At 43.6% G+C, this 287,788-nt stretch overlaps 1 protein-coding gene across 4 annotated transcripts; it reads right to left on the bottom strand.

Annotated features, from left to right (window-relative positions):
* Positions 1-33,591: 33,591 nt before the first annotated feature.
* On the bottom strand, positions 33,592-172,039 carry CRHR2 (corticotropin releasing hormone receptor 2). Of its 4 annotated transcripts, none has more exons than XM_050320801.1 (13): positions 171,874-172,039; positions 158,736-158,829; positions 129,727-129,846; positions 95,443-95,528; positions 88,495-88,601; positions 74,592-74,709; positions 70,161-70,314; positions 65,695-65,755; positions 62,091-62,163; positions 50,754-50,839; positions 48,519-48,654; positions 46,985-47,026; positions 33,592-34,792 (listed from the first exon to the last, which is right to left on the bottom strand). In XM_050320801.1, the coding sequence occupies exons 1-13, from the start codon at positions 171,937-171,939 to the stop codon at positions 34,652-34,654; spliced, it is 1,284 nt and encodes a 427-aa protein (XP_050176758.1). In that variant the 5' UTR covers positions 171,940-172,039; the 3' UTR covers positions 33,592-34,651. The 4 variants fall into 4 exon arrangements, with proteins under 4 accessions (XP_050176758.1, XP_050176757.1, XP_050176765.1 ...); XM_050320800.1 differs by lacking the exon at positions 65,695-65,755 and adding an exon at positions 68,685-68,745; XM_050320808.1 differs by lacking the exons at positions 65,695-65,755; positions 158,736-158,829; positions 171,874-172,039 and adding exons at positions 68,685-68,745; positions 129,993-130,393.
* Between the last annotated feature and the right edge of the window lie 115,749 nt (positions 172,040-287,788).

The following is a 287,788-nucleotide window of genomic DNA, read 5'->3' on the forward strand; positions in this document are numbered from 1 at the left end:
TTTTGGGCCCCTCACTGCAAGAAGGACATTGAGGGGCTGGAGTGGGTCCAGAGAAGGGAACAGAGCTGGTGAAGGGTCTGGAGCACAGGTCTGATGAGGAGCTGCTGAGGGAGCTGGAGGGGCTCAGCCTGGAGAAAAGGAGAATCGGGAGAGGACCTTGTCATTCTCTACAGCTTCCTGAAAGGAGGGTGTAGCCAGGTGGGCGTTGGTCTCCTCTGCCAGGTAACAAGTCATAGGACAAGAAGAAACAGCCTTAATTTCTACCTGGGGAGGTTTAAATCGGATATTTGGGAAAATTTCTGCACTAGGAGGGTGGTCAGGCACTGGAACAGGCTGCCCAGGGAAGCAGTGGAATCCTTGTCCCTGCAAGGGTTCAAAAAACATGTGGATGTGGCACCTGGGACATGGTTTAGTGGTGGGCTTGGCAGTGCTGGGTTAATGGTTGGACTTGATCTTAGAGGTCTTTTTCAACCTTAATGATTCCAAGATTCTATGGTAAGGGCATGGATCAGTGGCTCAGTGTCCAACCAGCAGCCAGTGACAAGCAGAGTGCCACAAGTGCCACCACCAAGTGCCACATTGTCCAGCATGTTCCTGATCTCCAGTTAAGAGCAGGAACAGCTGCCCAGTGAGGTAGTGCCATGTCTATCCCTGCAGATTGTCAGTGCCCTGAGAAACCTTCTCTGCCCTCAGACCACTCAAGATCCCCTCCAGCCTGAACTAACTCATGATCCTAAGATCCTGTCATGCAGCCAATATCGGCACTAGGCTCAGAAAATCACCACCTGACACAACATTAAGGCAAGTGCCTGGAATATTTCTTCCTCCTCAATAAAGAGAAGCCCTGTGGAGCAGTGGTGCACCTGAGCACATCACTGGTACCTGGGTCTGTCTCACTTTGCTGGGAATCTCTTACTGAGAATTCAGAGCAAGACTGGTTTTCTTACCTCTTCTTTCATTTGCTTCTCAGGCCATAAATAGATTTAGTTTGTGTGTGCAAATATAAAACCCTGTGGTGTCCATGGTGGTATCAAATTGTTCTCCAGGAAAGTAAAGGGAGTTCAACAGATAGTTAATTACTGTATTTAAAAGGATTTCACAGAATCACAGACTGGTTGAGGTTGGAAGGGGATTGATCTCTGGAGGTCATCTGGTCCAAACCCTGTCAAGCAGGGCCACCCAGAGATGGTTGCTCAGGACCATGTCCAGATGACTTGAATACTTCCAATTTCTATGATTTTTAGTCTAAAAAAAAATTGCTTTTACACTCTGAGTTGTCCCAGCTTTAAAAAGAAAGAGGATGCTCTTCAGCTGCTTCATTCTGGGCTCCACAAAGAACTGCTCCAGCTCCCTGACTGATACAGATGGTAATTGTGTGACAGCGAGTCTCATTTAATGTGAACCCAAGCTCTCTCCTCCTGCTCTGTGGACTGGGCTGAGTTAGCAGCTTTTGCTGCAGAACTGAAACCACGAGGACTTTCCACAGAAGCACAACAGCTGAAAACTCAATCCCCTGTTGTTACTCCAGGGCTCTTTCTGTGCAGGGGGAAGCAGTCACTGCCCTCTCCGCCCGTGCAGGCGAACTGCCATGGTTATATAAACACGGGCTGTGTCCCTGGAGAGTGAAGTGCTGTCAGCAAATCAGTGGATGGCTCTCCCGTTGAAAGGAGCAGATGGTGCTTATTAATGGGATGAGCACCATAAAAGAAACCTTTGAAGTGCCAGGGGTTTGTTGTTCTGCTGTTGAAGTCAATGGAACTTTAACGCCGTGGTTCCTGCTGGAGTGGAACCAGGCTCTCCCCATTGATCTTGAAGAATATGCTCAGGCAGAAGAGAGACTGCTCTTCCAGTCCTCCAAATTTGCTTAGGTCAGAGCTTTTCTGCTGTGGTGTTTTGTAGGGGGTGTCTGTGCTGTGTTCCAAGCAGCCTCCACTTGCACGAGTGTCTGCCCTGTGAAGTGCCAGCCCCAGTCCTGACACGGGGCTGTGGGGTGTGATCCTTGAGCAGGTGTCTGCTCAGCCTCCAGACCCAGAAATGCAGATATTTCTCTTCCTACCTGACCCTGAGATTCCCCATCCCTGAAAGTGTTCAAGGCCAGGTCGGACAGGGCTTGGAGCAACCTGGTCTAGTGGAAGGTGTCCGTGCCCATTGGAAAAGATGAGCTTTAAGGTGGCTCCCAACTCAAACCATTCTGTGATTTTATGATTCCATGACTCAGCCCCTGCTGTGGTTGTGCCATCCTTGCACCCATGTCTGATCTGCTGGCACAGGACAGTGGCACAGGAGGGAGAGATCCTGCTGTCACACAAACCAGAGCTGCTGCGTGTGGAGGAGCCCTCAGGCACCCCAGCCCTGCAGATCACTGGAGCCTGGGAAAACATCCCAATGCACATTCTTAGGCACCTCTATATGCAGTATCAAAGTGGTGGCACTACAAATCATTGTAATCCTCAGCTTTGGATCCCCCACAAAGCCCTTGCAGGGCTGTCCCACTCTTGCTGCTCCCTGGCAGAGGATTGGGAAGGGCAGGCCAGTGCCAGTATCTCCAGTTTCACCAGCAGGGAAACCAAGGTCCAGAACAACTTTCCTCCATGCTATAAAACACTAACACACTGCTGGAAACTAGACCCAATTTTCCATCCACTTTCCTCTATGTGTGTAGGGGTAAGGACAGGACACACAGATTATAGTGCTTTAATACCTCTAAGAATGATTTTAAAAGAGTTTTATATCGTTGCTAGTGGCCAGTTCTTTCTGAAAGGCTAAACAGAGATCAGTGACTCATCCTGGCTAGAAGCATCCCTCTCTTCTGTGTTACCTTGGCACAATCCTGCAGAAGAAGCAGTGGCACTGCATTTTTTTTGCCTGCTGGTTTTTGCATGAAGACAGCTTTATCCAAACGAGCCAACCTTTAAATCTTTCTTGTATGAAATAAAGTGGTCACGTTTTTCTGGGATGTCTAACACCTGCTTAAAAACCTCCAGGGATGGAGAAGCTCCAGCTTCACCAGTCAATAAATCCCAGTGTTTCTTCCAGAAAGAAGCAGAATTTATGTCACAGTCTTTCTAATGCTTGGTAATGAGCTCCTGACGTCTCCCTTTGTGAGGGAGGCTGGATTGTGTCTATTTAGTAGAGCGTGTTTCACTGTGCTTTTGCAAAGTGGAAACGTGGTGTTTCTGAAACAAATGGGGCTGTTTATCCAACAGCAAATCCACAGAGGTGGCACAATCCCAGCCATGTGCTTGTAAATTATTTCCAAGTTTCGACTCCATATTCCTCCTTCTTGCTGCCTTGGCTGCTCCTTGCAGCTCTGATTCATCTTGCTGTGGAGCAGATCCCGATAACTTTGGGATGCAAAGCACAGTGAGCAGCGCATTGGGATACAGCTCTGAGCTAACTTGGTCTGCAAAGGGTCTCGTTGGTGTTTGTGGGACTGATTTGGAAAGACAGTGAGGCCTTGGCTCAGTGGATTAAACATAAATATTTCATGTCTTCTGAGATGCTCTGCCCCAGCAGCTTCCAACGTTTGCTCCAGGGAAGCACGAGCCCCTAAAGGCTCAAGACTCCCTTCCCTGTGTGGGTATCCTGAATGCCTCAAAGCTGTGCAAAAGGCAATAAAAACCTACATTTAAGCACCTAACTTGAATATTCTTTGATATGAGAGCGAGTGTACGAGGTGTGCTCATAGAAAATACAGCCAGTTACTTCCATGTGATCCAAAAGTCCCCACAGATTGTTATTTTCACAGGGACACTCAGGAGGCCACTCTGCTACTGATGGAGGTGCAGAAGAGAGCGTTTTCCTGGGGAATCACTGGATGTCCCAAAGGATGATATTTATTCTGGAAAGCTGTTTCTTTCAATAACTTGAAGGCTTTGACCTTTTTTTTGAGAAAAGCAACAGTCAGAAATGAAGATGCTTGTCAGGATTTAGAATTTCTCAGTGTATTTTTATCAGTAGATGGAGCATTTTTTTTTTCCAAGGCAAAGATAACAGGACCTGTGAAATCTGTCAGATTGGAGCTCATGTCAGCTGCTCCTTAGAGATGCTGGTTGAACAGGCCAGACTTTAAACGTTAAAGTTAAAACTCTTTCTAAAATAATGAAAGCTGTTAAAAAGGATTAAAAAAAAAAAAAAAAAGGTTTGCTGTGCTTTATCTTTCTCTTTCAAAGAAACTTGAGATTCCCCATAATAATGGGATTTCAAGCAGTGTAACAGAGAGTGAGACGGAATGACTGAGGTTCTTAGGAACATCAGAAGTGTTTGGTCACACTGCAAAGAGGAATTAAATGGTCAATACAGTGAGAAAAATCAGGACTGTAGTAAAATAAAGCCAATCTATAGGAAGCAACTGTCCATCCTAACAAAGCATATGGCTGAGTTAATCACTGTAGAGTCCTTTGTTGTCAAAAGGGAAAATAATCTCTTTCCCATCGTGATTCATCTGGCCTGTTTCGGCTCGTGCCTGAGCTGTGCCTCAGGACCCTCTGACCAAATTTCACCAGACCTCTGCTGGTTTCAGAAGGCCTGAAGGTGCTTAACTCACCTGGAGGCAGATACTGGCCAGGTATTTACTCCGAACTGAATATTCCTCCCTCCGGCTGTCCCAGCCTTTGCGAATTGGAAGGTTTTTCACAGAAGCCCCACACGTTTCTATTCTTGCCTTTGCAGGTCTGGTTCGACCACGTTTGCAGCAACTGCGTCCCTTTCTTTAGCTGACCCACAGTAATTAGAGGAATGTAGGAGGGGAACGTGGTCTTTGTCAACTCTACTTTTCCTGCACTGTCTTGGAATTCACTCATTCACACACTAACACTGTGCAACAAAAGCCATGTCCCACGGCAGTGAGTGTGTTTGTAAGCTGTCAGGAAGAAAAATGTTGGTAATTAGTCGGCTGAAAACACAGGGAGGAGTGCGCAGAGCTAATCTTTCCGGAGGAGCTGTTGTGGTTATCTGTATTTGTTTGTCGATGACCAGGATATGTAAAGCTTTTCCCCATTCTTTTCACAGCCTGCCGAGGAGATGTGTGATCAGCAAGGAGGATTTAGTAGCAAAGGGCCGCGCAAAACACGTTTTCCACGGCACTCAAAAAATTAAGAAGCTCCCAGATATGTGACATCTCAGCTCTTCTGTGTTATTTCGTTCCATCTGGCCTCCTTCACATTCCTAAGGTACTCTCAGGAAGATCCCTATTCAGTTCCATCCTTCTCATTCCGAACAGCATGTTTGTTAAATTTTATGGGTTCATGATCCACTGCTCCAAAAAGGTGATGATCACAGCTGACACCCTCGACATAACGTAACACATCAGGAACTTCCTAATTAGTGCCAGGCAGCACATACACTGACATCTCCCCTGATCCCAGCTGGGAATAGCACAAACTGGCTCCTGGAAAGGTGGCACAGCTGAGCTGATTATTATTGTTTATAGGCTGCCTGGGCTCAAAGGAAACAAATCTTCAGAGGTTCCCCCAGAAACGTCCAGGAAAACTTCTCAGCACTACTGACATCATTTCTGCTGAGAGGGGGAAGCTTTTTAAGAAAAAACAGAATCATAGAATCACTAAGGTTGGAAAAGACCTGAAAGATCATGTCCAACCACTAATCCAGCAGTGCCAAGTCCACCAGTAAACCACATCCCCATGTGCCACATCCATACCCCAGATGAACACTTCCAAGGATGGTGATTCCAACACTTCCCATCCCATTCCTGTAGCCTTTCCAAGCTCTTCTCCTCCCTTCTTAAAGCCTTCTAAGGGCAGTGTGAGAGGTAAGGCCCGTTCACAAGAAGCTTTGCCCATAGTAACTCCAGCTGAGTCTGGAGCATCAGTCTGTGCCCTCGCACTGGGTACTGGAGACTGGATCTTGGAATCTCCTGCCAGTGTCCAGTTTTAGGGTCTGTTGGGAGCCTCAGGAACCTGGTCTGAGGCAACCCAGCAGTGCCAGGCCTGCTGACTAGGATGCCAAGTAGGAGCAGTGTTGTGCCCCCTTCTTGGAAGGGTTCTGGCCTTGCGACCTTGCCTTGCTTACTGGAAGCTTTGTCTGTGTTTCAGAGGGGATGAGGAGGAGCCATGAAACAGCTGGATACCTGCTCCTTGGTCCAGCTGGGAGCTGTTCTGCTGTGCCAGAGCCATCCTTCTGGAAGGTACTTTGATGTGATTGTCCTGTGAGTGTCTGATGGGAGTATGAGACTTAGAAAAGTTGCAGCATTGTTCAAGCAAAAACCTGAAGTCCACCAACCCAGGAATGTCATAGTCAGCTCTGTGTTACGTGATGCAGGGAAGGAGGTATATATTTTCCAAGATATATTTTCCTAGGCAATCAGTAATGTGGGAAGGCTTGTCTTTAGACTAGTTTTAAGATTGGGTCTTAATTACCAAAGCAGTGGGACCAGGTATGCACAGTGTCTCATGGTAAACACAAGCAGGATGCTCCAGATTCATCAGCCTTGTGTCTGAATTATGCTCTGATATTTGACACTCTTTGTTTTATGCAGCCATGCAGACAAGGAAGTAATTTGATCTGTGTAGACAGCACAGTGTAGCCAGCAGGAATCCATTATTTTCTCTGCTGCTCATTGGAAATTAGCATTAATTGACGGTCATTAGCTGAGAAGTGCCTCTAATCAGTCAGCTCTTTATCGAGTTTTACATTCATTCATTCATTCTAGAAATTACAGTCAACCCATCTGCCTTGCCATTGCCCATGGCAGTTGAATAAGTCAGAGAAAGACATCAGCTTCAACTCCCCTCCTCAAAAATCAAACCCACACCATCAGCTATTCTTTTTTTTCTCTAGTCATCCATGGGACTGCATGGGTTCAGCCTCGATATTTCCTGTAAGGACTTGCCAAAATCCTGCTTCAGAATTGTCCCCTTTGAATGCCTGTGAGAGATGCTCGAATGTGACAATTTAATCTGCACATTTATCAGACGCATTTGTAATTAATTTCCATCAGGAATCACCATTTATTAGATTTTGGCCACTGCATAAGTCCAAAAATCTCAAAAGGAGCAGCTGAATTCCCAAAACATGAGTTACTTAATAGCATGCAATACAGGAGGGGGAAGCATGAAATGCCACCTTTCCCCTTGAAAATCACTTGTGGGATTTTGATGTTGTGATGAGACAGAAAATTGTTCACTTTGGCAGGTTTTGCCTGTGAGATCCCCAGAGAGGGAACACAACAGGAGCCAATTGACAACTTCAGCAGGTTGCCAGGTTGTGTCTGTCCTGGCAAAGATGTTTGCAGAGAGGGTCAGTCATTCCAGCTCACAAACATTCAGAAAGAGTGAGAAATAGGAATGAATCAGTACTCGAAAGAGTGAATTACAGGGGTATTTACTGTTGTGTTCAGTTGGAAGAGTCTTCAGCCAAAAGTTTATGTGTTGTTCTCTGCAGCCAACAGCCTGATTTGTAGTTAATATTAGAAGATGTTATTTAGTGTGGTGATTTGTTACGGATCTATTTCATTTGGGAAACTATTTTTTCTGATGCAGAATTAAAAGAGACATGGTGAGTATAAATTTAGAATTAGTTGCTTAAAGGGAAAGTTGAGGTAACACTCACATAGGAGGATGGCAAAACATTAACCAGATACATTCAGAGAAAATTCTAATACTGTGCATTCCAATATCCCATTTCAAGGGGTGGATCAGTGAAGAAATTTTGGCAGGACCGAGGAGCCTAAATGAGATGCCATGGTGGGAATGAAACATTTACAGAGTACATGTGTGCCTCCCCTCATAGTGCCTCCCCTCAAACACCCCTAGGTCACGATTCTTCTCACCTGACCTCAAAAAGAGGACACGTGCTGGACAAACACCCACTCATCTCCACCTCAGTGCACAGGGGAGGTTAGAAAAGTCCCCCAGCACTCAGCTCATATCAGTGATGCCCAGACTTAGACAGGGTGACTTTCTTTTGGTGTCTGACTCTGAAAATATCCCGTTCCTGTGCTGACCAGCTTGGTGACAAACCATCGTGTTTGAAATGGTTTTGGAGGAAGGGAAAACCACAGGTTTTTTGCTTTTGGCAGGGTGCCATTCCACTTATCTTCCATTTATCAGTACTTATTCTTACATTAAATGAGTAGCAATAATAGCTGCCTGACAGTAGGAGGGAAAGATTGTTAGGATGAAAACACAATAAGCTCCTTTAAAAACACTGGCACTTCATTTGAGATATTTTCTTACACACAGATGAGATCCACTGCTATAGGATGATTAACCCAGATGTGAGATCTGTGGTTGTAGGCAAGTGGAATGTTTTGGTGAAAAATGGAGATATTAAGAAGTGACAGAGATGAGGGGAGGGGGCGGAATTACTTGGGGAAGGTTTCTGCATTAATCTTGGAGCAGTCTGTGTGATGAGATGATGTGTTAAGAGTTCTGTGCCTTTCTAGCATATCTTTTATTATTTGTAGCGTTATGGCATTTGCAGGTTCCAGCTGGGAACACCACAGTAAGGGATGAGGATCTCAGGGCTCTCCTCCCAGGAAGCACAGCTCACATGGGAAGGGAGGGATGTAAATTAGGAGGAAGGGGAGGGGAGGGAGAGGGAGAAGGGAGACCTGCCCCTGGGAGACCTGTGACCTTCTGGATCAGCAGCCAGGCAGGATGCTCTAAGTCATCTCACATAACACCCAAAAATAAGCTTAGGGGGAGATGATTCCTAGGTTGCCATGGGCTGTGGAAGTGAGCCATGGACCTGACTGCTGCACTGAGGTGAGATAAATCCATTTCCAAGGCAATGTTGCTCATAACCCACTCTGTCACCTTACTCTGTAGATTGTCACACTCTTGAACTCGAATCTTCCAGAGAAGGTACCATAAATGCTCCAGGGTGCTGGAGGGTTTCAGCTGGACCATTTCTGTGCTGATCAAACCAGGGGTCACTAAAGGTAAGCAAGAAATGCAAAATTCACTTGGTTTCACACACTTTCTGTAGTGAGCAAGGGCTGAATGTCCCCCCAGCCTCACATTTCATCTGAAGAAACATCACCTAAGTGTTTCTTCTTTGCTCTCTCCTCAGCATCCTGCCCTTGAAACCACAGGTCAGCCAGTTCTTCTCCTGGGCTTCCAACCAGCTCATCATGGGGGAAGAGTAAAGCTTCATTGCTTTGACCTTCACAAAAGTATGAAAGCACAGGAGGAAAGGGGAGAAAAAGATGCCACACTCTTCAGTTGTTAGTGTCAATTCGTAACAGTTAAAACGAACTGAATGAAATGATTGTGTTTAAAAGGAGATTTTTTTTTTCTTTATAATCTCTCTCAACGAAAGCCTGAATGGAAAACACATTTTTTCCTTCTTCCTTGCCTTTCTTTTTTAGAGAAGAGAATAATTTTTTCCTTCCCAAATGAAAAGTCTCATTGTGCAAAATCCTGACTAGCAGAAAACATCCATTGTGCCATGTGATTGCAGGTATTATCCTTTGTGTTCAAAAGAAACATCTTCCTCGAAAAAAGCATCAAACTCCTAATTTAACTCTTTCCTGAGACGAAGACCTTGCATGTCTATGATAAAAGGGATGAGCATCATCCTAGTGCAGCCCCTTCATGATGTGGGTGGATGTGTCCCACCTCGTCCTAACCTCCAAATGGTATCCAGGAATTATCTGGGAAAGGGCAGGCTGACCTGACCCATGCTCCCTGCAAAGTTTGGGGAGGTGGAACTTGAAGTTTTCCAGTTTTTTTTACCCAGACCTCATCCCTCTGGTATGTTCCCAGCTGGTGCTGCTTCTCAGCAAAGACTCACAGGAGTCGTGTGTGGTTTGGTAGAGCTCTCTGTGACTTACCCAGATGGGGTTGGCTGTTTTTACAGAGGATATTTCTATTGAAACACTTCCACCTCCACTACCAAACTCTGGGCAATTTACTTCAGTCAGGTAATTTTTTAAAATTGCCTTTTCACGTAGATTCAATTGTGACAGCAGGAGAGGAATCCCAGAGCTGGCGTGTCTTCTCTGCCCATCAAATCCAGGCAGCTTCATCCTAAATAGTGACATTGTCAGATTCATCCCTGCTTTCAGCATGGACAGACCAAGAAAAGCACTACAAAGAGTAAGTTGTGTGCCATTAGTATTCTGTAAGACGACTCGGAGAAGGAGATGACTCAGCACAGAGCTGGAAACTTCTATTGCCAAGCAGGGTGCTTGTCACCTCTGCCAGTGCCAGTAGTGGTACCTGTGGGTCCTTGGATTAGAGTTTATTTGGGCTGTGCTGATATTTAGGTATTCTGAGCGTATATAATATAAAAAAAACCCATAAAACACATAATGTTGTATGTTCTGAACATATGTAATATAATATATATATTATATATACATGTATATATGGACACGTGATCTAGAGAGCCAAATTGTCAATGACCAAACCATAAAACTGTGAAAATATGAACAATTCATCATATCCCTCCTCTGGGATGAGATATGCTGCAGGTGCATACAGGATCTGCTGTCTTCTCCTCTGCCCTTTGCAATCAGAGCTTGGACCAGGTGGCTTCCCAAAAGCTCCAGTGGCCTGATCTCTGTGCTGGTGAGGGGGGAGAGTTTGTGCAAGGAGCATCCCTCACCTGTTCTGTTCTCTTTTTGAACATGTCCTCCCAAAACAGAGAGGTGGATACCAGGCAAACTCCCTTCCTCAGGAGCCTAGAAGTTTCCCTGGAAGTTTTCCCCCTAACAGGGTGAAATTCCCTCCAGCTCTGTAAAGCAGTTCTGGAAACAAGGAAAGATGATTTCTGCCAGCAGGGAGTCTACCAGCAACTTTCCTAAAAGATGCTGATCCCAGCTCCAAAGCCCTGGTGGTGTGATGGTCAGAGGGGCAGTGGTTGCACTGCTGCCTCCTGCAACATTATTTTGTTTCCCTGGAGAAGTTTTATACACTCAAGTGCCCTGTCTCTGTAATTGTCCCATTCCCACCTCATTTATCCACCTATTGTGCTTTATCAGATCTTGCCTCGTAGTCTTTCTGCCTCTGGGGTCTCCTGCTTTCTGCAGCACGTTCACTGAGCACAGCACAGCTCTGATCCCAGCACAGCTCTGATCTTCAGGATGTTCTGAAGGTGCCACAGAAATAAATAAGCCTGTGGCATCATGTGGAGCCCTGGAGATGCTGTGGCCACGTGTGCTGCTCTCACAGGCTGTCACATCAGAGATAAGCACAGCATAAATGTGCAGATAGGAGAGCCTCATGCACTGTCACATCTCCCCAAAAAACCATCCTGTGAACTAATGGGCAGATTGGGTTGTGTTGGGTTCACTGGAATTGAGCTGCTTGAAGCAACAAACTTGTGAGAGGAAGCACAACTGTCTTTTTTAAACGCAGATATCACTAATTACCATTTGGAAATGAGTTCCCTTCACTGGAGACTAACCCTTATCACTCTCTGTGTCTGATTAAGATGAAGCCTGGTAGGTGGGAGGTCTGACCCAGACAGCTGATCAGCCTTCTTTAGCCTAATTGCAGATGAAGAGATTAATTGAAGAATTACATTAGGGATTAAATTTTACCCTTGGACTTTTCCTTGCCTGCCAAAGAGATGTCTCCAGAGCTTGTACAGGCAGCTGAACACAGATTTCTTTTTCTCTGGGGTCTTGTGGGAAGGGAAATCTCTTGCAGCCTGGAAGGTGACAGAACACCTGGAAACTTCTTCACTCCAGAGGAGAAAAGAAGGAGACCAGTTAGGTCTGAAGCTCAGGATCTGGGGCAATATGGACTCAGCCCATCCCAGGCTGATTTATCTTCCTTCATGGCTCACTCTTTCTGGGTCTGGAGCTCAGGAACACAGATATTTTGGAGCAAAGGATTGTGTGTGTTTGCATGGATCTCAATGCAATGAATCAAAGTCTTCTCAGGGCTCCAAGTGGAGACCCCCAAGGATTGATATTGGGCCCAACACTCTTAAATATCTTCATAAGTGATCTGGATAAGTGAACAGGGATGCTGGGCTGCACCAACAAGGGCATCACCAGCAGAGATAAAAGACATTACCCTGCTTTACTCAGTGCTTGTCAGGCCATGTCTGGAATCCTGTGTTCAGTTTGGTCCCTCCTATACAAAAAAAGATGTGGACTGGCTGGAGAGGGTCCAGAAAAAGTTACAAAGGTGATCCAAGGATTGTGGAGCTGCCATGTAAGGGAAGTTTGAGAGAATGAGGTTTGCTCATCCTTGAAAAATGAAGGCTGAGGGAAGACCTTATCAACAGTTTTCCAGTATTTAAAGGGTGGCTGCAAAGATGGAGACTCCCTTTCTACCAGGAGTCACCTGGAGAAGATGAGGGGTTATGGGTACAAGTCACTCCTGGGGAGGTTCCAACTGGACACAAGAGGAAATTTTTTCACAAGGAGAACAATCAGCCATTGGAATAACCTTCCCAGGGAAGTGGTGGACTCTACAACACTGGATACTTCCATGATTTTTCTGGACAAGGTGCTGGACCATTGTGTCTGGACGGTGTTTTTGCCAAGAAAGGTTGGACCAGATGATCCAAGAGGTCCCTTCCAAGCTGGTATTCTGTGATTCTCTGATATGTAGGTTGGGGTAAGACACCCAGTTGAGGACTTTTTTGTCCTTTCCTCATTGTCCTGGGTATGTCTAAGCAACTCAGCCTTGTGCAGAACTGCATGGACATGACTCTGGGGACCCTCTCAGGAGCCTTGTCTTTGTCTTTTCTCCTTTGGTGGTTTCCAAGCTGGTGGAAGGATCAAGCTGAGAGTTTGTGGGAGACTCTACAGTGAAACAAAGTTCAGTCTAAAAATATCCTCAGTCAAAGGCTGAATTGTTTAATCTAGGTTTCAATGAACTCTCCCTGGAGTGTTGACTTGTACCCTTAGGTGCTGGAAGCTGTGACTTTCCCAGCCCCACACTGGTTTACAGACAAGGGGCCAAGGGCATTGGGCCCTCACATTTCTAATGATGACTAATGAGACCAAGGATCATGCCAGCTTCCCTCAGCACCTGCAGACACAGGCAGTTCCAAGCCACCAGAAAACCTGATTATTTTCTGTTTGTTTGCCTAAGTTTTTTATTGCCTTCCCTTCTGAGTAAACACTGACCCCAGATAAAAATAAACACGAAACATTTTGCTTTCTCCCTGTCACTCCAACACATCACGCTCACAGACATGCATTCTCCCTTCCCTGGCAAGCGTCCTGAATTTCATATGCGCTTGGGACAACAAAGAAGCCCTGTTTTCCTGCCAGATTTAGCAACTGGTTACAATCTGTGTGATTGCTCAAAATCCGTGTTGAGTTTTGAAGGCTGAATAGGAGGTTTAGGGCATCTGCTTCAGGCAGAAGCAGCCTGTGTACCAACAGCTTGTCTGCTTTCTATAGATGCACCAGTTAGTTTAACAAAAGTTATTGTTTCTGCTTACAACTCTTTTTTTTTTTTGGCCAATGAACTTTGTTCAGGATGGCCCTTCTGCAGTTCCCACTGCTAATATTAGCCAGTGTTTTCCTGGGAAGTACTGGCTGTCCCAAACAGAGGTTCAGCCCAGGACAGGGACCCCTTTGCAGAATCTGAACGTCAATTTAGGGTTTGCAGGAAGCTTATTACAGTTATCACCTGTGCTAATAGGGTGTGCAAAGCCACACCTGACAGTCCAGGTGGTGTGACTTACACACCTTAGCTCAGATCCTATTTAAAAGCTCTTTTGGCCAGCGATTTGTTCCTTTATATCCTCCCTGACCACAAAGCAGCTATGTCTCCTGGCTTTGCCCTGAGGATCAAAAAACAGGATGAGGTGCACAGATGTTTGGCTTCACCTCATGGATTTTGCTTAGGCTTTGTGCATTGATCCCAAAAACCAGCTGTGAACCTGTTCCTAGAGCAGGTTTGTGTAATTTAATGGATACAGGGGAAGGAAGAGCAGAGGGAGATGGAAGTGAGAGAGGGAGGACTTTGATGTGGTTTATTATCTGATATGTTGAGCAAGATGGAAAGGGCTTCAGGAAGGAACTTATTTGTGGTCTGCTAAAGGGAAAATCCTTGAGGTTTCTGCAGACTCCACTGTTTTCAGCAATAGGGATGGGATGCCAGGAGGCTGCTCAGAAGGAACTGTGCATGAAGAACATGGGCACAGAGGTGATAGAGCAAATGTTGGTACTGAGGTGTGGAGCTCCAGTGAGGGAAAGCAAAGCTGCTGTCCCAAATATTGGGCTATAGGCTGTGAGTGGAGGCATTCCCCAGTGAAACCACAGCAGATGCACTGAATTCTGCCTTGCCATAAGGATTCTGGGGTGGGATTATCTAATGGAAAGCTTTAGGAGTCTCTCCTGCACAGCTGAATGACATGAGTTTCCTCCAGGCACCAGATGCAATTCTGGGGATGGCTTTTATTATTAGAGGTCAGTGGGTTTCCACCTTTCCCCAGGACACCTGGCATTTGGAAGAGACTGGGGGCCTGGGTGACAGACCAGCCACTTTCTAACATCCCCTCTCAAGCCTGAGTACATTTTTCCAGGATTAAAATACAGATGGACATATGTTCTGCATTAGGCACCCCATTGTGCTGGCACTGTGCTAAAATTCGAGATATATTTAGAGTGGGAAGGATGGATACAAAGTCACTGCTGAGATTTCTGAGAATTATATTTGAGAGCACTGCAGGACTTTGGGTTTTCAGTGGGTTACCCTCGTCAGAGCAACTCCAAGCCACACCTCTCTTCTGGTTGCACTTCTCGAGGCCATTTTGTTGCTGTCTGTGGAGTCAGCATGGATCTCACACACAACCAAGGACTGCCAGTGCAAGGCTGTGCCCTCTAGGTCTTGCTCAGAAATGTGACAACAGAGAGCATCTTGGCTAAGAACGGGGTTTTCTAACAAGTCAGAGATGTGCTGACAGCCATGGAGGTGAGACACATGGTCCCCCTTTCCTCCTTGTCTTCCCCAGTGTCAATTGACTTCCTTGTGTGTTACGGAAGACTCGTTGCAATTACAGGGTCAGAGATGGGCTTCTTACCAGCCTTCTGTGCTGAAAAGCCCAAGGAAGGACAGATGGAGTTCTCAGTGGCATTTATTTTGGCAGGAAGCTACTCAGTAGTTCTGCTGCTGGAACAGTGTGCAATGGGTGAGAAAGCAACATCTCACCAGGAGATTATTACTGGATTTCAGCTGTGTCAGTGTGAGGTATCACTTTGCTACCAACAGCCACCAGGCCCTGGAGGCGGGGAAGACAAGTTTAGAAATGTTCCTTCACTGCTGCTGAGTACCCAAGTGATTGTTCAGTGTTACAGGGAAGGGTGAACTGTCAATATGCTGAAACAATAAAGAAAAAAAACCTTGCTGAGAAAAGTTATGAACAACACAAGATTCTGTAAAGCAATGAGATATTTTTGAGCATCCTCTTGTGAGATGGTCTGACATTTTTAGTGAGGAAACTGGCTTCTGATGGGACAAGACGTGGGTGAAAGCTGCTGCAGGGATGAGATAATGCATTGCACAGCTTGTCAAATTCCCTGCTGATGTCTGCGTTGAGTTTGGCTGGGCTTGTTTGCAAACACCTACTTGTACACTCTGTAATGCAAGGAGAAAAAAGCTGAAGGAATGTTTGGGGGCTGAGAATCCACGGAGCAGCCTCGTGTCTCTTAAACAGGACGGTGGGAAATGACTGGGAGGGACCCGGCGGCGCCTGTGCGCTCATTCTTGGGAGAGCTGCAGATGGCTGATTTACGAGCGTGTTTGACATTGCAAACTCCTTGGAGAGCTCCTCAGCAGGCCTGGGAGGATGTAGAGAAGGAAATGGCTCACCAGAAAGGGGAAGAGCTGGAGCCAGCTTGACCTGCAGAGGGGCTTAGGTTATGAGAGGGCTTGCAAAGGCAGTGGGAGATGTCAGGGTCCAGGGCTCCTGGAGCAGGGGCAGGCAGCAGAGACATGGTGGCAGTAGATCAGGGAAAACATGCTGAGCTTCAGGAGAGACAGGATGACCCTCCTCATAACCTGCAGTAGCAGTTTCTAATCCACACAGGAAATTTCCCAAAGCTGGTTCATGGGTGACGACACTCCCTCAGGAGGGCAGCAGGTGGCCCATGAAGCTGTTTGGTCTGAACAAAGGAGAACTGTCCCGGGAGCTGTGGAACTTTCTCTTTGGTGCTTTCTTTGTGATCTGGACCCTTGGGTCCCTTCAAGAGGTTTTCAAGGTGTTTTGAGGAGATGCCAACTAGGATTATCCTTAAGGAGGCCTTACAACTGTCTTTTGGAAAGGCTAAAAGGGGAGATGTGGAATGGGTCAGGAACAGGACAACTAATCCTACTTGAACTGTCTTGCAGAACTTTGGCTTCTATGTCTGCAAGAAAACAGGGAGAGAACAGAAGTCTCCAGTCCCCAGCAGTCCGATGGCCCCCTGAGCACAGATTCTGCAGAACGTTAAATTCTCCAAATCCAGCAAGGATTTTGGACTCAGAGGTAGAATGGGAATGGCTTCTCAAAGCTTTCATGGTGTGAACCTGCCCTAGGTAGGATGAATCTTTCCTTAGCTTTGCATTTCCTGGCTTCTTACAGCAGGAGGATGTAAGTGGAGGATCAGGAGGCGGCAAAGCTGCAGGATGGGACAAAGCCCTCTGGGACAGAACCAGGCTGACCATGGAATCCATGATTGTCCTGCTTTGCCCTGGGGTTTTCACAGGGCCAATAAACAGCCCTGGATGGCAGGGAGTCAAGACTAACATGTCAAGCTTGGAGAAGAGGTATTTATAGAGAACGTCCTGCTGTCACTGAGGCATTTCTGATGGGACAGAGGAATGGCTGGTTTCTGTACATATCTGTAGTTTGTGTTCAGCATTTTGCAATTTTCACTTGATGCTCAGCAGTTTAACACATTCATTTTGGTCCCTTAACCTTGATTCCTTTTAGAGAGTAATTTATGTTCCATTCTGATGTTTTAGCACTCACTCCAGACAGCTAAATGGGTGACGTGTTGGCTGCATAAACCACAGAGGAGCCAGGAAGCCTTTTCCACTGAAGCTCCTGCTGGCTCTTAGTAACTAAGCATCAAGACAAAATGAGTCCTTAGCCTCAGTGGGTGACTGCCTCATTCCCTGATTTCTCTGTGCTTTCCTCGGGATTAGCTCGTGGACATCTCTGAGGAAGCCAAGTGTAAAGGTGTGAATAATCCTGCAAGGGGAACCTTCACCCATCCTTCCCCTGTGACTTCTAGGAAGCATCTGTGTCCTTTCTGTGGCTTCACAGCCAGCTTAGCTGGTGCCCCAGGCTGTTCAAAGGACTGGAAAACAGCACAATTCCCGTAATCTCCTTGCTTGGTCCCTGTTTCCTGCACTGTTCCCATTGGTATGGAAAGATAACAATAGTTACACCATCTGTTTTTGTACATCAGAACAAGGTGTTAGAACAAGCAGGGTTTTCCATGCTGTACTGGAGATGGTTGTGAGGTACACAAATGTTACTTTACTCCAAAAAAGCCCTCACAGCTTGGGCAGGGATGGGCCACTGTGAGTGGGGGGTGGGTGAGTTTGCTGATTTGGGAAATTTCCAGTTGGAGTCACTTGTTGAAACTCAAATGTTTCTGCTGGGATTGCCAAGAGCTTGCCCTGCAAACTGTAGGGCTGTTTGATGCCAGGGCAGGTGTGCATGTGAGTGCATGGAGTCGCATTTAGTCAATGAATGCATCCACAAAGCTCATGCTGGGCTCCTGATTCCTCCTCCTCATGGAAAATGTCGTGGGAAATGCAAACATCCAACGCTGTGATGCTGCTGGTTTCTGAAGCTGCGAGGCTTCCACTGCTCTGTAGATGTCCCTGAACTGGATGATGGGGGCAAATGGATTATTTCAGACATGTTGACTCTGTCTTCATCAGCTCCTTCAGTCATGTTGAGTAGGATTATACTGTCAAAGCTATTTCTCTTTTATTTAAAAAAAAAAAAAAAGAGTCAGGTAACAATGTCAGAGGATGGGGTTGGCTTGTATTGTGGGTCTACTTTTCTGCCTGAAACACAGAGATTGTGCCAGTGACTATCACAGAGCACAGGAACATAGATCCAAGATAGATTCCACTGTGGCCATTCCCCTGTTCCTCTGCCAGCAGACAGAAAGGTTGTTAAATGCTGGAATTAGAGAATTTTCTCTTGCTTTTACTCAGCTAACATTGTCATATTAAATTCAGAATGGCAATCTGAACATGGATCAAAGCATTATGACAGCTGCCAGCCTTTGATATACTGCTTTTGCTGGAGGAAGTGGTGGAAGAAGCACAGCTGGTATATTGGTGGATAATGGATTTAAAATTGCATGTACTGTTATATGTAAAGAGACTGGGATTTTTGCTGAGAACTCCTGCTCCCTTTCTTTAGATCACAGTCTGTTGATGCTCCAGGGAAAATGGGTTTTCAGGACCAGTTTCTCAGCTGCACTGAAGTGCTCATGAACTGAAGATATTTAACAAGACCTTGAAGTGACGAAAAGAAGCCTTCAAAGCTATTTTTCCCCCTTTACTGTGGCCTGAAGTCAGCAAAAGATTTCAGTACAAGAAAACTGCTGTTACTTAGAGTTTCCTGGCACGTGCTACCTGTGAGTTACAGCTCTGCTGTTTCAGGTCAGGCCACGTTAGGGTGAGGGTTGCTGCTGTTATCACGGATTTGTTCTCAGTGTCTTGGATCCTCAGCTGTGTCTGGAGCAGGTCTGGTGGCCTGCACACAAACACATGAGAAAGATCAGGCATGATCCATCTGACAACCTCAACAGGATGGATCCCCTCTGCTCTGGAGACAGGCTGGGAAAGCTGGGGGTGTTCAGCCTGGAGAAGAGAAGGAGACCTTAGAGCCCCTTCCAGTGCCTCAAGGGGCTCTGAGGAAGATTTAGAGGGACTTTTGGCAAGGGCACGTAGTGATAGGATGAGGACAATGGCTTCAAACTGAAAGAGGGTAAATTAGATATAAGAAAGGAGGTTTTTACAATGAGGGTGGGCAGGCCCTGGCACAGGTTGCCCAGAGAAGCTGTGGCTGCCCCATCCCTGGGAGTGTCCAAGGCCAGGCTGGATGGGCCTCTGAGCAACCTGGTCTAGTAGAAGACCACCCTGCTCATTGCAGGGGGATTGTAATAGATGACCTTTAAAGATCCCTTCCAACCCAAATTATTCCATGAGTCAAGGGGTCTATTTCTTGACCTGGACCAATCCCCCTCAGCTCATTTTATCGCCATCAGAGAGAATCAGACACTTGTAGAGCATAAGAATCCCTTTCAGATACCTCTTTTAAGATGAGATAAATCATACTCTGGACTCCTGATTATTCTAACTAGCTCACTATTGACCACAGAAGTAGCACAGGGCAATTAAATAAAAGAGATTTCTCTACCCAGGGTCAGTGCCAGGAGCTGGAAGCTGTGGATGCTTGTGCAGGACTTCACCACCAGACTTTTGTGTCCAGAGTGGTAGAAATGACTGACTTTTGACAGAAGCAGGTTTTCTGGTTAAACCATTCAAGCTTGATCATAGAAATAGGCTTGTTGCTGGTGGCTCAGGCATCTCCAGCCTTTCCCTGTGCTGCTGCAGAGCAGGCTGAGCACGGCTGTCTGTCAGCTGTGATTACAGGGTTGAAGAGGGTGCTCCAGCAGAAGGTTCAGCTGGTGGATGGTAACCTTGTGCTCTCACTCTTAACCCACCTGACCTGCAAGTCAAACCCCATGTCTGACCAGGCTAACACTCCATGGCAAAGGGAGGTGAGGCCAGCAGTGACAGCTCTGCTGATCTGTGTGTGAGTAGATTGTAATAAAGTCATGATCCCAACCTCTGCTCACTGTGGTTTGGTTTGGTTTGTCTTGCCTGCAGGACTGGATATTTTCTTCTTTTTTTTCCCTCCTATTTTTCTGGTTTGTTCCCAATTAGCACTGGCAGGTTTCCTCCAGATAATGAGCACTTTAAAGTCACCTTACCTCTCCTATGTCCTTCTCACACAGACAAATAATTTCTCTCTGAGAGCAGGGACTAGTAAGTGGAGTCATTGCAGTGTAGCAGACACTGCTAAGTTGCTAAACCACAGTTTTACATTGTGTGGGCAAAATTACAGTGGTGTCAGTGGGGAAAAGTGACTCTGCAGAAGATCAGCATGGCTTGAACTTTGTATTTTGGCATTTCCAGACCAAATGCCCTCCATCATCAGGGAATGGGATTCTTTACTAACTGGAGTGGTTGTGATCTTCAGGGTGCATGCAGTGTATCTGCTGCTGGGGAAGGATCCTTTCAGCTAGGATGGGGTGGATCCCAGCCCTGAGGAGAGCCTGAGAGAGCTGGGTTATTCAGCTTGGAGAAGAGGTGACTCCAGGGAGACCTTAGAGCCTCTTCCAGCACCTAAAGGGGCTTATAAAAAAGCAGAAGGGCGACTATTTACACAGGCAGAGGGAGATAGGACAAAGCAGAATGGTTTTTAACTGACAGAGGGCAGGGTTAGATGAGATATAGAGAAAAATTCTTCCCTATGAGATTGGTGAGGCCCTGGGACAGGTTTCTCAGAGAACTGTGCTTTTCTATTCCCAGAAGTGTCCAAGGCCAGGTTGGATGGGGCTTGGAGCAACCTGGGCTAGTGGAAGGTGTCCCTGCCCATGGCAGGGGGTTGGAGCTAAATGATGCTCAAGGTCCCTTCCAATCCAAGCCATTCTATGATTCATTCCAATGCAGATGTTCTTGTTCTGCTGAGTCAAACCACGAGCCACAATGCTGTTCTCATTTGCCCACAGAAGCAAAGGAAGAGAGAGAGAAGGCAGTAGATTGCACAGTAAAGGAGACTTGATTCACTTGCCCAGACCTGTGATCTCCTGCTACTGGAGATACTTAGGGACGTGTTTTAGTGGTGGACCTGGCAGTGTTAGTTTTTTTTTCAACATTAATTATTCTACAATTGTACGATTCTGTGCCCTGGGTAGCCCACCTGGGTTATCCCACCTGGCTGTTACCTGTCCTACCTCCCAGCTCCACGGGGAGGTCTCCAGTACCCTGGGGTATTTCAGGTGGTCCCCACTTCCAGGGGGGAATATACTCAGGATAAGACACCTATAATGTAGATGTCACCTCAAATCTCTCCACAGAGATTGCTTCTCTCCAGTGAAAACAGCACGATCTTGGTATCCTGGGATGAGGGAGGACACATCTCTAAAATTTCAGTGCACTTTCTATTCCAGTGGAAGTCACCCTTAGATTAATCTGTCTAAAACATGGACTATGGGGACATTTTGTTTCTGCATTTTTCTTATATATTTTTAAAACAGCCTTGAGCACTGTCTATTTATAGGCAGAATAGTGCCTTGAATACCAGGTACAGTCTCTAGTGGTGTTATTCAACAACAAACAACCTGCATTAATCAGAGATGAAGTGCAAGGTCACCTCTTTGTTCCGATTTTTTTCTTCTTTTATTTGGCTTCACTCCACACTGTTGCTTCTTTCTTAAAAAAAAAAAAAAAGAGAGAGAGAGAAAAAGAAAGAAGAGATGCTTGAGTTGCTATGGTTCTCACTTGTGTTGTGGTTTAGAATCACAGAATCCTAGGATGATTTGTGTTGGAAGGGACAGTATTGCTTTGTTTTACTGAACCATGGGGTGGAAGTGCAGAAAAAGGACCCAGTGAACATTATTGTGCTGTATCTTATTCTAGTCCCATATACATTTTAAGTTAGAGCCAATGCCACAACCAAATTCCCCTGTGATTCACACCACAGAGACGTGGAGCTAACCCTGTGGGTGCTCAGGTCACGTTTTGGGTGTACACTGATATAAATCAAAACAGCAGGGATTGTAGTGGAGTAAAACCCTGCAAGTGAGGAGCAGAATTTGCCTCTAGTGGGGGCTTCCAGCTTCCATCATGGTCTGTGCAGAGCTGTTTCACACTGTGAATGGTACCAAGAACTCTTCAAGGGTTTCATTCACTTGCCATTTTCATTCTCCTGCCATTTAAGCTCTCCCAAGGTATTCCTTGTGGAATAACCTCTGGCTGCTTCCCCTGGAAAGCCACATACAACTCCCATGTCATATCAACCAGACAGGAGTGTTGATGCTCTGGGGTATCTTATGGCAGGAGACACCCATGTTTTGGCAAAAAAGACACAGAGGGAACTGTGTATTGATGTATTTACAGCACACCTGTTGCCAGCTTTTGTGAAAATAGAATGAAAACGAGACTACAAATAATTAGGTCTGTGAGTATCCAGGATTTTTTTTTCCCTCTTTTTAAATTAGTGGTTGCTTTACTCCTATTATTTCCTTTGAGGGCAGATTTTTTTTAAAAAATATTTTTTTTTCTCTGTGTACTTTCATCTGTGTAAAATTTCTGTACAAAATAAACATTGCAATGCTCAACTTTGCAAAGTGAATTTGTAGTGACAGTCTGATTCAGGAGCTGTTTTCCTCTAGAAGGATAATAATAACATCAGTAGTTTTCTCCTCCCACTTATGCCACTCTGGATCAAAAGGAGCTCCACAGAAATCAATAGATGTGATTCATCATCACATTATGCTGAAATAAAAGTGAAGTGATACACCAGTGAAATAATCCCGGTGGATTTAGGCAGGTTTGGAATGTGGGTGATTTCTGTGCTGAGGGATAAAGGGTGAATTCAGTTCAAATTTATTGAGGGCTTAATTTCAATATTTGCCAAATCCTTCTGGCACAAGTTTAAATTAAGACAGGGCTAAATTACAGAGTAACCACGGATTAAATAGAAGACCTTGAGTTTTCTGATCAAACTATTGGTTTCTAGAAAGTAACAAGTCATTGAAAGAAGAGCTGACTGATGGAACTCGTTAATTTTGAGGATTCTCAAGGGATAAAAGCTATTAATAGCAAAAGAAAATCTGGTATGACGTTCCTGACATTGCCTATTTTTGCATGATTTTTTTTTTGCGTTTTGAAAATCATTCTGAGTTCAGAATTCTGAATTAATATTCATGAAAAACAATGGCTAACATCAACATTTTCAACAAATTCATGAACATTTTGCAAAATCTATACTCTCTTCCACATTTTTTTCTGCCTTTGAGGTGGTCCTAGTCAAGCATTATGAAGTAATGACAGATTTCCTGTGAACTCTTGCTAGATAGTTCTGTGATAACCATGGGGAGTTAAAGGATTTTAGGTTTTCCTTTCTCCCCACTGAAGTGATAATTGAGAGTTGCAAATCCACCCTGTGGGGTGCCTGGAATATTTTTGCCCTCAGTTCAACCACAGAGTGGTGCCTGAGAGTGTAAATGTCTGGAAAAAAAAGCCAACTTAAAAGGTTCGTGGTCTTTGTCTGAGCCTCAAAGTCTCCATGTGTCTGATCTCTTATGTGTGATAAGAACAAGGACTGGAGGAAAACATCTGATCTCCCATCCAGGGGTTAATTTTGGCAAAGGAGAACTTTCCATAATAAGGGTAAAGTTTTCTGGAAGAGCACATATTACTGAGAGACAGTTTAAACCTCTGGGAAAAAAACCCTGAAGGAATCAATGGGCCTCCACGAGCCTTCCCAACCTCTGCCCAGGCTGCTTTCAGTCTCAGGGATATGGAAGTGCTTATAAAAAATAATTTTACAGTAAAAATAATCCACTTTAAAAATAAAAATAAAATAATCCTCTGTTAAAAGTAACCCACTATTACCTGCTCACACCCTCTTCCAGGAACCACAAAAAGAAAATAAGTGTGAAAGACATTAGTCTGATCAATGCCTGTCTCAAGAATGGACAAGAATGAAGGTTTTGGAAAAAAATAGTGACTACAAACCAAATACCACCCTGTCCTTGGACACTGGTGATTTCCCACACCAATAAGCCAGAATTTGTACTTTATTAGGTCCAATCTCATAAAAAAAATTTTTTTTTTTTCTTTTCCATTTTGGAGATTCAAATATTTCTGTCCTGGCAGATCTACCCTCTCAGGCTATTGGCAGGTGAGTTATGGAGTCTCTGTACCCATCCCTTGCTCTGATCCACTCCACCAAAGCACACAAAGGTATGTTTTAGCTCTCAGAGAACTGCTGGAGCAATGAAGAGAAAAAAACTGACTAAACAGTTGGAAAAGTGCAATTACTGCAGCCTGTCACTACCAGCAAAACCTGGTGATGCATCAATTATATAGAGATATATAATAATACACTCCTGATCAGTAGAGAAAGGAAAAGGCTGTAGTACTGAGACATGAAGATCCCAGATTTTTTCCACCTGAGAGCTGGGCACTTGCAGGAGACTCTGCACTGTTGGTATGAAATTAGATGAGTAGTTTCCAGCAAGATGGAATGGCCACAAGCCAGTTAAACTCAATGATTTCTCCAGAGAGCTACAGATAAAATATACCCCTGTGAAAGGCAAAAGAAGGGTTTTTAACTTCCCTGTGTCCGAGTCTAAAAACACCACTGTCTGTGCATTTACTAATTCATCTCAAATGCTGAATAATTCCCTTTTAATTTTCTGCAGAGCACTAATAGGAGCAGCTGATTTTTGTTGACTTACAGTGAATTTGTCCTGGAGTAACATAAGCCTATAATGACTCTTGATCCAAGCTGTGTATTAATTAACTAATAAACCCATTAGAGAAGACTGCAGATAAATCCCATGTTGGACATAATGTGAAACCCTGCTTTGTTTACCTTCTTGCTCCTGAAGGAAGCAGATAAATTCACTGAGAGCTGAAGTCAGATGGAGGTTGTCATGGCCAGTGTCTTGAGACAGCTGTGGGTTCTGTGCTGTAACAACCTGATTTGAGCATCCTCTTGAGGGCTGGTGGTGTAAAGAGAGGTGGTAGTGGCAAAACAGAGTAATTACAAAGTAGTGAAGGGCTGGACAAAGGACTGTCCTCAGATGAGCCCTGACTTTTAAGCTTTCTGCACAGGCAGAGCCTGTTTGTCACTTATTCTATTCTGTATCCTGCACTCCAGGGACTGTACAGAGCAGAGTCTGGGCTGACTGGCTCAAATACAGCTCAAATACAATATGTAAATGTGTGTGTGTGTGTTTATAGTTTTTACATATATTTACAATTTATTTTTTAAATTATACTTTATATACATATATATATATATTTCAGGCTGCAAGCATTTACAGATGAATGTCCCAGTCTGTTTAGGGAGACAATCTGCTACACTGGAGGTTTCTGTAGCTTAGCTGAGATATAAGCATTTATTTTTTCAGTAATTGGGTTAAACACTGAAATATCTTCCCTGAGCACAAGGAATATTCCAGAAGTATCCAAAAATGTAGTTAAGTGGAGAGACAGCAAAACTGCAAAATCTCTTCTGCAACACAGGGAAACATGGCAAGAATTCACTGGTGACCCAGGGGATCTCACATGCAAAAGGTTTTATGTGTGTCCAGCCTCTACGTGAGTAAATAAAGTGTTATATTATTATACTCAAAGCGTTTGTGGCATGGTCTGGAATTTTAAGTTAGAAATTGAGAGATAATGACCAGGACAAGGAATCTGATGGGAATATTGTTGCTTCCCAGTGGCAGTTCTGCTGTTTGCTGAGTTCTTCACTCAGAACTGTGGATGGGGGGCAGTAATGATGCTACGAATAAAATACTCCTTCTGGCTCCTGAGGGGTAAGGGCAGCAGCACAGATGCTCTCCTGCACTGTGGAGAGTGGATTTCAGGTTAGTAACAGGTGAGGTGCAGGGAGTGGGATCCCTCAGGGGATAGATGGGGGGTGTAGGAGAAATGGGGGATATATCTGGGGTCGTAAATTGCAGTGAGACACACCAAGCTCTTCCCCACATAAGAATCCTGGGATCCAGTACAAAGGGTACTCAAGAAGAAGCGTCTGTGGTGCTCTTTTTGGTTTCCCCAGAGGAGGATTTATCAGAGTCATAGAATGGTTTGGTTGGAAGGGACCTTAAAAATCATCTCTTTCCAACCCCTGCCATGGGCAGGAACACCTTCCACTCATCCCAGGTTGCTCCAAGCCCCATCCAACCTCTCCTTGAACACTTCCAGGGATGGGGCAGCCACAGCTTCTCTGGGCAACCTCTGCCAGGGCCTCCCCACCCTCACGGCAGACATTCCCTTCTAACCTGCCTACCAGGCATGTGTCTGCTCCAGGGCTTATGGCATATATTCCCCAAAGCTGAGTCAGGAAAACTCAGAGCTGCTTTTCATGGACTTTTCTTCCTTCAGCTCTCCAGCCAAAGCCAGCAGTTTTACATGAAAACTGCATTGTAGCTTGGGAATGTTTTCCTTGGCACTTTGTATGAGTTATAACTATTTTATAGTTTTTACTTTTTTTTTTTTTTTTTTTTTTTTTTACCCCTCTCAGCTTAATCATACCAGAAAAACAAGGGGCATAGAAAGCAAACAGCAAACAGCCTCATACCAAAGACTTCACCCCTCTTTATCTCTCTCTAGAGATACACATATTATTTTGACAAAGAGAAGAAAACTGGGTGACTAATGCGGGATAATCAGCATTTTAACTGCAGATCAAGAGCAGGAGGTACGAGAGAAATTAAGTGAATAAAAAGTGCTTTTCTTTGGCTTGATATAAAATGATAATGTGACGTGGTACTTGTGACACAGAGGAGCCCCACACAAGTGATTCCCCTGCTGCTGTCTCACCCCTTTGGAGCCCTGCCTGGTTTGGTTTCTCACCCTGCCACCCCACCCCACGTGGATGCCTCAGACACCCTGGGCTGTCTCAGGTGGCCCTTGGCAGGTGTGTTTAGACAAGGCAGTGAACCAAAGTCTGGGCTTTGGCTCAGGAGATCCCCCTTGGTACCCCACAGGTGTCTGGGCCAGCCTCCAAGCTCCTCTTGTAGCCACTGGGGAAAGTTTTCAACACAGCCCAAGGGAGCTGCTGGGGTCACCCAAAGGTGAACACCCCTCTGTGGACAGGATAAACAACTCTCAGGATAAACAGGGATGAAATCTCCACTGACCCAGTGGGGATGAAGGCACCAGCTCCTCGCACCTGCATGGTGACACCTCAGCCTAGGTGACCTCAGCAAGGTGAATGCTGATGGAGAGGGGTGAGCTTGACCTGCCCTCGGAGAGGGGCAGGAATTGGGGTGCTTGCTACCTGCTCCTGCAGCAGATTTTGAGGTGTCTCTCCAGGCTGGGACACGGGTGGGCTGGGAATTCTGCTCTGCTCATAAAGTAAAGTGTCATAAAGTAAAAAGGTATTTGGGAAACCACTGCCTTTTTGAAAGCCCATTTTGAGTCCCACACACTCAAATGCTCCCTGTGTGATAACAGCTACACGTTCAGCACAGAGTTTAAGGTGAGTCTCCCATGTGATGTTAATCTGGTCCTGGCAAACAAAATATTCTATGGACACAGATGGGATGGATGTAGCCTATTGTCAAATAGTCCACACACTGTTGAGCCAACAAAATTGCCTGTAAAGAGTAAAATAACTGAGCTGAGGCAGTCTGATTGTTTGGTTTGTTGATTCAGATACGAACAACCGATAAACATCACCACCCAAAAAGACGCTGATGTGTAATTGATAAGAGAAAAGCATGGGATCCTTCCTTGCTGAAACAGGGAGCAGGAGGTCTGATGTATTTGTTTTTTAACTGACTTGGACTGCACAGCATTTCAGCTTCGTGCTGCAGATGGGACTGCTGTAACCATTTCGCAAGGAGCCTGTCCCATAGGAATCATAAATGTCTTGTGGCTGGAAGGTAACATCATTTCAGAAGGTGTGGGAAGGGCTGATTTATTGAAGGAGTCACACGACGAGTTTCGTGGCTGCACAAGCTCGAGGCTTTCCTTCCAATCCTTGGGAGCACAGCGAGTTGGAAGGGCTGGCAGATTGGATCTGTTTTGTTTTACATCTCTGCCTTTATGAGTTCAGCAGGAGAGGGAACTAAATGCTTCCTAGAAGATTTATGATGTTGGCAACTTTGATGAAATGTTTTTTTTGTTTTTTTTCTGCAACTTCTTCTCTTTCTTGCTTTGCAAGCAACTTCCCAATACTTGTCAGTGCTGACCAAAGCAAATATGAATTGAAAACCTCTGTGCATCTTTAGGATCCCTTCCTAACCCACTCCATTCTGTGGTTCTATGATTCTGACATTTGCAGAAGACCTGTCAGATGTGTTGCAAAAAACCCCTGTATACAGTGGAGAATACACGAACACCTCTAAGGGCATTTACAAAGTCAACTAACTTTGATGTATTTCCAACAGGAAACAGTGGGAATTAAATACTCCACCTACATGGGAATGTTTGAAAATCCCTTTATGTGCCTATCTTCATGCTTAGAACACAATGCACATTTGGCCAATAGCATGGAAAACTGCACATTATTTTTGGCAGGCAGTGTGTTTGTAAGCAGGCCCCCCCTACCAGGGGTTTGTTGTCAGCACAGAGCTACTCAACCCACCCCTCTGATGTGCCACAGATGCACAGCACTGACCCAGGATGGCACAGCAGGTTTCAGATGTGGGTTGAAATGTGCATCTCCAAGTTTATTATGGGGTTTTGTGCATCTTGGTACATTGTACATTGAAAAAAAAGCCCACATTGTGTGAGCTGCCAGACACTGCGTGGACAGACACGGGGAGAAGTCTGCACCCCAAAGGACTTCCCAGTGAATGCAGGGGGAAACTAATACAAGCAGATGTGGAAAAAAAAACTTCCTTGGAGTCACATAGGAAAGGTGGGATGAGTGCACAGGATCCTATTCCCATTGCAGCACTTGGTCTGGTCACTGAATGCTTCTGTAAACAGAAGGATCAAAATCCACACACGTGTGGATACACACATGCAGACAAGATGAAGGCTAATAGAAGCCATCAGTAGATTTTAAAAGTGAACTCCAACTTTCACTTGAGTGTTGTTACTATGGTAAAAAAGCAGAAGATGATTTGTGTTTTTTCTTGCAATCCTTCTGTCAAAGAAAGGCCGCTCTAGATTTGATGACCTTTCAGAAATACCTGCACACAGGTGTCTGCTCAGAGCTCTGACCAACCTGACCTACTTGAAGATGTCCCTGCCCATTGCAGGGGGGTTGGACTGGATGGCCTCTAAAGGTCACTTCCAAACCAAACTATTCTGATTTGCAGAACTGAGGCCAGTCCCTGCCTGGCTGCTCGACAGGGAGACTTGCAGGGATCCCTGGGAGACATAAAACCATGGCAACCATCGGATCTCACCAACAAGCAGTTGGGCTGGCCTGTGGCCTGCAGTGCTTTGGTTGCACACTGCTCCTGAGTCAATTCAGATGCTGTGCTAGGAAGCAGCAAGCCCTGTTTCCGACGCTGGAGGTGACCAGTTGCTGTGCCAGGACCCACTGGTGACGTGGCTGAGGCTCAAGTGGCCTCTGGCTGAACTGCTGAGCTGTAAGTCAGCAACCAGCCGCCATCCCCAAGGTCTAAATGAGTCAACCACTAAATCACAGGCAAGCCAGCTGAAGGACACTCAGAATTTCTACTGTGCAAACGTGCTTTCAATCTGGATGTGGCTGGCCGGGATTGGGATGGCCCGGGTCAACCACTATTCCCTGCTCAGCCTGGAAGGGGCAGCTCATTAGCCACTGTGCCAGTGATGAACACAGCACTGCTGGACCCTGAGGACACCATCCCTGCAGGGTGCTGGTTCTGTTCCCTCTGACCTCGCCAGCAGCTTCGTAATTTGTCATTTCTCCACCTCAGAAGACTGAATGACTCATTTGACACATGCCAATATCCAGAGTGCAATTAATTGGCTCAGCCATCTGACACGACCCCTTGCAGCCTGGGATTGCAGAGGAGAGAGGTGTCAGAAGGGTCAGAGGGTTCATTCCAGAGCCTTTGGAGAGTGCTGAGCACACACAGCCTCCACGGGTGCTGGCTGGCTCGTTAGTATCTGGGAAACTCATTAGAGTTTTATGAGTTCTTCTTTAAAGCCTCGGCTTCTCATAGCTTAAGGTCACTATAGCACTGCTCTGTGGTAATTGCACCAATGACAAAGATTTCCTTCCCCTACACTAATTAGCAAGTGGAGAAACTTAAGAAACCGATGTAGAATCCAACATGACTACCTGAGTGATGCAGGTTTTTGTTTTAACTATGTATTTTTCCATCAGTACACAATTTACAGATATTACCTATTTCTTTTCCAAAAGTTTCCCTCGAGATACTTTTTATCTTCCACCTCTATGGCATTGCATGAGAAATGGAATAAAGAGAATTAGTCTATGAAAATTTGAAGGATTTATATGAATTCTTCACTTATGAACCTACAACATCTTTTCCACATAGGGAAATAACCATTTTCTGAGCGGTGAACTCAGAGGACTGCAATTCCAAAGTTGCTTTGTTTCTCTCTATGGACTAAGAGGAGAGCCTTGTGGTGGCTGTTTGCAGCAGTGGGTACCAACACCACAGAAACAATGAGTCTGACCACAGACTGTGGTGGTCAGAAGGTGGATACACCCCTTCACAGCTCCTCTCTGACTCGGGACAGCCTGATTCCCTGGTTGTCCTGGATGTGTAGCAAGATGGCACTCAAATCCAATCCTAAACTGATATCCCTACAGCCAAGTGACTGCAGAGCAGCACTGCTGACTCCCACGGGGAACAGTCAGGATGAGGCAATGTGTTGTCTCCACTGGGAATTTACTGCAAAGGAGCAGGGTGAAAAGATTTAAATAGTGTCAGAAGGAAGCAATTAGTGCAGATCCAAAGTCAGCTCACACTTGCTCTCGCATGCCAGCTGGCACAGGCCTGATCTGCAACACTCAGCACCGCAAGCGTTTTCCTGGATGAACTTTTTGGAGTCGTGTTTCAAGCACTGAAGTGCTCATGGATGTTCATTTCCATAATGACTCACTGAACACAAGCTTTGTTTTCTTCCTACATAACATGCTGCAAATCAGAAGTGACTTGACCAATTTTCTTTACACACACAGTCAAGAGATACACAGACAGGTGGACATGTATGTACATGTATGTACATGTGAACACATGGGTACACAGAGACACACACACAGGTTGTCAGTCCAAGAGATCCACAACCATTTCCTGGCATAGCTGAGACTGTTCCTGCTGATCCAGAAGCTACATCTGAATCATCCCAGATCTGTGCCATGAATGATTATTTTGTTGAAAGGGACATGCAACTTCAGGAGGCATCACAAAGTAAAGGAGGGAGTTTTCCTTAGAGATGTGACTTTATTCATCTTTGCGTTCCTGCCAGGAGAAAGAAAAGGAAGAAGCTTCTTTTGAAGAGAGGAGACATCAGCATGTTTCCAGAACCCCTGAGGTGCACATGAAAAAAAATACATCAGCCAAACTTTGACCATGTTCATACTTTCATAGTGTTAGTGGAATGACAGACAATATCACTACTAGGATGTCAGTCCAGATTGAAAGAGACATCAGGAGGTCTCCAGTCCAAGCCCCCTACTTGCAGCAGGCTCAGCTGTGATTACAGAGAACATTGCTCAGGGTTTTATCCAGTTAGGTCTTGAAAAATCTCTGGAGATGGAGATTGCACACCCTCACTGTGGGAAATCTGCCCCATTGCTTGACTGTCTTCCTCAGGAAAAGCTTTCTTCTTATATCTGATCTGTCCTTTCTCGTCACAGCTTATGCCTGTTGTCCTCCTGCCCAACACCACTCTGAAGGGCCTGGGTGTGTCTTTAACCTTGTAGGTACTGACAGGCTGTTATTAGGTCCATCTAAAATCTCTTCATTCTGAAACAGCTCCCCCTTCACCACTCCACATGTCAACTGCTCCAGACTGGACCATCTTGGTGGTCTGTGGATGACCCTGCTCTGGTTTATTACTGTCTTCTTGTACCAGGGTCACAGGGAGCTCCTCTCTGTGGAAACCCAGGAACCCTGGCCCAGAAATCACCTGTGTGCTCTTGTTCCTGTCCTCCTGTCCAGCCAGGGCTTTGGTCTCTGAGCTGGGATGACCCCTGTAGGATGTCTTAGGTTCCCAGGTAGCCATAGGCTTACTGGCGACGTGCCAATACAAATTTGGAAATGCACGTCTTCTTGACATAAGGGTGTGTGGCTCACCCCTAGCTCAGCCAGCATCTTCATCAAAGGCTGCTCTGGGAGAATGGAAGCTCTTGCTTATCTGTCTTGGTCTCAGGTATTTTTCTCCTGGGATGATTTCCAAACAGCTTAACTCAAATGAATCCATTTCTGAGCAGCCCCATGACTCGATCCCATGCCACGCCTTGGGACAGCTGCAGCACCAAGGAAAGGTGAACATTTTGTCATCTCAGCTTTGATGTATCAGAAGTTTTTGGTGACAGAAGTCAGCCCTCCACCCCTGGAACCAGACAGGGTAGCACAGACAAGGACATCACCACTGCTACCAGGCAAGTGAACTGGGAACTTCTTCCAAATGAGTGAGAACTTGAAGAGTTGAAAGTGGTCGGGTTTTTTTGTTTTGTTTTGTTTTTGTTTGGTTGTTTGGTTGGTTTTTGTTTGTTTGTTTTTGGGTTTTTTTGTTTGTTTTGTTGTTGTTGGTTTGGTTTTTTAATTTTTTTTATTTTCTTGAAATTGTTTGTACTGATAAAATAAAGACTGACACATTTTTACCCTCAAACCATGTCTAACAGCAGAGAAAGGAGAGAACCCTTCAGAGTCTCATTTCTTTAGCCAGTGAAAACCTTACTGCCTTCAGTGCACTTTGCATAGAATTCATTGCTGGAATAAAACCCCACCACAGTCCCTCCAAGTGTCCTTGGCTACCTGGATCTCCCTGCACTGTCTGTAGATAATAGAGCCCTGCTGGCAGAATCCTGGATTAGCTGACTTGACCCCGTCCAATTCCATTTCTCCCTAGGGGAATATCAGAGAAGGAGCTGAAAAAGTGTACAAGACATTCCTAAGTGCCTGTTTCCACCTGGAAGAGCTTAGAAAAGGTGGGACATGCAGCTACCTGACTTAGTGAGACCAAATTTAGGTGCCTTCACCTAGTTATTGGTCTCAGATGTTCAGTGGCTATTTATTTTAAGTGAAAACAGGGCATTGCCCTGAATAGCCCTAAAAACACTGTTACAAAGTCCCAGTGCCCTGGCATTGATATATTCCAGTGGTTGGCTGTGAGGTGATCTCAAATCTCCCTCCTCCCTCTGTTATCTCATTGAGGCACAGGAATGCAAACGAGTTAGGAGGGTGAAAAACTTTGAATTTGTTAATTTAAATTTGCTTGTTCGTGTCCAACAAGCTCCAGGTTGAATGTGACTGAGCTGTTAGGACAGGATGCCTCCACGAGCAGGGGATTAATATCAGTGTCTTCCCAGATATCTTCCAGCCCCTGAAATCTAGACCAGTATAAATCTGGAGATTTAAATTAGGCTTGTGCTGGAAAGTCCTATAAGACAGCTGAATAAAATTCAGAGTAAGCTTGATAAAGTGGAAAGAGCAAATTACTCCAGCTCTGGTGAGTTACAGGTAATGGGGAATGTATTAAACAACTTGTTTTTTATTTCCTGCTGTTGCAAAGCCCAGTGGAGGGAAGAGGAGCACACAGGGACAGGGATCCAGTGTAACACCATGAGTTTAGAAGGGAGGCAATTCTTCCTGCATTTAAATGTCCTCTTGCTCAGATTTTACCATGAGGTGGTTCTTCTTCTTGGCTCCTTATCAAACAGGCTTTCCTTCCCTGATCATAGATACAAAACCACTGTCAAGACAGGTGTCCTCTTCCTTTCCAGCGTAAAGAAAATGATGCCTGGTTTTATTGAAACCAACCCAGAGTAGTGTTTATTATTGAAAATATACAGTATTTTTGAACATCACATAAAAAGCCTGGTAGATACATCTGCTCTAGTTCAAAATGCTCAGTAGATATCTTTGTGCAGCATGTAGCACTATCCTCATAATGCAAACATCCTCTTCTCATCGCTATTTTTACAGTGCTTCCCTTTTGTATTTTTGAAATCCAGAAAAGATGTCCTGTTGCCCTTCCCCACCCCGACCCTCTGAACTGAAAAAAACCCAAAGACTTCCCAAAGGCTACTTACATTGTGCCAAAAGCGTGGGGCTAAGAGGAATAAGGATATTTTGTAGAGCACTTAGAGCTACTGCTGTCCTTCACAAAACCTGTGTGTGCACAGGGCATGGTGCTTGCAAGGCAAAGTGCCCTGTGTTTAACAGTCCAGCGATGCCCTGACAGCTCCCAGTCTATCAAAGGGAGGAACGGGGAAAGTAGATAAATTCAGATTTTTCACACCACCTTCCAGACGCTCTTTTTTTTTTTTGTGCTGCCACAAGTTCTCAAAGTTCTGCAGAGAAGAAACTTTTTACAAAGAAACAAGAACAGGGGTGGGCTATTATACACCAAACTGCTGAAATCGTTGGGAATCAATGTACAGGGTGAGATGGGCAGTATGTCAAAAACAGTCTTTGTTCACCACAAAAAGGGAGGGAAAAACAACAACAACAACAAAATAAAATAAAATTTAAAAAAAAAAAAAAAAAGAGAGAAAAATTGATTGATTGTTCCAGCCAGTGTGCTGTTTTAGACTTTGCATTGTGAACTTCCACAAAGTGCAGTCAGGGTTGAACCTGCCTCTTCTTTGAATCCGTTTTACCACCACCGACTCCGAGAGGCTTTTGCCCGGTCGCCTTAAAAGCAGCATCACGGACACGGGAGATGAGAGTCCACAGGAACACGCCGGGCACCTCACCGAGAGGAGATCAGCGAGGATAAAGGAAGAAAGTCTGCAGGGAGGGGCTTGGGAAGAGTGGAGGTCTCTGAAGGCCACCGGGTGGTGCGGGTCCGTGCGGGGCAGGTCACACGGCCGCCGTCTGTTTGATGCTGTGGAAGCTGATCCGTGTGGGAGAGGTGGGGATGGACATGGCACGCGCCACGCGCACTCGGAGGGAGTGGTGGTCCTGCCAGCGGTGCCACCTCTTCCTGGCAGCAGAACGGACCTGGAGGAAGAAAGAGGAAAGGAGGTGAATGCTTGGAATACTCGGGTGTCCCCCGTGAAGGGACGCTGGACTGCGCTGGGACGAGTGATGATGTGTGTCGGGGCACTGAAACGTGCAGGCATCGACTGAGATACCTAAACAAGGGTGTCTAGTTCATTTACACCCCCTTGAGTACTTTGGGAAAAATGTGACTTTCACATGTGTTTCATATCTGATGTCTTAAACACCCCAGAGCATTTCAGATGGCAATAAAGGCCTAAACTGAATCAATGGAATCAAGCCCTCGAGACGGATGCACCCGGTGGGTGATGCACCTAAGGCCTCTTTAAGACCTGATGGAGGTCTCAGAGAGCCCTATCATGGGGGTTACAGCTGCCTGCCCCTGCTTCCCTGGTGCCTGAAGAATCACAGGTGATCTGACTATGAGTTGGTTCTACAGCACAGACACACCTGACCCACCCACTGTGAGCATCTCGTACAGGCAGGGCAGAGCTGCTCTGCAGTCAACAGAAGGCCATCCTCAAGCAGGTGCTGACAAATGGGCCACATTAATCTTCAACTTAAGTGCATGTTTTTTTTACATGGAGCACAGAGAGAGCCCAGAAACCTTAGCTCAAATCTATACCTACACAAGCAAGAGAAAAACAGGAAGAAGGAGTCCTAGCCTCAAACACAAGGGGAGGAAAGGCTTGAGGTACCCCTAATTTAGACCATGACCAAATCCCTGGCAGAGAAGACTCACAGTCATGGCCTGGAATGAAGCACTGAAACCAATTTCTGGATATTCTTGCTGATCTCTGCTTACTGTAGAGAGGAAAACAATTCAGACCCAGGTAGCTAAGCAAGCCTGCAAAATTAGGGGAGATGAATCTGGGCCCAGCTTCTTGGACAGTCAATGAGTCTGATGTACTCATGACACTTGGAAAAGATGCTGATATTCTGCTGCCAACCTGAAATCCGGTGACCTTCTAAAAAAGAGCATTTTTGCAAACAACCTGTATATAAAGACAGGGCCTCCTTTGCCAAAATCACATTTGTTTAGAAGGTGGGGTTATAAATAATATAATGCAGACATTACATCTCAACTCTTGACCCACAGCTCTGTTCCTGACCAAGAGACAACCAGTCGATATGTCAAAGGGAATGATTCATCTCCTCCTACAGCAGTTGTCCAAATTAGGCCAGATATTGTGGTCAGATGAAAAATACCTATATCCTTTAATTAGTTATAAAATAACTCTAGACAACTGGCTCTGCTTGAGATGTCTAGATTATAAATTTAGCTAAATTTAGACAATACTGATATATTTTTCAGTCTTTAATGTACTTATCTTTATTGCATAAAGTAAAGGACTGCTCTTAGCCCTGTTTGACCACCAACAGGGTAAGGTTTGGGTGTTAATAGCAGTGATGCTGTTGTAGAGCAGACCTCAACCTGGATCAGCTGCCATGGCAACTGAGCTTGCACAGCCTGTGTGAAAACCACGCTGCCACAGGTTCTCAGCTATCAGCACCCGAGGGAGGTCAATCAAAGCCATCCTGGGTGCATCTATCACCACCACTGGGACCGCAGGGGAGATGGAGTCAAAAAGAAAATTGCCCAAAGCTGCACAGCCGCTGCTTTTCTCCATTTCTTTAAAGCTTGTCTTCAGGTGCACTGTGAGGTCTGCTCAAAGGACGAGGAACACACGCCCCAACTCCACTTTAAACCACATTCAACATTCAAACTTAATAGGGGCTCAGACCTAACCTAATAAAAGAAACAATATGAGGGAAAAGGACTGGAGAAAGAAGAGTGAACATCTAATGAAAGAAGAACTAAAATTAAAAGACAGCACTGCCAGGAAGAGCATGATCACCATGAATGATTTTGAGATGAGAATGAGAACAATGTGGTTAAATGACAGTGCAGGGGATTTCTGGAAGAGCCCCTCATTATGAAGCAGTGGCTACAGCATAACTTCACTAGCTTCAGTATGGGGTTTGCTCAGTTTACAAAATGAGTTGAATGAGACACTTAAACGAGACAGGCAGAGTCAGGATGGACTGACTCAGTCACACAGGGCTACAGCAGCAGCCAGCCTGGACTGCTGACCTTCCCTGTCTCGTCAAACCCCAGTGGGTCACTGAACCCTCCTGTGAAAACATGACAAACAGCAGGAAGATGTGTCACGGTGTTGCACTTTTCTGGAAGCTCACTATCTGTAAACCTACCATGGTTCCACCTGGAGGGAAAAGGGATACTTATTTCTGATTCTGGATGTAAATGAGGGTGTAATATACACCCAAAGGCAAATCCATGTGCCAGAGGACAGGCAAGGGGAGGATGCATCTCTTCTGAAAGATTGATGCCTCCTCTTGGCCAGTTATCACAGAATCCTGGAATGGTTCAGGTTGGAAGGGACCTCAAAGACCATCTAGTTCCAATCCCCCTGTCATGGACAGGAACAACTTCCACTAGACCAGGTTGCTCCAAGCCCCATCCAGTTATTGGATCCATTATTTATGTTTCCAATATAGGCAGTGGTGAAAGAGAGACAATCCCACAAGGATGTGACTCAGACACGTGCAATTAATTAGTCCTTTCTCTCTTTTGCTCCTCTGAGTACAAAACCATCTTACCTAAAGGTTGGGCACCTAAAAAACAGATACTCAGTCAGCCAGTGAAGCCAGATTAGATGTATCATTTGTGCTTCAAATCAAGCCAATCAAGTCAAAAAGAGTCACCTGAGGACGAAGATGTGAGTCTAAACAAGCAGTTGTCCGAATGGCTTTTATGATTTGGTTTGAGAATAAAAAGTAGCAACAAAAATTCTGTCTTCTTGTACATTCCTAATGGACTGGGTGCATGGAGATAGACTCATGGAAATGAGGGCAAAGCATTTCTTAATGGCAGAATAATTCACTGCAATTGGGATGTGACCAGAGTGCAAGCAGAAAAGGTTAAGCTAAAATTTATCTCTTACAATTGAAGCCAGAATCAAATTGTTTGCTTAACTTTAGGTCAGAAAAGAAAAAAGAAAACTGGCTGTGACTGCTATAATTAAAAAAAAAAAAAAAAAAAGAGACACCGAAAAAGCCATCACACAGTGGAAGAGTAATAGAAAAAGAGAAAGCAAAATTCAAACACGGTTGTTAATCTCCATAAGAGATTAATTCAGTAATTCATTAAGCATTGATAAGAGTCAGGACCATGCCCTAGAGTCAGCATTAGCACATTTATGACCTAAAATTACCAGCACTCGCCTCTAATAGCCCAAAGATGCTACAGACTGTCATCAGTGCCTAGAGCTTAACAAAGGGGCTCTGGAACACAAATTATCAGCCTCACCCCTATGGAACTGTAGTTGCTTGAGAGGACCAAGATTATCTGAGGAGAGAGCTCAGGTCTCTGTGTTGATCCCTGATCTTTTTCTTGCACATTGTTCCTCTTTCAGAATTACCCTTTTCAGCTCTTTGTGCTTTGTGTACTGTGAATAATCACAGTTCCTGAGCATGTGGTCAAATCAGATTTGCCAGTGTGTTTGTGCCTACAGAGTGTGGGCACTGCTTTAGAACAGCCAGGGGAAAGGATTCGGATAGTGGGATGGAAATAAAGCAGTGGGTGATAGTTTTTTCTCTTCTGATTGGATCACCTAACCCAGGACTTGTCAAACCATTAGATCACATCTGAAAAATCACTAAGAAACACATAAAAAATATTGTTAAAAGCCTCTCTTCCTCCTCCTCCTCCTCCTCCGCAGAATAACAACAAGAATGATAGAGATGGAGAGAAGGATTAAAACATTCAGAGAAGGTTTGCTTTTGATAAAGTAGACATCAACTTTGCACTGCTATTACCTGTGCCAGACACTGGCTGCTGGCTAATTTCTTGCAGCCATCCATTAGAAAGGAGCTGAAGAAAGAGCCTTCAGTGGCATTGAAAATCAGTTTTTTTGGAAGAAAAATGTCACTTCTCATTAGCAAAGAGCAAGAAGGCTCGATCCATTTAAAGGGGCCCATTCACTTGGGGCTTGACATAATAACACTAAAACACGATGGTATTGTAGGTGCCTGATGAGAAGAGCTGGAATAAATGAGCTGTCACGGTAAGGGAAGCTGGAATTAAGGCCTGTTGGGATGTCACCATCCTCTTGTCTCACCTGGAAGTGTTGACAATTGTGGGGCAGAAGGACAACAGATACTCTCTGACTAAAGGATAATCATGGTTTTCAGTATACCCCAAATAAGGTTCTTACTGTGCTCAAGTGCAACTTTTTATTCCCAGAAAACCTGATCTGAAGGCAAGTGAAATAAATTAAAATTTATTACACATCCCAGTGGCCTTTGAAACAGACTGATTTTTGCTTTATGAAAACAGGTTTCAGTCATTAATTCATCAAGTTCCACCTACACTTAGGCATCTTTGTGCCGTGTTTCAGATCCTTGTGCTGCAGATGGAGGTAACTGGAGAACAACTTTGGACTTTAAAAACCTTTAAACAGTAGTTTTTAAATAAATATTAAATATTTTTAAATAAAGTACATCATTGAGCAACTATACCTATGTTCTACTGCCCCCTCTCACCCTACTAGAATGGCTTTACAAGGCTCCCCTAGACCCAGCTCTCAGGCCAAAGAAGCTCATGTTCCCATTAAGTCAAAAGATATTGAACTAAACATCTCCATAAAGATGCTGACATCAGTATTTAATCCTCCTAAGGTCAGGAAGGAAGGCAGTCAAAACAATCTGCAAGGCTCAAAGAAAACAAAAAATGAAGATCAGGTAGAAACTTTCTTTTATTTATTTTTTTTTCCCCAGCCAGCTTAAATCACACCACTATTTAGGTAACATTGTCAAATTTCTTTTTCTCCCTAAAAAAAAAATTATCCTGCTTAATTGTTCTGCAATTCTTTTTTTTTTCTGGAGTCTTTGGCATCAATTCCATACAATCTGGTAACAGGAGGAGAGTTCTGCAGCACCTGCCAGGCTGGGATGTTAAAAGTTTATTCCTAAGATCCCAACAGTGCAATTTAGTTATCCTGCATAACTGTTTGAGAAGCTAGGACAATTCTGACTAGTTATAAACATTTGCCACATATATTTTTTTTTTGATGGAAGAAAATGCTGCCCTTTTCTTCTGGGCCACAAAGGACCAGAACTACCCATGAGGAGGGGGGCCATAGATGCAACCAGCCCACCTCTGATTTTGTTGTGGAATGTTCTGGAATCACGTTCACAACAGCAGTGGGGTGATGAAAAAGAAGATGGGGTGGGGAAGAATCTTCAGCCTGGATGGAATTAAGCTTTAGCCCTCTAGTCCACCTCCAAATTCATATTTATTCAGAGATTTTAAGGAATGCTTAATGCATGTCCTTTGGGCTCGGAATGATTAATGTGAGGTCTGCTGGGATGGATGGGCAGGTGGATGACTAATCATTCCAGCGTTGATTCAGAGCTGGCAATTCTAATGAATACCCTCCCAAGATGATCAGATCAAAGTAAGCCACTTTGAGCTTAATAGGTTTTGAGAGACAGATGGTGCTTGGGTAAAGGGTCAAAACAAACAAAAAAATTGAACATATTTATCCTTGCCTTGCACCTTGTTGTGAGAATAATTTACAGGGGCATCTGATCTATTCGTCTCTGATGATGGTTTCCAAGTCAGCTAATTGTTTTCCATTTTAAATGTTAATTCACAGATGATTATCGATCTTGAACAGACAATACCAGAATCTGAGCCCTGCTTGAGTTAAGAATTCATGTTTTGCAGGATGATTTCAGACAAAGGCCTGGCTAGTTATGTATCCCTCCAGGACATGGTTACAAATGAAGGACAGCCATCTTATTATGGATGTAGGATTTGTGAATTACAGAATAATTAAGGTTGGAAGGGACCTGGGAAGGCCTCTGGTCCAATGCCATAATCAGAGCGAGTCCAGCAAACAAATTTTTTCCAGCTTTGAAATTATGTCAGGGTCTTATCCAGTCATTTTGAGTACAAACAAAGACAGAGATCTCAAAACACCTTTGAGCCTCCCTTCCAGTGCTTAAACATCCTTGCTATGATTTCTTTTCACCACATTTAATCAGGATTTCCCTTGTTTCCTTCATTAACTTTCTTTGTGTAGCCCCTCATCACTTTATAAATGCAGGCTGTGCTCAAACACCACCGCCTTCATTCACAAGCCCCTGTAATGGGGTGGCTGTGTTATGATCTCCCACTACGGTTGGTAAGGATTTCCAGGGATTACAGAACCCTCTGAGGCATCTGGTGGTGATTGGAAATGACATAAAGCACCTAAAAACAAGGATAAATGTCCTCTGGAGACAGGGATTCTTACTCCTCCGTTATCCTCTTGTTTCCATCATGTCTTTGCTGAGGTAGCAGGAGTGGAGCAGCCCTATCACTGAAGTTCTTGCTCCTCTGAAAATTTACCTGGATGGAAATATTTTATTTCCTTTTCTGGGAGATGCTGCAGCATCTGAGATCTGACCTTCTCCCCTCCAAGCTCCAACAAACAGCTGTGCAGGAAGATGTCTGGACAATGGCAACTACTGACAGAACAAGGGGACATGGCCTCAAGCTGTACCAGAAGAGGTTCAGGTTGGACATCAGGAGGAATTTCTTCAATAAAAGGGTAGATAAGCACTGGAACAGGCTGTACTTGGAATATGAGCCACTACAAATGCACTCCTTCCCTCTCTCTCTGAAACACTTTAATTTCTCTCAGGAGAAAACCATCACTAGCAAGAAGGTCTGGTTGACAAGGTAGATACAACATCAGAAAGGAAACTGGAGGGAAGATCCATCTTCCTTTAAAGGTGCTTTATTTGGAATCAGTCAAAGACAGAAGAGAAATGCTGGGAGTGCTGTGCCCATCTGCCTGTGAGCAGAAGGTGCACAGCAAATAACTGAAAGAATTTTTACTGAACTGCAGTAAAAAACGTCCAACAGCAGGTTTTTTTTTGGGAATGCACTCCTTTGGCACAGCTTCAAGGCACTTGTAGAATCACAAAATCATCACATGGCCTGGATTGGAAGGGACCTTAAAAATCATCCTGTTCCAACTCCCCTGCCATGGGCAGGGACATCTTCCACTATCCCAGATTGCTCCAAGTCCTGTCCAACCTCAACACTTCCAGGGATGGGGCAGCCACAGCTTCTCTGGGTAACCTGTGCCAGGGCCTCACCACCCTCACAGGGAAGAATTTCTTCCTAATATCCCATCTAAATCTGCCTTTTTTCAGTTTAAAGCCATTCCTCCCTGTCCTTCAGTACATGCTTTTGTAAATTCTATCTATCCTAGATGCAAAGAACTCCATCTTCAATTCCTTTTTTTTTTTTAATCCAGTGTTACCTGAAACTAAATTCAGTCTTGTGACCTCTTGAGTTGATACAAAAAATGTTGAGGAGCACCTCGATTTTTGCAGCCATTGAAAAAGAAGTTCACAACCTGCATTCATTCTTTTGAAGTCACATCCAACACAAATGCATACATATTTTTCATTATGCCAGTTTTTCATAACATCTTAAATTCTCAGAAACCTCCCATCATCGATTTTCTTGGAAGTCCAGAGATGCTCTTTTCCACTCGGAGTAAATGAAATTTGCACAGCTTTCCCCTCCAGTGCTTGTAGATTTTGTCTGTGTCCAAAAAAACACAACTCTTTTTCAATAAAGCCTCCAGGCAAATTAATGAGGCAAGTGCCAACAGCATCTTGTCCTTGTCCCTGGCACACACAGTTCGTCCAAAACACCTTCAGAACCTTTCAGCAGCAAAAAAACAAACATAGAGAACTGCAAACTTTGTCTCAAAACTGCTTCTTTTCCTCAGGTTCACTGCAGTAATTTGTGTGCAAGGTGTTGGCTCGGGAAGAGGGGAGGACAAGGGGGCTGGTGAAGGGTCCGATGAGGAGCAGCTGAGGGGGCTCAGCTGGAGAAAAGGAGGCTCAGGGGGGACCTTCTCAGGAAGGGATAATATAAGGATAATCAAGTCCAACTCTGGCCAATTCTGTAGGCAACAACTCTTGTTAGGAACAGACTCTTATATTCTGAGTGGTTTTAAGAAGTTCATTTTGACCTTTAAACCCAATTTTAGTTGTATAGAAGTTTTGAAGCTAAACAGACTGAGATGCTCAGATATCGTGGTAACTGGACTGACTGGTACAACATAAACCTATCAGAAGCCAGTAGAATTTTCCTCTTTATTTCTTCTTTCTTTTTTTTGTTTACTTCATGCAGGTTTGTCATGACACATGATTCTGTTTCCTGTGACTCTATCAAAAGTGGTGCCTTAAGTAATATTTCTGCCATTTGCTCAGATTCCAGTAACTGCCATTAATGCTGCTCTTGTACCCAAACCAAGTGATTTTCACACCAAACAGATTGAGAAATAGACTCTTAACATTTAATAAACTTCACTGCAGTGTGGATGTGCACTGCAAAAACACAGGCAATAAATTAATTGCACAATTGCCTTTCCTCAAGAAAGGCTGGGTTTAATTGTAGCTTCTCCTTATTCTGAGAACATTAAAATCTAGCACAACTATGCAAAGGCTGCATCCAATTCCAGTCCTGAAAGGGAAGGAATTTTGCACAGGTCCCTCAATGGCTGATAAAAACTCTGCTCCTACAGGAGTTCCTTTATTTCCTGTTATTCTCCTTCCTTCTCAAAATTACTTCCAGCCCTTACTTGTGACTTCCAGACATGCAGGATCTGGCTTGTAAATGCTTGTGTCCTGCTGACAAAACTCAGTACAATGACACACCGAGCCTAAGAAAAATCCCCAAACCAGTAGTCTAACCAGGTTATGCAGGATTTTTTTTTGTGTGGCTACCTGGAGAGTAGAACATCTCTACAGACATTCCTTCACACCTGGGGAGACCCACAATGGTGTTTCCTCTGTCTTCCACCAAAAGCAGCAGCTTTAGATCCACAGTAAAAGGAAATACGTAAATTGTGAAGGGCCAAGTCTGCCCTTGAGAAAAGCTGAAGTAAGTCATTCTCCCAGACATGAAGCACTCATTGAAGAATTTTATGAAGGACATGTGTTTTTTGAAGGCAATCCATAATTTCTGAACTCTGCTACAGACAGTTATTGGCAGTTTTTAAGCACCCTGTGGCACGTGTATCAAATATGGAACAGTAGAAATGCAGCTGAGATCACAGCATTATTAAAGCTTTTAAATTAATGGATTTTCTAGTGTTTTTCCCTGTGTCATCATTCAGAGCAGGCCTGGCACTGTAGGGGGATGAGTAACCTGATAAAGACTATTACATGCATTTAAAGAACCCAACTCTGTCATAACTGGGAAACCTCAAGTATTTAAAACCTTCTGAGATAGCAAGTCATCAGCCCATCTATGACAGAGACAGGAATATCAGGAATATCTCACTGCAGAGATAATAACAAGGTTTCAGTGATATTTATAAAGATTTTAGGCTGTTCCTCACAGGCTATTTTCCTCTTTCAGAGCAAAATCTGGTACCTCCTGGGGATTGAGTGGCATTACCTTCATCACCACTTCCAGTAGGGATGCCTGTCTGAGAGCAGCTGAGCTTTTACTATAAGATGCAAATTTGTTTTCTGGGAAATATGATCACAAACCCAGGATGCTCTGAAAATTCACTGAATTTGCTACTTTTTTCTATGCTGTGCAAAGCTGAGGTTGGAACAGAGCAGGAAATTTCGCCCTTTAAAAGCTTTACGATACTTCAAAAAACCCACATTTTCACGCTACATTAAGCCCAGCCCAAAGTGCTTTCACAGTTTTGAAATAGATGATGCTGCAATATTTGGAGGGTTTGGACTTATGTTTCACCTCAAAGATGCAGTTATGGGGTTGTCACGGTTTAGTCAGCAGAGTGGAAGTTGCACTTGCAAACATGCGGCTGTAGGGAAGATTTCACTCACAAATTAAGCTGTTTGTGGGTGTCTACATGTGGACAGAGTGTGTAGGCATGAAGTGGAGCTTCTGTCAGTGAAGACTAAAGTTCAAGTGAGCAGATGGAGGTGTCTATTGCAGGCCAAGCTGATGACAAAAAGCTTGTACCTACTGGCTTGAATTTGTGATACAGAAAGGCATTGGTAAGCCCCGTCATATCCCACTTGGCTTCCCACTTCCCAGTCAGATGTGAAACTTCTCTAGATCCTGTATCACCTGGTAAGACCCATGTGGATGCCTCAGATAGTCTACAGCCTCTCAAACTCTATCTGTGTTTAAGGAAATAAATCAAGACCACCTACATCACCCAAGTTGGGTGTCTTAACCTCGGCCTGACTCCCACAGAAATGCCCATTCCCACAGCAATAGTAGAGTGATACAGCTGAAAAATCAGGTATGGAATCCCTTTCAGATCTGCCAGAAGATTATTATCAAGGCACAGAAGTACATGAGGCGAATCATCCTGCCTTTGACAAGCTTGATTATGTCTGAACTCATTCCAGGAGTTACAGCAGACGGGAAGTTGGCTCACGGCTCTGGACAGACAACTTCAGACTGCTGCAGTGAAGGGGATATTTCTCCCACTAAAGGCAGCTGAAAGAATGTCAGAACAGCCAAAAAACCCTGAAAACCTGGTATGAACAGCCAACTGGTCCTAGTCCAAGTGCACAAAATGGAAGTGCACTGGATTGATAGAAAGTCCTGATGGATTTTGAAATCAGAGCCTGGGTTCCAGCCCCTCATGTTCCCTGTGACACCAGTGGAAAAAAAAAAAAAAAGACATAAAAAAGGCCTGCTGTCTACATGGAAGATTCTCCTTCTGCATTTACAGTGTAAACCTGATGAATGTGACAAGTAGAACTGTGGAGACTTCTGGTGCCTTAAACCTCAGCAGGTTGTGCAGCACAGCAGCTCACAAAAATATAAGTGCAGTCACAAGCAACCCAGGTGTATGGCAAGGTTTGGAGAATCACAGAATATTCTGAGTTGGAAGGGACCCACAAGGATCATCCAGTCCAACTCCTGGCCCTGCACAGACACCCCAACAATCCCACCCTGTGCCTGAGAGCGTTGTTCAAACCCTCCTGGAGCTCTGGCAGCCTTGGGGCCGTGCCCACTGCCCTGGGGAGCCTGTTCAGTGCCAACCACCCTCTGGATGGAGAACCTTTTCCAAATGTCCAACCTAAACCTCCCCTGACACAGCCTGTGGTAACTGTAGTTCTACTGCTAAGGTGCCTGCACTTTTGGGGGGAAGATTTAAACCCTCTGTTTAAAATGGAGTGGTTGGAATTTCTGGAAGGAAAGTTGGGAAGAGAACTGAGAACACTCTGCTGCCAGCATATGAAAGCAGCACTTGCCTAATCTGAGAAAGCTGTGCTAGTTCTTGTTAACATCACCTCAGAATTAGTGAGGAAGAGGGGAAATCACTAAACCAAAATAAAATAAAATAAAATAAAATACTGGCGCTTCATAATCTGAAGTACAGAAAACGTTGCAGGATAAGAAGCCAAGCCCATTCTTTCTCATAGCCCACAGTGATATTAAGAACCAGCACAACCAAAATATATACCAATGCAGCAGGAATAACAAAGACATGGAAATAATTTCTGCAAAGACACAAATTTTAACAGGAGAAAAGGTGACACATTGAAATGCAGATACATGAGACACTGGCAGTGCAAGTAGGGGTAAAAAAAAAGTCTCTCACACTTTGGGGTGGAAGTCAAGATCTGAGGGATATTAATGAAACATTTCTGGCTTGACTGGCTGTACCTAAAATTAATTCTGAGGAACACCACCAATCTGCCCCCAACCCTCTTTTCTGAATGCAACAGGCATCGACCACTCAGAGATAGAAATCCACACAGAAAAACTGACTCTCTTAGCCCAGCATACCAATCCCATTTTAAAAACAGGTCACCTGCAGCATATCCTTAGCAAGAGCCCAGCTCAGGAGTAATTAAGTATGCCCAGAAATTGTATTTTTAATTAACGAGAAACTTCAAAGAAGTCTTAAAATAAAGAACAAAAATTTTATAATCTGAGAAGGCTTCTTTTCCTCTGCCTTGACTTCTCAGGTAATAACCCAAATTTGATAAAGCTTTGAGAACAAAGGAGAACTACAAAGAGGGCTGGGAAATTCAGGTGCACAATTGCAGTCTTCTACAAGAGGCTGATGGAACTGTGACCCCATGTAAAAACATCTCACATCTCTCTAATCAGGCATTCAAGTACATTCTGCCTCCCAAGAATTAATTACTTACCTCACCATTCAAGAAGCAGTAAAATACTGACACAAAGAAACCCTGGAAAGAACAGAAAGCAGTCAATTATTAGGTAGATATTTTAACACTTCCACTGACAGAGGGGATTGCCACTAAAGCACATCTACAGCATCCAGCTGCCTCCCAAAACGGCCCAGACCCCTCATAGGTGCTGTGTCGTGCCTGACAGCCCTGTGTGGGTGTCTCAGGCACTCACAGGGGGAGTCAAATGGCTTTAGATGCTCTTGTGTGGGCAGGTTTATCATCAGGTTGTTTAAATTTCCCTGAGCTGAAGGGCTCTGAGGCATCTCTTGACAGCAGTGATTAGACCCCTGCAAGGACTGCAAAGATCAGAATTCCTGTGAGTTGAATCCTACCCATTTTGTTTTTAGCAATGGATTGTTACTATTGCCACCAAAAAGGAGAGATTCCCTGTGCATTCTTTCTTACATTTATCTTTGTAACACTAACAAGAAAACAAGCAGTGTAGCATTTTTTTGAGGCACTGAGCACTGGCAGATGAAAAATGCAATTAATTTTAGGGAATGAAAGGTGTGGATTGGTTCACTGGAAAAGACTAAGGTTCCTTTCTTCACAGATTAAAAGTGACATTTTTCATTTTGGGTATTCAGTTGTGATTTCTGGTGGGATTGTCTGGGTTTCCAAGGTAAATGTGCCATCAGGAAAAACAGTAACCCAAACCTCGTAACTTTTATATTCCATAACCCTAGATTTGGCATGACAGCTGTGTGTTTGTATTGATACCCCTGGGTATCAGAGTGCTCGTTCCTGCACACAGGAGGTAAAACATCCATGTCAAACATATTTCCATCCTAGTTCAAGAAGGTCTTTAAGCACAGGTAAAGCTGTAGGGCACACCTGGGCAGAAATGTGGGGCTAAAGATCACCCAAGGTCTTCAGTTGCTCTTGGTTTTGTGCCAAATTCAGAAAGCTGGGACAGTTATTCACATTCCACTGCCTTTTACATCCTGGCAGAACTCCTGTTAAATTCAGGGGAGGGAGGAGATGGGACGTGTTCTGATGGCTGAGTGAATGCACCCCTGCAGGAGAGCTGGAGTGAGAGGCTGGGCAGTGCAGCCAAAGTCTTCATCTCCCAAGTCCAACAGGTAGGTGTTGTTTCCCTTTGTTTTGACAACATCTAATCTGTCTCAGCCCACTGTGTGCTCTGTGAAGACAGCAGTACCTGGGGAGGGTGATTCATCATCCTCTCTCAGGCAGTTAAAATGAAATATCATCTCTCCACTGACTTTAGATGGAGCCCAGGTGAGGAGCTGTAGCTATAGACTGAAAGTAGTGCTGATATGAAGGGAGATGAATCCCTCCAGTACACACCTGAGAGGAGATCTCCACTCCATGTGACGTATTTATATATCTATTGTGTATGTGTGAACTAAGCTGAGCTATTTTCAACTAGTATTTCCATCCCAGACTTCATTCCCATGAGGTTCATGGCTGAAAAGCACCAGGGATCCTTGCAGCAGTAGCTCACACAGCTGTAGACTTGCTCTCTTACCTGAAAAGACTGCAGGAAGGAATTGAAATAGATGAAAACGATCTGGGAAATGTCATCTTCGCCAGGGTTGACAAAGAAAAGCATGTAGGTGATGCCCAGCAGAGGCAGGAGGACTAACGTGGCCTTGACTGCCTTCCTGTGGGCAGGAAACAACACAGCAGTGAACACAAGGAAGGACAAGTGGGGTGGGGTGGGAAGGAGGAGCATGGAAAGAGAGACAACCCCCCCTTTCTGCCCAGTGCCCGTCCACTTGGAGAAACTGTGTTCTGGGAAAGCCTTTGCCTTTGAATCCTGCTGTTTGTGCCCACACTCTGAACCCCAGGGGATGAATGGAAACATCATTTTTATCCCCTCCTTTCTCTCCCTTTCTCCTTCAGCTCCTCTCCTACCAATAAGCCTTGCAAAGGGCTGAAGCCTGGAGATTCTCTGCAGGTTTGTTGAGTGATTTCTTACACCTCAGGGCGATGTTATCAGTGCACAATTTAGCTGCTGGCCCGGGCAGGAATGCTGTGCCCAACAGACCTGCTCTACCCCCATTGTTTGATTCTGTTTGGAGTGTAGACCCCTTTTGTCTCTCTCTCTCTGAAACACCTGCACACTAAACTCAGCTGCTTAGGGCTGTCTTAGAAATGACAAACAACCAGGTGGTGCACAGCGAAGCATAAATGATTATTAACAGAATTATTAGGGGCTAATCCTTATTATTGGTACTAGAACAGTGTCTTGGGGTGTCAGCTGAGAACAGCTGTAATAGATTCTGTACAAGCACAAAGACTGCAACTTTGCCAAGTCTCTATAAATCTCTTTATAGTGCCACAGCAGGTAGATAAAGGCAGGCAGGAGAGCACAGAAGCACTGCCAGTGTCACAACAGAGTGACAGTCTAAAAGTAGCTGCCACATTGTTTAATATCTGCCTAACAAATGTTTGGACTGCTTGGCTTCAGAGCATCAAGGCTTGCCCCAGGCTTTGCTGGAATTCTAAGGGTTTCTATTTAGGCTGTGAGAAATATAATTCCCTCACAGAGCCTGTAGTGAGGATAAGATCTCTGTCATCTGATTGAGAGCAAAGGCAGTTGTTTTAGATTGCCTCGGATTCTAGTATTCCTAATGCTCCCTGAAAACTGCAGAGGGGATAAAAATATACTGATATTTGAATCAGGGCTTTTTCAGGCTAGTTTTAATTTTATGGCATGAGGTCTGAGCAGGAAAATGGGGTACTTTTCCCTTCATTTCTCAGGTAATGCTCAGAGAAGGGTCTGAACATCAGACCAATTGCACTAACTTCCCCTTTGTCCCAAAAACCCAGACTGGAGTAAAAGGAAGGAATCAGACAACAAAAAACCATTACTGCAGCAAAACTGCCTCCCAAGTCAAGAGCAGACTGATTGGAGGACATAAAGATTTCACTCAGCTCGATACACTGAGATTTTATCCAGAAATGAGTTAGAGGATTGTGAGCAATCTCATACACAAAACCTGTGCTATTTCCCAGTGTAAGGACCTGCCTGTCCATAAATGCTCCAAACACCTTCCAAGATACAGCAGATGGTAAGAAAAGGGTGCTCAGCATCTCTTGGTCTTTGAGAATTTGCTTTTAGACTGTTTAGGCTGATAGCAAATAAACAGTCTCTCTCCATCTTTATTCTGGGCTCCCTTCAGGTACTGGAAGGCCACAATTAGGTCACCCTAAAGCCTTCTCCAGGCTGAACAATCCCAATTTTCTTAGCCTTCCTGATAGGAGAGGTACTCCATTGCTCTAATCATCTTGGTGCCTCCTCTGGACTCGCTCCAACAGGTCCCTGTCCTTCCCGTGCTGGGCCCCCAGAGCTGGATTTATTGCTCTTGCTGGCATATGCTTGTGTACACACAGAAATTGATAAAGTTCCTGCCCTCACATGAGATCAAATCCTTCAGATTTCATTGAAAGGGGGGAATTTCACGTGTGTGTGGGGCCATGTGCAAGTCTGGAGGGGGTAAGAGGGTGGTGGCTGTGGCTGTGCACGTCTCTGTGCCTGTAAACCAAGGCTGTTTGTGTCGACTGGACACTGAAATGGAGTGGACAGAAAAAATGCAGGCAAAATTTTATGGAAAGTCTGCAAAAAATAAACACTGTGTGCCCAGTGCATGAGCTCCATCAACAGTGGTATCTGGGAAGACAAAGATGGGACAAGGACAGGACAAGCAAGGCAGTGCTTTGTTAACACCAGAACAGCAAGAAGCACCAGCTGACTTACCTGTACTGTATTGTCTCTGAAGTGGTTGAAGCTCTCAGCTTTGTCATCAAAATCCTAACTATGTTAAATAGAAATACAAAATTTATCTGGAAATAAAAGGAAGAGAGAGAAAAAAAAAAAGACCAGTGAGTCAAATAATGGCTTTAGGGATGTGATACACCCTAAAAGGCACATTTTACAGTTCCAGTCTGACTGCAAACAGCCTCCTGGTTTTACTATTGATTGCAGCAGACTCAGAAGTTTACTAGAAATACCAGATTATACAGAAAACACCCAGCAGCTGTTAAAGTTTCCAAAACAGCAATGAAAATGGAGTACAAAATTAGAGGTCCTAGCAAGGAACTTATTTCCTTTTCTCCTTTCCTGGGTGCAACAAGGAACTACGGGTGAGATTTTTGGCTCTTTTGCTGAGCTCATCCAAGGCTCCCTGCACAGAGTTTTGGGTAGCACTGTGCTGTGTTGATCTGGGAGGTGTTTGGACCCATCCTCCCATTCCACAGCAGGCTGTGATGGTGGGGTCAGGCTCCTCAAGTACAAGGCTGCACTGCAGAGGTCTGAATGTGAGTCAGTCACCACCAGACTCCCTTTGCATTGGTATACACTGCACTCCACAAGAGACCTTTAAAACAGAGCAGATGAATCATACCTGTAGAGTGCCTCCTTTTTTGCACTGTTTTTAAAGGTAAAATGATGGATTTACCACTTCCCTCTTTAATCTGCTGAGCTGGGTAATTATTATTTGTGTTATACAGCCTCACCACTGAGAATTGAGATTTGCTCTAATTACTGTTGTTGTAGCATCTGTTAGGGAGTTGCTTACATAAGTTTCCTCTCAGTGTAAACAGGAAAGGGGAAAAAAACCCCAAACAACAAACAGAAGAGACGGTTCTGATTTGTAGACCGTGGTCAGTGGAAGGATTTGGCACTTAGGAGCAAGTTTTGAGTTTGATTTCAAGACACAAAGAAGAGCAGCCTACAACACAGTGATCTGTCCCCAGGCTGCCAGTGATGCAGGCTGTCAGAACTACAGAGCTGTCACCTCAGGACTGCTGAGGTCCCAGCCTAAGCTTGTGACATGGTGTTTACCTCACACACACTCCCAGGGTCCCAGGGCTCCTGGCATTTTGCAGCCTATGAATGGGGCGAATCTGTGATTCACTTCCAACTATTTACAAACACTGCAGCAGAGCCACCAATTTAAAGGTGTTCTCCTTTTTTTTTTCCCATGCTATGCGGTGTATTTCAGTGATCAGGGTATCTTGACATCCATCAGACTGTTCCCTGTGGTTCCTGTAACATGCTTTACAACAGATGGTGCCATAAGCACCTGAACAGACACTGGGAGACTGGCAGCGCTGGGAATTGTGTACATTAAACACTTGCTACGTGAGACACAAAAAACGCCGCTCTAGGAGCGAACGTGACATTTTTGGAAATTATTCCCTTAGCAGAGCAGGGCCCAGGGGAGTACAAGGAATAATCAAAACAGTGCAGTTTGTGCATTTGCCCTTGTTAGAATTGGTTTTGTCATATTAAGAGCTTGAAGTCAACTGGCTCACAAAAACAGCTTCATATCCCTGTTTTGACTTGAATCTTAAACCCTCACACTGGTGACTGCTCTGTTTCTCAGTAACAGGAAGAGAAATGTTCAGGCAGTCCCTGAAGTGTCCAGACTCAGGGGGGAGGTGGATGGGGGTGTCTCTCACCCACAGAGAACTTTTGTCTCTGAAATTCTGCTGCCAAGTCTTGAGGTTCTTCATCAGCTCAGAGCCGTGTTTGGGTTAACTTTTATCAAAGATGCAAAAAAGGCACCAATCAGAAAGTTGCCACTTTGGGAATCGTAATGGAAAGTGCCAGATTGAACTATAGACTCCTAAGCAAGAGCAAGTAAGATTAATCACATGGGATTAACATGATGAACTGGACTGGAGAAGGCATTTCAAGTTTCCTGAGTCCTGCTTTGATGCGACAGCATCGTTCCATTTGAACTGGAAATTCAAATTGCCACAGACTGCATCAGAAAATTAGGGGTTTTGACCTTTTCTGAAATTAAACTGCAGAAGTGTGACTCATCAGACCTGAAGGAGAATTGCCAGCTGAAAACTCTGGGTGTTACTTCACTAGAAACACTCTTGTTCTTTGTAAATCAGCTTTCCATTCTCCCAGTTCAGCTGCCCAAGCCGAGACCTGAGCAGCACTGGGGGCTCTCCTGCACAGCTGAAGGCTATGGGTGACACTGGTACCTGTGACAAAGCACTGGTAAGAGACCTCAGCTCTCTACAAAAGCAACAGGAAGGCAAATACATCAGTTCTTACTTTTAACAAGCTGCCCAGGTGTCAGAAGAAACCCTGACAGGGACATTATTTACAATTATATTTTCTAGAAGAATGGAACAGCAACACTGGCCACTGAAACTGAGCGCTCTTCTTAATTTTTACGTTGAATGTTCTGCACCTCCTTAGTCACCTGAGCAGTAGACAAGCCTGTGGGCCTGAAGGCAGACACTAAAATCCACTTGGGGAAGTACAAAGTGATGTCCAGTCTGCATTTCGGAGGGACTGCCACTCTGCTTCTGCCATTAATATTAGTAGTCTTCTTCCACAAGTCTGCCTTTCCCTGCAAACCAGATAACTGTTTTTTTGGGGTTTTTGGTTTTTTTTAAAGGCTGGTAAATGGGACAAGTGGAAGTAGAGTATCCTGGATGGAAGGTACTGGAAAAACAAGTCTCATATATATGCCCAGGAGATGATGGCTGGGATGCAGAGGATCACAAAGTCAGGAGAATCTTGTGGCTTTTTTTTATGCATAAAATCAGAAAAAAAATTCACAACCCTTTCTGGCTTTAGAATCTATGAATGATGCATGCAGCTCTTTCAGGGCTTGGTTTTCCACTTTCTCACAAATGTCCTCTCCACAGGACAAGACACAGGTCCAGCCTTGTTACACTCACAGCTCCCGGTGTTGGCTTCATCCCACGGGCTTCTTCAGGAAAAGGAGCAACTAATTCTTCCCCACTCTAGATCAGCTACCTAAGAGAGAACACCCAAGTGACTTAGCCCTGGCCATGAATCAATTCCATCACATGGTGAGCATGAGAAGTTGGATTGACATAATTTAATTTTACATCTCCAAGCAGCTGGTTATCCCAGGGTCTATTCATATTCAGCAAAGAGAGGGGAACTTTTCAACATTGGTTCATTTGACATGTTCTGAATGAGTGGCCTGGACTTGAACCAGCTGCCCACACAAATCACTCAGTGATCTTCAGGTTGTCTGTGACATCCCACCTGAGCTTCAACTGAGTGAACGTGGCTGTACCTACTGAGACACTGTCGTCTATGAAAGCTTAAAAAATGTTTTGGGGCACCACCATTTTGTCTCTATTAAGGTTTCTCTGAGAGATCTTTCAGACTTGAACAGGATAAACCCTAACATGCAGAGCTTGGCAGGCAAAAAATTCCAAGGCAAAAGATGAAAATGCGGTCACATCAAAATACTTATTTTTGGTTTTGCCTACTAGAAGCACATTTCACTGTGTTCACTTTAAATGATTTCTTGTTCAAAACCCACTCCATTTCAGAAAAACACTTGGCTCAACAGGACCTTTTAGTAGCACTCAGAGAGGTCTGATCTCAAGATCAATTTTCACTGCATAATCAGATGGGATTTTAATTGTCCATTTGTCCCCACTGGGCCTGAGAACACAGCTCACTGTGATGATGGCTTGAGTTTGTTCAGGACAGAAGACACAGCCTGGGAACCAAGCAGGGAACAGGCTGCTGCACACAGCCTGCAGAAGCTGAAGGCTTGGAAATGAAGATGGAGCTATTTTCTCAGCTGGAGAGAATCCATACAGTTCTAGTGACTCCCAGATTGAGTCTGATTTACAGGCAAAGAAGATGAAGCCTCTGGTGTTTATCTCTCATATGTACAGCAACGTTTCAAAGGAAAAAAAAGATCTTACTACTGCAAATTGAATTTTCCTAGAAAAGACCCTCAGTGCTGTATTGAGCAAAGAACACAATTATTTGTCAAGGATTTGTTATTATTGGAGCTCTATGTCAACAGACTAATTTCTCTCAGAGCTGGACAGCTCTTACAAAACCCACACATCAGTTCCACAAATGGAGACAGGAAAGGTCATTTAAGAGGAGTAATGATGACAGGCAGTTTATCCTTTCTATTTATCCTTAAGCTGACTTTACATTTTCATTCATTTCTGTTTATAGATGTCTTCTGCTTCATAATGGAAAACAGAATTAAGGATTTTTACCTTGATATTTATTGATGGATAAAACTAATCCAAAGCTGAAGTGCTGAAGACAGAGTAAAATGGCTTATTTCTTCTTCTCCTACTTTTACTTATGCTATGCTAAGAATATCTTTATTGCTGGAATAAGATTCTCTCCAGCTACAGATGGGAAAGAAAGAGGTTTTCATATCTTGCTAGAGGCTTTGGAAGTTTAGTCTTTCCATTTCTAAATTGAGATGAAAATTCAAACCCCCCAAAATGGAGTTATAAACCAGTGATCCAAACCCCATTTGGACCATCTGCTTTGGCACTGATCAACCACAACCTGAACACACAAACCCAGAAACTCTTCTGAACCAAAAGAAACTTTTCAGTGAGTGATTTCTGGTCATAAAATTTTTCTTTCGTAAAACCCAAACTCCATTTGAGAGGAAATTTATCTTCCTTAGCAAGATGAAATTGCCAAAATGCACAAAAGAGGGAACGCTGACTCCGAAGGTTTCTTTGCAGTTCTCCCCAAGCCCAAGAGTTTAAAAGGGAAGTCATTAAGCTCTTCTCTTTTTCTTTTGAGAATTTAATGGACAACTGGCATTTATTTTTCTCATTTTCTGCTGGGCTTTGTATTTTATGCTTCACAGAAAGCTTTTATTTCTGTGCTTCCTAGAATGTTTGTTCCTCTTCACTCCCAGGAATTGTAAAAATTATTCCATTTAGGCTTTGTATTTTTATGGAATGTCGTAAAATCCACCTCAGGATTAAGTAACCCAAATTGGGATCAAAGCAGTCATTTCAGGGGGAGCATTAGATGCTGTCATCCTGCCCTCAGACGAACAGCCTGGCAGTTTGTTAATGCTCTGTTTTAATTGTTCTCCCCTGCTGCCCTGATGTGATCCTCAGACAGCGCCTTTTTATCACAAAAGTTTCCTTTTCAAAGGTCACGGGCATCACAACGACTCCTTTGGGCAAAGGGCTGGAAAATACTTTTTATGTACAATCAGGAAAAACGAGATGTGATTAAGAAGAATGAAGCGTAACGAGGTGAGGGTCACGATCAGGGACACTGTGGAAGAGACTCCCCGGAGCAGCAGGGAAAGACCCACTGCAGGGAAAGCAGGGCAGGAATATCCATGTCCTGGAGATTGTATGGGAGTTGTGTTTTGGTGGGGAAAGGAGGGAGTGGTAAATGGGCAGACACCCTCCTTACACATCAGCACACAGACCCTCTGCCCACACTGCCTCGGGAACTGAAGTCCCAACTCCAGTCCTGGCTGGGGTCACACCATTTCCTCACTGAAGCCCTGCATCCTGCATGAGCATCTCCACAGCCTCTTCCCAATCTTACAACACCCTCTGTGATCCTCTTGCCACTGTGATGGTCCTCCTGCCTCTCCTGAAACGCCCTGTATTCAAAAAGCTCTGTTGAACACGTCAAATGTTGCAGCGCCAGGACGCACAGAGCCTTTCAAAAACAACAGTGTTCTTGCCTGGAGGGAGTGACGGCTCCTGGACAGCCAGCTCATCCCACCAGCCCACTGAAAATGGCCCAGAGGACATGACAGCCCCAAAATATGGTCACACTGATGTGAACAATCCACCTGGGGGTTCCCCAGGCCGGGCAGTTGTCGCATGGTGACAGCAAGAACCACGAGATAAGACCAAAGAGAGTCTTTCTCTAAAGAAGAACCACCCAGCAACTTGCTGAGGAAACGAGATTTTTTTTTTTATCTGGAAAGTGTTTTAAGACTTAGGATGAATTTTGGAGAAATTTTGTTAGCAGCTGCTGGTCATATGAGATTCTTATTGGCTATGGAGCATCTCAGAAACAGAAATTTTAGAAAATAAGAGACAATGTGGAGTGCACATGGTATTGGACACCTTGTTTGACACTGCTGACTCCACAGCTACAAAATGTAAACGGGAGGAACAAAGTAATAACAATAATGGCAAAATTGGAGATAAATTCTGGTTGACCATAATTAAATTAGCATATTTTTTCTGTCCTCTGTGTCACTGGGGCAGCCTGCTTGCAAACCAGTGAAAATTATGATAAATGTCTTGCAAGAAAATCTCAGGGACATCAACAGTTTGCAGTTTATGAACTGCAACCTTGCAGCAGTGGAAGAACTGCTTATGTTTAGAGAGAGAAAAATTAAAAAAAAAATAGGAAAATAATTTAATCAGCAATCCAGTGGTTGAGAAAAAAAACATAAGACAGTCAGATAGGAAGGACAAAGGAAAATGAAAATTATATGTATCAATAATAATAATAATAATAATAAAACCTTAGTCTCTGAAAAGAACAATGCAGAAGTGGAAGCATAAGGGTGGAGAGAATCAGCAGAAAATAAGAAAATATTCAGAGACTTAAAAAAAACCCCTAAACACTTGATATTTACTGAAGAAAGTTTCATGGTCTGCCAGAGCACCAGCCAGTGGTTGCTATATATAGGTATTGCTACATCCCATAACCTGAAGCTGAGCTGGAGCTGGACAAACTCTTTGTAAAGAAGAGCATTTGTAGAAATAAGGTGTAAAGGGGAAGAATGACGTGGCTTGTGAAGTCCTCTGAAAGAGTCAGCACGGGGACAAGGGAGATCCTGTGGTCAGTGCATTCAGGTTTCTGAAAGGAATTCAAATTTATTTCCCTAAAGGTTCCCATTGGACTTGTTAGAGGTTTGTTTGGAGGGAAGAGCACTATGTATAAAAAGACAAGAGAAAAGAGTAGGAATATATATATATATTTGCATATATATATATATATATATTCTGTTTTCTCAACGGACAGAGGCTACCAGTATATCTGTGCTGTTTTACATAGATCTTAGTGATCTATAAAAGGGAATGAAGAACAGGCTGACAGATCTTTAGTGACATCAAACTACTCAGAACAGCTCCAAATAAAGCCTGATTGCAAAGAGCTGTACAGGGACCCCCAGCAATAAGTGATCAGGCAATAAAATGGCACATAAATCACTTGATACAAAGGTAACACCATGGGGGAAGAAAACAATCTTAACTTTACAACGACAGGGCCATGAGCTCTGGGCATTTTCATTCACAAAAACAAATGCTGGAATTACATTAGCTGGCTCCCTGAAAAACTTCGTCTCGGCTCCCAGTGAAAGGAAGGAAAGAAACAAGCAAAAAAAAAAATAAATTTGGAATTACTGAGGAAGAAAAAGAAAATAAACCAGAGAACGGGATGCTGCAGAGCAGTTCATAGCTGGGGTCAGTTCACAACAGAAGTCACTGTGAATGAAAGCAGCTCAGTTAACTGCCCTGGTGCCTCTTTTCTGAGGTTTGTCCTCCGACCTCCTCTGATCCTGATGTATTTTTGTGTTCCCCAGTTTCATTGGCAGCATTTACATTTAAAATTGAACATAAAAAATGTATTTTCCTTAATAAAATCAGGATGAAATTCACTTCCCTGGCATGTATTTCCAACCTTTTGCCCCCTTCTTTACCTTCAGAGAGGAGTGTGTGATTAAAACTCGGTTATGTGACTATAAGGAAAGAGACAAGAATTAAAAAATACATCACTAATTTGAAGAGAAAATACCTAACAGAGGTATTTAGGTATAGGAAATGCTATCAGAAATGAAATTTCAAATTAACCAATGTACTGAATGATTAGATCTCTCAGGGGATATGTTCAAGCCAAAATCCATTCAGCAATGAAACAGAGAGGAACAATTACCTACATTTTCTCCCTCACATTTTTTGTTGATAAAAACACAGGTTTCTCGCCCAATATATAGGATCAGCACTTATATTCACTTTCCTTTGCTTCTGAGATTGTGTCTGAAATTGTGTCTGAAATTGTTTCCCTGTTTTCTGCCCCGGCCAATCTACAGATTCCTTCTATAGATAAGGAGGAAATCAATCAAACAAATCTCGTGACAGCACTGCTCAAAGTTTTTGTACCTGAGATATAACACTACAACATGGTTGAAAGATGGACTTGAGGATTGCTGCCATGATCAAAGGGCTTTGCTTAGGCCAGTCTTTTTTCCCCATGAGGCTCAGAATTCCTGCAGGAATTCCTTGTGTTGCCTTGCCCCGTGGTGTAGCCACTCAGTGCAGAGAGGCAAAGAAATGAGAAATCTAAAACCAGTGGAAGTAATTTTTGGCAGACAAAATCCTCAAAAAAAAATCTTTTAATGAGACTCTGCACCTTTAGAAGCAGGTTTTATCTCTCTGGGACTAAGAATATTTAACAAGAGCACTCTAATCATATTTCCACTGGCCAGTATAACAATGCTGCTGGAATACACATGATGTGTCCAAGAGGTAACCAAAACTCATCTGAGCTGGACATCGGGCTCTTGGCTTTTCACTCCAGAGGGTGAAGCCAATTTTAACTCAGTCCCAGCCTGAATGCTCACATGTGGTCAGGAACTGTAATTTGATGGAGTTTTTAGGCTTTTAGTGTGAGCAACCTTTTGGAAATAACTAATTTCTTCCAGTAACATTCATGTCTTTTTATCTTTCCAGCAGCATCTTGGAATAGTTCTCTCACAGAATTGTCATAGAATCACAGAACAGTTTGGGTTGGAAGGAATCTTTAAAATCATCTCATTCCATCCCCTGCCATGGGCAGGGACACCTTCCACTAGCCCAGGGTGCTCCAAGCCCCATCCAACCTGGCCTTGGACACTTCCAGGGATGGGGCAGCCACAGCTTCTCTGGGCAACCTGTGCCAGGGCCTCCCCACCCTCACAGGGAGGAATTTCTTCCTAAATATCTAATCTAAATCTACCCTCCCTCAGTTTAAAGCCATTCTCCCTTGCCCCAACAGGACTACGTCCTGTCGTGTGTGTTCTTTCACAAAACACGAATTTTCGCTTCAACTCCACTTAAATTCTTCATTAATTCAAGTTAAACTCATGAGCTCCGATCGAAAGAGGTCACAAAGTTGCACTGTTTTTGAAATCTTCATCTTTTCCATTTTTGGTGACCATTATTCACTGGAGGGAAGAAGAAAGCAGCACTTTGTCCCCCTCTGTGATCAGGCAGACACATAATCACATGTGAGGGTGGTAATGCTTGACTTTGTTGCCCTGAGTACATGGCAGAAGTCAAATTTCAGTGCTCTTAATCCATCACTTTTCACAGCACCCTTGAAAAGGTCAGTAACTCCAATAAAATAAGTGATGCTTGAATCGTTATATACAGTTTGAATTTATTCACATAAGGATCAAAAAATGAGCCTGTCACGTTGCTCTAAGACACTGTGGGGTTGTGCATTTTAATTAAACACAAAATTCATCTGACAGGTCTAAAAAAAAAAAAAAAGGGGGGGGGGGGGTTGGAGGGGGAGGCACATAAGAGGAGTTTTCAGATTTGCCTTTTAGATCTCGTTTCCAGAAAGCTCTTTTCCTCTTGCAGCAGTGCTTTTTGATGGGAGAAACCATAAGGTGAAGGGAGGAAGAGCTTGCCCTTATGATACTTCTCTAAATTGTACCAGCTGCTTCCCTCCCTACAGTGCAATTACTGCTGTTAGCTCATTAGTGGCTTAATTAGAGCTCAAGTGCAGGCAGGAAAGGTGGGCAGGTTCATTACACAGAGCCAGGTCAGGGCTGCTCAGGAACAGGCTCGGTTCAGAGGGCTCTCAAGGCTGTTCTAAATTAAAGGCAGACAATAATGATCTGTATATAAAGGCAGTCCCCAACTGAACCTCTATTTTCTGGGTCTCCTTGGGGTCTTTAAAGTGCTGTTCTGGGGAGAAGAAAGGTATTTCCATGACTAAGCTACCCGTGATGTCTGCTAGAGATGCTGCCCAAGGATTTTACAGATCTTGTGGACTAAAGGGGATTATGGTGGGTTCAGAGATTCACAGACTCCTGGGCAATGATGTGAAACCCAAATGCTCTGAGTATCACAAACCTCCTACCTTGTGTTGTCCAAATAGGATTTATTTGTGAGTTAGTCTCTGTATCAGTGAGTCAATTCACCCTGAAGCTGTTTGTGTTTTTGGGGTGACTCCCTTAGTGACACATTTTGTGTATCACACCAATTGTTACTTCTCTCCTTAGCACATAACGAAAAGAATTTTTACATAAAACCAGACTCCTGCTACATGGCTTTTTTTACTCTTTTCAGGTGTGCACTATGTGATCTGTTTGCTGCATCTGAACAATTAGCACAGAAATTACCTCTCCTGATGTCAGGACACATTCAGAGTAGCAGTTGGCTTCCTAGGCAACAGGGAAGCTTCTTTCATGCTGAATCACATGAACACAGCACTGACAAGGTGAGAGCACCAAGCTGGAAGTGGTGCCTGTTCTGGAGCATCTGCACCTTCTCCATGGGAATTTGAGAGACAAAAGGGACAGTTGAGGTGAGTCCTGGTTCCCTAAGAGAGGGGAACCCACCAAGCCCTGTGAATTCTCTGCTGGCACATCTCCCTGCAAGAGCAGAGTTGGGTTTTTCAGCCTTATCCTTTCCCTGGCACTGATATTTTTCCATCCACACTCAGTATGTTCTGGGAAAGCACCACTGCCCTTCAGCTGAAGGCTCAAAATGGTTTATGAATGAGTTTCCTTCTTCCTCTGCCTACTCTTGCTTGGCACAGGAGACAGTGTTGGGTAAACAGATAAACAGCTTGATAAGTGTGGGCGGCACTGAAAAGGGAACTTAACAACAGGAAAGCTAAAAAGAAGCACACAGCAATGGTGGGGATGTAGAAAGAAGATAGAGATGCAATTCCCAGCCATGGTTATTACATTTTTCTGAACAATGCATGTGGTGGAATTGCTCGAGCTGTCAAGAACCTCAAGTGGATGAGCAGACATCGTAATGTACCTTCTGTTTTTGAACATCTTCCCACATCTCAAAACACTGTACAAAGGCAAACAGCATTTCTTAGGGAGGAGGAAAGAACAGCCTGAGAGCAAGGAAAGCCAGATCACTTCAATTCTGACTTGCAGGTTTTAGCTACTGTGGCAACTTCAGAGAGCACCTGAAGATGTTTGACCTTGATTATGTCTTATTTTATATAAAAGTATGTAGTACCTCACTGATGCCTATCAAATTATCTCTCAAGAGGAGATGGCAGTGTCCTTCCACCCACACAAACACTTACCAGAAGGACAAGAATCACTGGCCCTTGATATATGTAGTCAATATATTTCCCTGGCTCCTTTCCAAACCAGCATCTGTAAGAAACAAAACAAATAAGAAAATAATATATTAAGTTAAATTCACTTCTTTTAGTCTGTAATAGGAAGGACACTATAGAGAGGTGTTCCTTTATTCGCTGCATTGTTTAGTCCTATATAAATAATCAGAAAGGAAATGAGTTTTCTGCTACAAAGCACCTGCTGTTGGACACAGATCTGAGCCCCACTTCCCCCTCTCATTAAAACATTCACGTTCCCACTATGGTTTTGGCAATTGCCTGTGTAAATATTTCCAAGAAATGTGAGAACCTGCTATAAGGAGGGTGCAGGAGATGTCTGAGAAAGGGACTAAAGAAATACTCTGAGTAAGAAAAAAAACCCCCAACTGTTATCTGCTGCAGTGCCCAGAAACAATTCCACAAAGTGGCTGCTCCTTCTAGCAAACATGTCTCAAATTGCAGGGAAATGCTGTCTAAATAAGCTACTGGATGAATAAGGAGTAATTCCATTAGCCTTGAATGAATTTGGGGACCATTGGAGACTCCAGTGGTGGTGTCACCATTTCCTGAAAGTGTTCAAAAAACATGGTTTAGTGGTGGACCTGGCAGTCCTGGGTGAAGGGTCTTTTTTTTTTTGAGGTCTTTTCCAACTTTAATGATTCTGTAATTCCATGGCCACCACTGCCAGCAGACAGTACAGAGCCATCTTTTGAAGCTACCAAATACCTGATGCAAGTATTTGGATCACCAAGGGGAAATAGGTGAAGTCTCAGGTAAACTGAGTGGCCTCAAACCAGCACAGAGCCTGGGTTTGTCACATGTGACTCAGCACTGGCTTGACTTTCACTCTCACTAATTCCAAGTGTTTTTCTCCCTGCTATGCTATACCACAGCCTGACCCCGTGATTTCACAGCACAGTGTCACTCACTTCACTGTCTTAACTGAGAGTAACAAATCTGTTTTATTTATGTTGGTAAATGAACTAGAAACTGGGCTCAGCTCTGAACTCGATCATTTACATTTTCCTTGCTGCAGCTTTGGCCCAGGCCAAATAATATCCAACTCCTAAACTATTCTTGGGTCGCAGATCTGGAGCTGGCACGAGCCAGAGGACGCTCCCAATAGTCCACACACTGCAGCTGCCCTGATTTTGGAGGCCAAGAAGGTTTAATAATATGGATGTGAATTACTCCATGCTGTTTGGACTCCATCCCCAGGAATTAACCCAGGCCCAGCTAATTTAGTATTGCAGACACATCCACGTGGTCTGGATCCAGGATTCCACCAGGCAGAGACAACTTTGCTATCGTAATTCCTTAAGGTCTAGGTCATTGGAGCTCCAGATCCCTTAACGAGTAGATTTTGGAGTTGAAGGGTCTGAGAGTTTTTTTCTTCCCTGCCATGGATACCACATAACAATTCTACACAGCAAAAATGATGTCTTCCTTGTGTTTGCCTTGTGACAAACAGTGAGTTAGTGCCACTGGAGACGTGAAAACAAGGGTAATTCCTGAGCCAAGGAGACCAGGGAGGCAGATTTTCACTTTTACAAGCAGCCAGGTAGAAAATGTGTTGCCTCAGAGAGGTTGGTTGTCTGCAAGGCACAATGTCAAGAGTTCAGGGCAAATAAACTGAGATGAGGAAAGAATTCTTATGGATCACATCATGCCCTCGAAGCCTTTCTACAAAATGTGTTGTTTGCTAAAATAGGAGGAGCTGGGTGCCCATTTCCAGATGGTCTGACTGGACAGCAGTGTTGAGATATGTAGCTGGTATCTAAAAATATGACTCAGAACCATGAATTATTTGCCTTTTCTTGACTCAATTCCTACATCTTTTAAGTTCCAGATGAATGAGCGAGCTTTGAATATTTTGGAAATAGAAAACAAGTCTGTTATTCCCTGGTGCACAGGCTGCAAATTAGTGTAAATGGATAATTTTGCGACTAATTTTCCAAGATTTGGTAATGAGAGCAAGACTTGGAATAAGGCACTTCCTCCAAGTAAGTTATCATCCAAGAAGAATCCCCAGGGCAGCCTTAAATGAATGAAACTGGCTTTTTTTTTTTTTTTCTTCTTATGTAGATGGAAAGATTTGAAGAAAAATGAATTACAAGATATGCCAAGGCAGGAAACATAATTCTCCAGAACTTGCAAGGCCTACATTTGAGAGAAGATTTTGAAGGGTATTTTGGGAGAACTGTTTTATATTGCTTGAAACTCATGGAACCAAGAGCTATTAGAAGAGGAGTTTCTGGGAAACTGGCTGCTCCAGCAGAGGATTTTAGCAGGGGGACTAATAAGAAGGAGACTGAGGTATGTGGCAGAACTTCGTGGGCCAGAAAAAGTCAGCAAAGAATTTTGGAACAGAGCTGGCAGAGCACAGATGAGGTTCCAGGGCAAAGACTGCTCGTTGTTCTTTGGAATTTAAATTTAGCTGAAGACCAAAATGCTGACATTTATTATCTGGAGCCCAGTTTTAGACCAAGGTTGCACTGAGTGAAGCCTCGTGTGTATTTACACACTTTCACACAGTTTGAGGTAACAAGGTTGTGGCCAAAGAGTTCTACAACACAGGCCTCTCTCCAGGGGAGCTGATTCCTTTTGTTGATTCCAGGTTCCTTTTGTGGGTAGTGGAGAAAAGAAACAAAAAGGCAAGCAGCTCTTTAGGCTGGTGTTCATCCCTTTAGGCTGTAAACCAGATGTGTTACACTGTAATCTAAATATTCCTAATATGCCCATTAAATCAGGTGAGTGACAGTGAGAGGACAGTTATTGACCAGTGAGGTTATATATGTCTGCACTTGATTAGCAGTATTTCATATCTACAGTCTAACTCTTCAAACTGGGACCTTGGCTGAGATATTGCAAACTGTCTGCCATCTGAAGTCTTGCTTTAAATCCAACACAAGCCATTACTTCTGCAATAAAATCATCGCTGCACATTTATTTAAAACCAAAAAGAGAAACCTAAATCACTGACAATTACTTGGTGCATCAGAAGTTTCATTCCATCTGTGCGAAATAAAAGCCATTTAAGCTTTTTTTTTTTCTTTTTTTTTTTTTTACCTCTGGAAGAATAAACACACACTCCCTGAATGTTGAAGGGGACAATTCAGGAAGACAGTTCTGATAAGACTCAGATATGTAAACACATTTCTACTGAATAGCACTAATTAATATTCTTCACGGTTCTCTGATAGCTCTTTATATAACCAAATCCACCACTGGTTTTATCGCTATTGTTAATTAGATTTTACTGATGTTCTTCCCCTTAACAACTGTCCATCAGTGAAATTACTACAATAATCCTTAATCACTTCTGTGGGGTTTTTTTAATTGAGATTTAACAGCCCTTTTTTTTTCAGAGTTGCCATATTTTTCAAAACCCCAGACAGGATATTTGCCACAGTGCCAATTGGAGTTGCCTCACTATGCAAAAAACAATCTCTATTAAGTACAAAAATGAAAAAAAATTAGGAAGTTGGTTGAAGCATTTTGTTTTTTTTACACACACATATTTACACACACATATTATGATAACAACACAAATATTAACATCACTCACTGTTCATTTTCATAATATAGCTTGCCAATGGCCCAGGCAATGATGATTGGACAAGGAATACCTGTAGGAGCAAAAAAAAAAAAAAACCAGGAGTTAATTATGGATGGATGGATGGATGGATGTATCTACGGTGCCAAAGTAAATTCAGATTTGTGTGAGGAGAGACAGTTAATGAACTGGAAGACTCTAAGTACAGGTCATCCTATCTTGGTATCCTTGAGACATCACAATTGCTAAGACATCTTAATATATAAATAAAAAAAAAAGGTAATTTCAGCAAAACTTTAGTACCAATAAGAAAAGTTAATAAAAATATTAATAAACACAAATATATACCTATATTTCTGCAGAAGTGACCAGAACAATTTTGTCTGACTTAAAGGCAATATTGGTCCCTTTTAATTTTCCTGTAGCTGATGCAGCAAAATCTTAAAAACAGTACTTGAAGGTCGGTGTTTTTACTTCCCAGGCTCCAAGAAACTTGGAAACTTACTGGGATCTTTGCATGAAGCACATTTTTGAAACTTTCAGTAATTTTTTGAGTTCGGTCTTCCCTATGAAATAGGATTATGAGAAAGAATATCTTGATATCTTCCAATATCAGAATTAATTTTTTCCTCCTTTCTAAAGGATCCAGCTGCTCTTAAGTTTATAGACATCATCCAGCTCCTTCCAATGTGCAGCGTGCTCTGTGTGTGTGTCTACGAGCTCTTGTCAAAGCCATGGATCTGCTTTCTGGGTTTGCTTTCTGTTGTACCCAGCAGGTGCTACTGTGTAGTAGATGAGTTGTATTTGCACACTTAATGTCCCAGCAATGCCATTTCTTCTGCTTTCCAATTCTGATTTTATACCAGTCTCATGTCCAGAGCTTTGCCCTTGTGCTTGTTTTGTGTTAGGCCTTCACGGTCCAACTGGTTTGGAGGGCATTTGCTGGAGGAGGAAAATGGAAGTGAGGGATAAAAAAGGGATCTGGCCTTTTGACACGGAGCTCCTGGGGAAAACAGGAACTTTTTCGCCCAGACGAGGACTGGATGGATGACAAAGGTGGAGGAGGAGAGTTTTCCCTCTCCATTTCCCCTTTAACCTGTGGCCTTGGGAAAAACCAAACAAGAAAACCTCCAGCTCCATCCCTCATTCTGAACTCCAGGTTCATGTCCCTCTGAAATCACTGCTACTCTGAGGTGGATGCACAGACAGAGGCCAAGATTCAGTGACCCTCACTAGTATCTGCCTCTTTCCCAGTGAAAGCAACTTCACTTAAACCCTCCTGCAGGAGCAAACGTGGCCTTGTCTCCAACACTGCCTTTGAACCTCCCTTTTGCTGCCTCTTCTGTGGGAAATGGTTTTCTGTTTGAAAAGAGGAAGCAGCGTGGAAAGAGAGCCATCACACAGAAAGCGTGGCACTGAATTGCTACGTGGTCATCTCTAAACTCAGCAAGAAGTGCAGTTCTGACCTCCTGTCCCACCATCCCTGGTGGCTCTTGTGCCCTTCAAATGGTTGTTTTGTCTTCCACCTTTTTCCCCACTGACTCACGGGGTCTGGTGCACTTTTCCCCCCACATTCTCGCTAGGCATGAGCAGACAAAATGCGGCCACATCCTTTCTTCTGGAGGAAAATATTTTACTTTCCCTTGTGAAACAAAGAACGGGGATTTGAGAATGAGGCTGGTGAAAAAATGTTTATGGGAAAGCACCCAGAAGGGTGAGAGAAAGGGTGTATTCAGCCCACACCACTCCTGCATTAGTAGGGCTCTGAGAGAGGTAGGGAAGGAAAACACCATGGGTCAAACCAGTCTGTGGACCAGTGATTTCCCAGTTTGGTGACAGAATTGAAAAATACTGGGGGAAAAAAAAAAAAAAGAATCAATTCCCCACATAATTTTTTTTTTCTCCTACAACTCCTTTCCCTCCCATTTTATTTTGGATTGAATGACATATTTTGTCTCAAAGGCTGTTTCTGCCCTCAGAACTGCAATTCAGTTGCTTCTGCACAACTCTGAGAGGGAGAGACATTTCCGAACAAAACGTCTTCCTACTTTCAGAACAGAAAATATTGGTGACTCTTTTCCAACCTTTCTTGTTTCAACAGAAAAGAACTGCCAAATTCACTGGTTCTGTCTGACCTCAGACTCTGCCTTCAAGTGAACAAGCTGCCTGCACAGGGCCTGTCTTGCCAAACATCTCCTGACCAAGTTCAAAACGTGGGAGATGTTGGTTGGAAAGGACCTCTGAATGTGCCCACTCCAATTACCTGCTCTAAGCAGAACTTGGGACCTTGGCTGAGATATTGCAAACTGTCTGCCATCTGAAGTCTTGCTTTAAATCCAACACAAGCCATTACTTCTGCAATAAAATCATCGCTGCACATTTATTTAAAACCAAAAAGAGAAACCTAAATCACTGACAATTACTTGGTGCATCAGAAGTTTCATTCCATCTGTGCGAAATAAAAGCCATTTAAGCTTTTTTTTTTTTTCTTTTTTTTTTTTTAACCTCTGGAAGAATAAACACACACTCCCTGAATGTTGAAGGGGACAATTCAGGAAGACAGTTCTGATAAGATTCAGATATGTAAACACATTTCTACTGAATAGCACTAATTAATATTCTTCACGGTTCTCTGATAGCTCTTTATATAACCAAATCCACCACTGGTTTTATCACTATTGTTAATTAGATTTTACTGATGTTCTTCCCCTTAACAACTGCCCATCAGTGAAATTACTACAATAATCCTTAATCACTTCTGTGGGGTTTTTTAATTGAGATTTAACAGCCCTTTTTTTTCAGAGTTGCCATATTTTTCAAAACCCCAGACAGGATATTTGCCACAGTGCCAATTGGAGTTGCCTCACTATGCAAAAAACAATCTCTATTAAGTACAAAAATGAAAAAAAATTAGGAAGTTGGTTGAAGCATTTTGTTTTTTTTACACACACATATTTACACACACATATTATGATAACAACACAAATATTAACATCACTCACTGTTCATTTTCATAATATAGCTTGCCAATGGCCCAGGCAATGATGATTGGACAAGGAATACCTGTAGGAGCAAAAAAAAAACCAGGAGTTAATCATGGATGAATGGGTGAGTGGATGTATCTATGGTCCCGAAGTAAATTCAGATTTGTGTGAGGAGAGACTTAGTTAATGAACTGGAAGGCTCTAAGTACAGGTGATCCTATCTTGGTATCCTTGAGACATGACAATTGCTAAGACATCTTAATATATAAATAAAAAAAATGTAATTTCAGCAAAACTTTAGTACCAATAAGAAAAGTTAATAAAAATATTAATAAACACAAATATATACCTATATTTCTGCAGAAGTGACCAGAACAATTTTGTCTGACTTAAAGGCAATATTGGTCCCTTTTAATTTTCCTGTAGCTGATACACCAAAATCTTAAAAACAGTACTTGAAGGTCGGTGTTTTTACTTCCCAGGCTCCAAGAAACTTGGAAACTTACTGGGATCTTTGCATGAAGCACAATTTTGAAACTTTCAGTAATTTTTTGAGTTCAGTCTTCCCTATGAAATAGGATTATGAGAAAGAATATCTTGATATCTTCCAATATCAGAATTATTTTTCCCCCCTTTCTAAAGGATCCAGCTGCTCTTAAGTTTATAGACATCATCCAACTCCCTCCAACGTGCAGCATGCTCTGTGTGTGTGTCTACGAGCTCTTGTCAAAGCCATGGATCTGCTTTCTGGGTTTGCTTTCTGTTGTACCCAGCAGGTGCTACTGTGATGCTCCTCAGTTTAGTAGATGAGTTGTATTTGCACACTTAATGTCCCAGCAATGCCATTTCCTCTGCTTTCCAATTGTAATTTTATACCAGTCTCATGTCCAGAGCTTTGCCCTTGTGCTTGTTTTGTGTTAGGCCTTCATGGTCCAGCTGGTTTGGAGGGCATTTGCTGGAGGAGGAAAATGGAAGTGAGGGAACAAATCCCTCAGCAGTCCGAAAGACAGCTGTAAAGCTGGACTGGCAGATAATGAGGCTTCTCTTCTAGTCAGCTCCACACTTAGAAGTGTTTCTTGAGACTGAGTGTTCCACTGGGCATGGACGGAGCCTTTTCTGCTTCATGCTGTGTTGAACAGCAGTGTATGAGGGGTTGTTGTCACTGCTTTGCTGATTGAAGTGAAAGGAATGTGATCTGAAAGGGATGTGGTGTGGACTACTGTGTTCCCAAAGGCTGAGCCTGGGAGTCTCTCTTTCTTTCCTGAACACCAGGTCCCTGAGGATGAAGACAAATCCGATGATAACCTATCAGCTTTATGTCACCACCGCAGCGAAGAACTGAACCTGATCTCCTGTTGTTTTGACACAGTTAGGTCTGAATGTCAGATTTTGCCCCAGCAGGATTTAAAAAGTTTATTCCTGCTGCTCTTGTCTTTAACATTTTAATGTCAGGTACCATCAGATAACACCATTGTAACCACAGCAGCCACTTACACCATCCTATGAAGAGAAAGACCCATTTCCTCAGCTTATCCGTGGAGTAAGTCATCACTATAGCAGTGTGCAAGTAGCAGCCTTCCACAAACATCCAGAAGAAGTTGGTCACCACAAAATAATTGTAGACAGTGGTAATACATCGACACCAGGGCTGGAGAGGAAACAGAGGAGAGCATTTTAAAATTATGGTGAGAACATTTAAAAGTTTCTTATACGTCGTAATCCCTGCAAAAATCAAGGGTAGAATTCATTCATGGGACACAGATTTTCCCTATGATTTGGAATCACGATGTCTTGGGTGCTGTTGGGAGCTCACAGCTACATCTGAGACCTTCTGCTGAGGCTGGTTATGACCATAACATGCAGGAACTCCTGTATCTAAACATGTGTGGAAAGTCAACATTCCAAAGGCAAATCCACACCCGCAGCCTCCAAGCAGTGTGAGAACACAAGAGGAGCAGCTCATCTACCCCAGATGATCTTCCAGAGGCACAGCCATATCCTGAGGTCGTACCAAGAGATAACATGTGAGTCTAAATATCTAAATATCTGTATATTTGAGGCAGGAGAACCCACCTGCTGAGCAATTCAAATACAAGGTAGGCATTATTGTCACAGTCTTGCTTCACTTCCTTCCCATTAAGCAAGGAGCACTACTAACATTTAGGCAAAAAAAAAGTTGCTTTAAAGGTATGTTTTTATCAGTTATTTTATCCCCTCTCTAGGCTCCAGGAGGCAACATCCCATGAGTAAATCACAAGGAACCGATGGCAATTTCCACAGTGCTCCACACAGGAGTCTGGGAAAACATCTTTGTGACCAGGCACACACTGAGCATATTCCCTGCAGCAGGACACTAATTACCTGTGTTCACTGCCACCACTGGTGTCATTTTGGTCTCAGCATTATCCAGACTTTTAATTAACTCTGCTGAAGTATTTGTGACTTTTGATCCGCAGTTTATTTTATTTCAGCCCTCATATGCATGAGGTGTGGATGGTTTCTAGGCTGTCAAGCCCAGCAAAATTCTGGAGATTAGGAATTTATTGGGCAAGAAACACAGTTACAAAAAGTCAGCCCATTCAAAGGTTGCAAATTTGTTTATTGAATGGAAATAAAAAAATCTTCTGGATGTGTTAAAGCTTTCATTTCTGCATTATTTCATTGATATTTCAAATTTGGCTTGGCTCCATCCTTAAAAACCAAAACAAGTCAGAAGAAGTTTTTTGAAAACATTTTGTTTTCAAAACTTTTTTTCCCCCCCCCATTTTGGCTTGAACAAAGGAAAATTAAGCCATAAACAAACAAACAAACAAATAAATTTTTTTTTCTAAAACCAAACAAATAATTTTGCTCCATTACTGATTGACCCCCAAACTAGTAAGACTCTTAACTCTCACATTTGATTTTTTGGAAGGTATGAGCATGAATTAAATCTTCCTCTGGGGCCTCAATCCTGTGAAAATGCTCTGATAGAGTGTCTCCACTCTTGTTCACTTCTCTCCCTCCCTTACAAGATTTACACAGTTTTTGTCCTTTCCACAGCTGCTCATTTTCTGAAGAATTGTAAAAAATAATTATATCTGAGTGGAACTGGATTGGGAAGATACTGGGACAGATACAACAACAAACATAGTGGTGGTGACATATCCTTCTGCATCATTGCCATAGGAGACCAAAACAAAATAAATTTTGAGCAATTCCTTTTTGGAATTGTGGATTTATTACTACTGAATAATAAACCCCATTTGCTGAACTCATTAATTTATATACCTTTTTTTTTATTTGACTGAGGATTCTCCATCCCCATGTGTATCCACCATCAGGCTGCAGATATATTCAACAATTCCCCTTCTTGATTTATTTATAAGCACTATAATTTCATGCAAAATATTTCGATGTTGAATCCTTGATGCTTCTGTAACTGTGTTATTTAATCTCCACTGATCAGCACAGAAGAGATCATCATTATTAGCCAGCATAAATGATGTGGTTCCCATTGATTTTGGTGGTATTATTTTGTTATACCAAAGGAAAAATAAAGTTATCACTCAGACTTGTACAAAGCACCAAAAAGACTGCATTGTTCTGCAGAGAAAAGACAAGTTAATGAAAACTGGGGCATGTGAGAATCTGTCCTTAACACTTGCAGGGTTTTATTTTCCCTGGCAATTTGTGGTCACATTTTTAAAGGCACCTGAGTGCCTGACTCCAACAGATTTTTCCTAAATAACTGTAAAAATCCGTATTAAGATTTGCAGCATCGTCGTGAGGGTAGGTCACTCAGCATAAAACTGTTGTCCCTAAAGCTCCCACACCACCATCTTCTGGAGTATGAGAATGTCAGAAACACAGACAAAGCAAACACTGAATTAACAGAAGCTACATTTTTCTCAAGGGAGCATCTGAATGAATAATAATGGAGATTTATGCATAGACTTCTTCTTTATCTAGGTACTAATGATTTTTCTATTTGCTTTCCCAAAGAATGGGATTGAAGTTGAGATGTCAAATCTTACATTTGAAAAGTTAATCAAGGATGCTGAGTGTCCAGCTGACATTCAAATGAATGCATATCCAGGCTCCTGGATATCCATTTTCCATTTCTGCAGGGCCAGTGGAGCCACGACTGATAGCAGGTGTGAATCCAGATCATAGTCTATAGGCATTTTAGTCCATCTGCTTTCCAAAGACAGAGAGTATGAAGGGGGTGTGTGTGTTTGTGTGTGAATATGTGTTTGTAGTACACTCTTCTTCTTGGTTATGGAGCTAAATATCAGGGGACATCCCCAAAAGGGGAATACCCGACTATAAAATTATTACCAGGGAAAGAGAACAGTAAAATACCCTACTGAGGGACTTTCAAAAAGGTCTAATTGTCAAGGAAATGTAGAGCTGTTCTCCAAAAAAAAGTAAAGAAAAATGCTTTTTGTTTTGGGGTGGATGTTTTCATTCCACTCTGAAATCCATGTACTGCTGGGGCTGCTGGGTGACTGAAGAGGGAGAGGAATTACCTTGATGTCTTTGATAGGGCAAGGGGTAATGGCTTCACACTGAAAGAGGGTGTGATCAGATATTAGGGAGAAATTCTTCCCTGTGAGGGTGGGGAGGCCCTGGCACAGGTTGCCCAGAGAAGCTGTGGCTGCCCCATCCCTGGAAGTGTCCAAGGCCAGGCTGGACGGGGCTTGGAGCAACCTGGGCTAGTGGAAGGTGTCCTTGATCATGGGAGGGGGTTGGAATGAGATAATGTTTAATGCTCCTTCCAACCCAAACCTTTCCATGATTCTGTGATTACTGTACCTACACAGGGACTGATTCACTCAGAGAAGCATCTGCAGCTGGGAGGTACTTGAGTGAACAAGACATAACATGGACAGTGAGAGAAATGACAGCGTGGTGCTGCTGTATTTCTTGAGTGCTCAGTGCCATGCAGAGGAGATGCCCCACTTCCTTCTGCCTCCAGCCTTCCTTTTTTCTTTTTTTTTTTTTTTGTGTCTGGATCTATCTGGCCCCTTGAACTGTCTCTGACTCTCAATCACCCATCAGAAGGCTGACTTAGCTATGCCAGCAGGAAACTCCTCTGTGCTTTTCTGATATCTGGGTTAGTTCTCTGCCAGTTTAATGAATTCAGTTCCCAAGAGTTCAGTCCTCCCCAAGGGATCAAGAAAAGGAACAGAGCGAGTGCCAAGGAAGCAGCAGGAGCTGGAGTGAAGTGTCTGAGTCCTTGGAGGAATGAGCCATCCCTTCCAGTGACAAGGAGCTGCTGCTGGATGCAGCCCATATCCCAGAACTTCATCCTCAAGGCCAGTGTGGGGAAGAAGGGATTAGCAGAAAAATGGAATTTTGTAAAAAAACACCCCACAAATACATCGACAACAAAAATTGTACCATTTCAGGCCCTATTTTTTTATTTTTTGGGAGTCCTGCTGACTCTAGGCATGAGTGTCCCCACTGTCATCAGACAAAGTAGCTGACTCAGACACTCAACAGCCAAAACAATGACTTCTGTCCCTTTTCATGGAGTTGTTGCCCTCTGGACCGAATGTTTTCCCTACAGAGGTGCAGATCACTGCAAGATGCTCTGACAAAAACGTTCAGGAACCACTCCATTTAGTGTCTTGCAAAATACTATGTCTCACAATATACACATTTGGAAAGCATCTATGGTCAGTGAAGAGATGAGAGAAGCTTTTCGGTAGGATTTTTACTTTAAAAATCCCCTTTGGTATTCAGTAATGAGGAAATCAATGGAAATTTAGCAAATCCAAGCTCATTTTAATTTTCTTTTCACCTTTTTGAAGTTGCATGAAAGCCACTCAGAGCCCAGGGATAAGTGTCCTTGGTAATATTTCTCTCAGCTGAACAAACTCAGCACCCCTGCCTTCCCCCAAACTGCATGGCAGAGAGATGCTGCCTCCAGGCACTTACTTCATTGCTTTCATGTATGTTGTGATCAATCATCTGAAGCAGAAACCACATCACGTTCCTCAGGATGAATGTGGTGATCAGATTCCAGTGGATAATATTCCTCAGGCATCGGATACTCCTAAACAGGGGAATACATTTAAATCAACACATGTAGTGGATATCCACATTAATGACTATATAAAATAAGTTAATTCTGGTCACTTGCAAAATTCCTCCTGCTTCTATCCCCCCTCCCCAATCCCTCTGTCACACCATGAAACAGGATATTCAACTGCTCTTGCAAAGCCACGTACAACAATTTGTCTTGATAACATGAGGAGCTCCCTTTGACAAGAATCAATTCGAGCAAATGAAACAAGATCAGTGGGAAAGAAAATCAAATATCCAAATGCTCACTTAATCCTTGGTTATTGGTTTTGCTCCCCTCCATCCCTAGAAGATGGAACAGCCCCTGAGTCACCAGGCTGCACTGGAGGCTGCTGAGTTGCTCACAAAAGGATATTTGGTGACAAATATTTGCACTGGAGTGGCAAAGCTGGAATAGTTTACATTTGGTCAGTTCTTGAACAGGCTGCCCTGTGTGAAGTTCACAGTTAATGCAATAGGAGAGCACAGACTGCCTGGTTTCAATCCTGGGCTCTACAAAGCTTTCTAAAACAAGGTAAAGCTGCACACCCTCCTTCATAAAAATATTATTTTTATCTGGTTTTAGTCCCTCTCCAGCTCCCATTCAGATGCAATGTAAAATATGAGCACAATGTAAAATAAGACCTACAGTAAGCTGGGACACGGTGCCATAAAACAGAAGAGGGGAGATCTTAAATAGTGTTTACTGGTGGAAATGGCTCCAGGAGGCAGCCAGTGCATGATGAGGATGCCAGAAACCAAAGTACCACTGAAGTGAGACAGAGTTACTCGTTACAGATTCAGTCATTCAAGACCAGAGCATTTCCCTTCTCACTCTTTGTGAAATGGTAAAGGAAGGCAAGGGCCAAGTTGCAGCACTGCAGTTACAGAGTCTTCAGTTAAATGATTTTTTTCTCTGCTAAAGGCAAACCAGTCCAATTAAGAAAATCACTTCCACAAGGGTTCAAACAGCCAGTGCATTTCCTGGGATTCAGCATTTGCTGTATCAGTCTCCCTGCCTGCCAAGGAAGCTGTCAGATACCATGGGACACAGAAAGTGGTGTTCTCAAACCTGCTCAGCTGGAACTGACTGCAGCTCACCCCAGTGGCAGCAAAAAGAGAGGCACAATCCACTAACCAACTCTGCTGCTGCCTCAGGTCTTTTGCATGACAAACAAGCCAGTTTTCTTAATAACAAACACCATTTTCCTAGCATAAAACACTTTTTGCACTTTTCCCAGGACTAAATTAGTCAGTCTCAGGGCTAGAAGCAGTTCTGTTGTGTCCTTCAGCATCACAAATCTCTCAGAGATTTCAAGCAATCCAGCAGAAAAACAAACAGAAGACACATATGAGATACAGAGAGATGCTCAGAGGTATAACCCTACTAAGTCAATGTTAAAATAGTCTCTGAGTTTAACAGTTCAGGCTGCAAGTATGAAATTGCTATTTGGTTTTGAGAGCCTCGGTGACTCATGACTAGAGTCAATTTGGAAAACAAATCTCCAGCTACTCAGATTCATTCTCTTTTATTTAAGCTACAACCCCCCAAAACGCTGCTCCTGGTGTAACCTGTGCTTCCAGGAAGCCTGCCAGACATGTGTCTCACTTTGGAAATTTCACTTCTAACAAAACAAAGGTTCATAGTTCAGCTTTCAAAGAAATGAGGCAACGAACTACTGCTAATGTTGAACCCCAGGAATCCTTGTGGCTCTGGGCAGGCTTTGAAACATGTTAATAAGATCCTCACTCTGTTGATCATTCTGCACATAGATGTCCTGCAGCTGCTCTTCACCTACACAATTTACTCAGGTTAAGGATTAGCAGATAATGGGATGAATTTGAAACATTGCTTCTAGGGGGAGAGGGAGGCAGGGGACTAAAACTAAGGAGATTTGGGTCAAACTGTGGAGTTACTGATACGAAATTAATTGCTTTCGAGAGCTCTGACAACAAAACAGATCCAGCACACTTGCCAGCCGAATTCTCGACAAAGATAAGATAAAGGAGTGGGGAAAAAAAAGCCCTTGCTTCAGGTGTCCATTTGGATGTAGTTTAATCATCCCATATGCTGGAACATCGCTAAATCTGACTAGAGGAAATCTTATTCCCACAGGATTTACAGCAGGACATTGGACTGGACACAGAGGCAGAAAGGATCAGATAAAAAGTTGTAGACTTTTTGGTTCAGTTCATAAACAGAGTTTTTCCCTGCAGTAGTATCCTGGTCATCAAAACCACATTTTCTTCTGTGTCTTAAGATAAACTCAGTGGACTTGATGGTCTCAAAGGTCTTTTCTGACCTTAGTGGTTCTATGATCCTTTCTTTCTATCTATTGGCTACATTATCTTTGCCTTCCTTAATACTTTTTGGTTCCTACTGGTTTTTCTTCTTTGCCCCTCAATCTGCATCCTTCAACCTTTCAGTGACATCTGTGGAGGACACAGAGCAAAAGGGTCTGGTCTGTGTTGGGAACCTCCAATCTTTACAGATAATTATGATCAAACCACTGCATGTTTTCAAAAAGCCATATGTGTTGAGGGAAGGTGTGTCCCTGGGGTAAAATGAGGTAAGGCATAAATGTGGCCAGCAGCTGGAAAGGACCAAAATGAAGCCCAAAGCCTTTGCTTTGGATGAGAAACAGGGGCAGTCAGCTCCCATGTCCCACTACCTTCAGCAAAAACCATATTTTGGATACCAGCAACCTCACACCATCACCTCATTCCCTTCTGGAGACACTCTGTGTGTGGCTCAGATGGTAAATAAGGTGATTTCACCTGCTAAAAAGCTTCCTGTCTTTGGGACTAACAGAGCCATGGAGAAGAGGCAGGGAGATGTGTCTGAAAGTGCTTCCACAGAGTTTCCTAGACAGCTCAGGCAGTGATGTGACCTCAGGCACAGAATGGTTTTAACCTTTTCCCTTTTTTTGGTTTCCCTTTTTCTTTTAGTGGGAGTCCCAACTGGAGACTCAGAGTTTGTTTTTGTTTATAAAGAGCCCAGAGCCCATGGTTTCTGCTTGTTTCTGTCTCCTAACTACCACCAGCACAGCAATCACAGTGGCAGTAATGCAATTCATAGCCAAGGGCAGGGAGAGCTTGAGAAATGACTGTGTCAGGTTTGTACTGGGGAGGGAGGAACAGCAGGATGATGGAGTGTGTGGAGGCTGCAGGGCACAGCAGTGCAGGGCTGCAGTTAACTCAGTCGGTGTAACAAGGGAACAATCTCTTGGCAGCCACATGAGAAAGCTGCTCTCATTTTCAGGCACTGCTGGTGGGTGGTATAATTGTAATTTAGCGTGTGTAAAGCACCTGGAGGGATCCTGACTGAGGTGAGGGTTCCCTCTTTCAGGCACTGTTCACATGTGACTGCTCTGCAGGGTTCAGGAGCTCAATCTGTGCCCAGAGTTTATCTGTGCAGCCAGGCTGGAGCCTGAGGTGACCAGGAATGAAGGACACATCCCAAACTGAGGGACAACAAAACTAGTGACTAATGGGTGACCCACAGCCCAGCTAGTGTTTGGTGAAAGGACAAAGCCAACATTGTCATACTTGTCTCAAAGCCTGAGGAAAAAACCTCGTAAGACTCATAGGGGTAATTTGTCCTCCACAGGTCTTTACCTGGCTCTTGGTAGATGGAAGGTAGCTTAAATTTATAAGCCTTAATTTAAATTTAAATACTCCTGTTACTCATGAAAATGACCTGTCCCATTTTGAACACTTAAAGAGTCATAACAGTATTCTGTGACAATGAGCCCCACAGTCCCTTTCTCCTTGATTAATTATTGGCTTTACTCCATGGAGTGGAAAAGTAAGCAAGCCTGTGCTCCAGGAACAGCAATAACTGCCCTCACAGGTAGCACTGGAAAGGAATTCCCATCACATCCTAACTGGCAGGAGGTGGAATTTAAAACACATTAAGCTGTGTTATATGTTAGTGAATTGAGCTTTCCTTCGAGGCACGGTGATCGGCGTGAATGAATTCCCTCAAAGTGGAGAAGTTAAGGAATTTGGGGTTATTCTTGTCTCAGTGGGGAGATATCACAATTTGGGGACTGTGGCAGTGGTAACATCAGGAAAATGAGAGCACAGAGATCAGAGAGCTGCCTCCCAAGAGGGCAGAGAACCACATGAGAGAGGGGAGAAATGGGAGATTCAGCAACTGGGGGCTGAACTGATGATTCAGACAAAATTACAGCACTGCTAGGAAGAAATCTGAGTTACAGAGCCATTTAGAGTCCCCTGGTCTAAAAGATCTGATGACAGAAGGTTTCATATTCATCTTCATGTCAGGAAACATCATTTATGCCATTTCCACTTGTTTTACAACCCTTGATGTGTGCTGAACGGTGCAAGTGCATCCCAGCTTCCAAGAACAGCATCACAAATCACCATCCCAGAGTTCCTGAAGCCTTGCACATGACAAGACACGACAGACTGAGCTTATTTCCTTCCTACCCTAATACTTTTCAGACAAAAAAAAAAAAAAAAAGATGGTCAGATCTTTGGTTGAACTCTTCTACTAACTCTTCCCTGGTGCATGGGTCCAAGGATGGAAGGCAGAAGAAAAGAGGTCACAAGAGACTTAAAGATTGAGGCCACAACACAAAGACATAAGAACTTCCATATTCAGACAGACCAGTGTGGAGGAAACGGGCTCAAGTTGCACCAGCTGAGATTCAGACCGGGTATTAGGAAAAACTTCTTCACTGAAAGGGTGGCCAGGCATTGGAACAGGCTGCCCAGGGAAGTGGTGGAGTCACCATCCCTGGAAGTGTTCAAAAAAGGTGTAGATGTGGCACCTGGGGACATGGTTTAGTGGTGGACCTGGCACCAGCATCCTGAACTGCTTGGTGTGCAGGTGTCAGAGGTTCCACGTTAGGAACAACAGCAGAAAGATGAAAAACAAACCAAATTCCCCAGCAGTTGACTGCAGCATGAGTCAAAGGTGGGCAGAAAGAGCTTCAGATTGTTGGCAGAGAGAGGACTCTCTGATAATATTGACCCTAATTGTATGATTCAACATAGAAAGCAGAGAATTAGAAAATCCATTCTTTTGACTTGAGAAATGATGAGATCTGAAAAGGCAGGAAAAAAAACCCCTTATTAACTATTTCTGCAGAGGCAGCCTCACTGATTCAGAAATGGACATCTATAAATAGCCCTGATAAAACTCAAAGCAGCTTTCTGTTATATATTGTTATATTGTTTTTTTCTCACTCTGTCCATACACAGTAGTATTTTTCCTCTGGGATGTGCAGAGCTACTATTTTCTGATTCAAAGCATGACACAAACAATTAACATTAGCAATTATAATAATGTGCCAGCGTGGCTGAAAGCTCGCTGAATTAGTGGAATCATCTGCATAGAAATAATTGCAAATGAAAACTTTATTAAAGAAGCTTGGAAACCTTCTATTAATTCATGTAGTATTCCATTAATAATGATGTTCAATTAAGACTGCTGTCCCAAAGTCTCTCTGAAAACAGCTGATAGGAGAAATAGGAGTCCTTCCCGTTCCATGACTGTTGAGCAAGCCAGAAGGAGAATCATGGACAACACTTAAAAAAAGTATTTTCCCTCTTTAGTCTTTTCTAGGGCAGGCAAAGCACATGTACAAGCCATAAATGGCTTGGAGTGGGAAGAATACCTAACAGTAAGTTATTTCCCAGGCTCTGTGCCTGTCATGGCCTATTTGCTTTCACCCACATCGAAGCCTTCCCTGAGGTTCTCATGGTGCTCATGTTCAATCAGCGCACATATTCTGGTACTCCTGATGCCAACAGATGGGAAAAGCAGCTGGAGAGGTTGGCAGGGAAAATCAGCTCCTTGGTGGCAGTTGCCAGGGGGGAATATAAATATTCCCACAGGAAATGCAAGGAGCAGTTTCAAGGGAAGAATAAAAGCCTGGAAGAAAACAACAGCTTTATTAGGAGGACAGGAACGAGATGCTCAGGTGAAGAGGAGAAGCAGCAGCTTCCATTACTGTCCTTCAGGCACAAAGGCTCACAGCACTGGCATTCCTGGGCTTGGAAGGATGGAGCCAACACAACACACAGGAGGACCACACGGGCAGGACAGTCCCAGGACAGCCTCAGACCGCCTGTGTTCATCACCAGTGTTGGTGCCCAGCACTGTCTGGCTGGGAATCACATTGAACCAGGGTTAACAACCTCTGTGAACTCCCCAAGAACAGTGTGGATAACCGTGGGATGCTCCATCAGCCTGGCTTTGCTCCTCATCAGCCTACAGGAGAGAGCCTGAGAGCCACGTGGTTAAATAAGGGCTAATTGAAACCCAGCCACGGGATGCTCCAGTCTAAGAACAAGGCTCCAAGCTTGGCTGTGCTGTCAGCTCTTCCAGTGGAGAAAATTCCGGTTATTTTCACAGGAATGACAAAGATGACTTCACTTAGTGAGGCATGTGACTGTGGTTTAGACAGCTGAAAAAAAGGTTTAGAACTCTGCTCTAGTCTGTTTTGTTAAACAGAGGTAATTTGTCAGTAATTTTTGAACCAAAGAGAAGACAGGGCTGTAAAGTTTTTTTTTTTTACAGAAAACATCTTGCAGGTCAGGTTTTAGTGCCCCATAACAGCTTTAGAGTAGCAGGGGCACAATACATGACTACAAACCCCCAGGGATTATCTCAGACACTGCTCTGTAGACACAGGTTGTTGTTACCAGTCCACACTGTGGAAGGGTGAATATTTTCTTGTTTAATTTTTTTCCATTGCTGCTGGATTGCACAAATTAGAGACAGGACTTCAGAAGCCAGACACAGAGCTAACAGGAGCTGGTCTGGCTTACAGCTCCTGTTTGGGAAATACAAGTGCCCAACATGTTCTCATTCATAATCCCCTTGGGGGATTATTTGTAAAAAAATAATTTTAAAAAAAAAAAAAAAGAAAAAAATTTAAATTACCAGGTTTGGGAACTCAGGGGTTATGTTTTGGGTGCCTTTTTTGCTTTTAATATAATTACCAAAGTTTATTATATTATCTACATTTGCAGATGCTGTGTGGATAAACCAAGGAGGAAAATCTGAGCAACAGATGCTGCCCCTTTCCTTGGCCTCATTTCCACCGAAACACGGTGTAAAATATTCAGTTATCTTTGTGTATCTGTCCAGGAATTCAGGAAAGACCATATAGCCTGATCCTTCCAAATAGTCATTCCTGTGCTCTGTCTAAATCCATCAGGCTCGTGGTGCTCTCTGTGCCTTAGGAAATGCTTTCAGTGGTTCAGCCTGGGCACCACCCCAAGGAAGATGCTGTTTCCATAACATGCAAAGGCAGCCCACAGGTTAATAGGCCTGTACGTGTCCCATTCAGGGGTGACACAAATTTCCACCTCACTCATGTTTTAACAGAGCAATGTGAAGCAGCAGTTTTCACAGAATCACAGAATGGTTTAGGTTAGAAAGGAGTTCTAAGATAATTTAGCTTAATTGTTCACCCATCACTGTGTTCAGCACTAAACCATGTCCCCAAGGGTCACATCCACACACCTTTTGAACAATTCCAGAGATGGCAACTCTGCCACTGCCCTGGATAGTCTGTTCCAATGCCTGACCACCCTTTCAGTGAGGAAATCTTCCAATCTAAACCTCCCTTGGGACAACTTGAGGCCATTTCCTCTCATCCTGCCACTTGTTATCTGGGAGAAGAGACCCAATTCCATCTGGCTCCAGCCTCCTGTCAGGAAATTGTAGAGGGCTATAAGGTCTCCCCTGAGCCCCCCCAGCTCCCTCAGCTGCTCCTCATCAGACCTGTGCTCCCAATCCTTCCCTAGCTCCGTTCCCTTCTCTGGATACCCTCCAGCACCTAAATCATCCTTTAGATTAGACAGAACAGAAGGTGCCTGAGTGCTGAACAACAACAGTGGGGTTAGTGAGGGGCCTTGAGGTGCAATTCTGTGGATGAAAACTGAAAAGGAACCATTTAGTACTTGCACAGCTGCAGGTGCATTTTTAGTACATAACTCTAAATATCGGCTTGAAACCACCTGCTTTGCTTCTCTTTTCCAGAAATGACACAAGGCATGGGGTGTTTTTTTGCAGTAAATTGCACTCCTGAGCATGATTCATATCTAAACTGTAAAGACCAAACTTGGCTTTCTTCCTTTCTCTTAAATCTTGGAGAAGTTGCAAGTCTTTCTCCCAAAACCATTTCATCATCATCATCATCAGAAGTAGAACAGAGCACAGACAAGTTTTACCTTGTCAGTCAACATCAATCTAAATCTTGCACAGAGCAGTTCTATTATCAGAATTCAAACAAGCCCATCTCCAGATAAACAGCCTCATGGCCAAAATCTTGGCAGCAACAGAAATACACCTGTAGGGACGTATTTCCAGCACAGGAGAGGAAGTGGCCTCCTGGTCCTCCAAACCTCAGGTCAAGAAAGTAATTGAGTAAAAGCCCTTCATTAATTCCTGATACTCTAGCTGAACTCCAAGTGAATTTTTATTCTCTCCTGCATTGCTCCTGGACCCCTCTGCTCTGTGGGTTGGAAATTATCCTCTAATACCCATTCCCAAACCTGTCTGTAGAGTGCCTAGTATCCATTTCTTCTTGCACTGACACTGTCCTTGATTGTAAGTGGCTCTTCAGCTTCTAAAGTTTCTCCAGTGGTGATGGCTTTATGGGCAGCAATAACACTCCTCAGCAGCCTTCATTTTGCAAGGCCACAATGCCACTATTTCAGCGGCAGCTCATGAAACCTTTCACCTTCTAAGAATGCAGCTCTCTGGGCACACTTTTAATTACTGGTATTATTCCAGGACTTCACGAGGGCTCTGCTCTCTGTGGCTTTTTTGTGGGGTGGGCTCTACACAAGGAGCCCAAAGAACGAGTCACACAGATGTGAGATGAGAGGGGGCGAGTAAAGGCAGTGGGAAGCAAAGACAATGGCCTGAGGTTAATCCACGGGAAAAGCGTTTCTGTCCTTTATCTGAGCTGCTGAGATGAGACACTTCACATGGATTCAGGCAGTACAGGCCCTTCAGATGCTTTGTATTCAGAGACAACCCTCTCATTGCATATGTGCTTGTTTACAACTCAGCTCCCTCATTTTCACTCCTGCCTTGCTTTGGGAACTTTACTGTGGACTGGTGCAGGGTGGGACAGAGTGGGTGCTGTCCCCCAAATTACTGCACACACCTCACTCGTGCTCCACTCTGGAGTTTTGGGAAAAAATGCCATTAATGAATCATTAATGAAGGCTCTGCCATTCCAAGTGGCAGATGGAATAGACTTAACTCAGCTGGGTGGGGAGTCACGAGATGAGGGGGGATCATGAATTCAGTCAGTTGATGTCCTGTCCCAGAACTTGCTCTTTTCCCTTGTCCCACAACAGAAGGGCACAAATTGAGGGGCTGCACCTGAGATCTGGAGCCTGCTCTGCTCTAACCACACCAGGCAGCACATCCCTTTTAAGTGCAAACCAGTACTAACTGTGCAGATCTCCTCCCACTGGGTATATCCTCAGTCTCCAGGTTCTGATGGGTGTCAGATCACTTTGCTCTATGAAACCTGCTCTGTATTTATGCTCTACATTTCTTCTGACAGGTTTCTAGAAAGCATTTAATCAAACTCTTCCATTCCTACCCACAGAGGCCTGCAGCAGCAGTCTTGCCAGCTGCACACCAGACTGAACAGCAAGGGGCATTTCAAAGGAGTTTGGAACATGGGAGGATAAAAGAAAGTAGATTTTCCCCTCCTAAACTCTGGGAGATAGTTGGGGGAAAAAAAGAAGGAAAAAAAAAAAAGTGGTTATGTTGTTTCAGGAAAAAAAATGTTTCAATCTTTTGGGAAGAAATAATATGTGGGATGGATTTAGGAAATCTGTATGTAATCATAAGAAAGAATGGCGACACTGCCTCAATGCTGTGGGAAATCAGATGCTTTAATGGAGAAATAGAAAGAGGTAAATTTAGGAGCAACAAGAAAGCAAAATTTCCCTCAACACCTCGACTAGCTTTCGTTACCACTATACAAGTGACAAAGGAGGTTATGACAATGTTTGTGGGTTTGTGTTTTTTTTTTTTTTTTAGAGCTGCCTTTATCCAGCAACCCGTGCAGAAGGACATGTCATTTTTAATCTTCAGCCTATCTCCCTTTCAGCACCATTCTTTATTGGACTGAAAACTCAGCAGGGACTTAGACGCTTCCCAGAACAAATACCTTTCGTCCCCTGCTTCTTCTTCAATCACCACTGAACAAATAAAACATTTTCTGACTGAATCCAGTCAGGTCACTGCTGGCCATTGCCAGCATATGGTTTAATAACAAGTCAGGAGTTTTACAAGGGACTCTTATTCCCTCTCAGAGGCTGCTGTAACAGCACACGAACGAGGGAAAATCCATGCCAAAGCTTTTGGCTTTCTGCATTATCAGCAAATTTGGGTTCCTGCATTATCAGCAACAATAAGGGGAAAATATGATTCAAAAGAAGCATTTCAATCTTTTTGTTCTGTTTTTTTGATTGGTGTCACTGACAGCAGGTTTCCTCCTACGGAAAACTCCTGCTTTACTATTGAGAGAATGGGATTTGATGGGATGATGAGGCTGAGTCAGTGGGAACTGCCTGTGTGCACCTGTGGGATGGATCAAACCTTGGCTATGAATGAGAACATACAGGCCATGAGATCAACAGCAGTGTGGACACCTTTAACAGTGACATGGGAAGTGCCCTGAGCTAATCTCTCCAGATCCTCCCTTGAAGATCAGTGCACCTCTACAGAACACTTTGTGCACAAATCCTACATTTTTTTATTCTCAGCATATTTCTTTTTGTTTGTGAGCTTGTTTTGTTCTGCATGGTAAGCAGAACATGGCCCTCAGAGTTTTCAGACCACCCACATTTATATCTTGAGAAACTAATGTTGACTTAGATCTTTAGGACAGATCTCAGTGACTCATTGGCATTCAGTCAGAGTGCCAACAACAATCAAGGCCTCTCCTTCATTTTCTATTATTTAGGTGCTAAATGAAATGTTTACAGGCCTATTTTTTGGCACAGCCTATAAAGGATTGGTTCATATGTGACAGAACTGGGGAAGATGAGATTAGAATAGTCTTTACAGTAGAAAGGAGGCCCTGGTTGAGTTCTCATTCCTTCCCAGTTGTGTTGGGGCTCTCGTGGACATAAATGGCAGATGATTTCATTACTTCCTGTGGCATCTGAGACTTCTGACCATCAAAATAGGTGTGGGGTTCTTTAGATTTTAGAGCAGGAGAAGATTTCTGCGGGTTGTGAATGGAGGGCAGAAGGTTGCAAAAATAGCTGAGGAAGAACAGAACTGGGGACAGGATGACACAGAACAGATTTAGAATGAGAGGGACTAGATCCAGTTCTTTCCCACTTCAGCACAACTGAGGACTAAGTCTCCCAGCAAATGCAGGAGCTCCCTGGGCTGGGGCAGTCATGGGGAAGTTCATCTCCAGCAGCAGCACACCCGTGTCAGCACCTGATCACCAGAGCAACACTCTTTGCCGTGGTAACCACATATTTCACCTGCTCTTAAAACCCCCAGTGTGGGGGACCCCACAGCCTTCCTAGCAGTTGTGTTCCAACACAGCAGGTGTGCTCCAGTCTCCTCCTGCAGACAGCACTGCCTTTGGGAGACTCTGCACTGACAGGGCTAAGGAGAATCAAGCAGATGGTGGGTGAGAAGCATAAAAATATGGAGCAGTCATAGAGTTTGAATCTTCCTGGAGGTCTCCTCTATCTTCACCCTCAGCAGGCACTCGTGGAGTGAGGTAGATGGATGGAATGGGGCAGGAAAAAGGAACTGACAGATTCCACTTTGGGCCAAGATGGGAAACTATCAGACTGTATTTTTTTTTTCCAGGAATTACCTAAATTCTCTCATTTCACCCAATTAGTAGGTGTCTTCTTCCACCCAAACTAAAATGGTGGAGGAAAAAAAGCACCTAAATAACTGGAATGGATTGTCAAAAGTGATTTGTTCTTGGGGCACTTTGAAGAGGTGTGACAGAGATGTGCAAAACCCAGAATTTGCACAGGGGCAACCTGTAATGAAACATGAACCTGGGCTGCCATCTCTGGAGCATCTCTGCAACTTTGGAAAGCAGATGTAGCTCGACAGACACTGAGGTATCTCGTGCTGGTTAATGCTGGCTGGACACTGGACATTTTTTGCATGATACAATGGGAATTTGAAAAGATAGACTATCTTCATTCACAGCATGTACAGGGAAGTGCTTAATTGCTGCTACTCAATTGTTGTTTTCAATGCTGAAGCTGACTGCAAAGTTTAAATCTTAAAGTCAAAGTTTAAATACCAGAAGAACAAGTTAAAAGAGATCAGCTGGGCCACTTCTGTGTTCAAAACTGGATACATTTATACCATCTTATCTAATTGTTTTTGTGTTGTTTACTCAAGCATTTGTAAAAGATTCAGCATAAAGGCAGGGAATATAATTACGATGAATAATTTGCATTCTTTATTCAGTGTAAATTAATTCAGGTTTCCAAGCACTATGGGAATTAGCTTTATATGCACAGTAGAAGGCTTGAAATAGAAGTTTAAATTGATGCATCATAAAAGTTCCCACTGAATGTTTTAAAGATTTTTTTTTTTCTTCCAATTAGCAAAGATTATTCTGTTTATAGATACTGGAGTGCAAGAAGATTTGTATCGTTAGTAGAAAAGACCTTGTTAGGAATGTTCAAGAGGAAGACTTTGCATAAGGCTTTGTAGGGATGCTCCTCTCTAGGACAACAGGAATTCTTTCACTGAGGTCCCTGTCAATAATCGACTTGTAAACCTGGGGAGGGGAGGGAGAGGGGTCCTCCCCAGCAGTTTATCCTCTGCTATTATAATAAGGTTTCTCTCAAGGAAATTATCACTGCACAGCACTCAGTGGAGGTGGTTCCAAACTCAGGTTGAACTCTTTTAGACAACACAGCACAAACAGTACGGGAAAATCAGTCAGGTAATCCAAGAAATAATACAGAAATAACCCACCAGGCCACTCCCTATGAAAATATATCCCTGTGACTCAGGCTTTGTGCCTGCAATACACTGGATGACTGATGCACAGCTACCTGCTACTTTCCACTGATCTTCTTTTCCTCCTGTCCTCTCTCTTTTCCTTGGAGACCTAATTTTCACTGACATATCCACTGGACCTGCCAAACTCCCTTCTGCACCCTGAGCCAGGCAAGTGTTTCTATGCAGTCTTCTTGATTTGCATTCATCGTTTCATGGGGACTGGTGGGGATTAAGCTCCTCTAATGACGTTCCCCTTGTTATTTAAGAAAACGTCTTAAGCTTTTAATGAAAGAAAAATCAAAATTAACCCAAAGCAAAACAGAAAGAGTTCCTTCTATCTCCTTCGGTTTTAGATCTGGGCATTATCTGTCAGGGAATGCAAAATGCCTCATGTTATCATGCACTGCCTTATATTAAAAAGAAAAAATAAAAAGAAAAGTTGTCCCCAAAACTTGCAACTTGACACACTCAAATCCCGGTTTCCCTGTAATGAAGCACTCTGTGCTCACCAAAACTTTTGTGCTGCATCAATAAATCATGCACAGTTCCCTCCCTGAACACAAACAGGCTTCAGCTCCTACGCACAGAAGGCTCCAGCACAGCTCGTCCAACGCGTCACTCGACAAAACCACGGACACGCTCGGGAGCGTCAAAGCCACGACCACTTTTCCAGACCAGGACAGAGTTATCAGAGGGCCTGAGCAGCCCAGTTAAGTGTCACCCGTGGAAGTTAGAAGCATGCAAAACACATTTACTCACCTCAAGCACAAGAAAAGCATAAAGGCAACTATAAGGGCCCCTACTGAAATACAGTGCCCCAGGTAGTTTATGATGAGAGCAATCTTGTAATGGAGCGCATACTTCCTCTGGAGGTAAAGAGATAACAGGATTAAATCAGCATGAATCTCTGAGCACTGACATTAAGGAACAGTTAATCAGTTTAGAAAACAGTAATTACTTTTCTCAACCTCACAATGGTATAATAGCCCCAGGGCTGATGCCTGTATATAAAGCCAAACATATTGCCCAGGCACAGAAGTACAGGCTTGGTGTCGTTTCACTGTGGGATTTGCCCACAGTTTATTATAAATATCTGCAAAAAAAGTTATTTTCTCCCCACCTCTTTTTTCTTTTTCCTTGCAATTTCATCAGGATTTCTTGTTTTCATTATTATGCTATTTTAAAACTATGTCATTTTAGAGCCACAAAGCAACCAAAGACACATCAGCCCAGAGTTTCAAAAGTTATAAAACATTATTTTATTAGGAAACAGCACGGTCTTTATGAGCCAGGCTATGCCACTTCCCTACTCAAATAGTTTGGTTTTCATACAAAAAAATCAGTAAGAAGAAGTAATAAGGCCTTTCCATAGAGGCAGATTTTCCTCTGAGGGACATTTCTTGCAAGCTACGATCCTTATCCTTCAAACCGAGGGCAGAACCAATGCAGCCTGAAAGAGCTGGAATCTGGTGGTGCCCTTTCAGTCCTGAGACACCCTGACAAACCAGAGATCCTGCTGCTTTTAGCAGCAACCTAAGTATGTGATGAAGCTTCATGGGTTGGTGTCTGATTCCTAGGATGAGGGGAGATTATTGGTAGGTTCCTGATCTTGCAAACAAAACATTAAGTACCAAAGAGCTCCCACCTAAATCAGTGAATTTAGGGGTATGACCAAAAATTTGGCCTTGCAGTAACTGGAACATTCTTTATTGGTGGGCTGCTGCTGGCTTCAGAAAAGAGAGGAATCTCCTTTCTTCCCCTGATGGATGAAGTAGAAAAACACTATTCAGATAAATACTGAAGCTGGTTAGAAAGGGACAGAGGTTTGCTGCTGAAAGAGCCAATCCTCCTGAAAAATATATTTATTTATTACGTTTGGCATTTGTTTCTTTTCAGGGTAAGCAGATCTTTTCCCAATTTAGGATGTTGTCCTCCTTCAGAAGAACGAGACCCTTGAAAACTAACCACCTACATTTCCTCCACTGTGACAAAAATATAAAAGCAAAATCCCACAAATGGCACCAGTTTTCTAATTTTGGTTGAACTTCCTTTTTCCATTTTTTTTTTCCCTAGCAATTTCCCTTAACATTTTATTCCAGTCAAAGGAATTTGTCAGTGAATGAATGTTTGGCTGAAACTACAACCAGCAGCTGTAGTTAATCTGTTCCATTGTTCTGTGAAGATAGCATCTTCCAGCACTTTGCCAAAAAACTCTCTTGGAATCATTTCTGTGATGAAACCTGCCTATATCTTCAGCACATGGAGTGCTGCTTCTGGACAGAACTCAACAATGCAAGGTATTTTTGAGTCCATTATAAAATCCCCTAAAATAAACTTCCCCATCCACAGGCCCATTTTGTGAATTGCCTTGAGGGAGAAAATTAAAAACCAACAAAACAAACTTACAAAATCCAAATTCCACACTGAGTTTTATTTAGCCTTAAGACACAGGGACACTTAAAGGGAAGGAAAACACACTTGACCTGAGGTGCCTACCTGTGCAACGTTGTATTATTCAGGGAGTGCCCTGGTAAACTGCATGGCTTAATTACTGTCCTGCATAGTTCATAAAGTCATGGAATCACAGAATATCCCAAGTTGGAAGGGACCCATAAGCACCACTGAATCCAAATCACCACTTCTTGCAGGACTACCTAAAACTAAACCAAATGACCAAGAACTTTCTTCAGAACTGCTCATGTAGTCCTAGATATCTTCTGGAAGAACATTTTTCCCAGGACAAGGATCCTGCTCTTTGAGTCTGACCCTTCAGCTCCATCCTTTGGCTCCTGACCACTGTTTCAACTTCACTCAAGTTTCAAGAGGGCACAGTTCAAAACATGAGAAGACTAGTTGGAAAAATAAAAATTATTAAGCTCCTGTTCAATGCACTGAAGGAAAAACAGGCACGACTTTCGTGTTTTCAGTTTCTGGCACTAACAAGGCTTCCTGAAGGCAAATTCAGATATCATAGAAGCAAGAACTGCCTCAGTGCCTATGAAAAATTAAGCTGACAGGGTGGCAAGATCACTTTCCACCAGCCTACATGCAATCTGCATCTCTGGTAGAATTGAAGATGGAACCTTCAGGGCTGAAAAACACGTGCTCAGAATCAGTCACACGTTGGCCAAAGCTCAGTTCATGTAAACCACTTTCATAACTCTCTTCTGTCTCGCCCTCATGAAGACCAATACATTTAAAATGTCAACAACCTTCTACTGTTACCCAATATTCTTCTGCTTCCAGGAAGATGTTTCACTTCACTGAAATGAAGATATAAATTCTGTTCAGGCTTGGGAGGAGGGTTTTTACATTAGAAATGAGCTGGAAAAGGAGATCATAGAATCACAGAATGATTTGGGGTTGGAAGGGACCTTAAAGATTGTCCAGTTCCAATCCCCAGCCATGGGCAGGGACACCTTCCACTAGACCAGGTTGCTCAGAGCCCCATCCACACCTGGCCTTGAACACTTGCAGGGATGGGGAATCCAGAGATGGTTTGGACACTGGCAGCCTTGCTCTCTGATCACAGCAGGTCACACCACTGGAATCCTCTTCCATTACACACAACAGTGATGTTACCCCAGGCAGTGCAGAGGGGTCTCCCACCAGCTTCTACCAGGTAAACTGAGGAAGCACAGCTTTATATCTTTACCTGCACCAGCCCTGCAAATCTAAGGCATGGTGGGCTCCCTGCAGCCAGATTTCAGGCTAATCATGGAGTTGTTCTGCCTAGAGCACTTTTCCCCTTGCTTTAGCCAGAACGTGACTGCCAACCTATCCAAACCAATTCAGCTAATGATTTGACTTAATGACCACCTAATGACAGCACTCTTAGTCCAGTTGACAAGGATTTTTCTCCCTCTAACAGAACTTACTGGCAGGTCCTGCCAGTGTTTACAGCTCATGTCTCCCTGTGGGGCTCTGCACTCCACTGCCAGTTCAGTCACTTGGGATTTCTTCTGGCTGCCAGAATGATCTCATCACCAGCACAGTTTAAAGACACCACATCTCCTCTCCAAAGACTTTCAGAAGCCACTGGGAAGTATCTTTGTCATCCAAGATGCCTCTGAGTTGACTGCTTTCCTGTTCTGAGCCAGCTGGAAGCTGCATAGCTGTGCCTGGTGTGGCTGTGCTCCTATGCAGGATACATTAGCTTAAGCCCAGCATGGTGCTAACTCAGCTACACAGCTTGAAGCCACCTCAAAACATCAGCAGAACCAAATTCATATCCAGCTGCCTTAGGCCACATAGACAAGACCAAAGTTCCTAATTTATAGCCCTTTTTGGAGGCTAAGATGTATTTTTTTTTCTGCCTGAGACTCTCATTTTACTTCTAACGAGCACAGACCTGTGCTGGGTGCAGCAAAGGTCCTTTTGATACAGGAGCTTGTAGGCTGAGAAGAATCTTTGCATTTGCTTGATGTGCCATCAAGCAGCCAGTTGATCAAAATTATTTCTGTACTTTATTCTTGTGCCTGGAGAAGAAGACAACTACTTGTTCAGAGGGTGAGATTCAGTCTAACGTTAGGACACCAACATCTGGGTATCTACCCAACACCAGAAGGGGCTAGAAGCATTTGTGCACACACAGATGTCCAGTGACCCTTGAGGTGCACTCAGCAGGCTCTGTGCTTCCCAGCTGGCCCTGCTGACTGACCTCCAGCTGCTGCTGCTCAGTCACAGAATCATTAAGGCTGGAAAAGGCCTCCAAGATCAAGTCCAACCGTTCACCCAGCACTGCTGTGTTCACCACTAAACCATGTCCCCAAGGGTCACATCCATGTGCTTCTTGAACACTTCCAGGGATGGTGACTCCACCACTTCCCTGAGCAGCCTGTTCCAATGCCTGGCCACCATTTCAGTGAAGAAATTTTTCCTAATATCCAATCTAAACCTCCTCTGGCACAACTCCATTTCATCTTGTCCTGTCACTTTCGTTACCTGGGAGAAGAGACCAACCCCCACCTGGCTACAACCTCCTGTCAGGCAGTTGTGGTGAGTGACAAGGTCTCTCCTGAGCCTCCTCTTCTCCAGGCTAAACACCCCCAGCTCCCTTAGCTGCTCCTCATCAGACTTGTGCTCCAGACCCTTCCCCAGCTCCATTCCCTTCTCTGGCCATAAAAGACCTGAAGAGCACAGGTATTCCAGAGGACTGTCACCTGCCAGGTACATGGAGACACACAGGGGCATTTTAAACTACACCACACATGGAATTAGATCCCAGCCAAAGTGGGAATCTATGAGCAAATCAGTCCCAGAGCAGAGTTTTATCAGCTGCTGCCACAGGTCTCGACCACAAGTAGAGCCATGATGTGCTGATGTCATCCAGGGAACGTGTGTCACTGAGCTGATGCCCCCTGAGATTGAATGCACACCTGATGAAAAGCCCCTAAAATTTCCCTTGCTACATGATCAAAACTCTGCCATAAAGCAGGTAGAGCTGGGCATGGGGCTTGTTCCTGTCCCATCTATCAGTCACTGAATTCAGAATCAAACCATGTGATTCTTTAGCACTCTGGCTGTGAGTGGCCACGCTTGACAGCAGTGCTGTTTTCTGTATTAAAAATAAACACAAAGCACAGGGCACACCTCCTGGCTGATGCTTATCATCTGTTAGGCTCAGTCAATAAATAACAAGAGACATGTGCGTGCCTGAATCTCACCTTTAATCAAAACGGAGCATTAGAAAAATCTGTGGGGATTTTTTTTTCCTAATTTTTTTTTGAGATCACAAAGCAAGTATTCATCTGTAACACTGAGCATTATGAGAGATTTCAAAAATATTCACAAATATTAATATTTGCAAAGCTTGCTGCAAATCTTTGAAGACCTAACAAATGAGATTTTAAGCTTCTGGAAGCAAGGGTGGGGGAACATCTGCACTTTCATCTGTTTAAGAAACACGCTATTTGAGTAGTTTTAAGCTATCACCATAGCTGCAAAGTTTTTAAAAGCAAAAAACAGAGTAAGGGAAATAATCCTGTCCTCTAGTCACAACACTTCTCCAGCCTTTTCAAACAAAACTCCTCTGTATTTGCTGGTGCAGAGACAGCACCTGTTGGAGTCATGCAAACACATGAGGAGGGCCATTAAAATGCAGCAGCACTTTCCTGAGCAGGCACAGCACACTGCTATCAGCTCAGGTTTCCTGTACCAGCTAAACCACATCAAAGATATGGAGTCTTCACCCAGCTCTGCTCCCCATTCTCTGAACCAGCACTGGCTGCTCCACACCCTCTTTCTTGCTCAGTTTTAAGAGGGTGGTTTCACAGATGTGCGAATCCATTTCAGGTCAATCCCACCCACACTCGCACTGCCCTGGGCCTGTGCTGGCCCCAGCACTCCTGCAACAATGCAATAAAATGGTTTAGGGAACCGAATCATCCCCAAAAATGACCCAGCAGCGAATTAGTTTTTCATTTTAAGCGGGAAAGAAACGTAAGGAGGGGCTGCACTGGGGTGTTCCTAACTTAGGTCAGCTTAAATTGCCATGAGAGCATCATCACTCTGCTGGATCACCTGGAACACCCCTCTGGATGGCACTCAGGTATTGGTACATCTTTTCCTAATTTCTAGAAGCCTCTAGAGCCAAAAGGAGGGGGGATGTGGGTACCACCAAATAACTCAGCTCGTGGGTAAGAGCAGCTTCCTCCTCAGCAGCTGGTGTGTAGTTACCTGTTTTCTGAGTCACTGGTTCAAAGCCCACATTGAGCAAGCACAGGGGTCTCACAGGATGGATTCTGGACCTAAGACAAAGCACATCCTGGCTGTTTGGGGTACAGCACTACTCCAGAGAGCTCCTGAGTACTAAACGTGGGACCTTGTTCTCCTCCCCTCTGCAACTGGCCCAGCAGAGCTACAACCACAGAATGGGCTGGATGGAGCCCAAAACTTCAACAGACCTGAGCTGCTGGGCTCCACCCTGAATCTCAGAGGGGACAGTCACCCCTGGCAGACACAGCACGAGGACTGTGTGTGCTCCTGCCCCACCACAGCGCTCAAAACAGGAGGGAGAGGAAGAGAACCTGGCGTGAAAGGCTTGAAGGCTTAATGTGTGAGGGTGAATGTCTGTGACGCCTCCAAGAAAAGCTGAGACACTTGACAAGAAAAGGGCTTTGCATAATTGCTTGCAGCCTTTTGGAAGGAGCTTAACCCCATATGCTAATTGCAATCTGTAGACTCCTATATCATGCAAGACTGGTTCAATCTTTTACAGGCAGCTGAGACCTGAGTCTGCTTTTTATGTATTTTTCTCTGGCTGCCCCTTGACGTGTTTGCTTAAGGAGAAATGACATGGAGATCTGTAAAGGTCAGTTGTTGATGAGACCTCAGAATGGACAGATATAGGGTGGAATCAGCTGGTTAAACTTATTTTTTAGTGCCAAATAGGCTTTTGGTCTTACTGTTATTATTACTAACATTTACTGTAGCAGCTGTAGGCTCTGAACAAAGCTAGGAAAAATCTGCATAAACATACATCAGCAGGGACAGAGTGTGATAAAAAGCATCCTTTTTTAAGAACCATGTGAGTAGGGGATATGGAGAGAGGACAAGTGATTTGCCTGAATTCACAGGGAGGTTTTGTTGCAGAGACAGAAATGGAATCTCTCTCCAAAGTCCCAAATTAGCACGTTAACCTTAAGTTTAGCTTTGCATTCACGTATGAGAAATGTCATTGAGAAGAATGGAGGGAAAAATACAGACCTTGTCATCCAGAATAGGCTCGCACTGAGAGTAGTTTATCTTGGAAGCCCATGTCCCATTGCCCAGGCATTCTCTGTAGGCATTTCCTGGTACAGATCAAAACAAAAGAGAGATGAACACTCTGTGCTGGACTTTAAACAGCCTAGAAATCTCACAGATTTGAGAAAAGATTAACAGAACAGATTATTTACAAGGCAAATTAACTTATCCCACCTCCGTGAGGACTAGAACAGCCCGCTGAGGAGAGAAATGAATAACATAAACACAACAGCAGACTACAAGTTTTAAAGATATTGATTGATAATGTTTTCTTACAGTCTGTGAGTTCAGAAGACAGAAAAGGTATGAGAACAAAATTGCAAGAGAAAGCTCTACTATTGCTCTAGATAAACTATTGCCCTTCCGTTTATCCTACTGCAAACTAGGAGAAACATTCCTGGAGATGCTGATTTTCTGGAGTCTTCCTGTGCAACACTGTAACTGGGAAAACTTCAGCGAAGAACATGAGGAGCAAGATCAGCACATCTCCCAACCCTGGGACAGGTGGGGCGGGGTGGGGAGCACACAAGAATCTACCCCAAATTATTTCAGAAATGGGTATATCTAGGTTAGGATGTGTTCACCCACCGTCTCTGGAAAAGAAACCACTTCTGGTCTTTTTCCAGCTTTCCAGTTCTCTCAAAATGTAAGTGAAAACCAGAAATTACTTTACTGAAGCAGAGAGATTTCATGTCCAATTGCAATGTAACCCCGAGGAGCTCTGGGAACTGCATTTGGTAATACTGGGGGTGAGGAGGGGAGTTCAATTTCTGGCAAGAATTCCTCTTCATCCCAAGGAACTCTGAGGGGAAAACTATGCACTTTTGCCGTACAAACTACCTTCCTCTACTCATCAGAAGTACATCCAATTCCAAGCAATAAGTTTTTTTACATTCTTATTTTGAACTGTTTCTTAGAAACAAGAGAATTAAAATAAAACAGGAAATTCAGAAGGATCCCCAAAGGACAAATACAGGAGACTTCCTAATGAATTCTTCATGATGTTCTTTGCTGCCCTTTATCCAATTTCTTCTTGGGCCTTTGCCCTGGTCATTCAGTGCTAGAGCAGCACCCAGCCCTCTGGAAAATCAGATGTCAAATAAAGGCATTAGACTGAATGTTTCTAAAAGTTCTGTTGACAACAGCCTTTGAAAAAAAAAAAAAAGGTAAAGAGACTTTTGAAAAGGTGTTTTTTCTTACAGAGAAGGAAAGTCCACACGGAAAGCAACAAGACGCTCGAGATTACACCACATCCACACAGAGCACTGGATTTTTTACTGCTATTGTCTATTTGCACTTTTCCACTGTTTCTTTTTGGAGTGTCAAGGCCAAACAAAACAAAACAGTCTGAGTGGGATTGAGGTGGTAGGATCCAATTTACATCCCATCAAAGCCTTTGTATTTGTCCCATCCTTTGGCCAGTTGCTGATTTTGAGTCTCTGTAGCAAAATTCTGACTCTCCAGACACTGAGTGGGAACTTTTGGTGCTTAGTCGGACGTTGAGTCCCAATTCCAGGATGGTGCTCCTGTGAAACCCTTATTTTATCCATTCAAACCCCTGGTTTTATTCATTCTGACTCTTCATTTCCCTTGCTGTGCCTTTCCAGCTCAGGTGTGGAGAGCTCAAACACAATCAAGACTTAAGACATACAACCCACATCAAGGCAGTTCTTTGAGGAACTTTGAGTTTTCTGGGTTTATGAGCTGTCACACCAGATCTCCTACATGGTGACTATCTGAACAGGAGGAGGATAAAATCAAACTCTGAATTTCTCTAGTCCAGCATCTCCTCCAGAATCAGTCACTTCTCAGAAACAACGGCAGCAAGTAGATCAGACTTCTGGGAATATCTCATTCCAAACTCTGGTAGTCATAACTAATTTCTATCCCAGAGCAGAGGTCTTCTTTCTTCCTTTCTTCCAAATGTCTTACAGCATCAGCTCTAATAGCCACATGGAAAACAAGTTTCTGATCATACCGAATGTATTTTCATATATCTGTTTAAATAACACCATGCAGATCTTTTCACCCAATGCTTTAAAGGAGAAATACCTCATTTAGTGAGTGAGGTAACAGAGAGTAAGAGCCTCACTGAAGGCACCTGGAGGAAGCAGCTCTTGCTGACGCACAGATGAATCCCATGGCATGTAGCGAGTCCAGCCCTTTCTTGAGGATGTTGGATCAATCCCACATGCACTGGATAGAGGCTCCCTGTGCTCACAGACACTCAGTCACATCTGGCATGTGCTAAAATTCCTCTGTGTGCTGGTATAGCTCTGCACAGAAGACCCTGGATAAAATAACAGCAACTTCAAATAATCATGTGGGTGTTTCTCGTAGCAGCAAACAAGCAGCTGCTTCCTGACACCCCTGCTTACTGTCAAAGGCAGCTCAGAGAGGATGAGGAAATGCAGGCACTGCACTCAATGACAGGCTGATTTGCTGGGACATGCAGAGCTGTGGCAGGGATCAAAGCAGTGAAGAGATGCCAAAAATGACAGATCCATTGGTTCCATGAGAGGCAGCAATGGAAGTGACGTGTCCCCAGCTACAGGGTATGTAAAGGAAGAGGGAAACCAGCAATTTTCAGCACAGAAACGTGCTGAAAAATGTTCCTTCTCACCTGGTTTTCCAGTGAGAACTGGGATTAGTGTGCTTTGTGCTAGAAGCATTCCTGCTCTGAGCTTTGAAGCACTGTGTATGGAAAGAGACTGGATTAAGTTCAGTTTTTCTTAATGATTGTCACTAAAAATCAGGAAAAAAATGGAAGAATCATGATGGAGAATTCCATTGTAGATACAAACAGTGAATGCCCAGGAAAAAAAGAGCAGTTACATGATCTTTCTAGGGCAACTAGAGCTAATTATAAATACAAAGAAATAGAGCTATTAGAACCATTTTTTTTTCCTAGTTGAAAAACAATTGTGTAAAGTTTCATTTTCTTTGACAAATGACATACTTTCTCTTCTTATAATTTCTCCTTCCTTGCTGACTTTGTTCTAAGGAAAAAATATACAAAATAAAGAGATATTTGGTGGTTACAACATGTGGCTATTTGTGCTCTGTGTGCATTTTCACTCACAAAATACAACTGGACAAGCAGATTTAATGTTCATGCAAACCAATAACGAGTAGTAGATGAGTCATGAAGGCACAGGCAACACTCAGTCATTATCCACAGAGCTTCTGACACATCATCCAAAATCCATTTCCCTGCTTCAGTCGATGGTCTCTTCCTTGATTTTGGAAATGTTGATTTCCTTTTGGTGTAGATTTGTGGCACTTGATTTCTTCTGCTTAACTGTCAGTCCAGGGGATGGGCAAGGAGGTAAAAAGGAACTCCCTGAATAGGAAGGAATATGCAGAAGAGCTCAGGTTGTCACTTGGGTTGCTGTTAGCTTCCAGAAAATGTATTTCATCCCCTCCAGGCCTGTCAACACTAGATATGCATTTCCCTATTTCCTCTAAGAGCTGATCATAGTCATGTTCCACCAGTAAGACCAATGACAGCAAACAGAGCCCAGATGCACATCCCAAGGACAGCACAAGTGCCAATGTTTGCAGCTTTAAGGTGTCATAAAAGGGATCTCCACCCCTGAAAAACTTTGTGCCACATGCCAGGAAGGGAGGTAAAAGATCTGAGCATGACTACAGCAAGGCCTTGGCAGGAGCAGAACTGGGATATCTTGTTCCTTCCAACCAGCCACCCACAGCAGGAACAGGGACTATTCTCTGTATGAAGCTCCTGTAAAAAGCAACGCTTGCTGAGAAGTCCTAGGTGCCAATTCTCCCTGACTCCAGCTTTTGGGGAAGGAGTGTCCAGCTCAGCCTATTTATTTTATGGATCTTCTCTGAATATATTCAAAGAAGCAACCACATAACTACAAGAATGTCTCACTTTTGTGCATTTGCATACACATGCCCACACTATGTAGAGCTTTTTTCTTAGTGGAGTAGAACAATTTGAAAGCAACTGAGAAATTCCAAGGTGGAGAGCAAAAGATCCTTGAATGGAGGAAAAAAAAGTTGTATTTATCCAAATAAACAGTTACAATAATCTTTCTATTTTCAGGGTGATGCAAATTTTAAGAAAGATCAGTGTTATCTGTTGTTTCATTAAAGAGAAGCTGATCAACCCATATTTGAGCACTGTAGCCCCAAAAATAATGGATAGTGATTTTCATCTGACATGAAGGACATGAGAGAAGCTCACAGGCTTTATTTATTAATTTTTAAGGACTCCTCACTCTCCAGTGTTTGATAAAGGGGGGAGACATCCAAACTATTTACTGCTTTGCCCATAACCCCTTCAGCACCCCTGCAACTCAGTACCAGTATCACAAGACTAGTTCTGGGCAAACTTGCATGGGATGTGAGCAGTTTTTCACTAATAAGCTCAAGGACCTTTATCCCAGAACTGCACTGTGGCTTTCAGGCATCTAAACTCATGCAAAATGAACTCCTCCCAATCATGTTACACTTTATTAACAACTCTGCTAGACACTCATCTAAAAAGCCCCCAGTGTGTGTCTGAACAGCAAATGGAGCAGCCAACAGTCAATATTTGTCATCTCAACTGTGATTTTTCTGCTACTTAGAAAGCACTGAATTCAGTGACTGTGGCAAGTCTCAGCATTCAGTGTAACTGCTTGGAAACTGCAAGGGCTCACGTGAAGGCTGGACTTAAAATACTGATAACCAGTAACACCAGACAGCAGAAGTACACACAAAGTAAACACAGAGCAGCTACAAAGGCTGTGCCAACACACGGGCTGAAAGCTGTGGCCAGTTCTGGGCTCCCCAGTACAAGAGACACACGGACATACTGGAGAGAGCTCAGAGGAGGAGCACGTGGTGATTAAAGGGGCTGCAGCATCTCTCCTTTGAGGAAAGGATAAGAAAGCTGGGGCACTTCACTCTGGGAAAGAGAAGGCTCAGGGGGGTTTGCTAATGTATTTAAATACCTGAAGGCAGGGTGCAAAGAGGATGGATCCAGGCTCTTTTTTTTCCCCAGTGCCAGGAGCAGCGGCCATGGGCATGAGCTGAGAAACAAAATGTTCCACCTGAACACCAGGGAACACATTTTTGCTGTGAGGGTGAGGGAGCACTGGTTGCCCAGGGAGGTTGTGGAGTCTCCCTCCTTGTAGATATTTAAAAACTATCCAGACACGGTCCTGGGCAACTGGCTGTAGGTGGCCCAGATGACCTCCAGTGGTCACTTCCACCCTCAACCATCCCCTGATTCTGTGATTAACAGGATACTATTACCTTCTGGAACAACTTTAAAACACAGCTTAGGTACAACCTTTTACATCAGTTTAAGAGGTAAAACCTTGACCTTAATTTCATTTCTAACTGCGGATGAGGTTGCATTTCCGAACGGAATATGTAAGGAAGAGTGTTTGATTAGTGCTATTCTTTATCTTTTGTTGTTGTTGTTGTTGCTTTTTTATTGATCCTGCTGAAGAACATAAAGCCTTTTAGGTAGCAGTAACTCAATATGTATGGATTGGCCTGGTGGCTTGTGTTAGTCAGTAAAAGTCCATTAAAAGCACGAAGCAAACAAGAGACAAGAGACAGGAGCACCGGGTAAAGGTAAGTGGATGTAATTCCCAGCAGGAAGTTAACCACACCATTCCAGTCATTAGCAGGTGAAAGACAGTTCCAGACAATGCAAGCAGGCACTGCTGTAATGGATCTTGTCCTTGACAACTGGAACTAAGCTGGGTTTGAAGAAGCTTTTCATCGTCTTGCTGTCTCTCATGTAGATGATTTTCTGAGTAGGTTTACGCTTCCAGTTATCACTAAAATGGAAATCCAGCTTCTCTAACTGCCTTTTGTCCTGGATCCCACACACACATGGAGTCTTGAGACAAGTTCACCTGCTATTGGAGTGAAGGGAATAAACAGGCAAATGAATAAATAAATAAAAGACAGCCTGAGTTAAGCTGGGCACAGCTAAGGGTATCCGACTGCTCTGGCAGCTGATCCATGGGAGCTGGCAGCCAAGCTGAAATGAAGGGTCCATCAGTCAGGAAACTGGAACCCCCACTGAACAAAATCCCTGGAAAGTCCAAGGTGTTGGAAAGTGCAGAGAGCAGTGACTCTGGCAGCCTCAGAGACTCCCAGGTGCAGCAAACACCTGAAAGGGGACAGTGGCTCATGTCACCCATCTCCCCAGTAGGATTTGTTCAGTCCAGATTTAAAAGCCTAAGCCCCAAGAATTTCTGGCAATTGCTTTGTAAAACTATTGCAGACAGTCTATTAAATCTCTCCACTGTTTTGTGTTTGGGTTTTTTTTGTTAATATCCTAGATATATATTTTTTCCTCGCTCTTTAAGACAACTACTGAACTATTTTTGCCCCTATACTGCCCTCTGACCAAGTTTAGCAATTAGTCTTCTTTTTCAGGGTGTGTTAGTTCTGCATATTTACCGTAGGTGGAGTTCAACCTTTTAATTTTAAATATCCACTTGCATTCAGCACATCTCACCAGTCCTTTCCTACTCTGCCTTCAGGGCACAGCAAAGCAGCCAGTCAATGGTGCCCCCAAAATGGAGGTGTTTATGCCAAGTTTGCCAGTGGAAAAGAAGCCCAAATAAGTGAGGTTTTCCCTTAGATATGCAACATTAAAATAGGTTCTGTGAAATGCTGGCCTGTCTAATCAGAAAAGACAGCAGAGGAAACCTGTCTTGTCTCAGTACCAGGCTTAAAGCTGGATGACATTTTCTGAGCTGAATAAATGAGTTTTGAGATATACAGTTATGGGGCAGCAAAAGTCACTTGACAGATCAGGTAAATCTGACCCAGGTTTTTATGCCCCAAGGAAAACTTTTAGAAAAATCCAAAGAACACAGCAGTAACACAAATCAAATATTCCAGGAGAGAATATTGTAGTCCATTAGTCACTCACAACATGGAGCACTTCAACTCTGGTCCTTCCTCTGCTGGATTTCAAGAGGAACTTGAATCCAGTTTCAGGAATTTATTTCCTTCAGAGTGTCCTAATCACTGGGACACTGCAGGATTCTCCCAGCGTCTCCTCCAAATAACTTTTGTTCATTTAATCTTTAAACAAGACAGTTTGCTTGGCATTAAGCAAAACCATGATCCCCAGTAAATCCAACAGGAACTGCATGATATAAATTCCCCAGACTGGCTGCCCAGATTTCATAGGATTCAGATCAAACAGGAGACAGAAAAAAACCTATGTTGCATAAAAGATAGCTCACTTCATGTATAGACTATTCTTAGCCCTTTTTGTCTCAGAAAAAGTCTCAGAAAAACAGAAAGCCTCTAAAAATAGGGGCTGAATCATGGGGCTATAAATTATTTATTCATGTGCCACCCTCTTTGGTGTTTTTTTCCCTGATTGTTGCAGTGACAAGGCAGAGCCAGGTAGGATTCACAATGCATCAGTACACTGCTTACTATTTCTAGACATCTTAAGTGACAGTGGCATAATTGTGACAGCAGCCAGACATCCAGGAGATTGGGTGGTGGTGGGGGGAAATCTCTCTCCACTTACTTTGTCAATGAGGGATATTCTGACAAAAATAAAGAGAGGCAAGAACAGTTATCCAACCAAGGCTTATCACTTTGTACATCAGCCAACATCAGCCTGAAAGCCAAGCTTTGTGCAGAGTTTTTCTTAGATGTCACAGTTAGGTTTGTTTTTTGTTTTGTTTTGTTTTTTTTTAACATTTATGCAGAATTATAATGCACTTATAGGAGAGTCTTGGAAGGCAGATAAGTAAGACTTCAGGCAAGAAATGTTCCCCCAAAAAATTATTTCTAAACTCAGCTCTATCTGGCTCACCAACCTGATGTCTCTTCAGGCTTTCAGGCACATAAGAAACTCTAATGAGTTTTCTATTGTTTTTCTTTGCCAAGAAGTCCTAAGAAGGTTCACCAGAAGCTCAAGCAGCCCAATTATGCTCACTTGCTGTATCGATTTCCTACCTGCTAAAAAGCTCAAGTGGTTCACCCGGGTCATATAACATGTCAGAAGGCAAGGAAGAAACAGAACCTTTCAGAAGTTTAAAAGTCCTCCAGACTTCCTCAGAGTTTAGAAAAACACTTCTCTGGGTTTGTAGCCCAAGGCACTCCCTGTTAGACTGACAAAGATTAAGGGCACCTGAGGAATTCAGTTCTGTTTGTCTGTACACGGAATCAATGAATGGTTTGGGTTGGAAAGGACCTTAAAGATCATCCATTTCCAGCCCCCTGCCACAGGCAGAGACACTTCCACTAGACCAAGTTGCTCCAAATCCCCTCCAGCCTGGCCTTGAACTCTTCTTGCCTTACACTGGGGCTGCCTGGCAGCAAATATTGCCATTTGGGCACCTTAAAAAAGATCCCAGAGACCGAACTGCACAGAACTGTCAGAAAAGTGGCTCTTTTTAACTTTGTGTAATGAAATACCTGCTAATACAAAACCTTACACAAAAGAAAATACACTCTTTTTTTTGTTTGTGACTTTCCAGTCCCTTGAAACTCAACCCCCCAACTCAGAAAACACAACTTCTTGCCATATTTTTCACCCCTTTCATTCCTCCTGGGTTAACAAATACTGTTCCATAAAATATAGCTCTTTTATAGTACACATTCTGTTTCTTTACAGCTTTGTTTTGACTTGTTTCAGGATTGAGGTGTGGGCAGTTGTAGGCAGTCCCCAGACTCTTGCCCTTTCCCAAAACAATCACTCCTCAGAAGGATCACTGGGGACTCATCCTGGAAGCTGCTTTCTTTGCCTCAATTGCTTACAGCTCCCGTGGTAACCCTTCTATTAATAACTCAATAAAAATGAATTATTATTCAATTATATAGTTATTATCTGCTATTAATTTCCTTAGGAAATTATTTCATGTCTTGTGATTAAGAAAACTCTTGTTCTGAAATGTCAGGACTGTGCTGTTGCAGATAAAAGATAAAACTGAGGGAACATCAAGAAGACAGGGAGAGAGAACCAAGAGAACAGGCTCACCAGCATCTGATAAATGCTCAGTTAATCCTGCTTTCAGAAACCTGCAAGTGCACAGTTTTTGTCCTTACACTAATTGACAGGACAGGGTTTGGGCCACATGTGTCAAAAGCACTAAAGGAGGGGGAAAAGGAAAATAATCCCTCCTTTTCAGTGCTTATCAAAAAGTGCAGCTTATCGCTGCAGTGCCTAAATTAAAAGTATCCCCTGTAACAGCCTGCAAAGTTCATCTTTTTCCAAAACTAATGGAGGTTATTTGCTTCTGTAACTGTGTTACTGAGCTGAACTTGTGGGGAATATGCAGGATGAGTCTGCAGCCTGCCAAGGCTATTTGCACTCTGCAGATAATTCCCTGAGACAGCATATCCCCAAAGGTGAATGCACACAGAACCCAAAGATCTCCAACTCAGACCTGCCTGTATTTTTAAGCAGCAAGATAAAAGAGGGAGATGAGGAAGCCATCTGAGTTGAATGATTCCTCAGGTTATCATCTTTTCCCTTCACCCGGTTTTCAGCACAAGAAAAAAAAATAAACAAGGAAAAACCCCCCCAACAAAATAATAATAATAAAAAAAACGAACAAAAACACACACACACACAAAAACCCCCACAAAAACGAAACAAGCAAACCAGACCCCCCAATCAAACCTCTTAATTTCTAGCTGAACATAAAGCAGAAATTATTTGACCCCCTCAAAAGCTGTTGCAAAATAGAAGTCTGACATTCACGCTGGGCTTATCATTTCCACACAGAGCTATTCAAATTAATCTTTGGTGAAAGGCCAGGTATCACACACAGACTTCTACTATCACTTCTACTTCAGCAAGTCACAGAAACTTGGATTGCTGGAAGTTAAAAGACCACCCAGGAGCAGTCTTTCTTCATGTTTGCCCGTTCTTATATTCCTCTCTACAGATTAAAGAGCTCAAGATTAAGACATAAATTCTACTGTCCTGATGCAGATGCTCATGTGGGTGAAGGCTATAATCTCCATGCTGCTAAGTAGACACCCAGCACTGTTTGCTGTCCATGGTATCCACTCAATCCAGGCCATGAAATAGCACTAAATTCTCCAGTTTAAGCTAGTTAATTAGTCCCAAAATTGCAGACAGCACAGTCTAGACAGATTCAGCTGATCTGCGGCCATTTACTTTATGGAGATGAATTATTCTTCCATTTACTCCACCTCTACTGACAATAAGGGGAATTTAATCACCTAGAACAACTTCACAATGACACCTAAATTGAGGTGTTTGGGCTAAACAAAGCACTGGCCTGGATGGGCCTGTAATTTGAAGTGGAACAATCACTCTATGTCTGTTTTAAAGACTTCCCTCACTTGACTCTGGGTGATGCAATTGTTTTAAGAAACAGGCTATCATCCAACTAATTAAAGTTTGTATGGATCAAGCACAGATTACTAGGAAAGATTCTATAGCCCAGAACACTTCCACCTACAGAGAGGGAACTTCCACCAGCATAGCTGCCTAAAAAAACATCAGGGAGAAAGGTGCAGTCTAAGAAAAAGTTCCCACTGCTGGTTATTCCAACAGATCATTAATTCTCCTTTTGTTGAGTAGTGGGAGTGAGTTCCTGTGGAGCCCTGGGACTGGAGGAGGAAAGTCATTACCCAGGGGTGAAGCCCAATTTGTTTCTGAGCTCGACAGACTAGAAAGAGCACAGAGCTATGAAACTTCCTGCCTAACCCACCCTTCTGGAAGGCTGGCAGGGCACAGGCTGGTAATGATGTTTGCTCTTTGTAGTAATTGCTTCTTGAAATTCAGAATTCAATTAGTCACTTGCCTGTAATTACTGAATGCACAGAGAGATGGCAGTGACAATGAGAGGTGTAACTGTACTTTATTACCTGTAGTAAGGCACTGTGGAATCGAGAAACATTAAGGTCTGATTAACACAGTAGTGGGAGGGAGAGGAAAGGAGCTTGAGGCTGGAGTTCTCCTAGGACAGGCAACTGAGAAGACAATTTGTAGAACCTGTGGAAGGAAATCAGGTCCTGTGTGCAGGGCCTTCCTCTGGCCAAGTTTTTGCTGAGGTGAGTCGGGAAAGTGTGAAGGAATGTTCTTCTCACAGAGCCTTCACTGCCTGGAATTTATGCAGGAATTTGGGGGCTGCAATCACAAAAGCAAAGCAGCAGCAGCTGTGTGAATGATTCATGACGGAGCACAGAGTCAATGCTCACTGGGAATGCTGCTCCCAGAACTCTGCAAAAAGAATGAGAAAGGTGGTTGAGAAAAGGAGGTGGTGATTAGGGATGAGACTAAGATTCCAAAATGCACCCCTTCATGGGATTATTTGCCTGGCAAGGTTCAAATGTTTTTGACATGGAATTCAGATGACACCTCCAGTCCAGCAGCAGAGGCTGCAAGAAGAGAACAGCACATGGGAGAGACAAGGGCCCTCAGGAAATAAGGGCAACCCAGGAAGAGAAGGGAAGATATCACACAGAACACAGGGAATGAGTCTGCTTAAAAGGCCAAGAGGATCTGCAAAACCTGATTATCACTGAGTCAGCACTGGGGATTCGCCTCTCCCACAGCAACATCCACCAGGAACAGCCGCTTGGCCTTGCAGGGATTTTCTTTGTTAGTTACCTTCCTTTTTCTTTTAATTTACTTTTATTTCAAACTCTTCCCCAGATCATAGATCCAGCATTTTATACGAGGCCTCGCCTTGTTGAAAACTACGGTCTTACAGGATGGTTCAGACAGATCCTGTCACACTTGCACGTCTCGGGATGTCTGGACAAAAACACAACATACGCTGCTGACAGCTTACGCTGTGTTTGGTTGCCAGAAAGCACCAAGCCTTCCCTAAGCCTAAATATTCATCAGGGGAGTGCAGGGAAGAAACAGACTGTCTGCAAGACAAAAAAAGACTGCAAGTACGAGACGGGTGACCATTTGCCAAAGCAATCCCCGCCAGCTTTCATGTAACTAAACCTGATACAAGAATATAAAAATTCCAGATGTTTCTTGGCAGGCACGAGCCCATTTTGCTCGGCCACAATTCCCCTTCTAAAAATGGAAGTTTAAGAAGGGGATGAGAACGGGCAAGTTCTCCCGATCTCTGTGAAGTGAGTTTGATGTTTCTCAATAAAACCCCTTCCCTAATCATACTATTTTACAGGATGAGCAAAATATTCAGCAACACCCAGAGCCTGAATTTTGATTGTGGAGACGACTGCTGATGTGAAGGTTATAAATAGCTTCTTTAGGTCATCACAGATTGGGTTTGTTTGAGACGAGAAAGTAAAGTCCCTGCAGATACAGGGAAATACAACAGTAATTCTGAATCTTAAAGGCCTATTGCAGACACTAATAGTGCTATATTTTCAGCTGATTATCTCACTCTCTATAAATACCCACCTTCTCCCACTGGTAAGCAGAAAAAGGTTTAAAAACAACTTTGTGGAAACACTTGCCAGGAGAAAAGCAACACCCACCTCAGATCTTCCTTCTTACACAGTCACAATGAGGAACAGGAAACTTTCATTAAACAAGTTACCTCAAGGAGCACCTGAGAGAAATAATACTTCATGTAATGTTTGTTAGTACTGGACAGTACACCAGGAAATTTGGGTTGCAAGTGATATCAAAAAAGAAGTGGGAAAGTGTGAGATTGATTTTGAGAGGGAACTGTGAAGGACCATATTGTTCTCTAGGGATTGTTTTCATGCTCATGCCACCTTATCAGCCAGAAAAGGCAGATCAAAGATATGCATTTGGCTCTCTGAGACTGAGATGGAACTGTCTGCAGTGCTCCTTAGTCTCCAGTCCAGCTTCCCAAGACATCTCCCAGCCCCCACACAAGTGATCCTTCACAGGACATTTCCCCATGCACAAGGAGTTGAGCGATCACATGTTGGACAAGAAGACCACGAATAATCTGCAAAAGGCAGGTGGAAGAGAGGAAAGGAGGCTGCTCCCCTGACATAACCTGATTAATACAATGCATCACTCATTTGGAAAACCTGCTGTTATGTAGGAAGGTGCTTTCTTATCACCTGATAATTATTGTCTCTTTGGGGGTTTGAAATGGCATGGGAGGCAGAAAGGAAATTTAACATCTCTTCTAATTTTATAGTGTATAAAGGGTGCTGTCAGCACATGCTGTGACAGTCTAAGAAAAGCATTTCACCAGCTTCATTTCTTGGCTAAGCTCTCTGAAGAATCTTAAGAGCCTGAGCTTATTTCAAGTAGGGATGATTAGGGAGCCATCTCTGAACCATCCCATGTGGGTTTGGGTTCACTGTAGCCTGGCAAATGTGATGTGGCAGCTTCAACATCATCACATGCATCGTTGTAAGTCCCATGTAGCTGTGGTCTCATGGCTGTCTGTAACACTCAAACAGCTTTGGGAAGTGTTGCAGTAAACAGGGGGATGTATTTGTGTACAGAGAGAACATGAATTGCGCTCCCAAACCTGTGGGGGAAGAGAAAATGCTCTCTAGAACAGGAGCTGCTCATCCACGAGAAGAGAACCATACAATTGGCACCACGACACAAACTTCCCAGAGCTGGTTACGTGTCACCTGCAGGTTCTGCAGTGTCTGAAAAGGGAAGGCTGGTGACACTCTGTGTCCAAAATTGGCACTAACAAAGTTGGCAGAGAACACGATTCCCTTTGATTAATTCTCCATGACTACAAGGAAGTGGATGGAAAGAATAAGTCATCTCATGTTGACACCAAACACAGCATACATTGCTTTACACACGGGGCAATAACATTAGGCTTATGATATAAAATCTCACAGTATAAAAAAAGGACAGAACAACCTCCTCCTGATCCCCAAATATATTCTAGACACCTCTCAGACCACAAAAAGAAAAAAATGACACTTCTCATTGTTTCAACTTAGCTCAGGTTTTTCCTCAACATTCCTTCATTTCCAGTCAAGTTTCCCCTCACTCTGTACCAATCTGAAAGACCATTTTTTACTTTGCTTTAAATCATTAGGAAGAAATTATTTACTGGTAAGAAATTCTACCCTGTGAGGGTGGTGAGGGCCTGGCACAGGCTGCCCAGAGAAGCTGTGGCTGCCCCATCCCTGGGAGTGTCCAAGGCTGGGTTGGACAGGGCTTGGAGCAACGTGGGATAGTGGAAGGTGTCCCTGCCCATGGCAGGGGAGTTGGAATGAGATGACCTTTAAGGTCCCTTTCAGCCCAAACCGTTCTGTGTCTTTAAAAAGATTTATCATTTCCTTTCAACAAAGAGAGCAATTAGATCAGGTAAAATATGTTTGAAAGTGCTCATTCACCTAGGAGAAGTGTTTAGTGCTCATCATTTACTTCCGTTTAGCTGAGACTCTCCCATTTAGACACTTACTGACTACTTTGGTAATAGATTTTCTTTTATGAAAAGAAAAACATTACTGAGAACTCATACATTACATCTCTTACACTGAGACAGATTTATCCACAGTACCATTTCCATTTCAATCACAAAATGAGCTCCCCAAGAGCTAATCGAGTGAGCAATACTTAACCAGTTTGTAGTCAAGTGAGGACTGCTTAATTGATGTTCTCCTTGGTACCAAAACATAAAATCTTAAATCTCAAGTTTGCCGTGAACAACTGTGCTGTAGAATAACAAAACACAAAAAGACAACGACCAAACAAACAAAAACCAAACAAACAAAAAACCAAACCAAAACAAACAGAGAAAATAATGTTTGAAGAGAGAGAGAAACTGCATTGGACTTCAAAGAAACCGAAGTGCCCGAAAAAGTGTCTTTAATTTAAAACACTTTTCAAAGTAACACAGCTTTGACTTCCTCTGCTAAATAATAATGAGCTACTGAGTTGTATATCAAACATGGGAAAGGTGATATGGTGATACTAGGGTTGTTTTCTTTGATAGGTGAATTAAAAGGTTTAAAAGGTAACTACTTTGTTTTTAAAGGTAGGGTGAAACTTTTGATTACATTTAAAGAACAATGAATTATGTTCTACAGCAATACAACTTTCATGTACACCTTATGAACAGAGTACAGAAAACCTACACAATCTTGCTGAAAAGTATGTCAGCTTGACAAGTTTAGTCCTACTTTTAATTTAATGTGACCACGAAAACATCTGCAGTGCAACACAAAAACTCTGCACAAATGAGCATCGACATCCTGAAGCCTCTTCTCTAAGAAAAATAAGCAGTCACTTACAGCTTCCTACTGGAAATGTTCATTTTGGCCCAGTGCCTCAGGAGACTAACTCAGTGCTGCTCTGTTAGGCTCTAACACTGTTTGGTCCAATTTTTACTCTATGAATTTTATTTTAAAACAGTGCAATTGGGAGACCCGGTCTATCTCCAATTGCTCTATCATTTGCTAAATAGGCAAAGACCTTCTGGAAGAGCTATGGATTTTCCTTCAGTCCTGCATTTGCCACCCCTGAAGGCAGGAAATTCTGTAGGTGGGTGAGAGCTCATCTCTAGACAAGAGAGGACGAGAGGAATAAAGAAAAGGGGAAAAAAAGCTTTTTAAAAAGTAAAAAAATGTGGTATAAAGATCCATAGTGTTACATTCTAATTAGCTGTTCTCAGCCAGTCTGGCAAGGCTCTCTAATTAGCTGTCACAAACCAGGCCTAAATAATTCTATTAATTCCCTTTTTGCCTGTACTGCAGTGATGACTCTCCAAGCCCATCCAAGCAGCCTGTCCATCTTCAAGCCAAGAAAGAAAGACTTTGCTTGTTTTCAACCATAGAAGCAAGCAGTACAGATGTGGAAACTTCTGGGATTATTGCCAAAGATGGACACGTTCAGAGGGTGATTTTTCTCTCTGCATCTTTCTGTGTTGACCAGCAATGGAGTTGAGGAGACAGCCTTTGACCAGTCATCACTCAGAGATGGCTCAAGTTCAGTGAGATAAATCCCACCTTCTGTGTATTAGGCAATCAGAAATTATTTTGGGTCTTGAGGTCCAGCAAGTACAATGCTACAGCTTTCTGGTATTGAGCCTAGAAGAATTCTAAGGTAATGAAATCTAAATGGAATTGCACATTCTTTCAGGATGGGTGGGATGTGGCACCCTAAGGTGCCCACAAGACCATGCAGCAAGGCACAGCTACAGAAGTTAATAAATACCTCCTGAATCTTTAATCCCTCTATGGTTTTAGCAGGAGCAGTGAGGGGCTAATACCCACAAAAGAACATTTTGAGTCTTACAAATCAGATGATTTCTACTGAAGTGGCATCTGGGGGTTTTGTACAGCACTGACTTGAGTTACAGCAGCAGAAGCCTCAGGCACAGACCCAGACCCTCACGGTGCTGTGACTGAAAACAGCACCTTTCCAAAATTTCTCTGAGCTCAGGCTACGAAGAAACAGTGTAAGAATAAGAAACCAGAGGTGGAGTGCAAGATCCAAGCCAGGCAGTGAGAGGACTGCAAATAGCATAACAAAAAAACCCCACCCAGTCACAGAGCACAGCCGGTCACAAACACGGCTGCTCCGGGATGGATTTGCCATCAGCCTCCATCAGATCCACACAGCACAGAACAAACCTTCATTCCCAGAGAAGTGATGACCACAGTGAGCACAGCAAGGGAAGGATGGCTTTTATGGAAGTGCTCCTGACGCTCGTGTAAAGGAGGGCTATGAAGATGGTAAAGGGCCTTGAGGGGAAGCTGCACCAGGAGGGGCTGAGGGCACCTGGTCTGTTCAGCCTGGAAAAGAAACTGAAGGGAGAAGAACTCTTAGAAGTTTATGACTTCCTCATGAGAGGAAGCAGAGGGGAAGGCACTGATCTCTGCTCTGTGAGGACCAGTGATAAGACCTGAGGGAATGCCATGAAATTGTGTCAGGGGAGGTTTAGGTTGGATATTAGGAAAAGGTTCCTCCCCCAGAGGGTGGTTGGGCACTGAACAGGCTCCCCAGGGCAGTGGGCACAGCACCAAGGCTGACAGAATTCAAGAAGTGTTTGGACAATGCTCTCAGGCACAGTGGGGCTCTCCTGTGCAGGGCTAGGAGTTGGACTTGATGATCTGGTGGGGTCCCTTCCATCTCAGGATATTCAGTTTCTATGAGTCTATAAAAACCTGTCTCAACCCATCCATAACAAAAACTTAAATGCCCCATCCCTGGAAGTGTTCAAGGCCAGGCTGGACGGGGCTCTGAGCAAGCTGGTCTAGTGGAAGGTGTCCTGCCCATGGCCAGAGGGTAGAACCAGATGATCTTTAAGGTCCCTTCCAGCTCAACCCATTTTATGATTCTGTGAGCAGGCATTTCACAGCTGAACCTTCATTTCCCCTGCTGTGCCCTAAAAAGAGAGATCTGCTACAAAACATTTCCCAAACGAAAGGTTAGTGAGTAAAAGGTGACTTTTACTTGAGTAGTTCCCATTAAAGACTTTAAAATGAAATCATTACCAAGATTTTTTTTTCTTGTCAGCTATCTGATTTTAATTATATGATGTGAAATGAGATCATTCGATGCACTACCCTTACACTCTTCTCCTCTTAAAATAGGATCTGAATCTTTTTATAGATAGAAGATTCTTTAAGTAATTACACATGAAGTGTTTCAGATAAAGTGTCTTTTCCTTTCCTGTGCAGAAGAATTTATCTTCTGATCAATCAATAGAAGAAGGTTTGCAGATTTTTCTAAGGAGAGTACAAAGGTAACTTAAATTTGTTCTCGTTATTTTTGAAACGTGAAGGAGATGGGATATATATCATATAACAGTTTCTTCTGGTCATCACCTATGAAATTCAGTTAATCATTGTATTTAGCTGTTAAATGACTGTACATCATGAATATGACAGAAAAAACATTTAACTTCAGAGAATTACTCAGAATTCAGCTGAGTCTAAGAGAAGGATACAGCTCTGTTACCTTAGTACTGAAATCACTTATGAAAACTATTCACAGGATGCTTCAGACTGCAGAGAATGCTGCTTGATTACATGTGACCACAGCCAGATTACAAATCCTTCTTTAAATCTTTCTATCTTCTTCATTTTTCCCTACTTTCTTCGCACTTATACTTTTGTCCATCCTGAAATGGTGTTGTTCATGATCTGTCAAAATAACTGGTCTCAGAGCTGAGGCACTGAGTGACACAGAAAGCATTTGTAGAAGGATTTGGGGAGCTATATAGTGGCAGTGTAAAAGACAACTTCCCTTGTGATAAATGTGAGGGAAATGGATTCACAAATGCTGCTGAAACAGTGGATGCTGAAGCTCCTCAAGGTCTGTTGAATGGAGAGCAGTTAGTGAAGGAAAGCTTGGAAAAGCTTGGAAAGCTTCCTCAACAATCAGCTGGTGGCACCAGACTGGAATGAGAGCCTCACCTTTGGAGCTAAGTTAGAGAAGGCAGAAACACACACCCAGCCTTTACAGCCCTGTAGAATTTTAAGGATTATTGTCAAATAGGACATGATATCAGAAACTTCAGGAAAGTTTAGAAATATCTGTAGGGAAGGATGATAATTACTACAGATCAGTGACTTCGTTTCAACAAAAGATGATCAATTACGAAATTCTTTGAAGTAAGACACTAACCTAGAATTTCAGGTAAAAATAACACCAGTTTAGTCTGGTGTCTCTATTTTGGGAAAGGACATGTGCTACAGGCAGAGAGAATTTCTCCACGACTTCACTGAGCTGTAAGAGATAAAAGTGTCTCTGAGTCAGCACACTGAATTATTTCCTGAGACTGAAAACCAGTAAGTGTATTTAGCTATAAACCACAGGGCAAATTTAAAACATTTACAAACTGGTTTAAAATAAAGCCAGAGACAGCTGTGGGAGGACCATGACTGGAGGGAGTATTTACAGAGGAGTGATGGGAACACAAACCAAAGTGAATGGGGCAGTGGGACTGCAGCAGCAGCACCTCAGCCCTGACACCTCTGTCAGTCCTGCTGGGCCAGAGCATCACAAACTGATGGTTGTGTGTCACAGCTTTGGTGTTATTTGCACTGAGCTGACCTACACTGGGGCTGCATCCCAGTCAGCAACTTAAATCCCACCTCTGACTGCAGAGCAGACCTATCCCTTTTTGCAAGGTTCTTCAGAGCAATAACTGATCTCCTTCCAAGAGTGCCATACCCTTCCAGGCAGGATCTGCAACCAAAAAATTAGGTCAACTTGGCTAGACTGAATAAAAATTTCCATTCAAATTCCATTCAAATGCCCCAGTTTATCTTCTGGAAGCCTTTCCTTAGGACAGCAGCCTGTGCTCTGCAGCGTTCAGTCCCCATAAACATTTCCAAGCTTGAAGAATCTGCTAAAAAATAGACCAGGATGAATTTTGCAGTATTTATTTCACATCCTCCTGTGTGGTGGGTTGACCTTGGCTGGCTGCCAGGTGCCCACCAGTCCTTTTGTTCTCCACCTTTCCTTATCATTATTACTATTTCACTGTTTTATGTGAAGTTTCTCTTGCAAGGCTTCCTGCCAGACCCTTGTGTCAAAGGCAGGTTTATGTGAACTGTTATTACACAGCACTACTCCTTCATTACAAAATTATGTGTATTATGCACAGCAAAATTGCATAATCTGTGTAATTAGCTCATCCCAGTCATTGCTGGCAATTAAAACATCTGTGAAGGTTGAGCAGAGGGGAAAGCTAATGACACCCATTCAGGAATAAGGATTGCACCTGTAAAACTGACTGGCTGAGCCCTCTGTCTTGTCCCAGAGCTCAGCTGAGACAACCATTAACCAGAGGCACTCAGAAGACACTGATTTATAGCAAGTGCTTGCTGCAAACTGCAGCAAACCAGAAGCTGATTCATAAAGAGATGAGTGTGTGTGAGCTGGGATGAGCAGAGACAGTAACCTCAGCTTCAGGATTAGGCTGTCAAAACTCACTGATCCATCAAACCTCACAATGCAGTGTAAAAGCTGATCCTTCTCCATCCTTAGTTATTTTTCTCTTCTTGTCCTGACAGAAGCTTTGTTTCTCCTTCTGCTACTTGGTCCCTTAAGTATAAGCCCCGATTCTGCATTTTCTTTAATTTAGAGTTAAGATACTGGTTTCACTATTGCTTCATTTCTTCCACTTGTGGGCTGCCCAGACCCTGCTGACGCTGTCACACCCCTGCATCCGTGGGGCTGACACCAAACAGGGAATCAGTGCAGCTACTTTAGCTTTAGCCCAAAAAAGGCAATGAAGAGCCTGATCAAAGGCTGCTGTATCAAATGTGATACAGATATGCTGTCTGTACCACATTATTTCCTGAGTTTGGAGAGAGTGTGTTTGAATTCCTCCTCTTCATCTGTGCTACAAAGTTGCATGATGTATTTGAAGTGTATTTTCAGGGGAAAAAAAAAAAAAAGTTGAAGAAATTGAAACAGCTCATGGAAAATGAAGACAATCTCCACTGATAAAGCAGGACAGGTCACTGATTTATCTCCAGTGGATCAAGGAATGAGGCCAAATCCACTGGATGGGATCTGACTACAGAACATGTATTATACTAGAAAATGTAGCCTAGGAAACAACCCTGCATTGCAGAGAAGAGCAGCAAAGAGTTGAATAAATGTGATTGTGATAACTAAGCACTTCATCTGGCACACAGAAAAACTGCAGGTGCTACAGACCAGCAGGTCTGCAACCAAGACAATGAGGCACAAAAATAAAGAGATACAGATGAGCTTTGAAAACTATTGGTAATTGTATCAATCACTTACACTAAAAATCCAAGGTCATAGATATTTCTGTAATTCTGAAGATGTTAATGAAAAGAACTTCGGTTTTCCCACACCACACAGAGGGATGCTTTCCATTCAGTTCACATTTCCACATAGAAAACAGAAAATTTTTACTGCTGAAAGAGAGACCTGGAGAGAAACAATATTAAGACACTGAAATCCAACTGCACTTTGTATGTCAGGTAGTCTTTGTAGGAAAACTTTTATAAAGGACTGCAAAACACAGATTCTGTCCTCAAAACTCTCCTTCTCAGCCCTAAAGAAAATAATGACACTGAGGAATAGAGGTGACATTAGCAGGGAACTGCTTGCACTGTAAACCAAAAAAAAAGGAGAAGTCTTTATGGAGTTGGAAAGCTTCAGAGTTCCTGATATACTGGAATTACTTTACAAAGGGCAAGACTGAAGGACAGGAGGCTGGAGCAGCTTGCCTGAGGCCAGTTACAGGGTATGAAGCAGGTCTCATTTACTATCTGTTCTGACAGATACAAGCTGCATTCAGCACAAAACTACCCCAGTCCTTTCCCAGGGCACCAGCACAACCCCCACGTGGCAGTGATGTCCCAGATGGATCAGTGCCAGCTGCAGTCAGGACAGTCCTTGCTCTCACTCTGCAGGCAGCACAGTCAGAACCAAAGTGGTTGTAATGTGAGGTTGTGGTCCTGTCACACACCTGCCCACCAGCTCAGGGGACAAGAATGCCAGAGGGGAGACAGCAAGAAAAATAACGAAGGAAACCAGTCTATGAGCATCTCTTCCCACAGAGGCATGGGAAGAGAGAAAATACTTAGGCCAAACATGCTAAAACACCTTTTCATTTACAAGACAGAAACACTGGGTCTGACATTTTCTTCTGTTGAGTTGTAGTTCGCTCTGAGGTTCTGGCGGCCCTGCACTCAGTTAATTGTGTTTGTTATTCTGTGCTGCCTGCCTTGGATGTGCTAGAGTATCACATTTATTCTTTATAGCTGGTATTTAAGCATCAATTCCCTTCTCTCACCTGCACTTCTTTGGGATGGCAGCTCGGGTTTTTGCTTGCTGTCTCCCAGCTGGCAGCCAGCCTGCATAGCACTCCAGTTCTTCCCCACAAATGCTTCCTGCACCTTTCCCATACATTTCCCCCATCCCTCTGTCAGGGTTCATACACTGCATTCTTTGCCAGCACTAACATCTGAGCCACTCCCCACCCGTGTTCTGCTATCCCACCTTTCCATCTCACCTCCCAACACTTTGTCCTTAGTTTCCAGGAGCTGGTTACTGCTCCCCACCTCTGCACAGCCTGCTGTGCTACACTGCCAGCTCTCCCTCCTGCACAGTGCCATTTCTACATTTTAAATCACCTCAGCCACTTAGCAAAGTCTTCTGCAGGAACTCCACCCTCACCATTTCCCACAGAGACTCCGAACTCGTGCTCTTCTCCAGGCACAAAGTCTCTCACTCACCTTGACAGGTTTGAGAGCTGGGCCTGTGCAAACCTTGTGAAGTTCAACAGGGCCAAGATCAAGGTCCTGCACCTGGGTAGGGGCAAGCCCAAGCACAAACACAGGCTGGGCAGAGAATGGATTGAGGGCAGCCCTTGGGAAAAAGACTTTGGGGGGGGTTGTTGGTAGATGAGATGTTCAACAAGACCCACCAAAGTGTGGTGGCAACCCAGAAAGTCAGAAAGTCTGGGCTGCACCAGAAAAAGTGTGGCCAGCAGGTCAGGTTATCCCCCCCTACTCTACTCTTGTGAGATCCCACCTGGAGCACAGCATCCAGCTCTCTGGACTCGCTCCAATAGGTCCATGTCCTTCTCATGCTGGGGTTTTGAGCAACCCAGTCTAGTGGAAGGTGTCCCCACCCGTGGCAGAGGTGTTGGATTCAGGTGATCTTTCAGGCAGGCCCCTTCCAGTTCAAACCATTCCTTGATTCTGTGATATGAAACTTCCAGCACTTCAGCTGCCTGATTTCATCTCGAGGAAGTTATTTTTATCCTTCTACCTCGAGCAGACAGCTTTTCTGAATGAGCCATCCGTGAGTCACTGACATTTTGGGATTAAATCAAAGCAATTAGCCCTGCCTTTTCCAGCTGATTTTCATTAAGGTAACATGGCAACTAGACAAAGGTCAATGCCCCGTGAGTATCACTTGATTGCCCTAAAAGCAAGCAAAGGATGAACTAAAACAAGTAAAATGGTGCAGAAAAATTACATATTAGAGTTCAATAGATAAATGGAATCAAAACAAGCGACTGGGACTGTTGCACAAGATGTAATACAAGTTCTTCATATAAAAAACACCATCACTAAGTGCCATGTCACAGATGTCCATGAAAAACAAACAACTTTGATGATGGAGTCCACTAAAGGATCCATTTGAGATCTGTAGGGATATAACAAAGCCACAGAAATGCTGGTTAGAAGGAGCAGGAGAGTTCATCTAGTCCAACTTGCAATACGTCATGTTGCCACACCATGTTGGGTTTTTTTAGCAAGCAAAGCCAGAAGTTCTTTAGCTCCATGCTCAAAATCACTAGAAAGGCTTCGTTTCAAGAAGGAACTGATAAAATCAGAGTGAAGTTTTCAAAGCTCCTCATGAACCTAAAAACTCAAACACGTAACTGACTTACCACAGTGAAATTAGTGTCTTTCCCTGAGATTGCAAAAGGTGAATTTGAGCTCAGGTTTACCAGAAGCTGAGTGAACACAGTCAATTTTCACCCGGTCCCAGAGGATCAGTGACTTGTTCATACCTGCCCCATTCACAGTTCCTTCTGTGCCTAGTCAGGGATTGGGAAAATGAGACTGGGGTTGGATGAAGAGCTCAGCAGAGAGAATGCATTGAAGGCAGACAGGAGGCATGCAGGTATTTAAGCAGTTGAAGAAGTGATGGAAAAATAACACCCCAAATTCTCTTGAAGCCCTGTAATTGCAATGAGTGTGGTCAGGTGCTGATGGAATCACTCACTCAAGGATCTGCAGCTGAGATCTAACAGAGAATAGGAATCTCTAGGGAATTCTTAACACTTCAGTAACAGCTGAAAAATCCAGCCATTACTGAGTGTATTTCTAGTTACAAGAGAACATTTTCCATACTCCCATGATAAACTGAATCACACTGCTGTGATGTCTGTGCTCTTCTGACACACTCACCTCTGCAGTTCAGCTCAGAGACCCTTCTGTTCACCTCAGCATTCACTGTAAGAATAAACCAAAGCCCTTCTGGAGAATAAACTGCTATTATTACTGTTGCTGGATTTCCTTTTTTTTTCCAGGAGAAACATTCAGTGAATACAGGAGAGATGAAGGGGTTAAAACAGGTTAGAATGAAACAGACAGGCTGTTTGGGTTTCTAGGTGGACAAGGATGACTTAACTACATGAAAAGACCCTTGTGGGGATCTTTTAGCTGTCCCCAAGAAAGAAAAAGCAGGAGCAAAACTGCAGTGTTCAAATGCTACAGCCTCTCCTTGGAACTGGACAAGTCAGTGAACCACCACAACTGCATTTGGATTTATCCCTGTCCTTTCTGAGGCAGGCTTTGAAACAGAAGGCAGATCCAAATGGAACTTTGTTCCCTCACTCTCAAACAAAACAAACCAAAAGCCTTCTGATTTCTGTGCTGCAAAGAAGGTTTCCTGAGACACGGGGTAGCTCAGGCTGACAGGTGGAAATGTGCATCTTCAGAGAGGCCTGGTGGGAGGGAGACACTTGTTAAATAATGACACAGTCATGGGGCAAATGGGTGAGTTTATACATAGAGTTCATGTGAAGTGGGGAGTTCAGAAGATTGGATTAGAGGGACAAAATTAACCAAAATGTGGATCTATGGGATCCTGGCTTTCTTTAATACAAAGTGTTGGCCAGGAAGAATGAAAGGAGTTCTCTCTACAGAGGACATGTGAGCTGGTGGCTGTGTTACCTGGCTCCCACACCACTCAGAGCACTGGTGTACAACTGTCCAAATCCCTGCAACTTCCCACCCAAGGTGTCACCACCCACACCCTGAGGCAAGGAGTTATCAGAACAGGAATATGAGCCCTTAAAGGTCTCTTCTCTGTGGTGACCAGAGACAGAACCTGAGGGAATAGCCTGGAGCTGTGTCAGGGGAGGTCCAGGTTGGGTATTAGAAAGAAGTTCTTCCCCCAGAGGGTGGTTGGCCTCAAGAGCTCAAGGAGCATTTGGATGACACTCTCAGGCACAGGGTGTGACTCTTGAGGACGGTCCTGTGCAGGGGCAGGAGCTGGACTTGATGGTTCTTGTGTGTCCCTTCCAACTCAGGATATTCTGTGATTCCATAAAAAGGGCTTCCCAAGTCAGGGGTCTCTCTATCCCCCATTGCTGCTGGGACAGAAAAAAATTCCTTTTAAGAAACCTAGAAATCCATTTCCAGCAACCAAACAAACTCCTGTTGTCTGCACTGTTTTCCACTCAGAGTATTCAGCTGTTCCAGTGTGTCAAGATCAGCACAGAAACAAAGATCCTTGAAAGCACCCTCTGCTTCCAAACTGTTCATCAGCTGCTCTGGTTGCAAAGCAACAAGGAATGTGGTGAGTCTGGAGATTCTGAATTAAGTAATGACTGCTCACGGTGCCCTTTGAAATACACAAATCCTGATGTTTCAGGTATTACTGGCATAATTCAGCAATAACTGAGTTAAATAAAAATTCTTAGAAATGAGAAAAAGAATCCCTAGGAAGTCACGTCTAAGTTTAGTTAAAATGGTGATGATGCACCTGCAAAGTAATTTCCTATTTTCTCTCTTTGTCTCATTTCCATAACACATTTTCTGTTTTCCAAATCTCTCTTTGCTCCCTGGATGACTGAGGAGGATAAGGAACTGCATTAATTCTTGTGTCACAGCATAGTCAGTGTTTTCCAACCACCAGCTGCTCTGGGAAAGGTTCTTCCTTCTTCTGTTTTCCCAGGGAAAACTCCTAATGAGAATTTGAGATTTTTCTTGTGTTTGTTTTTTTTTTTTAAAAACACTGAGTTTCTGTTCCTATAATTTGCTCCAAAGTATTGCTTCTCCCTGCACAAGTCTCATATGGAGCAGCATCTGGCCCCCTGTTATTCCCAGCACTGCAGAGAAAGAAGTCAGCAGAAAGAAAACTGAGTTTAATTGATTTTATGAATTTGTCCCAAGAGCTACCAATTATGAACTCCAAGAATAACATCTGAGGGGAATGAAACTGCACTGGAAAAAAAAAAAAAAAAAAGGAAAATATCTACTAAAAATGCATTCCCCTCCAATTTCCATAGGAGACCATATTTCTCATCAGCTTCTCAAGCTACTAAGAATGCCTATTCTAATCTGGATGAAAAGTAAGTGGTGCTGGGGTCTAAAACTGAATAAAAGTTTCCCTTTCACAAGACAGAAAACCTTGAGCAAAGTCTTGCAGTCTGTCAGAGCCTGGGAACTTCACTTGGACCAGGACATGCTTAAAGTTCTGTTCTTCCAAGGCACAGAATTCGCAAAGATTCACCATTACATAAAAAGCAATGATAGTTCCATGTCATGGCAGAACACAGAGGGGAACCTAAAGAACCTAAATCTGACCAGTGGACTGAACTGGTCTGCAGAACACCCTTCCCTTGAGCAACAGGCAAGCTGAGCACTCACAGCTGGGGAAGGCACTGCCCCACTGTTGCGACACACCTACCTGTTAAGTACCTGAGGGTCCACAGGGAAAAAATCTAACAGGGAGAGTCCCTGCCAGGGGACAGCACTGGGGCAGGAGATTTCAGAGTGGTGCAACGGTGAGCAGCACAGCCATGAGCATGGCGTGTACAGCGAGGAGGAATCCTCGTATCACCCTAATGCAGATTCTTGTCGACGACTTCAGCTTCTTTGATGGATTGGTTCACCACTGCTTTGCACAGCTCCACATCTTCTAATGTTACACACACCTGCTTGGGAACAGAGCTCAGCACTGCCCTGCCTTCAGGCTTCCAGAGCAGCCCTGCTGAAAACCACCACAAACCACCTTCGGGGAGCGACCTGCTCTCAAGTAACCCTCCACAAGGGAGAGGACAGCAGGATCCCTTCCAGAACACCCTCCTCCTCTTCCTCCCCCATGTCCTTGTCCCCAGTTCACCTCAGTGAGTCTCTGTGTGCCCCCAGCAGGACGGGGAAGCTGCAGAGGCAGCGATGTCAGCGAGTGGAGCAGCGCAAGGTCCAGGATCGCTCTCCACCCCACCCATCACTCCCACCCCCAGGTGGCTCAGTGCGGATGCCGGTGGACACTCACTTTACCTGCACTTTAAGTGACACCCTGTGGCTGAGAGGCGGAATTACGGGTGACCATTCCTTCAGTGGCACCGTCCCCGAGGTTTTGGGACAATAAAGAGCCGCTGAAACCCAGCGAGTCGCAGGCAGTGTCAGGTGTTCAGTGACTGGCGAGAACAGCCTGATTCCACCTTCCCCATCGCGGTTTCAGAGCTCATCCAGCTTGGCTGGATGGAAAATGGGTCATAAGGCAGAGCAAAACAAGAAATCCACATCCATAAGAGAGTGCCTGCCCCAGATGTAACCGGGTGCGATTTTTCCTCTCATTTTGACACGGTGAGATGAGGATTTCCTGCTCTGTCTCCCTTTGCAATATGTTTCATTCTTTCCCTTCCCCATATGTTCCTGAGCCATTTCCCTCTTCCACTCCTCCCCTGGCTCCAGCAGCACACGACTTTGCAAGTGTCATCTAATTCGGAACTTGTGGGAAGAACTGAACCTCAGTCCATCTGCCTGCCAGCTGGTAGCTGCTGTCAGCTTAGAAAACTGCTCACCATCTCATTCAGGTTCCAGAGAGGTGGATGGGGCAGCTGCCTTAGGGAGAGAAAAGAGTCACAGAAGCCTCCAAAATAACGTGGCCAACCCTGTTGTTTGCTGACCCTCCTGAAGGCCCAAGGTTAAGAGCCCTCTCCAAGATGTGTCATTGCTGAGGCCTCATCGACTTCATAGGAGGATCAGGCAGGCTTGGGGTAGAGCAGCAGCAATTCCTGGCTCTGGGAAATGGGTGAAGTCAGAAAGTCAAAAGTCAAGGCTAAACTGAAGGGAATTCCAATCATGTACAACAGGATCACAGCAAAGCCACCTCATAACTTACCAGCGAAGAACGAAAATACCTTATCAGTGTTTAACCACCTGGAGAAAAGGTCCTTGAGCATTTACTCAAGTAAAATTAACAATCTTCTGATTTTACTACATGCAATTTACTTGTATTCTGTGCTGAATGAAGAAATCACACTCTTCACACAATTATAGTAGCGGGAGCCAGAAAAGGGGTTCTTTACGTTCCTCCTCTTAAATATTGTTTTCATCACTCTTCTTTCTCCCAAACTGCAAAGTCAGAGCGATCTCATACCATGAATTGTGCTTCACAATGGAAAGAACATAAGAAGAAAAACTTGAAGGGAAACAAGTGAAGCCTCTCCCATCTGTGCACGAGTGAAATCAAGAGCCTCACACTGCTGGATTTGTGGAAGATGTGTGCTTTTTGCGCTTCTCTTGCTAAACCAGACAGAGAAAAAGAACAAAGATGGTTGAAATCTTAATCTGGGTACTGTGCTCTATTGGAGGCAAGCTGACCTAATCAACTGCAGATTTGATCTCCTCAGAGAGAAGCTTTACGAGCTTAAAAATTGTGTTTTATTTGCTCCTCCAGAATTCTAATTCTGGACTTTTTTTTTTTTTTTTCCGCTGCTGTGTTTGTTTCTTTTCTCATCTGTCTCCTTCCTTTAACTTTCATGGGATGAAAGCTGACTCCCTAGATGAAAATACTGTTTTGGTCACCTCAGAATGGCTAAAACTTGGCTACTGCAAGGCTGCAGGCTATTTTTTTTTTTTACAGTCTTTTTCTGGTGAGTTCATAATTAAAATTGGCTACAAAACATTTCTCCTTATCCCAAATCTCGTTCTGTCCTTAAACACTGGGATAAAAGCCTTCTGGATACATAAGAAGGTTACAGAAAAGGGATGAGGTGGGAATAGCTTTAGGGCTTCACAGTATGTTTTTCAGCCTGAAAACACACATGTATGCCCATGATGGGCATTTTATTTCTCTCCAGTAAAGCTGAAAGGCCACCAGGAGTTAAGGAGTCTCTGTTTTTTACAAGAGGACTTGGCTTTCAAAAATGCACCCTTTAGAAATCAAGCCAGAATAACCTCTGGGGAAAAAGTCAGCCATGTGAATGTGATCAACAGAAGTGCTCAGGACACTCAAATACATGAGACAGAGCACAAGTGAAAATGTTAATTGAGTCCATAGGCCAGTCATGTATAAAAGTGCACATTTCTGGAATTATCAGGACAGGTCTTACCCACAGAGCATGAACAAGGCTCTGGGGCCAATGATTTCCTAGCAAGGGTCATGTTTTATATGCAGGCTGAAGCCACCACTCCAGAAGATCTCTGAACAATAATTAATCAGAAGGAAGAGCAGCAGAGGTTAGATCTCCATGAAAGAATGGTTGTTTAACCTATGAAAATTAGCTCATTTTGCTCTTTTAAAAATTAAATCATCTCTTTAAACCCTTTCAAAAGGGGGGAGATGTGAATCAGAAGAGCATTAATTTACTTCTTCACTCTTCCATCAGCATAGAAAAGATCATTTCCCTCTGTTCAAGACAAGGCAACAATGAACTGCAGGAATTTTTCTTTCATTGTGTACTAAGACATGTCAGGTACAACTGTGATACTTGTGCCAGTGGCTCTTTCTCCCATGTCCAGTTGCCCAGGTACCAACCCTCTCAAATCATTCTTAGCAGGTTATAGTGCCAAGGAAAGGGTGGTGCACACACCCTCAGAACAAGGAGTAGGGAAGGAGGAACAAAATCCCCATCCTGCAGGATTAGCAGTGCTTATGTGCCTGTTTTCAGCAGCACAGTCCCTGGACAAGGTGAGGATGCTTTTCACAACACCCCAAACACTCATCTGAAAATCTTTCCTACACTGAGAGAGAGAGGGGGATTTGCAGAGCTATAGAGACCTTTTGTTGCTGTTGATCACAGAAGCATCTGATCTCAATCCCCAGGGGTGGGTTCAGTTCAGCTCAACAGACACTCAGGGATGAATTCAGCTGCCTAAACATGGGCATCAGACCAGTTGTCATTGACCATCTGCAACACCTATGTGGCCTGGAAGACAAAAACCAAACCTGCACAAGGCCTGGGCCCTCTGAAACATGAACTAGATATCAGGCAAATTACCCCTGGACATATCAAATACCACCAGAGCTCCCGCAGGGGTCGCTGAACTGGGCTGAGCTGAGTAACTCTTTAGGCTTTATTCACTGTTAAGACCTCCAGTAACTTGTACTAGAGCTTAAATACTTGAATTAGCTGTTGACACATACTTGGAAATACCCAGATTTGTGTGTCTTAGTCTGCAAGATGGAGACTTTCCAATGATTCCAGCTCCTGCCTGAGAGCAGCACAGTGCAAGGGAGGAGCCCACAACGGATGGGTCTCAACCCTTCTGCTACACCAGGGCTTGCAGTCTCAAATCAGACAGCTGAGGCTACAAAAGTCAAGCCTTTTTGTCCATCAGGCGAACATTTAATCCTGGATTTTCCCATTGCAAAGTGCAATTTGTAGGGAAAGAGCTAATGAGGGCATACTTCAGCCTGTAGCAGGTTTGCATGTATGACAACTTCTTAGCAAGCGACAAACCCAGACTCATTACAGTCCATTTGTTGAATTAATCAGGCTTCAGGATATCCTAATGAGTGAATTGTTTCCTAGAACAAGAATAAAAGCTTCACGCTGTCAAAGCATAAATACATCTAGAGGGCAGCAATGTTATTGTCGTTTTTAGCTAAATATAGAACCTGAGCAGAGACAAGTGCACAGTCACACACTGCACCAACACAGACACTTTTTCCTTTTGTTGTTGTTGTTGTTGGTTTTAATTTTTGTTTCCTTTGAAAATAATGCATAAGCTTGTCTACAAAACTGCAAACTTGTAAGTGGAGGGCATAATTTTCAGATCCTTGGTCAAAGAGCATTTTGTCTACATTCCCCAGTCATACTGCAGGGTAACCAGAGAGTGATTTGTCAACGTGACTTTATTTCCCAAATAAAGAGGGAGGAGGGGGGGAAAAAAAAAATCACCAAACTAACAAAGTGTCAGGGGTGGGAAATACTCACAGACTGACAGACTTAGTTCTACAAATCCAGCTGAAACTTATCTGAGTCACTCAGCAGTTCCCAAGAGACACACACAGAAACACAGGCACAGGCACAAAATCACCACGGGAAGTTCTTGCAGTTGGAATGGAAATATTTTACACAAACAGTTTATTCTAGAGTGGCAAACAGAAGGGGATTTTTTTTTTTAGACACCAGTTCTTTTTCTTAAGTTTTTTTCCTCAAATACTCTTTCATTAAATTTTGCTGGCATATTGCAGGGTTTGATAGCAATCCCCCTCTGAGCACTCAGAGGTTCTGAGCTAGAGCAAACATCAAAGCATGAGAGGTGAAGAGATGGACATGAAGCCAGGGCAGGTTCACCCAAAGCCTTTGATGAGCTGATGTGTGGAGGAAGCTTTTTGTCACATTTTGTCCTGAATTCCACACACTGCGTGCTCAGAGACTACAATAAGGTGCCCCACGAGGACCAAAACTTTGCCATGGATCAGCATCTTGTTCTTCCCTGAGTCTGGAAAAAGCTTTTCATCCAGTTTGGGCACTTCCCAGTCTGGAATTGCTGGTGTCTACAATGCAAAAGCTTTCGCTTACAGGGAATGCCACGGGGTTCATTCCCTCCAGCTGCTGAGCTACTTTTAGGAAGTTGGAGGGGACTTGGAATATTTGAGAGACTAATTTCCAAAACAAAAAAAGAAATCACTGAAATGGATCCAGAATTTCCATACACATTCTAATAAGAAAAAAATACTCAAAGATGTGCAATATCAATGTAAAAATATGCTGCAGTTCGTAGAAGGTGGCAGCTCACAAACACAGGATGCCTGACTGTATAATAACCAGCTGAGTTACAACCTGGAGCTGGATAAGCCCTTAGTAGAAAAAAGACATTGCAAGGTGCTTTTTTAAATTTGTCTGATTTTGCTCTCAAAAAAAAAAAAAAAGTCAGCACAAAACACACCATCATTTCTCCCTCTGCCTCATCAAAATGCAAAACAAAACAGGACAAAACTGCACTGCATGTCCTAGGCAGAAATCTAATGTTGATCCAAGCCATCTCCCGACCAGACCTTCATTTTGAGCTGTATTATTCACCTCTGAGATTTGCAAGATCCATTTCCCGCCTTTTATCAGTTTTCTGTGCTTATTTTATCCTCAGCACAGGGTGCACAGAGGAGATTTTCAGCACAACGAGCCTCATTACAAATGGCCCCCCCCTCATCACCCACAAAGTAACTTGGTGCAATCAAGCAAGTAGTCAGGCCATGACAGTATTTGACATTCCCAGAACTCTGGATGTGTTCTAATTACATCTTTCAAACTCCCAAAGGGATCGCACCTCTGTATTTAACCTGCTTTTCCAAGCCTGAATCACCAGCTATTCCGAAGATCGTACAAATTAAGCAAATTTTGGCATCCTTCCCTTTGTTTTCTGAGCTACAGCTTGGAGGAACAACATAAATGGAAGAGTCCAAGATCTACTGTAAGTTGGCTACAGTGGCTTCAGTGTATTTTAGTTTGATTGCACTCCATACTCTACTGCATCTGGGCACTACTCATGCACATACATTTCATCAGCAGGACTACTCACATTTTGTGTTGGAAGGAGGAAAATGTCCATTTCCCCAGACTATGGCAAAATAATGCTTCAGCATTTCAATAATACATTTGCATCAGCCTTTAATTGAATTAACATGCCATTGTTTTAAGAGCAGAGAATTTAAGGAAACATTAGCACTGCAATATAAGCATTACCCAGCATTGAGAAGGAGAGGAACAGGGAGGAACTTTAAATCAGCTCATTCATGAACTACTGAAAGCATTAGCAGAGTTTATAAAAACAAATTGTGATACTCAGGACTTTCTTTTCTTCCATGCATAGGAAAAGCATTTAAATTCTCCTCACTGTGTTTATGATATAAATAAGGAAGCCTCCATAATGCTTTTTTTTTTTTTTTCCTTATGGAGAAACACAAATCAGGCAAAGGAAACACTGATATTCCCCACCAAAAAAAGGAAATGAAAAAATAAAAAGAAGGCACAGTTGTTTGAGGTACCTTCTCTCTGGCTGTTCTTTTAAGGTCTGTTCTGATACACTTGCTCTTGTCTGAGCTGCACTTAATCCTCAGAAAATTTATTCTGGTCTCAACTGAGATTTGTAAAGGTAGTGAAATACCTGCTCTTATCAAAGACAGCATCACCAAGCCCCCTCCATGTTCCCACCTATTTTATTGCAAGCAGCACAGGTCAGAGAATAGAGGGCTTGAGGATGATTTTGCAGTTCCCTGAGTGAACCTCCTTACTCTGCTCGAACTCTCAGAAGCTGGTCCCTAAGAGCAAATTTGGCAGAGAGCTCTGTTACACACAGCAAATACACCAAACTTTTGGCTACTTATCTGACCCTTGACACCTGGAGCTGGGCAAAGAATAGATTCACTCTTAACAAGTTAAAAAAGTCACACCTAAAATGTCAGCGTCATTCTTTTACGGGACTTAGGGAGAATGCCCGCCCCACAAAATTAACAGTACCTGCAAATGAGACCATCAACACCCCAGCAACAGTACAGAGAAACACAGAGAATTAAATGTCCCTACAGTAAAAAGCACAATGAATAGTCTGAAAAAAACGAGTGGCAAACAAATGGGTACACATAGTCGGAACTAATACGTTTAAAACTCCCGGTGAAAGGTCCAAACAGCATTGACAGGCAAGGGAAAGGAAATGAGTGCCTCGGTCTGACAGCCTGAATAATAAATTTTTAGTGAGTCATCAGGATTGTTTACCTCGAAGAATAAAGCACCAGTTCCAGGAGATTTCTAAGGAGCCCCCGTGCTCCCTTGCTTTGAGTATTATTTGCCTCCTAATTTCCTCTCCTGTTTCCCTTGCAGTGCTGATGCAGCCACTCCAGCCTCACCAGCCAGTGGCTGATGATGTTACTGAACAGATTCCAGACCTCAGCCTCCTGTTTGTTACACACAACTTCCAGCCTGGCTTGTCCCCCTCTGTTCACACAAACAGCCCCAAAAAGGGACAGTCCTCTCAAAATACAGTTCTTAGGTGATAAGCTTAAGTACTTGAGGAGCCAGAGGATCTTTAATTATCCAGATGGCTGAAGCACTGCTACAAATACATCTATACAGCTATACATGGCTACACATGCACAAACACACAGCACAACATACCCTCCTTAGACTGCAGAGCATATTTTTCCCCAGATCTGCCTAAATATACTCAAGTAAAGGGGAAACAGTGTCCACAAGTCTGTGCTTCTGAGAAATCTGCATCATTCCAGGCAGGAATTTTGAATAGACAGGCTGGAATGTGGAGGAAATGTTGATTCCCAGACAAACAATTCTTTTTTTTTTTTTTTTTTTTTTTTTTTCCTTTTAATGGAAAATATATTTTGGGTCTCCCCAGGCACCTTCTCAGCACCAGAGCTGCGGGAGAAGGAAAGGAGTTTGTACTTACTCGTGGTGTTGTATTTGATCCCATTGAAGAATTCCGGGCAGGGTCTCTCCACCAGTTCCCCCGCGGAGGTTCTGGGCCAGCAGGTCCCGATCTGATCCGTGGTGGCATTGCAGTAGGGACCTTTGGCGTTAGGAAGGGAGACAGAAAGGGAGAAAGAAAGCAGTTGAGGAGAAGCACAAAAGCGACACACTTCGCATCACAAAACAAACCGAATCCCGGCACTCCAAAAGCTTTTCCGAGCCCTGCACCAGGTAACATTTTCCTACCATCAAAGCCCAGGAAAGGGATTGAGGAACTCTCTAAAAAAGTCTCTTGTAAGCGATCCAGGAGGCTGCAGTTGACATCAAATTCTTCTAGGATGAACTGAGATATGGTCACATCCATTATTCCCCCCGGGACTGCTGGACTGGATGAGGCTCCTTCCCCCTTCTCTGATTTTTTTTTGGTGTGTGTGTGTGTGTCCTCTCTTGCTTTCTGGAACTAAACGCACATCAAGCTGCGGACACCCTGCAGTCTCGTGTGTGAGAGGCTCTTCCTCGCAGCGTGCTGACAACTTGGCTCACAATCTGCGTCTGGCTGAGCAGTTCAGCCCTCCGAGCTCTTCCCCTTCTTTAAAACAGCAGCTCGGGAACCAATGGGATCAGGCTGAGCCCGGAGTGAGGGGCTCGCGTCTCTTCGCCGGCGTCCCTGGAATCGCAGCTCCCCGATGCCGCCTCACTTTGCCAGACCGATGTATTGCTGGATCTTCCTCCCTCCCTCCCTCCCTCCCTCTCTCTCTCTCTCTGCCTCTCTCACACACACACAGAGGCACAGAGAGGCAGTTTTATTGTCAGCTCCGGGGATGAGCACTTTTGCAAAAATACTCGCTCGCAGACTGAAGCCAGGGAGAACAGGAAAAGCCATCAGAGCAATAGAACTCCTCCGGCTTTTTGTGGAGCGAAGCAATTCCTGCCTCCACTGCGTGGAACTGAGGATGAACAGAGATGCTTGGACAGGGAAGGGGGAGGAAGGGACATAGTCCAGCAGCTGCAGTACAGGATCCTTGAGAAAGGATCCCACAGGCCTTGAGAAGAAAGAGAAATAATAAAAAGCTGGGATGAGGGAGATGGGAGACAGAAGGGAGGTGTTGGAAGAAAGGAATCTGGAGTAATCATAGAATCACAGAAGGTTTGGGTGGGAAAGAACCTTAAGGACCATCTCATTCCAACCCCCTGCCATGGGCAGGGACACCTTCCACTAGACCAGGTTGCTCCAAGCCCCGTCCAACCTGATCTGGAAAAAAGGAATCTGGAGTAACAACCCACAGAAGAGGCAGAGTGGAGAGAGTAGAGAAGGGTTGGGAACCCAGCCTGGGAGAAGGCACAGGGGCAACACATCTTAGAGCTGCTCACACAGGTGGGATGGGGTGGACAGGAGAGCAGGGCAGGGCATGGAGAGAAGAGGAGAGTTTTGGAGCCACACATGGATCATTCAGGGGACAAGGAGGAAAAGACAGGACAGTCTCTCATTTTCCACTGGTAGGAAGGAGTGAGGTTTTCAGAAAGGATGAGCGCCCAGACTGGGGAAAAAGGGAAGAGCAAAGGGCTTGACAAACTGAGGTCAATATGGAACAGGATGAGAAGGGGAAAGATGAGAAGAAGTCTGGAGGGAGCTGCCCAGATGGTTGGTCATCTTCTGGGGAATCAAAGCTCACTGAAGTAAGAACTGGGTGAAGTTCTGCACTCTGGGACATGCTGAAGAGCAGCTGAGACCTAACCAGCCTTTCTGACTTGCTACATCAGGATATAAGGAAATTATCAAAAAACCCCAGAAGTGTTCAGAGCTTGCTAAGGAGGATCATTTAGGATCACAATTCAGAAGCAAATAGAACACTGAGTTCTATTTACTCCCTTATATATCTATAAAGGAGTAAAGGAAGGTAAGTTATATGGCAGTAGCAGAGATGAATGTGGAAACAGAAGGCAAGGACAATAAAGAAGCTTTGACAGAAAGAAATGCATCCAGAAATAAACTGTTTCAGTCTGTGTTCTCAGCTTTAGAATGGACATGGTGCTTACACTGAGATCAAAGCAGTGGTACAGCACTTCCTACAACATCTGTCTCCCACTCTGCAATGGCCTGGACTTCCCCTTTATTCATATTTAAGATGGAAGGGCTTTATTCTTTTGAAGGACCAAAAGAATTGTGGCATCCAAAGAGAGGAAAAATAAAAAAAATAACTGGGTTAGAACAACAAATAAATTAACAACATGCACTGAGGAGAGAACTAGCCAGGATGTTATTTTGCCATCTGGGAATCTGGAGATTTTTTTTAACATTTTCAGATTGCAATGGCAGAGAGGGGAGGAGTGCAAATGTGGGTTTGGGATGAGTATTTTTGTTTTAAACATGTAAAAACCCACAAACATAACAAGTGCACTAACTCTCTAGACAGTGTGATATTCTGAGGCAAGGGAATGCATCTGTTTCTCTCTCTGGAGCCATGATTTCCTTCCCAAGTGAATGTTCCCAAAACTGCAACCCCTCTTGAGAAATCTCAATTGCAAGAAATGAACTCTTCTAAACACACTGCTAGATCTCTTTGTCCCACACATCTCCAATCTCCAAAAGCAGGAGAGAAAACTTCTTTAGCATCATTCCTGCAACATGACCACCACCACCAACATACTGGTTGTCTTTAAATGGGGTTTTGAGGAGAAAACCCTATTTTTGGAACTTTTCAGGAGCAGAGGATAAAGGGTGCTCTAAACCTTTAAGCAATTCACAGACATCTAATCCCACCAAGTATCCTCAACTCTACACTTCAGCTTTCTTTTCTCCTTCCTGACAGTGCAGCTGAGTTCAAAAAATTCCTTTTTTTTCCTCAAGCAGAGCCTCTTTGTGATGGATTTGAGATCTTTGAGCATTTGAAGGTGCCCAATGGCATCACCGAGCCCAGTGGCCATTCCCATTGAGGCAGAACTGAGCAGTGAGTAAGGCTCTGCTCCAGGATGTTGGTAAGATTATTTTTTTCTGCTTCTGCTGCCTCTCTGTAGGAGAAAAATCACACAGTCTGGCCAAAAGTCTTCCTTTCTCACCTACTGCCTGCTCTGTCTATTTTCACACACAGTTTGTGCTGCACGCTGGAATCAAAATCTTGGTTGGAGGCTTTGAGCACTAGAGTTTCCTGAATTTTTGGAGGAATACATCACTTAATAAACTACAAAAAGAAAGGCAGTTTCAAAAAAAAAAAAAAAAAGGCAACTACTTTTAAATTTGGTCCATGTTTCACGTTCCTACATGCTGCCCTGTATTTTCCAGCACAAACACTTGAGGATTTTTCAAATGGCTAAATTATTACAGAGTTGAACACTGAGCTGGTTTTCATTTCAAGTTTGTTCTTTATAGCGGTTAACACCTGAAACAATAGTCCTGAATTAAACTAAATGTTTTTTCAGGACTAAGAGAATAATTTCTTCATTCAAGTGGGAAGAGCTAGAAAATCTTTGATCTAAACTGATTATTCCCTCCATCTTTTTAGTTCAAACTTTAGAAAATCAGGAGCAGTATGTATCATACAGATAATACTACTGGGTTCCACATATTTAATAAACAAAAAAACCCCACTCCAAAAGTAAATAGAGAGGGGACGAACAAATAATCCAGGAGTAAGTGTGAATGAAGAAAATTATTTATTGTTTATCACTGCACAAATTAGCACCATTCTCTAATAATCCCTTACCAGTTCTAGTGGAACCTCTTAATGAAAAGCTGCTTTTGCAGCTTTCCCTGGTTACAATTAACCACTCCATCAAAGTTTCCTTCTGACTGGGTCTGGTCAAACCCTGACCATGTCAGTTTGACTCATGTGACTGTGAAAAATGTTGTTCTTTATACCAGAAGCAAGTGCAATTAAATGAAAGATTGACAGAAATACTGTAGCTGCTGATCCTCTGCTAATGCAACACCCTTCCACGGTGCACATCATAGAAATCACCACTAGGTCTTGCTGGGCAGTAGGCAGCAGAGATCTGCCTTAGAAATCACTGAGCATCCCAAGAAATCTGTGCCTGGCAGGCAGAAGAACTTTGTTAAGTTAAAGGTGGTTTTGATCCTGTGTGGTGGTATTTGTTTGGGTGTGTCTGCAAGACAAACTCACGACCCATCTGCATGAGAACACCTGAACACGCAAGGTTCTGGAGGTGAGCAAGACACACAGATAAACGTGTCAACACATGCCCAGCTCAGCAGGGCTCTTTTGCAGAAGAGATATTAAAAAGTGACCTCCAGCTCTTCTAGGAAAGCAGTGAGCTCTGCTCATAAATGGCGATGGAAACCTTTGAGTGCCAGCCCTCGCCACTGCTACGCAGCTGGTTTCCTCATCTTCCACCCAATCCAAGCCACAGCTGATAGAATTAGCCAGAGCACAGCTTTCAGTTTGCCCTGCTAACAGTGGCTAACCAGGGTGACGTTGTGCTGTTTAACCAGTAACACCCAAACTCAGCTCTGTGCAGACTCAGGCAGCACCATCATACATTTTTGGGGAGGGTGGAAGTACCTCCACAACTGGGTGGCTGCTGCCTGCTCGTGTCTGCCAGAGGGACCTCTCCTCCTCAGACACTCAACTGCCACAAGATCAAGTGACCACTGCATATTTCAATATCCAGGATGAGTACTGGGGAAAAAAGAAAAAAAGGGGAAAAGAAAAAAGCCCTAAAACAAACAAACAAACAAAACATCCAAAAATAAAACAAAAAAAAACCAACAAAAACCCAACAACAACAAAACCCCCAAAACAAAAAACAACAACAAAAAACAACAACAAAAAACCAAAAAAACACACACACACGAAAAAAACAAACAAAAAACCACAAAAAAACAAAACCCAAAAAAAAAAGCACCAGTTCTCTCCACTACAGGACTGTTCCATCATTCATGTTCTCTGTCCATTGATGTGAAGAGCTCCTGCTTTTCCAGTCCCCCATCTCTTCTGCTCTGGGCAGAAGGCTCAGGGCAAGAAATGCCCGTGGTCTGTAGAACAACCTGGTTACACCAAACCCCTTGTGCTACAGCATCACTGGCTTTCAGGATTTTTATCTTATCAACATGGAAGTATCACGTGGAGTCGTGGTCCCAGTGGTGGCTTTTTAGGTGTCTTTCTTTTAATCCAGGTAAATCCACATCCGTACTCATCACTTAACATTATAAATTGGTCTGTTAACACAGTCATAGAATCATAGAATTAACTGGGTTGGAAGAGACCTCTGAGATCATCAAGTCCAACCCTTGATCCAACCCCACTGTGATTACTGGATCATGGCACTCAGTGCCATATCCAGCCTCATCTTAAAAACCTCCAGAGATGGTGAATCCACCACCTCTCTGGGCAAGCAATTCCAATGCCTGATCACTCTCTGTAAAGAACTTCTTTCTAATATCCAACCTAAAACTCCCCTGGCAGAGCTTAAGCCCATGCCCTCTTGTCCTAAAGTGATAAACTTTGTTATGTTTATCACACCCTCAGTGAGGGAAAGACTCAGGTACATCTCAAATAAAATATTCACTACCCTCCTTTTGATGGAAGATTGAGGGACAGAGAGAAAGATGGAGAACGAAGAGGAGGAAGGAGAAACACCTCTCATATTTGTAGAAATGAAGACTTTAAATCCTTAGACGACAATCAAGAGGCAGAATTAAGCTTGATGGCAGAAATACAGGGTCATCAACTAATTGCTCATTCATCCCAGCTGTCTCTGGTTTGGAGTTTAGTGCCTCCCTCTGCCTCTGTCTCTACCACTACATTTTTGTTACCTCTAAATATGAGGCAGGAGGGTTTCAAATGTCAGAGCAAGCCTTTTACCATCTTCATTTTATGTTTTAAATGTGTTCCCTTGTAATCCTTGATTATAGCAATCACCTTTCAGCATCTGACTTTGAAGTCAGAGGGACTGTTCAGCTCGGTAAGGAATGCAAGACCATACACCTAAAGGAAGGTACTAATTTACCAAAGTGGCTTCTGAACCAAAAACTTGAAGGCCCTCCTTCTCAACATGCACTGCAAAACTGGGCTGAGCTGACTGCACTTTCAAATGCAAGGACAACACGACCATTATCTGGTAGAATATTTATCTTCCCTTCCCATTCCAGGTATGCTGGCAAGGGATGCAAACAGAAGTTTCAGAGTGGGAACAGGACAGCCCTCAGACCACAGGGAGCAAGAGAATTCAAGCAGCAAGAGACTGAGGACAGCTTAAAGATCTCCACAGACAGTACAGCTCCAGAGCTGCCATGGGAATGTCAGATATGGCTGTCTTTGCCACACTGTGGCTTTCCACCACAAATTGCACTCTGGTGTGGGAGTAGACTGCCAAAAAAAAACCCTTCTCAAACTGAGAACTGCACTTCTAATCTGGTCCTTACTGCCTGTACTTGAGATTTACACAGAATGTGCAGAGTTGCAAATTGTTGTATGTGGAGAGGAAGATTAGACAGAGATAAATACAGATCTTTGTTTCAGTTGATTGACCCATTTGTTACAAACAGGAGACATCCTTTATTGCTGGGAATGACTCTAGTGAGCAAAGATAAAATTAATAAACGCAGGTTCTGTGGTGATAAATCTTCGCAGCTTCACTGATGTTAGAAAATATTTACTGGGGGTGTAAAAAGATTCAGAAGCATAAATAATAAAAGGCTTGTAGCTACACATCAATATATTTCTTTGGGCACATTAATACACTTGTCCTTCTCTACAGCCATAAAACCTGTACAACTGAATCATGTTACATGTGACAAACGATGAGACATCACAGGGAGGTTTCAAGAACTCACAAAAGAACCAACCTTGACACACTAATGAACTGCCAAAGTTATTTTTCTTGAAGTGAGGTGTTTTGGATGAATGTGCAGAGCATCATCTATTGTGTAAGAATGCAGAAACGTTCCAGAATAACTGTGATTTTATACACGGTCAAATTCAGGGTCAGCGCTGACATCCAGGAACACAAAACATTTTATATATTTATGTATGCCTGCTCCTCTGTTTACAGCACAAGCACAAAAAGTAGAAAAAAAACCAGGGGGGCTCAGGTCACATCTGAAGAAATGATGACCACGATGATGTGCCTCATTCGTCCTGCTCTCTCTCTGTTACGTACAATGGGACCATTGCCAAATGAGATGTAAAGAACCAGGGGCCTTGCCCTGTTCTCCCCCCCTCAGAACACATTAGGCAACAAGATTTCTTGTCACTTAATACAGGATACGCCAGTCAAGCTTTTGCTTTTTGCTGCCTCCCACTTTGCTTTGTTGTGCTGACTTTCAGTGCACGCTGGGAAGATCTGAGTAGTCGTGACGTGCATCGTGAGTTGGGAGGATGCACAGAAAGAAAAGGCAGAAGGTAATCAAATGTTCAGAAGTCAATCCCCCGTTTCCTCTGAGAACACACAGACACTGCATGATAACTGTCTTTGAAACATCATGTAGCCCAGAAGGCAGAGGAAGAGATAGAAGAAACACATGATCATGCTAACCTTTGGGTTATGGGCTTTGCCTTCACTGCCCAGCACACAGCATGGGACTCATATTTGCTTGGTTTTTTTGGGGAGTATCATCAGCCTGGCTTTGCAAACCTGGGTTTGTGGCTTATGTAATTTTTTTTGGGCATCTCTGCCCATCCCAGGTGTGGAATCCAGGATCTGCAAGAGACTCAAACACTGCAGATTTGCCAGCTCTCAGGTTGTTTTGACTCTCTGCTGATGACTCTGAGTTATTTCTGCTGCCATTATAGGCAAGAAGGATCTGGACTTCGATTCCACCGCCCAGAAGTACGTGACCTGCATACCTGGAATAGCCACACGAGGCTGGTAGATGAACTCAGGACTAGGGAAGAGTCACCCCTTCTGAAGCAGCAGCCAGAGGCCAGACATTTCATCCTCAGGCATCTCAAATGTTCTGTGACACCTGTGTCCAAGCAACCAGAGCCTCAGATACCCACTGATTACGAGGACTAATCAGAACTCACTTGAAGATATTTATGCATGAGCACACAATCTTGGAGGCTTAATCTGAATTGCAGATGGCAGGACAGTATCAGTGCACTCTGCTCCTCTAAATCCCAAATGCCTCACAACTGTTAAACTTGACAAGAAGCAGAAACAGCAAATTTTCTTATAAGCACTTGTCTTCTACTGTGCATCTCCACTCAGTCTACTGGATATTGGGCTGAGCAAAACCTGGATCTTCACAAAAAGGAAGAATCCCACCATGAACACGTCACTAGGGAGAGTCTGTCACTATTATTACTTAGGTTTTACTCCACATAATAGATCTTTAATCCTTCAGAAATGTGGGAAACCTCCTAAAACATAAAGAGTAGCCCGAGTAGCAGCTTTCAGTGGTAGGGGAACTGAAGCTTTCCTGACAGTTTTCTTCTCTTGGTTGAACTGTTATGCTTATCACACCCTCTCAGAGAGGAAACAAATTCAGGACACGTCACGTGTCTCACGGTTTCTCCAGTGCAAATGTCTCCAGAGATGCCAATCACCGAGGTTTGCAGCCAGCAGAAAGAAATCAGAACTTTTGCAATGTGATTCAGTTGACCCACTGATGAAATTGGTTTTGTCCTCAGCTTGAACACTGAGTAAACCTTTACTGTCTGTTCGAGGAACATATAACAACCTGGATTGATGTAGATGTCTGCATTAATCAAATTAGTCCCGTTCCAGATGCCTAGAACAAAGATCAAACTGTTTGCTGATCCCACAGCACCTTGCATCCCCGAAGCATTTGGCAACTGTCACCCCATGAATTTGAGCCTATCATTTCATGGGAGATCACACAAAAATATTTTAAATTAAACACGTCAGGAATAAAGAGAACAGAAATGTCCTGTTAGGACAGGACTATCACAATGTTAGCAGCATATCATTATGTTTAGCATGTCTTAAATTTAATGTAATTATTTACCAGAGGAAATCAATACAATGCAAACACTATCTCTCTTCCAGCCACCTTATTTACAGAAGGGCTCCTGGACACTCAGCAAACTCCAGAGAAAAAAGCCTGGAAATTCAAGTGGAAGGAATCATGAGCAGGATACTGACTTCAAGTGAGGCAACAGTTCTCAAACTCATTATTCTGTAACACATAGTGAGGTAGGGGCCAGTCACACCAGACACGAGCTGGAACGATTAGGCATGAAAATGGATTGTCATAGTATTGTCATGGCCATGACAACTGAGGAAAAAGAATGTGATAAAGCCCTGATTTGTGATTTTCAAACTGCTGCCACATGTTTGCAGCCCCAGAAGAACAGAGTGGATGTAAGAACAGTAACTCTGCAGCATTGTTTGTGCCTGTGTCTGGAATCAGTGACCTTACATAATTTTGGATACATCCCAGGATAAAAAACCCACCTACCCCTCTCCAGATCTCCCACCTACCTTGACTGAACACCCTTTGACCTTTTTAGCACCAGGGCCAATATTTCTAATTCTGCAGTGAAAGGGCACCTCAGGTACCTTACAGAGCTAGAGCTGGATATTTAAGAGGTCTACAGTGGCAGAGAGATTCATCTCACCTCATTTCAGACACCTAAAATTTGGGTGTCTAGACTAAACCAGGTATCCAGGCTCTTTAACAGTCTCCAGGGAAATGGCCACTTTCAGAGAATGATGATTCATTTAATTTAGAGACAAATATCTTCTTCAAGTTTATCACTCTTAGATATTCTACTTCGTAATTCAGCCCAAGATACATTTGAGATCCATTTGTATTTTGGACAGAGCTCTCCCTTGCCAACACATCCCATATCTGAGATGGGTATTGGAGTCATCTATACATGTTAGGCAGAAATTGAAAACTGGGACTTTATTGCTCTTTTGGTTGAAATGCACACCTATTTGTCCAAATACTGTATTTCTTTGAATTTTATTGATCTTATATAAAGTTTATAGAATCTTGTTATTTTAAACATTCATTTTGATCCACCTGTAAATTGACTGCATCAATTTTATGGGGAAGAACTTTGACAGTGAAAGTATAAACCTTGGAAAACATTTTAAAGCCTCAGACCCCAATTTTCTTTCTGTTCCTATCAAGACTTTAGATATGGAGGTCTCGATATATAACTGCTTACATCAGCATTGTTTGGTTTTTTTTTTTTATAACCAGTTATATCAGCATTGGTTACAGTGGATTTAAAAAAAAAAAAAAACCCGAAGATCAATCCCGAAGAATTCAATGCAAAAAAAGTGGAAAATTGAAATAAGCACCAACATTAAAACAGATTTATTTCAGTATAGATGTAAAACACACGCAATTGTCATCAAGTAGCTGATATTATGATAGATCTTTTAATAACAGGTGCAGCAAAAAAAATTAATCCTGGGAAGTGTGGCACTTCCAATCTTCTTGACAGCACAGCTGGGTTTCTTTTCCCATGATGTGCTAATGTGTTTCCTATTTGGTAAACTGCATGAATATTAAAGGAAGAGTTTGGGGAAAACATGTAACACTCTGATTAAACATTTTGTCATCCACATGCTCTCACACTCAACTGCAAAGGGAAGATAACATTTTATTGCTGAGCAAGTGCTGCTTCTCTTCTGGACTCATCAAATCTCCTCGTTAACCTTCTGAAATCTCCTTCCTCCAGCCAGAGTGGCCACTCAGGAGGTTGCTAACTGCCAGTTATTGAAAGAAGGTGTCAAAATCTGCAGATTGATGCCTGGAAAAGGTGTTATTTTCCAGCATTTCTTCCCTTCCCCAGCTAATAACATCATCAGAACCATCATTTACAGCAATATTGCACGGAACAAGCACCTGGTCAGCACAGCTTTGCCTTTGGGGGCTATGGAATGAAGAAATAATAATAATAATTTTTTTTTTCTTGTGAAGAGGTTTTTCTGCAGTTATTGCATTATAAATACTAATAATTACTTCTGTGTGGACCAAGTTCTCTTCATTTTCATTTCCTGTAAAGTTATTAAATATAAAAGCTATTAGTTTATCCCTAAAGTTTATCCCCTTTGTGCAAATAGCTCTTTCTAGACAGAAGTGAGGAAGGAATTAATACACACTATTTCACTCAGAGAGTTTGTCGAGTGCTGTGAAATTCTTCTGGATCCAAGGACTGATGTAAGCAGGGTACAAGTTACCCCCTAACAGGGCTGGAAGTTACTACCTTTGAAATATGCAGCCCATATTTCTCCCCCTGTTTTCCAGCCTGGTTCTCTGCCAAAGCAACGCTCACAGCTCTCTCTTGGCCACTGGAGGGCTCTCCTAATTCTTCATTACTGCAAAAGAAACTTCTGATTGAGTTTAGAAACCTTACAAAAGAAAACCCGTTTGCAGTTACCCGAATGCAAGGTCAAAACCGGAGAGTTCTCTGGTTCACACAAAGATCTGCGTGAGGAAAAAAAAAAAATGCATTTTTCTGCCCCTTCTTCAGCAGCAAAAAAAGTGCTGCTACAGTAAGAGATCAATTTCCCTGAACAGAAGATTTCTTTTTATGCATAAGGTTATCAACTGCACAGGAGAGTGTGGGTTTGAGGTGGACAAAGTCTTCCCTCACCACCCATTCCTCCTCCCACCGCATCCTTTCACCCTGAAATCACTGCACAACTCAATCCATTTTTCAACTAAGTGCGTCTTCAGCCCCCTGCCAGCTGATTTCCAACTTATTGCTCCCCTGAACCAATTTCCCTGGCTGGTTCAATCTGCTCTTGATGGAAACACTGATGATCAGTCATCTTATCCCTTTCATATTAATGCTGCTCCTGTGGAAAGAGGGGACTGTAGGAGGTTTTCCATTCCCCTGTGGGAAGAGGGATGTTATGCCCACACTGCTGGGAGTTCTTGCAGAGCTGCTGCCAGTCGAAAATTTCTGACAAAGTGTTTCTCTTTTTCCCTGATTCTTTTTGATCAAAAGGACTGAGTTAATTCAAGCTAAATTGTATTTGAGGAAACAAAATGATTTGTGAAATCTTTTCTTAGGGCAGTATTCCCAGTGCCAAAATAAAAGACAAGTAGCTTTGATCACCCCAGAATAATCATTTGGGTCGAACTTTCCCTTGTGATGAGGCAAAACCTGCCCTGTTCCACTCAGTTTTGCTCAAGGCCTTTGTCACTCACAGCTCACCCAAACTCTTAGGTATATCCTAATATAGTTTAGGAACAAACTGGGGAAGGATGTGGGTTTTGCCATTACCCTGGTATAGCTTCTCTGAGTGGCTCTGAATGTATTTAACTGGAAGAATGATATAAACCAGCCAACCTATCAGGCATGGCAGAAAATATTTTATTTTCCATGAATTAGAAGTAGCTTTGAGTTAAGAGCCCTGACTGTGACCATTTTATCCCAAATCCTTCGAGATACTCTAACACAGATAGAAAAAAATACCTATGATAATGGACAAATAGATTTTCTTGGCCTGTGTGACTCTGCTTCTGCCTCTGAATATAAAATTAGCTGGAGTTGGGCTGAAACAACCTAGGGGTCATTTAAATTACACTTTAATTATTTAGTCTGAATTGCATCAGATTTTCAGTTTGCCAGGTGACAGAAAATGTAGGCAGGAGAAGAACAAAGATGTAAAATTTTGAGCAGGAATTCCTATCAGTTTCCTTGAATTTTTTGAACTCTGTAGTTTCCTGGTTCGGATCCTTAAATTTTATATGCTGATTAGTGTTCAAGGACAGGCTGGATGGAGCTCTGAGCACCCTGGTGGAGTGCAAGGTGTCCCTACCCATGGCAGGAGTTTGGAATGAGATGATCTTTAAGGTCCCTTCCAACCCAAACCACTCCAGGACTCTGTTATTCTATGATGAGCTTTATCCTAAAGGTCCTTGGGGTGTCATTGGTGGATTACAGTTAATAATAATTTTTATTTCTGTGCTTGGACTCGCAGTTGTTGATCGGTAAACACCAACTGGAATCTCTGGGTGAGAAAATCCTGACTTTGTGGATGTGCATTCTCTGCCTGTGAACAAACCACCTGGCCTCTCTTAACAGAAGAGCCAGGCCCATCTCAATACAGAGCCTGCATTTAAATCAGATGGGTATAAAAATGCTGCAACAGTAGCAATTGCCTAGAAGAGGAGCCTGAGGTGCCTGACTTAATTCTGGTTGTCTACATTGTGTGTATCCAACATTTTTGAGCTGAATTCTTTTCCCACCTCTGATTATTTTTTGTTTTCTGTATTTATATATCTGACTATTATTACTGGGGCGTTGGAACTGGATGAACTTTAAGATCCCTGCAACCCATTCTATGATTATGAGCAAAGGTTATTCCTCTAATACAGTTTAACCTTAAAATTCCAGTCTCCACAGAAATCAATAACTGAGTGTCCCTCCACACCAAGAAAGCTGTGGTTTCATTTGAAATAATTGATTTTTTTTATGGAGATGAAAGAAGAGCTCACTTTACCCTCTTCAGCTAAAAATTAATTATCTCCTAAGAAACTTCTGAGAATAGGAAGCAATTTGTGGTTTTTAGAAGAAAACACCACTCGTCTTCAGAAAATTATACTAGTTTTTATGGATTATGTTCCCTTAAAGTCTTTGATGGAGGCAAAATGTGTAGAAAACATAAACCAAGTAGTCCATAAAAGAATTGATAGATGGGCACTGCTCATCTGAGCTGCAGATGATGTGAATGGGATCATTTGTCTCAGTTTAATAGTCTGTAGAGTAGCTGCCAGTGGCAGAGAAATCTGTGGGTTCCCTTAAGAGTCAAGAGGGATCCAGTCAGTGCAGTCAGTGGACTCTACAGGATGATTTCTGCCACCAGAACGAAGATACTTAAAATTGGAACAGATAAATTGTCTTCTAAAAGTCTCTCTCTCTCTCTCTCTCACCATTAACTATAAAGGGAACCTGGGCTGACCTGCTCCCTGGGACATGCCTGTACTACAGATGTCTAAACTGAGGGAGAGGAATCCCGTCTGCAGGGAAAACAAAACCAAAATCAGGCCTAGAAAATCTTTCCTTGTAAAAAATAGCCTCAGTTTGGAGAGAGTTGAACACTTCCACTGGGGCTTTTTTTTTTTTTTGGTACAATTTTCCATGATGATCTTTATTGTGGCTGCTAATCGTGATGTCCTGCACCCATCTCTGGGGTCCCCAGCACAGGAAGGACATGGAGCTGTTGGGAGAAAGTCCAGAGAGGCCACCAAGATGATCAGAGGGATGGAGCAGCTCTGCTGTGGGGAAAGGCTGAGAGAATTGGGATTGTTCAGCCTGGAGAAGAGAAGGCTGACTGTGGCCTTCCAGTACCTGAAGGGAGCCCACAAGAAATATGGAGAGAGATTGTTTCCAAGGGCCTGGAGTGACAGGACAGGGGGGAATGGCTTCAAACTGAAAGAGGCCAGGTTTGGATTAGATATTAGGAAGAAATTATTCCCTGTGAGGGTGTTAAGGCTCTGGACCAGGTTGCCCAGAGAAGCTGTGGCTGCCCCATCCCTGGAAGTGTCCAAGGCCAGGTTGGATGGGGCTTGGAACAACCTTGTCTAGTGGAAGGTGTCCCTGCCCATGGCAGGGGGTTGGAACTGGATGATCTTTCAGGTCCCTTCTAACCCAAACCATTCTATGATTTTATGATTCTAAAATTGGTTTTCACCAACCAATAGCACCAACTAAGAGGAGAGTGAAAAACAAATTAGGAATAACCAGCTGTGCCCTTTACCTGCACCTGCTGACTTCACAAATCGGTGGCTGTGATCAAGCACGTGGGAGGCCATAACAAACCAACCAGCTCATCAACAGCACTAAAACAACCCCTTTTGCCCCATTTTCTGGACTAAGAACTTGGCATGGCTGGAGAAAATGCCAGGTTCATACAAAGCACTCAAAAAATACCCAGCTCCTGCAAAGTGCTGAATTTGGGGATTTCCTGCCAAACAGATTCTATTTGCAAAGTAAAGAGATTTTTATTTTTCAGAGTCTACAGTCCTACTGTTAATACAGCCCATCAGTTTGGGACTGATGTAATTTTAAGGGCATCATTAAGAGTAGATAAATCTTGTTGAAGCACATCCTTTCCAGAATAAATACAAAGGGAAGGAAGGAGGCAAACAAGCAATGACAAACCCTTATTGTTTAAAGGATAAAATACTCTTCCTTTCTGAATATGTTAAGATCTGCAGTGTTTATCCCAAGAGACACGCTGATCTGATTTAGCTTCTAGATACTATCATAATAAGAGCATGAATAATAACAATAATAATATGACTGGTAACCACAAGACAGATTTGGAGTTTCCATTCCTGAGACGAGAAGTCCCCCCGAAAATGACAACTTACTGGTCTCCTAAAAGCTTTCATTAATGGGTTGAAACAGTAAAAACAAAGGAAAAACCATTAAAACAGAAAGTATCTGGGAATCTACAAATGCAGAGTGAACATGGATTTGCAGAGAATGAATTATAGAAAATTAAGGTTTCCAAGACAGAGCTGGTAACTTTCCAGCAGAAGAATAAAAATGCTTCCCTGATCAATTCATTTTATCCTGTGATTTGCTCCTAACAGCAACTATCCCTGTGGAGATGCCTGTTTCTGCATCCTGACTGTCCCACTGGTCTGTAAAGTCTGGTGACTGGATCAGAGGTAGGCAGACCCTTGGATAACTTGTATCTCTGCAGGAAGGCAAAGTGTTTAAATCAAAGCCTTGACAGGCCAGAAACAGACTCTACATCTTTCCTGTCCTCCTTCAGCTCCCTCCAGGCTGTGTCTTTCCTTCAGGCATCATGTGTCCTCCTCTCCCAGCTGCAGCAACACAAACAGCCCTCCTTGGGTTCATAATGGGACTCAAATTGTCCTTTTTCACTACTGATAACAGAGGGATTTTGTAACGTTTTCAAAGAAGCCTGTCTGCACTTTAACAACCATTCTAGTTCACAGAAGCCAGAAGTATGAATAGCCCCTACCTTTGTGACTCTGAGAGGAAGAAAATGTTTCTAAACTACCCAACCTGAAGTGTGCTGATGATAAAAAAAGATGTATTTTCAGCCTGAAATTGTTTCATTATAAATCACTGAAAATTATCTTCAGTGGCAGGAAAACTGTGGAAGCAGAAGCCCACAGCAAAGGAAAAGAAAGGTTACATACCATGCAGCAAGCGATAGGAGAAGAGGAAATGGCCTCAAGCTGTGCCAGGGAAGTTTAGGCTGGATATTAGGAAAGAATTCCTCATCAGAAGGCTTGTCAAGCACTGGAACAAGTGATGGAGTCACTGTGTAGATGTGGCACTCGAGGACATGGTGTAGTGTTGGGCTTGGCAGTGCTGAGTTTATGGTTGGATCTGATGACTTGAAAGGTCTTTTCCACCCAAATGATTCTATAGCTCTACGACCACTCTCAGAAATGCATTTGATGCTTTCCTTAATTGAACCCTGCAGTTGTTCAGAACAGCATTTTCCTTGGAGATTTACTATTCAGTTTGTGAGAGAAACACACAAACATGAAGGCCAAAGGCTACGAAATGTTTATGACACCTTAATAGCACTGAAATGGATGTAAGCAGAGAGCAGGCCTGGCTGCATAAACAAGTGGGGTAGAATTATTCTCCCCAAATTCTAGGCATCCACAGAGGAGGGTGAGTTTTATCCTGCTTATTTTGAAGTGTGGAAATGTCTGAATTTACTCAGACAAGCCTCTCTCATCATTTTCTAATTACACATATTGTAAAGAAGTTGCATTTAAGGAGGATTGTTTCATTCATGGATTTAATATGATTTTTTAATAGAAGAATTTTCCAAACATGTAGATTTTTGAAAAGTGTTGAAGGAAAACATTTACACCTATGTAAATGAGGATTTTTTTTCCCTATAGCAGTGATAGTAGAAAATTAAACACATTCCTAAAGTAAAAATCAGTAAGATTTGGAGTTTCCTAAAGGTAAAGTTTGGTCTACCCTCACTTAGACAACCACCAGCAACCAGAAGTTTTGAAATTTTAAGTAGATTTTTATTCTTTTAGATCTGCTTTTGCCTATGGGAAATTTTACAGTATTATTGCCTTAAAAAATTTTGTTGAAAATTCCTAAACAGATAGGAGCTACAAACACTCTGACTGGAACTGCATTCAGTGCTTGGGAATCCCTCAGTATATTAGGGGACCTGAAAAAAACCTTGGTTGGATATTCCATGGAAATTGCTTCTCCATTAAGTCTTAAACCAATAAGCTCATGCAGGAAATGGAGCAGGAGAAGAAAACCTTAACAATTCCCAGGTGTCCATCCATTCCCTGATCCTAAGAGCAAAGCCCAGCTCCACATCCTGCTCCTCCTCATCACCACCACCCCCATCCTTCTGACAGCTCAGCAGGGCCCATGAGCTGAATAAGGACTGGTGGGGAATTCCAAGACATCTGCAACAAGGAAGACGTAGAGGAGGATCTGCAGGTCCAAAGAAGAGGATGGAGTGAGAGACAGGATGTCTCGCATCCCAGGAGTCTGTGACTGAGCCGGGAGAAAGAGGAGAGCAGAGGAAAGGTCTGGAGAACAAGGGGAGATGCACAGTCCATCTGTCCCCCAAATTCTCAGCCCCTTCCTATACACTGAATTTTCCAAATGAGCACTGAATCTTTGCCCTCCCTGCTCTCCATCAGGAACAAGGCATATGTAGAAGGTCAAGGAAACCACTGACTCAGACTGCATTGACATGAGGAGAAATAAAAAGAGAGCTTCAGAAAGTAGCACTTTGATGCTTATTCATGGACACTCTGAAGATTCCAGGAAGAGAAGAGCTGTACAAACCAAAGGCTGTCATGGCAACCAGCATGTCAGCAGCACTTTGGCACACGTTAAACTCCGTAACTGCATGTGCTGAGGTGTTTGGTCACGTTGTCTTTGACACATTTATGCATTGTGTAAATCCCACAGCTGGCCCCCTCCCAGGCTTTGGGCCAGAATATTCTGCTACACTTCAGTGGGATCCACCAGGACCAGAGGGACCCAACAGATTTCTTTAACTCAGATCACTTGGCCTGTGTTTCAGGCCTGTGTTTCGTGTTTGAGAATTTCCAGCTACTGATCAGATCAGACAAAGGATGGGCACAATCAGGTAAGACTTCTGTAATTGTTGCCTTGTCCACACCATTATTTTCTCTTCCATGGCACCTTGTCCACCTTGACCATTATGTAGTTCAGTGGACGTATTTATCCAGTAACACACCACAAAGCATCAACACAGAGCATCCATCAGTAACATTTCCACATCAATAATGGGCTGCCTCCATGGCACAGATAAAGAGGACAGATGTTTTTTATTATTCTGATCACCTTACCCTCCCTACATATAACCTTTTAAATACCATCAAAGGCCTTCTGTGGGATGGTAATGGCATAAAAGTGTTTCTACAGCACAGAACATGTCACACTGTCAGGGTCACACTAACACTTACACACCCTGTTTACTCCACATCAAAGCAGGCAAGTGACACATTTCATATGGGGAGAGAATAGTTATTAGGGCATGGGGCAGACAGGCAGGAATTTCAAATCTAGCTCTAGCTAATGCTGTGATCCTGGGCAACTTATCTCTGTTGCCCTTACTCGAGCTTCCAATAGTCACTGAATTATTCATTGTGAACACCTCAGCACTCCCTTCTCCAAAATCATTACTTCTATTCCCTGGAACTTCACACCAACCACCCAAATTCAAACTGAACCCATTACTTTATTGTGGATTTATAATGATGAGTTTCACCTTTGGGCCTTCAGCATTTCTGAAGAAGATCAAATGGAAGCATCAACACATTTTAGCTCTGGCTAAAAGCAAGAGCAATTGCATCAGTCAGTTAGAAAGTTCTCAGGTTTTGTGTGGGTTTTCAAGGCTACCATGGAATATTTTAAAGTTCTGCAGTGCAAAAATGTCACTGCTTGCTTTTAATTGCTCTGGTTTTAGTGCCAGCCAAGTACTGCAGGCAGGGCTGCAGAGCAAGAACGCCTCGAGTTCTAATATTCCTCTGGTGACTGGCTTAGAATTCTTGGCAAACCATTTCACTTTTCACCATATATAAAACAGAGATAAAAATATCCACCCCCCAGCTTCCACGGATTCTGTAAGAATGTTTTTGCTACTTTTTATTTATTTTTTTTTTTTTTTTAAATTTTAAACTATGGGAAGTTAAGCAGAACAAAATATTCCTGTTGTGGGTTTCTTGTTTTGTTTTGTTTTGTTTTGTTTTGAACACTGGAAACAAGAAGTAACTGAAAATTGTGGACTTAAAGGAAAATAACCCACAACAGTCAGGCCTCCTGGAATGAGATAAAGAGCTACAAAGTCCCCTGAAATCTGCAATGCAGATCAAAAATCAAGTATTCTTTGCTTGTTTCATCTGTGGACTATGGGACTGCAGAAAAACAAAGTAAGAGGTACTGTGTAATGCTGCAAACAATTTTTTCTCAACTGTGTGCTTTCCCAAATCAAATGGACTCATTTGTTTCATTTTCCTGTGGATGTTGATGAAATTCTAACGATGATAATACAAAAATAGAAGGCATAATCATTTTTACTGTGCGTGTTTCCATTGATGCCCCTGAGCTCTTTGTGTCCCTGTTGAAAATGGCCATAATATCTTATCCTCCAGGTTAGGGAAATAGTAGCCAAAAATTTAATAACATATATAGCTATATCAATTTTCAATGTCCTCTTATAAAAAATATTTTTTTTTAAAAAAAGTACATATACTGGGTGAATTTCTGTATCACTTATCTCAGAGATTTGTAGCATAACAAGCTATTTTATAGCAACCTGGAAAACTGTATTTTTTTTTTTCTGCTAATAAGAATTTTACATTTGGATCTGAGAAGGCTTCATAAAAAATTAAGTAAAAGAAGAAGAGTAATCCATAAGCACAGTGTGAGAGAACACCAGCCTGGTCTGAGTGAATTGGGAACTCTCCCAGGCAGAAATGACAAGCACTTCAGGGGGCAACTGTAGCATTAAAATAGCATTTCCCTCCTCTGAAACTCAAGACTTTTAAAACCTCTAGGAGTAACAGAAAAAGAGAATTGGTGAGCATCCTGCATAAATAATTGGATACATTGAGTTTATTTACCCATGAAGAAAATGCAGATCTGTGCAAAGTTTTAAATTAACTCAAATGAGAGAACAGATGTATTTTTCTGGAGACAAGACAGCAAAAAATACTGATGATACTCCTAAACCCTACAGCTCAAAGGTTTCAAACGTCACTCAGTGGCTACTGGAAGGACAATTTCAGCATAATGAGACTTTTCATTCTTAAAATAATCAGCTATCAATATTAATTATATGTATATATTGATGCATATATGTATATATTTATACATCTATATGTGTCTGGTTTTTTTAAATATATATGTGTATATTTAGCAACTCACAACAAACAGATAAGAAGTCACCCACCTTCACCAGAAATCCTGGGTTTAGCTCACTAATTCAAATTTCAAAGACCTCTCAAGTGTGCCTACACACTGAGGATTCATCTAAAGATTTCACACCCAGGTTCCCAGGGATGAACTTGCCATCAGGTCTCCTTGAGCAGATTAACAACAAAATTGCAACTACATCTCCTTCTGATATTAACTCTTGCCCCTTTATTTACAAAGAAGGCAGAAAGCAATAGTTTCCACATGCTGCTAAATTACCTCAGGGATACTTTCAAGGAAAGAGAAGGAGTATGATTAATTTCCTGTAACTCTAGTTATTGCAAAGTAGGCATTTGCAGCTGAGTGGGCCTTAGGCCACTCTATACTGAATTAAAAAAGAAACAGGCTTGTTTAAAACCACCAGAACAGCCCTCCTGGTTCTGCCTGAAGGTCTACCTGCTACATCTTCCAGTCTCCAACAGTGGATGTTTAGGGAAGTTTAAGGTGTTTAGGATTTCCTGAACAAGACAAGGATTTTTCTCTGGCATGTTAAACCATCCTCTATTTAACAGTGACAGCAGTCAAGAAATCAGCTCCTCAATGCCTGGCCTTATGTACCACGGACACCTGCACAAGGTGGAGATTCAGGAGGGTGAAGACAGAGCCTCGAAATCAGACTCCTGTAGGACATTGATGGAGCTGAGGCACCACACAGCATTTACACCTTTAGGAACCTGTTTCTCACTTGTGTCACTCTCTCAGCTTGCTGGAGTGTGCACTGGGAATATTTGCAGCCATGAGCAATCCTTTTGTCTGGCAGTTTACGCACACAAGTAACATCAGAAAGGGAATGAGTTGTTGCTACAAGTGGAGATAATACAGAGGGTGAAATGTTGAACACTTCAGGCCAGAGTGGCTTACATAAACCATGCTAACATTTTCCATTAGCTCTTTCTTATATAGCCAGTTTCCACCCTCTGACAGTTTAATGAGTAAGATGAATACCCAGAGAGCAAAAAAAAAAAAACCTCACAGTTCTTATTGTGTAATGGAATAAGAAAGCTGAATAATACAGAGCTGGAGCTTTACAGGTTACTTTGCATTTTGACAAGCTTTAGTGCTTAGCTATTTTTTCATCCATGGGACAACAACCCCTTGCAAGGCTCAAGGCTTGGAGAAGTGTGGCTGGAAAGCTGCCCAGTGGAAAAAAAACTGGGAGTGCTGGTCCATGGCTAAACATGAGCCCAGGTGTGCCCAGGTGGCCAAGAGGGCCAGTGGCATCTTGGCCTGTGTCAGGAACAGTGTGGCCACAGCACCAGGGTAGAGACCATCTCTCTGTACTTGGTACTTCGTGCTGCTGAGGTAACTAAAAACCTGTGTTCAGTTTTCAGCCCCTCACTCCAAGACTGACATTTATGTGTCCTGAACCTCTGATCCATTTTCTGTGTTCACACTCTAGTCCAGAGTAAGCCAAGACAGCATCTCTAAGTAGGAAGCATCCCACCACTTTCTCTTCCTCAGACCAACTTGCTGGATGCTCAAAAAGCTTTTGAGCATATGTTGCAACATACCAATAACAGATAGTGGAAGGTCAGCTTCTTTTATTTTTTTTTTTCACTTTCAGTAGTTGCTAGTGAAGTAATGTGGATAAATTTTACACACAGGGGACTAAAACACCTAGATTTTACCTTCACAAAGAAATGGGTGGAGCCCATCCTCAGCTTGGTCTGTTTTATAGGGTGAATCTGGCTCTGAGTGTGGCTCAGGGACGCTCCTCCAAAAGCAGCATGGAAACATCCATTTTGTCAAAAGCAGGCAGATAAAGCCAAGACAACTACTGCATGTCAACCAGAGCACATCTAGAAGCTCACTCCTAATCTGGAGAGTCAGCTCAGTCATGGGATCATAAGTTCTGGGGCATTTTCTTTGAAATCCAAGACAACAACAAAAAGATTGCCTATTCTAACCAACCTCTCCCATTTCCTAATAACAGCAATCTCCCAGCACTATATATGTTGCACATCCTCTTGAAGCACCCATCCTTCAGAACAGTGCAGTTTGTAGTATCACTCCTGTGGGTTTACTCTCTAAATTGGCCACAGTGTTATTTTCACTGCTTGAAGGGCTCATCAACCCACAAACCCAGAGAGGAGTGTTGATTTAAAGGACAGGAGGTGTTTTCGTTTAGGACCAGATACACTGACGTGATTCTGTGTGAACAGAAAAGGCACTCCATCTGTTCAGCAGAACTAGACAAAATGAGTCGTTCTACAGAGCATATTTTTATCTATCAAGTGTACCAAAAAAAAAAAAAAGTTATCTAATTTAGAAACCACGTTCAGCAAATGGTATTTATTGTACCAACTCTATAAATTCGAAGATTCGAGTATGCTTGATGAAGTGGGGCATTGTAGCAGTCACTACTGAGAGTCTGCTGAGAACAAATCATGCAGAAATGACAGATCCGGGATTGAGGTCCCACTCTTCTGAAATAGGAACAAACCCTCAGTGGTGCATTTTTGTTTAGGGTCCCTGCCTTTCTTATCTGCATTCCTCTCAAGTTTTCCTCTGACCACTTTTCCCTCTCCTGACTGTGCACAGCATCCCAGGGAACCACCACGGCAATGCCATCGGGTTGGTCACTGCAAATGCTTCCAGAGTCTTAACAGGATCGTGGGATCTGCCCTGACTTCCTACCATCAGCAATCCCGTTCTCCAGCCCTCCCTCAGACCCACAAGCCCAACATCTTAGTGACTTCAGACAGATGTGCTGCAGACGTTCATCAGCTCAGAGCTGGTGCCATTGAGAGACTGTTTGGATGAAGATGTTCAGAGAGTCTTTACCTTCCTGTATAAGGCAAAATCCGAGGGCAGATTATTTCCTTTGGTAGTTTCCCGAGGTTCTACAAAAGCGCCTTTTCACGGGGCCAGGACACTGGAGCAACTTCTTACTGAAACCTGTGTCATGCTGAGCACTTTGCAGCCTCATTTGCACAGCTTAGTCTGCTGTTGCTGTAAATTTTGGAATAACCTGTCAGCCTCTGGACACCTGGTATGAATGTGGGAACCTTTAGATATGTTTATATATTTCATCCATAAACCATCTGCTAAAAAAAACCCGCCCTCAAACCCCAAAACCATCATAAATCTTTTGTTTGTACAGCGAATGTATGAAGTGGTTCTTAGGGACATGGTTTGGTGTTGGATTTGGTATTGTTATATTAATGATTGGACTAGATGATCCTAAGGGTCTTTTCCAACCTAAATTATTCTATTTCTCTAAATAATCCTCTCTAGTGGATCACAGAACTTGTTGGGCTGTCTACATAGTTTCCTAATACATGAGAGATTTTTGATAACCTCAGTTTGGAACTGCCCCAAACTTGAAAAAAATGCGACTTTTTAAATTCTAAAGACCAGTGGCAGTAATACAAATTGTCCAACACCACACAACACTCTCAGCTTTATTTTGGGAAGCACAAGCAAGCAGTGCTAGACTGCCTGGAATGTCATTTGGGGCAGTGGGAAGTAAACCAACATCATCACCTCTATTTAAATAGTGCTATTGCAACATCTGAAAATAGGAAGCACTATGAAGATTGCTGGTGTCCAGCTTGGGTGCTGGTCATCCAAATGATGATGCCCAAGGTTATCTTTGTGCCTGTGAGCAGTGGCTGGGTGGTGTGGATGGGATGATGTCCCACAGGCAGCTGCAGGAGCAGTGCAGGGAGCTCCAGCCAGCAGGCTGATGCCAAAAGGAGCGAAAGCACACGTGAAAATAAATAGCTCGTCCAAGTTCTCTTTATAAATGGAACTGCTCATTGATGTGGCCTGCTGGGAAAATCGGAAGGGAAACGGTGAGAATTGCTGCCGTGCCATTACTGTGGAGGGATATTCAGAGATGTAATGATGCCAAATTTCTGTTTCCAAGAAACAGGGCAGTGTGGTGTACAGAAATAAATAACCCCAGGAGCAGTGAGTGCCTCACCTTTGCAGTTCGGCATGGAGAGCAAGTTATCAAATATGCTTGTCTGTCATGAAACTTTCATCTGCTAAAAGAAGGATTGATTAAAGAGTGATTGATTGAAACCAGCTACTTAAAACTAAGTCAGCCAAGGAGACCACTGTTCATCCCCTCCCAGTTTTGTGACACTGTTAAGTGCTGGAGAAGCCTCTGGTATAATAAACTGTCCCAGCAACTGGGGAAATTATGGCAATCTCCAAGTGATGTCAGGTTAGCTGGAGGCTTGATGAGCATCTTTGAAGGAGCTGTGTGTTGGAATCCACCCCTGGATAGCATTCCCCTCACACCCACCACCGTGTTCCTTAAACGAGAGTTTCCCCAGGGAAAACAACACCGGAGCAGTATAAGCCAGAATTTGCACAGCTGGAGTCCTGCACACTCAGAATCAGGAGGTTTACACCATTTCTGTCAGGCAACAGCCTTTCCCTGCACTGCAAAGGGACCAGAATGACGGCAAGGAACCAACCCCCACATCCAGAGGATCCAGTCACCAGGGGGATCAAACCATTTTTCCTTTCCCAGTGTATCCCAGGACTTCTTGAAATGAAATGCACAACATCTAATCTACTGTCTCTCCTTTACTGTATTGTCTGAATAGGGTTAAACATCATAAATGCAAATTAAAAGCTCCAAATTACATGGCTGAAGGGTAAGAAAGAGAAAAAAATCAGAGAATGTAATTCTTATACTGATACAGCCAGCATAGCAGCACTGGCCATCCACATTCTGGTTTATTTTTTTGGACAAAATTCCTGTTTTCAGATGAATTATCTGTTGACAAGGTCTTAAAGATTGTGTGGTCAAATGTGTCAGTGGACCAAAAACGGGATCAAAAGATTCCCATGGAGATCAAAATTAAGTAGGATTAAATGTAAACCAAGACTTGTAGTTTTTCGTGGAAACATATAAAATGGGAAAGTCAAAGGATGTGAAGGGAATAATGAAAAACCACATAGGATATCAGTGTGAACTGCGAACCTGTGTCCCCTACATTCCTATAAAAATTCAATGTATAACTCATTGCCTATCTCATATAGATATATAAAATTAGAGTTATCCAGTCATCCTGGCAATTCCTGTAACTTCAGCCAAGCCAGATCAGAGATTACAACATCAGAAACAACTTCAGCTGAGGTACCTATAAAAAAATCCTACCATTTCAACCAATTCCTCTTATATATGAAAGCAAAGTATAAATTTTTCTACACAAACACAAACATGCATTCCCATCTGGGATGCTGCACTTCCCCTTTCCCCCCCAGCCCCCCTCTGGATTGCTCCACATTCTCAGGGATTCCTGCTTGGCCTTGCCCTCTGTGTGATGAGTTGGAGGGGGAAGTGTCCCTTGGCCATCCCAGTCGCCCTTGCATGGCTAAGGTGGGAGCAGCACTGACCATGTAAGGTGTGGGATGACAGTGGGAATATCCAGTCATTCCCTTGGAACATTCCTTCCCTGAATCACAGCCCGAGTGGAACGGTACCATTACTACTGGAATTTTCAAAATTCCAGTAATTACCGACCTGGATCATGCCCAGGATGGAAATTTAGATACCCTACACCAAGCAGAGTCTGAATGTTGCCATCTTAGATCTATAATTGACTACTGCAGTTGTAATAAATTCTACTGACTCCCTTTGTAAATATTAAATTAGTCAATGATTAAGTGCCGCCAAAATCTTGTGATCCACCTTAAAACTGTGAATAAACCTCAGACTGCTGATGCTTCAGAAGCCGTGTAAAAATTCCATCTGTGCTGAATTGCTACTTTTACAACATCATATTAAGATCACCGTCTGCTGACATGTTGGATGGTGGTTCTTTAGGTGATCCTAATTAATTATGTGTGTAATCCTTAGGATATAAACCACTGATCAAGCATGAGATTAAGATGGGACCCAGTTGTATCTAAATTCTATCAAGAGTTTAACAAGCAAGGCAGGGTCTACCCTCAACCTCATGATTCAACAGAAGGGTCCCCCTTGCACTTTTGCAGTTTTGATCTCTGTGTAAATAATTTTGTCTCGATTCTAACTCTGTTTTCCTTTGGATGTTCCATCCATATAGTAGTAGAGTGAATCTTGATGTTGAATTTTGTTAGATCTCTTTAGAAATTCATAATAAACATATTTTTGTTAGTAGCTTTGATGGTGGTTCTTTAACAACCTAAGCCACTCACTGACAACCCCATCAAGCTCAAAAACTGAACCCAAGAAATCATGAAGGTGTCACCCAGGGATTTTCAAGGAAACAATGCCCAAAATAGAGAGTGAGTTGTGTTGCCTTCCAACTCTGAAAAAAATATTTCTTGGTTTAAATCACTTCAGACTGAATTTACAATGTCATTCACTCAGCAGTTCAGTGAAATTACACATGCATTAAATTCTCAAAAGCATTTTATGCCATCTGTTTGAGATAGTTCGAGTGAACATATTTGGGGGTGAAATTAGTAATTATAAGAGGAGGAAATTAACATATTGGACTAATTAACAGCATCTTCTGGAAAAGAAACAGGGAAAATAACCAATTACAAAACTTAATGTTTACTGTTCTCCCAGCTAAATAAAGACTGTTCAATATGGCTCTCCCTGGGTTTCTTTGCTTGATTTTTTTTTTTCCCCCATCTAAAATATGATATCTGCACTGTGTTAAGGAACATGAGCCAGAGAAAAGACTCAGACACTGCAGGCCCTGTGGTCTGCTCCCACCCATCCACGCTGCTGAATGGAGTGATGGCCACACACCAAAGTGACACATCCTTGTTGCTGTGAGGGTTCAAAATGCAGGATGCACACAGCTCACCTTGCTTTGGACACTGAAAGAGTAAAGCAGACTCACTCACAGGAGCTCGTTATCCTTGCATCCCACTAAAGAAAAAGCATTTAATTTCTGCTCCATCTGAGGTGCCAGTTAAGGGTGAAATCACGCTTTGGACTTTTAACTGTGGCAACTAACACTTGATTGACTAGAGAGAGGAGATCACCACATGGCAGAGCTCCAGTTTGATGAGATATCTCCAGACTGTTTTGAAGATCCAGTTGTCATGGAACACAAAAAGAACATGTGGTGGATAGAAGAGCCACGTTCCTGTTGATGATCCACCCCACCGAGAGAAGAACATTGACCTGTGCTAAGCAAAAAAATGAGTTTTTGTCTCCAGTATGTCCCAAAGTTCACCTCATGCTTATGCCTGGGCTTATGTCCAGCTGGTCTGACCATTGGGTTTTATAATATTTACATACTATATGTGTAACCCCATTCTCAGAGCAGAGTACAGATCACAGGGTTATGAAGCACCAGGGGAAGGCATGTTCTAGAAAAGCTGCAGGTTGGATTGTCTCTGTATAAAAAATTGGATTGTCTCTATATAAAAATCGAGTTTCATTAATTTCAGAGCATTGCTTTACCTCTGATCACAGACACTTTACAATGATAGTGGAATAGAAGAGAGGCTTCTGTGGTTTCTCTCTTCCCTTTTGCTATTAAAAATGCTACTCTTGTAACCACACTGCCTGAAAAGATATCCTGTGTTTATGCACCATTTAAACAACCCAGAAAATTACTTTTTGTCAACAGTTGAGAAATAAATTGTTTGCTGACTTCTACGACAGCCGGATGTGCAATTTGTTCTTTCTGCAATAGAAGCTCTGCACAAGGAAAAATACATTATGAATAAGGGGCAAGTTCTACAGAAATGTTTACAAAAACATTCGAAAGGCGAAGAACACCTGAAAGAAAGGTTCAAATACAGAACCTCATCTATCTCCCTTTTGTTTCCAGCTACATTAAAATTTATATAAACAAATATGCTTCATGAGGCGGAGTTGCCCCCTGTAACTCAATGGCACAAGTTGCAGAGCTTGGGCCAGATTCATAAGGCAGGTCAACACACCCATTTATATTTAAATTAAGAGGCAGTTGAGCACAACTTTCACGCTCCAGTCTGATCAGCTTGTCTAGATCAGTTTCTTGTCCTTAAGGAAATGATACAATCAGAGTAAACCACTATTGATCTGGTATATCACACAGAAAGATTTTGTTTCTTCCCTGAGCCTCATTTCCTCTGTCATTTCTCAGGGCTGGAGAAGAGACGGAGTGATAATACCTAGATTATTTTTAAACTCCTCCCTCCACGAAGATTTACCAGTGGGAAAGAGAAGCAAAGGGGAAAGAAAGAAACAACTTCCCAACTTTTCCCCCAGTAGCATCACTCATTGCAGCACAGCCCTGAGTGTGCTCCTCCCACTCCTGAGGCAAAGCTGGGTGCAGTTTCACATCTCTCACAGCATCATTTCTCTGCTGTATGAGATGTGTATTTTGGTGTACTTCAGCCAAGAGTCACGTGCTTTGCCCTGCTTCCAAAAACTGGTCTGGACACAGACACTTCAACTGTTCTAACCTTCAACTATCATATCAGTCAGCTAACTCAACAGATTAAATTACGAGAAAGGGCTGTCACTGTGAGTTCCCTTGAGTGTGTAAAATTCCCAGTTTCCTTTCCACGTCACACCACTGTTCATTGGCGCCAATGAACACCCAAGACTGGAGGCACTACGTTTATCTCAGCAGGGAAAGATGTTCCTGGAGCAAGGACACTTTGAAAACAGATCCTCCAGTAACAAGAAGCCAACAAGAAACGGAGAAATAAATACCTGTGACATTGGTGCGGGTTGACAAAGCCTCACAGTACTTTTCCAGCAGAACAGACAAGGGCAGGTTCACAGAAGATTCACAGTGGAGAACTATCTGGATGAAGAGACAGAAATAAACCAAACAGTAAATAAGAAGCAGAGAACAGATTTTTCTCATCCATGAGTACAACGATGCCCAGCACTTTTGTAGCAGCTCCCATTCATAACTGGGTCAAGTACAACATCCCATCATGACAGAGAAGGTTTGGGATTATACTTGCTTAGCTCCAGGACATCACATGGAATTCATCTGACTAGATGTAGGCATCTACAAATGAACCAACTATTCTGGACCTCTTCCTGTGGGAGCTGCTCAACACCATTAACAAAGCACAGGATCCAATTTTTGTCTCACCTTAAAGTAGATGCCCGAAAGAGTGAAGATGAATCACCTCCCATCAAAGATCATGTGTAGAATTTTTTCAGATAACTTTTAGTGGTTACATGGGTGCTAAACATCCTTCCACATTCAAGAGATAAAGCAACGGGAAAAGGGCAGTTCAGAGGGCTTGAGGAAAGTGGTTGCATGGAATAAATAGGAAAAACAGGCATCCCTATAAGGTGATTCTTGGTTCTTTTGAGACAGGAAAATAGACATGAGTTTCTGACTCTCAGAATTCAGAGTGCTGAGCCCTCCACTGAGGGCAAATGCTATTGAGAAAAAACAGCAGTTTCAACATGGGCACTTCAAGAAAGCTGCAGAGTAATAGTACATCCCCAAGTAAATTTTAGGAAAGACATATGTAGAGTTGAAATCAAGGGGTATATTGTAATTTACACTCTCAAAATTAAATTACTGAAGTGCCCAGTGCAGATAGAGGAGAGAAGCCCTCAGAACTGTACATCTCAACACAGAGCTGAGTTGGGACCCTGCTCGGAGGAAGAGAAGCTCTTGAAAAGCCCTTTAAGAAAGGCAGAACTAAATGTGGCAAAAAAATTCAGGAGTGAGACATCAGTGACAGAAACTTCCATTTTCAGAATATGAAACACAACACTCCTGACTATTTCTGAGGGGATATAAAGCTGTGGTAAAACACAAAAAATGCCTTTGCTTTCTGTTTACGCACAGTGGCTCCAACACAACACAGGCGGCTTTCACTCAGGGAAACGACCCTACTCCTTCAGTGCTGATGTTACATTTCAGTGCTCTGAGATGTGTTAAGTGATTGCAGAACCCTTTCCATGTCACTGAATTCCTTGCCGCTTAACAGGAAGGGGGGTCATGACAATAGAATCCATCAGCAACCTTGGTCTCTAAAGAACAACTGTTCTCTGAACGACACCATTTCTACCTATTTCTCACTTTGCTGTCATTTTACAAAATAGGAAGCCTTGACATACAAACAAAAAGCCTTTCTCAGGCTTCATTCTTTTCACACGAACACCACGAAGCTGCTGCTTCTCCTTCAGGGAGAGTCAAATCCCGCTTCCCATAGCGCAGCCTCCCAAGGTGCTGACCACGCACGGCCAGGTCCAGGCGATGGAGAAAGGCTGCTCTGCATCCGGGACAGATTCCATCCCAAAAGCACAGAGCTCCAGCCCAGCCTACCAGAAGGCAAGCTCTGTAGTGGTCATGTCTCCTGTCAGACCCAGACAAGTGAGCTGACACAGCAGAGGCACCTCCTCCCTTCCAGCCCTCCACCCCCCTGCCACCTCACGGGCCAAAGCACTGTCTGACTTCAAAGAAGAAACTCGAGACATCTCCATGTACTGTAAATACGCTGCATGTCCAGCTGTCCCCTCCCTAAGATGATGGGAAAGAACAGACAGAGGTCAGGCACAGCACAGCATGGGGAGGAGGAACAAGAAAGGTTAAATGTCACGTTCGCTGCGGGGTCAGCTTAGGTTAATTTGGCTGGAGGGAAAAGCGCCTTCCACATATTATGTTACTTTTGGTTTCATTTTCTCCCCTCTAGCCACAGTGAAGTGCCTTGTTGTGTGTGAAACTTTTTTTTTTTTTAAATTGTATTTAAAGCAGACGAGCCCCAAAAGACTAAAAATCCCTCTTAAAACATATAAAGAATAAAGAACAGGGAAAAAAAATTCTTAAATAAAGAACTGGGGAAAAAAGAGAAACATTTCACTAATGTAGGATAAATAATGGGGCCTGTGGTTGTGTATCTATTTTGAAATTATACTTTGAAATACTGAAATAATTGCTTTACTAATGCACTACTCTACTTAAACAGCATTTCTCCTATGACAGCTATTCCAAGACCTTTTCCCACCAAATCCATTCTGTGTTGTCTTGCACATTTACCTTAAACACGCACAGAAATTTTTATCTTAATTTCTTGGAGCCGCTGTGGGCTTTTAAGAACAAAAATAACGTGCAGAGCCGAAGACTGAGGTGGAAAGGAGTCCTCTAATTTCCAAAACAGAGGCACCAACTAAGAGTCTGCAGGCCAGCTCTCAGTCTGCATAACAATATATGAAGCCTTTGGTCAACTTCCCATTCACATCTGAGAGGACTTTCACAAGAGGAGTGGATGAATTGTCCTAGTGTGTCACTGCCTCTCTAGTGGTCATTTCCCTAGGTAGGCCCAGAGAAAACCCATGACACCCACCATAAAATCACCTCTAGAGGAGGGAAGGGCAGATAAAAACGGCAACAGCGTAAGAGGGAGTAACATCTTGCTATGGTTTGTTGTTAGAAGTAACAGGACACTCACAGTGTGCACTCCACTATCAAATGAAGGGCTCCAATCTTGAAAACACTTATTTATGCAGAATTCATTCTTTGTCACGCAAGTCCTCTCACAAATTACTAACGTGGAGTCATAAAAACACGTGTGAAACATCGGATATGTAACAGGCCCCAGTGGATCTGTACAGTGAGCTCTGGGCATAGACAAATATCTGACCCATCCCAGTGTTGCCTCCTCACAATTCCTACCAGAATTTGTGGTTATTCCATGTAGAGTACAGGGAGCTGTAAATTTCATTTTGAAAAGAATTAACAGAGAATCCTGGTTTGAAATATTATTGAGTTCCACTATGTTGCAATTTAGATATATAAAAGATATATATACAGTGCTGCTGTAAAATTCACCTGCATGGGAGAGGTTGTTTTCTTCTCTCAAACATGTAAGAAATGACTGCAATAATATAAATAAAGCCCCAGTGCTATGGACAGGATCCAAAAATGTCAATACAGGCATGGGGCTACCACAGACACACAATGGAGGATCTTGTAAGTTTAAATACCTAACAATAAATAGCAGCACAGTGGATGAAGTCAGGATGACTGAAAGCTGAAGGAAAGAACTCATGTGGAAAAGGATGACACACGACATTCCTTGCCAAGATGGAGGTAAGCTCAGACACTGTGAATGCTGCCAAACATGGACAGATGCATATGCTCCACTTTCCCATTCTCACACAAGAATTCCCAGATACCATAATCCAGTTGCCTAATAAAAGCCAGCTGTTAGGCCTCCCTGTGAAACATCTGCTGGTGGCCTGCTGAGCAAAAGCAGAGGTGTTGACATCTGAGACAGCCTCAAAGTAACAGAGCAAAAACTCTCCCTTAAAAAAATAAAAAAAAAATTGCTTCTAGTATTTATAAGGTCCCAGAGAAATCCAGCATCTCATCAGAAAGTCACTCACAGAAAAGCAGTGCGATTTGTATTAAACAGCTCAGACTTCAAAACAGAGAGAGCAACAGCTGAGCTGATCACCCAGGATTTCCTTTGCAGGGCAGGAGGAGAAGCAGGATTTTTTTCAGATGCAATTCACCTGTTGTATTTTATATCTTGAAGCTGAAATTTCCTCCACTGGCTGCATCAGCTGGGTCTCCCCCACTAGAAGGACAGAGTCACGTGGCAGACTCTTTCCTAAATTTGCTTTAGACACTCCATGCAAAAAGAGAGGTAAAAACATTCTCAGAGGTGATGGCTGCAGGAGACAGGAACACATCCCCATCTTACAAAATTATCTGGAGCATTACTGTTGTTTTTCTTTTACTGAGCAAGGTGAAGTGACCTCCCATCATCAAACAATTTTGTAGTTATCGACTACAAAACATGTCCTCAGTCCACATCTGACAAGAGAAGGACCCATCTCATGGCTCTGTGGCCACACAGAAGCAAAGTTTCAGTCTAAACTATCCACCTGTGCTCTTTATAAAGCCAAAACACTTTCTCTTTCTGAGTAGACACCTCTGGTAATAGCATAGATCATGCTTGGAGTGTGTTTATTCCTTAATAAAAACACTTAAAAAGCTTAAATAAATACCACCTTTTACTTAATTTTTAGTTCTTCAATTTAATAAATACTACCTGTATTTTAGTTTTTCATTTTAATAAATAATACCTGCCTTTAATTTTTAGTTCTCCAATTAGACAATGCAAATAAATTCATTTGAGACACACTCCTGGCTCAAAGGTAACCTTATCAAGTTAAGCTCTCCAAATTCACCATCCCTACAACGAGATCCAGTGCTCACCTCAGTGTTTGGGCAAGATGTTCTCAGGGCAGAGCTCCAATTCAACACAAATATTGTTAATCTGTGTCCACAGAAGCTCATTTCAGGGAAACACAGGCATTTAACTTCACAATGAAAATGTAATTAGCGAAAGAGCTCCATGCAGCAAAATCAAAGTGAATCCCACACTTCCATGACAAAACCTTTATTCCATTTGAACACAGGTGGGGAGTCTCCAGGACAGGTGGGCAGCTGGCAACTTCTACAGGGGTTCCTGCCATCACCAGTATTGTGGATGAAAACAGATGCTTTGGGAAAAAACCACCAGATATTCCATGGAATACACTCATAAGAAATGCCAGTGTTTATCTGAGCAGCTCTTTCCCTCTAAGAGATGGCAACATGTGGGAGAAAATGAGGAGAGCTGGAATATTTTCTGACTGTTAATCACCTGAAGGAACATGCACAACCAAGAAGAGTGAAAAATGCTACTTCAGGAGAAAACCAGAGATTAGCACAGGAGAGGAGGGGGAATTCATCTTTACTGTTCCTGGCATGGATTTATATTCACTGGTTTGTGCTTATTTCATACATGGGGTGTATATAAAAGAGATGTTTATTCAATGACAGTGAAAAGAGGGCCAGAGTGGTCAAAATACTTGGCTTTTTGACGAACCAAAAGATGTTTTTTTGGCCTTTCTCAACTCAAGTCATTTAAAACCGCTCATGCAGCAGCATTTGGCAGCATACAATTGTTTGGTTCTGCTTCACCAGAAGATTAATTTCCATGTGTGATAGAAAGTCTAATTACAAGTTTTCACTTGCAGGAACCTGCAACCTGAAGCCTGAGACAGCTGAGGTTACAGTAAAAGGAAAAACTCTGGGAACAGCTCAAGAAGAACAGTCTCCTTTTCAAGTCATCCTTCAGCTCTTTCAACTCCCTGTCATTACTCACCTCGAAGTTAATCCAAGCAGATAGATAAAATAGTGCTACCAGCTACAGAACCCCAAATGCCCCAGGAGACACTGCTCTATGATCTTAGAGGCCAGATGTATTCTGCAGCTCTTCCAGGAAGTCTGGAAAAAGAAACTATAAGTCTGCATGGAATGGGAATTAGGACCCCAGTTCAATAAAGCAACTGAACACATGCTCAGTTCTGAGCGTGAAATTAAATCAATCCTTATTCAAAAACAAATTTAAAAAAAAAATCCCTCAAGCATCTGCTACGCTGAGCCCACCACTGAACTTCACTGTTGTCTTTGAAACTTGGAGATCTGCTTCATTAAGCATCTGCCCACGTGCTCCACTGAATGAGGGTGTAGAGGGGAGTTTCTTCATCCCCTGAAAGCCATGCACGTGCTAAGGGATCTTCTGAGTCATGAGACATAAAGCAAAACTGTTAAAAGCCACTCATGGGCTGGACTTGTCCAACCAAGTCTCCTGCCCTTCCAAAGCCACGTGAGATGTGTAAAAAAGGAGGAGAACAGCATTTGAATCACAGGTTACAGCTCTCTTCAAAATAACATTGCTTAGTGGAAAGCTTTTTCAATATCTCACATCCCTGAAGAGTTTTGTTATTCATCCCCCACGTCTGTGGATATCATACCTAGAAACTGGAAGGAGAGCCAGCACTCCTGACTTAATGTCTTCCCTTTTCCTAGATCTTCACACCAAACCCGTGACTAATTCTTCTCCACTCCTTCCACCCCATTCCCATTATTCTGAATCCCCTCGGCAGCTCAAACGTGATTCACCTCACCCACACATTCCAGAAGGCACTGCTTCAGGCTCCCTCATACCCAGTGGAAGAAGGAAGCACTAGCTAGGAACAATCCATTGCTTCTGCTTTAAACACATCCTTCAGGATGAGATAACTTATGCTCTGGAGACAAAACACACAGGGGATCCAGAGTTTAATCTCAAGTTTAAAAGTCACGTTTACCCAAATGAACGTCAGTACCTCAGCTACTTCTTAGCTACCTGAAGAGCCTCTGCAAGGATGCATTGTCATCACACTGTCACTACCCTTCCAGGCCTCCCATTCACAGGCTCTCCCAGTTCTAGCTCAAAAAATGTCAGCTCCTAATCTTTGTTTTTCAGGTCTCTGCCAGCATGTTCCCGCCTAAAAAAGGTAAAAATCCACCTGCCATGCTTTAGGCTTTAACCAGCTACTGACATCTGCTCAACTTTCCATGGAATGTTGAAAATTGTACCTCTGAATCCTCCATAAAATGTTCCTTTAACCCAAAATTTCATGGTAGTTCAGTGTCACCTCATTGGCTCATTTTTAATTCTCTTTCTCTCCACCCATTCATTTTTCCTTGCATTGCTAACTCTGGGGCTGGAGTCCACCTTTAGAGACTTGAAAAATGTATATCACAGGGAAATTTAACTCCAAGAGTGGAATAAGAGAAGGTCTAACAACTACCTGAAGCGGAATTACAGAGGAGTCAGACTCCTGTCAGGAGCTGACAGCAGAAAGACAAGGCAGGCATCACTCACAAGTTGAAGTGAGGGAAAATTTCACAGAACATAAATGAAAAAAATATGCACCATGACAACGACTGGGAAAAAAAAAAAAGGTTCAGAGATGTTGTGAAAGCTCCATCTTTGCAGATTTTCACAACTGAACTGGATGAGCATGATGTGGTTTTGGAATTAGCCCTGCACAAATTGTTTTTCCATTTCTTGGTTCTAGAATCTATAGTCCCCATGGTAAAAAGAATCATAGGTAACAAGTACTCCCCAAGCCTTTTGTTATGACAATGCAGTAATTACCATCTCACAGGCTGTGTCTTGAACAATAATCAGCAATCTGGAGGCTTTGAGGGTTTTTTCACTCATGTTTCTAGTATTTTGGACTCTGTTCACAAAATAATAGTTAAAATATTATGCCAAATAATATGAAAAGACATTATTAAATTATTTTTGTATTCAAAGATAGAATTTTCTTTTATTCTGTCTGAAAGAAAAAATTACTGAAGGTCTGACAGTGCTTCAAAATATTCATAAGGACACTTGTTTTGATAAAATAAGGGTTTCTTACACCTTGGAAGGTGTCCCAAGTTCGAGATGGACTAAATAGCTGATCTCAGGGCAGGAAGGACTTGAGGCAGGATGAGGAAAAATCCTCACTGCTTCTGATGAGGAGCACACAGTCAAAATTCTTTCCTGTGCTCTGGGACATCATTCTCAGTCAGCCAGAGGGATAACCTTGGCCTTCCTCTCTGCTTTGAGAGACTCAGTTGAGAACAGGAGGAGCAGATGGATCCCTGGATGCCTTCACCCCCAAAACGAGGGAGGAGCGGGAGCAGAGCACTCTTTTCAGTATCCCAGGGGCTGGAGCAGAGAAAGCAGCAAGGTGACAGCTGTGATGGCCACCCCACAAGGTGCAGCCCCTGGTGCCGCCTCTGCTGGCAGCGCCTCCTGAAACCCAAGCTCTGTCTGGTCTGGGGGAGTTTGCTCCTGCCACTCAAAGGGAATCGATACTTTAGCCCCCGCCTGGCTGAGCCCCCGGCAGAGCCTGGCTGGCAGCCCCACGGCCAACCTGCTCCCACACATCAGCACACTTCCTTTCCTTCACTTTTGCCCTCTTTCCTCCTGCCTTTCCAATGGAAAAGCCACCTCTGCTAGAGGACAGCACTCCCAAAACTATAGCAGTGCAGAGATGGCAGCACTCAACAACCCTCCTGCACCCCAGGAACCTGGGGAACAGCAAGAGAGGTTATCCCACAGCCCTCAGACTGGCTCCTTTCCAGTCCTCTGGCACTTCAGCTACTATTACCAGGGCAAGGGTTTAGCATTGCAGTGAGGACAGCTAATGTATTTTAATCTCCATCTGCATTGCTCACTATTTACTTTCCCGGCACACACACCCCAGAGTGGACAGTTACTCAGCCAGGATTATGCAAAAGTTTATAGGGCTTTAATTAGTTTCATTTTCTTGCAGCTCTGCTGAAGGGGTACTTTTTGAGCTCTTGAATCACCAAATGGATTTTCCCTCTTACTCAGTGAAAACACTCCGTGTATCTGCACAAACACAGGCTGTGTAATTGGTCATTCCAGGAGAAGGACATTTTCCAAGTTCTCCACCCATGGAGCTCCACAGTGGAGCTGTCAGGATGGGGAACAGGCAGGAGCAGCACGTTCCTGGCACCTGATTCCCAGTGTGGGCTCCCTTGTCCAGCAGTGAAGGGACTTGTGAGCCAGAGGTCAGGGCAGGGTGTTGAAATCCATCTCCCCTCTGTCCCTCCCTTCCCAAACGGACCAGCCTTTGTCAAGATCCAGCAGAACACGTGCCTGGGAGAGCCAACCCAGATGATCCCAGACCCAGAGAACTGAGCAGTCCACCAGCTTTGACATGTTACACGTCAAAGAGCACTGCAGGAAGCATCTAACAAATATCCCCACACTGGCAACAGAAGCTGGAAATGAAATTGTCATGTATTTGGACATGTCTGATGAAATTCAAGCAGATATTCCTCTGAAGGACAGTGCTGTTTGCTGACTTATCAGAGTGGTAAATGACTAGTTTCCATTTGTCTTCTTTTGAAACAGGGGCCACAATCAAATTTATCCAACTCCTCAGAGAAGAAAATTAAAACACATAAAGCTCTTTAGCCAACACTTGCCAGCTTAAATCAATTACAGCTATTTTCAAAGCTATTAAGATTTTAAAAAATGATCAGCAGTAAAGGAAAGTAATTCTGTATAAAGAAATAGTTGGATAAAGCAAACCATCAGGAATTGTTTAGTTGTTATGAGCAGATAAGGAACCAAAGACAATGTTTATGCAGTGCTGTGACACATGGAATTGTGAATCTACAGGAGGCAGGGAGGTGCCAGTGGCTCGCTGGACAGCTCCAGCTTTACATCCAACAATTCACATTTGCACTTTAAGGGAGAGCAGACTACATCAGGGATTAAAACTGGTGTGGATGAAAAGAAATAAAAACATGGACATGATGAAGATCTGATCTATCTGTTTCAATTTATAGACACGGTGTGGAAAAAGAAATTCCCACAGAAATGTCATTTACAGGATAAATTTTTAATCTAAAGTAAATCAGCCTTCTCCCTAAGTCTCCTTTTTGGATTTGCAGTGCTTCAAACCTGAAAGTGAGATAAACTAAAAAGGAACAGATTCAGCAGTGTGTGCAGCCTGTTGTTACCACCCACATTTCCTCACCTCCCTCTCTCCCCAAAAATAAAATCTGCAGAACCATTAAAAGGACCTCTAAATGTGCAAGTGTTTGTTCTAATATAGTATTTTTAAAATATTTGCTTTACTAATATATGGGTTAAAATTAAAATAAAACAGAAAACAGCAAAACGCTTCCTTAAAAAGTTCATATTATCCACTACCCTGTTTTTCTCATGGTGAATCCCTCAGATCAGCACATCACCAGCAGGATCCCACAGCAAACCCTGACACAAAGAAAGCTGATTGCCAAATTCAAAGCAACGAAGAGTTTGCCTGAGAGGAAAATACTTCCCTCAGGCGCTCATGGAGAGTGAGAGGAATGGCAGTGCAGCACACTCCATCTAAGCTAATAAATCAAGCAGTGCAAAGGTCTGTTTTAAGTACTTAATCATTTACACTGATAAATTTTTAGAATGGTTCCTGGCCACACTTGTGCCCCAAGCAATCATAGCAGTATCTCCAGCAGTTCCCGGGAATGATCTGGGAGTTCAGATGCACCATGGACCATCTCACTGGGCACTTTGCACAGCATCTCCCTATTTTAGAAGCTGAAGGAGCTTAATCACAAGTTTAGAGGACTTAATCATTATTTCTCCTCTGCTCCGAACAGAATAATAATATGTAAGCAGATGCCTTTTATGACCAAAAGCAAAAGTTGTTTTCTTGCTGGCTAAAGGCAGCTCTGAATATCATCACTGAAGTGTTTCATGGCAAAAGGACCAGTCAGACACACCAGCACACAACTGCCTCCCTCAAACATCCAGTAATTGCCTCGAGATGGTTACAGATTTAAACCTGCCAAAGTCCTACCCCAGCAAAGGTTCCTCCTGATGAGTGAGATGTTTATGCTGCATTAATTCACAACAGGGTTGAATTCTGGCAGTCTCAGACCAGGAATATTATTTAACTTGTCACCACTGGCTGATACACTCACACTGCCCGGGCTGTTTTAACAACTTCAGGAGAACATGTGAATTATAGTGAGCTTTGCTTTTGGTTTTGATGAATAATTCCCCTCTCCAAATTATGTGAATTTAGCAAGGACTTTATATCAAAATGTCAAAAAGATTAATTTAGTTTAGGGTTTGTTTGGTTTCCACATTAAAATAAATGTATTTTGCAGTGTATCATATGTAGAGAACCCCTTTAGGAGAACATAAATCTCAGTGCAAGTCTTCACCCTTTCGCTGACCAGCCCTGTGAAATCTGTCAGGTCATTTTCACCAGCATTTCCATGTGGCAGATCTAATTCCGTGCTAGAAAATTGCCTCATCTCGTGGGCGTTGCAAAGCTGCAGTTCCCATAAAACACAACCGCTTGGCTGCTGTGAAAACTTAAACTCCCTTAATTGGGGAAGGGCCTGCTCCCACAAGCAGCTATTCCTTTTCTGAAAATCCACAAATGTGAATAAAGTCATTGACTTCGAGTCCATTTTCGAGTGTTTTCAAGTTAAACAAGAACTCAAGAGCTTTGGATTCGAGCCAGAGTTTCAAAGCATTGCTCTTGAGCTTCTCGGTGCAAAGTTTCACCCAGCTGTAAAGCAGAGATGCGGATTCACCAGCACCGTTCATGGATGAAAGCACTCCCCAAAAGAGCAGCAAAAGCTTTTGCTGCAGCTGGAGCAGCCAGAGCTGTTCTGGAGGTGGGGCTGAGGATCAAATTCCAACAGGTTATTTCCCTAACAGGTGTACACATGAATCCCTAAAACTCCCTAAGTATCACACATCCAAATAAGCTCATCTTTAAGAGCAAATGGAATATATTCAGAGCACACACATCTTTCAGACTAACCACACTTTAGGGAAACTTGACATATTGATTATTAATCTGAGTTTTTTTCCTTTTTTTTTTTTTTAAAATTTTTTTCTTTCTTTCTTTTGAGGCAGCAGTTTTGTTTTAAAGCAGCAACATAACGACCAAAATTTAGAGAAATATTTCATATGCAAAGTTGCAGCAGAACTGGCAAACTGTCCACAGATTATATCCACAGAGAAAGCACATGCCATTTTTTGATTCATTGAGAAAGAATTAGTACTTTTGACAAAATCATTGGCAAGTCCCCCTCTCGAAACACAAACGGAGATATTTTTATGGACCAAAGTAAGTTAATAAGGGAAAGCACAGCCTGGAAGAGGAAAAGGACTATGGAACAAAGTTTAGAAAAAAATGGTTGGGATTGAAAACATCAATGTGTAAATGCCATTGTGATCCCATGTGCACTGAGCTCTGACTAGAAAAAAAACACACTGGAAAGTATTCTCTGTCTTCCAAGAAAGCTACCACAAAGATTTTAAGATTAAATTGTTGCTCTTCAGATTAAATTGTTGCTTCTCTTTGAAGCCTGCTGCCTTTCCTGACCTGGCTTTTCTCTATCTTTCTTTGTCAATTAGAGGGGAGAAAAACAAATAAAACCACAAACAAACAAAAACCCCAAACAAACAAAACCTAAATCAAAACAAAATTGAACATAATTCAGGAAATAGAACAGATTTTCTTTCTTTATCTAAGGAAATGTTAAAGACAGGCCAATTACTCTGCGGTTCAGAAGGGCCACTGTCACTTTTTTAATGCTGTGGGAACAGCCTTCACAAATCCTTCTCAGGATCAATGTTCCTCCTGCTTGATCCTTCGCGTTTGCTTTGCGAGTCTGGCTTAACACACTTGAAACTATCGCTCAAAGCAAACAAGCCACCAAAGCACTCAGCCTAATTTAAGAGTGTGGGCTGGGAAAGCTGTTTTAAAAGTCCAGCCTGACACAAGGCCAGTCTTATCTCCAGCTCATCCATCCCAGCATCACCCAGGGGGATGCTTGCCATGAAGAAGGACCACACAGGAAAGCTATCCGTGCATTTGGCTCGAGAGAAACTCGCGGCAAACGGCTTGGATGGATGCGTGGGCTGAGCCCTGCCCTTCGTCACCCCAGCTGCTGGTCCCTGCTCGAGCACATGCTGCGAGAGGCATCAGGGAGAGAGGTCGGGGATAACGGGCACCAGCCAGGGAACGGGGAGATGGAGAGAAAACCCCTCCCCTCCTGGGCAGAGAGCGGGGTCCTTGTGCTGGCGACGAAAGGGGACAGGGAGGCGGCTGCTCCGCAGGGAAAGGGACACTAAGAAGGGCCGTGGTTGAGCCCCGGGGGCTCCGAGCGGACCCAGAGCCGAGCGCCCGCGGGCAGAGGGTGTTCCTGCGCCCCTTCCCGAGCGCACCTGTGATGGAGCAGGGAATGGCCAGCGGGACGGACCCCTGGGGCACCCGGGACGGGCAACTCCTGCCGGGGAGCTCGTCCGGGGTCTCTCCGAGCCCGGGCACCGCAGCACCCGCGGGGCAGCGAGTGACGGACCCCGGAGCGCCCGGGGCAGCCCCGCTGTGTTCCCCGCGGTCGTGGGGCGTCCCCCTCCCTCCTTCCCTCCCTCCTTCCCTGCCCCTGCCCCTGTCCCCTGCCACCCGCCCCTTTCCCGTGCTCGGCACTTACGGGCAGGAGCAGGAGCGCGGCGGCGGCCGCTGCCGGGAGGCTGCGCTGCGGTGCCCGCCCGGCCATGGGGGGCTCGGGGGTGTCCCCGGGGCTCAGCCGGAGCCTCGGAGCTGTCCCGGCGCTGCCATCTCCCCCCGGCTGCTGCCCTTGACCCCTGCCCGCCGCCCAGGAGCCAAGCCCGGCGCCGCCGGCGCGTCCCAGGGCAAACCCCCGGGAGGGAGGGAGGGAGGGAGGGAGGGAGGGAAGGAGGGAGAGAGGGGGGGAGCCGAGCCCGCCCTCCGCCTAGGATGCCTCGGGGATGGAGGCGGCGGGGGGCACCCCCGGGGGAGAGCGACCCTCACAGCCTCCAGGAGCGAGGGGGATCTTCCTCTCCCCTCGCACTGAGTGCAAGAGGGATTCCCCCCTCCCTCAGGCACTGGGTGCAAGAACTTCACTGCCCGCAGTCCTCCAGAAGCAGTGGGGTGACCCCCTCCCCAAGCACTAAGTGCAGTGAGGATCCTTTTCCCCAGGCAGTAAATGCAATGGGGGTGCCTTCCACGCAAGCCTCCTCCACCCTCTTCTATCTCAGGATAGATTCCACTGCCTCAAACTTTCCAGGCACCAGAGGATTCCCCCTGCCCAGGCTCTAGGTGCAATGGGGACCTCTTTACAAAATTAAGTGAAATGCAGATGCCCCCCACAATCCTCTAGAAGAACTAAAAATCCCCCATCCTGCCAGGCATTGGGTAAAATGTTAACTGCATCTCCCAAAAACTTTCAGGACCAACAGGTTTCCCCACCTGCTCAGGCACGAAGTGCAATGTGCATAAAGTGCATTAAAGGCGGCTCATAAAAGAGAGAAAGAGCAACTTTTTACTTGGGCAGATAGTGGTAGGACAAGGGGGAATGGTTTTAAACTAAAAGTGAATAGATTTAGATTAGATATTAGGAAGAAATTCTTCCTTGTGAGGGTGGGGATGCCCTGGCACAGGTTGCCCAGAGAAGCTGTGGCTGCCCCATCCCTGGAAGTGTCCAAGGCCAGGTTGGATGGGGCTTGGAGCAACCTGGGATAGTGGAAGGTGTCCCTGCTCATGGGAGGGAGATGAAACAAGATGATCTTTAGGGTTCCTTCCAACCCAAATATTTCTATGATTCTATGACCCCCTTTCTGTTAAGGAAAGGGAGAATCCTCCCTGACACTGTGAAACGTGCACCACCTGTTGATCCTCCAGAAGCAAAGGGATATTCCCCAAGCCTAAGATGCACCCCCAAGGTGTGATGATGACCTCCACCTCCAAGACAATGAGCAGCAAGACTCCCAGCTTCCTGTGTACCCCAGGGCAAAAAGATTCCAGTTTCTTGGTCACCAAAATCATCAGCACACCTTTCCCAAAATCTCCAGGCCTGTGGGGCATCTCCTTTGCTATCCCCCAGCTCCAATGGGAAGTCCTTTTCTCCCTAGCATTGAGTCTTTTAAGATTCCCCAGCAGCATGTACACCCTTCTAGCCAGGCAACCCAAAAACTGCCTGTGTGGCTGTTCTTGGTGCATTGGTCTCTGAAACAAGAGCCACTTGTCCTGCTCTTCTCATCTACCAATACTTGCCAGACTAGACCCCTGTGCAAATAAAGGCAAAACGAGGTCACCCCACATCTTCATGCCCACTTGCCCGAGGGGCTTCTGGCCCTCTGGTTGCTCCAGGGTGGCTGTTGGTGCTAAGGGAATTGGATCCTTACAGATTTGGATGCATGACCCTGTTGGGGCCCATGAGTTCCTGGGTCTAATCACTCCATGATCCATCCAGCGAGCCCTCTCCATACAATGGACATGTTTGTGGAATCATCAGCCTGTGGGCACCAGGCCAAGCCCTGCTCTTCCCAGTGCCAGCAATGGGCCTAATAAGATTATTTTCTCCTCTGCTCCATCCCATCTGCCCAGAGGAGGGCCAGCTGTGTGTGAATCACGGTCGGTACCTTCCTCCAGCTGCAGCTGGGACTGACCCCAAAAGCCCATCCATGTCCTGAGGCACACAGCCCTCAGCCACAATCCTGGAGCAGGAGCAGTCATGGCCTGCTCCTTCCCAGCCCAGCTGCTGGATTTCCACAGGGAACAGTGTCATACACTGCCTTTGTAGGCATCTATTGCCAGGTGTTTCCTTTCAGGGAGATGGTGCCTTTTCCTCCACAAAATAGTGCCTTTCCACCATCCTCCTTGTTTGGCTTTTTTTTAATCAAAATCAATTGGCATACAGGTAATAGTGGCACAGAGGAAAGAGTTCCAACAAATTCTCAGGGTGTACAGAAGCTTAGCAAGTCCTGCTCAGAAGCAGAAATACCTGGACATCTTTCTTTGAGGCCTTGCTGAATTATTTTGCTTTTTGACATTAGCTCAGAAAGGCACTAAGACAGCTTCTGCCCATCTCCAAAACACCTTAAAGAAGGATTACCTTCCTGATCCCATGCAGGAATCCCATTTAGTACAGCAAGGAGATGGGCATTTACACACACTAGAAAACATGAAATCCTCCACTGGCCAAAGTTTTCACAAAGCAGCATTATTTTCCTTTTTCCTCTGGTTATTCAACAGTTTGAATATATTTAAATATTTAAGCTTGCCCAGTTTTTCCTCTCCTGTCTGTTGCGCACCAACATTTGTTTCCTTTCATTATTAAAAGAAAACAAACCCATAAGTTTGCATGCTTCCAATTAATATTGGGTTTGTTCATGAAAATGCAAAAGGAGGAATAAATCCAGCACAATTTTTTATTGCATTTAAACATTCACCTCCGGGACTGGAAACTCACACGCAACAGGGTTATGTGAACTCAAGAGAACTGGGAAAGGGAGCCTGGAGCTGCCTGTGCACAGACATCGGTCAAGTGTCCTGGAAGCAGGATGGTTTTCCAGCATGTGGCTCCACGACTTTCTGTTATGATTTATCCGTGTTTATTGGGCTATTCAGATCCAGAGTCTCATAATCTTAAAAGCTGTATTGAAACAGAGCAAAACAACCCCAAATCGTGACTATCTAAGGATTAAACAAATCATTCCTGCAGTCTCGTGCCCAGGGCTTTTTCCCTCGCAGCTGGTTGCAAAGTCCATCCAAAGGTTTTTGTTGATGAGGTTGCTTATAAGGTCACTTCCCTTCGGATCCTCTCGAGTTCTTTAAGGGCTGAGCTCGTCCTGCAGCTTTTCCTTCACTCATGGTTCTCCTGGGGATTCCCCAGTCATCTCCTTTTATAAAACCTGTAGGATCATTCATCCTACTGCCTGGCTTTATGGGTGAAACTGGACAAGGTTAGCATGGAATTAGAGGCATATAAAGGCACAGATACACACAGCCCCATGACTGTGGGTATGGCACATGAAATGTAACCCTTGCTCTTTTAGGAAACACACTGAGACCCATGAGAGCAACCTGCAGAGATTCAGGAATTCAGGAGAAGACAGTTCTGATCAGTTGGATGGAGCAAGTCTCCATATGGGATCATGGCATGGATCCAGTTGTTCAGTTCTTGCCCAAATGACTTTCAGATATGGCTTGCAGTCATGCCCATACAAGGATGACTCCCCCTTGCTTGTTTGGTAGTGCTTTTTTTCTCCCTCTTTAAAGCTCCTGAAATAACTTATAACTTCATTTTTGAGCCCATGAGTATTGCCACAGCTCTCAGTGATGACACTGCACAAAGCATCCTCGCTGGAGGAAGGACAAGGCCAGCTCCTGGTGTAACAGCTAACACAGTGAGGTCCTTGCTGTGTCCATAACCTTGAGGAATTTACACAATACAACTAAAGTAACTTGAAAACCAGTCTCAGTAATAACCACAAACGTCACACAAGAGATGAGTAACCAAAGGGTAGAATTGTACTGAATCAGGCACCAATTTTGTCTCTCTGAAATATTGGATGACGTCTCAGAGGGATGAGGTGTCTCTCACTTAAAGAGAACCAACAGAAAATACCAAATACCTCCCTCTGGGTAAGGTCCAGAGCCCTCTCCCATGGGTCCCCATCTGGGGACAGACTGGGTCCCTATTTGGGACCTTGAATAGATTTTTTAAGTCTCTCATGCAGGAGATGAGTAAATCCAATTTTAAATATGTATCAGATGTTTTATTCATCCGATTAATTAATAAAGTTAAACTCCTTCCAGAGATGTGACAGCTCAGAACAGCTACAAGTCTCTGAAAGTGTTGTGCTGCCCTGTCCCCTTTTGACTGCATTGGTTTCAGCTCAGTTTCAGAGAGGCAGGTGAATTGATCTGGGTATGCCAGACCTGAAAAAGGTCAGGCTGGGAAAAGGAATAGGAGGAGTCCCCCACAGCTTCTTGCAGAATGAATGAATGCCATGATGACATTTGAAACCAGAATAATGTCTGCAAAGGGAGGAAAGTTAGCTGGAGGTTTCTTATTAATAATGAATGTAATGGTTTCCTGAAATAATGGTGGGTCAGAGTTGGTAACGAGCACAGCTCAGGAAAACAGAAATTGCTCTGATAAAGCAAAGGCATGTAGCTTCTTCCTTTTCAGTAGCTAAGTACTTGCAGTAAATGGTGATATTTAAGGAAAGTTCCATTGTTTCAAATGGCTCCTAATTGTGAAGTCTCTGGGGTGTAGTATAAACCTTGGGAGAGGGGAGAGAGAAGGAAAATGAGGTGGAAGCATCACCCCTTAGGCATAAAATAGATTTTCTGGCTTTCTTCACCGTGGAACTCATGTGGATGCTGCATTCTCATGGAATAACATGGGGCTTTTCCTTGGGACAGTCAAGGAGATGCAGCCAGCTCCTCGCTTCCCAGGAGCCCCACAAACCTCAGCTACCACCGAGCCCATGTGGGCTGGGAGAATTGTGCTGGAGGCTGCAGGCACTGACAGATGTTCCTCTTTCCCCAGCCAGATGTGGGACAACAAAGCTGCCACACCTGGGGATGTTGATATGAGTGCTTTGCAGTCAGACTTTCGGGTGCCTTGCTCTGGTCTGTGAAGGACAACTGGCAGCCTGGATATCATTCTTCTGAGGGGATCCCAAAGTTCCTTGGCAAAGCAGTTTCAGAGAGAAATTTTGTGTTGAAAGGAGCAGGCACAGAGCCCTCTCTCAGCCCAGGACCCTCCTGGAGGGAAAACATATCGATATTTATAAAAGCAATACATCCCCACAAGGTTTTAAGGTGAGGTTCCCACCCTGGGACAAGGGGAGGGAGAAGAACCTATCACAGACCACAGTGGACATTAAATCATCCCTTTTACCAGCACTGTTTTGTCCTTGTGCTGTGAAAGGGACTGTCAACATCAGTACCTGGCAGGCTTCTCATGCCAAAATCTGGGGGGGTTGTCCTGTCAGGACAACACTTTCACTTCACCTTTATCTGGGTGAAAAGTTAACCTGGGTGAAAAATGCACTCCCAGCTGGTTTGTATCATGTATGATGGGAAAGTGGTTGGACTTGTCAGGAAGAGGCTAAAATAGTCGGACTTAGTGATCCAGCCATCTCTGTATCAATTACAAATGTATTATGCCCCATCCCTGGAAGTGTTCAAGGCCAGGTTGGATGGGATTCTTGGAGCAATCTGCTCTAGTGGAAGGTGACTCTGCCCATGCCAGGGGGCTGGAATTAGATGAGCTTTAAAGCCCCTTCCAAGCCAAACCAGGTTACAGAAGTGATGAAATCAATCCCAAGTCATTAAATCCTTAATTACACTTGCTTTGGTTAATTCATATTTATCTTAGCACTGAAGCCTCTACAAACCTTTGCCGTGGTTGCAATTACTTCAGTGGGACTTTAAACTATGGTTAAATGTATTATTGAGAGATGTTTCACCTTAAAAATTCAGGAGGAGAAAAATATATGAGGAGAGGAGCTGCCTAATTTGGCTTCAGAAATTCAAGCCCCACTGATACCCTGTAAGTAGATCTGACATTTTGGTGTATCCTTGGTATGACTTGATTATTTCCAGACAACTTTCAAGTTACTTCTGTGAAAATAAGTCTTGGATTTTCAAATAGCAGAAAGAAATGTATGATTGAGCCTCCCTCTTTCACTCTTGTATCAGAAACATATTCTTACTCATCTATTTTCTGTTACAGTGCCTTCTGCAGGATGTAGTTTAAGGGCTCTTTCCTAAACTTTATGTTTGTTTTCCCACTTCACAGGCAGTGTCTTCATACAATGCTTACTCTCCAAGGGGTCATTATTTTACATTAGCAGTCTTTAAGAAAAAGAAATTACTCAGCATGAGGGCTAAACCCCCAGTCCTTTTAGCTTGAAATCATTTATAGGTTACTGTTAAGGCCTCAATAAGAAGAACTTTTTTACAATACTTTCAGGAATATACAGCAAAAATGAGAGAATTACTGGTTTGCAAAGAGATTCATGTAAGTCTCATCCCTCTCCTCTCCCATTTTCCCTTCCTCCTTGGGCCTTTCTGATTAAATTAATAGATTTTTGGGTTCAAGTAAGTTATTCATCTTTAGCTTGAAATGCCATCTTACATTCTAGAGTAGGTTTCATTCTGAACTGAGGCTCAGATACCCGATCAAGTCCTGCAGTTTAAATAAGTTACTGGACAGGATTTCTCTCATGGACTGAGAAAAATAAGTGTAAGTGTCTCAGTGGAGATCTAATGAAACCACTGAAACCCAAAAAGTACTTTTCTGCCAAATAGAGAAATCTCTTGGGGCTCACTCTCATTTCTGGCAAGCTTCATCACTGCCTTTGAAACTTCCCTGCTGAGAGGCAGGTTCACCAGGTGAAGTTTTGGGAGGATCCTTCCCTTTACAGGCTGCTCTGAACTCTTTGAGGTCTCAATTATTCTAGTAACTGAGTTGTCGGAAATTTCTGGCCCCAGATCTGCCAAGTCATTGGCAGGATTTCCTTCTATGGAACTACCACTCAGCATGTCAGGAATTTCCTTGGAAAAGCTTTTTTTTTTTTTACCAATGCAATGTTTGTTTTATTTCTTGCCATCATCTGACAACGTTGCTCGCTTATCTTTTCTAGTGAAATGTTTGGAAATCACCTCTTTTCTCTTTTTCTGGGACCTCACAGCACAGCAGACAAACAAAAAGGTTCATGATATTTCTTCACATCCTTGCCTCACACTGTCAGCTTCAGTGGAGAGGCTCAAAAACTTGACTCAGCAGTTGGCAGGTAAATGAATCAGAAGCAGTTTTACAAATATTCATTTGTCAGTCACAGCAATAATACTCCAATTTTACACTCTGTAACCATGTGGATTTCAGTGAAGTAACATGGGAGAACCAGTCTTAGAGAGTGTAAGAATGCATAAAATGGGGATTTTCTACATCCACTTGCCTAGAATTCAGCTGTCAGCATAACTTATCTCGGTTCATCTCTAGCCTAATGGTGCTGTGTCATCCCTGAAGAAAAGCATCACTCTTTTCCCAGGAATAACTGCCTCCTATTTTGGATTGTGCTTGCTGCATTTTTCCATGCTGAGCGCCTAAAGTTAGCGCCTCGAAGCCAGATGGGGCATGGAAGTGTCTGCATCTGCGTGTTACCTCAGACTTAATTCAGTGAACTAAATATCACAGAACCACAGAAGGGTTTGGGTTGGAAGGGACCTTAAAGATCATCTCATTCCAAGCCCCTGCCATGGGCAGGGACACCTCCCACTGTCCCAGGTTGCTCCAAGCCTCATCTAACCTGGCCTTGGACACTTCCAGGGATGGGGCAGCCACAGCTTCTCTGGGCAACCTGTGCCAGTGTTACATGTTCTAAATAAATTAGAATTAGGTATCCCTATGAGATAGAGCTCTCAGATTGGACACAAAGTTATAAAACTTATCCCGAAGTTACTGAGTGTGACCACAGGGTTTGCTTTTGCAATATTTCCATTGGTGTATAAAATACCTGCAAAAATCTTACTGCCAAGAAACTGATAATTAAGCAAATAACTTGTTTGTCTTCTGTTAGGAAAGAGAAGCAAAGGATTTCCATATCATCTTTTTTTTTTTTTAATCCTTTTACTTCTTGCCCTTCAGTTGTCTCAGCATTGTGAGTTACTGGAGTCAGCAGCAGCACAATATTCCAGGTGGTAAACAGGAGGTCTAGAAATTATGTTGATAAGTAGAAATAAGTGCAGGCAGACAGGCTGCATACTAATCAGGGCTTCCTGGTAATATTTCAGTCTCTGTGTAACAGGCATTCATAAGATGCTCAGTATAGGACACAAAACTTTTAAAAAAGGATGTAGGAAATGAGGTTCTAGGAAATTTTCTGGCTTCACAAACTGCCACCATAGGTAGGATTGGACCAAATAAAAAACATTATTGTAATGTGCCTACAAATGATCTGGTTTCTCCACTCTCCCTTTACAGCCAGTGGATGTAAAGCCAATCCAGTCAAAGAAGTCCAGCTTCACTTTACATCACCCTAAACTCGGCGTCTATGGTCCATCTGTGGACTCAAATCCCAGTTCTGTCTGTTCCTTCCCTTGACTGGGAAAGAAGCTGAGAGTTCAGAGGGGAACAGCTGCATTGGAGATAGCTGGAATTCGGTGACATGAATCCCATCCAGTCTTTGATGAGAGAAAAAATTACCCTGCAAGTGTTATAACTTGCCACATACTTCACTGCCCTTCATGGCCACAGTATTATGGCAGTTTGCAGTGGCTGAAGATCTGGTCCAACACCCTTAAATGCTCCCTGAGAGGCATCAGCTTGAGGCACGAGAGCATTTGATTTCTGAAGCTTGTCTTGTTCACAGCAATTAATTAGTGCCACCACCTTTGGCAATACTTCCCCACCATGAACATCTACCTCCCAGAATGTGAATCAAAGCTGCACGTGCTGCCTTATTGTGCATGAGGGCTCTTAGAGGCAGGAGAGCTCCAGGACCTTTTAGTCATTCATGTTAATATGGCCCTAAATATTGCAGCAATCAGCCCCAGCAGTTTCAGAGTCTGAAATTCTGCAGAGCAATGCTCCACACACTCAGGCAGTGCCTGATTAAAATACATGCTGTGGCTCAGCCAAGATTGCTTGTCTCCATTTCTTTTAGCCCTCCTGACTATCAGTCAAAATCCCTTTCCAGGGCAGTATTTTTGCACCAGTTGTTTTTAGCTCACAGATTCTTTTATGAAGAAACGCTGCCCTTGCTCGTGCTACCTCAGGTTGGGATGGTTCAACCTTTTCCAGGCTCCACGTCAGCACTGAAGCCTCTCACCTGAAGGGATGGATGAAGTCAGCAGTGGATCCTCCAAAGGACAAGGCTGTGCACATTATCCAGTACAAACAATTTGGCTTTTTGGGTTCATCATAATTCATTTCTAGCAGTACCCCAGTGTTTCCATGGACACCGCAGAGAAGGTGGCAAAGTGGGTGGACTCAGCCTGTAGATTACCCAGGCAAACATCTCATTAAATTCCTCTAAAATTCCAGCACTCTATTTCATCTTAGCAGACATGAAACTATCCAAGAACTTGCAAGGATTTCTTTTTAGCTCTCTAGGAAAATGATTTTTATACTGGTTTTTCACCATTCTGCATTTCGTAACCCTCTTTTCATCCATCTACTCTCCTAATTCTCTAATCCAGCCCATCCTGAGTTGCTGTGTAAGCTGAAAACAACCCTTTGCACAGCAGCATTTTTGTGAGTTATGGTAGCAGGAAAGGGATGCATCATTTCATGTTTATTTATCAGAGATTTGGTGATAAACAATTTTCTTTTGCTCAGAAATTGAGTTTTCCGGGTATTGGCTGTTTGTCAATAAATTCTGCTTTACATCCTGAGCAATGAAAAGGAAAGGGAGAGATTATTATTAGTGCTAAGGCAATTTACACTCTAACGAAAACAGAAGGAGAGACAGATTAAACTAAAGGCACCTGCAGTTGAAATGCTTAAGGGTGTCTAATTTTTGTCTTATCTTCTTTTTTTAGGTGGAAACCAAGCCAGACACTCTCTTTCCAGAAAGGCTGATGGGAGCAGTTGACTGAATCTTGAGTTTCTTCCCAGAAAAAAAAAAAAGTCAAACCACAAAAAAACCCCAAGTTCTAGTCTGTGAAAGACTAAAATTTTCTGTCTAAAATGATTCAACTTCCTTCAGCTCCAAGAACAAGGTAAAGAAGGTGTTTGACAGACTTAACAAAGGCTTTGTTCAGTCTCATTTGGAATCTTTGAAACAACTGGGTGAAGCATCTAAGGATGGACAGAATAATATTCCCCAGGCACCTGCAGCTGTCAATGTTAGTGGCTGAATGGCAGACAGACCCCACAGACCTTTGTTTAAATCCACACAAAAACATTCAGGATGCTGGTGATTCACCCAGATAAAAGTCACATCCTGAACACAGTGGTGCCTGAACACCAGCCTGGGAATCAGGATAGGTGTGATGATGAAATGCAGCTGGACTGCAAAATCACATCACACCTTAAAAGGCTTGAATTAAAATTTGGGTACATGTGCAGGTGCTCCACAAGAATTCAGACTCTTTCAGTATTGTATAAAAATTATAAATCTTGAAATTCCCCTATTTGGAGGCAGAAAGAACCAGCAGTAATGAATGGAACCAACACTGTCTCTTACCATGCTACCACATCCTTCCTGATCCAAATTGGAAAGAACTCCAATGTATTCTACATTTTTTAAGGAAAAAAGAGAATCAAAGGGTTCCTATCAGTGCCACAGGGAACTAATGTCATTAAAAAATAAGTCTGGGGATTTTCTGTGGAAAATTTCTTCTTTTTTCATAGGAAAAGTCCCCGAGTCTGACTTTGAAGTCAGCCCTGCTTGGAACAGCAGTTAGACTGACTCTACATCTCGAGAGGTTTCTTCCAACCCCAGTTCTTCTGTGATTCTGTATTTCACTGTCATTTATCTTACATTTATTTTACATTTTCCTTTGGGAAAAATCTTTGTAAAACTCTTGAGGGGGCAAAAGGTGAAGTGCAATCATCACGTAGATTGTGGCCATTGCCAGATTAAGCTCTACCTGTGTGATTTACACCAGGATCAGGATGCAGCACAGATGTGCTTCCTCAAATACCTGGACTTGCTTTCCACACACCTCCCTCCCAAGGATGGTATCAACCAAGTGGAGGCAGGGGAAAGCAGGGTGAGCCAACAGTTCAGTCTGGCTCGTGAGTGAAATCATGGAGGAGACAAACAGAGCTCATGTAGAGTGAAACACAGACAAAAATACTTTTACTGAAGGAAAGGAAAAGGCATTTATGGCACAGGGAGTTTCCCATAGCTGAGTCTCCACAGAGCACTGCCTGCTTTGGAGGATTTATCCCCTTTTCTGGCATGGGACCATGCCTGCCATGGCAGTGACTTCTGCAGCTGAGGGAAACGAAAAACCACTGATCCTTTGACCCTGCTATCCAAAGGAATCATGTTCAGCTACTTCAAGCAGCAATCAGGATTAAAACAGACAGCAGGCTTTAGCCCAGTGAGCCCAGTGGGCAGGTCCTCTACAGGACAAGACTGTAGGTCACACAAGTAAAGCTTAAAACCGAGAAAAGGCAACTTTAAATGCTCCTGACATCTGCATTTTGTTAATCTGCTGCTGAGGAGGGGAGTGCAGCACATGAGCCATCCCAGCAGCACCTCTCCCCTCTGGTGCTGTCTTCAAGAAGGGCTCATTTTTCAAGGTGTGTCTCCTTGTTGATATCCAAGGGGACTCAGAGGATTGTTTAGGATTGCCCATTTGTCCTTCCTCTGTTCAGAAAAGGAGACTCACCATGCCAAGCCTGTGACTCGGCAGTGCTGGGTTAATGGTTGGACTCGATGGTCTTAGAGGTCTTTTCTAACCTGAGTGACTCTGTGATTCTAATGACTCTGTGATGGGTGACTGTCAGAGTGCCAGTGGTAGATTGTATCAAATTTTCCAAGCATTAGGTTATAATAATCTGCATTCTCACACTATGCCAGTCTTTCTGTGTTGATTTTCAGCCTTCTCTAACCTCAGTCTTTCTGTACAGCAAGACTTTCTCTATGATGCTTCCCAGCACATGTAGTTCTCATCATTAGTCACAAACTAACCAAGTGTCAGGTATTTTGATTCTTGGATTCAGAAAAAAAAACCAAAACAACAAACCAAACATAAAATGGAGGAAAGACCACCTTGGTTTAATGGCTTAGGCAAGAACATGAGAGCCAGGAATAGAAATCTCACTTGTTCTCCACTGCTGACATGTTGTGTTTCAAGTCAAGTATTTTCTTCTTTGCTTTCCCTTAGTACAGAGCTGGAAAGAGCCAGAATGCTTATGTTGTTACCAGAAAATGCAGCATCACTTTGCAAAGCATGAAATGTGTGGTGTTTATATCAGCAAACAATATTTTTGTGCTTGGATGGCAGGCAGGAAGCTCCCCTCCACCGGATTTGGGCAGGGGTGCAGCAGTTACTGAATTTTTTAGAAGTGAACTAATGACAACTCTACGTGCCTCAACTCCATAATAATTTAATGCTGAAAGCACAGGATGCTCTCTGCTTACTTCATCTGACTTATGGACAGTCCTAAGAAACAAAAAGAGCCATGTGGACAACTTCCTGCTTTTCTTTCAGTCTGGAGAAGGCTCCAGGGAGATGTTAGACCGCCTCCCAGTGCTTAAAGGGGCTATAAAAGAGCTGGAGAGGGAATTTTTACAAGGGCATGCAGTGATAGGACAAAGGGTAACAGCTTTAAACTGAAGGAGGATCGATTTAGATTAGATATAATAAAGAAGTATTTTATGATGGGGGTGGCAAAACACTGGCCCAGATGTTCCATCCCTGGAAATATTCAAGGTCAGGTTGGATGGGGCACTGGGCAACTTGAGGTGGTTGAAGATGTCCCTGCTCATTGTAGGGGGGCTGTACCAGATGACCTTTAACAATTCCCTTCCAACCCAAACCATTCTATGATTTTTCTTTCCACTTCAGCCTCGAATTTGACATTTCCTGTATTCTTATGGCCAATGTGTTACAATAACTAGTGTGAGTCAGGACCACTGGCATGAGGCCACCAGGATTAATGTAACCAAGTAATCCAATCTTAATGAGGTTTAAAAAAGGAGCTTGACAGTAGTTCAAAAGCACTTATTGGATGTATGGCTTGTCTGTGATTACTGAAGCATGCAAAGAATGTTATTAATAGGTCTGCAGTCAGGTGAATAGGTCTGCAGACTTTGGATTAATTTCATATAGCAACAGGCAGTGGTGGTTTAAGTAAGTGGAAACTTCAGTGACAAACATGTTGATAAACTTTCCAAGAGCTTGAGGAAACACAGCAATGGAAAATGGATAGGGATAAATGTGTTGAGTCAACAGTTATAGCTCAGATTCATCCCTCAAGTTCATCTGCTCCACTCATCTCAACTGCACCAAACCCACTCAGGTAAAATACACTCTCTGTAATCTGAAATTATCCATCTTGTTCCTCAGCTGAGAGAAGGCATAAAGGATTATGAAAAAAAAAAAAAAGACTGCAATGAGCAGAAAATGCAGATGTCCCTGACTTCTGGACAGGTCTGTGAGAGCACAGTAGTTTCACAGTTCATGCAGTGTGAAGAATCACTTTCTACCACTGTTTTTGAAACTGATTCTTGGTGGTTTTATTAAACAACTCTTAGTTCTTCAATGGTAAGATACAGTAAAAAAAATTCTTTGATCACCTTCTCCAGGTACTTCAGGCAACAAATCCTTTAGGCTCCAAATCTTTCAGACATGGTCTTTGCAATACAGTCCATTTAAAATTCAAAGAATGCTGTTGTGGAAGGACAAAAAGGGTGATATAGCAAATATGTGCTTGGTTTTGTATTTGCCATGGCCATTTGTAGTCCATTGGCTAAGCCTGTCCTGTCCTTCTCTGATAGCTCAAGGCCTAAGATCAATAATTCCAGTTGTCTCATAATTGAGGACATAATGACTCTCAGGTTCATGTGTTTAAGTAAAAAGTTCAATGGCTAAAGACAGGTTGTCAGTACAAGAAATAACATAAACAAACAGTCATTTTTTAGAGGACAAAAAAAGAGCATCATCTTGGGTTTGTTTGTTTGTTTACTTGCTTTTTAATTATGAAAAAACACAGACCTTTGTGTGAACATCATCTGAAGCAGAAAAGAGATGATGTGCTATTGCTGGAGCAAGTCAGCTGTGCTGCAATTATTCTGCTTTCACACCAGTTCCAGTGAGAATATAGCTTCAGACTTTTAAAATGCTCGAACTACTGAGCCAAATCTGGCCCTCACTGCATGCAAAAAGCAGGAATTCTCATCAGTCTCAGTGGGGAATCTCTGCTTAAAAGCTGAGTCCCAATCCTGCTTACTTGTTTTCAAGGAATAAATGCCTTTCAGTGAGTTCATTTTACACCAATAGTAAATTCAGTCTGCTCAGCTTCTGAGCTTAAATCTGGAGACTTAAGTGATTAGTAGGGGAATGCTCATTAAGAGTCAAGACATTAAGTCTCACATTAGGGATTTTCTACAGTGCCTGTGTTCTCATGATGAAGAGGCATCAGGTCACCTGCTGCATAAAGCCCTGGTATTTGTTTATCATTTCAATAAGGACAGATCACAAAACGCAGTGATTTATTATAACTCCTTCCAGCATCCCACAAGTCGTGCCTTTACTTTAAGAACTGCAGATCAGCTGAAACAACCCATCAGAAACACTCCTATGGAGTTTCCCACGGGGAAATGTCAACCTGTCAAGAGAAAATTGTATCGTGGAAATATGTCAAGTTTGATAAAACACTGCATTGAGAAATCAGAATAGAACACATCCATGGAAATATTCTCCTGTCAGCTCTTCCAGGAGCAGCAGGGTTTGATTCCCATTTTAAACCAGCTTTTAATTTTACTTCATTTCCCATGAAGAAAAGAGAGGAGAAAGCACAGAATCACAGAGTGGTTTGGGTTGGAAGGGACCTCAAAGATCATCTCTTTTCAAGCCCCTGCCATGGGCAGGGACACCTCCCACTATCCCAGGTTGCTCCAAGCCCTGTCCAACCTTTCCTTGACCACTTCCATGGGTGGGAATTTCATAGTGGAACATTTTTAAAGCCCTCAAACAAACAGCATTCAGTGTTATTGTTGATTTCATGTCACAGGGAATTTTGTTTTTCTATTATCCATTTAAAATTCAATTTTGTGTTCCCTTGTCAGAATTACAAGCAGAAAAGAAAATCTATTTCCCTCCCTGATTTTAATTAAACCGTGTGTTTCCCAAGTGTTTAATCAGAAGTGGAAGGTTAAAGTCCTTCAAGCATTATTAAATTGGGTGGAAACAGGTACTATGAAGCTGTGGGAAGAAAGGGTCAGAAAGAAGCAGAAAAAAAAAAAGAAAAATAGTCTAAATGACAATGACCACATTTGCTCCTTAAACTGTGCTTTTGAGTCCATATCCCTCCAAGTCATTTTCACATATGGATTTCATCCATAAGTGCACTGCTGTGTGATTGCCATGGATTTTCACATTTAATGTGCATCTCTACGTCTGGCTGCGTGGCAGGACCTGCTCAGTCTGTGCTGAGTTCCCTGGATGAGACAATTCCTTACCTGCAACTCAGTACCTACAGTCAAGGTCAAAAATAAAACTGAATTAGAAGTATCGTGTTTGTGCTCAGGAGCCTAGAAATGGCCTAAAATTCCACATATTTTCCTGCTCCCACTCAGGGATGCTTCAGTGTGTAGCTGTGGCAAGAGTCCTTATCTAAGAGTCCTTATTTAAGAGTCCTTATCTAAGAGTCCTTATCTAAGTCCTTATCTAAGAAAAGGGGAAGACAATTCAGATTCTCTTTCCCTGTTAAACTGGAGAGAACATGTAAAAAGGTATATTTTCCTCATAATTAGACACTCCCAGAAAGAGAAAGGAAAATTAGAAATGAAAGAAATATGTAGAATTAATAAAGAAAATTGAAGTAAGTATTGAAATATCAGGGAAAATTCATAGAAGAACAAATTTTGAAGGGTTTTTAAATACAAAGGCATACCATCTGACCTTGGGAATCTGGATGACTGCACAAAGATCTTCATGGACATGAACACCTTCAGTTTAGCAGGGATGGGCTGCCATCAGGGCTCAGTCCAGTGCAGTAACCAGCATAAATTTAGGTTAATTCTAGCAGTGAAGCAAGAATCCATGATTAACCATGGGGTGATTTGGCATAATTTACTTCTTCTGAGACTAGTTTGCTTGACCCATGGGTGTCCCTTTGTTGTCTCCTAAAGCAGGGTGTGCTCTCCTCTCCTTTCTGTGGGAAGCTCAGGATGACAGTCATGGAAACTCCTCATGTCCCGGGCCATGCTACAAAGGCTACTTCATCTGAGTGGAACATACTAACACAACTATACTGTTTCCATGTCCAGAATTAGCTTGGTTGAGACCAGACTGAATATCTGAGCCTTGGCAGCCCATGGCAGAACGTAGATATTTCCCAGGAGACAAATCCATAATCTATCTGCTCCGGAGACAGATGCTGTCAGCTCTCACAAAAATATGTTATTGCTTTCCATACAGGATCAGGAACAACAGCAGGACTGTACAGATTCGCTGGCATTTCTCCTTTCTGGGATTCAGAGGGTATTTAAGGCTACAAGTGGGTTTTTTTGGCTCGGTTATTTTGTTTTGTGGCGGTGAGAGAAAGTGTGGGAGAAGTTCAAAATGGAAAAGATCTCCTCCGAGATTGAGGTGTTGGGATCTTTCCTGAAGAAAATCAGGGGAAGGAGCTGCTTGAACTTCTGGAGCAAATTGTCCCATAGATATCAGTGGCACACAGGAGTTTATCCTGGGATTTTACAGAGGGTGGTTGGGGAACCACAGAACTGACAGAGCCCTGGGGAACACAAAGCCTTTCCTTTACTAACTGGTGTCCAGATGACAGCAAGTGAGTCACTGAGGCATCACCTAAAGGTAGTAAATGCATGGATTACTGAGGCTCACCAAAAGAAAAAGGTGGCAATCATCACAAAGGATGAAGTACAATAAGAAAATCTGGATCATCTGAGACTTAAGAGTCAAACTATGCGAGAAGGCTTCATACCACCTTCCTAAATAATGCCTGTTGTGCTCTCCAGGGAGAGAATCTCTAGCTTGACTCTTTGATTCTAGGATTTCAGCAGCATCAGGTTGGATTTTGCAGACCTCAACTTGCTTCCTGCCCTTTAGACAAGACCAACCTGATCTTAAAAGATCCTGAGGAGGGATTGCCTCATTCACTTTCTCTCTTCTGTGTGTAGAAACCAGTGTAGCCCTCCTATGGAAACTAAACAGTACCAAATAACTTATATTCCAGCTTTCAAAATTGCCCTGTTTCTAACTGGGATGACAAGTTTCCTCTGAAGAAGGGCTTCATTTTAGGCTGTGCTCCACCAGAAATAAAGACAGACTCAGTGAAACACTGATGTTAGACCTGATGTGAGATCTATCTGATCAGCTGCAGGTGTCTGAGCTTGCTGTCTCTTGTTCCCTTTATAATCAGTGAAACAGAAACAGGCTGCAGGGTCCTGAGGGCACTGATGGGCTTTATGAACCCTGACCAACCTCTCCTGAAGCTTCTGTGAGCACCCCCTGCTCACAGGCTCTGAGTTCAGTCCTGGTCCTTCAGCCTGGGCCTGAGTTATGCTGTAGGAATATTTGTCTTCTGTCAGTGTTTGGACATGGACACCATTGATTTAGACTCTGACACCTCCCAGCCTGACCCTGGACCTACCTTGTCACCATGGACCAGCCTTGTCACCATGGACCAGCCTTGTCACCATGGACCAGCATGCTGTTCCATGACAGCTGCCTACTATGACCTGGAACCACACCAACTCTTCACCAAAACTATCAAACCCCCCAAAATGGGGAGCAGTTTTTCACTGAGATGTGGCTTAATCAGCAGCTCATAGTTCCAAAGCCCTGAGGTGACCAATCCCACCACAGGCAAAACCTCATCTGTGGGGAGAGAAACCTTTAAATGAAGGAAACAAAAATTATCTTGTGCCATTGGGTAGCAGTGGCAAGAAAATTGTGGAACAGTGTGAGGAGGAGCATATATTCAATGACTAGTTAGAACCTTCCCTATAAAGGACTTTTCTGCCTGTGTTACAAGTGAAACTGATAAACTTCAGGTGTTTAAGCCAAATATTACTCTACTAGTAGGTCATAAGAGAAGCTAAATACATAACTATTCATTAACAGGCATGGTTTTTTATCCCTCTCTTGCCTCAGCCAAGAGTCACTACCTGAATGAGCTCAGGTTGATCAGGTTTGGACATCCTTTTATCCACAGCAAATGCAGGCACTGAGTTTGAGGGGGAACTGTAATTCTTTTATCCCAAGAAGCAGCTGTTTAGTTCTGCAACACAATGAATGAAACTTGAATTGCTTGGCACTTACTGGAAGAAGAGCTTGTGGTCTCTAATTTCTTTTTTTCCTTCAAAGGCTGAGCTGATGATGGAGCTGAAGAATATTTATCAAATCAGCCTGACCCATGGCAGAAGCATTTTCCAGATTAAACACCAAAGCATTTAAGAGTTTACGGTAAAAAAACCCCAACATTTACATCAGCCTCCTGAAAACAGCACACCTGAGGAGCTTTTAGCTGGCATTTTAGAAATGTAGAGTAGTAGAAACAAGCAGCAAAAATGTTTACCTGTGCTGATTGGCTTTTTTTCTCACCCCAGTGATCTGGTTTCCAGTTTGGCTCACAGAGTTGTAACAGCTCAGTGAGGTGCAAGTGAACTGACGTGAAGGTGGAAGTGAAAAGTGAGGGAGCACAAACCATCTTTGCTGCTGCAGAAGATGCCATATGGGACCAGGACTTCTGCCTGGATACAGCTATCACACCTCTGAAACACTGATCACGGTGGAGGTTACTGAGTACCCAGCAGGTAATGAATCAACTCCAAAAACAAAAGAAAAGGTAGGTTGAGTTTTTCCCTCCTTCTTCCATTGTGCATCATAAAGTAGGGTTTACATTTATTACTGGAGAGCCTTTAAAAGGCTTTTCAAAAGACTTTCAAAATAACAAGCAAATGAAAAAAAAAAAAACAAAAAAACGCAACTAAATAAAGCAAAATCCTCCAGTCCAATGCCAAGTCTTAATTATTAGGGTTAACCGATCTTGACTGTAATTACTAAGATCTAATGAGAAGTTATCCAAGAACTATTATTATTATTAAAAAAGCAAGCTAAGCTAAGCCCTTAGCCAAGCTGTCCCAGTGTGCTTTACACACTCTCTGCTTCTTGGGCAGTTTCTGGTCAGAAGTGACTTTTAAAATTGCTCCTGCCAGTGCTACTCGTTTAGAAATCATGAAAAGTCCTCCGAAAGGCAGAGACTGAAGATGCTTATTTGCAAGTTTCTCCCTGTACTTACAGGCATTATCTGATTTCTTTGCACCAAGCGTTCAGGACCCTCTCCATTAACAGCCAGGGCAGAAAAAATCCGGGCGGGTTCCATGGGTTTGGTGCTCTGAGTTCCTTTCCAATGGCTTTGTTACAGAGTCTGCAGAAATAAGTCAGGTGTGAACTAGTAGGATGTTCATAGTGAAAGGTGTGTGAGTTGTCAGGGCTGAACTGTGGTGTGGCGTGAAATTAATGTGCTCTTCTAATTGTGGTGGGTAGCACAGAATTATCCAAGAATTTATGCAACAAATTGTGAGTCACTGATGGCTTTCTGCAGTGTGCCAGCCAGGGAGAGGCAGAAAGCTTCTTGGATCAGGTTTTCAGAGTTTGTAATGGATTTATAACAGCCATGAAAAAACTTGAGGAGATTTAGGGGTGTTCTGTTCATCCAGGATATTTGTGCACTGACTTGATGCTGCCCTTCTGTCCCAACAAAACTTTCCAGCCTGGTGTGCCGTGTCCACTCCACTGTCCCTCCATTTCACCCACAAACCCAAGAATTAATACAACCTTTCTGCTTACCCAGCTGAGAGAACACACATTCACACTTCCTGTTTGAAACTGCAGCACTAAGTCATGTGTTTCATGAGACAACCCTCCTTTAAAAATAGCAGGGAGCCTTTGGGAACGCTGCCCGCTGTCCCTGCCATAGGATACTCCCTCACCAGTGCATTTCCCATTGTGTCAGCACGAGGCTTTTGACCCTGAAGGTGGAGCCAAACTTTCAAATTCTTCCTTGAAATCCCAGCAGCTGCAGGACCCTCATGGTGAGTGCTTTAGTCGGCTTATTTTTAGACAGGCAGCTTTAAAGGGTCTAAATTAGTCCTCCTTCACCCAGGAGCGACTCGAGGTAAATTCTAAGTAAAGGAAGCTGAAGATACTGAACCAGTGTGTGCAACAGCACATCCAGGGCATCACAATTCCTTTCCAGATCAAGTCAAAGTCAGATTTTGTAATTGCTGCTGGTTTTATACAGAGGATGTTTCAGTTCTGTGGTGGCAGCAGCACAAAAAAAAAAAGGGGCAGACAAATTGCACCTTTTGCATTGGCTTCACCAGGAGTAAAGTCAGGTTGTTTTTATCTGAACATCAGGAAAGAGCACAAAGACAAGGCATGAGTTCTCAGAGCAGAGAACGGTCAGGATGGTTCAAGCATACAGCTGTGCCCCAGATGTTGCTTCAATTACCTACCAAACCAATCACTGTGCAGAGCTTGGGGTGGAAGCTTTAAAAGACCTTCAAGTCAGTGGATTATCTTTTTTCCCCCATCAATATTTAATGCAAATTCTAGAAACAGTCCCAAAATATGTTCCTGTGCCTCCCCTTGCCATGTGAGATTCAGACACCCATCCCCAGGTATCCTCTGGGCTCTGAACCCTATTTTTGTGGCAGTATTTAACTACAGCCAGAAGTGACTGAATCAATAGGAGAAAGTGTTCCTGCTGTGTTTTCTTCAGCATTTCCTACTGGTCAGCAACTGGTGCCCAAATCAGCATGAGAAATGTGAATAATCTCCATGTCCCAACACTTACCCCAACCTTGGATCCACCCCTTTATCACTGAGTTATGCCCTGTACCAGGAGGCTGACCTTTTTAACTGAATAATCTTCCCAATCCTATGGATTAAAAAAAAACCAAACATGTGGTATCTTCCTAGTTTCTTTCATAGTTTCATAACAGTCCTTCAGCTCTAAATTGGGCAGATTAAATCTGCATACTTGTTTATACTTGTTAAACCACAAAGCTTACTGTCAGCTCTGAATGCTCAGTTTGAAAGCCTAAGCAAGCCTGATGTTTTTACAAGACACTTCACACAAGATTCTTGGAAAGGCGTTCCTCAATCCAGTGGATTATTGAATTAATTGTCAGTATTAATGCCATTGCTGTGTACAGATGGGAAAAGGAGAGCAAAGCAGCTCACTGACTTGGAGTGGAGACAGTCCCCTGGGGATATTAATGTCACCGAGCCCATGAAGGGATTATATGGATCAATAAAAATAGAAACAAAGTCAATGTTGCCTTTAAAAAGACAAAGAAGGTCAAGTATAACTTGATCGGGGCAATAGAGGGAAAGGGAGCACAAAGGCAATTGTAACACATTCATCAAGAGTGAACAAATACCTTTAAAAGAGTGATTTATTACCCTGTTTCTCTTTGTAAATTACCCTGGTCCATCCAACAGTTCTTACCTCCTTTCTCTTCTCCCTTTCCCCACTCTCTGAAATTCCCATTAAAACACTTCAGGAATTAACACACAGTCCTTTAACTTGCTCACCAGCAGTTTGTGCCAGATAACATATGACATTGCAAAGTCAGCACATTTGCACAGGTTGTGGTCGGGTTTTGTGTCCTCTTTAGAAGAGGATAACAGATGAGTTATCCTTGTATTGCAGAGAGCCATGTTTACAAACCTGAAAGGCACAATAAGCAGTAAATAGTCTTTTCTGGGTAATGAGCTTTTATGCTCCCAAGAGCTAGGTTGAATTGAAGAACAAGCAGTTGTTTTGTCCTCCAAGCCACTGGAGCCTGCTGAACAGGGAGGGGTTCCTGTGTGTGATGCTTTATGGCAGTCACTGTGTAAGGTCTCCTGTCAGCTGGGTTTATTTGGCTATTATTAATCACAGAATCACAGAATGGTTTGGGTTTGAAGGGACCTAAAAGATAATGTAGTTCCAATTCCTCTGATATGGGCAGGGACACCTTCCACTAGCCCAGGTTGCTCCAAGCCCCATCCAACCTGGCCTTGGGTACCTCCAGGGATGTGGCAGCCTCAGCTTCTCTGGGCAACCATGAGGGTTTCCTCCTGACCCACGTGCCTTTGTGGGGGTAAAAGCTTGCTCACAGCAGTCCCTGAGGACGTGCAACTCCCAGCTCTCCTCATACTGTGGTTTCCTTACCTTCAGAGAGGCAGGAACATTATGCAGTTTAAAGAGTTGGCAATTTTGGGCTCATTGGACAGGCCAGAGTGGCTGCCAATCAAACCTGGCCATGGTCAGGCAGGATTATTGCAGTGTGTCTCCTGACAAATTTCCCTCCAGGGTGTCCTGTAGAGACAATACTGACAACAGAGCTGATTCCTGTCGAAGTGCCTGTGTCAACCTGATTCTGCCTCCTCCCAGAGAGCTTTTTTTCCTGTTGTGTGAATGTGTTTATGAAATCAGGGTGTTTTTTCCTGTACATTCAGCCTTTGTATTTCCAAGAGCTGTGACTGACTGGGAGAAGAGGTGTCATTTCTCTGGTGCTGTTCAGACACACACATGCCCACACAATGCTCTCTCCTGGGCAGTGGTACAGCTGTTCTTTTATGTCTGATAATTGTTTTATTATTGTTGTTCAGCCAACATGCAAGCTGGGTGGCTGAAAATAACCAGAAAGTTAAGCAGATTGTGTCTAGAGAACAGTGAGTGGATTGGAGAAAAAGGAATGATTATACTAAAGTGTTCTTAGATAGTGTTGACTGATTAAAGAATAAATCAGCACCAGCACGCCTTGGTGACACAGGAGACCGAGTGCAAGTCCCTGGTCTAGATCTGACAGGAGAAAGATTTGAATTGCAGTCCCAAAGCTCCTGGAATAAACAGTGAACCATTGCTCCCTTAGTCAGACCCTCCCTTGACCAGATCATTACAGCCCTGTTGAAATGCTGTTCCAATTTCCATAAAATGCTGATAGTTTTGAAGGGAAAAATTAAATTGCCAGGAATTTCTTGATCAGGCCTTCTTGGGATCACGTTAGTGTCTCTCAGAGTAAACTCTTCTGTAGGCCAGTTCTCAATCCAATTTATTTGCTGGTGTTATTTACCAACTGAGGAGGGTTCTGACATGATTTGCTCCCATATGTAAACGTTAGCAAGCCTGCAGCACAAACCAGAGTTCTGCAAATAGATATGTAAATGTATCAGAAATTGCCTCTTTCTTGGAGTCAAGAGGTAATTCACGTACACAATCCACGGCTCTATCATCACTGAACTTTCTGCTGACAAGTTAAAGAAACTTCTGCAAAAACAAACCCAAAATCCAGAATGAAGACAGTAAAATAATACAGGTTTTAAAGTGGTGGAAGGACTAGAACACAATTCTCTTCCATAATCCAGTGCTGACCTCTGAAAACAAGAGTTGCAACAAAGCCCCCGTGTCAATACAACCCAACACCCAACCCACTCATTCACCAGCCGTGGAAAGATGGAGGGACTGCATGGATCTGTAGGTTCTCTGACCCTGCCAGGGCTGTTTTCCTCCCTGCTCATCATTTTAAGAAGTGGATGTGGGAGACAGCTGGCTCGGATTCCACACCCACCCACAGCAGTAGCATTTTGCTGCCTCGGTGTCAACAGTTGACAAGCCTGAACTGTGAAGTGCTTTAGGAGTAGTGTGAAAGTTGAGATTGCTATGCTGAGAAAACCTTTATTGCCATGAAGGAGTGATGCATAAGCCAAAGGTTAGAACATTTTATTTCAGATATGGCTGACTGTAGTGTAAATCAAGCTTTTTAGCAATACCAAAAATACAGCAGATTTGTTAATATGAAGAATTTCTAAACAGCAGAGCAGATTGAGTCTGTATGCTTTTTATTTTTGGTCCTTTAAATTACAAATATTCAAGAGATGTTCAGCAAATATTCAGTCTTGGTTTTAAATAAACCCTGGTTTGTCCTGATATTCGTACCATGTTTGCTTTGTGCAAAAGTCCAGAGAACGAACATGTTTGTCAGTTCTGTGAGTGATTCTCAGTCTGCACTTGCTTTACAAACATTCATTTTGTAGGTTTGAACACAGGCATTCAAAGTTCAGGATGTGTTGGGTGGCTGCTGTGCATCTTGGTTGCTTGCAGAGGGGACAGAGCCATTAGAGTGGCTTTTCCTCAGGGAATAATTCTGTTTACAGATTTCAAACACGCTCCCTGCAAACACTCCCAAGTACTAACCCAAATTGGTTTGTTCCCACAAGCACAGCAAATGATTTTGTCTTTCCCTTTGACATTGGACTGTCCAATTAGTCCCTCCTTTTTCGTGGCTACTCTAAACTACTTCATCACCTTCCTGTAGCAGCTACTTAACAGAAACAATATATAGTTTATTACCTGGCATCTGACACAGAGATAGACTACAGAACATAGACTATAGAAAATATTCCAGGTCAGTAATTCAGCCTGTTCAGCCTGAGCTTAAGGTCAGTCAAATTCCAATTTATCCCACAAGGAAAGCTTGCCACAAACTTGAACTCCCTGCTCCCCAGGCACTCCGAGCTTCAACCAAGGCCTTGTCACAGCTTCTTTTTCCCTCTGTACTCCACTGCCACTGTGGCTAATTGGATATTTAAATCAGCTTCACTTGACAGAAATAACTAGAACTGGACTGAATTTAAAAGGTTGTCTGCCAGAAGGGGTTGGGAGACTTCTCCACTCACTGGCAGAAGGACCAACAGGATCCTTTGGAAGATTTCTATTTCCTAAGGGTACCAGGCCAGGTAGAGGAACAAGTTGTGAAGAACTGACCTAAGTCTCATCTTTTTCTAAGGTCTGTGGACATCAGGTAATAGGATGGATGAGGTAAGAGGGTTCCTCAGAAGACAGTGTATTTTGGCTGTTAAAATTCAATTGTTAACATCTATTATCTAAGAAGCAGTTTATTGGGATGCTGGATCGATCTTGTTTTTTTCTTGGAGAAGAACAGTGAAGAAGTGTTTTCTGTCTGTGATGCAAAATTGTCTTTTGTTAAAAAAGAAACGAGCACTGCTAGACCAGATATTGGCTGTTCCAATCAGGGAATCAGCCTGAACTCCATGACACTCTAAGGAGGGTCTTACTTGGTTTGGACTGCATTCATGGGATCCACTTTTGGGAAAGGCTGAAGGAAATGAGCCAAATATTCTCTCCACATCCCCACCTCAGCTGAATGTGTGGCCAGTGTGTCTGAGATTTGATGGTAGAGCAGAGGCCCAGGGATGGAAAAGAAGATGGTCTTCTGTGACAAGCATCAAAAGGACAAGGCTGGCCACTGCTGTCCTGCCTTCATCTGTCCTTATTGTCAGACATCATTTTATCATTTTAGCTACACCCAGAAAATGGCAGGACATCTTCAACAGCATCAGGACCAGCAGGAATTCCTGAAAACTTCCACAAATATCTTATATAATAGTGATACTTTACTGAAGGACACTTCCAAGTTCTGACATTTAACTTGTTCTTCATTTGTGAGATGTGTCCTCTGGGACGTGACCTTTCTGACATTTTCTTTCAACCAGAATGACAGGAAGCATCAACTCAGCACCCTGAAATCTCTGTTGATTGTACCACATAGCTGTATTTAAAAAAAAACAGATGTGGAACACTAACTTAGATAAAGAAACCACTTAGACTGTCTACCCAGACATTGCTGGGTATTAACTCCTAACACAGGCACTGTATGATACCTCTTTTTCTCCTCTTTCCTGGCAAGCTTAAATGTCAGACACACAATTAAGATGATTTAAAAAGTGACAGTGAGTGAGATTCACACAGCCAGATGACCACAGTGCCTTATTTCTCTCCGTAGATAACGGGAAGGAATTGCTGCTTGCTTGGTATTATTCATCTTACCCTAAATAGACTTTTAAAACAAGACAGGTGACTTGTGCCCTAAAATCTCCCATTTCTCTGCATTGACAAATGAAGCAGCAGGTAATGTGCTCAGCTGGAGATATTTCCAACCTTGCCCAGTTTAGCTGTGTGGTTACAGTGCATGTTTACAGCCCCTGGGATGTAGGAACTCATTTATTTTGGTGTAGGGGGGTGTCAGTGAAGGGAGTCTGGAGTAATTTGTATCACCTGCCATTTGCCCCGGGATAAGAACAAATGCATGGACATCTCAGATGAGTTTGATAACCAGTCCTTGGCCCTGGCATCTTGATGGCATTTTAAAATCCCCAGGGTAGTCATAAGGAAGGAATATGAACAAAGATGTTGTGTTCTGTATCCTCTGTAACAAGACTCACACCTCTAAGAGCTGTGTGGAACAGAAGTGCAGTGTCAGCCAGCAAGATAAAAGAACACTTTTGCACATGGTTTTTTCTTGTCCAAAATCACACCAACTGAAAAACATACAGGCCTTTAATGTGATATTTGTTGAGGCCTTTCTCCCTGAGGACTCAAGGGTCACTTTGGCTGCAAGCCAGGCTGCAGGATCTGCAGGTTTTCTGGTCAGCTGGGGACTGCAGCGGCTTTCTTTGTCCCACGTTGGTCAGGAACACCTTTGGCAACTTGGATGTAACCATTCCCAAGGAATCACAGCACAATCCACCTGGCAGGCACTGGGCTCCAACCACTGATGCCCTTTAGCTCCTCTGGGATGCTGTCTTGGCTTTAGGTGGAACAAAATTCCTTTCTTCTGCTTCCCATCACAGCTAGAACAGCAATGACAACCATGTGCCACCAGAGAGACACAGTCAGAATGCAGCAGATCTTTTAAGCTGACTCGTTTTAGAGCCATGTGGAGCTTTTAATTATGCAGCCTCTTTGCTGAGATCAGTATTTCAAAGCCTACTCCAGCAAATAGCATCACGATTCTCTCCTCCATGTGTGCTTTACAAACCTCTCCTGATGGGAGCTCACACTGCAGTGACTTGTCCAGGCTGAGGGTTGCAAGTATTTTTGGTTGATTCCTTTCCTGTCCTGTGCTTAGAATTCCTAAGCAAAGCTTTACAGCAATTTTTAACACTGAAGTGAACATATATCTTTAAATGCTGGTGTCTCCACACAGCTGAGTTTACGGAGCATGTAGCACTACACTCCAAATGGAATAGGCTTAATTGAATTATCCACACTCTCACACAGCCACTTATCACCACAAGCTGCATGACATGCAAACACTGCTGCATGAATTCCCACAACCCCTCCTGCAACGTGGAAAATTATCATCTGTAGCTGCACATGAAGAGAGGGAAGATGGTGTTTTCCAAAGTCTCCAAGCGATTTTTAGGATCCACTTAGAAAACTTCCTGTGGATAGTTAATAGATAATACAGGATATTAAAGGAGAAGAGCTTAAAGCCACTGACTAAGCCAAGAGCTTAACCCAGATCCTTTGTGTCCTATACAGGTGCAGAGGTAACCCTTGTCCAAAGGGAAGGCTGCCAGGCAGAATGGGGCAGTGCTGGGTTATGAACTTATGAACTGCCACAGGTAAGCATTCAGATCACTATTAAATACATACCCAAATCCCTTGAAACTTCTGTGGTTTTGTTTTTCGTGCAGACTGCAGAGAAGTTCACCTGCTATTTAGAGAAAAAAATAATAATTTTTTGTTTTAAAAAGGCTTTCTGAAAGCTTTGAGAAAAAAAACCAAAACAACATGTTATTATTCTAGAATTACAGAATAATTTACGTTGGAAAAGACATCTGGAGGTCTCTGAACTGGCTGCACAGAGCAGGAATAATTTTGAAATTACAGCAGGTTGCCTGTGACTTTGTCCAGTCGAGCTCTGAAAACTTGCAAAGATCCCATCCCAATGTCAGTCCACATCACTGTGGAGAAGTGTTTGCTGTTCCTATAATGATTTGACTTGAGGTAGTCAAATCTCTCTTTATGGGTAATTCTTGGAGCCATTCTAGGTAGAACAGGAGGTTTTTAACCCATTCATCATTCCAGACATATGGACAAGGGTTCTTTCTGAAGTCTCAAGAAGTGGGTAAATACAACCATTTATTCACCCACTCTCTCTTATGATAATTCCCTCCTCCCTTCACACCACCCTCTTCTGAGCTTGTACCTGGAACTTTTATTGAACCTTTTATTCCTGATTATTGACAAATAGTAACAACTATGTAGAATAACAAACTTATAAACAATTAAAAAAGAATGAAGTTGCCATCCAGCTTGACAAAACCCTGTTGTCTAAAGAAACTTTGCCCTGTGAAGATGACTTGGACTTGCTGTCTATTCAGGAGCTGGAATAACCCTTCAGCAGGAGACTGTGGTCATGTTCCAAACAGATGGTTTTGAGAAGAAAGCTGTAAATTAATTTAAATACCAGACCTTTAGAAAACCTGTGTCAGTGATGTTCAGTCTTCACTCTTGCAATTGTAAATAACCTTTACCAAAAGTCAGGTCAGACTGGAAGGGCTGATATAACCCAATATCCAGATCCTACCTTGGTCTGGCAGGAATATCCCAAGCACGACTTAAATTTCCTTGTAGTTGCACCATGTGGGCTGTAAACTCTATCAAGAAAAAAAATTATCTCTATCTGAGTGTCTTGGGCTCACACCTACAATATTTTTCAGTCTCCTGATGGAATCTCTCTTGTGCATCCTCCTCTGCAGATTTACTCTATTAAAATGAAGCCTAATGGGTCCAAAGATAATCGGATTTTGTGTGCTGATCACATCCACCTGCCTGGAGTCCCTGCTGTTCTACTTTGCAGGATTTATGTCCTTCTCTGCTTCTTATCACTTAATTTCTGTTTAAGACAGGGACACCTGCCAGGAACAAGGAGGTGAGGTGCCATTAGACTCACAAAATGCCCTCTGCTGATATAATAGGCTACTCAGTAATTACCCCAGCTGAAATTTCCACCAAAAAAAGCCACATGGACACTTGATAATGGAGTTTTCTGTAGTTAGTTCTTTGTTTGAGTTTTTTTTTTCCTCCCTGTTATACCAACGTGATCTCATGGAAACTTTCCTGGAAAATCAGGTTTTCAACCCAGCAACTATTAAATTTTCAACAGAAGTGGGAAACAGAACCTAAACTTTTTTCAGTTGCAGATTTCCACAAGGACATTTCCATGAAAAGTGTGCTCCACCTGTCTCAGCAAGAGCTAGGAATGGCAACTTCCCTGCCTATGAATACCATGTATTTTCTAGGACCCATAGGTGGGAAAAGATGGCCAGAGACAGCTGTTGGCTGTAACATGGTTTCCTTGGAATTATTCCCGTTGCACTCACGTGAGTCCTGCAGCCACAAACAGCCTCCATGGCTCCTGTATCCAGCTCAGGGCCTGGAGTTCCTATGGACTGAAGTGGATATTGAGATTCAGCCCTGATTTAGGGGCAGGAATGCTCCTTGAGAGCTGGGGGAGAAAATCAAGCCCTTGCTCTAAGCAAACAAAATGAAACAGTCTGTTTTTCCTCAGGATTGCTGTACCAAAGCCTCCGCTTGCTAAACGTTTATTTTTTCTGGTATATTGACCCCTCTGCTGCAGGAGTGAAAGCCACCAGTTTTCCCTAGACCTTTCCTAGGCCTTTGCTCTCCGTGGGCACCTGGCAGCCTTTCAATGAAGAACTTTTCTCTGCCTCTTTCTCCAGATTTCCACCCTTGGCAAACGCCAGCTGGTCGGTCGCCTCTGGTGCACGCCAGAGTATTTCAGAGAACATCCATCTAATCCCCAAAGTCAGGGCAACCTGATAACACAGCACACTGCTGTGATGCAGGGCTGGAGGGGAAACATCTGCCCTCAGCAGATACTCCAGGAATAACCAAGAGGCACAAAGTGTTCTCTGGAGCTGAGGGTGAACTGATGAGGACAAGAGAGTCAGCTGGGAGCTCGTGTTGTCTGTGAAACACAAACACTGCTGGGTGGAAAACTTTCTCTCTAAGCAAAGGCAGGCCTGTGGGCAAAAGTGTTTCCTGCCCTTCCCCATATGAGAGGAGGAGGGTGCCCAAAGTTAAACACTTGCCATCTCATGTGCAATTTAATGCTGACAGGCAGAGAGAGGCTGCTCAGTTAACACCCAGCTCTTTCCACTGACCATGCAAAGTGACATGATGCTGTATGGTGATTACTAGGGACTTAAGGCACTTTTTTAATTAAAGCTCAATTTACGGGTATATTTATCTGCTGGCCTCTGACTCCAAGGTTTTTTTCTCTTCTGAAGCACTGACACTGTCAGCTGGACTAACTAGGAAGCCACAAACTTTTCGCTCCTGATTTCACTGAGGCCATCTGCAAAATGAATTTAGCACTGAAGTTCAGTGAAAGAAGAACAGCCCTTTAAAACCTCAGATCTTTGCTTGAGACTGAGATACCCACTAATGTCAATTAAAGGAGCCACCAATATCATTTAAAGGAGTAGTAGGACAAAAGGAAAAATAAAAACCTGTTGCTTTCTTTGCATCTGCATCTTGACTGGGCTTCACAGACTTCATGGATGTTTTCCTCTAGCAGGTAAGTAAAGAGACCAGAAAACCTGATCCATTTTTAACTCCCCTCTGTATTCAACAAAAACATGACCAACATACACAACAATCATCACTACCACTGTCATGAGCTGAGAGTTCAGCCCAGAACTCAACAGTTGCAACAGTTTGCTTGGACATCCCCTGACCTGAGCCCTTAAATACCTCTCTGCGGTCTTTAAACAAAATCCCCTGAAACCTTTAAACCCACAGCAGATTCTTCCACAGAATTAAAAACAAAACCCGAGGATAAAAAGTGCATTATGGTGAAGACTTGCTTCCTGGAGCCTGGCATTCCTTCCCTCATTGCTGTTCCTGCCTCAGGAGGGCTGGGATGAGGCACTGGGGCCTTTCTCAAGAGCACTGCATGGATTTTTAGAAAGGGCCAGCACGTGCTTACAGTTCTGACCCAAGACAGGCAAAGCAAACAGCAAAATAGACATGAAAGTGGTAAGGAAACATTCCTGGTGAATAAGAGATTTTCTTCTGCTCCTGTACTTGGGACTGGAGTGTCTGAGTCTGTAGAGGAGTTTTCCTCCAGCACCTCTGCTTCACGTAGACCCATGTCCCTCCCCTCACTCCTGGTGTTTACATGTTTAAGGCAGAGGCAGATATTTATAAAGGGAAGAGAAAAGAAATCACTCCTGCAGAGGGCTGTGCTTCACCCCAGACTTTTGCAGCCCAGTCTGAAAGAATTTTAACAGCACAGACTGTGTTTGTAGCTGGGGATCTCGAGCAGAAGTGAGAGGTTATATCTCCCTGAGGGCAGGACCAACTTCACTTTCTCCTGGGGTGAAGATCACAAAAGGCTGTGGCACAGGAACAACTCAATCTGCTCAGTTTGGGTTGTTGGAAGACAGATGGGCCCATCACAGTCTTTAAGGCACCACCAGTAGGTCAGATATTTTTTAAACCAATGAATGTTCTATGAAAATACACTGTTAGAAACAAACCTGAAACATCCTGAGGTGCCAGGTTGATTTATCAAAAATCTTGCACCTTTTTTTTTTCCAAAAAAAACCCCCACAAACCAGACAAAAAAAAGCCCAAACAAAAAACAAAACAAACAAAAAACCCACAACCCCCCACAAACAAACAAAACAAACAAACAAACAAAAACACACACACAAAAAGACCAAGAGAAGAAAAGATGCTTTAACACTGTGGAAACATCCTATTCTAGCATTTGTTGAAGGGAATGTTTTGCTTTTTTTGCTTTGATTTTATTTACATTCTCATATATATATATTCTCACATATATATATGTGTGTATATATATATATATATATATATATGTATGTATGTGGGTTTTTTTCCAAATTCTGCTTATAGGGATTATTTTAAACCACCCATCCACATATCCCTTGGGAAACCTGGGAAAAATTATGCAAACTGCCAGGATGTTGCTCAGTGACTGACACTTCCTTGTGTAGTAAATCAATGAATTAAATAGCTTCAAAAAATAGTACTTTTTCAAAGGAAAAAAAAAAAGAAAATGAGGAGCATAAAATGAATTAAATTAAAAGAAACATGTCCTCCATTTCAAACTGTTTTGGGTTGACAGGGATGGAATTACCCATCACATACACAGATTAATATGAGGGAGGACTCCAGTTTAATGGATTGTTAAAGTTACACAATTTCCTAAATTTCATTATAAGGCTTCAGAAAAATATCAGAAATGTCATAAAATATAATAAAATTCAGAATACAAATTGACCAAAGGCTCATAATAATTTAGAATAATTTAGGTTGGAAAAGAACCTCTGATGTCTCTGATAGTGGATTGGGTTCAAAGTTAGGTGAGACTGCCCAGAACATCATTAACTGAGCTCTGAGTGTCTCCAAGGATGCTGATTTTCATGTTTCAGATCAGATTACTGATCATTTCCAGCTGGCTCCCTTTCTCCTCAGCAGATGGCTGATAATCCCGACTTCCAAGTTAGGAATTCATCAACGTCTTGTTTGAACCAGGCAGCAGAAACTTTGGGCTCTCAGGTGCAGACAAACCTTTGTCTCAGAAATTACAGAGTTCACACCCTTGAATGTTACTGAATTTCTGTCACATGTTCTCCTCCAAACGTTTCCAAACTCTCAGCTAATATGGAGCCTATAAATACAGGTGGCTGCCTAACCAGCCATGGCTCTCCTTGGAAAGCATTTCCATTTCCTTCCCTGTTTCCATAGCAGGAATCAGAAGAAAGGAAGACAAAATTAATCTGCAGCAATTTACCAGAAGTTGCCCAGAATCTGAGAAGACCCATCTAATATTTTTGACTCTCAGGTTGCTGTCCCAATCTCCAGACAGCATTTCCCATGTAAGAGATGCATGACCATCCTAAATCCAGTATATTAAGGCACTTAAATAAGGGCTCAAAACCTTCGTTGAATCAGAAATAATAACCTGAAACTGCACATACAACAGTCTGCCCACACTGGTGGAATACAGAAATGGATCCTGCCTCTTTGTATGGAATTTGGACTTGCCCACCAGGCAATTAAGCTTGTTTTAGGATAAGAAGCTGAAAAATATGACAGAAAAGCTCAGTGATGCATTGTGAAATAATAAATGGTTTTACTTCATAAAAAAATAGGAGGAAAAAGAGAAAACCGATAAAAAGTGATATTAAATTCTTAATTTAAAACACCCCATCCAGACAACAAAAAACATCAGTTTTCAGGAATGAAATTAGACAGGGACAGCCAGATAAACATCTGCCTGAGTAATTCCTTCTTGAACTGTGTCTGCCTCCAAACCTAAAACCGCCCTTAAGAATTGCAAATGGACTTTAAGCCTTCAGAAACAGCAATTTTAATCAGAGACGGTGGGGAGTTATGTCAGGTTGTTGTTTATAACTTTCTCTGGATCAAATAAGCTGTGGCAAACAGCTTTTGGTGGCTCAGGATACAAGCAGGAAATAACCCAGAGATACCTGGTGTCACTGGTGTGGTGTTGCTGAAGGGACTCTCACTGAGGGGAGGGGACCAGCAGCTGAAAACGAGGCATTAGCTGTTAAAATTGCTCAAGGGGACTGAGAGGTGGCTGATTCCGGTCGAAAAAGAGAACACTGGGTGGTGGCAACTGGAAAATGTGACACTGGAAAAGAGCAGTAACTCCGGTACATGAAACACATTTCCGAGAGCAGGATGACTCCTGCAGCAATGCACGTACAAAATATGGATCCCTCCAGTAACTGGCCTCGGACACTGCCTGCCCAGCAGAGCCCTTGGATCTTCCCATCTCCAGGTGCCTCATGCACAGACACACAAGCAAGAAACCAGGTCTCTCAGCAGATCCCCAGACCTCATGGTCTCTCTGGCTTGGACCCCTTTATCCCTCCAGTAACCAGCTCATCAGTCTCATGTCTTTCCCTTATCTGGCTCAGATTTACGACCATCCCAATACCTGGCTTCCAAGCCTCTTTTCTGTGCAACCTGTCCCTTTGTCCCACTGTTTTCCTGTGCTTGTTCCTCTCCAAACCAGTCAAAATGCTCCTTTTCCTTCTAATTCCTCCCCCTAACATCCCATAAGGAGCCTCTTGTTTTCAGTGTCTGATGGGACGTGTGTCACCCTTGGCACATGGGGTTGAGACTCTCCTGGGAGCCCTGGGATGAGCAGGATCCTTGGGATTGTTTCTCTATGCAGATTATTGGGGTCTATCACCTCCCAAAGTTTCTTTATGCTCTTCTGTGTGCAGTGCAAAAGCCACTAACCACATAAAAAGGTTCCTTAAAACCAATGGTCTCCTTCTCTGCCCTCAGGTACCTAAAATGACCTCCTGGCTCTTCAGCTTTGTGAGTTTGTTTTTTTTTTCAACAATGCAATTTCTCTGTCTCTCTACCTCTCATTTTATTGACTGCCAGAGAAACACATTAAGCCCAGTTCAGTTTCACATCCCTGAGACATCTGTATTTCAGACTTCCCTGAATGAACTGCCTGAAATCTGCTTCAAAAACCAAAACCAGACCCCTAAAAAATCCCCACTCCCAAATACCTCAGATCTCCTGCTCCCAGAAATGTTATTATTTTTCCATATATTCTCTTTGGTCTGTAGATAAGCACCACACAGATATTCAATTCCTTCATGTTGTCATCCATGTTTACAGAAAGCTTCATTTCTGATGAGGCTGTAAAGTACTTCATTCTTCAGCACATGCCTATTTATTGACTTGTCTTTTTTCCTGCATCAGAAATCCCCCCCAGTCACTCCCTGGAGGAACAGAAATCTCCTGGGTATCACCATAACAATTCCTTTTTAGGTCTCAACAACCCCAAACTCTCATCCACCTTGGCCCTAAATACTCACTTGTTCTTGCACATGCTGTTGCCAGTGGGAAGAAGCTGGGAAATGTATGATTAATGCAGCTATCTCACATCCCACATCTCACACAGAAATCAAGATGGTGTTGTTGCATCCTACAGTCCTTTCTGGTGAAGCCTGGGAACAAGCAAATAAAGCTGGAGGCTAAAGCCACGTGCAGGAAAGTGGCCAAAGGTGACCATGAAATGGCCCCAAAGCTGTGAGAGTCAGTCACAATACAGGCCAAAATTTCAAGGAAATCCTTGACTCTTTCTTCCTGGAAGAAGGTAGCTCTTGGAATGGTCTTGGAAAAAAATCTAGGATGTCTCTAATAGGATTTGGGACTGAGTATAAGCTTTGGGTAAAATAACTTCTAAGTTCTTAAGCACTGCTATATGTTCTGGATTTTGGTGGGGTTTTCTTTCAATTCTTTACCTACTGACAAACAACCTGGTGACATATTTTTAAAAGTTCATCCAGTGAAGGATGATAACTTGTGGCATTTCAGGAACAGAAGAGACACAGCCAGATAAGCATCCATTTAGCTAAATCCTCATTAGGTGCTTTCTGCCCCTGGGCCTCAATGAGATTCTAGCAGAACCCAACCAGGAATCAGTGGACTAGGGAGCAAAAACCATTTCTGTTTTTAAACTGCTAATTGAAAAAAGGCACCTCAGGTGGTTTGACATAGTGGTTTGACATAGTTTGAGATAAAACCTTTCCTCGTGCTGGTTATCCACGGCCCCACAGTCCCACCAGCTGCCAAACAGATGAACCTGGGGCAACACAGTGAAAATCCTGGGCTGTCTTTGTATCAAAGGCTTGCTAAGGGGAGTGATAAATAAAATAAACTGACTATTAGGACTTCTGGTGATTCTGCTTAATCTTTTGAACCTTTTTCTTTCAACTGGTTCCTGCCAAATTCTTTCTTAAAAATTGGGACTTGGCACCAAGTCCTTGTCGTAGCTGAAGGGAAGTTGAAGTAGAATCAGGTGGAGGGAAGGAGGAGGATGTCTTTTTTGTTAGGCTACTTACTGGTGGACAAGAAATGTGTCTGTTTTAAACTGGAACATCCCAGTAGAGGTCCAACAGCACAATTGAGACTGCTTGAGGGATGGAGCTGCCTCCCCATACCCTGAGTCTTCCACCCTACCAGAATTGGCAGCAGGACAAAATGATGACACAATATTCTGGTTTTGCTTTTTGGTGTCAAATGAGCTGCTTATTGCCCATCGAATGCAACAGAAACCCAAATGTCTCTAATTCCAGAGGATGCAAATAGCCAGGATTTACTGTGTTTTCGTCATGGAGTCAACAGATCTCCACTGCCTTGGGTGTCCCCTCCCTTCTGGACTTCTCTCCCTCTGCACTCTGCTGTTGACCCTGTGCTAGACTAATGCAAATGTGATTGGAATTTATTCCTTCTGGAAAGTATCAGACCAGCACTGAAACCCATTTGGGCACACCCTGTGGCTCCACTCCTGACTTTCTGAGCAAGCCTGGCAGATCTCTCAGCTTTTCTTCGTCAGCTTTCCCTTCATCAGGTCTGTTGGCCACAATTGCAAGCCCTGTGAGACAGGAGACACCTCTCACTGTGTTTCTGCCCCACATGGGACCATGACCCTGGGAGGAAACCAGCTTTTATAGTGCACAAAATACATCTTCCACACCAATGAGGGCTGGTGGCCTAAGGGTCCAGAGATTCTCCTCAGCTTGAATAACTCCAGCCATTTTCCTTGGGTTGTTTATCATCCCTTTTGGAGATAACACAGGTCAGAGTAAAAACTAATTAGTAAAAGTAATTTTGGATTTCCTCTGACACAGAAGAGGATTTGGAAGAGATTTTGGACCTGTTCCCTAATACTTTCTCAGAGGGAAACATGAGGGATGTGCATTTTCCGTGAGGCCACAGGTGATGTGAAATTAGGATTGTCAAGAGGGTCTACAGCATCTATGTACTCATTAAATTCCCAGCATTGTTAGTTTTGTGGATTCCAGGGAAGTGTCTCAACCGTGTTTGAAAGACCTTGGTTTGACAGTGAGAGCTGCTATAACTCACAAGGGAGGACATCAACCTGCCACCCCACGAGACTAAACTCTTTAGTTTTTGTTGGCTAGACCACTGAGTTTAATTAAAACCTTGTTTTTAAGGTCCATAATTTATGAGGTTTGTCTCCTTCAATTAGTGACACGTGAAACCTGAGGATGAAGGCTGGGAGAGGTCATGGAGGAGAGGAGAGTGCAATCTAGGAAATAGCAGGGCTTTTTCTACTGGAGATGAAACAAAACCAAAGCCAAGCCATAATGTACAAATAATAAGGCAAACACAGAATTTCAGATCTTGGCAAGTCTGCATGTTTTTACAGCTTCATTGAGCTGCAGATGGACACCAGCCTAAGGTGAGTTGCTCTTCTCCATTAAAATACAAAGCCTGTACTTCACATTCCTCTAGTTTGCCTTCCTCTTTGTTACAAAGTCAAATTAGCATCTTTTTTACCATTCTAAGTTACATTCACCACTTCACATTCAAGATATATAGGATAAGTGTGTGTTGAGTATGTGTCTGTGCATACAGATATATCTTATTAGGGGAGATTCCTATTTTTCAGCTTCACTTTGCCAGCATTAAAATCCGATGCACATTCCTCATTCCTTTATTTGCATGATTACTTACAGGCCTACATATTTTTTATTAAAATTTACTTCCAGACCATAGAACATTGGCCAAGCTGCTTGTACTTCATAAATCACCTCAATCTTTAACTGGAGACATGTTTTTTAAGGCAGATTTTAGCCTCAGTGTTGAAGTTTGTCTAATTAGCTGCGCTCTCATGTTTGTTAAGAGGAACAGAACGAAGGAGAAGAGGAAACAGCCTCAAGTTGTGCCAGGGGAAGTCTAGACTGGATATTAGGAAAAAAAGTCTTCACTGAAAGGATGCTCAGGCATTGGAACAGGCTGGCCAGGGAAGTGGTGGGGTCAGCAACCTTGGAAGCGTTCCAAAAATGTGTAGATGTGGCACTTGGGGACGTGGTTTAGTGGTGGACTTGGCAGTGCTGGGTAAGTTTGGACTCAGTGATCTTACAGGTCTTTTCCAAGCTAAACAATCCTTTGATCCTGTGGATGGTGAGGCTTTAAGGTTGCAATTGAGAAAGTTGGGTTTGAGCAGACCTGACCATGTCTAATCCAGAGGCTTCTTTTTTAGGGCTGGCATTGAGATCACCAAAGACAAACCCTTTGCCCTTCACTCAGCTGCATATGAGGCCTGATCCTACACACAGGGGAGCTCTTTGCTGTGACCCTGGCAGGTTGAGGGAGCTTTCTTTCAGGGATTTGTAAACTCCCTTCTGTAAAGACTTTCTGGGGTTTAATGGGTTTACTGCAAATCTTCCCTTCCTTCTTGTGCAACAACCAATAATCCTCTCTCACTGTGGATGGAAGCTTCACATTAGGGGGCTAGAAACGATTAATTTCAATTTTTAAAACAAATCCACCTCTGACCTGGTGTGAGGCTGGCATGATGCAGAGTTTGCCACTCAGACCACTACCCTGAAGTTCCCACATACTTTGACTTGCTCTTTTTTTTTTTAACATTCCTGCTCTCCTGTCTTCCAGTTTCAGGACCTAAGAGGGCAATACAAGGAGGAGAGCAGGTATTGAAGAGAATACCAAATTCCAGAGCTTGAATGAAAGGACACCCTCCTGCAGAATTAATTTTTGCTAAGCAGATGCAGTTTAGATCCCTTATTACAAGGAATCACAGCTATTCCCTGCACAGTTTAACAGCCACATTTGTCTTGACCCGATATTTTGCATTTTATCCACACTGTGCTGGGAATTCACAGAAAGGGTGAGGGAGGGGGAGAAATCCCTGTACATGTTCACAGTTCATTATGCATTCAAACTTCCTTTGAAAGTCTCTCACACTGAATATTAAGTTTTCCAAGCTTTCCCAGTGCTCCCTGTCTCTGAGGCCACACTACAAACCGTTTCCCAGTAATTATGGAGGGGGAAAAAAAAAGAAATTAATTATAGCAACTTGAAAACTCCAGAATGACCTTAAAAAAACTTCAAGGTCTTGCAGGATGGTCTCCTTGTTGTCCTAAGCTGGATCCCACCCCTGTTATTCCTAGGAGGAATAGCCCAGTCTCTTCCTGGGTGGTTTTTTATGAAGATGGAGCAGAAGACACTGTAATGGGAGCATGGGGGAGTTGCTGGGGAGCTTCTTAAGAAGCATCTGCCACATGGATGGGCCCCTTCTCTCTTCCTGACCTACAAACTTCCATCCACCCATTGCTGCCTTCACAGCAGTGTCATGTGCCCTATTATCTGGCAGAATAAAACCACCCAGGCTGGTGATGGTGGTGTCAGTAGATCCCCACTGCCAGACATGGATTGTCAAATGTTTACCCAGAAAGAAAAGAAACACATCTCAGACACGCCACCTGTCTCTTGTCGTGGAGGAGTGAAGAAGAACTGTGCAAAAAAATAACCAAAATATCAAATTCAGAAGTGAAAGAACAGATCAATTTTCCATTTGATGAGCATGTAAGTGCAGGACACCAGTTGCAACAGGAGACACACAATGGCCAGGAATCAAGGAACACTCAAGGAGGCACAAAGATAACATGGATATCCTGCAGCATTACAGCTACTGCAATCTTTAAGATGATACATTGAATTTGAGATTAGGGGTAACGAGGATGTGGGCAGATTATATGGCATCTGCTTATCCCAGGACAATCCCTTGGCCCTACTCATGAAACAAGTGGTGACAGTCTTTGAGAGAGGCTTCTGGAGATGGGGATACCAGATCACAGCCCAAACTGCTCAGTTCCCCCATTTTCTGTTTTGTATTTTTTTCTCTGATCACTGCAGAGGAACCCACATTTCTCACTCTGACCATCAATTTTCAAGCCTTGTGGCAACTTTCAAGCACCTAAAGGAGAAAGTTTTGAACTTTTCAGTGTTTTCTGCATCAGGGTTGGGAGGAGGAGGGGGACTGGAGGTTGCTATTTCTCACCTCTAAGAATGGAGTAGCCAAGGCAGAGCCTGCTCCCTCCCTTCCATGCTCACCTTGGCACAGCTGGGGAGAAGCAGAAAGTCTTCATGCACATCTGACGGCTCAGAGGGCTCTTGGAATCCCACAGCAATTCCAGCTTTGCCTGCTAGGGCTGCTGTTGTGCCTTGCTGAACCCTGAGGATTCATCTGGGTATTAAACAGAGTCATTCAGGTAACAGGATCAGACCTCAGCACGAGCCTGAAATTGCTCCTGTAGGTTCAAAACTAAACTGCCAGTCACAGAGAGCGGTTCAGAGGGAGGCAGATGCCCATTGTCACGGGGTGGTAGGGCATGAAACTGAAGGCAGAGGTTGTGCCAAACCAGATGGCAAAGGGAACATCCAGCCTGCAGGAAGGTGCAGGAGTGGGACTCTGCATCCTCCTGTTTTTCCAGGCAACTCACACATCTAACATCCCACCTTCTCTGTTTCCCCCACCATCTCATCTTGAGCTGTTATGTATGACACCCTTTCTGATGATCTGACATCCTTCCTGGTGATTGATTTGAGCTATTCTTATCTTATCAAATTAAAGAAGACAGAAAATACAACAAGAATTCACCATCACTCCTTGCAGAAGGCTAAAAGAGGCTTCCTGTAGAAACCTGTGAAAAATAAGTGCATGAAGTCTCTAAAACATAAGGGCATAAGACACATGCTGATTGACAAAGGGCTTTCATTCTCTTTGGTACAACAAAGCATTTCATTTTTTTCTCCATAGAATAGTCAAATATCTCACAAACGTCAGCAATGCCAAATTAATCCTTTGTTGTTTCCTTTCTTTTTGTAGCTGATGCTTTTTCAGGTGCAGGCACAGCTTTTCCCAGCTTTCAGAGAGAACCTCTTAAGAATCAGTATGGATGAGGCCACCAGATTTTGGAGAGGAGAAGTAGGGCTGAGTTCAGTTTAAAGCCAAAAGCCATGACATTTGTCTTCAAGGAGAAAGAACAGAAAGCTCTGCTTAACTCAGGCTCCCCATTTCCAGTCAGGTGGGAAATGGTCCTTGGTGCTTCCCATGGACAAGCACACAGCATCCTCTGAAGTCATTTTTTCTCTACTCACTGCAAAAGAACCCACATTTCTCACTCTGACCATCAATTTTTCAAGCCCTGTGACAAGTTTCAAGCCCCTGAAGCAGAAAGTTTTGAACTTTTCAACGTTTTCTTTCTGCATCAGGGTTGGGAGACAGAGGGGGACTGGAGATTGCTAATGTAGCAGCAGAACAACTCATGACCTTCAAACTCATTTGATAGCACCAATTACTTTATTTTCCCCCCCACTCTGGAATGGTCCATTTTATGCAGCAAATTGCTTGAGAATACTGATTTTCCAGAAATCTTGTGAGTAAGTCTTATTTTTTGAAAAGTCAGACAGGCATTTATGAATCTGAGTTCCACTGAATACCAAAAAGACATGAGACTCCTGGACCACTTCAGCACACTTTAATGTTTAAGTTGAGAGCTATACTTTATGGCATTAATTCTAACACTTAGAATCTTGGAGTTATGTCTTGCTCTGGGAGCATTCACAGCAAGACACAGTTGTTACAGAGGCGGTGAGGAATTATTCTCTATGGGTAAATGGCACAGAACTGGGCTCCAGGTGCTCAGATTCATGTGCTTTTAAAAAATATGAGTCGATTGCTGACATCAGAGTATTACAGTAATGATCAAGCATAGCAGGAAACACAAAAATCATAGACTGAGTGCAAAGAACCCATAAACAGCAAACTATGTACAAATAATATTATGACATTATTTAAACAATGTAATACCAGAGTGAAAAACTACAGCAACAGCATTTTGACCTTCATCATACAATGCAAAAGGAAACGTCGCACTAAGTGTTTATGTGTTAAATTTCATTTCTTCCCAGCCGTGGAAACAAAAATGCCAGCCAATAACTCAGTAAGCTGTGCTTCCAGAGAGGAGTTTGAATGGAATGAATCATTAATTTTTCAAAGTAGAAGCTTAAATGATCTTAATTTTAGTCTTAATTTGGCTCAGGAAAAAATAAATCAGATACCCAGTAAGGACAAGTGACAAGTGGCACCTGAGCAGCTCCAACAACACTTCTGTAAAGAACTGCATTTTCTAAGTTTCAGCTCAGGGGATGAGCACAGAGATGCAGGATTTTAATTTTCATATTATTTATTTATTTATTCATTAATTCCAACCAGCTGAAATGAAGAAGTGAACAGAAAGTAAAAAATAATCTGAGTTCATTCTGAATGATTTAATTTGACCTAAAATTAAATGTTCCATGAATTTAAGGGAATTGAAACAATTATTTCTAGGGTAATTTTTCAATTGAAAGCACTGCTTTCGAAATGAACATTTTGTTCAGCAAATCTGAGAGCAACACTTTGCTATTCATGATTTTTAAAAATTTTTCAGGCCAAAGTTATTTGCCAAATTTGACCAAGAGCCAGACATAGTTTTAGTGTCTCTAAATTTCATCTTCCAATAAATTCACTGCCTGGTTTACTGAAACATTTACTGGACATAAAGCCACTTGTCTCTTCCCTAATGCTGGCAATAATTATAGTTTATACAGAGCATTACAAAAGCACCAGGAACTTGTTTATGAAAACGTAAATGAGTTTTAAATTCAGTGAATGCAATGGCTTGGAATAAGTGAAAGAAAAATACCAAAGCAGCTCAGTGTTAATGCTCAGTACTCTCTGATGAATGTTAACTCCCAAGAAATGTGCTCTATCTCGTGTCTGTTCAGGCAGAAAGTGTGAGCAGACCTTTCTGCTCCTACACTTCATTTTCGCAAGGGCTATAAAATTGCAATTTATCTCCAGAATAAACCTAATCTCTGAAAAAAAAATATATGATTTCTTAGTCACTTCTTTATGCCAGGTATTAATGCTTCTTACAGCTGCCACCTGCAGCCTGCTGAGCAATCAATAATTACAGCTCTCTTTACATGTTCAACTATAAGCCCCAATAATGAGTGGCAGTAGCAAAGGTTGCTGTCACTTGAGAACTCCCCACAGAATTGGGTTTAAACATCGTAATTCCATCTGCTCCCTCTCCTTCTTATGCATTCCTGTGGCTCAGGGTGATGTACTGAAACCCAGGCAATGATTTTCCTGTTACTGATGAGAGCAATCACAGAGAGGGAAAATATATTTCAATTCCTTTCTGAAATACTTTAATGAACACCAGTGCAGGCAGAAGGAAGGAGGTGCCATCTTCTCTGAACGCTGCCAAGTGTTTTCATGAAGGCACAAAAGGAAACAGAAGTGGTGCCTAAATTAGACAATTGCCCATGGAGGTTTTCCTAATTAATATCAGTGATTTGTTCTGAACCAGCTCACGCAGTAATTGCTGCTGAGTCCGTGAAGCCAAAGGGATTTCTGATGGATTAGCAACACACAGGTGATTTCAAACCTCTGTGAGATTTGAATCATTCCTCCCTGAACTGAAATCGAATCTTTCCACAGAAAGAGGAGCATCCATTTGAAGTTCAGGGGCTGGAGAAGGCACTGGGATGCCTGGATTAATGACACCCATCCGTTCAGCTTATCAGAGGGGACTGACTGCATGGACTTGCTCCGAAGACAGTATCTGTCACTGAGTGACATTTTATGCCATCACAGATCTCCTGGTGCCAGCAAATGAAAACAGACAAGTTCAACTATTAAATACAAAATCAGCTCATAACTATAGGGTAGTTAATAGTGCTGCCTGAGGTCACATTGTAATGGCTTTTTCTAAATGGGAAAAGTGTTTTGCAAAATCACATCGTTCTCTGTGACATTTGTCCCGATTATTTTGCAGGAGAAAAAGAGCATCTCACTTTATTTTCTATTTTGCTCGATACCACTTGTTTCCTGCTTTGCTCCAAAGCAAAGGCACCTGTCTCTCATTGCCTCCTGTGGGGTTTGACCAGCCAAAAGCAGGCAGGGCTCCCCTCAAGCCACATGGGAAAGCTCTGTGCCTTAAAAGCACCACACATCCCTATTTTTCATGTCAGATGGAGCTGATTCTAAATTAAACTTCTGAAGATCCCTGTGCTGAGGGAGGGGAGGAATAAAGCTTGGCTGTGTCATCAGAGAGCAGCACAGACAAGTGTGGCTGCCTGGTTTGGCCTCAGAAACGGTGTACTGAAATTCCCTGCCCCGATACAAACGCTATCCAGGTTGAACCCATTCCTACCTGCAGTGAGACCACGATCCTGGGAGAGAGGCAATGAAAGGAGCAACATGCTTTGCAGACAAGCCCGAGGTAAAGCAGTGAAAAACTCATTAGAACAATCTAGCAAATGGCATAATGATGGAAACGGGCATTTTCTCTCTGAACAGTGCAATTTCTCTATGGAAATAAGGATAATGACTTTCTTATGCATTTTAAGCAGGTGTGTAGAGTGAGGCACCCAGCAGGGAAGGGCCCTGTTATGATCTATTAAAGTAATACAGCTGGATAATAAAATGAAGCCAATGAATAACAGGATGGGGATCAAAATAAGAGCTCTCCCAAAGAGCTCCTCCACCTGAGTCACCTTGGATTTCCAACAGCACCAGTGCCATGGAGTCAAGGGTAGTGCCTGTACAGTAACACCAGCATAGAAATTGGGGTGGTGGGGACAGAATCATGGAATCCTGGGATGGTTTGGGTTTGAAGAGACTTTCAAGCATCCAGTTCCAACCCCCTGCCATGGGCAGGGAAACCTTCCACTAGACCAGGTTACTCAGAGCTCCACCCAACCTGGCCTTGAAGACTTCCAGGAATGAGAAGTACATTATCTTCCCTGTACAACCTGTTCCCAGAACATTTGACCAGCACAAGGATGGGTACATGAGGTCCTATAGGTCAGCCAAGCCTCAAACAAAATGATGTGGCAAGAGCTGAAACCCTCCTCGTTGTGTTGCAGCAATTAAAACCCCTCTATCCAGAAGTACCTCCCACTTTTGACTGTGGCTGCAACAAAATAAGGCAGGGTAAGGAATTTCAAAGACATATTTTGCTCACACAGCTCAGCTTGAATACATTTGCACTTTCAGAATTAAACACTTCTCGTTTCTCGCCCAGCTTTTAACACGATTTCTGTAGTGAATTTACTGCTGTGAGTTGCCTCAGCTAAGGATGGCTGGGAGTGAAAAGCAAAGCTCTCCATCCAGCCAGTGCCATGAATAATGTGTGCATGTGCTCTCACATATACCCATGTGTGCTGCTGTCATTTTTGGACACTCCGAGATTTATGAAATGTAAAATGCAATCCCCGACTGCTGGCAATTCTCACTAAGAATAAAATCTAAGAGTGAAAAATGTATGGGAATGTCAAAGAACAGAAAGATCTTTAGGAGGGAACACATTCAGGAAACATAGGTCATTCACCTCCGAGGAGGTTTCATTTCTTCACTCATCTGTCATCCTTATAAATTGCTTCTTTCTTTTTCCTTGTAAGAATGGAGAGCACAAACAATCACAAAACTTCTTTGAGGGAGAATTTCCAGAAAACACCATAAAGCAAGATTTTTCCCAACATCTCTGGTACCCAGTCAGCTCATAATCCTTTTGCAGAGCTGAAATGGTTCCACATGCCTAATCCTGCACACTGCAAGGGGGCTTGTTTGCCACAATTCTCGTTCCCAATATAAATGTTTTGTAACTACAAATAACAGGTGTTATGAGAATGAAAGGTCACTTTTAGTGGGAGTTAAGATGTGTTTTTCACTGAAAGCTGGTTAAAAAGCAGAACTCAGAGAGCTTACTCAGAAAAATGAAGTAAAGAACGTGTGGAGATACAGAGTTAACCTGTTGGCTCTTCCACAGACATAATCTGTGACATCAGATTAATAATTTAATTTCGATGTATGGTACATTTAGATAAATTTTTAACCTAATTGCTCTCTGTCTAGACATCTATGAAAACAGCAGTTATCAATCTGTGATACAGAGATAGGGTTCATTCCTATATTCCACCCAGGCTGGCTCAGACACACATAAAACACCCCAAAAAAAAGCATTCAGAGTCTTAGTTCCCAGTCAGGACCTGTCTCAGTATCTGCAAGGCTGAGGTTTGAGGCTTCAGTCATTTCAGGCATAATGTGACTGTTCCCTCCTCAATACACACTCAGGATCCAGCTCTTGGCCAAGGACAAAGGGGTTGGAACTAGATGGGTTAAAGGTTCCTTCCAACCCAAACCCCTCTATGATTCCATGACACCCCCAGAATATGAGCAAACCACAACAAGGAAGGGATTTGCTTCTTTTCTAGATTTTGTCTGTCTGTACTAAAATGTGAATCCATTGTGTAAGGAGAACATGATTCAACCTGTAGAGTCTGGATGCTGTGGGGAAATGAAATGGGAAACACCAAGGATGATATCCAGGAGAAGGCATCCTGGGCTGAATCAAAGTTACACATCTCAGCTGCTCTTGGTGAAGTCACAGTGTCTGGCAGGAGAGATGAAATACAACAACAGCTGGTTCTTTAAACCAACAACTTTCAAATTGCCCTGGAGAAACAACCAAGAGCTGTAAACATGATAAATTTTCAGCAATTTTTGGTGAGGACATCAATTAAGGCAGGACAGTGTTATTATAATGTTTAACTACAAAGCCTGACACAAACATAATTCCAGTCAATCCCAATTTACTGTCACATACACACACTTCCAAGTAAACAGATATCTGTTTTCTTCAAAGTTCATATCTGTCCCACGCATAGCACGAGGTATTAGGCTGAACTTGGGGCCAAATGTTCAATCTTTGGGTTCCTGAAGTTAAATGGATGAAGAAAAAAGCTGAATATTTGAGTCACCATTGAAGTTCATGGGTGCTGAGAACACTTAGGCCTTCAGATTTAGCAGAAGGTGGAGTGTGAGAGTTTTTACAAGGTTGGGAAAGTTAAATATTATAATGGGAAGAAATGCTTTAAGTGATGCTCCTTCTCCCATTTCTTATCCCCCAGCCCTCCATTCCCAGTACAATATCAAATCCTCTTCACCTCCTCCTCCAATCCTTAACCCTACAACATGATGGACTTTCCATCCAGTCAGCATCTTTATCAGCCCTCTGAAACCACCATAAAGCCTTCTAAAATGGGAAGGTGTTAAATGCTAATACCTAACACTGGCTATCTTATTCCCAACAGGTCAAGAATTCCTGAAATGGGTCTCTCTTTGGAGCTATTAATGTCTTGTATTTTCCTGAACGTGCTTTCCACTGTGCTGAATAAAACCTTTAAGAATCACGTGACTTCTTTTGTGTGATTTCAAAAATATGTTAAGGGAAACCTTCCTGTGCAGATTCCTTTGTGGGCTGCTAATGTGCATTTAAGTTGTACTTTAAATTTTAAACTTAAATTTAAATTTTAGAGGTCTGGAACATCCAGCAGCAGATAAATTGTGAACTGCTTCGTGTGTGGGACATCCTTTACGTTTACAAATTTGAAGCACTACTATTTTAATTTCTTGAAAGGAACAAAAATAGTCAAAAATACTCCAAAATAAAAATAAACCGATCATTTTGCTACCAAACCCTTAAGGCCAGTATAAGGGACGTCGGGAAATCGTATAGGTGACTGAAAGGTATCATCCTATTTGAGTTGTGGTGCTTGGACATTCCTTCATCAATGAAATATTCTTCTTTTTCTCTTTTTCTTTTTCTTTTCTTCTTTTTCTTTTTCTTTTTCTTTTTCTTTTTCTTTTTCTTTTTCTTTTTTCTTTTTTCTTTTTCTTTTTTCTTTTTCTTTTTTCTTTTTCTTCTTTTTCTTCTTTTTCTTCTTCTTCTTCTCCTTCTCCTCCTTCTTTCTTCTTCTTCTAATATTTTTTAAAAATAGTGGACAGAAGTTCTGGTCCTGCACCGAGACCTCCTGAGCAAACAGGGCAGAGCCCCAGAGGAGCAGCCAACACAAGCTCCTGGGACAAGCATTGGGCTTGCACTGGAAAAAGAAGAATTTACTAGAAATAGGCAGGTTACAGAGAATGATTCAGAGCCTTGTAAACTCAGCAGAGAGGTGATCTTTAATTCTATGAGTGCTGCTGGTGGTGAGGAATGGAGCACCACGCTGGCTGGGCTGGGGCTTGCTGGGACTGCAGCAGCTTCAGGCTGCTCTGTGTGAATAAATCTACACGTCCAATTAATTTTGCACCAGCCCCGCCTGCCTACGCGGCTCAGAATTTTTACCTGAGATGGGAATAAATAATTCCACACTCCCTGTTTAATACCAACAGCCCCCTGTGCTGCCAGTGGACTTCGTTTGTACAAACAGGAGGTCCAGACAAAAGGTGTGGGTGTATTGCTCCCTGCAAACTAATCTCCAGAGCAGGGAGATGAGAAGCTTTGGCAAAAGAGATTGAAATAGAAGGAGCAGATTCAGATAAATTCCACTTTAACCTCTACAGATGTAAAGAAACTGCTGATATTAAGCAGAGAAAATAATTCCCAAGCGAGGATCGGCATATTTCTAACATAACAGACAATTTTTTACTCTTAATATTCCGCCTTTATGCTTGACTTTAATTAGCAGAAACATTATGCAGGCAGATGTAGGTGGAAAGGGCTTGGATTCAATCCTCAGGTGTCACTAACAAATATCATCTTGGGGTCCCACCCACATCCATCCTAGTGCTGGTTGAGGTGAAGTTCCTACATGCAAATGGAAAAATCAGAGGGCTGAACCAAACAATGTTTTATGGAGGGAAGAAAAGGACAACGAGGAAGAAAAGCAGGTAAATATGTGACAACCACCAAGCATTTTGTGGAGTACAGTGGTGCTTTGTTAAAGCCCTCCTCTCATTTTTAGGTGAGGCAACTGCCCTCCCACTGCCCACTCCCCACCTCTTGTAGTAACACAGCATTCCCACCTGGCAAGCCCCTGTCTCTGATCCAGTGAACCCTGCTGCATGGAATCACAGAATATCCTGAGCTGGAAGGGACCCACAAGGATCATCAAGTCCAACTCCTGGCCCTGCACAGGACACCCCAACAATCCCACCCTGTGCCTGAGAATGTTGTCCAAATGCTCCTTGAGCTCTGCCAGCCTCGGGGCTGTGCCCACTGCCCTGGGGAGCCTGTTCAGTGCCCAACCACCCTCTGAGGGAAGAACCTTTTCCTAATATTGGGGCATCCTTTTTGGTCTCCAGCAAAGCCAGGATGGCTGGAGGAGGGCATCTTCATTATCCTGCTCAGCCCACGAGGCTGCCCTGCAGACCTTTAGAAAACATTCCAGATGCCTTTTGTCTCCTGGGATATTCAGTCATTTTAAGGCACATTAGGCAGTGATTTAGAAATGCATCAATTCTTTTACAAGAAAACCACCAAAATGACCTTTACATTTAATGTTTCAGTTTGTCATGTGCATTAGCAGCAAATTATTTCCTCTCACTGCACAACAGTCCTTGGCCCTCTAAACTACCCTTTATGCCTTCTTTAACCTCACCCTGGCAGTGCAGAGGGAAGTGCAGACACAAGAGAGCCTGACAAGCTGTCAGATTTTTAATTCATGCTGAAAAGTGTTAAGTGGAGGCTGGAAGCATTATTTCCACAGACTGAAAGAGTGGATTTAGAATAAACCCTTGCTGATAAACCCTCCACCAGAAACTACCTGAAAAGGGATTATTTTCAACCAAATATCAGGTTTCACCTTCAGCTTGGCAAACTGCGTATACTTTTCCCCTCCATCATCACTTTCCCCTCCACTCTGCACCAAAAGATGTGCACTTCAGTGCTCAAAGCACCTTCAGATCACTGCCAAACCTCTGCCCACTTCCTTCTCAGAGACATGAGCAGTCCCACAGTGTGGAGGAGCTGCTTCTGCCTCCCGAAGTCAGCTCCTGAAATCAGCAGAATTATTTCCAAAGGTTGCCCCACTGCTCCTCCTGCTTTTCCAGGCAGCTCTGCTCCTCTGGCAGCCACCTGCCTCTCCGATGGGAGAAGGATTTTCCTGAGGAGGAAAATCAAGAAGTGGTACCTGTGGAGCCCAAGTTCCTCCAGATTTGCAGCCTGTTTCCCTTACACCGTCCCACCACAGCCCACCACAACTCACCAGCTGTCCCCGTCCTCCCCACCAGCCCCAACACTGCAAGGACTCTGGAGGGACACAAATGCCAACTGGAAAGCCACAGACACTGAAAATAAAGTGTTAAGCTGAGAACTTCCTGTTTGTTTTTTTTTTTTTTTTCTTAGTGGCCATTGATTGGGTTTCTCACCCTCAACCACATGGTGTGCTGATTGTCACAATACTTGAAAGAAATTCTCTGTTAAATTTCTTTTATGTTCAAAAATTACTGGAAGGAAGACTGGCAGGCAAGTGGACAGGTGGACACAACCTTAGGAGGCTTAGTTTGCTTAGGGACTCAGCTGAAATACCACTTTCACTCTGGTCTCCCAGAACCTGTTGAATTTAGATGATGACAAAGCCTGAAATTTCAGCATATTCCAACAAGTCTGCTTGGAACCTGACCATTTCAAAACCATTTTGGCCTTCTTCTGACCCAGTGTGTGGGTGTGTGACCCTTTTCCTGTGCCAGTGTGAAACCCTTTGCTGTAGTAGAGAGGGGGAAGATAAATTCATTAAACCAAAAAAAAAAAAAAAAAAAAAGGAAGGAAAATTCCACGTGAACATTTAGATTGGACCCAGAGGAAAGTTTTGAAGGGATAAATGGCACAGAGGAAAACAGGTGCTCTTTCAGTTTTGGGGAAGCATATCAGGGATGCTTCTGATGTATTTGGCTCTGCCTCTGTGTGCAGGGCTGGGGTGACAGGACAGAGTGGTCACTGCCATCCTTACATTTCACCTGTTCCAGGTTTCAAATGCAGCTGCTCAGCTTCTCTTTCCCAGTCCTGGGTTTCTATCAGCTCTTCCCTGTTGCTGTATCTGTGTCATCCTTGGATATCAAAAGCATGCCCTGTCCTCATTTTCATGCATCTCTGCTGCACATCCTTAATCTGTTAATACTCTTTTCTGCTGTGCCCTGATACTGGAAACATCCACTCTTCTTCCCCAGAAGGCACAGCTTCTCTTTTCCTGTGTTTTTCTCCACACTGGTGATCAAAAGATTACTCACCTGGTGAGACAACTTGTCATTTAAACTCTCATCTCCAGATCTGGCTGTACTGAAGTCTTTAATCTCACCGCATTCTACCCAAAAAACATCTCCTGGTGACTGAAATGGTTCAGTTTTACCCTTGGTGCTGGGCTTAAGGACACAGATGACATAGAGCAGATCAGTCTGTAAGACCTATTGCACCCTTTCTTAGCAATCAAGGAAATCAGAAGCTTTAATGTTTTCAAGCAAAACCTAAAACTTCTTGTTTGCCTTAAGTACTGTGGAAAGCCAGTTTTAAGCTTGTGCCCTGAGCAAGAGGTTGCTTCTGGACATATAACCTCTCTGGTTTAATTAAAGTGACTGTAGTGTGAACAAAACCATGGGAAGATTGACCTCACTGAAGGAAAACTGGGAAAGTGTCTTCAGCCTCAGTAGAAGCAGAACCAAATCCAAGAGAAAAGAAGCCATGGAGCGACAGGACAAGGGTAATGACTTTAAACTGAAAGAAGGTAGGTTTAGTTTAGATATTAGAAAGAAATCCTTTACTGTGAGGGTGGGGAGGCCCTGGCACAGGTTGCCCAGAGAAGCTGTGGCTGCCCCATCCCTGGAAGTGTCCAAGGCCAGGCTGGATGGGGCTTGGAGCAACCTGGGATAGTGGAAGGTGTCCCTGCCCATGGCAGGGGGTTGGAATGAAATAGTGTTTAAGGTCCCTTCCAGCCCAAAACATTCCAAGGTTCTATGATTACATGCTGCAAAATGATCTCTGCACTAACAAAGCCCCCAAAATGAGTGTGCAGAAGTGCAAGGCAAAGCAGAGATTGTCATCCTACTATGAGAATAGTCACTTCATTCTCTCCCTGGAGAAGTTAAATCTGCAGTGACCATATTTCTCAAAGCCAGTCACGTTCATAGAGCGTGTGCTATTCTGCTGAAGCACTGGTTTCTACTGCTTGGATCAGGTAAAGATCATCTCATTCTAACCCTCTTCCGTGGGCAGGGACACCTTCCACTAGACCAGGTTGCTCCAACCCCTGTCCAACTTGTCTTGGAACAGCTCCAGGGACGAGGTGCCCACAACCTCTCTGGGCACCAAGAGGATTGATGCTTCTTCTTACTCCTATTTTGGTTTGGCTTTTGTTCTTCCCCACTTTAGCTCTGTTAAGCACACCCAGCTGGGAAGAGCTCCTGTTGCTGCAGAAGTGGCCAATACCTGGGAGTGCCTGAGCTGTGGTAATTACTTTCTCTGGCACTGTTGTCTTGAATAAGGCTTTTCTTTCTCTTTTTTCCCCCCCCCCCCCCCGGTGCCTTTATTGTATTCCACGTACAGATGCAATTACTGTGCTGTTCAGCCTTGAATGGTAGACTATTAGATTCAAATCCTACTTTCAGATGATTTAAATCACAGGGTTTTAAAGCTGCAGTTTGTTCTCATGATTAAGCTGCCATCATAACTTGTAAGTCACTTTGGGTCTGGGTTTATGCAATTTGGTATAAGTAGCATGTGCAAGTGAGGGCAGGCTCACACCTTTATATCAAAAGGAGTAGCTGTCAGTGAGAACTTAGATCCCTCTGACTCTGGTGGGCTGAAAATACTATGGCAATACTATGGAAAACAACCCTGTGAATTGAGTTTTCCTGCATAGCAGCCCAGTGGGACTTTTCTGGAAGAATGAGAAGGGAACTGGGTCTGACTACTGCTTGTGCACAGAGTGACACTGCAAGGAAAATACCACAGGGTTTGCAGGAAGAAAGCAAGAAAGAGTAATATGAATGAAAAGGTAATAAATAAACCAAGAAAAAGCCATTCTGCAGAGACCAGACTGTGTGTGGGGTTCCAGGAAGGCACAAGTTGCTGGCTCATTTCTGGGAAATGCCTCACACAGACACGTGGCAGGGGAGAGGCTGACGCAGCTTCACATCCCCAGATCCAGCCAGTAGTGAGGAAGACACACCAACACAGGGATGTCACCTCTGTACACACATTTAAATACACACAGCTGGTCACACAGGGCAGTGCAGGCAGAAAATGCAGCACTCACACACGCCATCAGCACCTGAGGTCTCTCACATTGTCACTCCTCCCACTGAGCTCTCCTTCAGGGCAGGGTGGGGTTGCTTGCTGGCAGCTAGCCCTGATCTGAACACAACTAATAAAGTGTTATCACAGAATCATCAAATGGTTTGGACTGGGAGGGACCTTAAAGATCACCTCGTTCCACCCCCTGCCATGGGCAGGGACACCTTCCACCAGACCAGGTTGCTCCAAGCTCCGTCCAACCTGGCCTTGTTATGACCACAAGATCTCACTGGTACCAGATGTTGCCAAGATTGAAAGCTGCTTCTTTCTCTTTCCCTAGGACCTCCTCCCCTTTGGAGACACACTGCTGTAAAAGTGTCCTGAGCAGCTTTTTACGCAGGAATTTTATCCCAGTCCTCCAAAGCTGGCTGTCAGCCTGCATGACCTTTTCTTTGGAATCAGTTCCTGCCTCTGCTTTAGATGTGCCGTGATGGCACGTGAGAATCGGAAAGATTTCTATTTGTTCATGTCACCAAAATTTTACTGTGGGTACAGAGCCTGCTTAGGCATCTGCTGATGGTTGGATGTGGGTGTTGCCACAGCCTGAGGTGTGTAAAATAAGGTGGGTTTTTGGTTAGTCTGTGGGTGTGCTGGGCTCTGTTGGGTGGTAGACAGCTGGGACCTGAGCCAGTGAAGTTCCTTCTGCTCAAGGTGGCAGGCTCAGCCTGGAAGAGGTGCTTCCACCTGCCCAACATCTGCCTGCACAGCTGGTGACATCAGGAGGGATTGGCTTTGGAGAGAGGGGAACAGAGCTGCCTCCCTCGTTGTTCTGAAGGGACAAGCCTCTTTATGCAACCTTGTGTGAGTCCCATCAGTAATTTATGGATTTTTCAGCAATCTTGCAAATTAGACAGCCATTAATCCCTAGAGATGTGCTGGGGTAAGGCTGCTATTGCTCTGAAAAGGTGAAAGTGAATGTTTGGCATTTATCTGGGTGACACAATGTCAGTGACACAGCCACCTCCTCCCCAGGGGCACTGCAAGAATTTCCTTGACCTGAGCCTCAAATGCAAATAAAAATCTCTGCAGACACCAGACATGTCACCAATCTGCTCCCTGTGCCAGACGTACAAAAAGGCCAAACTCCTTGCCCTCCTCATGCTGGCAGGGCTCTGAGGAGCTTGAAGGGTGGAGAACTTACATTTGAGGTCCTGCACATATCACCCAGAAAGGCTCTGCAGATCAGAGCTTGTGCAATAAGACAGACTGCCTTGTGGCCACCCATTGCTTCCATGAAAAAGGAAGAAGAGCTACCACAGGAGCCAGCAGCAAGATATTGTATAGATTCTCCAGGCATTTGTCTGTTGAGAGGGTGTCAGAAACACTTCTATTGCTCCTCCACCTGCCACTAACAGCGTTTCGAGAATGTGACTGTATCCCTTATCCTGGGAAGGATATGAGAGGGGAAGTGGTTCCTGAGGTACAAAGGTTTTAAAAGCTGTATTTCAAACAAACACAGAATGTGCAGGCAGCTTTAACATTCCATGCTTGGCTTTGTGCTTGAAAGCAGCCCACCCTGGAGTGACTCTATTCTGTATTGCCCATTCCCGATGCTTGATGTTAAGCAGAGTTCTTCAAATCAGCCTGTGCACCAGGTTTTTGCTAATCCTCAGTTTTCTTACTGTGCCAAACACTGACAGTTCATCAAAAATAACTGGTCCACGGAGAGGAGTGGGCATTTCAAGAATCCATGGAGGTAACTTTAATAACAAGATGCAAAAGTCTTGCCCAGAGCCCCTGTGACCGTGCTGTGTCAGAGCTCCCCAACATCTCCTGCAGGTTTCTTCTTGCAACATAACTTGGGAATGGTGAAAAAGTGCTTAAATTACGTGTCAGCAGTCACACAGATGGTCTCTGTCAGGCCACAAGCTGCCCACAGTGTGTTTCCCTCTCACCTGCTACGTGGCAGCGAGACAGCGATGCTACAGCTACAGGGGAGGCTCTTGCTTTTAATTCAGCGTAAAATATGAGCTCAGCCTCCTCACTGAGCACAGCACAGATGGAAAAAGCATTGCTGCTCCAAAGGGTGTTTCCAGCCTAAGGACAGCGTCCTAAACACAAATAAGCCTGCAAGAAGGGAACAGATTTCATAGAGTCAACAAAGAAACATAAGGACACGACAAGAGGAAACGGCCTCAAGTTGCACCAGGGGATGTTTAGATTGGAAAAATGTCCTCACTGAAAGGGTGGTCAGGCACTGGAACAGTCTGCCTGGGAAACTGGTGGAATTGCCATCCTTGGCAGTGTTCAGAAAGATGTGTGATACTTGGGGACGTGGTTTAGTGGTGGAATTGGAAGTGCTGGGTTAACATTTGGACTAGATGATCTTGGAGAACTTTTCCAGCCCTAATGATTCCACGATTCTGTGATTAATGGCGTGTCAATAAGAATGGCCCAGCTCGTGTAAAGCATCTCCACTGATGACCCTGGATCCTCCCACCCTTTGTGGATGCAGTTTAGGTGCAAGCAGCAACAGGATACACAGGTCCAAGCCAGAGACTGAGAAGTTTTACCTAAATTTCCAGTAGACCCAACACTGACCTGCTTGCTGGGCTTCCCAGACAGGAACCCAGTGCATGGGTCAGGAAAGCAGGACATCACATCTGACTACAGCCCTGCTCCTGCCACAGTTTGGTCCTTTCCCCTACAAATACAGTTCTGAATATGGGAATAAACAGGCTGATTTCATACCATTTTTGCAATTCTGTTGATGTTAGAGGACTTGGGTGTGGGTGCTAACACCTGTCTCATTATGCCTCTTCTTCATGATAATCCAACAACTCTGGAGCCTCCCTGTTCTGCCCTCGTGCCAGCTCATGTGGGATGAAAAATATACACGTTATAAACAATATATATGTGTGCAGATACATGTCCCAAAGTTCCCTCACAAAGATGCCAGCATTTCTCATGGGAAGGGAACTGAACCAAAGTAACTTTAGAGCCAGCGGTCTGAAGTCTCCAGATCAGTTTATGGGTTAGAGTCGAGGTCCTGGAATCACGAGTGATTTTTATATTGAGGGTAAGGTAGGGGAAAAAAAAAACCAAATATGAATGGGAGTGTGCAGAAAACACATGGGCTACAAGCCCATGAGCTGAAGGGTGAGCCAAGGAATATCTGGGTGGAGGCATGAGGCAGTGGCCAGAGCGCTAAACTCAGGGATTTCAGATCCGAGACACCACATAACCAATAAATCCAAGAGGGAAAGGAGCAAAGAGCTCCAAAAAGTGGGAGCAGAGTGGAGAGGACTGGGGGGACATGGGGTCTGTCTGGGGTTTGTGCAAAGTGAGGGATTGAGCAAGGGATGGCACACCAGCTGCTCACTTCAGGGAAGCGCACAAATAGATCCAGATCTGCCTGGCATTAGCACCAGCCTTTACAAATGAGCAATCCAAGCACTCTGCTGAAAGCCCAGCAGCCTATGGAATTTCATTCCCTGTGTCTGCCAACAGCCTGTCTTGCCTCTGGCTATGAATGTGTAAGACTCCAGGGACCAGGTAACACATGGAAAATAAACTGTTACAGCACTGGAACGGAGAGAGCAGTCAGAGCCATTTTCACCACTCGGGTGTTAAGTGGTCCCAAAGGATTTCTCCTTGCGTGAATCCCTCCAGTCCCGCTGGAACAGCTGCCTTTTGGGAGGATCAGAGCTGGGGATTTCACATGGAGCAGGGGATAAGCTGTGTTTGCTGGGAACAATATAAGAACAATGTGTGATGTCAGCCTTGACAGCCACTTTTCCACCTACATCACTGGTGTGTGACACTCCAGGTCCCACTGCAGCCATAAGGATGTTGGAAAGATTAATTCCCTTGCCTTGGCAGTGGTACAGGAGAAGGAAAACGCCGTGAGGGAGGCGAGCATGCTGCTGATCTAAGTGAGCTGGGACAGCAATCAGCTCTATTTTGACACCAACACCCTGCTGCTCTGTGACAACACGTTTTGCTGAGGTAATTTTCCATTGCCATGCAGATGCACGGCCATCCAGAGGCAGATCCTCGCTCCAGTCTCGACTTCAGAGCTGCCCAAATCTGCAATTATGGTGAGCCTGAAATGACACTGAGAAAACACCAGTGTCCTTAGGGATATAATCCAGTCTAACTCCTTCAAGGTGATGCCTCATGCTGTCTTCCCTCTCACACTCTCATCATTTCACACTGATTACCTTCTCAAGACAAGAGGTGCCTGCTGAGGAGGCTGGACCCAAAATCAGCAGGCTAAGAGAAAAAAAACACTTCGCCCATACTGTCAGAACCCAAAATACTCTGGTTTGGGTTTTATGCAATGGCACCAACAGCTTAAAAATGTGCAGCATATGCACAGTCACCACACACCACAGCAGCTTGAGGAGACATATCCAGAAAGTATTGGGAAAGCCTGGTCAGCTTTGGTTTTGTTGTACACATCTGAAGCCACAGGGTGCTGTGACCTTCTAAAAGTCGAGAAGATCCACATCAGCTCCAGATCTTGCTGCAAATCTGATCCATAAACTGGATTTACAGGGTAACCTGGAATACTAATTGAAGTAGTAGGGAACAGGGCTGGAAGCTTGACCCTGTCTCGTTTGGTGTCATGGTGTTGATGAGGTAGATCCATCTCAGTGGATAACAGGCCAGGGAAGGGCTCAGAGGCTCAGAGTCCTCTCCTGGGTGCTCTGCCCTGGGTGCCCCTCTACCATCCCACATCCACACCTGAAACCTGTGAACGAGAGATGTCCTGTGAGTAGGGTTTTCTTGGAACCATTATGCCTGCTCCATCATTTATTTTTTTAATCTCCACTCAGATTTGAAGAGTAAAACTGTAAGTTTTTCTCCGAAATAAAACAGGGATTCCAAAAATACGTGCCTTGACACCACTTCAACCGCTGCCATTGGAATGCACTTTGTTTCACCACTTCCACCACCCTAAATCCCTGCTCCGGGCTGTGTTTGGTATTTGATGAGTAAGGCCCAAGATTCCTCTTTCCAGAATTCCTTCATGTGCCAGTGAAGGAAGAGGAGTTGTCCCAAAAGGTGGTTTAGAGCAGGTACCCCACAGAAGCTGAAGTGGCAGATTAAGGAGATGGACTTTTCACTCTTCATGATCAACTACCACATTACTGTCCCCCACTGTGATATTCTGATCAAAGTATCACAAGTGGATTCAAACAGTTCATCACGATCACTGCAGCACATCTAAATTTAAAGATAGATGTATTTTTGCCAGAAAACTCAATTTTTTTTTTTTGGAACATGCCTTTTCTAATTAATTTTTATTTCATCATCTCTCACCGAGCTCCAGTTTAATTGCCTTTTGGTGCTGACACTTTGCAAAGACATTTTGAAAGTGGATAAATCTCTTGCAGTTGGTTGTTGGTTCTGAGACCGGAAGAAACAAGCAATAACTTCAAGTCAGTTGTATTTCTGGACAACTTTAAAAATGAGTGATAACTACAGATATGAGTTTTATTGTGAAGGAGAGGGTTTGTGATCTCAGAGGGTACTTACTGTTTCTTCCTTGAATATATATATATATATGAAACCTTCAGTGGCATTTTTATGACTCCATATTTGCTGAAAGAGAATGAACTGACACAGTTACATGCGTTACAAAGAGCCTTGTTTGAACACATTCCTTCTCTGCACGATTTTAATGGTGCTATAACCACGGGATTTATCTGTTGTAACCATGAAATCTAGATTAGGAACAGGATTTTCTGGAATTCCACTGGGGAGTTTTTGTGGAAATTGCTTCTGCTTAATGGGATGGGCAGGAAGACAGAGCTGACAGAGACTGGAAGCAACCAAACTTTGGAGAGAAGTTACTGATGTTGAAGCCAGGGTAGGATGTTGGTTGTGTCCATCCCCTCCTGACCCCACAGCCATCTTCAGTGCTGAGAAATGGGAATTCATCATGAAAAGAAGTTTTCATGCAAAAATCCTTCTCACATTGTCAGCTCGCTGAAGTCCAAGGAGACTGGGGTCTGTAGAAGAAAAGTGGGTATTCCTTGGATGAAGGCACATCCTGTACCAACAGACAGGATCTGAGATAGCTTCCCCCAGTTCTCCATGTGAAAAAAAAAAAAAGTTGTCCTGACTCTTATTTGCTGCTGTAATTGTTTATATAAGGGCACTTGTCACAAGGGAGATGTGGCCACTGCTGCTCAAATTACTGGCAGCTGACAACACTCCAGACTCTCAAGCTGAAATTCACCTTTGGGTAATCAAAATACCCCTGTCCTCCTGTCTATATGACACACCAAAGAGGAAAGAGTTGAAGTGGAAATACCTTTCATAGGGTTTACTTCTCCCTGCTTGGAGAATGGGAGAGGCAGGTGGGCATTTTGCCAGCCTGTCACACGGGCAAATGTCCCCTGTGGAGCTCTGCCCAGAGAGCACATTTCTTCCACAATATTTGGGAATTCATGCCAGATACCCAGGAGCAAGATTTAACACATGATTCCTAGGAGGTGGGATGTGGACAGCTATCTGGGACTGGTGTGATCACTTGCCACAGGCTGACACTTCTCTCAAGTGCCAGGAGCGGGCACGTTGCCCAAAACATTATTAATTTTCCAGCCAATCAGTTTTCAATGGAATTCTTTCCCGCTGAACTGTAATTTATTTGTGATAACAACAACTTCATCTCACCAAATGGCTTTTTAATACTTCTAACTATATAAAAAAAATAAAAATTAATTTTACCACATGTCACCCCTCATTATCAGCTCAGCAGTGGATTATCCTAACTTGGACTGAGGCCTCCAGGGCCTAAGTGTGGATATGTGATAATGACCAGATGGTTTACCTGAACAATGGAGATTTATGAAAATAAAGGAAGAGAATTATATCCCTCTATGTTTTCACTTATCTGCAGAATTGAGAGCTTTTTTTGTCACAGCATTCATCACTGACAAGCACCAGAGAGCTGGAAATTAAGCATAGAGTAATAATAATCACAGTGTAATGGCCTCCTGGCTGGGCTGAGCATCTGTTTTGCCTCCAGCTCAGCCAGTGAAAACTCTCTGCTCTTAAACAGGAATTCATCAGACTAAATATAGGCATCTCTGAGGAAGCAGAGCCTCTGAACTAGTTCTCCTGGGCTTCCCAAACTGCAGAATCCAGGAGCTGGTCATGGATCTGTGTGCCCAGGGACTCTTGCTGCATGTCTTTTGGCATAGTCCCAAGTCTCCTTGAATTCTCCCTCAGTGAGGCAGCTCCTGGCCTGGCCCCAAGAAAGGTAACCAAGGGCTGCTCTGGACTCTTATCCCAATCCAGATGTCCCAGTGATGTGACTGTGCTCTCTGGTGTCACTCCTGTGCCCGTGGCAAATCTTTCTCCGTCCCAGAGCCCGTGCTGTGGTGGGATAAAGCCAGACCAGGCAGCCTTCATCTGCAAACTGCAGGTAAGAGGAGTAACCCCAAAGCCCTGCTCAGCCTTGCTGCAGATGGGCTGCTCTTTCCCAGACTAATCCATTCATCCATGCCTTTTTATCCCAGCTCCTCCCTCAGAATTATTCACTGTAGTCCTTGTGTCAGGTAGATGGTGTTCCAGGAGCAATTTTTCCCATGGTTTCCAGTCCCAGCAATGGGGAAAAACATTGTCCACTGCTCCTTCTCCCCCATTTTAGTAGTGAAGTCATGAATAACCTCTGCAGGGTAAGTGGATGTATCTGCCAAGGGCAAGGTGATGGGACAAAGTGGTAAAGAACATCAGGAACAGAAAAATTAACCAGGATTTCCCACCACATGGGCAGATCACTTGCCAAGGTGCTCCTATCTGAGGTCAGACTTAGCCTGTCCTTGTAGACAAAGCCTTACACAGCTTTGACTAGGGAAGATCATCTACACTCAGGTGATCTCAAGCACTGCAAATCTACCCCAAGAAGCCCAGTTCTTCTTCTTTTCCTAACAGGAAAATGTCTCCCTTACACATTTATTACAGACACTCCTGTCTGAGGTGTGTACAATTAAAACCACAGTCATCAACACAAACATCTGCTTTGGTATTGCCCTGAGCATCAAAGCATCAGGTGTAATTAAACTTTAATGCCTTTCATCTATATCCCTCTATATAAAAATTAATTGACTTAACAGGAAGATTAGAAGCTTCAATAAAGAACAGGCTGTTATTAGTCCTGATTCCTGTCTTTCCCTTATCTTCTCTTTACACAGAGGATGAAAATGGCTGAATATTAACCTTCTGAGGCTTGTCTGGTTCTTCCCAGGCCAAGAGATTGCCTTTAATTTTAGTTCCAGGAATGGTGCCAGAGTGTGATCACTTTTAAAGGCTGTTTAGCTGAGATAAGTCATGCCTCTGAGTGGCAACATTTTCAAAAGAGTTACGTCTTAAATCAAATTTTTACTTGTGACTTATGAACGTGGGTGTGGAACATCAAATTGCAACAATGTCCCAGGTCCCCCAAATCGAATTCTGTCAGCAGGAGTCAAGTCCCTTTGAAGATCTGGGTCCTGCACTTATTGATAGTCCAGGGATTTGACCCACCAGAAAAATCCTGCACATCGTCTGCTCTGTGGTAGTTGTTTATGTTCTTGGGCACAGGATTGGGATGTAAAGAAAAGGCATTTTATCCCTTAGGAAAAGAGAAAATTATCTGTTATTTACCATCACTGTCTTCTGAAAGGTAAAGGGAAGAACACAGACAGTCATGGAGGAGCTGATGAAGTTTATTTACATGGGAGCCTGAAGGCTCCTAAGTGACAGTGTCATAATTAAAAACAAGACGCTTGTTCTTCCTCAAAATGATTTAACCAAGGTTTAGTATGGTCTTAAAATGCTTAACAAATAGTAGATATTAACTGTGGGCCAGATAAATTTCTGTGTTACGGCAATTTACTTTGGGAAAACTTTCTCAGCAGACTTTGCTGCATTTTGTTTCAATATTGCTCCTCTTTTGCCTGTTTGAGGAAATTAAATCACATCTTTAAAAAAACCTGTAGGTGAGAAATGTATAGAATGACTCACTTGAGGAGACAAAATAGTTAGTTCAAATATTTGTGGTCAGTGTGAGAGTCCAGAGTCAGGAAGGATTAGGTAATTCATCTTTGTGGTCCAGGTCTTCCATGATGGGACTAAAATATTATTGCTGCTCTGTGCAGTCTCAATCACTCTTTTCCTTTGTTTACATGGCAAAACTTTGATTATAAAGTCCCAAGCTGTTCCTGCTGATGTGAATAAATAAGTCCCGTGCATAATAATCAGGACAGTGGGTGGAAATCCTCAGCAAATTATTGACAATTACACAAGGATGCTCCATCAGCAATACAGCAACACCAGACTATCAGGAGAATGAACTGACAGCAGGTGACTTATACCAAGGTAATTTTTCATACCCCTCTGTGGGAATACTGGGCTAATTGAGAATGTAATTAGGCCAGATGTTAAAAGCTGTAGTAGTTTTTAGTGCTTCACACTCTTGTTTTAATCCTGGAATCACAGAATGGTTTGGGTTGGAAGGGATCTTGAAGATCATCCAGTTCCAAACCCCTGCCCATGGAGAATCCAGTTCCAAACCCCTGCAGAATGTGACCTATTAGCACACTTCAGCTGCTTGAACAGCCACTTCAGTGTCATCAAGAAATAAGGTGGGATAACCCAACAGTTGCTAGAGATGCATTCAAATCTGCCACAGGTCCTGTTTCATGCCTGGTAGCTCAATGCAATGTTTCAGAGGTCTCAAATATCTTTTCAGGTCTTCATGTAGAACCCTGATGTCCATTGACAAAAATGGTGGAGGGCTCTTCATTTTATTGCTGAAAAGAATTAACATGAAAGTTAAAGATGTGGGAATCTCTGATGTGTTGCTGGTGTAAGGCTTGAGGCAGTAGCAGAGTCAGTCCATGAGAACAGCAGGAAAAATCCAGATCCCTTTTTATACCTTTCTTGTATGTTTTGCATTTATTCTCATAAACTGAGCCACAGCCTTTAAAAAGATTTCTCTCTTGTCCTGCCAGCGCTTGCAAAACAGAGACCAATTCTACAGCAGGAACTGCAATTTGGCCCTACTGGATGACAAATAAAAACATATCCCTCTGTACACTTTCTCTCACATATCTATCAGATATAATGACTGAGAGATTAGAACTTTTAAATCATGTTTTTGGTCTTGCCTCAAATCACAGGCACTTCGGGAAAAGCAAGTGAAAAACTTTTCAAGGCAGCAGCTGGGAAAAAAAAAACCAACAACTCCCCTCCTCTTCAGAAGCACAAAGAAACCACCCAGGCAAAGCTGAATAGTTTGTTTGTTTGTTTGGTTTTGCCTAAAAAGGAAAAGCCAGAGTGTCTCTAAGGTCCAGTAAAGGCTTTTATATGGAGCAGATGAGAGCCAGAGAGCAGTGATGCAATGGAAGCTGGAAGGATCAGCAGCTGGTAGCAGCAACACCTCTGGTGACTGGCAAGGCAAATGTAAATCTGATTGCCCTGATCCCTGACTTTCTGAGGGTTGACAAGGCAGTGTGTAATGCAGGAGCCTTCCTGCATTAACTAGAAGACTCAGTGACTTGCTTTTTTTCCTGGGTTATCACAATTAAACTGGCTGCTCCCAAGGCAGTACCCCCAGGCATCCTGGCTTTGGGATTTACTGCTTGAGACAGCACTTGCCAGACTGGGGAAAAAAGAAAGGTTTTTCCAAATCTCTGTGTGACTCCTCGTTTTATAGAGCTGAAGTAAAGCTGCTCCAGCTTCAGTTGCTTTGTGTTTTAGATATCACTGGGTTTTATGACTGCAGAATGTTTTCCCATTTATTAGGTGCTCTGCCTGGAATGCAGGGATGGATTATTTATTGAGCACAACAACACCCCCCTCTGCAACTGCTGATGTGGGGTTTGTCCAGTGAGGAAGGACTGGGAGCAAAAGAGGTCCAGCTGTGTCCCTGGATCCAAAGCAGCCCCAGCCTTTGGAAGGGCTTGTTCTCTTTCCTGGGATATGCAGAATTTCAGAGCTGACCTTTGTGCTTTACCTTCTCAGACAGGAAATAGTTGCCCATTTCACTGCTCTGATTTTGGAAGGCAGCTTACAGGGCAATGGCTGAACACCCACAGAATCATAGAGACATCAAGGTTGGAAAAGACCTCCAAGGCTATCAAGTCCAACCTTTGAACTAAAACCACTGTGTCCATTAAACCAGATCGCCAAGTGCCACATCCACCCATTTGTTCAACACTTCCAGGGATGGTGACTCCACCACTTCCCTGGGGAGCTTGTTCCAATGTTTAACCACTCTTCCAGTGAAGAAAGTCCACAGTATTAAGCCCTCTAAAGGCAAATCAGAAGGCTCAGCTCCTGTTTCCACGCACTTCTTCAATCATCTGTGCCACGACCTTCTCAAACTATCTAAACATTCTGGCATTACTTCCAAAATCCAATTAACTCAGCCCACTCCTGAGCTGCATTTATCCACATGACCAAGGGATTTCTCTTGCCCAGCTGTTCCCAGAGCTGCCACTGGCTGGCACCGGGATCTCCAGCTGGGGGATGACACTGGGCTGGGAGCAAGGCAGGACGATTCCCCCGCCGCTCCCTCGTGCTGCCCAACGCAAGCTGCAATTCCAGGGGGACCAAAGTTTCCTTTCAAGGAAAGGGCATTGTTCTAAGCCAGTCCCAGTGCAGCTATCAACTTCCAAATGCTAGATGATGATGAAGTCCTTTTTCAAGCAACCCTTTCCCAGCTATAACAACATGAGCACAGCCTTTGCTGCTGAGTTGTGTTTTTCCCCTTTAATTGGCCTATCTAGGGGTTGAATAATCTGTCATTTTATATTTCCCATGCTCAAATTTTACTGGGGGTGGCAGGCAAGCGCTTTGCAATGCATTCTGTCTTGCTTCTGGAATAGATGGGAAGATTTTTGAAGGTCCTCAAGTACACTGGGAAGCCAGCTCACCTGGCACCACGATAAAAAAGAGCAATTATCTCCAACTGAAGCTGCAGGCACAAAGGAAAAATAAATACAGACTACAGAGAACGTGCCAGAGACCCCACAGAGCTCATGGAAAACTTCTTTTTAAAGGAGCAGATTGGTTATGGAGTACCATCTCCCTCCAGTGCTGAAGAGAAAGACAGAGTGCAGCTTGAGGTTTGTAACTCCTTTGGGGAAAAAAAAAAAACAACTCATGGGATAATTGGGATAATATCGTGTAGCACACCATGGGCTTCTGCTCTGTGAGTGCTGCAAGAGAAATGGTGAAGAGGTCACCCCCGTGCCTGATCCCAGCACAGCCTCTCCTTGCTTACAGACCTTGTGGAGGAATGGGAAAGATGCTCTGCCTTCTTGTGGGATGAAAACCTGCCCAAGCAGGGAAATGGCTGAGCCAGGAGCAACCTGGGCTTTTCAGAGCTGCCAATTCACCTGCTGGAAAATTAGTCCTTACCTAAGAGTAACGGCTTTTGTTATGGCACAGCTCAACACAGCTCCTAGGATGGAGGTTGTTGGTTTTTCCATGTTTTTTTTTTTCCCAGCAGTATCAGGTAACAGCAAGTCTCCCAGGACACAAATGCCCCAGAGTCCCCACAGAGCAGAAGCCTGACAGGCTCCTTTTTTGGCATAGCTGTGTTTCTGCTGGCAGCTCCCTCGGGATCGTGCTCCATTCCAGGGTGAATTGGCTTCCAGTGGCCCTTCAAACATTAGACAAAAGCAAAGGCCACAGCACTGAAAAAGCTGAATGTGGTATTAATACTCCTTTAGGAGGAAATCAGAACAGGTTTGTTTTTTTCCTTGGAAATTAGATGTGTCTACAAAGCATAGCCAGGTGGAAGCCATTCTCTTCTCCCAGGTAACGAGTGACAGGATGAGAGGAAATGGCCTCCAGTTGTGCCACAAGAGGTTTAGGTTGGATATTAGGAACATTTTCCTCACTGAAAGGGTGGTCAGGCATTGGAATAGGCTGCCCAGGGAAGTGGTGGAATTGTCATCCCTGGAGCTGTTCAAAAAACATGTCAGTGTGACACGTAAGGACACAGTTTAGTGGTGGACTTGGCAGTGCTGGGTTAATGATTGGACCTGATGACCTTAGAGGTCTTTTCCAATCCTAAGTGATTCTGTTATTTTAAGATTTTGAGGGCAGATATACCCAGCACAGCTGAGTGCTGGTGTATGGAACCTCAGAAACACAGTGTCACACCAATAAATTGCCATGAGGCCAACACAGCCTACAGAACATTTGCAGGGAGGTTCCTGACCTCTGCCCGGGTGTTGCCTACTTGGACGACATCTCAGGTGAGCAAAGTTTAAATTGATGACATGGACAGATCTGGACTCCCTTACACTGCAAGCATGACCTGTCTTTCATCCACCAACACCTAACATAGAACTAAACCTACCGAAATGCCACATTTGCTTGCGGTCTCTTCTTTTTTTCTGAGAAACCAGCAAGGCTGGCTGCACTTTTATGGCCATTTTCCACCACCCAGGTGAGATCAGGGCAACATCTCTCAGTCTCTGGAGTCCAAGAAGCGCTTGGACAAGGTGTGATCCTGGGGTTGTTCTGTGCAGGAAATTCATGCAAGGTCCTGGGGACTGACACTGATGGAGGTGTTCCTGCACCTGCAGTCTCAAGGTGTGCTCTGAGAGCAGCAGATGAAGGACCAGGCTGACTCGGTGCCACGAGGCAGCAGGAGGAAGCTGCCTGCCTTTTTAAGCAGTGTGAAATCAGGTTCCCTGAGCTAAGTTTCACACCCAGCAAAGCGCAGTGCAGATGGCAGGTCTGCATCTCTCAAGGCAGATCTATAAATTACGGCCTCCTGGCTCCTTAAAACTGCCTTTAATTCTGCTGCCCTCTTAATCTACGCCAAGGGAAAGAGAAGTTGGGGATGCAAAACACTTACCCTTTCTGCAATTGCTGAGCAATAAATATTTTATCTGCCGGAGGGGGAAGAAGAGTAGGAAGAAACCTGTAGAATTCCCCTATTTTCAGTGGTTAGTGCTGAGGCTTCTCATGTTCTTTGTCAGATTTCTGGATACTTATTCTGAACACATCCTCTTCAGGAGCTCAGATACAGAAAAAGGAGGGGGGATGAGTTTGTTTGTAGGTATTTTGTTATTTGACAGACGCAAAATGTCTTGCACGCTACCTCTGGGCAAGGCTCCCAGATAACATCAACCAGCCTAACTGGGTGCCACAAAAGAAAATGAAACCTGTTAATTCACTTTGTGTTGGCAAAAAAATATAAGTGTACAGTAAATCACTGCATAATTATTCTGATTTACAGTAGAGGAGCAAAGTGATCCATTCTCAAAAAGGTAGATTTTTTTCATACAATGAAGAAAGCCTTTTACTGAAGAAATTTAATTATGGGCTAATCCTTTCCAGCAGCTTGAGGACCAAATAGAAAGAGATTCCCATTGGTAAGAAGTCACAGGAGTTCACCAGCATTAAAGGAGCTCCACTGGCAGGACAGAGGATGTGGGTCTCCTATAAATAGTGCAGGACGTAGGATTGAACTTGCCATTTCCTGCAGTGGAAAGAACTGTTCTTTCTCAATACACCACTGAGAACAGTTCAGCCCACTAATTTAATAAGAGGGGAAATATTAGGTCTAACACGAAATCCTGGCCCCACTGGATTCAGTGGGAATTTTGCCACTCATTGCACAAAGATTTTACTCCCTGTTTTTGTGCAGGAGCACCAGGAAAGCGAAGAACAGGAGAGAAAATTAGTGACATCTTGTCAGGCTTTATGGGAATTTAGCTTGGTAACTGAGCCTGAGTGAGCAGGATCTGGGGGCAGTTCTTTACTGAAAGGGTTGTCAAGTGCTGGAACAGACTTCCCAGAGCAGTGGTGGAGTCACCATCCATGGGAGGGTTCAAAACATGTGGATGTGGCACTTGTGGACATGGTTTGGTGGTGAACATGGTGGTGCTGGGCTAATGGTTGGACTTGATCATCTTGGAGGTCTTTTCCAACCCTAATGATCCTAGGATTCTAAATGGTCCCTAAGCCTTCTGCATGCTCCTCACCATCCCTCCCAAGAGAAAGGAAAGTCAGAAACTGGAATAGCCTTTAATATTTAGGTCCAGGGAAAATGCTTCTAAACCCTAGCTATGGCTCTACTGATCATAGTCTGACTGTGTGGTAATTCCAGTGATGCTCAGAGGGGCACAGGAGGTCCCACTCTGCCAACTCTGTCTCTAAGGAGACAAGAAACGAGACTGTCTTTGCAAACTCTGTTCTTGCCACAGAGGAGAAACAAAGATTTTATTTTTACTTCCCTGCAGGAAAGTGATCTGATCTAAATAAATTATAGGTGTACACTAAAAGAAGGAACACCCCCTCCCCTTCTGCACCTACAGAAAATTCACTTAAATAACAAATCTGCATAGAAATAGGAGATGCTGTCATGCCTGATGGATGAACACGGAACAGGCCAATTGCATTACCAGGAAGACAGTAAACATTCTTGCTCTCCTTTTAAAAGTAAATTACGGCCTCTTAATACATGTTTTGCTGCCATAATAATGCCAAAAATGAAATTACTGGTCCTGCATCAAACACATCAAAGCTAAACGCGCTCGTTTTCCGTTGCAGCTGTCGGATGCTCCCAGCTCTCCAAAGACCTCTTCATGGGACGCCTTGAGAGTCTCCTCAGAGTGAGTCACCAAAAGTCATCTCCCTTCCCTTGAGATGACTGCTAGAAAGCAGAATTTTGGGGAAGCTGATGAGCTGAGGGAAGTTTTCACAGCTTCCCTATAGACCTACTGCTGTTATTCCCTCCGAGGCACCACGAAGACCATGAGAAGACGTGGCCACCACAGCTGCTCCTGTGGCCTCTGTGAGCTCAGCAGAAGTCATGGAAAATCAAGTAACTGAGTAGTCACAAATTTTAAGGATGCCTTAGCATTAGCAGGTCAAATTCCCTGAGTTTTTCTGCGTGCAGTCCAACAAGTCAAGGCTGAAGAGGAGCCTGGTGTGTGGAAACCCTTGCAGTGGGAAAACCCTGCAGAGGCTGTTCATGTACCTCTGTATCCAGTGACCAAAGAGTGGCTGAGGGGCTATAATGACCAAAAATCCATTTCACAACTAATTTTAAGGCCACTGAACAACAATTCTTCAGGCCCAAAAGCCTAAAGAGAGATGGACATCGATGCTGATCATCGGGCAACGCTGCAGGGAGAGCCAAGGTCGGAGTGCAGGTGTCCAGGAGAGGCCAGAAGGAATTTGTGCAACCACAAATAACAGGTCACTTCTTTAAATTGTGTTCTCTTCAGTGTGGCAGCTCAAAAGTACAATCCAGGCTTCATGGATGTAAAACACAACATAAATAAAAATATCTTATATTTAAAAGGAACTCTTCCCTTCTGTGGAAGAGGCACGGGGTTGAATAATTGGAGCTGGTAGCTTTGTGGTCACCCTGGCCTTTTCTTTGTTGCAGGGAGAACATGTAAACAAAAGGTGATTTCAGTGACTGAGCCACCTCAGGAAAACTGGGAGGGCTTTAAAGACATTTTAACAAAATTGCAACCATTGCCAAGTCACAGTGTGAGCAGGACTCATAATCTGCAATACTGGATCCCAAATCGAATCACAAATCAAAGATTGCAAAGGCCCACACAAGAACAGTCCAATGCAACAAAAAATACTCAATCAGCCCTTGAACAAAAAAGCAATCTGGAACATATTTCTATGATACAGTAAGAGCCTCGGAGGCTAAGCAGTAGGAATAAATAAAATAAATCAACAAAAAAATGAGACCTCCAGTCATTCTCTTCTGGCCCACTTCAAAGTTTCATTACTAGCAGAGGGCGTGGGGATGAGAGAGAAGAAGTGATTATGTAATCCTTTCCTAAATTTTTCTGAGCTACTCCACTAAAGTGACAAAGTGGCACCACTGATGAAATTAAACCAGAAGCCATTTGATGACAGTGCTGTGTTGTCGTGTGGCACCTCCTAATTATTGCGGTCCCAGTGGTACACTAATTGTGATGGTCAACAGCTGGTATTTCCCTCCTTTCAGACACCTTCCATGGCACGTTGCATCAGCCTTTCCCACTCAACAGGAAATATGATTACAGGATGCCTGGTTCTTTGCCCATAAAACCTTTGATATCTTCCCAAAAACACTGCAAGAGCAGGTGAGGAACTATGCACAACACCAGCCCAGAGCAGGGGTGAGGAGTAAACACATTGCAAGGTCATTGTAAGATTAAAGGAGCAATTTCAGGTGGATAGAGCAGTTATTTGGGTTCTTTAGCTGCCCCTTTGGGTTAATACCTGAAAACCAGTAGATTACATGTATTAGCATTTTTTGCATCCAATGGCATGATTTACTGATTTAATTAAGCTGAAATCAACAAGATGAGCTGGGAAATTAAGACCAAGTTGTATCTCAGATTCAATGGTGGCAGTGGACAATTTCTGGATTTTTCTACATAGGCTCATGAAAAAATACATAGGATCATGAAAAAATAAGGTTAATGGGAAGATACCACAAGGTCAAGGGCTGTATGAGGAAAAAGGTCTTCTGTTTCGGATTCAACATATTCCAACATTAAAAACTAATTAATTCCCTAGGGAAGCACTGGCTGGATTGTAACATCCCCTCACTGGGGACACGGATCTGTCCAGGTGTCCCACTTCATGCAGAGCACGCAGGGGCGGTGGCAGCTCATTTCCTTCCCAGGGAATGCTCCTGGCTGCATTTTATTGCTGTCCCTCCACCTGAAGCATTTGCAAATGCATGAGTGGCTCAGGAAACTGCCTGCCCTGGGGCAGGTGAACCCATTTCACCCAGACATCAGGAAGCAATAAGGGTGGCTATCTCTGTGCACTGAGACATGTTTCTTTCAGTAGAAAGGCATCACCCCCTCTAGAGAGAGATGCCTTCATTAGCTGGCTTTGCTCAGCTTGACACTCACACTGCTAATAGCCAGAGAAAGCCAGGACAGGGAGCCTCCAGCTAAAGGATCTGGTCTCAGCTGGTATTTGACACTCAAAGCATGTAAGTAATAATCAAGCTGTGCTAATTTCCAGCAGACAAAGATTTGACCTTATCAAGGCATTTTTTTAAAGACTTTTTGCTCTTTCTCATCTGGACAGGACTCTGCCTGATGGCCTTGAACTGCAATTAAGTCGTTCTCGGTTACAAGTGGTGGGAATTTGGACTGGACATGATTAAATCTTGGTTACTGACTCTGCAAAGCCTCTGTAGAACTTCAAGTCAGAGAAAGACAACTTGGAAAAATCCCTCCAGGAACCTATAAATGTTCAGGGCAACACCTCCTAAGCAACTTCAAGACCATTTCACAGTTCACATTCTCCATGGAACCTACAGCACTGTAACTCTCTCTCTAGGACTGGGAACAGAGAGATTGCAATAGGAAGGACTTGATGATCTCAGAGGTCTTTTCCAACATTAATGTTTCTGTGATTCTAGATATTTAGGTCTGAAGGAATAGCAGTAATTTAATTAGTAATTTAAGCACGAAACAGAGCCCTTCTTCCTGCAGGGTAGCTCTTGCTGGCTCGCATCACAGTATCATTCCCAAACCTAGGCACTGAGGAATACAGGGCAGTGAGCTGATCACTTTAAAATCTACCAGGTATTAGAGGCTTGTTTCCCACGGCAGTGCCATGGCTGGAGAAATTCAATTTGCTCCTGAGGAGTGATGGGTCTTGGCTTACACAGTGATACAGCTGCAACCAGAGGCACAGAAGTGCTGCACCAGGCGTGGCCATGCCACTTACCTTGTCCTCCTGTGAGGGGTGATGGGATGTAGATCCAAACACACGTCCCCTGCGAGATTTTTGGCTCTGTTCCTCCTTTTTTAAAACACGGGGTGGCTCTGGGAATGGTCAGAAGGAGAGGTGTGAGAGCCTGGAGGCAAACCAGGGGCTGAGCCTCCCAGTGGAGGTGCCTGGTGATACAGGGAGTGAGTGGGCAGAGTGTGCAAACCCTTCACGGGACTGCAATGGATTTCACTGGGAGCAACTCCCCCAGCCTGCCTGCACACCTCCCACTGCTCTGGTCCCAGGAATGTAAGTCCTGGGGATAGGACAAGAGGGAATAGTTTTAAACTGAAAGAGGACAGGTATTAGGAAGAAATTGGGGTGGTGAGGCACTGGCACAGGTTACCCAGAGATGTGGATGCTCCATCCCTGGAAGTGTCCGAGGATGGGGTTCTGAGCAACCTGGTCTAGTGGAAGGTGCCCCTGCCTATGGCAGGGGGGTTGGAACCCCAACCAAGTTCCTTTCTAACCCAACCATTCAGTAATTCTATGATTCCATGTAAAACACTTCGGAAAAAATCACTTCGGAAATTGAGCCTAGAGTTTTACAAGTGAAAAGGCAATTCACTGTTATCCCACATCCAACACTTGACAAGTTGAGCTGGGCTGTAGGGCCAGCCTGGGAAAAAGGCAGCAAGTAATAAAACCCATCCCTTTTCCTTTGATGAACTTTGATGAATCACTTTAACATCGACTCTTGCTTAAGCAGCCGTGGTTAAGAAGGTGTGAATGTTACCTTTGAGGAACGAGGTGATAACTCAGCGTGCTTAAATGGAAAGACTCAGCCAAGTAATGAGTCTGAGCGCACAAATATCTGTGCTAATCACATCTTCTGCAGTGCCTGACTGTGACTCCTGCTCGCTGAATTAGTTATGTGTTTGAGATAAACAACAGGATCCCTTACTCAATTACGGCAACACTCCTGATGAGTTTGTTTCCATATTTGTTAATTTTCCCATGACAGTGTGTTTTGCAGAGTGCACATCCATTATTAATGAACTGAAACTGCCTTGTATTTGATTAGTTATCTTTTACACAGATGTTGGTATCACCTAGAATCAGACTCCATTCCTGAACGGAATCCCCCTCTTTGTTTTGCCACTAACTTGTTTCCATTATGTGGTCCCGGCATTTTACAATAATCAATCAATTAATTAAGCCCCACCTCCTGTCTGATTTCCACTCTCCAGACAAGAATTGCCATGGCAAAGACATCTCTAAGAGTCTTGATCATGCTGTATGTAGAAGTTAGGCTGATTTCAAGGCAAAGGGATTATAAAGCACATTGGATTGAAGCAGACACAAGTTTCACTCCTTCCTCTGCCACTGACCCCCTGGAAAACCCTGCTCAAGTCACTTAGAGGACATTTCTGTACCCTAAGTTTAGACTCTGGCTCAAATGAGTTTCCCAGGCAATGGAAAGAGAGTGCAATTTCCAAGGAGTGGTTCAGTTGATGCTAAAATGAGAGAGGGAAGAATTAATCATCCCCTGGAAGAGTCTCTCTGCCACTAATTAACTATCACGACAAATGAAAGAAATCAGGCAAACTAACTTGGTGAGCCAGAATAGGTGGCAGAGCTGCCACCCCACTTGTTCTGAACTTCCAGAGAATTACAGATGAGTCACACAATTATGAGTGAAAACCATGTTTGTCAATTTTCAACCATCATATATCCCCGTTCTGGGGTTTGGTTTGACCCTACCGACAATTTAAGAAAACAAAGCCAAAAGCAAACCTGAAAAAACCCTTCAGTGTAAAGCTGCTCCTGAACATCTTTGTTCCCAGCCAGATCTAGTTACAGGCTCTGAAAATAAATCTCACTGTTACAGGATGCATAAAAGAAAATTTGGCTGCACAAGCTCTGCATGAGCAATTTAAGAGAAAAGACGAGATGGGAGGGAAAGGACCTTTTCAAAAATGTTTTAACAAGCAAATGTGGCAAGAACTGAAATGCACAGCCCCATTCAACTCCCAGTTCAGCCGCCTAAACGTCTCAGCACCCACTGTAACCTCAGGCACTGTGGGTGGATCCTGCCCAGCCTCTGGAGTCTCTGCTGCTTCTCCTAAATCCTGACTCCTCTCTGGAGCCACCACAGATCCCCATGGAGAGCAGTGGCATCAGATGCCTCTGTTCAGGCATCTGAATTGTGCCCTAGAGTCCTCTGGAGCTCATGGAAATCTGCTCTTTGGGTTAAATAGGGATTATTTAAGGACTATCTGAGCATTCTGGGATGCTCAGATTTTCGACAAACTTTCAGCAAGTTGCAAGTGTCTGTGGGAACATGGGAAGTATTTTAAGCAGCCGAAGGAATTCACGGTGCCAAAGGCAGGGGAAGCATCTGGGCCCCGAAGCAGATTGTGAGTTTTCACTCAGAGCTGAATTGAGGTTGAGAGTTGTGCAAATCTCACAACATTCTGGTCCAAAACGATGGAAATAGGTATTGCAACACTATCCCTCACTGACACTCTGATAAATTGTTAAACCTTTCCCTGAGCTCAAATGCATGGAAGTGCAGCCCAGGTGGAATAGACCAAATTAGGTCAGAGCCTCTCATTCTGTGCATCTCTGTAGCACATTGAAGACACTGATCAGACTGAGCAGAGATAAACCCATCAGCTCTAACAGAACTTGGCCAGACTGCAGCATTTGTCATATTCTCCACAGAGCGACTAATAAAATCAGATTCCACCATGGCATTCAGATAAATCCATGTTCACCAGGTAAACCAAGATTTTCTATGTAGGGCTTGTTGCAACATTCTCATTGTCATGCAAGTTATTATTAAAAAAAATATGAATGGGGTTGCTGAAAATTAGAATTTTCATCCTAAGGGAAACATTTTAAAGTGCCTTTTCAGGTTGCACTGGTGCCAGGTGTTCGACTCTGACAAAACAAAATGTTATTGTTTGGATTTTGCTGTTACTGAGCAGGAAATGTCAGCGTGAGAGTCAGAGAAAAGCTGTTGATTTATTTTTGAAGTGCTTCACCGAAGAGATACACTTCTGCTGGATACCAAATTCCACTGAATCAACATGCTTAACTTTAATAATGCTGTCTCTGGTTTAAAAGACACATACTGTGGGTAAAAAGCCACCTTCAGCAGAGCGGGCACACTCATTATCACCTCTTGACATCAGCCCATTTACTGTGCACTCGCAAACAGTCAGAGCGCATCCAAATTGGAGATTTAAACTGCAGCAGGTATTCACTTTGGTGTCACTTTGCCTTGTACCCACATTTGGAGCTGGGCAGAGAACATTTCCACCTAACTCAGGTGAAATTCAGTCCTTTTCTGTGAGTGGAGCCAAGGCCAAAGTTGCACATCGTGGCACTGGGCAGGGCAGCCCATCTGCAGCAGGGGTTCATGGCACCTCCTCTAGGAGAAACCATGAGTCTTGCCCTTAAAAACCTTATTAGAGACAGGGTTGAACATCTCTGGAAAGGCCATGCAGCAAGATGACAGGGTGCAGGGATCACTTGTTAGCTGAACAATCCAGGTTTCCATGGAGAAACAACCAATGCCATGCAAAATACACAAAATGGCTCTAAAGAGAGTGAATTTCATCATCTTAGGAAGGACAAAAACTGGATTTCAGGAGCTGGCAGCTCATCATTACCTTCCTTTTTTCCAGCTGGCTGAAGCTTTTTGGATCAGTGGGTACAGCAAGGTGTGGATCTTGCCTTGACCTCTCCTGTTTTGGACACAGGTTTGAGACAGCTCTGAAGCACCTGTGACCACTGCCAGAACAGGGCTGGCCACGGCAAGGCCTCTGTAACAACATCATCCCAAAAGAGTTTGGAATTTACTCATTTGTGTCAGTATCCATGGTAAATTCATAATTCCAACAAAACCAGACTTTGATTTCTTACCCCTCTTTGCCACTGTAACACATCTGTGTTCCTAAACCAGGTGACATGCTGGACAGTGTGGAGGGGAGTCATCTTCAAATGCTGCTGAAAACAGAACTTACAAACACAGAATAAAAGAATTGTTGGATGAGACCTCTAAAAAATCATCTAGTTCCAATCCCCATGCCGTGGTGGGGCCTTCCACTGGATCAGGTCGCTCAGGGCCCCGTGCAGCCTGGCCTATTCCAAAATTATTATTAACAACAGCAGTTCAGTTTTGATGGACCTCTAATACCCAGTTCTATCCAAGCTCCATCATTATGTGTTTGTTGAGTGATTTCTTCATTGCAAGCACTTCGAGGTGGTACCCACCCACATCTTTTGTGATATATTTGCAGTTTCTCTGCTACCAGAATCAACACAAGACAGTTTGTTCAAGCACTTTCATCTTGTTTGTTGGGTTCCATGTCTGTAAAATGTGATTGTAATGAACTGAGTGAAAGGTGCACGTGCAAAGCATAGAATTTCAGAGGGGTCACAAAGTCAGGAAGGACATATATGGCATCTTTTCATGCCTCTACAATGCACAGATTTCAGGCACAAGGAGTGCTGCATTAAATCAGTACTTGCTTATCTGTTGGTCAGGTGGGTGGAATAATAAAGGGAAAGAGAACAAATGGGATCAAGTCACCATTTGTCACTTCGTGTGTCAATTCCAGAAGGCCACCTCCAGTCTCAGCTTGGATGCACTAATCCCTCACACAGTACCTTGAAGTGCAAATCCTTTGTTTCTCTGGCATCCAACACACAATTACACTGTACTTACCCAGGTGGGAAATCCACTTGTCATAAGCTCCCTGAAAACAACCTGCCTTTTTTCTCCCAAGTGCCTCTTGCAGGAAAACAGCATTTTGTACTTACATGAGCCACAGAAAAATGTCCTTGTCAGATCAAAAGAGAGTAAATGGCTGAATTTCTTTGGGAATGTTCTTTGTTTGGCAGGACATCTCAGCCTCACATAACTCTTGTGAAAATGAAGAGTGCTACAAAAACAGGGTGTTGGGTGCGAATTTACAATTGCTCCAGCTCAAGTAGTGTTTCCTTACTCCTTCCTGAAATATTCCCTGTACCAAAGGTCTGTTACACTGAGATATCTCAACATCTGTCAGATCTAAAAAATCCTGGGACTAATAGAAATATCAGCTCATGGTGTATGAGTCTCTCTCTCTCCCCATTAGCATTTTATCCATGGTGGAAAAACTGCCAGCCTTTCCTTTCAAGCAAAACTGCTTTCTTCCATGTCCTGTACACATCACAGAGTTTCACTTTATCAAAGCTCTGGCTATAAGGGTGACTTGCATTTTGCCTTATCCTCCTCCTTGGCAGGTGGACTGTCAGCTGCAATGACAAACTGAAGCCACCATCACCACATACAAGGACACTATAAACTACTAAATGCCACAGGAAAACACACAGTGAGGAGAAGTCAGAGGGCAAGCCCTTGGAATGGATGTATTTATGACAGCAAAATGCATCTCTCTCTTTTGGGAAGCTGCTGATCAAGGAGAGACCTACAGATATCAGGGCTTCGCTTCCAAGACCTCCCCTCTCCCGGTTTTGCCTCAGTTACAAGGATTGCATTATACATTCCAATAACACCACTCCTGCTGCTGAAATGGTAAGAAACCAACTAAACAACGCAAATGGAAGAGTAAATGAGAGAGAAAAAGCCTTTAGAGCATAAACAAAGCAATGCACAGCCCCTTCACAGCCTCAGTCCAGGGACAAAACCAGCACTGTAACAGGTAACCATTAAAGAGCACTGTAAGGGATGTTACAGGGCACTGCTTTGCTCCTTCCTGCAGCCAGTGCTTTCACAGAGTTTTGGCACACAGTGGGTGAGAAAGAGCAGAGCGTCAATTTTGGTGTGCAGGGAATTTAGGAGCGGCGGTGCTGAGATGTGAAAAAAATCAATCCCTGAACCAAGTGCAGTTCAGCTCACTGTCACTGTTTAGATGCTCAAGTTTTCACTTGGATAAGCACAGAACTGCCTCACTCACACCTCACTTTTCCCCTCTAAGTGGAAGGTGATGCCCTGCAAATGGCCACTTGTATGAGAGCTCGACCAGAAGCACCAAGAGAGTTCAGAATGAATTTTCCATGTGTTGACTGTACAGCTTCTAAAAGGCAGACCTGATGCTCAAGTGGTCCTCATTCAGTCCCTTGAAATCCCTTAAGGAGGTTTACTTTAGGATTAAAAGATATTAGGCATGTAAATTAGAGATAGGTGTTTGATCCAGCTCCTCTTCATTGCCACTTCACTCCTAAAGATCTTTTGGTGCCAGTCAGGTTGCACCAACTCAAGCCTGGGCTCTGGTTGTGTTGACTGTAGTGGAGTTGCTCTCACTGCATCCTGCAGACCTGCTCAGCTCACCCTAAATTAGATCTTTAAACCTGAACTGCCAACCCCTGGCAGGGGGCTTGGGACTAGATGATCTTTAAGGTCCCTTCCAACCCAATCCATTCTATGATTCTGTGGTTCTCTGAGATCCTTCACAGCATTGTTATGGATTCTGGAGCTTGACCTGTCATATTGTAACGGGGAAAGGCTCTGCTGCAGCCTTCAGGCTGGTGAGATCCCAGCACAGCACTCCTGCAAGGGCCAGGAACAGAACAAAGCCATCAGAGGCTGCCTGCTTTGCTGGTGTGAAGTCAAGAACTCTGTTTTTGTAGCTACCTGCCACTCTCTAACGCTGCCTGGAGACACAAGAGCACTGTGCAAGAGGACAAGGCTGCTGTGTTTGTCTGTGAGAGCTAAACTTCCACCTCGGAGGGAGAACAGCCAGGACCAGGCACAGAGCTGTTTAAAAACACATCACAAAACCAATTAACGAGAAGAGTCCCAACTGATCAGTCCTTGAAGTATCTCAGCACTGTGAGTGCTCTGACAGCTTCAAGCACTTGAAATTGCAGCACTCACTGGCACCAGCTGGTGATTCAGCAAGGAGCAGTCACAGATAAGATGCCTGAATGTGGCTAATATTGCCCCATCACTGATCCTGTGTGACATCTTGATGCCTCTGCTTTAGCAAACTAAGACACTCAAGGTGTGATGGGGCCACGATCCAGCCCAGGTTTCAGTGGAGATGCCCTGAGTTTCTTCTTGGGCTTTTTGACTGAGTGGAATTTGAGGTCTTATTACCCCTGTGGATTTGCTGATGCTTAGTCTGAGGCTGCTGTACCACCAGAAATGTTGGATCTACCTACACCAGGTGAGAAATAAACCCAATCCTTCCTGAAAATGTCAGACTTCCCACATTATAGGCAGTGACAACAGACCTGCACGTTGGCCTTCCCAGAAACACTCAAGCTGACAACAACCCAGTGGATTTAACACAACACACTAGGAGATAACTCCCAAATCTAGCACAGGTTTTTCTGTGAGACCCTGTGAGACTTCACTTCATCTTTGTGTGTCCTCTATCTTGACAGAGGAAATGCCAGATCTTTTGCCTTGAACCGTCTGGAAATCGTTGTCAGCTCTCTGTATTTGCCCAGAATAGGAATATAGTTTGCTTGAACTTTCAAAGACATGTTCCTGTAGTGGATTAATAAGTAATAATATGAAATATTCAAACTTCACTAAAAGCCTTTGGATCCCAAACTTGAAAGCAGGAAGTCTGGAATAAGTTATAGTTATACTCACCCGGTTTTGGTGTTGCCGTTTTCTTTGATTTTTTAGCACAAAAAGTTTACTAGGATTTCCTTTAGATTCCCTTTTGGGGAATGTTAGTAAGAAACAATGAACTTTCTTGTTGAGTTGTACTCCAGTTTCTTGCAAACCTGTTGAACAGTCCAGGTTTGCTTCAAATTGGATGCAGATTTCTCAGGAAAGGTCATGAACCTTGGTAATACCTTATAACCATTCCAGCTTTAGAAAGATTTCTGGGGAAAATTAAGTGCCTAAAGGCTAAGCTGCATCCCATTTCAGAGCTCCCATTTTAAGGCCATATTTATAGGGTATAAATTAGCTTTGTCTGTTAGTAGTTCTCTGACCTTTAAGCCTTCAACGTAAAACCCTGTAGTTTTTGGCTTAAAGTAAATTAAAAAAAGACAAACCAGGTAGTTAAAAGGATAAAATGATACAGCAGCAAAGGCACACAGATGTTGTTATGTTCCTGCAAAGAAATGTCCTTTGCAACTTCCAAGCTGTCTATTCTATTCATTCTCCAAAATGTGCATTATATTTAACATTAAAATGAGAGCCTGTAGTGATGGGCATCTTTGCCCATCTGTTTCTGCTCTGAAGTGCTCAGTATTTTAGGAAACCAATAAAAATAACGGAGTGGTAAGAGCCACGTTTTTGCCGAAGGGACTCGTTGTTGTGGATCTGTTCTGGGAGAACTGGCCCCTTCCCAACAAGGTGCACATAAAAGCCCACCCTGTGCTGGGTTATAACAATATCCAGCCTTGCCTGTGAGCCTATAGAGGCGATAAAGCTGCTGGATCACACTGCAAAGCGCTTGGGGCCAAAGCTGTGCCTAATGTGCCCCTCCTAAATGCTCCTTTTGAAGTCTTTGCATCTGATGCCTCTCTAAAACTGCCTTTGGGCCTGATTCACTGAAATCACTCAGAGCTTTTTCCATTTCCTCCATCCTCTTTTTAAGCTGTAAACACATGCCCCAGTGTCTCCTTGGGGGATGGAGGGAATGATTTGGCCTTTTCTGAACTTCTGCTCTCCTCATACCTCCACACCTGAAGGTGCCTGTGACAGTCACTGTGGGGCTCCTGGACATTCCCAGCTGTGGCCCTTCTCTCTGGCTCCTCCCTAACCTCCTGGCCCTGCTGTTTCTCCACCTTCCCCATCCCCCTTGTCTCCACCCAAGGCTGTGGTGTCACCTCACTGGCTTCTTCCCAACCCCAGGAAACTTTGTCCTCTAAGCATCAAGAGGAGCAGAGCCGATGGAGAAGATGGATGTGATGACAGGACGGCATCATCTGACTCCCTGGATGCCTATGGGGAGCAACAGGCATCATCAAGGATGTCCTGCTTTACTGTCCTCCTGCAATTCTCTCCAAACTCATGTTCAAGACCTTGACCCTCACCCCTGGCTACAGCTTCTTCGTGAGGGGAAGTGGAGGGGCAGGCACTGATCTCTTCTTTCCCTAACCAGTGACAGGACCCAAGGGAATGGCATGAAGCTGTGAGGGAGCTTTAGGTTGGATATCAGGAAAAGGTTCCTCACCTTTGGTGGCTGGGCACCCCTGGAACAGGGGAAGTGGTCACAGCACCAAGCCTGCCAGAGTTCGAGAAGTGTTTGGACAACACTCAGGTACATGGTGGGATTCTGGGGCTTGTCCTGTGCAGGGCCAGGAGCTGGAATCAGTGATCCTTGTTGGTCCCTTCCAGCTTAGGTTCCATCAGATTCCATGACCTGGAGTGGGTTACACTTGACACAGTCATTCCCAGTGGTCTTTCAGGGGAGCAGATGTGCCCTCGAGTGGATGTCTCCAAATACATGATTTACCTACAGGAATTTAGGACTCAGCCTCAGTACAAAAGGTGTCACCCAAAGGCCACCAGAGTGACTGAAAAGTCTCTCTGAAAAGTCCCCCAGCTGGGATAGGTTTGCCAAAAGCCCGAGTGCTGCAGCGCTAAAGATTGCTTATGCTTATTTCTGACATTCCCATCCTGCTGCTGCCATTAACACTATTTTCTCTCTTCCTTTCCCCACTCCTTCCTCTCTACTTTCAGCACAAAAACGGGTCTGCCAGACAATGCATTCACAAGTTAACACAGTGCAACAGACTGTGACTACATTAAGAGCAACTAACAGGCAGGTTTTATATCCCAGCTCTGGGGAACGAGTAATGAAATAGAGGGATGGAGCTTGGCACTGCTGTGAAGCTGAGCAGCTTTGGCTATAAAAAGAATCCTTTTACACAGATATATAAAATGAAATACTGTCTGAAAGCCTCTCTGCCTGGAGAGAAGCATTAAGCAGCACACGAGCACCAAGCTGATGAGAGGGCACCTGGATTGGATGTGTGCAGAAGAAAGGCCACAGGGCTGTGGTGTTCCTCCTAAAAGCAGCCTTCCAAAGGGTGCATCCAGGCACGATGGAGCCAAGGGGCTTTATCTGGGCAAGTGGGGTTACAGGTCTGGCTTGCTCCACATGGGCAGGTGCTTGACACACGGATTTCCCCATCTGTAGGTTTGGCAGCTGGTTTAGGATGTCACAGGATGAATTGTGATCATGTTGCTGCCCCCCCTCTAAGCAGTTTTAATGAACTGTGGAAGCTCTTTGTACAAGCTCCAGCTCCAGCAGTGGTGACATTGCCCAAAACACTCACATTGCCCTGTGATCCTGGGCCAGGACTTCGAGCAGGGCTTGAAGTGCAAAGGCTCTGTAAGTGAGAACAGAAGGAAGGGTTTGTCACCCGTCACTTCTGAGCATCTGCCATTTCACTGCTACCCTGGGTCAAAGCCCAGCAACTCCTGGGAACAGCATTTCTCACAGAGAGTATCTGGAGTTTGTTTTGAGACATCAAGAGTTTAGTCCCTCATCTCCTCGGCTGCAATGACTGCTTCTTCTGGGGGGGGAAAAAACTGCCTGAGTTTTCCTTTGCCATCCAACTTTGGTTCTTGCTGTTTTGCTGTTAGTTTAAACAGTCCCTTAACTACTTTGCCCTTTCTTGTGGAACGTGTACTTCTGGGGTGCAATCAGGTCACCTCTCAATCATCTTTCTGACAAACTGAAGAGACTCAGCTCATTAAATCACTTATCAAAAGTGATTTCCCCAACCCTCAAATCATTTTATGTATTGCTTCTCCTCCTTGATTAGTTTATCCATATCCTGACATCAAAAGGTACCACTGTAGATCTGAGCAGTGCTCTCAGTTAAGGAGCTTTTTTACTCAATTGCTCCTCTCCCAAAACACCTGAAAGGTTTATCAGACACCCCCCTCCAAACCACACAAACAATTCCCAGTCTGTGCTACCAGGGCAGACTGAATTGCTCAGATTTACACCCACACGATCGTCTTCAGAGTCGGCGTTTCCCAAACGCTCTCATCTATTCTCTGAGAATTACCTGCATTCTCAGAGGCAGCAGATTGCATTTGTCTGCAATAAAAAGACCATTTGCACAGGCCTCCCCGACAAGCAGTCAAAAATTGCCCTCTCTAAATGTCTTGTCTTCATTATTATTTATAGCTGCTTCATCATTTTGACACCCACAAATTTTATCGGCCATGATTGCATATTTACTTTTGGATCATTAATGACACTGTTGATAGTGCTGGGCTCAGTGCCAATCTTGTAAAATGCCACTAAAGCATCTCAAAAAGTCGTTTCATTAGCTACAGGAATGCTGTCACCCTTGTTCTTAATCATTTGAAAGTGTTCCTACAGACAAGAATATCTATTCATATGATCTATTGCTCGTTATTGTCCAAAATGTTTGTCAATATTAATTAAAAGCATTTGAAAGATGCTTTGGTGTATTTATGCACAAAGCTTTCCAAGTTCCTTTGATCAAATATCCAACACAGACCTGTGTTCACTAAAGCCACACTGACACACAGGATAATTGCATTGTGTCTTCACTAATCAAATCCCATATCAGCTTTTCCATAATTCTGCCCAGGGCTGGAAATCCAATAAACTGGCATGTAGTTAACTGGATTATTTGATACTTTAACATCTAAAATTAGCTACTTGCTGACTTCTCAAAAATGCTATGACACAACCCATTGAATCCAGAAAAGACAAAATGCCCAAATATTTCCAATTGTTTGGGCTTAATCCACTTTCAAAGATGCGACACAGGGGCTGTGGCAGATTGAGCTGCAGTGGAGCTGCTGAGATTGAACAAAAGATGTTCTCAGCTCCTCAGCCACTTAAACACCTCAACACAGACCTGATTTTGTTTATCTATCCATATAATTGTGTAGCCTGCTCATCACCACAGTAACCAGAATACTACGCAGAATACGGCAAGTAACTGCATTTGGAAGGAATCTTTCATCTATAAATGGCTCTGCTTAGCTCTGCAGTAATCCCAAGGCTACTCACTTCACACCAACGTTGCAAGCTCAAGTGAGCACATATTGTGTGAACTCATAGTCACGAAATAGATTTCAAGAAATATCTGAAGCTCACCACTTGAATTCATGGATGAGTTATTCCGCTCCTTTCACAGCGAACAGTTTTGTCTCACAGCTTTGTGGGACTCAGGGCTTACACACTCCCTCTCATGAGAGCAGAAACACTTCTTGGGAAATTAAAAGTGTTTGTGACCTCCTTTCTCAGTTGCTTTCTGAATTTATTTATTTTTTTTTTTTTTTTTAACAGGAAAAGTTTCAGATCTGTAGATAGAGTCCAGATCTAGAGACAGTAAAAAAAAAAAAAAAAGAGTTATACCATGAAAACTGAATTCTGCTGTCCTGAAATCCAGGGTTTGGGTTGGAAGGGACCTTAAAGAGTATCCTGTTCCAACCCCCTGCCATGGGCAGGGACACCTTCCATTAGATCAGGTTGCTCCAACCTGGCCTTGGACACTTCCAGGGATGGAGCAGCCACAGCTTCTCTAACCTGTGCCAGGGCCTCCCCACCCTCACAGTGAAGAACTTATTTCTAATTTCTAATCTAAATCTCTCCTCTTTTAGTTTATAACCATTATCCCTTGTCTGCCTGTGTAAAAAGTTGGGCTCTTTCTTTTTCATAAGCCTCCTTTAGGCACTTGAAGGGGCTCTAAGGTCTCCTGGGAACCTCCTGTTCTCCAGGCTGAACAACACCAGCACTCCCAGTCTGTCTCCATAGCAGAGATGCTCCAGCCCTTTGATCATCTTGGCCTCCTCTGGACCTGCTCTACACAGATTTTCATAGCCCCAAGTATTCACAGCTCAAAACCCAAGGACTTCATATGTTCAGAAGACATTCCCTGCAAAACCCAGATGAAAATGAAGAGCAGCCAAATCCAACCACAAGGTTTAGGAAAAAGCAGGGGAAAAAAAAATCTGTGGAATGTACTTTTTCTAAACTCCCTGATTTAAGTTTGAAGCCAGTGGAGTTTTTAATGTGACCTCTGGCTAATTAAAAAAGGAAGTCCAACAATCAGTAGAAACTTCCCAATAACTCTGAAGAGAACAGACACATCACTGGAGCCACAGCAAAGATTAGAATCAAGGAAAGGTTCAGAGATTCCACGCATTTTGTGTTGCAAATTCCTCTCTATCAAACATTACAAAATTTACTTGTTCCTATATAAACAGGCAAACCTGAAAGTCCTCCCCTCATCTCTCCGTTCAGTCTGGACACAGCTGGCCCACCCACACCCACCACAAGGAGAAGACAAATCCCCAGCCAAACCAAGCCAACACTGCACCAGGAGTTCCCAGCCCAGGTATTTCATGGCAGAAAGACTCTGGAACTCAAATTCTGAATATCTGTAAAATATGGATCAAGAAAACAAACGATCTCCAAGGGTTAGGCGAGCTCTGAGCCATGCCCTGCACACACCCTACTCTTAATACAAAATTGTGCACAGATCTTGATCCTGGTTTTAGCACCACTTGAGAGAGAAGTTAGATAAATAAATGTCAAGTTATGTGACTGCATAATTATACAGAGGAGGGAGCAGACACAAAAGCCCTTGGTAAAAGGAATAGACACTTGAAATAATTTGTATCAGTTTGAGTGCAGTGGAATGTTAAATTGGAAGAAATGGCCTTGAAAAGTTGTAAACTGGCCCTTTTTATCAGGCCCTGTGGGTAAGGACACACTGGTCTGGATTTTGACTTCTCAGCAAACTGCTGGTTCTCCAACCCAGCCCAGGCCAGTGACCTTCTCTGAAAGGTGGTCTTGGAAAATCTGCAAGTCCTGGAAACAGCAAGTCTTGGAAAAGAGCAGATATTTCTTTGGTTCAGAAATGCAGATTAACAGCTTGCTTAAGGTTTGGTTCAGAGAATCATGGAACGGCTGGGTTTGGAAGAGACCTTAAAGATCATCTTGTTCCAACCCTCCAAAATGAACATGGGAATCCAACACTGGTTTGCACGTTCTGAACTACTGTGATCATGAACTAGAGCTCTGAGCTCTTTAGCTATGGTCAAAATGAGACATCCAGCACCATCTGCCATCATTAGGTCAGGATGGACACTCCAGGTCCTTCTTTCTGAGCTTGGAAAGAGTTCCACAGTAGCTTTATTGTGACCCCATCTCTTCCAGTACATGTTTTTCCTCAACATCATCTCTAATTAGTCACTTTTACAATAGTCCTACAATAAAAAGAACGTTACAGAGGGGGATAATGGGAAAATAAGAGAAGTACAGGGAATAAAGAATGAAAACGAGGGTTATTAAAGGATGCAGGCATACTGCAAGAATGATTGCAGATGAAATATGCACAGCAAACAGAGGGATAAGATGAGGGCAGGAGATCAGAGTGGCTTAGGAGAGGAGACCAGCTGAAGCCATGCCACACAGACCGACTGCTGACATGTGTCAGCATTAACAACCACCTTCTAGAACAAACAAAAAGGGCATCTTTTGGGTTTTGGCCTTTTCATTCCCATCAGCAGGGCACTTTTCATGTCAGGTTTTTCTGCCCATGATGGCAGAACCCTCCTGCTTAATTAGCTCCACACACCACCACCAGCATGGACAGAGCCACCTGCCCCTGGCGAGGCCCAGCTCATTTAGAGCTCATTTCCCTGTGGGCACAATTCCATGCCAACAGTGACACCCCCCTCCAACGCCATTTCCACCCCCACCCAGAGTCCTGCCAGTGGTCATTCCAAGTTCCTCCACCAACAGCCACAGGCAAAGTCCTCCCAGCAGCTGAGGGCCCATCTCACTCCCTCTGGACAGATGGTGAGATCAGAGGAGCTGTCAGTTCCTAAACAGCACAGAGCCCCTCGATGGTGGTGTGAGAAGGCTGGCACAGGGGGCACTGGTGGCTGTCCTTTGAAGCTGATGGCCCCTGTCCACTCCCACAAACCTCCTCCTGCATGCAGACACCCATCCCAGTTCCAAAACACAGCCCAGGCAGCTCGGATGCTGTCCCTGACAGTGCCATTGCATCATGCATAGCTGGGATGGCTGAGCTCCTCTTCCCCCCTGCAGCAACAGCAGGGGCTGTTTTGTGTTTATTTCCTGGCTCCAATCTTTCCATTCGTTACGTTTGGCTCCATTCCCTGCACAGCCGAGGAGCCAAAGAGCCAAGGGCAGAGGGCTGATATTTCACCTCTGATAGATGGGAACTAAAGTTACTCTTGGCAGCTGACTTGAAGCTCTGCTATAAAGAAAAAATTGGGGCTCGGGTCACCGCAGGGCCGTGCTCTGTGGTTCTGATAACAGGGCTAATTAGGGTTAATTAGGATTACCTGAGCTTGGCTTTAAGCCAGCACAAGAATTAATTTACTGGAGAGCATTTAGAAATGCCATGGTGGGTTTAGGTTATGGTCAGAGCAACTAGAGGTTCCATAAACAAACAAATAAAACCACCCAAACAACAATTAAACAAACCCTCATTTGATCTCTTCAATATCATCTCAGTTTTGCACTGTCAGTAAGTCCAGAACTCCACAAAATACACAGTCTGATGTGAGAAGAGAGTCTGATGAAGTCCAAGATTTTATATCTTTTGGAGTTTTCCTAATTACAAGGGCTCTAGTCCTTAAAATTGTCCAGCCTTTTTCCACCCTTAGTATGAATTTTAGAAGCACAGCAAGTGTTTAAGGTACACATATAATATTTATGAAGAGCAACGTGAAGCATTGTAGAAATCCAGACGGCGTGGGAAATGGATTAAATGTCATTTAGTTATTCTGTCTTTTTATCAGGAGAACTGAGAGAGTAGTCTTAAGCAAAGAGTATCATCTTTTGATTTACACAGACAAGAAACTGCAGCACCATTGGTTTGTGCAGGATCTCCCACCCCGCTCTTGGAAGAGCCATGACCAAAATGGGTGAGTGTAGGGTTGAGTTTGCTCTTTATCCATCAACCACTGTGGCCTCTCAGACACCTACTGGCTACAAAACCTTTATCCCAGGCTCTGTCAAACCTGATTTGGCTCTTCGCTCATGGAAGCATCTCCCCAAAACCCAACGGAGCTCTCTCTAGGTTTGTCAGCTGAATATCCTCTATATTTCATGTTAATGTATCCCTACAATACACTGTGTCTATCCTCAGTATTTCTTAATCTTTTATTGTTTCTACATCAAGGACTGCGGAATTTTCTAGCTTTATATAATCTAGACACATGAGAACACCAAACCATTCCACTTTAATTCCTCTCTCTAATGGAAAAGTAGTCAAACCCATTCCTAATCAGTTAGCCTTACTTTCAGGGCCAATCTCTGAACAAATAAGCTGTGACAGAAACCAGCCCTGCAATCTAAGTGCCATTAGATGCCTCTGGGCAGATCTGGACTTAATGACAGACAAACCCAGCTCCAACCAAATCCATAGGAGCCTGTTTTCCTGGTAGCAGTCAGCAGGAATGAAACACCACTGGAATCTGGGGGTGTTGGAGACTGGAATTTTGCTCCTGAAGAACAAAGAGGTGACATGGAAGCCAAGGTCTGCCTTCTTTGCAGGCATCTTTGGTGATCTTTCTCTCACAAGTTTGAGGTCTAAAACTGATGTGTGGAGCTGGCAGATCCTGAAATGAGTGTTAGGAACCTGTGGAGCTGTGGGGGAAAAAATAAATGCATCTTTAGTCCTCTAGATGCCTTGTTAGTTCTGAACTCCAAGCAAGTGTTGGAAATAGGCCAATTACCCCAGAAGGTGTTAGAAAATCCTTTTATGACCCCCAAATGCTAAAACATACAGGCAGTAAAATATTGCCTGTTTTGGGAAGGCTATGGAAAATTATCCTTTCTTTCCATGTGGCACTTGTGAGGGCACATCTGGGATGCTGTGTGGGTCTTCCTGCACAAGCAAGATGTTGACAAATTTGAGTGAGGCCAGTGGAGGGCCAATAAGGTGGTTTTGGGGTCTGCCAAATCAAGAAACATGATGCATGAGAAGAGCCTGAAGGAGCTTGTGCAGACTGGAGAAGGCCAAGGGGGACCTGAGTGACTTCTTTTAACTACAAAGAATGGGAAAATAGAGATGAGGAGCCAGAAGGACACGAAACAGCAGCTACAAGGAAGAGAAGTTCCCATCTGAAAAATGAAAACTGATTTTGCCGTGGCAATGGTGAAGCGTGGGAACGGGGCTCATGGAATCACAGACTCCATATCTTCCAGTCCAACCCCCATGCTTGAGCTGGGCCAGTGAGAGCAGGTTGTACAGGACCACATCCACACGGGTTTTGAATAATTCCAGGGACAGAGACTCCACAGTCTCTTGATGCAACTTGTTTGAATGTTCAACCACGGATCCATGGCTGGAGATCTTCAGAACTGCACTGAAACCTTGAGCAGCCTGGTCTAGGACATAAACCAGAAACTTCTCTGGGTAAGATTGGGGAACAGGGGCTGTGGAGGTCACTTCCAACCTAAATAGTTTCATGATTTTGCCAGTGATAAGCACAGATATGCCAAGGCTGCAGCATTTTGGGGAAGCTTAAGCTTTAGGAACACGAAAGTACATTAATAAGACAGACTCCAGCTAAAAGAAAAGGTGTGCCATCTTTATTGCTCTGAAAACCACAAAACACAGAGTTAGGGAATTCCTCCACACTCATTCCTGGCTGTATTAGATCAAGGATTAACTTGCTTTCCCAACTTTCGCTCCAGCAACTTCCCTGTCACCATCCAGATCCTTAACTTTCCCTCCTACTCTTTGTATCAGTTTAAGTTCACGAACTCCAGCTTCACATATGCCTTCAGCTGTTAAGTGCACAGTATTACTTTTTAAAACCAGAAATGGATGAGGAACATGTGCAAAGTGAAAGCCTAATGCACAGTGGACGGCTGAGGTCCTCTATCTGACGCAAGTGTCACATCGTGAGGAGCCACCTGGAGGTTTACGTGGGCTTCAAGTTGTGCACAGAATTAGGGCAAGGTTGAGTGAACATCTGGGTATGGACTCACCATGACCCAAAAGCACTGTACAGTGGGAACTGCTGTGAAAGATTTTGGCGAGTCTCAGCCATGAGGAACTTTTAACTTCAAGTCAAAAGCTGCCAGTTTTGTAACTGCAGCTGGCTGCTCTTGGAAGAGGGGCCCAGGTGACCCACATGTGTCTAGTCCTCTGCTTCAGCACCCCTGCATTTTCCTGGGAACACTGATAAAACCAGTCTGGCTTGGCTTTTGAATTTTTAACTGTTTCCCTGCTAGAACGGTTTGGGTTGAAGGGGAATTTAAAGATCATCTCATTCCAACTCCCTGCCGTGGGCAGGGACACCTTCCATTATCCCACGTTGCTCCAAGCCCTGTCCAACCTGGCCTTGGACACTTCCAGGGATGGGGAAGCCACAGCTTCTCTGAGCAACCTGTGCCAGGAACTCCCCACCCTCACAGAAGAGAATTTCTTCCTAATATCTCATCTAAATCTCTCCTCTTTTAGTTTGAAGCCATTTCCCCTTGTCCCATCACTCCAGGCCCTTGTCCAGAGTCCTTTTCTAGCTCTCTTGAAGCCCCTTTAGGCACTGGAAAGGGCTCTAAGGTTTCCCTGGAGCCATCTCCTCTACAGGCTGAAAAAACCCCAACCCCCTCAGCCTGCCCTTGTAGAAGAGATGGATTTAATTTTCTTCTTTCGGAGTAATTTGTATGTAAGGACAAGAAACCATACTAGCCCCACATGTTGTTAGAGCCATGACTACATTTATTCCCAGAGAATAAGCAATTTTTAAAATATGCATTCAGGTGCCTACTCAGGAGAGCACAGAAATGAAATTCAGAGCAGCTCAGTATCAACAAGTATTCTTACTATTAAGGCAAAATTACATGTACCTCTTGAAGACAAAGTCACTGCACTGATTTTTATCCCATTTTCTAGGTATTCAGCAGGTATTTAACCTTCCTGTCTGAGATGATGTTACCTGGAATTTGCATTACTCCTTCTGTGTCTGTTCAGGACAGTTCATGGTAAAAAGGCTGATTTATCAGCACCAAGAGCACGGAGGTAACACTGGTCCTTCAAAAAGTGCTTCAACAACTGCTGCTAGAAATTTCTATGCAATAAATAGCACATTTACCCTGAGAGCAAAGGATTCCCCATTTCCATGCTAATTCAACAAAAACCTGAAGGTTTTTCACCCTTGCTGGTCAGTTTTGCACCCAATACTGGCTCCCCAAGTCACATGGCTTGATAAAACCTCTTTTAAGGCAAAAACTGGCACAACTGACAAAAAGATTAAAAAAAAAAAGGAGCCACCACTGCCAGTGCCTCTGGCTGAAGGTCCCCTCCAAAGTGCTCTGCAAAATTAAACACTTCCAGGGAAGGATGGAAATGCCAATCAATTCTATTAATTATGTCAGCATCGGGGGTCTTGATGAGATGGGGCTTTGCTGCTCCAGCATCCTTTGGAGAACAGCTTGGTGCCAAAAGCTTGCAAACTGAGTGGGAAAGAGTCAAGGAGAGCGAGACAGGGACAGTTATTCTTGCTTTACACTGGAAGACTTGAGGGGCAAAATGATCAAAAGGCTTCTGCAAAAGGTCACACAAAAAAACCCCCTATCTTCAAGCTGAGAACAGAGTCCAGACATCTTTGGTCTCTCTGGAGCAGAGCTTCAGGCTGTTTGTCCTTCATACCAATCTGGCAAAGCTTTTTAGGCTATTTTTGCTCAAGTCAGACAGAACATTCCCTCTCCTACAGCCTGAAGGCTTCATATAAGACGTGGAAGTGCCGGACAGCAACACCTCAGCCCCAACACACAGACTGCCCCCCGTCAGGATGTTCTTACACCAGTGCTACTCAGGCACTGGCCAAAAGCCTCATCTCAAAGTCTTCTGCAGGAAGGGACAGCTTCACATCCACTGAGTGGTCCTCTGAGTTCTCAGGAGGCCTGGAATAGCAGAGCAAGGGTTTATATCAGATCCAGTGCTAATCCTGCCTGTAAATGTGAACTGCAATTGAATTAGTACCAGTAATTTTGCCTCCTCTTTGCAGTCATTGTTCGCAGGGCAGCTCTAAATTTGGTCTTCCAGATTTGATCAGAAATTGGCCACAAATTCATCCTTGCAAGAATTGTATTTTTTTCTGCCTTTTCTTTTTTTTTTTTTTCTTTCTTTTAACACAGCCTGAGAGCCATCTCATCTCACAGTGGTAACATTTTACTGAGATTTAACAGCCTATTTTCTCAGAACTACACTAAAAATCTGACTGTTATCTCCCTTATCAGAATGGTTTAAGCAACTACATTCAGGGTCTCTACAGGAAAATACTACATCTGCCCCCTGATGCAAATCCAGTAATTCATTTACTATGTCTGCATTTTCTATATCTACTCAAGAGTGACTCACCAGCAGAATGAAGGTTCAAGTGGCATCAAGAAAACTCTTCTTGGCCAAGCATTAACATCTCACTTGACCACATCCCACCATAAACATAATTAAAGTGTCCTTCTGTTTTAAACTAATACCACAGGCAGTTCATACGGATAATGTGAGCATGATAATACTCATATTAAATCAAGACACAAAATATGCAGGAAAAATGCATTTCCCAAACAGAAATGTCACTCTTGGGGACGAAGCAATTTAGCACTGGCAGCTAAAGAGAGTCACTTCTGTCCTCAATGTCATTAAGTCATTGCCACTGATGCTGCCATAGGTGAATCCTGAAGATGTGCTTTGCCTTTGCTAACACACAGGCAGATTTTGGGCTTTAAAAAACATGTGGGTTTTAGTGTTTTTTTTAAGAATTATACCCTAGTTTTGAGCTGAAAATCCCTCTCTTACCAGAGGTATATTGGGAATAACCCACTAAAGTCAATGAGAAAACCAGTGACCAGGTGATGGAAGAGCAGAAATGGTCAGTTATGGATACTGCAAAGCTGTAAGGAGCTTGTCTCTGCCAGGACCTGGCAGAGAGCATTTGCCAAAAATCTTACATTTTGGGGGGGAAGACAACAAAGGGATGAATGAGAAAACGGAAACCCAGAGAGAAAACAGGCCAGAGATTGACCCAGAGTGACATCAGATGCTTAACTGGGATCATCTTTCCTTCTAAGCAATGCAGACATGCTGGTTCCTCCTGAGGGCCTGGGCACCTTTCTGCTGACCACACAGACACAACTTTGGTCTCCAACTTAGGTTTCTTTGCCAACTACCAGATAACAGGGCCAAATAAGTTCCCCATGTGCACAAAAAAAAGTCCTGGTATGCTGACAAGAGCCTCAATCCAGTGGATTGAAAACTGTCTGAGCTACCAAACCCCAAGGGTTGTAATTCATGGCATGAGTCCACCTGGAGACCAGGCATCAGTGTTATATCCCAGGGGGCTGATCCTGGGGTCAATACTGTTTATTCTATTAATTAGTGACTGTAGGTTGAGACAGAGGGCACCTTCAGGAGGTTCACAGGCAATACAGAACTGGGAGGAGCCACTGATACACCAGATGGATGGTGGTGCTGCCATTCAGAGGATGCTCCACAGGCTGGAGAAATGGGCAGAGAGGAATCTCAGGAATTCAGTCAAGGCAAAAGCAAAGTCCTGCAGCTGAAGAGGAACAGCTCCAGGTACTGGGGTGGGCTGGGGACTCAGCAGCTGGAAAGCAGCTTTGCAAGAAATGCCCTGGAGGTCCTGGAGGACACCCAACTCAAGGGGTTCCAGCATTGTGCCCTTGCAGCACCACGGGGTGCACTAGGAGAAGTGTCACCAGCAGGTCAAAGGAGGTGACCCTTCTCCTCTACTCTGTGCTGTGGGAGGTTTACACTGGGTATTAGGAAAAATGTCCCCACTTAAAGGGTCGTCAAGCATTGGAACAGGCTACCCAGAGAACTGGTGGAATCACCATCCCTGGAAGTGTTAAAAAACCGTGTGGATGTGGCACTGAGGGACACGGTTTAGCGATGGACCTGGCAGTGCTGGGTTAATGGTTGGACTCAGAGGTCTCAGAGGTCTTTTCCAACCTTAAGGATTTCATGATTCCATTGGTGAGACACAACTGGATTGCTGTGTCCAGCTCTCCTCAGTGTCTCCAGCTCCAAGAGCTCTCCAGTGACCATTGCTGTGGATAGTTTTCAGTCACTTATAGCCACACACAATTAGATTTTCACCAACACTTTTGTCTGCTGTGCTGATGAGACAGGTCAAGAAACCTGACACAAAAAACATCCCCTTTATTCAAAAAGACCTTTCTCCCTCTTATAAAAGGCCATGCACTCTTGTGCATAAAAGGTATTGACAGAAAAAAAACTTCCCAGCCAAAGAAAATTGCTACAGCTGTGATGAAGCTGATGTTTCAAAACATTAAAAAATGTGATTCCCATAATTTGTAAGTACCAAGGAACATATTTTTTTTTAATGTTTACAACAAAAATGACAGTAGTGTTGCCTCACAAAAGAAATAATTGATAGGATGAAATGGTTGTGCTCCAGGTGGTTGCTTTCAGTGGAGTGCCTGAAAATGAGATGAGATCCAGGAGAATGGCAATGAAAGGGGTTGTTTACTATCAAAAACTTCAACACTAATAACAGAATAGCAGGAAAAAAAATAAATTTTGTGTGAGAGGCTTCCCACACTCTCTACAAGAGCATTCCCACTCCTGAGGTGTGGGTTAACAGCCTGCTATTTTCGTGTTCCTAGGCTGGGATGCACAGTGGGTTTCTCCAGCAAAAGCAGAGCTCCAGACTCCGACAGAACTCTGCCAGGGCACTGCCAGAGACACCTCCGAGGGCACAGCTCAGTCCTGGCACCGTGTTCAGCATTTCACAGCCCTCCCAAGCATTCCCTCACGGTAGGCACATCCCAAAGAGCATAACCCAGAGAGAGAATTGCTCCAGCCAGGCCCCACGGCCACGAGCGGCAAGTGCAATATGAAGACCACGACACGGTAACCCACCTGGCTGACCCGGGAAAGCCAGTAGATGGAATCTCCTTGGACTTCAGCAAAGCTTTGGATGCTGTCTCTCACAGGATCCACACAGCTGGAAAACTGTGTTATGTGATGGGTGAGCAACTGGCTCGGGGGTCGGGCACAAAGGGGGACAGTGAATGGGGGGACATCAGGTTGGCACCTGCCACTGGTGGGGTTCCACAGGGCTCCATCTTAGGCCCAACATCCTTCATTAATGACTTGGTTGCAGGACTTGAGGGAACATTAAGTGGGTTTGTGGACAACACTAAACTGGGAGCAGCTGTTGACTCCCTGGAGGGTCAAGAGGCCTCGGCAGATCAGAGCACTGGGCAATCACCAACCATGGGAAGTTCAACAGGGGGAAGGGCCGGATTCTGCACCTGGGATGGGGCAACCCTGGATGTACGGACAGGCTGGGAATGAGAGGGTGGAAAGCAGTGCTGGGAAAGGGTCCTGAGGGTCCTGGTGGGTGGCCACTTGGCCCTGAGCCAGCAGTGTCCTGGTTGCCAGGAGGGTCAACCCTGTCCTGGGGGCATCAGGGAGGGGATTGTCCCGCTCTGCTCTGCCCTGGGGGGGCCTCACCTGCAATATTGGAGCAGTTTGGGGCACTGCAGCATAAGGAAGATATGAAGCCATTGCAGAGCATCCAAAGGAGGCAAAGAAAATGGTGAAGGGCCTTGAGGGAAAGCCGTGTGAGGACACTGAGGGCACCTGGTGTGTTCAGCTGCAGAGGAGGAGACTGAGGGGAGACCTCACTGGGGTCTTCAGCATCCTCATGAGGAGAAGAGGAGGGGCAGGCACTCAAGGAAACAGTACAAAGCTGTGCCAGGGGACATTTAGGCTGGATATCAGGAAACATTTTTTCAGCCAGAGGGTGGTTTGGCACTAGAACAGGCTCCCCAGAGGAGTGGTCACAGCAACAAGCCTGACAGATCTCTAGAAGAGTTTGGACAATGATCTCAATCAAGCACGTGGTGGGACTCCTGGGGTGACCTGTGCAGGGCCAGGAGTTGGACTCCATGATCCTGATGGGGTCCTTTCCAACTCAGTATATTCTGTGATTCTACGACTTTATTTTGAGCACAAAGCACATGGAGGCCAGATGAGATTAGCAATTCTTCTCCCCCACTTCCCCTGCATTCACACTCCAGTTAGTGTGAAAACAATCTCATACTGCCACTTGGGTGAAATGCTGTCTTCTGAAGACTCCCATGGCCTTCCCAGCTTCCCAGAGACTGAACAGTGCAGAAAACTGCTGGATTTTGGGAAATAGAGGCACACGTCACCCAAGTGATGCCTGGCTGAGGGCAGAGCAGAGTGGAAGGGGTCACACAATCCCTGTGGTAGGGTGGAATGGCATGTGGAGAGAGAAAGAGGCCAACAGACTGTGCTTGGATTGCCTGTGATCCTTGCAGCTCCTCAGCAGGGCTGAGGAGCATCTTTCTGTCTCCTGCCCAAGCTCCAGGGAATGAAATGGTGCAGTGTCCATTCTGCTCTGCTCCAGCAAGCTGCAGGTTAGCAGAAACTTCATTTAACAGCTTTTTCCTTCTGCACCTGCCTTTTCCTCTTTGTTCTCACTGCAAAGTCATCAGAAGGGCAAGGGAGGGTAATCCACAGTACCACATTCTCATGCAGCCCTGAGAACTGTTCCACCAGGGAAACCCAATCTTACAATTTCTAGTCCACTGTGCCATGTCACAGTTTGAGAGGGTGATCAAGAAAGGTCTCAAGGAGAGAGACTCTGTATTTAAGTCAGTGCTGGTTCATTCTTGCTTTTACTTTTTCTTTTCAGTTGACTCACTTCCACCTCCTCCAGCTCCCCTTGTGATCTCCGTGCTCAGCTGCAATTCCATGGGGCAGGCAGCTCCCAGTCTGGGCAGTTTTCACACCAAATAACAACACATCAAGAATGAGAGCACAGTTCCTGAGGCAGAGGCTCTTTTCTGTGTCAGGCACCCCTGGAGCTTCTCACCAGGGCAGAGATTGGAAATTCTCCATCGTCCCAGTCTCAATTATGATGAAACAGTAGCAGAGAGAGGAAGGCAAATTCTGATAACTGAGTCAGGAGAGCAGAGGAATAAGCTGCTCTGAGTGATTCATCACCTCAGACCACTGATGTAATCCTTTCCAAATTGAATTACAGCTAATTAAAAATAATTCTCTCCTCTGAGTTGATCACTTGTGGTTCCAACTTGCTGTTAAATCCTGCTGAGACAACCACCATAAAAATGAACACTAAAGGAAGCTGCAAGGTCTGCCACTGATGTAACCAGGGTTACACCACAGCACACTTAGCTGGTGGCCTTCTGGCACAGGGGTTGCTTTTGAGTAAAGCAAGGTGGAATTACAGTCCTGAATATCCCAGTATCCCTCCTTTTGCTCTCCCTGTGCCCACACTGAGGTCAGATTTCCTGGGAGAAGCAGCACTGGAGAAACTGCTGTTGCACTTCACACACAAGTGCACATGGAATTGCATTATCTCATTTGTAAAGGAGTGGTGCCCTGGCTCCTGGCCACAATGTTGGGGTTTTTTTTTGTCCAGCACCAGCAGACATACGAATATTTTATTATTAGCACACAGTTAGTCTGAGGTCAAGTTCTAATGACCAGCTTCAGCATTTGGTCTGGATAAAAATGCCCTGTCCAGTCAGTGATTTTCCTCTGGCACTCAGGATGCAGCTAAAGTTGCTGCTGCTGCTAATAATAATAATAATAATAATAATAACAATAATACAGCTACAAGTACAATAAAAACAACAATAGTAATAAAAACAATAATAAATGAGAGGTAGTAACTTGGGAAGTTACTGCAAAGGGGTTGAGAAGCCAAGCATCCCACTTCCTTGCATTCAGTAGGATTAGATCTCATCCAACTGTAAGAGATGCTTGTATTCTTCTATCACTCACTGCAAAAACATGGACTCAGGAAGCAGCTACAAGTCATAAAGCACCTTCCTCTGCTTCCTGCCCTATGGCAATAGATGCTTAACTCCTGGGACTCTCTGTTAGCAATTCTTTTATCGTGTTATCTGGATAATAAACCAACTACTTAAATGGTTTTTACTGACAAGATCAACTGCAGGACTTGCAGTAGCAAAACAAAGTTGCTGTTTGCTTTCAAGCTGCCAAGGTCAACACAAACCAAAGCAGCAGTCTCAGGAAATACATCACACACAGAAAAGACACAGTTCAGGAGGGAAAACAACGTTCTGGTAATTCACCCTCAGCTAAAGCAAGACTCACCAATGACTGACCCGATTACAATATTGGGAAAATGGATCTTTCATCATGTTGGCTTCCAAGAGAGGCTGGTGAACATTTTCTGAGTGTTTCAGGGCACTGAAATGCTTCTCAAAAACATGATCTTCCCAGGAGGAATCACTGCTCTCTGATCCGTCACCTCTCGAAGGCATTAGAATATGATACTTTGAAGGAAAACAGAACACCTGCCTGAACCTCCAGTCCAAGGAATTGGATTTGCCACTTCACTCAGCAAATTTCCTCCGGCTCTTGCAGAGAACAATTGAGCCACGTTGCACATGATGTAATTATCTACATTTTTACTGCCTTTTGTGTCTTAATTACTATTACAGTATGCTTGGCAAGCCATCACCAACAGCTTACAACCACAGCCTTTGACTACATTATTTCATTCATTATGTTATAAAAGCAGCCAAAAAAAAGAAAAAGCTGCAGCACAGGGCTTGGTTTCTGTCCAGCCACAGCCCTCCAAGGTCCCCCAGCTGACTGTATGGGCAGGACTATTTACCCTTTTTAAATGAATTGCCCTCAATTAGGCTGCACAGCATCTTTTTGGCACATTTTTACAGCAGCTGAAAACGTCAAGTATCAGCCCCTGGGTAGATGCTGCTCTCTCCATTTTTATGGGATGGGGTTTTCTTTGTGTTTTGAGGGTGGGAAGTCCAAGTTCTTGCACACTCTCAACGTGCTGTGTTGACTTCATCACAAAGGAGAACCAGAAGTAGTTTGTAGAAGATTATAAGAAAAAAATCCTATTCAATACGATTTTTATTTCTTCTGTTCATGTTGTCCTGCTCTGAGCAAGGCTCAGCTCTGAGCAAAGCTCTTCTGCTGTCAGAGCATCTGTAGTGTTCCCTCATGCAGGACCTCTGGAAGCTGGAAATGGAGCTGGTCTTCTGCACCAGCACTGGGGACAGCAATTTTCACTGATTTTCCCAGAACTTGTAGGAATGTTAAAGGTTTCAGATGTCTTTCCTGCACCATGTTCCAAATCATGCAATCCTATTAAGGATATTAAGGATAAATAGATTAGAAAAGGAAAGAAAATGAAGAGGGACTTTTTACAAGCACATTTAGTGATAGAACAAAGGGGAATTGCATCAAACTGACAGAGGGCAGGTTTAGATTGGATATAAGGAAGAAATTCTCCACTGTGAGGGTGGGAGGCCCTGGCACAGGTTGCCCAGAGAAGCTGTGGATGCCCCATCCCTGCAAGTGTCCAAGGCCAGGTTGGAAGGGGATTGGAGCAACCTGGGAGAGTGGAAGATGTACCTGCCCATGGCAGGGGGTGGGACTGGATGATCTGTAAGGTCCCTTCTGACTCAAATCAGTCTGTGATAAACAAAACATTACCTTTTCCAAATTATGTTAAAAATATTGTTGTATAAATTATTGAATATTAAGTTGGAAGGGACCTACAATGACCATCTAATCCAACTGCATGACCAACTCAGGGCTGACCAACAGTCATGGTAAGGGCATTGTCCAGATGCCTCTTAAACACTGACAGTCTTGGAGCATCAACCACCTCTCTAGGAAGCCTTTTCCAGCATTTGACTCCCATCTAAGCCTCCCCTGGCACAACTCTGAATGATAAATTGCTGCTTTTGCACTAAAATATTCATAATTCTCTCAAACACTTGACAGTCTCTGGCACATATGGCCAGATTAGCTTTTCTCCTGGAATCATACCCATTCACCCATCTTCACATTACTGTCAATTTATTGTGGTGATGAAAAAAAAAAATGATGGAAAGAAATTCAGCCAATGCCAGTGCAGTACAAAAAGCATCCAAAAAATGAGCTTGAGCCAGAAATGTCCAATGTCTGGAGTACCAGGAAAGAGAAGATGGTACCTGGTTGCATCTGCCCTACAAACTAGATATAATCACTTCACCAAGAGCCCCAGCAGTGCTGAGGTTAGAGGAGACAGGACCAGGATTTTGTAACATATTAAGGTTCTGTGGCTAAACCTTTCACCAGGTTAACGACATCCAGAATATCAAAATGGCATATTTTCGTGTTTTAGGGAGCAACTTCAGCTGACACCTGAAATACAACCTAGGAAACAGAAATTAAAAAAGAGCCCACACTTTCTGTCAGTGTTTTACACCTCTCTGCTGCCTTGGTGACTCAGTAGTTTCACCTTTCCCTCTTTCTGGGTCATTCAACCAGGGAAAAGAAGGAAAGGGCAGGTTAAAGCCTTTCAGTTATCACCGGGCCAACGCAGCCAGGGACAGATGGGACTGGGGAGTCCCCAGCCTGCACTGGCCTGTGACTGTGACATAGACATCACACATAGGGATGATCCAACTGCCTTCAGGCCACAACCAGCCCAGTTAACTCACCTGAGGGCAGTGCAGAAGGTGGGAAGCCAAATGAATAATTCATTAGAAGTTACTACCTATTGACATCTTTCAAGGGCGGTGAGAAAACAAAAACCATGGTCGATGAATGGACCAGCATCTCCAAATAGCCCAGCCAGGACCAGTAAGGCTGGAGGCAGAACAGGTAGGATATTTGCTGCCATGAATATGTCAGTGATTTATATTTCATTCATTTCCACTGCTCCATGCAGGAATGTTCTTTCAGTGGACTTGTCACCAGTGCAACAGGACGATGAAGAAACTCTCATTTAGGACACTCTATTGAGGAAGTTGCTGCACTTGGGCTTCTATAAATGCTCTTTTGTATTAATCAACTTGTTGAAAAGTCTCTTTTCTGTTTGATGGAGCTTTACCACAAGCACAGTGAAATGCAGCTGATATTGCCCTTTAGATTATGACACTCCTTGATGAGCCTATCAAATTTGGATGGAGGGGAGGGGTCACGTCATTCTACATTGGACCCCAAAAACCAGCTGCTTCTTTCACTCTACACCTCTTCAAAACTTCATGGAAAGCTTCCTCTATTCCTCCCAGAAGATATTTTCACAGCAGAAAATCAAGTCACATAATTATTCCATTCTTTGTTCCAAAGTGTGTTTAAGTATGGTATAAATCCACTTTCCAGCAAATACACAGGCCACCATCACTGTTCTGTGACTGGGTTGTAAATTACAAACATTTAGACTCAGAATGATTTCTGAGATTCATTGTCAGAACAGAGAGTTGCTCGTAAACATGGAAATTTAACAAGTGTTCCTTAATAAATAGTTGGGGGAAAAAAAATCTGCAGTTACTGCTCTGTTCATACGACCAAAAGTGATTGATTATGGACTTATGATAATGGTAGTTCATTTTAAGAGCTTCCACGGGGATGTAAATCAGCTTTAATTAAAAGATAATATGAAAAATCACTCGTTGAAATATGAGTTTGTGAATAAAAGAGTGATAAATTACCCGGCTGATTTAATTGGAAAGGAAGCGCTCTACCACGCTTAATCCAGCTCTATCTATTTTCACCCAAATGTATGCACCGAAAGCCTCTCAAAGATAACTCTGGTAAAACATTTTTAAGCAAAGAGAAGCCTCAGTCTGTGACTGAGCAGTGGCATTCAGGCATTATGGGGTGATTTACAGGACGTGGAGTAGCGCTGAGGAAGCACATCTAAAATACAGCAGAGTGTTTTGGAGGATCCTCATTTTAGCAGCAGCACAGAATTTCTACAAGGTAACTCTTCTGTCTAAACATTTGGACTTTACGAAGTCTGGACACACCAAAAGGTGTTTTGGGTGGCTTTTGATTTTTTTTTTTTACCTTTAATGCTACTTTTATGCATAATGCAGGTACACCAGGGAGCAGCCCCAGGCTCTGAGAAGCTCCTGCAGAAAGGGCAGCTGGGCAGAGGTTCCTAAGGTGTAAATTGGAGGACACATAACTCAGAGGCCAGCCTGTACTGACAGAAATCCTGGAATGGACCAAATCCAAGCTTCAATCACAGAGGAGCTGATTTTTACCTCCTCTAAAGGGCTTGGGAGTTAACTAATACAGTCAATCACAGACCACAGAAAACAGGGAACCAAGTTGATTGACAGGGTAGACTTGCCCTACATTAGTATATTGGGCTCCAGAGTGATCTGTTTCCCAAAAAAATAAAGTAGTCCATCAGGGACTGAGCAGCCTGTTGTCACTGGAAGGATCCTTAGTTTCTGAAATAAGTAGAATATCTACTTTCTGCAAGTCAATCCCCACGGGATGACTGGGCATCTAGGACCTGTCACTTTGTCATCCATATATTTCACATTGAATGCAATTTTTTTCAGCTTGTTCTGTTCTGAGACACACACCCCAAAAATATTCATGAGAAAGAATGCAGTCAAGTAACGTGGGTAAATAAATCTTTACATGCTTGGGAAGGACTCTTTCTGTGCTGGATTTTTATTGCCATAGCAATTTGCAGTGGGATGGCTGGTACTGAAAAAACACTGGCTGAGTAGAGGAACCACAAGAGTAAACAGTAATAAAAGAGCTGCAATGTCAATATCTTGAGTCAGGGCAGGTTCAGGTTGGATATCAGGAAAAGAGGGCCAGAAGGTGGCCCAGAAGGTGTCTGGGTGCTGGAACAGACTCCCCAGGGAGGTGGTTACAGCACCAAACCTGCCTGAGGCCAAGAAGCATTTGAACAATGTCCTCAGGCACATGGTGTGATTTTTGGGGGTGTTCTATGCACAGCCAGGAGTTGGACTTGATGATCCTGATGGATCCCTTCCAACTTGGTATATTCTGTGTTCAAGTGTCCAAAACCAGGTTGGATGGGGCTTGGAGCAACCTGGGCTAGTGGAAGGTGTCCCTGACCATGGGACTGGATGATCTTTAAGGTGCTTTCCAACCCAAACCATTCTGTGATTCCCTTAACTTTCAGTGGAATATCCTGTTTGTTTAGTTGTTTAATTGTTTGGTCTGACCAAAGTTTGCTAAATTAACTAAAATATGACCAAAGAAAGAACAATTCCATTGATTTTTCACTCCTCTGAAGGTGGACAGTGCACTCCAGCTGCTCAGCAGGCACAATGTATCTCACTATTGGGTCCCAACTATATCTTCTAGAATTCCATTATCAGGAAACTGGGAGACTGGCACCTCCAGGGGGTGACTTATCCCACCTATTTGAGATACTACTCTGAAACAGAGGGCACAAATCCCTCACTAAATGCCACCTTCCTCACACACTGGTAAGGCAACCCAGCTCAGCCACCCAGCAGTTCAGCACCTTGTTCAAAGTCAGATGATCCCTGTTGCAGGGAGAAATCCACCCAGCTCCCTAAGTTACCAGATGTATTTTGTGGTGTTCAATCCAATGGATCCCCTTTGCAGAGAAAATGCAGCACTTGCACAGTTAATACATGATCTTACCTTCAGGGTAGAAGTTCTCAGTAGAAAAGTCTCTTATTTTGGAGGCAGGTTGGTTTTGTTACAGATTTATTGGACATGCAGAAAAGCCTATTATTCCTTCTGCCTGAAAAGGGAGAGCACCTCCATGAAAAAGGGAATCTGAAGTGATTAAACACAATAAAATTATAACTCTGACTCAAAGCTAAACCCACCTGCCTCCAGGGTCAATTTTGATGTGCTGAAGCAGTACTAAAGACAGAAATGTAGCTGGGGGCTAATCTGGCTTGGTGTCCTCACAAGGGGATAAAATGCCACACTTAGAGAGTAACTGGGACTTCTCACTTGCACATCAGGTGTCCCAAGAAGGGGAAGATAAGACAAAAACCTACTCTTTGATTTACAACAGCCATGATAACATCTTACAGCTGTGAGGAGAGTCAGAAAAAAAAACAACACTCGAGCAGAGTGTGACAGTGGCAAGACAAAAACTTCCTATCAATTTTTATTTTACTACTTTTTTTCAAATATAGGCAATTCTTCTAGAGTACCCAAGGGTTTTAATCATCCAAAAGAGAGAGGATGGAGTGCCTTGCACCAGCTACAGTGGATCGAATTCATCTCGGGGTCGATAGTGCTGGAACGAGTGGTTGTTTTGAATGACTAGAAGTGGAGAGAAAAATAGAAAAACTAAGAAGTCTGTTGGAAATTGAACTCAGCTTGCTGACTAGCATGAGGTGTTCATCAAGGCCTTTAAATCAAACACTATTCTGGATCTCCTTACTTGTGTCCTCCCAGTTGTCCTCCACCTCCTTTCCTTCTCTGTACACTGAAGGGTCTCATGCTCTGTGCATCTCCAGTTCTCTGTGATTATTCCCAGGAGCTGTCTTGACCAGGTGCTAAACTGGTTCTTCCCCAGTGACCTGATGGACTTTAGGTATTGTATTTCTCAGGTGTTATTCAAGCATTTTCAGCAAGACTTTCCTTTTCAAGACACAATTCAGATCAAGTAATCTTTGTCTTCAGTAGTGCTGCATCATAAAATTAGGCAATTATTCTTGTAAATCTGTCAGGGCTCTAAGTAATTACCTAATTTAGAACAGTTAAAATAAAAAAAAGGCAGGAAAATTCCACTCTCTCGAGTGCATTGCTTAGAGGAATTAACCTGGGGGATAAGGGTGTGCTGATGAAATCTGTTCTGTTGGGTCAGCAGCCAGAAATGTCTATGAATATATGGGCAACTTGAGTGTTCCTTTGGCTGCATTCATCCTCCTTTTCTGTTCCAATTGCATCAAATTAGAAAGGTTGTTGCAAGGAATCAAATTTCTGCCCTCAGCTATCCAGTGGAAGGTTATAGGGAAGACAAAACCAGACCATCCTCAGAGGTGAATGCCGAAAGGACAAGAGGCAATGGACACAAACTGCACCAAGGGGATTTTGGGAGGATATAAGGAACGGCTTTTTTCCATCATGGGACTGGTGCAGCACTGGGACAGGTGCCTGTGGAATCTCTGCACTTGGGGATTTCAGCACTCAGCTGATAAAAACCACAAGCCTCATGATCTGACTAGGAAGTGAATCCTGCTCGGAACCAGGGTTGGACTGGAGACCTCCAGAGATCCCTTCCAACCTAAATGGCTCTATGATTCTAACAAGCAGAGACACAATTCTATAATTCTTGTCAAATAGAGGCAAGGTTGACTCAAACAAGACTCTTCATCCTGTCAAGCTGAAGCTTGACTGTGAACAGGGTCTTCAGTGCCAGAACCATGGAAGTTTCTTCAGTGTGAAGTAACTGAGATGAAGCTCATGTTGGATCAGAACTTATTAAAAACCTGTGTACAGGAGTTCTTCAGTGACCTTTTCATAGAATCATGGAATAGTTTGGGTTTGAAGGGACCTTAAAGATCATCCAGTTTCACCCCTCTGCCATGGGCAGGGACACTTTCCACCCTCCCAGGTTGCTCCAAGCTTCATCCAACCTGGCATTAGACACTTCCAGGGATGGGGCAGCCACAGCTTCTCTGGGAAACCTGTTCCAGTGCCTCACCACTCTCACAGGGAAGAATTTCTTCCTAATATCCAAAAACCTACACTCCTTCAGCTTAAGGCCATGTCCCTTTGTCCTATCACTACACACCCTTGTGAAATTTCAGGCTAAAAGTATTATTCTCTCAAATCTCTAAAAAATAAGGAAGATGAACTGAAAAAGCTTTAAAGCAAATTGCACATGCAAACACACTTTTCCTTATCTCCCCCCTCCCAGTGTTCTGTCACTCTGAGACAACAACTCCCGGGCTCAGATCTCGCTGCAAACACAGCATCTGACATCACTGAGATTTTGTGTGTGACAGCAAAACCTGCTGTTGTGGGAAAGCTGCTTTCTCCCCCCCCAGTTCCATCATGGAAGCGCCATGCCCAGCTCCACACAAGCATCCACACATATTCCAAGACGTCCCCATTTTTCACAAAGCAGATGTACTGTTTCCCAGCCAGTTCTACTTCAGAGAGTCCCTACATCTTCCTCCATCTGCTCCCCAGGCAACAAACTGTGCAACCTTGTAATGATGATCTTGGCTTTGTGCCTCCATCAAAAAAAAAAAAAAAAAAAAAATCCAAAAAAAGTCCTATAATTAGCTTCTCTCCAAAAACATGAACATAAGACCGTAGATATTTTTGATAAAGTTTGAGTGGTGATCCTAAAGACAGCACAGGAATATTTTAGAGACTCAAAATGTTTCAAAGCTTCCTTCTGGACATCTGTAATTTATAACAAGCTTCTAATATTGAAGGCATGACTTCAGTAAGAATGGAAACAGGATGAGAAAACCTTGATAGGGTTGCTGGAAAGGCAGGATACAATTTTCATTGGAATTTTACCTTTTCCTTCCCCCCAGTGAAAAATTTCAATGTTTCTTCAGTAAGAGCAAATTCCAATACCTTTGATGGTTGGACAGATCTCAAGGTCTTCATTCAAATTAGATGAACATGTAAAGTAGGAACAAGCCCTGAGGCAAAAAACATTTTAAATCCAAATTTTAAATACCTATGAATTTTGAAAGGGGTTCAAGGTTCAGGGATTGTATGTTATAGGAGGGAAGAACAAAACTGACACTGAAATCAAAACACAAGTTTGATGTCATAGAAGATGAATGATCTTAACACCTGAATGTTTTAATTGTAGCTTAACTGTAAATCACAGATTGTCTGAAGTGGAAAGACTTGGACTTATTTTTCTCCAGAATCAGAATTAAAAATAATTTTTACTGCCCTCACATTCTCCTGAATTTAGCTGTACCCAATTTCAATTGAATGTTCCTGTTGTAATCAATTATTTAATCCCCACTCCACTTCCCAGTTCAACGCCACTCCTATGAATGTTTTCACTGAACAATCCTCTACCCCAAACAAAACCTCCCCACGCATCTGGATGAACACTGGGGGAGGCAGAGGCTCTAACAATTAGACATTATCATTAAAGAACATAACACTAATGAGAACAGTTGTTCAAAAAAGGAACAGCATTGTTAGAGGGGAATAAACACCCTGAAAAACAAAGCAATCAAAAGAACTGACATTCACGTCAACAGCAACTGTGACCTTACAGCCTCTTATCCACGCTGGAGTAAATGAGATATTCGCTCATGCATAAACATAAGAAGGGAAACATGCCTCAAAAAATAAAGGATTAAACTTTGAGAACATCCACAAACAATGAGGGAAAATAAAGAGGCTACAGACACCTCTTTGGGATCAATGCTATGCTCCGACCTCCTGCACTTACAGCCCGCTCCTGGGCGCTCTGTCATTGAAAGCTACGGATCCATGAGTCTTTCTCCCTCAGCCTGATCTAAAACACGGGGAAAGTTGTTGGTAAAATGGTAAAATACAAAGTAATCATCTCTTCTGGAGGCTCACCTGGGCACCAAAACCTGCGTGACCCAGGCTGATGCAGGAGAGATGGAAATGAGCTGTGAATTCTTCTCAAACCTAAACCCTTTATGGGCCTCACTGAACTCACTCCTCACTCAGTTTCGGTGAATTTTGGTTTTAAACTCTTTTAGGCATGGATGGACGTCCTCACCATCAGAACTGCTGCTCATATAAGACAGAATCTGATCAAAAGAAGGTCTGCTGGGTGCAATTAAAAGTATATTTAAGAATAGAAGCAAAGTTTAGTCGGACCTGTCCACTGTAAATTGTCTTTCACCTTCATGTAAAATATCCAGTATCCTAGAAATATAGAACTGTAGAATGGTTACGGTTGGAAGGGACTTTAAAGATCATCTAGTTCCAATTTCCCTGCAGAGAGGCCTTTCTTTAGACCAGACCTGGATAGATCTAGTCTACAAAACAACAGGATTTCATCCTCTTGGTGCTCCAAATCACGCAATGGCCTGCAAAGGTTGGACTCCAAACCCTGCAGTAGGGTCTGGATCAGTTAATCCAATTCTGAGTCAAATGTATTTTAAAAGACCATGTGGGAACTTGCCATTACCCAGGGCTGGGGTGCAAGTACAGAGCACAGTTGCCTTGTTTTTGATGGTAGCAATGCTGGGGAATGAAAGAATGGCCAGGAAAGCAACCATAAGGTTGTTCTTAACACTCACAAGGCCTGAAAACCAACTTCAGCCTTATTGCTCAATCCAAATATTAACCATTTTCAGTTGTTGTGTAGCTTCTGCAGCTCTTAATAAAAATAAATTGCTCGCACAAGTTTGTGAACTGTGGGCTGGAACTGATTCCAACTTCTGTGTAACAAATGCAACCGGGCTTGGATTCCTGCAGGAGCCTGGGACAGACATCCTTTGGCTTGCAAATACCCAAGCATTCCTTTTTTTAGCAGAAATGAGTTTGGAGATCTCAGGGGTGCATATTTGAGGCTCCAGAGACTCTCTGTACACACACAAGTATGTTGCTCATGCCAGAGCTGCTCATCCAATCAAGGAACGGAAATGCTGCTCCTGCTTGCGGTTCATTTACCCAAATGCTCCCGAAAACCACAGCGGAAATTTAGAATAGTTGGGACCGCTACGACAGGGAAGATATTCCAAAAATGCACGATATAAAATTCTAACATTACACTCAAAAACCTGCGCTGCTCCCAGAAAGGGGAAAAAGGGAAAAAAAGCTGTGTTAAATGGGTTCCCAACACCTGGAACAGCTACTGGGAAGAAAAAAAAAATACTGTAAATAAGCAGCAGATGAAGATCTGGAAAAACCAGCATTTTGTTAATTCGTTATTAGAGGAGCATTGAAGTCTTGTAGTAAATTACATTGCAACTTTATTTAGCCAAAGAATTTGTTATACTGTGGAGTAAAAGGCAATAATATTTCATTGAAAGTTTTCCTTTTATTTATGGTGAGGAGAACACGAGGAAGCTCAGCTCTCTAAATAAGCCTCTGGAAAAAAGAAACCATGAATCATGAGCTCTCTCTAGTGTTTTAATGTCACAGTGCAGTGAAGAACTAAGAAATCCTTCATGTTTTGCTTAGCATATTCATAAATCATTTCAGTTGTCCACCTTTTCTATACTGAAGCCAATAATTACTTGCTTAAACTCTGATTTCTTTTGTTGGTGTTTAACAAATATTTACTCACCTGGCTCTCCCATTTTACAACAAACTGAACATACTGCAATATTTTGATCTGCACTTTGATGTCATTTAATATCAGAGAAGTAAATTACTGTTTCTTTTGCAGACTCCAAGCACAGCAGTATTTATCATGGAAAATCCATAGCAAACTGTTAGTGAGGATTTTACTCTTTACCTTCAGCTGAAGACACAAGACAGAAGAAAGGAGAGAGAAAAAAAGCAACAGCTAAAAATCTGAAGCATTTCACGTGGGATTTATAAGGAAATCTCAATCCACTCATGACCTGGTTTTCAGAAACAAGTCCATTTACATAAATACAGTCTGCATGAAGATGCCTTTCTAATTTTTCTTCCTCCTTCTGCCTTTTTTAATTTTAATTCCCAACAAAATAATGCATTTCAGGCATTCAAGTTGATGCCAGGGTATGGAGTGACAGGACAAGATCACTCCAGAGGGCAGGGTTAGATTAGTTATAAAGAAGAAATTCTCCCCTGTGAGGGTGGGCAGGCCCTGGCACAGGTTGCCCAGAGAAGCTGGTGGCTGCCCCATCCCTGGAAATGTCCAAAGGCTGACTGGATGAAGCTTGGAGCAACCTGGGCTAGTGGAAGGTGTCCCTGCCCATGGCAAGGGGTGGGACTGGATAATCTTTAAGGTCCCTTTCGACCTAAACCATTCTGGGATTCTGTGAGTCCATGATGATGCACTCCAGAAAAGGAAAGAAGGAAAAGAAGATGTCAAGCCTTTGAAAACCACAAAAGGAGCCTTTCACGTCTAAAGCAGGAAAAGCTTTTCAGGGGCAGATGTAAAACCTTCTGCAATTTGCTCATTGCTGAAAAGAACTAAGAAAGCCATTGGGCATGTTGTCCACAGCAGGTGAATTCCTTTATGGGTAAAAGGTGGTTGCATATTTTGGGGGAAGAAAAGAGCGTCTTGCAGCCTGCAGAGCACTGAACAGCCACCCTGCAGAGACAGGAGGGGGGGACATTGTTATTTACCCGAGACAAAACTGCTCCAAAGACAGGCAGGCATTTATACTTTAGAAAAGGGGCAGTAGGATGGCACCAAGGAAACTGCCAATCTCTCAGTGTAACTGTGTCTAAAACATACAGAGCAGCTACAATTTGGCTTGAGATGATGGTGATCAATTCACACCTGAATTCAAAACCCACAGGAGGAGGAAAGGCTTGAGATGGAGTGAGAAATTTGAGGGCAAAAGTTGAGCAAGCAGAGCACTTTGATTCATTATTAACAGCTTTAAAGGTGTCTGAAAGGATTCTAAGGTGGGGTCTTGCTCCATCTTCTTAAGCTCTTTGTAAAATCCTCTCACAAAGGAATAAAAGGAGAGGGGATCTTCATCTCAAATCAAAATTTCTTCTTTATATCACAATCAGAACAACTGGGTTCTGCAAGAAGTGGTGCTTGAGGATAAGGTTTTAAGAGGAGATATAAGAGCAAGGCTAGTCTGGAACAGGAGCCCTACAAAATCCATCAAAGCCAGCGAAAGTGTGATAGGGTCAAGGCAACAATTTATTTTACTGGCAATGACATGCACAGAAAAATAAAACATCTCCTGTATTCTTCTGATTCATATTCTTGTATTAAACATATGTTGTATCTTAAGGGAAAAAATCTTAAAAAAGGGTGTTTGAAAATTGAAAGTCAGATCGTGTGTTTTGTCCCTGTAATTTATTCTGCGTTTTGTTTATTTCTCAGTCTACGAGCCAAAGGATGTTATTGTTCACTACTGGTTTGGAGTTAATTATTTTCCTGGCAACACTGCCAATTCCTATTTAAATAGCAAAATATACTCTTGATTTTCCACACAGTCACACTGCAGGTACTGGAGACCATTCAGAAGCAGTGAAATCTTCCCATGGAGTTTATCAGTTTTTCTGGATCTCTGAGAGGGAAAACAATTATGTGACCACCAAGCTTACAGTGCTTTTGTTAAGGTCTGTAAGAAAATGTCTGGGCCCTGGGCTGAGGTTTATTAACCGAATAGACCATGAAAAAGAAACTGCTGAGCATAAATAACAGAGTGAAAAAGTGTAGCAAATGATACACAGTGCTGTGAAGGATGGGTGGATTTAACACATGATGAAGAGGGAGTTATGTGAGGGATGGGCAAATTCCAGAGGCACCATTTAGGGACCAGGATCTTTCAAAACCACCAGGTCAGAAATGCCAGACCCAGGTAATGCCACGCACATAAAGCTTAAATGACCCGAGTAACTTTCAGAAATACCAAATTTGGATGCAGATACACTAAACCCCTGGGGAAAAGGTAACTAAGGATGGGTTGTTCATTTAGGAGCATGCAGGAGTGTAGAAAGGAAGAGTTCAAAGTGTATGGGGAAAGGGGGAAATAAATGGGATTTGCCACACGTGAACAGGTCACTGCCCTTGTCTGACTGACCCTGTGCCTCACCACCACAGTCTCCACCCTATGTCAAATCCTAATCTTTTATATTTTGTGTGAGATCTCCTCTGCTCTGTGTGTCTGAGGGTGATCTAAGTGTTGGCAGCTGAAGAGCAGATCACCAACCACAGTCATCTGTAGGTCCTGGTGCAAGCAACGGAGGCACCAGGGCTGTGTGTTCTTCAACAGGGAATGCCAACTCTGAGATTTGCTACTAAACTTCAAGCTGGACCAGCTGGTGAGCAGAAGATCCACATCTGGTAAAGCCCAAGATCTCAGCTGACAACTTTCTAAAGTGCTTGGACAAAGCCCAGGCATGGACATGAGATGAAAGAGCTTATTAGATGAATAAGAATGATGATATTAGATGAATATTTGAGTGATCTGCCATTGTGGTGTGCTCATGAAGGCATGGAAATGCCTTTTCACTAATGAATTTCAGTTCAGATCAGGAGTGTCATAATTTCAGGATCCTAAGGAAGACATCCAAGTTACCACAGATTCAAGCCAATGGAGCTTGTTTCCATGGTGTCATTATGGTCTCAGGAAGCACAACGGCTCTAGAAAACCAAAAATGCATATCACAAACTGGAAAAAAAAGTTTAGTTTAAGCACAGTCATCTAAAATAGGCTGCAGGGAGAGGCTGGTTGATAAGAAATGTATCCATCCATGTCCTGGGTTCTCTTCTGCTTTAAATACAGTAGGACAACAAAGTTCTGTAAGAATCTCAGGAGACACCAGGACACTCATCCAGTAGGAAAGGATGGGAAAAAAAGGGGAGAATACAGGAAAAATAGGATATCAGCTGCCATGTAAAGGGTTGCACAAACAGTGAGCAACAAAGCCTGCTGTTATCAGGTGCTGTGTGAATGCCCCAAGTACAGTCCTGCTGTTCAGTTGTATTGATTCCACATTTCCAACAGGGTAACGACAAACATTTGTTCATAACTATTTTCCAAGTATTAAGGTGAGACAGTGGTCTCTGATTCTTGCTCCTTAACATTTGCATTACCAAACAGTCCCAGAGATTTTGATCAAATTAGTTTTTTAGCTGTTTAAAATGCAACATGCAATGTCAACCTGACATTAGGAAACCAATAACAACATTGTACAAAAAAAGACATACATGTAATTACACACAGGAGTTCAGTTAACAGTGAGATCTGCTCCAGGATTCCAGCAGTTCCTTAACAACAGGGCTCAGGAAGAACAAGGCATCCATCATATTCCTACGTGAAATATTACAACAATGTTATAAATTACACAGCTCCTTCCTCTCAAGACCTCAGAGGCAATTATAAAACTCAGTGGTAGACAAGTATATATTGTTGGCTTTCACTCGTGTGCTTCTAAGAAATTTAATTCCTACCTGTGTTTCGCACCTTTTCTGTAGCAGAGAGCTGAGGTTCCCATTAAACCAGGATCTTTTTTACCAGGGGAGAGAGACAAAAAGATGGATGAAGTTCCAGACTGAAACAATGCCATAACTCACGGTTTATGAGTTACACAAAGGACTGTTATACTGTATTTCAAACTGGGTCTGGCAACTCTGTGATTACTTGCTTGTTGTTTGTAACTCTGAAATACTGTGCAGACCTTTAGAGAAACAGCCAAGGCCACCAGGCAGTGCAGAAGTGAAAGGTTTTTGAAGCCCTGTCCTTTGTTTCCAACCCTCCTCAAATTGATTGGGAGTGAAGAATGTGGAGGAATAAAAAAAAAAAGCACGGTGCCATGCCTTTTCTTTTTACAAAATGAAACAGCTTTTTAAATCAACATCAAAACAGTTCTTAAGAAAATATGAGCCAAACCACACTGGAGGAATCCAAACCACCTCCAACATGTCAGTTATTAAAACAAAGTCTTCTGATTTGTTTTAATAACAGGGGCTATAACAACAGGGGCCATAATAATGAGGGCTTTGAACTACAGTTGATGGGAGAGGGGAACTTCAATCCATCCCATTCCTACCACTTTGATGCCAGGGCCAACAATAGATGGTCAGCACCTGGAGAGGGATTACAGGTCAGCAGGAGAGCACCTGAAGAGCAGGAAAAAGGAATTCCAGCCACTCCAGCCAGTAAGTTGGCTTCTTCAGAGGTCCTACTTAGTGACTGCCCCATCCCTGGAAGTGTTCAAGGATAGGTTGGATGGGGCTTGGAGCAACCTGGTCTAGTGGAAGGTGTCCCTGTCCATGACAGGGGGTTGGAATTAGATGATCTTTAAGGCCCCTTCCAACCCAAACCATTCTGTGTTTCTGTGATTCTGATTTATTAATACACTTATTGAACAATACACAGCAAGATAAACTGAATCCACTTGTGGATTCTGCTGGTTTCAGTCAACACACCAGCAGAAAGTTACCTTGATACTGAAGTGTTCAGAGGGTGGGTGGTATTTTAGTGTGTTTTTCCTTAAGAGTGCATTCTTCATGTATAATTTTGACAAGCTAATTTTTGCAGCAGTGATTTACAGCAGCAGTCCTGAGCAGAAAAACAGTGTAATAGCTTTTAAGCATCAGTTTAACATCTCCTCCTTGAAAAGCTTTATGAAATTTCTTGCTGTTATTGTTTTTACTCTTGCAGTCATTTCTCCCTCTGATTTCTAACAGTTAAATGAAGATAGGTCTGATAAACACAGACAACAAGATGATACTTGCAAGTCTCCTCTTTAAATGACAGATTCTCTGTGGGGAGATGGCAGAGCAGGCTCCCAGCAGACCTGTTACCTAATTTACACCCACAAACATTAAATGGCCAGGGTGTGCAAACAGGGACCAACTGGTTGGCACAGCAGGTGGCCCAGAGGAAGGTAAATCAGTGCCATGGTGTTGTTCTACATGAATGGAAGAGGTTTTGACCTAGAATGGAGACATGAGCAAAGATGTGGATGCATCGAGCACTGGGCCCAACTTCCTGAACCCAGGGCTGGGATTGCAGCAGCCTCAGACAGGCAAATTGTGCTCCAGTCAAACAGTGGGATCTGGAGAATTCGTAGTGTAACAGCATGAAGAAGTTATAGGAAAAGGGAAGCGTGGAAGAGTCCCTGGGGTTAGGAATCCCAAAATCTAATTCCAGTTTAGCACTGGAACAGGACACTGCTGATCCCCATCAGGGCAATGACACCGAGCACAGAAAGTGTAAATATTGCACTGGTAGCAGCAAGAGGAGTTAAATCACCTGCACACAAAATGGGTGGGTGACTCATCAGCAAGAGCTGCAACCCCAAAACTTCTAGAAGAACCTATATAGGAATCCACAGGAAAGATGCTGTTATGGATTTAGACTCAAGTGGTGCTTGAAACCAGTTCAAGTTGAATCACTGGAGGAGCTGCTCTTTAGTGGTGTTCACAACACAATTAGGTTGTTACAGAAAAGAGCAGGTGAGTGAAAAAAGCACTAGATAAAAAACGTGAAGAAATGGAACATTGTAAAAACAAGGCTATTAGACAGGAAAAAAGATGAAAAGAACAGCCCCAAAGGTAGGAACTATCACATCTACAAACAACTGAAGGACTACACAGAATTCTGGGTTAGAAGGCCAGATAAAACATGGACCAACAGGAAAAAAAGAAGAAAAAAATTCCAATTAATTCTTTCTTGGCTCAACAGGGAGTTAAGAACTCTGTCAGAAGGAAAAGGTCAGCATTTAAAACAGTGGAAAGCTTGCCCACATGCAGAGAACAGAAGAGCAGCAAACATAGCAGGTCAAATCTAAACAAGAAATTAAGAGGATGGAAATTAATTTGAAGAGCACCTTACAATGGATACTCAACTTCATAGTAAGAAGTAGTTGAAAACTATTAAAAGCAGGAGGCCAGCTAAGGAATCAACAGGATTGTTTGATGGAGACAGTGTAACAGGACCACTTGGGGGTAGCCAAAAAACACTCAGTGAATTTCTAGACTTGGGCTCTTCTGACAAAAGACCTTGGGAAGATTCCCACACCTCTGACATCCTTACAGTGAATCAGCTTAAATACATAAGAAATATTGGACCCAAGTGATAATGCTAATGAAACCACCAGAACTGGGCTGCATTCTCTCAAATTTGAATCTGCAGAGCTGCTGGCAAAGGCAGGTCACCCACCCTACAAACAGCAGCCCTCCCCACCCCAAGGCCTGCAGTGCTGCCGACACAATTCCCAGCTCCAGAAGGGCTCCAGAAGGTATTTTAGAATTATGGGCTTGTGAGTGACCTCCTTGGCAGGGACAGAGTCCATAATTTCAGTAAAGAATAAGAACATATTTTAAGCACATGCACAAATACACTCTGTTTGGAAAGAACTGGTGCATATCTTCAAGGGGGAATCCAGCCCCACCAGGCTGCTGGATTTGTGTGAGGGCATCAGTCAGTGGCTGGGGAAAGGGAACGTGGACGTGATTTATCTGTATTTTGAAATAACTTCTCATTAGTAAGCCACGTTGCCTCAGGGTTGGAAAGGAGATGTCGCATCCAGGGCGTGAGCAGGGAGCGTCCACGCCCAGAAACACAGCACTGCCACCTCCAGGTGATGATCAAAGTACAGGGCTGAGCTTCCTACAGCAACCACCTGGGGACATTTCCAAAGCCTCTCCAGTTTCCTCGAGCAACACTCTTTCCTACTACGTATTTTCATACTTCTTTTCAGTGTCTCAGTGGTGATTTCCTACGCTCCTGCTCACAGTCAATACAAACTGCTTTACGTTTTTAAATAAAATGTACGATCCCAGAACCGAAACGGAATTATTTCTAATGAATGCCTGCACTAATGAGCCAAGTTCAAGCTAAATGCATCATTTTGCTCAATCATAAATGCAATAAATTGAAGTGGGTGTCACAGCCTTCAAGAGCTTAAGCACTGCTTTAAAAGAATCTGTCAATTATTTAATAGAAACTATTTCCTAGTGCAGTGTTGCTGATCTATGTCTCATATCCAAGGTT

Source organism: Myiozetetes cayanensis, unplaced genomic scaffold (assembly GCF_022539395.1).
Source record: "Myiozetetes cayanensis isolate MyiCay16 unplaced genomic scaffold, myiCay2020 scf1, whole genome shotgun sequence".
Taxonomy (NCBI): Eukaryota; Metazoa; Chordata; class Aves; order Passeriformes; family Tyrannidae; genus Myiozetetes; species Myiozetetes cayanensis.

What these genes read in the sequence shown, in the direction of transcription:
- CRHR2 (XM_050320801.1), bottom strand. Translation starts at nt 171,939, where the DNA reads ATGGCCGGGCGGGCACCGCAGCGCAGCCTCCCGGCAGCGGCCGCCGCC. An exon ending in CAGTGATTCTTGTCCTTCTG is followed by an intron (nt 50,840 to 62,090) that starts GTAAGTGTTTGT and finishes TTTTATTTCCAG; the next exon opens with ATAAATTTTGTATTTCTATT. An exon ending in ACTGCTTCTTGAATGGTGAG is followed by an intron (nt 34,793 to 46,984) that starts GTAAGTAATTAA and finishes TTCTTCCTCCAG; the next exon opens with GTCCGTTCTGCTGCCAGGAA.